The sequence below is a fragment of the Trachypithecus francoisi genome, unplaced genomic scaffold, assembly GCF_009764315.1.
Source record: "Trachypithecus francoisi isolate TF-2019V2 unplaced genomic scaffold, Tfra_2.0 Lachesis_group5, whole genome shotgun sequence".
NCBI classification, from domain to species: Eukaryota; Metazoa; Chordata; class Mammalia; order Primates; family Cercopithecidae; genus Trachypithecus; species Trachypithecus francoisi.
The window spans coordinates 113,048,332-113,336,689 of record NW_022681470.1 but is presented as its reverse complement, the minus strand read 5'-3'; the positions used below and the strand labels follow the sequence as shown (position 1 = coordinate 113,336,689).

The 288,358-nt window shown below is 40.3% G+C and overlaps 6 protein-coding genes, 1 long non-coding RNA gene and 1 pseudogene across 30 annotated transcripts; 5 read left to right on the top strand and 3 right to left on the bottom strand.

Annotated features, from left to right (window-relative positions):
* The first annotated feature begins 10,446 nt into the window (after positions 1-10,446).
* PRPF38B (pre-mRNA processing factor 38B) lies at positions 10,447-20,614 on the top strand. 8 transcript variants are annotated; one of them, XM_033200801.1, is made up of 8 exons: positions 10,447-11,678; positions 12,403-12,455; positions 14,471-14,539; positions 14,818-14,969; positions 15,052-15,112; positions 16,764-16,834; positions 17,421-17,644; positions 17,965-20,614. In XM_033200801.1, the coding sequence occupies exons 7-8, from the start codon at positions 17,454-17,456 to the stop codon at positions 18,821-18,823; spliced, it is 1,050 nt and encodes a 349-aa protein (XP_033056692.1). In that variant the 5' UTR covers positions 10,447-11,678; positions 12,403-12,455; positions 14,471-14,539; positions 14,818-14,969; positions 15,052-15,112; positions 16,764-16,834; positions 17,421-17,453; the 3' UTR covers positions 18,824-20,614. The 8 variants fall into 8 exon arrangements, with proteins under 8 accessions (XP_033056692.1, XP_033056693.1, XP_033056690.1 ...); XM_033200802.1 differs by having other exon boundaries at positions 14,471-14,549; XM_033200799.1 differs by lacking the exon at positions 12,403-12,455.
* Positions 20,615-31,995: 11,381 nt separating this feature from the next.
* Positions 31,996-62,593, top strand: FNDC7 (fibronectin type III domain containing 7). The gene is made up of 13 exons (XM_033196573.1): positions 31,996-32,133; positions 32,657-32,675; positions 37,039-37,293; positions 38,050-38,310; positions 41,583-41,840; positions 45,057-45,311; positions 47,089-47,346; positions 47,914-48,168; positions 50,010-50,264; positions 52,387-52,647; positions 56,612-56,641; positions 61,221-61,289; positions 61,373-62,593. Exons 1-12 carry the CDS (start codon positions 32,059-32,061, stop codon positions 61,250-61,252), a joined length of 2,214 nt encoding a protein of 737 aa, XP_033052464.1. The 5' UTR covers positions 31,996-32,058; the 3' UTR covers positions 61,253-61,289; positions 61,373-62,593.
* A 3,170-nt stretch (positions 62,594-65,763) lies between these two features.
* Positions 65,764-127,635, top strand: STXBP3 (syntaxin binding protein 3). 3 transcript variants are annotated; one of them, XM_033198741.1, is made up of 19 exons: positions 65,765-65,918; positions 74,908-74,957; positions 75,712-75,793; positions 79,309-79,385; positions 81,132-81,210; positions 82,609-82,709; positions 94,474-94,628; positions 99,966-100,056; positions 102,957-103,081; positions 106,415-106,510; positions 106,642-106,699; positions 111,436-111,501; positions 112,660-112,740; positions 114,062-114,200; positions 114,448-114,554; positions 116,235-116,327; positions 118,650-118,735; positions 125,805-125,953; positions 126,883-127,635. In XM_033198741.1, exons 1-19 carry the CDS (start codon positions 65,870-65,872, stop codon positions 126,975-126,977), a joined length of 1,779 nt encoding a protein of 592 aa, XP_033054632.1. In that variant the 5' UTR covers positions 65,765-65,869; the 3' UTR covers positions 126,978-127,635. The 3 variants fall into 3 exon arrangements, 2 of the variants coding, with proteins under 2 accessions (XP_033054632.1, XP_033054633.1); XM_033198742.1 differs by having other exon boundaries at positions 74,908-74,946; positions 126,883-127,029; XR_004434176.1 differs by lacking the exon at positions 118,650-118,735 and having other exon boundaries at positions 65,764-65,918.
* Positions 89,520-90,295, bottom strand: LOC117076041 (annotated as a pseudogene).
* Positions 127,636-132,130: 4,495 nt separating the features above from the next.
* Positions 132,131-143,504, top strand: LOC117075919. Its single transcript, XR_004434175.1, has 3 exons — positions 132,131-133,151; positions 133,747-137,090; positions 142,711-143,504. It is a non-coding gene; the product is annotated as an uncharacterized LOC117075919 (long non-coding RNA).
* Positions 135,569-176,294, bottom strand: AKNAD1 (AKNA domain containing 1). 4 transcript variants are annotated; one of them, XM_033198723.1, is made up of 16 exons: positions 176,131-176,294; positions 171,137-172,232; positions 169,025-169,064; positions 168,330-168,478; positions 168,170-168,232; positions 162,511-162,644; positions 156,925-157,081; positions 153,969-154,096; positions 153,449-153,531; positions 149,544-149,637; positions 146,529-146,623; positions 142,627-142,749; positions 142,431-142,538; positions 139,605-139,686; positions 136,446-136,503; positions 135,569-135,700 (listed from the first exon to the last, which is right to left on the bottom strand). In XM_033198723.1, exons 2-16 carry the CDS (start codon positions 172,127-172,129, stop codon positions 135,569-135,571), a joined length of 2,439 nt encoding a protein of 812 aa, XP_033054614.1. In that variant the 5' UTR covers positions 172,130-172,232; positions 176,131-176,294. The 4 variants fall into 4 exon arrangements, with proteins under 4 accessions (XP_033054614.1, XP_033054616.1, XP_033054615.1 ...); XM_033198724.1 differs by lacking the exon at positions 135,569-135,700 and adding an exon at positions 135,858-135,972; XM_033198725.1 differs by lacking the exon at positions 142,431-142,538.
* Positions 176,295-196,604: 20,310 nt separating this feature from the next.
* On the top strand, positions 196,605-252,142 carry GPSM2 (G protein signaling modulator 2). Of its 7 annotated transcripts, none has more exons than XM_033198728.1 (16): positions 196,613-196,849; positions 204,858-205,161; positions 216,073-216,294; positions 216,691-216,826; positions 217,164-217,306; positions 217,848-217,971; positions 218,089-218,204; positions 221,005-221,160; positions 222,604-222,712; positions 223,603-223,732; positions 233,929-233,999; positions 238,171-238,347; positions 242,952-243,111; positions 244,511-244,728; positions 251,256-251,530; positions 251,999-252,142. In XM_033198728.1, the coding sequence occupies exons 2-15, from the start codon at positions 205,106-205,108 to the stop codon at positions 251,493-251,495; spliced, it is 2,058 nt and encodes a 685-aa protein (XP_033054619.1). In that variant the 5' UTR covers positions 196,613-196,849; positions 204,858-205,105; the 3' UTR covers positions 251,496-251,530; positions 251,999-252,142. The 7 variants fall into 7 exon arrangements, with proteins under 7 accessions (XP_033054618.1, XP_033054619.1, XP_033054623.1 ...); XM_033198730.1 differs by lacking the exon at positions 251,999-252,142 and adding an exon at positions 197,156-197,199 and having other exon boundaries at positions 196,744-196,849; positions 251,256-251,977; XM_033198729.1 differs by lacking the exon at positions 251,999-252,142 and adding an exon at positions 197,156-197,399 and having other exon boundaries at positions 196,744-196,849; positions 251,256-251,977.
* Positions 252,143-253,331: 1,189 nt separating this feature from the next.
* On the bottom strand, positions 253,332-288,069 carry CLCC1 (chloride channel CLIC like 1). 6 transcript variants are annotated; one of them, XR_004434174.1, is made up of 12 exons: positions 287,941-288,069; positions 275,889-276,018; positions 275,399-275,500; positions 272,844-272,951; positions 269,119-269,340; positions 268,760-268,900; positions 266,701-266,794; positions 265,344-265,441; positions 264,932-265,078; positions 262,468-262,809; positions 254,852-256,102; positions 253,332-254,801 (listed from the first exon to the last, which is right to left on the bottom strand). XR_004434174.1 is itself a non-coding variant. In XM_033198735.1 (12 exons), the coding sequence occupies exons 2-11, from the start codon at positions 276,015-276,017 to the stop codon at positions 255,830-255,832; spliced, it is 1,656 nt and encodes a 551-aa protein (XP_033054626.1). In that variant the 5' UTR covers position 276,018; positions 287,941-288,069; the 3' UTR covers positions 253,332-253,962; positions 255,785-255,829. The 6 variants fall into 6 exon arrangements, 5 of the variants coding, with proteins under 5 accessions (XP_033054626.1, XP_033054627.1, XP_033054629.1 ...); XM_033198735.1 differs by having other exon boundaries at positions 253,332-253,962; positions 255,785-256,102; XM_033198736.1 differs by having other exon boundaries at positions 253,332-253,965; positions 255,792-256,102.
* Positions 288,070-288,358: the final 289 nt, after the last annotated feature.

Here is a 288,358-nt window from a genome sequence, read left to right as displayed (position 1 = left end):
TCTGGGCAACACGATACCCTGTCTTTACAAAAATAAAAAATTAGCCATGTATGGTGGTGCCAGCCTGTAGTCCCAGCTTCTTGGGAGGCTGAGGTGGGAGGATCGCTTGATCTTGGGAGGTCATGGCTACAGTGAGCTGTGATCATGCCACTGAACTTCAGCCTGGGCAACAGAGTGAGACCCTGTCTCAAAAAAAGAAAGAAAAAAATAATATCAAGCCTTAAAAATAAAGTCGGGGCTGGGTGCGGTGGCTCACACCTGTAATCCCAGCACTTTGGGAGGCCGAGGTGGGTGGATCACGAAGTCAGGAGATCGAGACCATCCTGGCTAACACGGTGAAACCCCACCTCTACTATAATTACAAAAAATTAGCAGGACGTGGTGGCGGGCACCTGTAGTCCCAGCTACTCAGGAGGCTGAGGCAGGAGAATGGCGTGAACCCAGGAGGCGGAGCTTGCAGTGAGCCAAGATGGGGCCACTGCACTCCAGCCTAGGTGACAGAGCAAGACTCATCTCGAAAGAATAAATAAATAAAAATAAAAATAAAAAAGTAGGATGAGTGCATGTCCTTTCATTGTCAAAAAATTTGAAAACCAATAAATGTTTTTAATCAGTCAGTTCCTTCATCTCCACCTGAATAAGGTGTTTCAACTTTGTTAATGGTTAAGAAAAAATTGTAAAATTATATACCAGTTCTTCTCCAAGATTTCTTCAACAAGCTTATTTCAAGTTTCATTGCCTCTCTTGCTATGTTGACCTGCTTATATAAAGGCTCAGCAGTTAAATCACCAGCAAATTGCTTTCCCTCAGCCTCCCCAGTAGCTGGGACTACAGGTGTGTGCCACCTTGCCCAGCTTTTGAACATCTTTTCATATGCGTATTTGCCACTTGTGTATCTTCTTCAGTGAGGTGTCGTTTAGGTCTTTTCCCCAATTTTTAATTGAGTTTTTTTCTTATTGTTGAGTGTTAAGAGTTCTTTGTGGCCAGGCACAGTGGCTCACACCTGTAATCCAACACTTTGGGAGGCCGAGGTGGGCAGATCACAAGGTCAAGAAATCAAGACCATCCTGGCCAACGTGGTGAAACCCCATCTCTCCTAAAAATACAAAAATTAGCGGGCGTGGTGGTGCACATCTGTAGTCCCAGCTACTTGGGAGGCTGAGGCAGAAGAATCACTTGAACCAGGGAGGCAGAGGTTGCAGTGAGCCGAGGTCACACCACTGCACTCCAGCCTGGAGACAGAGCGAGACTCCATCTCAAAAAAAAAAAAAAAGTTATTTGTATATTTTGTATAAAAGTCCTTTATTACATGTGTCTTTATGAAATATCTCTCAGCCATCTTTAAATTAATACCTAAATTTTTTCATCAAAAGTTTAAGTAGAAGACACGGAGATTGTTGAGGGAGTTCATTCCACCTTCAAGTCTTTACCTAGAGAAGCCCCGGTCCACACGCCTATGTGATATGATGAGGTTTCTCTTCAAATAATCTGATCAATCTTTTATTCGTAGTATCCCTCCAACTTTTTCCTTTTTCTCCTCTTTTCCTTTTTGCCTTTGTTAAATGCCCAGGCACGCCACAGTACTAGGCGTTATCAGTACCAGCTCACATTCCTTTCCTTATTCGGAAAGAGGACTAACTTTCTAGCTCATTACAGACACCCCTTCCCTTCCTCTCTACTTCCTTTTACGGGCCCACCTTATCTCACAAAATCAAATGTTTAGCCAGCAGGGATTAGTTTAGATTGTATGACCCCACCCCAACCAATGAGGAAAGGGTACAGGGGCAGGACTTGCGTCAGGAATAAAGGCTCTCGTACCCCTTTGTTCAGGTGTGCTTTCATGGCAACTGGCTAAGGAGGCACCCCTCTGTGCAGAAGTAAAATTGCTTTACTAAGAATCCTTTGTTCGAGTGTTCAATTTCCTTAGGATTTTGAGCATTATTCCTAACACGTGGTTTAGACCCTGATCCCCCAGATTATGCTGTTTTAGGGAGGAATAATAACTGACTCTTCAGGGCCATGTGTGGAGGGCGCTTGGGGAGGTGTCGGAAGCTCTGAGAGATCCCTCAACAAGGGGCGCTAAGGTTCCATACTGGGATTAATGAGACATTTAGAAGGTGGTGACCTGCTTTGGGTTCGCCTAGGGACTTTTTGATCCTAAACTTGGAAATGTTAAGCGTTACTAGTCCAGGCTCCTTTTTTTAGATGTTAGGAATAGCTGGTCCAGAGAGGGGATTTCCTGAAAGTTACACGCTAGTTTGGACAGATTTGGGGATGAGGACTCAGTGCTCTTTTCCCTGTATCTCTTAGTTGTAACCTGGAATAGCTAGGTCCAGATACGGGAACCTTCAGGTTTCAGGTGGGAAATGGTCCTTGCATGGCCACTCCACTGCTCTATTCCCCTCAAACAAATAAGAGAAAGCCCACAGTTAGACTCACTACCTGTGAGTTTACTATCCCAGAGCCAGGCTGGCTTGAACTGAAATGCCTTACTTAGAAGAAAAGCTTCTTATAGCCTGGACAGGACAGTGAGACTCTATAGATGACCCAGAAGTTATTGTTTTCTTCTACGGTTGATTATATATCTCATATTTGCTTGTAAGGGGGGTTTTCCTGCCTTGGTAGTTTAGCCAGTTAGAGCTTTAGCCAATTACAGCCTCAGCCTTTATACACTGACAACTTAAGCTATGATTATTGAGCTTTATCAGTAGATCATTGAACAGCTTCTATAAATTATCCATTCTTTTTGTTTCTTGTTTTTTAATCGTAGTTCTTTAGTTTTGCCACTTTGGTATGATTGCTTAGGGGAGAGGTAATGCAAACCCCCTCCTTTAGTCACCTGAACAAAGACCCTTTGACTATCCCCAACATTTGTGAAAGCTTAGAAAATGGCATTTTACAGTTAATATGAATCAAATAAATTGGTCAGCCTGAAAGATTATAAATAGCACTAAGTTATTGATTATTGATTAAATTATTTGATTATTTCCTCCCCTATCTTTTTATGAGCTCCCATTATTCAGAGGTCAGTCCTCTAATTTTCTTCCTTTTTTTCTACATGAGATCTTCATGCTTAAATGGGCCTGGTGTCCTCCAAGCTGGAGAATCTATGTTTTACCCTCTTACAAGGCTAAATCTCTGGGCTTCTACTATGATAAGGAAGGCATCTGAGCAACTCACTCAATTTTTTTTTTTTTTTTGAGATGGAGTCTCGCTCTGTCACCCAGGCTGGAGTACAGTGGCATGATCTCGGCTCACTGCAACCTCAGCCTCCCAGGTTCAAGCGATTCTTCTGCCTCAGCCTCCCAAGTAGCCAGGACTACAGGCACACGCCACCACGCCCAGCTAATTTTTGTATTTTTAGTAGAGACGGGGTTTCACCACACTGGCCAGGCTGGTCTCGAACTCCTGACCTCTTCGTGATCTGCCCGTCTTGGCCTTCCAAAGTGCTGGAATTACAGGCATGAGCCACTGCGCCCAGCCGCATCTCACTGATTCTTATAACAGACTTTCTACCATTCCTCATATTTTTAGCCCATCATGCTCTCTTCTAGGGTTATATAGTGCTCCCAATTCCTGAGCCTTATGCAGGGTTTAGCTGTGTAAATCAGATTGCTCCACAGCCTGCTAAGATTCCTCTTTCTCAAGTCTGCTAAGGTAACGGCCACTTGACTCATCTACTTTGCAGCTTTTCAATATTTTGTTGCTATTTATATGAGGCAGAAAAAGAAGTGCAAATCAGTTATAAGCATGTGAACAAATATTCAACATCACTCAAAATGTAAATTAAAATAAACAATGAAACACCATTTTTCACCTATCAATGACTGAGAAGGAAGAAGTTAAGTAGAAGATCTATAATCCATCTTCTTCCTTTATAAATATTCCTAGGAAAGCAAGCAAACATGTGATTCTTATAAATGTGGTAATAAACTAATGGTATTTGCTAGCAAGAAAGTTCCTATCTGGATATGGAGTGGATAAAATTTTATCCTAGTGACAAATGTTTTTATGTTCAGACATCTCCTATTGGTCACATTATTATATAAAATTACCTACGTTTTAAAAATGTTTCATTTCCAATAAGGCTGTTCTGAAAGTTTTTTCTTCTATTTGACTGTTTAAACAGTTACTCTTAGGACACAACTGATATCAAAATAACAGATATAAATATTGATAAGTAATTATTAAACACAAAAGTAGCATTTTATTATAACATCTTTTGAAGAGATGATGTGTCTTTTTAGCAACTACTTCATATGGCTGTTTATGATTTATAAAATGAGACAGTTTAGTATCAATAGTATCCCTATTTTTTTATTAGATGTGTTGAGAAACCTCATTTATGTGAGTAAATGGATCTCAAAGTTTTGTTATAACAGTGTGACAATTCTTTAAAAGACTTCCGGCCGGGCGCGGTGGCTCAAGCCTGTAATCCCAGCACTTTGGGAGGCCGAGACGGGCGGATCACGAGGTCAGGAGATCGAGACCATCCTGGCTAACACGGTGAAACCCCGTCTCTACTAAAAATACAAAAACTAGCCGGGCGAGATGGCGGGCGCCTGTAGTCCCAGCTACTCGGGAGGCTGAGGCAGGAGAATGGCGTAAACCCGGGAGGCGGAGCTTGCAGTGAGCTGAGATCCGGCCACTGCACTCCAGTCCGGGCAACAGAGCGAGACTCCGCCTCAAAAAAAAAAAATAAAATAAAATAAAATAAAAGACTTCCAAGTTACATGCTAAAATGACTTGGTGAGCTTTCATCAAAAATTATGGTTAATGACCAGGTGCAGTGACTCACATCTGTAATCCCAGCACTTTGGGAAGCCAAGGTGGGAAGATCACTTGAGCCCAGCTGTTCAACACTGGCCTGGGCAACATGGCAAGACTCCATCTTTACAAAAAACAAAACTAACTAGCTGGGCATGATAGCACATGCCTGTAGTCCCAGCTACTTGGGAGGCTGAGGTGGGAGGATAGTTCAAGCCCAGAAAGCAGAGGCTGCTGCACTCCAGCCTGGGCAAGACCCTGTCTCAAAAAAAAAAAAAAAAGTATGTTTAAAGATCTCTCAGTGGACAATTTGGTTAGGTCCTTCACCTATTTTGTTGAAAGCAGCACACTGGAAACCACCTGACTTGCAAAAGGAAAATTTACCTGGTCTTTCCAACACCATTTTTAAAAAATGGCACTTTGGTACCTTGAGGTTTTTATACCTCAAGACAATGCACTATTATGAGATTTGGATGAGTGAGATGTGTACCTTTCTTTTGCAATGTGGAAGAGGAGGAGGCAGGAACATATTACATCACCACTTTTAGATACAAATACAGCATAGAGGTTGAGGACCTGCAAAGTGAAAAAGTGAATCCCTTAAAACAATCTGAATGTCCATGTATACAGGAGAACCTCACAAAACTATGTGATTGTACTACTTGTAAGTTATTTAACAAATTTTTAAAGGGTAATATTGATTATGCTTATTTTCATAGTATACTGACTTGAGAACTTAATCTTTTCTCCACTTCATAGCGCCTGCTTATTTTGGAATACTGCTTACTCAGAACCTGGGTATGAACCTGAATGTTTCCTTCCCTATCTCATTCCATTCTTTCCGTTTTAGTGCCTACTGCTAACTGTTTGATTCTGTTCCCCACTCAGATTCCTACAAGGATCTGGAAACCCTAGATCATCTATTCACAAGGAAGCTATATAACAGGTGACTGGCTAGCATGTAGATTAGTGCCACTTGTGGTCCAACTGGCTGTGGTGAGAGAGCCAGGGTCCCTTGGTATAAATTATGGGCCACATAGGGTTGCTCTGTCAATAGCACTGTGAATGAGACAATTTCACTTACAAGAATCCATGGGTTTATAAAGGCCAAATAAAGAAGGGACTAGTCAGAACTCTTCTATCCTGACTTCATTTTGTAGCAAAAGCAATTAACAAAAGGATAAAAAAAAAAAAAGGTTTGGAATCCATTACCTAATCTCATTTGGGCCCGGATGTGACAATCACCCATTCAGCCCAGTACTCTGTCTCTGATCAGACATACAAAGAATTGTCTTGTAAAAGAGAGGCTGGGCCAGGTGCAGTGGCTCATGCCTGTAATCCCAGCACTTTGGGAGGCCGAGGTGGATAGATCATCTGAGGTCAAGATTTCAAGACCAGTCCGGCCAACATGGTGAAGGCCTATCTCTGCTAAAAATACAAAAAAAAAATTAGCCAGGCATGGTGGTGGGCGCCTGTAATCCCAGCTACTTGAGGGGCTGAAGCAGGAGAATCGCTTGAACCCAGGAGGCAGAGGTTGCAGTGAGCCGAGATCGCCACTGCACTCCAGCCTGGGTGACAAGAGCGAGACTCCATCTTAAAAAAAAAGCAGGGGGAGCTGGGTGCGGTAGCTCACACCTCTAATCCCAGCACTTTGGGAGGCTGACACAGGAGGATCACTTGAGGCCAGAAGTTCAAGACTAGCCTGGCCAACATAGCAAAACCCCATCTCTACTATAAATACAAAAACTAGCCGGGGCTGGTGGCAGGTGCCTGTGGTCCCAGCTACTCGGGAGGCTGAGGCAGGAGAAACACTTGAACCCAGGAAGTGGAGGTTGCAGTGAGCCGAGATTGCACCACTGCACTCCAGCCTGGGTAACAGAGAGTAAGACTCCATCTCAAAAAAAAGATACTGACAATTATCCCCCCTTGTGTAATTTTCCAAATGGTTGAGATATAACCTCTGGATATTTCTTATTTCTTAGCAGCAGCTTAAAATGAATCCAGTATCAACAAATTTATGACCCATCTGCTGAGCAGATCACTTCCATCTGTAACCCTGGCCATGCTACAGAGTTGGCAACCACACAAAAATGTCCCTGGCAAACATTGTATCAGAATTTAGATTCTTCATGGGAATTAAATTTAACGGTTAGATTTTTAAATATAAGACTACTATAACATTTTCAAGGTGAATTTACATAACTTCAATAATTTTCACATAAAGTTTTCTAAAATATATAACCCCATGCCATAATCAAATGGCCATAATTTAAATAATCCAGGTTCATTCTTATGTTATCTTACATTATAATACTCCCCCCTTGAATAAAACTGCTGCATCTTTGAGATATATATCTTCTTTCCCCTGACATGGCTTCAACTGACTTCCTGGACTCTTCTCACATTCATTAAAGGCTTTGGATCAGTCTTACTCTCCAGCCAAGTAGAACCAATAATTCATTCATTTATTTGTTCTCTCAATAAGTAAATATTTACTTAGTATCTACTATATGTCAATCACTGTGTGACTGGGGCCTGGAATTATTAGGTGAAGAGCATAGACCCTTCCTCTGGTGGCCGGAGATGACAAGCAGATATTCAGCCCTACTATTCAGCCATTATTCATTAGTATGAACCACTATTTATTATTATTATTATTTTTTTTTTTTGAGACGGAGTCTCACTCTGTTGCCCAGGCTGGAGTGCAGTGGCACGATCTCGGCTCACTGCAACCTCTGCCTTCCGGATTCAAGCAATTCTCATGCCTCAGCCTCCCAAGAAGCTGGGATTACAGACATGAGCCATGACACCCAGCTAATTTTGGGTTTTTTTTTTTTTTTTTTTGGTAGCAAAGGGGTTTCGCCATGTTGGCGAGGCTGGTCTCAAACTCCTGACCTCAAGTGATCCACCGGCCTTGGCCTCCCAAAGTGCTGGGATTACAGGCATGAGCCACCATGCCAAGCCACCACTGGTTTTTAATTTGCCCCTGAAAAAATAGCTGAGTGCCTTAATAGTGACAACCCATTCCAAACACACCATCTGTTCTTTCGTGACTCAGAGCCTTTGCACAGGTTTGCCCTACCTAGAATACCTGTTCCCCTTTATTCACCTAGTTAACTCCTGTTAATTCTTAAATCTCAATTCATAACTCGTCTGATTCAGTGTTTTGAAATAATAACCAAGGAGATGGGTAGCTTTGTCCAACACCCTTGACTCTTTAGCACAAACCACCAATCACTTCATATTTTTAGTTCTCGAGTACGTTAGTCAATGGCTTCTTATATTACTCTAGATTTGTGGTGGTTCTGAACAATCACATATTCAGTTTCTGTTATTTTAATTACACATGGCAATCCATTTTAATCTTTTTATCATTTATTCAAGAATGATACATGTTCACTGAGCACCAATACATATCAATATGCCAGGCTTTTTTTTTTAATTGATGGAAATATAAAGGAACTAGAGTAACCAAAGTGATTTTTAAAAGGAAGAATCAGGTTGCGATACTTGTACTCTACCTGATTCCAAAACTTACTGTAAGCAATAGTAGTTAAGATAGTTTGGTATCAGTGAAAAGATAAACACCATGATCGATGGAACGCAGTCCAGAAGTAGACCCACACATGGCAGGGTTAATTGATTTTTGACAAAGCGTTAAAGCAATTCCAAAGGGAAAGGAAAGTCTTTTCAACAAATTGTGCTGGATGAACTCAGTACCTGTTGGGGGAAAAAATGAACATCAACCCTACCTCACACCATAGGCATGACACCGGGTGAGGTGTCAGAGCCCCAGCATCAGAAAGTGGTCAACTCATGGGTTGGTAAGAAGAATTTACAGACAACAGTATAGGTTTAAAAAAGAAACTTCTATTAAATAGAATGCTGCAGAAGAGTACAATGGGGTGCCTCAGCAAGAGAGGACTGAGTGTGCCACGGTGAATTTTTCCTTAGGGATATTTATGGACCTTAAAGTAGGAGCTTACAAGCAATTTGGACCATATTAGCCATGTAGGTCATGATAAATATTACATTTGTAGACATTCTGGTGCCTTAATGGCAGCAAGGGTCACACAATGAGTTTTGATATGCATGCATTCAAGAGGGATGTGTAGAAATTCTAGTTACTTACAAATTTTGGGGAAAAAAAACTGGAACCAGATGCCTGTGTTAGATAATAGGGAAGTCTAATTACTTTTGAAATCCTCGGATAAGAAGTTTTTGTCTCCAGGGCCTGCTGGATGGTCACCAGGTGATTTTGCTCTGCTCATTTTCCCCTGACAAATCCCTTAGACCCTTTACATTCCCCCATGCTCATGTCTGCCTGCTGCATATCATGGTCTCAAGAAAGAGAAAATAGCATAGTGAAGAGGGGTGTCAAGTCTGTCTGGCTACTTCCTGCTGAAAGAGGGCACTCCAGCCTGGGCAACAGAGTGGGACTCTGTCTCAAAAACAAAAAACAAAAAACAAAAAGTCCACACTATCTAGTCACAAATGTTCACAGAATTTTTAACAATTTGTGTTGTTTCTAATTTGGGGCTATTACAAATAAAAATGCTGTGCCCATCAATGATTAGATAAATAAAATTGTGATAAATCCATACAATGGAATACTAATCAGTAATTTAAAAAAAACACAACCTGCTGATACATGCAGTAAGGAGGCAAAAAAAAGAGAACACTGTTTATGATTTAAGATTCAAGAAAATGCAAAATAGTCTCTATTGACAGAAAGTGGTTGCTTCAGTATGAAGTTGGAAAGAGAGATGGATTACAAAGGGCACAAGAAAACTTTTGGGAAAGACGGAAGATTATTTTTATTGTAGTAATGGTTTAATGGGTATACATATATGTCAAAACTGATCAAACCAAACTTACAGCTTTATATATGTGCAGTGTAGAGGTCTTCAATTACAAGTGAATAAACATTTTTTTAAATGGTGATAAAAATAACATCTTCAGCCTGTTGTAGGGATTCATTGAATATGTTAAGCACTTTATCATAATACCTGGCTCCCTGGGTTTGATGCCACTGACACATAGATATCAAACTCAAACCTCTCTACCAAGCTTTTCATCCAAAGTGACTAGGGGTAAAGACTGTTTAAGACTATACAGAAAGATCATGTATCTGAGGAATTAAAAATAGGCCATACGATTTGGCAATGTGTCACTCGATAAACTCAATAAACTATTATTATCAAGGCAAAAAATATGTACACAAAAAGTAAGAACTGGATTCAAAAAATTTTTTTCTATGGACTTTTAACGTGATAACTCATGACACAGGGGTTAGGATCTTCAGTTTTCCTTTGGAAGTTAATAAAAACCACTATAGAGAAAAACAAGATTTGCTACTAAGAAGGTGAAAACTGCTTCTCCTCTTAGGGTTCTAGTTCTCTTGCAACCTAAAACAAAGGAACCGGACAGGATAACCACTTTTGTACTGTACAGCTCTAAACATTAATCAATCACTCAATTCATTACTTATTTTTTTCTGTTTCCTTGTATTCTGTCATACAACTGTCTCTTGGTTTACCTACTTTTCTGTTTGTCTTCTCTCTCTCCTCCTGGTTTATTTTCATCCAGATGGGATTTTCCCCAAAGTTTCCATCTCATTCTTTTCTTCTCCTCTGTATGCGCCACAGAAGTTAAGATTGCAACATTCAAACTCCCCACACATTCACACCCCCATTCCCATTTCACAGTATCTCACCCAATGTTTACCACTCCGAACACATTCCTAGAATCGAAAGATCTGGAGCAGGGAGAAAAGAAAAGGCGCCTATCTGATGCCTGGAACAGTCTACTAGGCGCTACAAGTATATTAGCTTTTTCAGTGCTCTCAACAGCCCAGGCAGATGTTATCTCAATCTTACGGTTGAATAAATTTAAGACCTCGGGCTGGACACTAGAGGCTGGCGAAGGACGTGACCTTTGATCAGAATCTCCCGGAGGAGTGGGGTCCCTAACCACTGTCCCTTCCAGAGAACCTTAAAACAGACGCCAGGAGACCCTCTCGGATACTCTGCAGGAGTCAAGAGTCACGATATTAGCAAGCACATCGCAGCCATGCGAACCCTTTCTGGTACAGCTCTCGACAAAAGAAATCAAGCCCCCAGTCAAAATACAACAACAACGGATTAAGCCTACCACCCTCTCCCCGGGCCCCCAAATTCTCAGGGGAAACCCCTTAAGAGTCAGGTAGGGAGGTCACTGCAGCGACTTCAGGGTGCAGAGAACGCGGGGAACTAGGAAGGGGACGCTCCAGCCCACCTGGGCGTCTCTGATTGGCCGGCAGTTCAGCTTGGAACGCTGGGGTGCGTGGCGTCATATCCGCCGGGTCCGCCATCTTGTTCCCAGGGGCAGTTGGCGGAAGAGATCGAGCTCCTTTGCCGCCGGCTCGCCTTCTCCGTGGAGTTCTCGCGGACTGGGTTTCGCTGTCTGCTCTCAGCCCTGGGTCCTTTTGTCGGCGCCCTGGGTGCCCTCTCTTGCCCGGCTGGGGCACAACAAGGCGGCCCCTTCTCCCGACGACGTTCCATGGAGTAGGGTCCCAGACCGTTGTCCCGAAGAGCGAGATCGAGCTTGGCCCCCTCCCCCCCCTTCCTTCCCTCCCTCCTTCCTTCCGCCGCAACATGGCTAACAACAGCCCCGCGCTGTCAGGCAACTCGCAGCCGCAGCACCAGGGGGCCGCTGCTGCGGCTCAGCAACAGCAGCAGTGCGGCGGCGGCGGCGCTACCAAGCCGGCGGTCTCGGGCAAGCAGGGCAATGTGCTCCCGCTCTGGGGCAACGAGAAGACCATGAACCTCAACCCCATGATCCTGACCAACATCCTGTCGTCGCCTTACTTCAAAGTACAGCTCTACGAGCTCAAGACCTACCACGAGGTGGTGGACGAGATCTACTTTAAGGTACGAAGCGTGTAGGCCTTGGCTTTGGGGGTAAGTTCGGAAGAGGGGGTATGGAGGAAACGGGCGAAGGCGGCCCCCGAAATCTGAAGATTTGTGGGTGGGGGAAGGTGGTTCGGCGGAGGGGGAGCTGCGGTCTGTAGCCTTCTCTGGGAGGGGTCGGACTGGGGCCGCCCTCTCGTTTCCATTTTAGATTTTTAGAGCCGGGAGAGCCCGCCACTATTGATCTCTCTCCTCCCCCAACCTTCTGCCCACCCTTGGGGGGAGTTGGGCAAGAGGGATTGGGGAGAGGAGGAAAGAGTAACAGAAGCCTTTCCAGTTTACAGCTTTAAAATTATTCCTTTTGACGTGGATCTACTGAGCGCCAACTTGTTGGTGCTTCTCCCGCTCACCCCTGGCCAGGGCGTGTAATGACTTCAGTATTGGCCTCGTGTTGTTGGTACTCACTATCCGATCCAGACAGGGAAATGGTCAGTGCGTGTGTGTCGGGTGGGGTTGGGGGGATGAGGGTGGAGAGGTGCCATTTCAAGAGGTGTACAGAAGGCCTGGAAATTTTCCCAGCAGGAAGTCAGGAGTAAGAGGTCTCAGCCACCTGTGCATTGGGCTAATTTAGAATTATCTGGGCCCTGGGCTTCTGCGGCAGGGTCGGTGCTGGCTTGGCTGTGCTGGGGAGCTCACCTGGCGCCTCCTCACTGCACTCTTGTCTCAGTTCTTGTTTCGTTAGCAGGATTGACTCAGTCTTGCAGCGAGGCTCGGAGCAGCCCAGGGTCGCAGGTAGAGGTATGCACTATTAATCATGCTCAATCGCCATAAATGCATTTCCCTGGTTAAATGAACGGCTAATTAGATTTTTTTTTTTTTTTTTTTTGGCCATTGCTTTTGGTCCTTCACCAATTAGGTAGGCTTTTTCCACTTCCCTGCAAATTAGGTAGTGTAAAAAATACCTTCCAGGCCTCCAAAGGTTAATTTCTATTTTAAAGAATATTAATAATAGCCTTAGTGGTCTTTAAATATTTTTATCCGGAGCATCTAATATACAATCCATTTTTGTCTATATTGACTTTTAAAAACTTGACAGACTACACAAAGTGTTTTCTGTCATTTGAACGTATGTGTACAGATGGTAACAAAAGGACATTCTCTTACGTTTTGCCCACCTTTTCTCCCTGTTGAGTAATTAGGTTATTGAAGGATTTTGAGAGATTAGTTGCTTTTTATAGAAAACATATCTTGAGGAATACAGTTCAACTTTGGGTTGATAAAGTACACAGATAAATTTGGAATCCTCTTACGAGAGTAGGACTGATGGTAATTCTATGAATTAGTTTTTTTAGCTTTTAAAAGGTAAGACCTTTTTAGCGTGGATACAGTATGGTGAATAACATTTAATCCTTAGCTTTATTTATGCAGTAAACTTTAAACAGTTGAAAATTGGGTTCCTGCTCTTTTTGCGGCAGGTTCTGTTTTCTAACATAGGCAAAATGTTAATGTAATAGAGGAAAGTCTCGTTTTTAAGTTTCAAATATGTTTTGAAACAAGATTCTACCAGGAATTGTTTTTAAATTCCGTTAAAAAACTAATAGACCCAGCTTTTTACTAATATTATCAGGACTTAAGACGTTCAGATCAAATACTCACTGAAATATGTAAGTTTCCAACCTTGTAATTTTATTTTGTATGCATCCAGCCCTGACTTGGGCTAGCTTTTAAGGAATTGAAACATCTTTTACTTAGCAATCTGTGGGGAGGAAAGGAAACGTTAAAGCACTGCGAAATAGTGTAGTGCTTAAACTTAAATGCATGCTTTTCTATCTGAAGCCATTGTTCAGGACTACAAAATTTACCATGTGCGGGTGGAAATAGAATTTTAGAAATACATAGTGAAAAAACAGGATTTTTTGTGTGTGTTTTTAAAAAAACAATGATGGGTCTTCCCAAAAGGCCTTTTTGGATTCTATTTTAGAGCTAATATTCTTTTGTTGTTGTTGTTGCTATTTTTAGATAAGGAATGGTTTTTGTAAGATGTTCCTCTTAGCAAATATGATACTGTATCATCATTGATGATAGTATATGCCTGTGACTATTCACACTCAGTTTTTGACACAATTTATATTCTGGGGAATAATTGGATTGGTTCACACATAATTAGGCTGAAGCTTAATTACAACAATGATCTCTGTAAGTGTGACCTTTGTAATTTTATCTTTAATCAGGAATAAACCTGACCCTGGTGGAAAAAATGTACAAATAAAAAGTTCCATAATTTTGCATCACAAGTAACCCGTTACTGTTTTAGAGATTTTCCAGTAATTTTCCTTAATTTTATAATGTAGATTTTAAATTACAATAAAATTGAACTATTAAAGGTATTTTCAAGTATTTGAAATTAATGCTTAAACTTCATTAATACTTTTTGCTTTAAATTGGAGACTTAAATCCATTTTTAAAGGAAAATGTTTTAAAAGCAACTCATAAGTTAAAATATTACCAAATAGTTTTGCAACCAAGTAAGACTGTAGATATAGATATCAGCTCTTTATAAAGCTAGTTTAGTGGGATTTCTCCTCTGCAAAGCTATTAAGGTTTTGTTAAACCCTAGTAGCTTTTGGGTGTTGTTTAAATGTCTAAGCAGTTTTTCCAAAAATGATTTACACACTTAATGTCAGTAAACGTATACTTAATGCCAAAATAATTTTGGAAGAGCTGCTCTGTTATGGACTTGGGTATACTTTTATCAGGCTTTTAAACAAATTCAAAGTATGAATGTTTGTTGTGTTCCTCTTTTCTATTTTCAGGTCACGCACGTTGAACCATGGGAGAAAGGAAGCAGGAAAACAGCGGGCCAGACAGGGATGTGCGGAGGGGTAAGTAGAAGTACGTGCATTTTTCAGTTTTTCTGTTTCTGATAACTAAGTTTATATTTAGAGAACTAAAAGCCTGTCAATTATATACTTGAGTGACAATTTTTTTAATCTAAATTCAAATGTTCAGTGAAATAGGGTTAGGAAAGTGTTACTTTTTAATGTTCCTTTCTTAGTTCTGGATTATGGCTTGTTATTAATACCTAACAGGATTAATCAATTGGTGTTAAGAGTCTGTTAATTATTTTACTACTTTTTCTTAACTCTTGTTTCCCCTAAAGGTTCGAGGTGTTGGAACAGGAGGAATTGTTTCTACAGCATTTTGCCTGTTATACAAATTGTTTACCCTGAAGTTAACTCGAAAGCAAGTGATGGGTCTTATAACACACACAGACTCTCCATATATTAGAGCTCTTGGATTTATGTATATAAGGTGAGCGTGCATTTATGTACATTTCCAGGAAATATCTCATTTTAATTCACATATGTTTAATAATAGTCTTTTGTAATTCTAGATATACACAGCCCCCTACAGATCTATGGGACTGGTTTGAATCCTTCCTTGATGATGAAGAGGTATGTCAACAAGGGTAATAATTTGTTTTCTTCTGATTAGTCTCATATTTTTATTATCTTTTATTTATTGGTGGTTTAATGTCTTCAAGAATTTCCTGTAGTTAAATTTATTTCAGTCAGATACTTTTGGAATTTAATTGTCCTTTTACTGAGACTTGATGGCTTTTATATATTTCAGGGTAAATTTCTGAAGTTTTATTTTCTTGTTTTAAAATTGTTTAAATGTGTTTGGTAATTATTGGAAATTTTTCTCTTCTTAATTATGTTCTGTGTATTGCATTGATCCTGAATTGTATAGTTAATAGTGATTTTTCAAAATGGGGCATGCTCAAGATCGAGGTGATAATAAAATACATGCACATGTAATACTAATTGTAGCTTTTGTTTCTTCTGGAACATTTCAGTTCTTCACCCTCTAACGTCTTCCAAATATCAGTATTCCCACTTGCATAGAAGTGCTGAATTGAAGAACTGGGTGTTACATAAATAGGCTAAGTGTTTGGATGACTTGTTCAAGGTGACAAAATTTTAAATCCAGCTTTCTGACTCCTAGTACACCACATGTACCTTTAAAAAAGAATTTTTAAAAATTGTAATTTGAGTCTCCCTAATTTGAAATCTGAAATACTAAGATTTAAATCATATATGCATGCATATACTAGAGGAGAATAATAAAAAATAAATTGTGTATGCATTGGCTGGGCTCACACTTGTAATGCCAACACTTTGAGAGTTTAAGACCTGCCTGAGCAATACAGTGAGACCTCATCTCTAAAAAAAAAAAAAAAAAAAAGTTTAAAAATTAGCTGAGCATAGAGGTATCCATCTTATTAGTCCCAGCTACTTGGGAGGCAGGGGTGGGAAGATCACTTGAGCCCAGCAGGTGGAATTTTCAGTGAGCCAAGATCATTGCCGCTGCACTCCAGCCTGGGTAACAGAGTAAGACCCTTTCTCAAAACAAAACGTCATATATGCATTAATTTACTTACATGATGAAGTCCAGCATTTCAAAAATGAAATGATGAGCTGTATTGTCCATTTGTCTACCCACTCTGCTATTTTGTTTTTTAAGGTTCATAAAGACTTTGAGTGCTGTGTGTCAGTAGCCTATTTACAGAGTTCATCCAAAGAATTTATTGAATTTAAGGATGGTTCTAATGGAAATTTATTGTGTTTTGTTATTACATGCACACCTTAAAAAAAAGATCTCGTTTAGACATGGAGAATTTTTATTTTTCTCTACTTTTTTTTTTTTTTTTTTGCCTGTTAACTGAGTTACTTAATAACTCAGAAGAAGCAAAACGTGTTTTAAATCACAATCTTTAAGGGTTTTTTATCTTTAGATGAGTTTTTCATACTGAAGCACTTCTCTCTTCTGTCTTTAAAAAAGCATGTTCCTCTTCATAATTGGTGTTGTATTGGTTTTGTTTCTGGATGCCTCTATTTTATGTTTTTTATTGTGTTTACAAATCTGAGGTCCTCTATTTAAGCTAACTTATTGTTTTCTTCCTTAGATATCTGCAGCGATTATATTTGGATATACTGTATATCTGAACACTTAAATGTGTGTGAGTGCAAGCAGTTTTACCTTTAGCTCTTGTTTTCCTGTTTAGATAACAAATCTCACTTTCCTTGTGTGCTTGCACTATAGGTTTGGGACTGACAATAGCTGACTAACATGTCCTGAGCTGTGAGAGGGCATAGCAAGAAGGCCTTCATGCGGTAATGACCCTTTTCAGAGACAATGGTCATCATGGATTATGCGTTTCCAATTATTTGTTCATTTATTTATTTTCTACATAACTAAATTAGAAACCTCACTGCTTCATGGCAGTTGGTTTGCTATTGCTTCCAGTTTTATTAGGGCTTCATTTTATATTAGAGCTGTTAAAAGATAACCGTTAGACAGGAATTATCTAAAGTAGATGATATGTAGCTAGGTTATGGTGCAAGGTATCTGATGTGTGCAAGTATGTCCACAGAAATAAATACATAGTAGGCATGTGGAATGTAAATTTAAGTCAATCGTTCCACATAGTTTAGAAATGAAAGGGGCTTTTTCATATTGTTAACTGAGTGAGATCAGTTCCCTTTATGCCCATGAGGCTGCAGGGTTTGTTCTCACCTGCATGCACACACTAAGCCCAACTATTTCTGTTCATTCATTGTCAGATTAGGATACGAAAATAAAATTTTTCTGTTAGTTTTTTTTGTATTGAGATTCCAAAGATGGTAATATTTTTATAGTATTAATGTATATATGGAAATACTTTTTTTGACGGCTAGGGTATCTTTTGTGTTTCTGTAGGACCTAGATGTGAAGGCTGGTGGAGGCTGTGTAATGACCATTGGAGAAATGCTACGATCTTTTCTCACAAAACTGGAGTGGTTTTCTACCTTGTTTCCAAGAATTCCAGTTCCAGTTCAAAAGAATATTGATCAGCAGATTAAAACCCGACCTAGAAAAATCAAGAAAGATGGGAAGGAAGGTGCTGAGGAAATAGACAGACATGTTGAACGCAGACGTTCAAGGTAATGTCACTCTTGAATTATGCTTATTTTTTATATATGCTTTATACAAAGTTAATGGTTCTGAGAAATAGTAAGTTGTTAGGAATTTTACTGTTTATTAGTTTGTCACTTTTACCCCCCAAAGATTATTTTCTTCTTTTCAGGGCTTTTTCTGTAACATTATGCATCTGTAAATGAGAACAATAAACTTTTTTGCTTTAATGATTCTTGACATGGACTTAAGCATGAGGACCTGAATAAATAATGCTGTTGAAAATTACTATGAAAAGAATTTCATGTTTTATTCATTGAAATTTTCTTTCTCCCTTGGCCTTCCTTAGGTCTCCAAGGAGATCTCTGAGTCCACGGAGGTCCCCAAGAAGATCAAGAAGTAGAAGTCATCATCGGGAGGGCCATGGGTCTTCTAGTTTTGACAGAGAATTAGAAAGAGAGAAAGAACGCCAGCGACTAGAGCGTGAAGCCAAAGAAAGGGAGAAAGAACGGCGACGATCCCGAAGTATTGACCGGGGGTTAGAACGCAGGCGCAGCAGAAGTAGGGAAAGGCATAGAAGTCGCAGTCGAAGTCGTGATAGGAAAGGGGATAGAAGGGACAGGGATCGAGAAAGAGAGAAAGAAAATGAGAGAGGTAGAAGACGAGATCGTGACTATGATAAGGAAAGAGGAAATGACCGAGAAAAAGAGAGAGAGCGATCAAGAGAAAGGTCCAAGGAACAGAGAAGTAGGGGAGAGGTAGAAGAGAAGAAACATAAAGAAGACAAAGATGATAGGCGGCACAGAGATGACAAAAAAGATTCCAAGAAAGAGAAAAAACACAGTAGAAGCAGAAGCAGAGAAAGGAAACACAGAAGTAGGAGTCGAAGTAGAAATGCAGGGAAACGAAGTAGAAGTAGAAGCAAAGAGAAATCAAGTAAACATAAAAATGAAAGTAAAGAAAAATCAAATAAACGAAGTCGAAGTGGCAGTCAAGGAAGAACTGACAGTGCTGAAAAATCAAAAAAACGGGAACATAGTCCCAGCAAAGAAAAATCTAGAAAGCGTAGCGGAAGCAAAGAACGTTCCCATAAACGAGATCACAGTGATAGTAAGGACCAGTCAGACAAACATGATCGTCGAAGGAGCCAAAGTACAGAACGAGAGAGCCAAGAAAAACAGCATAAAAACAAAGATGAGACTGTGTGAAAATATTTTGTAAAAGTGGATCACATTGAATCCTATAAATGATTAAATCTGCTTTTTTTCCCCCAAGTTGAGATTGTGCAGTAGTTCGCACTCCTCAAGCTCTCCCTGTAGGCTGCATTTTCATTTCCTCTTTTGTGTAGGGAAGTGCCTTTGTAATTCCATTTATTGCATTGGTGTTTTCACCCAATTGTTAAGTTTGATACATGATGCACAGATTGTTCTTGCATTTTTATTGTTTGTTTTTGAAATGTACAGTCTGTACATATGTCCTGAAAATGTTTTAATTCCTTTGGCATGGTTGCCATGTTGGTTAAATTTGTATAAGGCAATAAACTGCCACTAATCTATTCTTGTTTTGTAGGTGTGGGATTATGGTTTGTGTACTGAAGTTAGCATGGCTGTGCTTTTCGTAATAGAATGCTAAAGACTTTGAGAATGGAACTTGGATGTCTGTTATAGGAGAAATATGTGCTGCCAATGTACATGAAGGCAGCATTGTAGGATTAACATTCTTGTCCACTGTATATTATCTTGGAAGGCTCTTGTTAATATGTTACACTTAATATTCTCCACAGTTACCTTTAGAGAGAATTTATGAGAAGTTAGTTTCTGATGCAGAGGTTTTTAGGCTGTGATTTCATCAAAAGTCCTTTTAGCATTCTACCTCAAAGGGACACTTAGTATGCCTAAAATTTATTCACTTAGTTTTCCTTTTTTATTTGAAAAAATACATGACATGTAATCTTTTTTTCTTGAATTCTTTCTCAGATTTTAAAGTACTATATTAAAGAAAAAAATTAATGTCTAAAGCCTAGCATTCTTGCAGAACCCTATACTAACATGTAATTGGGAGAGGGTGGGGCAAATGAGTAGAGAAACAGATTCAAGCCTCAAGCTTCCAAAGCATTTTTATAAATGGAAAATCCTTAAATTATGAAACAGCTTGATATAGTGTCCTTTTTTTAAAATTCCGAACTTTTTTTATTGATAATGGAGATTGCTGTTTGAGTTTTTAAACTTAATCTAGAACAGAGGAGTATTAAAAGTAATGCTGTGCTGCATTATTTAAGACTATCAGCAAATTTGATAGATTGTTCTTATGACTTGTATTCTGATTACAGAGAACCATCATGAGTGTGGAATAAATACTGGATTAAATCCTTTATCCTGGGTCTTGGCTTTTCCCCCATTTGTTAACTTTTTTTTTAAACTTTTTTTTTTGTGTGGAAATTGATGAAACGTCAGTAGAGTCACACTTTGTGTACAGGGATGTCTTAGTTCCCAGATGACAAGTGGATTTTAAAGAAATGCAGAGACTGGGATTGGGCATGTGGTAATCAATGATCTTTATTAGAATTCTTGATAATGGCAGTTCCGTTTGTCAGTGGTTGTTATGTGTGTCACTTGAGTAATTTGTTCCATGTCAAAGATGTTTATTGGGATACCTTTTACTTGGACAACATGTTAGCATTTTTTAAAATTTGGACTTGAAGGAAATTCTTTAAGATAATTCACCCAGTTCTTTTTAGAAAAGAAAATAGAGGCCCAAAGTAATGTTGTCAGTGCTAGGGCTAAAACTTGAGTATTCTGACAGTGTAGTGAACCTGGCACGCACATTCACGTTTGTTTTATCTCACTGGTTATACTGGCCAACTAATGCGCACTCAGAAGCCACCTTGCAAAAGTGTTAAATGGAGCAAATGAGTACACTTGCAAGAGTCCTCCATATGTGGGCTTAACATTTGTACCACTCCATTTTAGAAAAATCTCATTAAATGAATTCATCCAAAAGTGATATGCTTTTTTCTTTTTAAAGAAAATTCCATTGTGTTTTAAATTGAGCATCAAGTGAATTAGTACTATAGACACCCAGAAGTTAGAAAAACCTATTGTATAATATGGAAGCCACTAGATTTGTGTTGAAAATCCGTTTTTAGCATACCTAAATTATGGTGCTACTGCTTTGGATATGGTTCCATGTGAAATGTTTATTTGACTGTATTTTAGGTAAAATGTGGAAAGAATTTAAATTACTTCAAATGGAGGTGAACTATCACCTTGGTAGTTTGATGATAGTCACTACATTTGTTTTCTTGTGCTTTTTTTTGTTTTTGTTTTTTTGAGATGGGCCTGGCTCTGTCACCCAAACTGGAGTGTAGTGATGCACTCTCTGCTCACTGCAACCTCCACTTCCCTGGTTCAAGTGATCCTCCGACCTTGACCTCCTGAGTAGCTGGGACCACAGGTGCATGCCACCAGACCTGGCTAATTTTTTGTATTTTTGGTAGGAATGGGATTTCACCATGTTGCCGAGGCTAGTCTTGAACTCCTGGCCTCAAGTGATCCACCCACCTCAGCCTCCCAAAGCGCTGTAATTACAGGTGTGAGCCACCACGCCCAGCCCTTATGATTTTTAAATATGTTTGTTTTTGAGGAAAATTATGGTAGGTGTGAGAACATGTAAATTGTGCTAGTTATTGCTATATATATGCATGATTTATTTGGAGAGTGACTTCCTAAGAAACTGGGAAAACAAGTGGCTATGAAAGCCATCTCACATTTCTTGAAACGAGAACATTGGGACACAAGAGGAACATCACACACTGGGGCCTGCCGGAGGTGGGAGGGATAGCATTAGGAAAAATACCTAATGTAAATGACGGGTTGATGGGTGCAGCAAACCACTATGGCACACATATACCTAGGTGACCTGCATGTTCTGCACATGTATCATAAAGTATAATTTATGCACAGAACTTAAAGTATAATTTTTAAAAATTTTAATACAGCTTAATACAATTAGCATCCTTCAGTTTTGAACTCACTGAAATGATTTCACCTTTCCATGTATTAATATCTTTGCCTATTTTTAATGTTTGCAATTAAATTCTATACATGGGCTAGTATATCATCAATCAAACTTTTAATATAAAATGTTCATTTTGATGTTGCCCTGTTTATCTCTTATTCTGGTTTAGTTTCTCAGTTCCTCTAAGGCAATGGTTCTTAACTTCTGAGTTCTGGGCCCAATTTTTAGGAATCTGATGAAAGCTACAATCCTGTCTAAAAAAAAGTACCCCGCAAAGTGCGGTGCCTCATGCCTATAATCCCAGCACTTTGGGAGACCGAGGCCAGTAGATACCTGAGGTCAGGAGTTTGAGACCAGCCTTGCCAACATGGTGAAACCCCATCCCTACTAAAAAAATGCAAAATATGGGCCAGGTGCGATGGCTCATACCTGTAATCCAAGCACTTTGGGAGGCCAAGGTGGGCTGATCACGAGGTCAGGAGTTCGAGACCAACCCGGCTAACACGGTGAAAGGCCGTCTCTACTAAAAATACAAAAAGTAGCCGGGTGTGGCGGCATACACCTGTAGTCCCGGCTACTTGGGAAGCTGAGGTAGAGTCACTTGAACCCAGGAGGCAGAGGTTGCAGTGAGCTGAGATCAAGCCACTGCACTCCAGCCTGGGCAACAGAGCAAGACTCCATCTCAAAAAATACAAACACAAAATACGCCGGGCGTGGTGGTGCACACCTGTAATCCAAGCTACTCCAGAGGCTGAGGCAGGAGAATCGCTTAGAACCTGGGAGGCAGAGGTTGCAGTGAGCCAAGATCTCACCACTGCACTCCAGCCTGGGTGACGGAGACTGTGTCTCAAAAAAAAAAGTACCCTAAAATTTGTGTGTAATTTCGAAGGAACTCACGAACGGCATGCCCTAGGACTTTGGTTCTGCTCATTAACCGATTTTTTTAAAGCTATGCTTAGATGTACAGTATTTGGAAATTAATAGCATAATAAACCAGAAATTTAAGTTCCTGAGAGTACTTAGGCAGTTAGTTCCAAAGGCAGTATCTATTTTGTTTTTTCACTTAAAGGTGCAGAGGAAGAAAAAATGGCAATGGTAATCTCTTCCCTAAAAGTTGTCCTTTATGAATATAAAGCTTTTGGTTAGTAGAGATGAGGTCCCACCACTGGCAGTTCATACATCTTTCAACTGATGCCAACGTGCAACCTTAAACACTAACTAGTTGACCAATTCTCAGGTGATACTGGCCAACTGATGGGTGTTGATTCTGGCCCTCGTTTGATTCTATTATGTAAATACTGAAATCAGCCTTGAATGACTAAATTATAGGACCTCTAAGTAGAGATTATTTCATGTGGCAGAAAATGCTTCTTGGTAGTGTTACTCTGTGAAATTCCCCCTCTGTCATTCCATCCTATAAAGTCCCACAGCACTTTGCAAATACCACTGAAATGGCATTTATTGGGACCATTGTCTATCAACATTTGTTATTGTGGGAAACTGCATGACAGTAAGAACACAACTGGAAAAAGTTAGCATCATGGCTGACTTAAAATTCGTTATTTGATTTCTCAGAGCATTGATATTCAAAGAATTTCTATTTACATAATCATGATCCACAATGTATTGCACAGATATGTATCCAGGTGTGTGTGTTAGAGGGTGAGGAGTGCCTTTTCAGCCTATTGTATAAACAGAGAACTGACCTTACAGTATTTAATGTAAGCCCTGAGTTTTTGCCACAAGGATTGGAAAAGGAACTACTTATTGCAAAGAAATCGTCACATAAGCTTCCCTGATCTGCAGGTACTTAAAGTCCACCAATCTTCAGTTGGTTTTCCTTGGCTGATTCTTGTTCTGGCCGTTCTGAAGCTGAATTATTTCTCTATTTCTTGAGTCAGTGCAATTAGTCACACGCATCCCTGCCCCCGCCTTCCAACAAATTCCATCAGCTGTAAACCCCTGACATCCAAAATAAACATATAATGTAAGTGAAAACAAGCAGTGCTTGCTGAGCAAATGCAAGGGAAGACCTCTTGTCTTCTCCTTCCCTCTTATTTAGAAATTTTGAAGTCAGTGTCCTGGATATTCGACTATACCAATAGAGGGAATGTCTTAAATGCAACACTCATCCAGCCAATCCAGGTACTGGTTCAGTGAACATGTCCTGAATGAAGTGTTCCATGAGTTATGCTGAAACCTGTGCAGGGACAGCCAGTGATTTTTGGATGTGCCAGTTATCTATACATTTTCTAGCTCCACATTCACCTTTCATTTCCCTGCTTTGTGATTCTGGAGCTAGGCCTTTTAAACGTTTTGCTGTTGCCAGCTGGCATAATGTTAAGCTTGTCAGTGGAGCATGCTGCAGGGAGCTGCGGCAGAGAAGTGTGCTTTCTTTTTTCTTTTTTCTTCTCCATTGTGTAGGGGCCACTGGCATGTAGAGCACCCAGCAGTACATATCCCCCAGCAAATTTCAGTAGCGTCTCATCGAGAGAAGTGGGAGTTTCCCCGTCCACAAGTCCCCCTGCCAGCTTCCCAGCAAGTTTGCTAGTGCTCCAGCAGGCAGCTGCCCAGGAATTTCAGCAGGACCTCACAGATTTCCCAGTAAGTCTCAGTGGCACCCCAGTGGGTGGCCTCCTAGCTACTTTTGTTGACACGTCTGCTCTCCAACTCCAACCTTCAGCTTCACAACTACACCCTCGCCAACAAGGTCTGAATCTCAGTCTTGCAAGGGAACGTCTCCCAATGTTTTCGTTTTTTGTTTGTTGTTTTTTGTTTTTTTGGTTGTTGTTGTTTTAGAGCCTTGCTCTGTCACCCAGGCTGGAGTGCAGTGGCGCAATCATAGCTCGCTGCAGACTCAACCAGGGCTCAAGCCATCCTCCAGCCTCAGCCTCCTGAGCGGTTAGGAAGGATTATGGGCGGGTGCCCCTACAACTGGCTGATTTTTATTTTTCTTCATAAAGACGGGGTCTTACTGTGTTTCCAAGCTGGTCTCGAACTCCTGGCCTCAAGCAATCCTCCCTCCTTGGCCTCCCAAAGTGCTGAGATTACAGATGTGAGCCACTGTGCCCGGCCACTTCCCCCAAATTTGTTCTTTTCTTGGGTCCTCTGCCTCAGCACTAGAGGTAGTGGCTGCTCCCTACATCCACTATTACTGTATTTTTTTAGAGTTCTCTTTACCTTTAGTAGTTAACCCCATTACTAGTTAATAATTGTTTGTTTCAAACTTTCCCTCTTGGAATTACTGTGTGTTTTCTGTCTCTGGACTGGATGCTGAGTGATACAATGTATTAAAAATGATGCTAATCATATGGATGCTGCCTCCTTTGGCTAGCTGATGAAGTAGTTTAGTATAAAGGGCTCAGCCCAAGAAGTTTGTTGAGAATTATGTAAGTGAATCAGACAGGCTTCTTTCAGAATTTTGAGTGAAAACTAAGAATTGGGCAGTCCTTATAAGAGTGGACAAGATGCATAGTTGTCTTACAACAGTAACCATGTAAAAGAGTCACCGAACCCTGAAGCTACCTTATTTCTTGCTGGCTTTCTAGTTTTTTCCTACTCTGGTCAGTGGATATCCTTGCAATTTTTGTTTTCCTTAAGGTGGCCTGAGTTTCTCTTCCCTGGGATCCAGGAGCCTAAGTCTGTTTTCTTTTATTGTAATAATCAGGAATCCCTGATCAGTAAGGGTCTTCCTGATATTTTCTAACATTGAGTTTTTAATCTGTTTATCCTTTTTAGTACCAGCAAGAAAATATCATCTACTTAATTTGAGAAAGGAAGAAAAAAAGTGGAGTTTGTTTGTGATAAAAAAGTGGGGTTTGTTTCTTTGTTTGTTTGAGACATGGTCTTGCTCTGTGGCCCAGGCTGGAGTACAGTGGCACGATCATGGCTCACTGCAGCCTCAACCTCCCGAGCTCAAGTGATCCTCCACCTCAGCCTCCCAAGTAGCTGAGACTACAGGCACGCACCATCACACCTGGTTAATTTTTTGTATTCCTTGTAGAGATGGGGTCTCACTGCGTTGCCCAAGCTGGTCTGAAACTCTTGGGCTCAAGTAATCTTCCCACCTTGGCCTCCCAACGTGCTGGAATTACAGGCATGAGATACCATGCCTAGCCCAAAAAGGAAGTTTTATACAAATCCTTTTTTTTGGTGGAAATGGTCTGCCCTCAGCAGAAGGGGGATATAAGGGCATGGTGGAAGACTACGTTACAAATTAGGGCCACTAAAAATCTTGCAATTTCCAATTTTTTCCTGGACAGTTAATCCTACTCTATATTCCTCTTATATCCCTAAACATTTCTTTTTTATATCCCCTACAATGGCTACTTCAAATCTTTACTAGTTTCTGAAGTTCCTACTCCATCTCCATATTCATTTCATATTCATATTCACTGCAGCCTTGACCTCCCTGAGCTCAAGCACTCCTCCCACCTCAGCCTCCCGAGTAGCAGGGACTACAGGCACACACCATCACACCTAGATAATTTTTTATATTTTTGGTAGAGATGGGGTCTCTCCATGTTGCCCAGGCTGGTCTCAAACTCCTAGGCTCAAGTGATCCACCTGCCTTGGCCTCCCAAAGTGTTGGGGTTATGGGTGTGAACCACCGCACCTGGCCACCTCTCTCTATGTCTTTCTGTTACATGTCTTAAATTCTGCCGTTGGCTAATCTACCTATGCACCAGATCACATTCATTTATTCATTCATTTGTGTGGTTGACTGCCAATTGTTCCCCAATAGAGACTGCTGGCATGTATCGTTAGTCTCTTCTATCTCCTCTCACTGAATTCTGCTGCTTAGAACTTTGATGTGATAACCGGAACTTTATCTTGGACCAAGAAGAAGGAGGGCCTCATCCTAGGGATGGCAGACTAAAGAGGAAAAAGGAGCCTGGGTCTCTCAAGACTCTGTGGAATAGAATTGCCATGCCACTCCTGGGGGCTTTGCCTCTACTATTTTATATCAGGAAGAAACTTCTGGTTCAGCCACTGTTACAGGTTTTCTGTCCACTCTCAGCAAAACCTAATCCTGACTAATCACAGTTTTGATATCCGGAATTGCATACCAAGTAACAAGCTAAAATAGTGTGTGTGAGCTTAGTGAAGGAGGTTGGGTGTAAGGAAGCATGGACACAGGTATGTGTGAGCTGGAAAATGTATGATTCTTGTATGGAGCATCCTCACATTTTCTCCCTCTTCCATTCCAGACTCTTATCTTTATGTTTTATTTTCAGTCCCTCTCCTGGCCTTTGCATTATTTGCTAATCTTAAATTTCTTGGTATTACCTTATTAGTACACTAATAATGTTTAAATAGACTTATTCTCATAGCTCCTTCCTCTCTTGGTTGTCTTAGCTCCATTCCCTTCAGTATCAAAATTCATGCATTCACTGCTTTGCAGAATCTCATTCCTGAAGGGAGAATTTCAGACAGCTGGTAAATTTAGTCATTCAAAGCTTTAAAGCAAATTCATATTACAAAAGCAACCGCTTTATTTGCATTGTTTCCCGATGGAACAGTTCAGTGATAACACTCATTACTTATTTTGACAACCAAGAAGTTGACATTAGCCAGAGACGGTTGCTAACACAATAATTATCTTTCCTAATTCATTTCTTTAAAATCATTGTATTTCCAGACTATTGTTTCTCTCTCTTTCCTGAATCCCCTAGGTCCTATAAAACACATGTCATCAGATTATACCATCTACTGTCCCTCAGTTGTCTATGTCATCCATACCGAAAGATACTCTCCTAATATTTTAATACTTATAGAGTTTAATAGATGGCTCAATACCTCTTTCACCACTCTTGCCATAATTCTTAGTGATTCCAATATCCATTGAACAATCCTTCCAATACTCAGACCTCTCAATTTTTTGAACTCTTGACCTCCAATGATTTTTTTCCTCTATCTGACCTCGGCTGTCAGTTCCCATGGTTACATCATAGACCTGGCCATCATCAATAACTGGCACTTCTCCACGGTTTCCATTTCAAGCATCCCATTCTCTAATCACCAACTCCTATATTTCCTGCTTACTTTCTCTAAGATACTCTACAACAATTCTTTAACTCCCTTGGGTCTCCATTCTATTCCATTCTATCCTGCCAACTTTTCATTCCACTGCAGCACTTTTAGCCTCCGTTGCAGTGAAGTATTACAAACCACAGTTCCTCGCTTACCCAGCTTAGTTTCCACTGTACAATATTATAAATCACATTCTTGTAAACACTCTTAACTCCCTTGCTGCGGTCTCCATCACACTTGTCTAGTAATACCCCAATCCAAGTTAGATACAACTCTCTGTCTACTCTGTGCCTGCACACAAGTGACTGAACATGACTGGCCCTGTTTACCATCACTCCCAATGACCCACTTGAGGAGTTTGTGCTGCCTGCCTCTGGAACTGTGGGCTTCAGCAAACTTCCTTAAATGTTGCACCCTAGGTGCCTCTGTTGCCCTGGTGTACACCATGGTGTACCATCCAGACCTCCCCTGCAGAGTTGTCCTGAATCCGGGCCAGGAGCACTAACATTCCTTTATCCACCAATCATTGGATGTAGGTGGCCCAGGGAGTAGGTATGACTTTGAGCCAGGCAGCTCTCATGAGCCAAGGGCAGGTCCGTGAGAGACTGAGCAGGAGCTGTCAACCACCAACACTCCCTGCTGCTGGGGGCATAAGTGCACAGGCTGTTCTAACCAAGCTGCTCCCTCCTCAGGGCCTTTGTACTTCCTTTTCCTTCTGTTTGTATATTCTTTTCCTAGGTTTCCAAAGGATGCACTTATTCACTTCCCTTAGGCCTTTGCTCAAGCATCTGGTTGCCAGAGAGGTCGTCCCTAACAGCTGTGTTCTCTCCTATCACTCCACTTTTTCTTCATAACATTATCAACACTCGACATATTTTATTACTTTAGCTGCTTAGTTTGGCCTTCCTTTGCTAGAGTACATGCTCCAAGAGGACAGGGTTCTGATTTGTTTGTATTTCTTATGTCCTGAATAGTTCCTTGTCTTCATTAGGTCCTCAATATGTCAATATATATTTGTTCGGTGCAAAAATTGAAATGCCTTAAATTCATAGTAGTCAGCTCATAAGGCAGAGTAGTTTAGTGGAAGGAGTTTAGGGTTTTGGAGTTAGTCAGACTGATATTTGAAAACGCCTTTATTTAGATATAAGTAACATGTAATAAACTGCACATATTTAAGACATATTTGGACATATGTATACACTCAAAATCACCACCACAGTTCAGATAATGAGCATGTTCTTCATCCCCAAGAGTTTCCTCTTACACTTCTGTAATCCCTTCTTCCTGCCATTCTCCATCCCCAGGCAGTCACTGATTTGCTTTCTGTTTTTAAGAGTGGTTTGCATTTTCTAGAAATTTATATAATTGGATCAAAACATCTGTATTCTTTTTTGTGTCTGACTTTTTATAGATTCATCCATGTTTTTGTGTGTTCCCTTTTTTGCTGGGAAATTTTTCATTTGTTTATTACTTACTTTGGCTGACAGACATTTGGTTTGCTTATAGTTTGGGGATTATTAAAAATAATGCTACTGTGAATATTCATGTATGTTTTTGTATGGACATATGCTTTCATTTTTTTTTTTTTTTTGAGTCAATACCTAGGAGGGAAATGGTGAAGTACATGTTTAACTTTTTAAGAAACAACCAAATTATTTTCCAAAATGATTGTACCATTTTTCATTCTTATCAGGTATGAGATTTCTGGTTGTTCCACATCCTTGCCAGCACTTAGTATACACAGCCTTTCTAATTTTATTATTTGTTATTTATTTGTTATTTGAGACAGGGTCTCATTCTGTTGCCCAGGCTGGGGTACGGTGGTGCAATCATGGCTCACTGCAGCCTTCATCTCCTGAGTTCAAGTGATCCTCCCGCCTCAGCCTCCCAAGTAGCTGACACTACAGGCGCATGTCACCATATCCAGCTAATTTTTAAAAATTTTTTTGGCCGGGCGCGGTGGCTCAAGCCTGTAATCCCAGCACTTTGGGAGGCCTAGGAGGGCGGATCACGAGGTCAGGAGATCAAGACCATCCTGGCTAACACGGTGAAACCCCGTCTCTACTAAAAAATACAAAAAACTAGCCGGGCGAGGTGGCGGGCGCCTGTAGTCCCAGCTACTTGGGAGGCTGAGGCAGGAGAATGGCTTAAAACCCGGGAGGCGGAGCTTGCAGTGAGCTGAGATCCGGCCACTGCACTCCAGCCTGGGCGACAGAGCGAGACTCCGTCTCAAAAAAAAAAAAAAAAAAATTTTTTTACAGGCAGGGTCCCACGATGTTGCCCAGGCTGTTCTCTAAACTCCTGACCTCAAGTGATCCTCTTGTTTCGGTGTCTCAAAGTGCTGGGATTACAAGCATAGCGACTATGACCAGCTTCTAATTTTAGATATCCAATAAGTATGTAGTGGTATCGCACTGTGATTTTAAATTGCGTTCTGTGGGCCAGGCGCAATGGCTCATGCTCATAATCCCAGCACTCTGGGAGGCCAAGGTGGGCAGATGGCTTGAGCCCAGGAGTTTGAGACCAGCCTGGGCAACATAGTGAAACTCCATCTCTACAAAGAATACAAAAATTAGCCAGGTGTGGTGGTGCACACCTGTGGTCCCAGCTACTGAGGAGGCTGAAGTGGGAGGATCATTAGAGCCTGGGAGGTCAAGGCTGCAGTGAGCTGTGATTGCACCACTACATTCCAGGTTCGGTGACAGAATGAGACCCTGTCTCCAAAAAAAAAAAAAAGCCTATTTTGCATTCTGCTAATGACTTGTGATGTTGAGGATTTTTTCCATCCCTTTATTTTCCATGAGTATGTCTTCTTTTGTGAAGTGTTTGTTCATATCTTTTGCCCATTTTATAATGAGTTGTTTTCTTATTACTGGATTTTGAGAATACACACACACACACACACACACACACACAGAATACAAGTCCTTTATAAGATACATATTTTCCCGCAGTCTGTGGCTTATTTTTTCATTCCCTTAATAGTGCAGAAATTCTTCATTTTAATGAAGTTCAATTTATCAAATTTTAAAAGTGGATTCTGCTTTTAGTGTTGTATATAAGAAATCTTTGCCTAATCCAATGTCACAAAGATTTTCTTTTATTTTTTTTTCTGGACATTTTATAGTTTCAGGTGCTACATTTAGATCTATGATCCATTTTGAGTTCATGTTTTAATATGGTGTGAGGTACGAATCAAAGTTTATGTTTTCTGCATGTGGTTATCCAGTTGTTCCAGCACCATCTGTTGAAAAGTCTATTCTTCCTCCTTTGGATTGCCTTGTATCTTTGTTGAAAATCAATTATCTATATATGTGTGGGTTTCTTTTTGGACTCTCTGTCCCATTGATCTATTTATCTATCTTCATGCCAATACCACCCAGTCTCTATTTTATTTTAGCTTTATAGTAAATGTGGAAGTCAGGGAGGGTAAATGCAATTCTTTTCCCTTTTTTGTAATTCTATCTTGGTTGAAAGTAGAGATCACACTGATGCATTTCAACTCTAGTTCGATCATTTAATTCTTGTGTGATTTCAGACAAGCCAATTAATTATGTTTATTTCATTTATTTATCTGTTCACTGTTAAAATTTTACACTGTAATTCTTAGATTAAATGCTAATTATTATTAAAAGTGTGAACTAGGAAGACAGCTCTGGAAATAAAAGAAACTAGCGAGGCACAATGATGCATATCTGTAGTCTTAGCTACTCAGGAGGCAGAGGTGGGAGGATTGCTTGAGCCCAGGAGTTGGAGGCTGTTTGGCAAAATAGCAAGACCCTGTCTCTAAAACAGTGAAAAAAAAAAAAACGTACTGGAACTGCAGGGTGGTATGGGAGATGGGTAAATTTAACGTGCTCAACAGGGACCTCTTACTTTCTTTCTCAGTACAGACACATGCTCCTGCCCTTTCGTATTGTATTCCATGATGAAGTTTGGCAGCAAATTCTTCCTGACAGTAGGACTAATCACTTACTTTGAAGTAAAAGAACAGCAACAAATAAAGGTGAAAAAGAAAAATAAAACTGGTCAGCATCCCCGGGTTTAAAATAATTACTCTACCACATCAACAATTTTCTGTGCAGCTTTCTAACGTTTTTATTTAGACAGACATTGTTTTAAAAAGAAGGTTACTTTGAAACCAAGGTTACAGTAGCTTTTTGCCCTGCTTGACGTGGCTTTTTCCCACTCTCTTCTTTTCAGTCTTTGCAATACCTGTCCCTGCCAGTCTCCAAGTGTCCCTAGTTACAGGTCAGCTCCACACTGAAGGGGAGGAGCTACTTCCGAGGGTCTCTTCCCAGCATCACAGCCCCACACCCCAGCTACTAACGGTGTTGTACTCCTGGGGGCCAAAGAGGACCCTGATTGCTTTGTTTTGTGCCATGTGAGTACTATGTCCAACAGGATGGCTGGTGGACGGGAGACATGTTTGACTTTGATTGGATTCATTCTTATCTGTCTGAAAATGGTGAGTTCATCATTCCAACTGCCCGCAACTATTTAGGGGAAAAAGAAAGACACATTATTTTTCTCTTCTTTTTTTTTTTTTTTGAGGAGTTGGGGAATGGGGAGATAGAAATCGAAATACCTTTCAAAAGTTCGTACCCAGGTTGTATATGTTTGCATGTTTGAAATTTAATGCCATATACTAGAGAAAGAAAACAAGATTATCATTATATTTTAAGAACAAAGATTTCTGAAAAATCTGTCAGCAGCTACTGACTTAGTTCAATAGGTAGATTCAAAGGGGAAAGAAATGAAATAGTAATGGGATCTGCCTCCAGCCTCTAAATTCCATTTAGAGTTGCTTTGCGGTAGATTGGGGTGCTGGGAAACGATTTGTGTGGAGAAATACTTGTATGGATCGAAAGACTGTTCACATTAGGTATAAAAATGTTGTGATTAATTTATTACCGCTTTTATTCCTGTTTTACGTTTGTTCAAGTGGTGTTTTTCTGTATGGTTCTAATTTTCTAAACTTTCCTTTTCAGGTGGCTTCAGCAAAATCAGGTACAATTTTCTGACATGAAAGTTTTTCCTCTTTGTATTTGATGTTAATTTCCATTGTTAATTTACGGGCTACCCTGAAATCTAAAGGCTATATGAGAAAAAAAAATTCAATATTTTCTGAGCACTCACACTGGGTGCTAAACACTATATTGGGTCCTGGGGAGTTGATAATTGGTAAGACAAATAAATAGATTGAACTTGAAAGACAAATCTTCAGAAAGTGTTCTTGCTGAGTACTGTAATGTATAGAGCCATGTAGGCATGCATTTTCTCATACACAGTTAGCCATGTGTGAAATATTACAATGATCATCATTCTAGCTAAGATATTGTACAGAGTCTAATTTATATAAATGTTCTTGTTCATGTTCCGGGGAATTAGAGAAAAAATGAGAAATGTTATATTTGATTAAATTGGCAATATTCCTTGCTTTAAAAAGGATTTTATACTTCTAATATTGCATATTTAAAATATAGACAACAGTCACTCAGGGCTGAAAGGGGGCCCTCTTTTAAAAATATTTGATCTAAAAAAAAGATCAGTGGTTACCAGGGGTTGGGGGAAGGAGGGACAAATAGGTGGAGCAGAGGATTTTTAGAACATAGAAACCACTCTGTATAATACTCTAATGGTGGATACATTCTGTATTTGTTCCAAACCTGTAGACTGTAAGAGTGAACCCTAATGCAAACTATGGACTCTTTGCAATAATAATGTGTCAAGGTAGGTGCATCAGCTGCAACTAATGTCCCTCTGGTGGGGGATATTGATAATAGAATAGGAAATGTTTGAGGCAGATGGTATATTGGGTATCTCTCTACCTTCCCCTCAACTTTGCTGTGAACTAAAATTACTCCAAAAAATAAAGTCTTTAAAAAATAATGACCACAATCTCAAAAAAAAATAAAAATAATAAAAAATAAAAATAAAAATATTTGATCTCTATCTTTCTTAAGTAGATAACTGAAGGCAAAAATAATTTATCTAGAGGCCCCTCCTAGCTCATTTGTGCTAGAAATCTAAATACCTGGAATGGAAATTTATTTTTAGGAGGATTTAGCTTATCTCTAGGAACCATATAATATCAACCATATCACCAATAAATTCTCATAGTGATTCGACATAAATTAGAAAAATTTGCATTTATTATTTTGTCTACACCACAGAAAAGGAAGTGAAATCAAGACAGTTAAAAAATTTGATATAGATGTATATCTGAGCCATGAAATTTCATAAAATTCATACATATACAGTAAGTTTTTAAAAATTTCTATTTCCTGGCCATGGTACCAAGGCTCACGCCTGTAATCTCAGCACTTTGGGAAGCCAAGATGGGAGGATTGATTGCTTGAGCCCAGGATTTCAAGACCAGCCTGGGCAACATAGCAACACCCCATCTCTTTAAAAAATTATTATTTCTTGCTTTATTCTTATTTACTTGTCTTATTCTTGAGAGATCTTTAGGATTAGCCAGAAAACTATAGGAAGGACTGTTTGGCTATACACAAAGTGGCTTTTTAAATAAGTAGCCTTTGGGTGGACAAAATCTAACTCTGCCATCTCTTACAAGGTCCCAGCACACCCAGGACACACCAAGCCCTCAGAACAGGACCCTTTTTGGTCCTCACAGCATCTGCCCTATTCTAGAGAAATGGTGGGTCAGGCTAAGCTAGTGATACTGCTGCTAATTGACTCAATTGCTAATTGAGTCCTGGCTTTTCAATAGATGGAATGTGTATTAGCTGCACTGTATAGAAGGTTTCATTTTGATTATGTGTATTTTGATTCTCTTTGGGCTCTGGTATTGCTGTGTATCTGTGTCTGGTCACTGGGGCCTCGTGGGCTAATTTAGATCTCTTTGAGCTGGTGGAATGCACAGATGCTGAGAACCAAGGGGTTTCATTTTTGACTGATCAGGGTGGTTGGTTGCACATCTAGGGAATAAAGTTTTCTCTTTCATCAGTCCAGTCAGTGGGCTAAACATAGAAGTAAGAAAGAGTAAGGAACTGCTGCTACTTTATGGACTTTACACTCAAGTTTCTCATCTGTTAAAGGGCAACATACTACATAGGGGTTGATCTTCTTTCATTGTTGATGCTGGTCAGAGCCTGCCCTAAAACCAGGTGTAAAACAGACAATCTGTCCCTCCAGCCTGTATTTGCCCCACACTCCTCAGAATCCCATTTTCACAGGACCTCTCCATGGCAGTGCCATATGGTCTGGCTTTTCCAAACCCATCAAAATTTACTTGTCTTGGCTCATACACAAACGTGCACAGGTACACACACACACACACATACACACACACTTTCCAAGTACCCTAACGTACACTATTTCACTTAATCTTTACAACAATCCTAAAATGCAGGTATTTTAAATTTCAAAGTAAATCCTAACATGTAGGTATTAATAATCTGTATTTGTCAAGGAAGGTAACAAGTCTAGAAGAGGTACGATGACTTGCATGCCTTCACACACAAAAGTAAATAGCAGGGCCAGGGCTCAAACCCAGAGCTCCTGAATCCAAACCCTTTGCTATTTTCCCACCACACAACCCCGTTTCATTCTGTGATACTGGCTTCCTGCATTATGACTTCCAAGCAAATGTGCCTCTCCTAGATCAATTCCATGAGACCAGTTTTGTGGAGCCCTCGGGCCCTGTGACAGGCCTGTGGGGAGAGGGTCTGTGTCATGCTAGCCTTTTAGATGCCTTTCAAACTGCTCCGTGAATGCATGATCTGGCCTCATGTGTCTGTGGCTAGTTTGGTTGTCATTTTCCCAGGAAGTTAGTTCATTCCAATGAACAGAACTGGTAACATAGGAGATAAGATTAACGGTGGGGACAGAGGAAACAGAAGGAGTTGAGAGACACCAGAAAATTAGAGGAAAGAAGGCATATAGCACAGGATCATTAGCTGGGGGAGCAGAAGAGGGGTGTGTGTGTGTGTGTTGGAAGAGGGAGCCCCTGCTGGGACTTTCCGTTCTGCAGGAGAGAGGGAACGTAGCCCTTTCCTATGGAATTGGCTTCCACTGGCAAGTGGCTATGACAAGCAGGCCTGAGAATTTCCCCCAGTGCATATAACTGTCATAATTTTCTTTCAATGGCAAAAGAGACTATACTGGGTGATGTTCAAGGAATGTCTGGCCAGGGCACAGAGGAGACTTTGTTCATTTTTGCAGCATGGTTATTTCTGAGATGCTGCCAAAGCTAACTCTCTGGGTTATTGGTACAGAAAGAGAAAGTTGTCTGCATTGTGCACATAGGGACATGGCTCTGGGAGAAGGGGAGCTGATACTGGAGAATCACCTGTCTTTACTCTTTCTCCCTCTTTGCCCTATAGTTCTGCTTGTTTGTCTTCCCTTTAGTTTTAGTTTTGTCAAATTCCCTATATTTGACATACAGTGATTTTACCCAGCAAGTGGAGTACATTAAACCTGAAAGGCCAAGTGCCACTTGCAAATAAAGCCCAGCTATTTTTGTTTGACCTTTTCTTCCACTTGGATCTCCTATATCCAAGACATTTTTGCGTCTATGGAATTTTGTAAATTAGCCAATCTGAGTACTGTGCTATAGCTCCTACTCCGTACACCTGAGTGTAGGAATGCCTTGTGTAAACCCATGCCGTAAGCATTCATATCTCCCTGGCAAACCATAGCCTGGCCCATCGCATTCGTATGCTGAGGCAGATATTGTGCTAGAGAAAGGGAGAACAAAGTTTACTTGTATTTTGTATGGAAGAATCTGAGAATTATTCCACTCTGATAATATGAAAGAAAGTGCTATGGAGTAATTATAACAAAGAACTCGATCCTCCCTCCTTCCTCCATTAGATTAAACGTTATCTGGAAAACGTGCAAAGTGCATGAGAGAGTGACCACAGCCACGGGGCACAGGCAGGAGGAATGGAGATGAGTCCAGCTGGAGGCAGTGGGATGGCTGTGGGACCCAGAGGGGAGATCAATGGCAAAGCAGCCTGCAAAATTCACAGAATGCCCAACTGGAGTAGAATCCTCTGGAAGAAAGCCTCTCAATTATTCTCTCTGTCTTCCCAGAGTTCTTTCCTGTAATTACTTCCCATTCTTATTTAGCTCTTTTAAAAGTACAAAAAGTGCAAATTACCCCACAGGCAACTGGGGAAAACTTTGAAATACCATCCCTGAGTGAGAGGTTTGAGCTTTCTGGATCTCTTCTGGAGAGTAGCTTTGTCTTTCTTTTTCTCTGTTTTTCCTTGATCTGGATAATAAGGGCAAAGCTTATGTCTGAAGGAAAGCATGAGAATGATTTATCTTGAAGAGTAAAATGATGAAAGAAGTCATTCTTGTAGGTATCTTGGCTAATGTACAACTCTAAAACCTCTTTCAGCTCCTGAAATACCCACTATTGATCAGGCATATTCAAAAATCAGCAACAGTATCACTGTAGAATGGGCTACAGTGCCGGGTGCCACCAGTTACCTCCTCACAGCTGAAGACGGGGACACAGTCATTGAAACAATGGTGGCCAATTCCCCAGGCACTGTGACGGGACTAAAGGCTGCAACCTTGTACGAAATCACCATCAGATCCATCAGCGCTGCTGGGAGAAGCCAGGCATCACCTCCAAAGCAGGCAAAGACAGGTAGCTGGATGGATGCTCATCCTCCTTTGAGTGTTTGCTTGTGACTTGGATCAGTTATTCTGGTGCTGCAAATGCAGAATGTGATTTGGTGTCACATGAGTGCCTACAATTCAAGGCCCAGAAGTGAAAGCTACCAAATGATGCTGTTTGAGAATTCAGCTATCTGTGGAGGAGGTGGCATTTAAATGCCAGATGCTTTGCTTTGGAAAATAAAGCCCATTTCTGGGCATCTTTAAAAGCATCCCAGCTTTTAAATCTCTGAAATAGGGATTTCTGGTTTTAACATGCCAAATGAAGAACACAGAGAAGGGATTTTGCTGCACTCTGACCATATGGCATATATGTTAACAAAACAAATAAAAGCATTTGGAGTTTGTCATCAGCATTACTGAAATTGATTTGATTAAGTTTGTACCTAGGCATATTTCTGAAAAGTTATGTGCACGTTAAAATAGTGTAACCCCTCATTTTCCCATTGATTTATATTATGATTATAGGAATGTTTGATCTAAGTTCTGACCAACTTCAGTTAAAAGTAGTGTCTGATATTTAGCGTTTCTCTGTTTCCCATTCCTCTACCAAGTTATTTGTGGTTAGTATACACTTAAATAGCAATTATTTAATGAAACTTTGTTGTGAATGCTCTTATAAAATAAATAATTATTGTATATTATGGATATCAATTTACTTGCTTCTAAATTTGAATTATCCTCTATTGGACTTTAGTAACACAAATGCATGTTTTTCTTTTTTTAGTGTTGGCTGCACCAATTCTAGAAGTAAGCTCTCCAAGTTCAGACTCCATTCTTGTGCAGTGGGAAGCTGTATATATGGCAATTGGATTCTCTGTGTCCATTATGCGAGCCAATGGCTTGGGGAGTATATGGAAAGAGAATACTACAAACACCTCCTTGACATTCACCAGTTTAGAAGCCGGGACTCTCTACACCATAAAGGCCTATGCATGGAATGCCAACGGAATCCCTGGGGACGACTCCACCTGCAATCAGAGAACAAGTAAGAACTTCTCAGCTCAGCCTCAAACAATTTTACTTTTGATTAACAAGGGGGGCTGTGCGTTGCAGCCATCAAGAGCAGTGTTACATGACAAGTACAGAGCAGCTGGCAGCAGCTATTTAAATTTATTATGAAGTTATTTATAGTGCCTCGTCTATTCCTCCTCGGTAGTTTAAACGCTTCCTGCATGGATAAAGAAATGCTACTCAGAATGCACACAGCATGGCACCACCTTCTAATATCCAACTCAATTTCAGCATTCACATTCGACATCACACAGAAGAAGGTGATTCTTGTTAGGTTTACCCATCACTCCTTGTCCCTTTCTGGGTTCAGGCCAATTAGTATAAGAACTGGGCCAAATAGGAATTCATTTGTTCTGCAGATACTGAGTGACAGTGTGCCAACTTTGAGCTGGCATTGTTCTAGAGATACGGCAGCAAGCAAAGCAAGGTTTCTGCAGGCACAGGATGCTGTCAGGATCCTGCAGTGGAATTAGTGTTTCAGATCTGTTTCCCAAAGGCCTTAGCTTGGGCCTGAAGTCAGCATGGGGCTTCCCACTACTGCTCCTCCAGCTGTGGGGAGAAGCTAGAGCTTGCTGTGCGTTTTCTCACCGTCCCACCCAGAGGTCCCCCGAGCAGAGGATACCCTGCAGCATTACAACTGGAGGTCCAAACTGAGCTGCTGGAGTGAGCCGAGAAAGACAGAGAGAGAGAGAGAGAGAATGAGAGGGGGTGTTTTTTCTTTTCTTGAGGCAGAGTAAGCCATCCAATAGCAAGGTAACCTAAATAGATACAAGACTCTCACCAACCAGATTAGCTATTTCACCATTTGGGAAGGACGCAGGAAAGGAAGGAAAGAAACCAGAAATGTTCTCTCCAACTTTCCCTAAGTTTGGAGGGGAATGGAAGCCCCATAGTCTATGGGCCAAGGCAGAATGTAGGGAGAAGAGAGGGGTTTGCCACCTTTTATATATTTCCCTAGGAAGGTTGTATAATCATAGCCCTGAGGTGATTCATGACAGGCTTGGTGAGTCAGGATGTCTGTGACAAGTCAGTCTCCTTGGGCCTTTTCCTAGGCTGGCTGGCTTTCTTTCTTCCTTCCTTCCCTTATCTTCCCTTCCCATCCTTCCCTTTCCTTTCCCTTTCACACTGCTTTTTTCTTTCCACATTTGTTGAGGGCCCACTGTGTGCTGGGCATAGGTTAGCTGATGGGAATACAAAAGCAAATAAAGCATGATCCCTCTATTCAAAGAATGGATTATGTCAAAGGAGAGACCAATGGTGAGTCAGCGTTTCCATTTTCACCTGACCAGTGCTTTGGCAGAAGGCTGCAAACACAGCGAGGCACAGGAGGGAGCATCTTCATCAGGCTGGGGCACTGAGACAGCATCCCCTAGAATAACTTGTTTCTTAAAGACTTCCCCTTCATGGGTTTACCCATGTTTTACAAAGCTTTACAGAGTTTAGATTTCGCCTCTGGAATAGTTTCCTAGGGCTGCTGGAACCACAAACTGGGTGGCTTAAACAATAGCAATGTTTGGTTTCATGGTTCTGAAGCCTACGAAGTCTGAAATCAAGGTGTCGGCTAGGTTGGTTCCTTCTGGGGCATGTGAGGAAGAGTCTGTTCCAGGCCTCTCTCCTTGGCTTGTAGATGGTTATCTTCACATTCACATGGAATTTTCCCTATATATGTTTATCTGTGTCCAAATTTCTTCTTTTTATAAGGAAATCGGCCATATTGGATGAGGGCCCACCCTAATGATTGCATCTTACCTGATTACATCTGCTATGACCCTATTTCCAAATAAAGCTACATTTTGAGGGTACTAGGGGTAAGAACTTCAACATATGAACTGGGAGGGAACCCAAGTCAACCCATAACAGACTCTCACTACTTTACCTATTTTTCTTAGTTCTCCTATGCTCCCTGTGGGAAAAGCAAGTTGCCCTAAAACACCGCAGGCTACCCCTACCAGCCTTGGGCCCAGCACTTCCCTAAAGCAGACCTGCCTCTGCAGACAAGCTGACCATGTAGTGGGAAGGGGCCTGTTGAGATGGCCCACGGGAAAAACATGGCAGGTGCCTGCCTTACAGAGAATGAGTTAGGTCCTCATGTCCTCAAAGAGGCCTTCCCGGCTGGGCGCAGTGGCTCACACCTGTAATCCCAGCACTTTGGGAGGCCGAGGCAGGTGGATCACAAGGTCAGGAGCTTGAGAGCATCCTGGCTAACATGGTGAAACCCCGTCTTTACTCAAAATACAAAAAATTAGCCGGGCGTGGTGGCGGGCGCCTGTAGTCCCAGCTACTCAGGAGGCTGAGGCAGGAGAATGGCGTGAACCCCAGAGACAGAGGTTGCAGTGAGCAGAGATTGCGCCACTGCACTCCAGCTTGGACGACAGAGCGAGACTCCGTCTCAAAAAAAAAAAAAAAAAAAAAAAAGGCCTTCCCTGTTTGCCCCAGCATCCAGAGGATGCTGGTCTCTGTTCACAGACTGTTTAAGCAGTTTCCTAAGGCCTGCTGCTTGAGCGTTATTACAGCACAGATTCCAAAGAATTGAAGCCAATTTCTTCCCTCCCCAGGCCAGGACACCTCCTTATGCTTTTTAATGTGGTAAGTTTTAAGAAAGGAAGGCATATTTACAAGAATGTAGGGTTAAGTGTTTTGGAGACACTAAAAGACTGCCTTAATATGTACACATCATACTTGATACCTTCCTTCCTTCCTTTTGATGATGAATGGAAAGAAAATCTGCTCCTCTAGAAACGATTGTGACCGAAAAGCTATTGCAGTAAAAGTTGTAGCAGATGTCAAAAGTCAAGAAGGGATATGTTCAGTTTCATTGATCAATAACAGAAGATATTTGACCTCTCGCTTAATAATAACATACCCACGTGGCCCTTTTAGTTCTTCCCATTAATAATTTCATTTAATTATTTTAACTACTTATTGCATTACTTTCAAAATATGTCTTTTAGCACCTATAGGTGTTAGACATGGATCTTGTTAGATCTATTTATATATGAGAAAAAATTAAATTACAAAAAGGGTAAATAATATGGCCAATGCCACACAGTTTATTATGAATTTGCATAGTAGCAGATGTATTACCAGTTCCCAGGCATCATCCTAAATCCCAATTTTATGCTTTGAACACTTGTAATTATCCAGCTACTGGGTATCTTATCCTCCAGGCTCTGCAACATTGTCATGCCAACTCTTACTTAGTTTGTAAGGCTACTACAAAATCTTAATTGTTTCTCAAAAATGTAGGTCCTCAGGCCCCTGCCAACATTCAAGTCTCTTTCGATAGTGGAGCTCTGAAGGCATCTTTTTCATGGGCACTGGCAGAAGGAGCTTTCAATTATACTGTGATGGCTTTGAGTGACTCTTCAGAGCTGACCTGCAGCACAGCTTTCAGTTCTTGCACCATCTCTTCCCTCCAGTGTGGAACTGAATACTTGATTTCAGTTTCAGCAAGTAATGATGCTGGATCTAGCAAATCATCTTCAGAAGTGACCCTGAAAACTGGTATGTAAACAAGAGTGAGATTGCTGTAGGACTTGCAGCAGTGACTGCTGTAAGGGAGACATTCACTGACAATGTTTCTGAATACTCTGGAAAAGATGAAAATGAAAGCCTGGTCTAAATGAAAGCATTGAGTTGAACATTCTCATGAGTTTGAATAATACTGATAGCGAAGCGAGATATTGTGTATTGCAAAAAGCACTTTTTGGGAAATTAGGAGGCCTGGTTTCTATTCCAGATCTTTCATTAATTAGTTTTTTTTCTTTTTCCTTTGTAAAGCTGTGAAAATTCTAAGATCTGGTTTGAGTTGTACACAGCTCTAACTGTGCGTACAGATAACTGCCTCTTCTTTACATCATGTCTCATGTCCTAGGCTTGGTGGGAGCTGCCATTTTTTTTAAGATAAAGATAGGATATTTCTAGTTCTGAATATGTGTTTAGATATTTTTCCATTTTCATTCTTATCAGAGAGATAACCACATACACATGTGGAGGTTGACTCCTCTATTTAGAAATATCTATGTGTCTCGGGGATGGAAACTAACACTTAATGAAACTAACACTTAATGAAGACCTACTATGTCTCTGGCGCTATAAGTATATTATTTCATTTAAATCTCATGATAACTCAGTGAGGTGGGTTCTATTATCTCTTTTTTTAGATAAGAAAATTGAAGCTCAGAGAAGTTAAATAATTTTCCCAAGGGCACACTGATAATAAGCAGTAGAGCTGAGATTCAAGCTGCTCAAGTTTGCCTAATTCCAATGCTTAAAGCCAAAGAAAATGTCGACAATTACAATAATGTCTACTTTATCTCACAGTCAGTTATGTCATTCTAAGTTTAAGAAGCTTCTGAAAAGGAAGAAAAGGAGCTATCACCAAGTTGATGCACTCCATTCCACAGGAAATAAAAATAAAGCTATTCTTTCAGGCCTGCACTCTCTTATAGTTATGTTAAATTAAGGTCAATGATAACAAACTTGATGATTTGGCTTCTCTTTTGACAACTGTAATTTAATGTGAATGGTACATTAGAAGTGATTATGAGGACAAGATAGTGGAGAGTGGGAGAAGGGAGAAAAAAACACTTTCAAAAGCATAGCAGTTCTGAGTTAGGCAGTTAGGCATTTAATGCAGGGGAGAACCATGCAGTGTTTTTTAATCTTGGACGCACATTAAGAGCATCTGGGGAGCTTTTATAAAACCCCAATACCCAGGTCCCACTTAAGACCGATCGGAGTTGCTGGGAATAGAATTTGGATGTGAATAGTTTGTAAACGCTCCCCAGTTGATTCTACTATGCAGTCAGGGTTAAGTGCCATTGAACTAGTCCTTCACACTTACAGGTCCAGGAGGTTCTAAGGCAGTTTGGGTATGACGCAGTCATGATCATGGGGATGACCTTGACTAATAATAAAGTAATATTATTATTTAATATATTACATATTATATATTATATTAAATATATATAATAAAAGAACTATGTTTACAAAGTACTATGTGTTTCCTGGGGCCCAGAAGTATGTAATATATTTTGGGAAGATTTCCACTAGTGAAAACTAAAATTTTTAAAGCTTAGCACTTGAATGAACAAACTTTATTTGAATTCATTCTTTCAGAAGATTTTGTTCCATCAATAAATGAGGCATTATGTGGATAAATGAGGTATTGCCTTAACACAGAGAAACAGTCAATATTAACAAATCAATACATGCCTGCTTTTGACATAGTCTAGCATTTATTGTGTGAGATCAATTTTAGGACATCTGAGAATGTCTCCTGGGTTTGTACTGAGTTATACATACTATTTGATTTGTTCCTTATTTGTAGCATCTAGTATCTTAACTCTGTGCTTAAGATGCTCCCTGGAGGGTGTAATGGGCATGAGAATGTATTCTGTCATTCAGTGCATGAGAGGCTGCAGTTAGAAGAACTTTCCAGGTTGCACATGGTGGCTCATGCCTGTAATCCCAACACTTTGGGAGGCTGAGGCGGGTGGATTGCTTGAGTCCAGGAGTTCGAGACCAGCCTGGGCAACATGGCTAAACCCTGTCTCTACAAAAAAATACAAAAGTTAGCTGGTCATGGTGGCATGCACCTATAGTTCCAGCCACTCACGAGGCTGAGGTGGAAGGATCACCTGAGCCTGGGAGGCAGAGGTTGCAGTGAGCTGAGATCGCACCACTGCACTCCAGCCTGGGTGACAGAGCGAGACCTTGTCTCCAAAAAAATTAATTAACTAATTTAAAAAAAAATTTAGGCTTGGCGCATTGGCTCATGCCTGTAATCCCAGCACTTTGGGAGGCTGAGAGAGGAGGATCACTTGAGGTCAGGAGTTCAAGACCAGCCTGGACAACAAGGTGAAACCCCGTCTCTACTAAAAGTACAAAAAGTAGTTGGGCATGGTCGTGCACACCTGTAGTCCCAGCTACTCAGGAGGCTGAGGCAGGAGAATCACTTCAGCCCGGGAGGTGGAGGTTGCAGTGAGCCGAGATCACATCACTGAACTCCAGCCTGGGCAACCGAGTGAGATTCTGTCTCAAAAAAATAAATACATGAAATAAAATTAAAAATAAATTTAAAAAATAGGTTTTTTAAAAAAGAACGTTCCATGCTATGGAGGCTTTACAAATAAACCCCCAGAAAGACCCAGCTCCATTCCTTTCTACTTATGTGATCTTGGACAACTTACCAACCTCTATAAGCCTCAGTTTCCTCAACTCTAAAATGATGATATTTGCTGGAAGAATTAGAGAATATATTAATATAAAACACAATGAATGATATCTGTATTTTAATCTCTAAAACAGATAACTTCTGGGATATTCATTATTCCACTCAAGCCAGACTAGCTTCATCTCTGGATGAAGTCAAATATTTCAACAAATAATCTAACAATGAAGAATTTTTATGTCTTAAGATGACTATGAATCTCTGATGGCTCACTATTTCAAACAATATTTCATATAACAAGAGAATGTGACAGGTCATTAAAATTTGTTGTAGTGGTTTGGGGCCTATAACATAGCCTTTGGTCCTATAAAGAAAATCTTCTAATGCTTCCAGTGCACAGTTTTGTATTTTGTGCACCAAATTGAATCTGTCACGAAGCTCAGAGTTGCTTATTTGGGTTGTACTGAAATCTTGGATAATTGCAAACATGCGAAGAAAATCTCCTGCAGTAGTCTTATGTTTGCTTATTATTGATCATTTCCTAGTTGCTTGTGCACCTGGAAGAGTGATGATCCAAGAAGATCCCCCCGGCCACCTGTCTGTGGCTTGGTCCATTGTAGATCTGGGTGACTACTATGTGGTCTTTGTGAAGAGTGATGACGGCTTGGAAGTACACTGCAACACATCTCTCACTCAGTGCAATTTCTTATCTGAGTGTGGCTTCACCTATTTTATTAGTGTTTTTGCCTATAACAAGGCAGGGCAAAGTCCTTTGGGTGACATATTCAATTATACCACAGGTAAGTCCCATTTGATACTTGTCAAGGGAGTTCTGAGATCGCTAACCTCAGCAGCAGAATGGATCACCTATTCCACTTATTAACTTACCACCTGGGAGTCATTCTAGGGTTAAGAACAGAAAGTAATCTCTTATCTCACATTCTTTCCAGACTAGGGAATCTTGGTTTTGTGGACCCAAGCGTAACTAGAATGCAAAGTTTGGGAGTGAAAAAAGGAGGAAGAATGTAGTTGTTCAACCTTGCTCTGAAAGATTGAACTCTCCACAAAGATGTACTCTGTGAGTGTTCTAGCATGTGCTGCTGCCAAAGAAGAGGCAGTGCCTCCATTTCAGGAGGTCACTCTTTCCCTGAGACCAAGATAGACATACAATGGCCAAGATGCTACATAGTGTGGAGGACTTTGGAGTAGGACACGTGGGTTTACACTCTAACTTGACCACTAATTCATTCCTTCACTGAGGGTAATGATGTCCACCTTGCTAGTTCCTTAGTATTCTTCACTGCAAAATGGGACAAATCATGAGAACATGAATGTGAAAAGGTCTTGTGTGTGATAAAGCATGATGTGAATATTTTTATTAGCATCACAATTGCTGTTGCTATTATCCTCCACTAGACTTGTATCTTGTACAAGGCAGGAATTACGTCTTATTTATCTCTTCATCCTCAGTGCTTATAATAGTGTGATCAGCATATGGGAGATGCTCAAGTTTTGAAGAATGAGTGGAGTGATTTGAAATTAAATAACTACATTACAAATAAGAATACTCTAACATAATTATGTAAAAGTCTAGCTGAATTACAGTAAATTTTGCCAGGATGAGGGATCTAAATCATTGGTGCCTTTGGAATGTGGAATAAGAGGCCATCGATAAGGTCCTAACACAGGAGGGTCCTCCAGAGTGGCCTTGAACTGGATCTTGAAGGATGAATGGAAATGTAAGTGGGGCAAGAGCATCCCAGGGAAACTCCAAGCTGGGTCAGACATTTGCCAGTGGGGCTCTTTAGGGTCTCTCAAGACCTATCCATATGCGGCCAGGCACAGTGGTTCATGCCTGTAATCCCAACACTTTGGGAAGCTGAGACAGGCAGATCACTTGAGGTTAGCAGGTGAGACCAGCCTGGGCAACATGGAGAAACTCCGTCTCTGCTAAAAATACAAAAATTAGCTGAACATGGTGGCATGTGCCTGTAATTCCAGCTACTCCGGAGGCTAAGGCATGGAAATCACTTGGACCCAGGAAGCCGAGGTTGCTGTGAGCCGAGATCACACCACTGCCCTCCAGCCTGGATGACAGAGCAAGACCCTGTCTCTTAAAAAAAAAAATCTACTTATATAACTATGACCCCCACACCCCAGTTTTATTTGGCTTAGTGTCTGGAAAGGCTGACAGGATCTGAGAAGTTAGACTACATATGATTTTACCAGGCAGAAGAGGGGAATTGCTTTCCAGTAGAGGGGTCAGCAATTTTCTCTGCATAGAGAACGAGGGTGCACGTGGCATGGGGGAATTGAAGAGTCTGGTGTGGCGGGGAGTTGGGGGAGCACAGCTGAACCTTACAGCTTGTGATGACCTTGAATGTCATGCTGAGGATTTACCCTCTATGCAGTGACAATTAGGCCAAGATTGGACCTGGACAGACCCATAGGGGGTCACTGTAGTCATTAGGGAGGGCAGTGGCCGAGGCTCTGGGCATGGGAGGTCAGGACTCAGTGTCCCCCCTGGTTGCATTGCTCATGATGGGACCACCATTTTCCCTCTGCTCCTGCTTTCAGCTCCCTGTTGCCCTAGTGACGTTAACCCCGTGTTGGTGTCCAGTGACAGAGTTGAGATTGTCTGGTCTCCTGTCCGTGGTGCCGAACTGTATGAAACCAAGGCTGCAGATGGGTACAACACGGTTGAGTGCAATGACACTGCTCCTGCATGCACCCTTTCGGCTCTAGAGTGTGACACCAAGTACAACATCACGGTGTATTCATTCAGTGAAGTCCGAGGCAGCAATATGTCATGTACTCCCCAGTTCATAACCACAGGTAAGGCACAGCTATCATTCCACTCACTGCTGTCTGAATGATTCACCCCAGCTGTGAGCCTCAGGATGGGCATTCAGTAAGACCAATAAAAAGGTTAAATCCCATTAATCAATCTTTGTGGGGACCAAGACAGCCACTGTTGTACGAAGGAGAGTCAGAGGAGAAGGCAGAAGAGGAAAGTGGAAAAAACAAAAACAAAAGGGGAGACCGTGGGGAGAGTAGAAGTTTTTGCCCATGATTACTCCAGCCATTCAGTTCCTCCTGTCTTTGAGGGTCCTGCCTGTACTCACACCATGAAGATGTGTAAATATGTTTCTTACTTACTTTTGCTTTTGGAGTTCACAATGCTCTTAAACATTTTCCAGCTATTCTAATACTATATGAACCCAATGCCCAGTGTTAATGTCAATAGTTGTCCACGCATAGGCACTATGTAATTTGGCCTGCATGCATGACGTGGTTGAAAACTATGATGATCTCATTGGGGGCAAAATCAATTTTAGACCAAATGGCACATGTGATATTTTCGACTCATGCTGTTTCAATTAATACTCTAAAATCTCTCAGCTCCTTGCAGTCCTGAAATAAAAAATGTTTCAAGGGATGCATTCTCAATGATTAACGTGCACTGGCGATCCACTAATGATGATGCTACTTACACTGTGACTGCCCAGGGGGAGAAAGGACTATATCAGTGCAGCAGCATGGGAGAGTCCTGTACCATGCTGGGCTTGCCCTGTGGCTCAGTGTTCTCTGTCACTGCTGTGGCTGAAACACAGGCAGGACGGAGCCTGCCCAGCTACAGTGTGCCCCTGGAAACAGGTATGTAGCAACCACCAAGCCTGAATGTTGACTTCAGTGGGGTCCTTAGGAAGTGTTTCAAGACATGAACTTCCTTATTTAATCTACCCTCAGTGCCATAGAAATACATTAAACTCAACTGTTTCAAAGAGTCCTGGTCATAGAAAATAAAATTTTCAATATTTTACAAGTTCTGTAAAAATATCCTCAAGACTAGTATATCCATTCAGTGGCATCGGAGAAGGAATACTTACTCATTCTGCAAAACATTTATTTTAATTCATATTCCCCTATGATATAATCTATCAAAACAGCTAACAAATGAGTAGCCAAATGAGCTGGGTTGTTGCTGATTTCTTTGGCTCAGCCCTTTCAAATTTTTCTCTTTAAAAAATGCTTTCTGACTTTCAGTTTCCTGATAGGTAAAGGGGAGATAATGGCCTCACAGGGTGGTTATGAGTATTAAGTTGACTAATGCTGCAAAGCTCTTAGCATAGTGCCTTATGCATAGCAAGAGCGCCATAAAAGAAAACTATTATTACAGCATAGCATTGTGTATGAATGAAACGTGGCAAATCACGTCAGTCTTTGGACATTCGTTTTTTTTTGTTTTTTGTTTTTTGTTTTTTTTTTGAGACGGAGTCTCACTCTGTCGCCCAAGCTGGAGTGCAGTGGCGCGATCTCGGTTCACTGCAAGCTCCGCCTCCCGGGTTTACGCCATTCTCCTGCCTCAGCCTCCCGAGGAGCTGGGACTACAAGTGCCCGCCACCTCGCCCGGCTAGTTTTTTGTATTTTTTAGTAGAGACGGGGTTTCACCGTGTTAGCCAGGATGGTCTCCATCTCCTGATCTCGTGATCCGCCCGTCTCGGCCTCCCAAAGTGCTGGGATTACAGGCTTGAGCCACCGCGCCCGGCCTCGTTTTTCTTATATACAGTGATAGACGGCACTTTGGCCTATAAAAGTTGAAATACCTAAAAAAAGAAACGAGCAGTAAAATAGAGACCATACAAAATACTGCATACATGAAGCTCTTAGGCATCCTATATTCTGGGTAATGGGTCCCTGAAAAATCAGGATGGCTGGGTTATTTTAGGCAGCTAAGAAATCAAACTTTTATATCAGTGATGTACTATAACATTTTCAAGAAAGGCAAATTATACTTAATTGCTAATGCTATGAAATGTTCTATTGGGAGAAGTGAATGCAACCGTTACTTTGAAATTTGCATTTCAAAGTATTTTGAATTGTTGAAGATGGGCCGAGAGTGGTGGCTCACGCCTGTAATCCCAGCACTTTGGGAGGCTGAAGCAGGCAGATCATGAAGTCAAGAGATCAAGACCATCCTGGCCAACATGGTGAAACCCCGTTTGTACTAAAAATACAAAAAAGCCGGGCATGGTGGCACGCACCTGTAGTCCCAGCTACTCGGGAGACTGAGGCAGGAGAAAAGCTTGAACCTGGGAGATGGAGGTTGCAGTGAGCTGAGATTGTGTCACTGCACTCCAGCCTGGCGACAGAGCGAGACTCCATCTCCGTCTCAAAAAAAAAAAAAAAAAAAAAATGTTGAAGATGGGGGCAACAAAAGATTTCCTTCTTATTCTGAAAAAAAAAAAAAAAAAGGTGGAAACCTTCAACAGCCAGTTGGTGCAATGCATTCTTGGGGAAAGCACCCACTACATACAGTGAATGTTACATGACGCATCAGAGGAGATGAACACAAGGAAATTTTTTATTAACAATGGAAAGTTGGGGAATGTAGGATATTGAGTGAAACACAGGCAAAATACCATTCTTTGTCATTTTTCACAAATAATCTTCAGTGGAAATAAATCTCCAATTCTTTTTCTTTTATCCCATTTAAGTGCCATGCTGTCCAACTGGTCTGACAGTAACTCAAATCACCCAGTCAGTAATCAACGTGAGCTGGACTATTGGGAGAGTGGCTCAAACCCATGTGGCAGTGCTGGAGTCACACACTGGACAGTCTAAGTGTCACACTCATCAAAACTACTGCCGTCTGGGATGCATCACATGTGGCATCAATTACACAGTAACATTAAAAGCAATTAGCGCCACGGGGTTGACTGCGGATTGCTCCTACCAAAGTTATTTCTCTGGTAAGTGAACTTCAGCTCTACAGTAGCAGTAAGGACTTGACTATCATAAATCCAGGCATAAGCCTTTCCTCCTCATTTAAAAAGATGCTGCATCTCCAGCTAGTTTGCATTATAAACTCAGATTACTTTCTAGAATGGTTATAGTTTTCCCTTTGGTTAGGAACCTCAAAGCTTCAGAGGCTTCTATTGTAGTTGGTGAATTAACTCCCCTAATAACAATGTTCAGGCCTGCTTTTTCTGAAGGGACCATGTATCTTTATATGACACAGCTACCTGCAACACAGAGTAACTCAGCCTGGCAGAGTTTTCTGGAAGCATTAGATCACACATTCTGTTTGGTTTGCGTTTTTTTCTTCTCATTATTATTGTGCTACTACCTCTCTTTTCTAAGCTTCTTCAGTTCCTTCAATGGTTTCTTATTTCAACAGGCGAAGAGAGCAAAGGCATCTGTCTACTGACAGTATTGTACCTTGTTCTTCACAAAGACCAAACCATTAGGGAGTAGCGGCGGAAAGTAAAAGCAGTGCAAGGTTACCAAACAAGATTTCTCTTGCATGATTCTAATCCACTGAAGTGGCTGCTTGTAGCATGGTTTTGAAAAAACTCTTGAGGATGCTTCCTGCACTTAAGGTGAAAGAGTACAATGATCAGTTACCTCGGCCTGGGGCATGGGATGGAAGAGTTGGAATATAATTTTGGCATCCCAGAGGTAGTAGAAAGAGTCTCAACTGGGAGTCAAAATTCGACGTGGCTTCTTATAAGCTGTGTTGACTAATCTTCCCTGATTCTGTCTCCTCATTGAAAAAGACAGGAATAGTAATACTTTCCTTCGAAGTTGTTTTGAGAATCAAAATAAATCATAACATGAGAACATTCAGAACATGCTGCACGTAGGTCAGCTGGTGTGTACTTTCTTTTGACCCATTATCTTGTATTAGATTACTGCCTAAGTTCTCACCTTGATATGCAGTTCTCACCTTGATATGCAGTTCTCATTGCTTATTCTTTTAAGAAAAAATCAAGTAAGCCTGATTATAATAACTTTTAAAAATTATAAAGTAGGATCTTTAACTTAGTTACTAAGGAATCCATTTGGTGCCCTTATTGCCACCTAATGTGTGGCTCGCTCAAGGTACTTAGAAAAGAAAAAAAAATACTAATCAGTTACCACGGATGAAGCATGGACCAGCAAACTTGATCACTGGCATGTTGTATAAATGGCTGCACCCAAAGTGTCATGCTACTCAGCTCGGCAAAATTGGTTCTTCAATTAAAGCTGAATGCAATTAATTATATTTAAGTTTAATGCCACCAAAAATCAAATGAAACTAGGGCATTATGAGGGATCTTCACAAGGATTCTGTGCCTTTGACTCACAGTTTGAGTCATGTACAATATGTATCTGCCAATTTTTGGACCTTTCTGATTTAATTGTTCTACATTAAAAATTCATACCTCACACCACCTTCACACATGGATTTCTCTCTCCTTTCTCCCTTTCTTTCTTTTTTCTTTCGTTCTTTCTTCTTTCCTTCTTTCCCTCCCCTTCCTTTCTTCCTTTCTTTCTTTTTTCTTTCGTTCTTTCTTCTTTCCTTCTTTCCCTCCCCTTCCTTTCTTCCTTTCTTCTTTCTTTCTTTCTTTTTTCTTTCTTTCAGGATCTCACTCTGTCACCTAGGCTGGAGTGAGTGCTGTGGCACCCTCATAGCTCACTGCAGCCTTGAACTCCTGGCCTCAAGCCATCCTCCTGCCTCATCCTCCCAAGGGGACCACAGGTGTGCACCACCACAACTGGCTAATTTTTTTTTTTTGTAGAGTCAGGGTCTCCCTGTGTTGCCCAGGCTGGTTTCAAACTCCTGGGCTTAAGCAATCCTCCTGCTTTGGCCTCCCAAAGTGCTCAGATTATAGGCATGAGCCATCATGCCTGGCCACCCATGGATTTCTGATTATGTGGCCCACCATGGAAATAACTTGAGTACCCCTTCCAATCTTGCTCTGATCTAACCAGTAATTAATCCTGTTACTTAGAATAGTTTACTTATATTTTTTCCCTGCAGTAATCAAGGCCATTTTTGGATGATGGTGGAATAAAACCAGTGATTTTGTGTTTCTTTTTATTGGTTAGGTGCCTGCTGCCCTTTGGGGGTGAAATTATATAGGCTGGGCTCTAACGGCATCCGGATCTACTGGCAAGCCTCCAGGGGCTCTGCCAGTTACAGCACCGACCTCTACGGCTCCAAAGGCATTTTCACGTGCACCCCGAGTGCTGGCCTCAGTTTCTGTGATGTCACTGAGATACCCTGTGGGGATGTATACACTGTGATGGTCTCACCAGTTGCTGAAACAGGATTGAAGCTTACTTTCTGTCCAAAAAAAATATATTCAGGTAAAGCAAGTTATGACAGATTATCTAAAACTAACCCTGAACTCAGATCTGTGAATTAAGATGCAATCAAACTTATTTGCTATGTAGGAAGGGCACAGAGGGTATAAAATTTCTTTCTTTCTTTTTTTTTTTTTTTGGTTTGTTTTGAGACAGAGTCTCGCTCTGTCACCCAGGCTGGGTGCAATGGCACGATCTTGGCTCACTGCAAAGTCCACCTCCTGGGTTCAAGCGATTCTCCTGCCTCAGCCTCCTGAGTAGCTGCGATTACAGGCACCTACCATCATGCCCGAGTAATTTTTGTATTTTTGTAGAGACGGGGCTTCACCATGTTGCCCAGGCTGGTCTTGAACTCCTGACCTCAGGTGATCCACCCACCTCGGCCTCCCAAAGTCCTGGGATTACAGGCATGAGCCACTATACCCAGCTGAAGGTATAAAATTTCTATACAGCACAGGCAGATTCTGGCTGTGGAAGACCCCAAAATTCTCTGGAATTGTGATGCTTTATTATTATTTAATTTAGAGATTATTTTCCCTGTCCCACACTTCCCCTTCCTAAAAAGGACTAGGTGCTTGCTGCTTAACTAGTAGAGCAAATTTAAGATAATTTTCTGCTTTGAGATTTAGGGATAGATTTTTAACATAGTCTTATTGATAATATTGGAAATTAGGAAACTTGAACTTTTATTTGCACAGACTGAGAATTGTGACTGAGGAAAAATTAGAGGATCAGAAAAAATGAATTTATAAATCACAAGCCAGGCTTGGCAATATGAGTAGGCAGACAGTCTGTGATCACAAAACATGACTGTCAGCAACTACCACCTCACTAGAACTGGCAGGAAAACATTAGCAATTCTCCGCTCTGTGTTCCAGCACCTTCTGCTACCTTGCCCAGGGCACAGTCATACATTTTTCATATATTCCTAGAAGAAAAGAGATGATGAAGCCCTAGAATTTTGCAGATGAACACAGAAAAAAGAGTAAATATTGGCTCACAAACCCTTACTGATAGCCAGAATCTAAAATTTCCAATGATATGTAGGTGACAAGAGGTTCAGGATGGCCCTTGGTGATGGAAGGAGGACAGTTCCTCCCAAGGGGCTGTTCTCATTGTCCCTAGCTGTCATGCTCTGATTCCTTGTTTTTCCATTATTTGGTCCACAGGACAAACTGACCCAAAGCATAGTCCTATGGGAAGGGACAGGAATAGGTTCCTGGAGTAAGGATAAGCTTTTAGGAAGATGAGTCTACAGCTCAATAACAATACTGCATTATAACTGCATAATATTTTATAATTTGCCAACCAGTTTCATATTACAAATATCATTGAATGTTCAAAATATGCTATGCTGTAGTCTCAACATACTTCATTATCTCCACTTTATAAATAAGAAAACTGAAGCTCAGAGACTCCCAAATCTCTTTCTACAACTCTTCTCTTCTCCTGACCCCTAAATCCATATTCAAATTTGATACCTCCACCTGCAGGTGCCCAGGCATTTTAAACCCTTCAGGGCCAAAAGGAATTCCTGATCCTCTGCTATTTCTAATCTTCCTTCCACTGTCCTTGTTTCAGGCACATTAGCTAAAAACCCTGGAGTCAGCTTCTGTCTCCCTCACCCTCCATATCTAAGTAGTCTCGAATTCTTGTCCTGGTCACCTTCACCTTCATAATGGTTCCTAAATCCAGATTCTTCTCTTCATTCCACAGCTACTGCTATGCCTCAGGCCCTCACCACCTCTCCCCTAGACCTCTGCACCAGTCCCATCTGCCTGTTCTCACTCCAGCCTCTGTCCTGTTACCAAAGTTGTCATTCCAGGACACTGGTCCAATTGTGTTACTTTTATGCTTCCATATCTTCAAAACTTTTCCATTTCCCCATAAGATAACATTCAATCCTCTGGGCATGGTGTTCACAGTCCCTTATAACCTGTCCCTTGTCTGCTTATACCTGTACTGTTCAATAGAAATTTAATATGAGCCATGTATGAAAAATTTAGTTTTCTAGTAGTCATATTAAAAAAGTAAAAATTAATTTCATAATATATTTTAGTCAACCCAATATATCCAAAATACTATCATTTCAACATCTCATCAATATAAAAATTATTAATAGATATTTTATATATTTTTCATACTGTCTTTGAAATCTGGTGTGTCTTTTGTATTTATAGCACATTTAGTTCAAACTAGCCACTTGTTCAATAGCTACTTGAGTGTCTACTGTACTGGACAGATAAATTGGTTTTTTGTGGGGTTTTTTTTGTTTGTTTGTTTTTTATTGAGACAGGGTCTTGCTTTGTCATCCAGGCTAGAGTTCAGTGGTACAATCACAGCTCACTGCAGCCTTGACCTCCTGGGCTCAAGCGATCCTCCTGCCTCAGGCTCCCAAGTAGCTGGGACTATAGGCATGCCCCATCATGCTTGGCTAATTTTTAAATTTTTTTGTAGAGACAAGGTCTTGCTATGTTTCCCAGGCTGGTCTCGAACTCCTGGGCTTAAGCAATCCTCTCGCCGCAGCCTCCCAAAGAGCTGGGATTATAGGCATAAGCCACTGTGCCTGGCCTGAACAGAGAAATTCTAGGCTCATTCCACAACATCCATCCTGAGAGGACTCTATTCTCTAGTCTAGGCATCTGGCATCATTCACGCATGCCCGCTCCTGCCACACACACCTCCTATTCTATGTCCTGTTCTGGAGCTACTGCTGTGCTCTTCTCTTTGCCCAGAATTCCACCCCACCTCCACCAAGAGAATTCTACCAGCCCCAATTTTCCTTATCTGTGAAGCCTTCTCCAATTATCATAAGCTGAGTTAGCCCTCTCTCTCCCTCCTTTATCACCCCACAGCACCCTTATCTGTACTGCAACATATTACCGTGAATTGAATGTGTGTTATTTCTCCTAATAAGTGGTTATCTATTTGACTCCTAGTACGTAGCACATAACTGTTGCCTGATATATTTTAAATTTAAAAAAGAATGAATCAACGAATTTATGCGCCTGTGATCATACAGCTAAGTGAGTGATGGAAGTCTTTTGTTCTTTCTCCTGCTCCATGCCCACAATTTTACCCTTAGAGAGTCATTCCTCTGAAGGCTGGTTAGCCACGAGAAGTCCTTGTGAGTTAGACCTCAAGCTCTTTGTTGGGATGCCATCTCAAGCCTGCAGCCATTTCAGCTTAGTAACATTAGGTATCTAGACTCAAGTTAGGAAATCCTCCTTTGCTCAGTGTCCCTGGTAAAAGCCATACATTTGGGAGATGGTTTTTTTGGTTTTGTTTGTTTGCAATATCAGTGATGCTTTATTCTGATAATCAGGACAATATTGTAAATGACAATAACAACTAATATTTATTGAGTGCCATGTGCCAGGCACTGTTCTAAGGAGTTTACACGTATTAACTCAGTCTTTATAACAAACCTATCAGCTTGGCTTTTTTTTTTTTTTTTTTTTTTTGAGATGGAGCCTTGCTCTATCCCCAGGCTGGAGTGCAATGGCACGATCTCAGCTCACTGCAACCTCCACCTCCCGGGTTCAAGTGATTCTCCTGCCTCAGCCTCCTGAGTAGCTGGGATTACAGGTGTGCACAACCACGCCTGGCTAATTTTTGTATTTTTTGGTAGAGATGGGGTTTCACCATGTTAGCCAGGCTGATCTCGAACTCCTGACCTCAGGTGATCTGCCTGCCTGGGCCTCCCAAAGTGCTGCGATTACAGGTGTGAGCCACTACACCCAGCTGAGCTTGGTATTCTTATTCTTACTGCTTTTCAGATAAATTGAGGCACAGTGAAGTGACTTGCCCAGATCATACTGCTAGTAGTATCTCCTCTTATCATCCAAGTTCGTTCTTGTTCATTTTTTGGTTTACTTTCCTTTTATTATTTCTTAAGTTAAATCTTCACTATCTTAAATATATAAATGAATAGATTTTATTTTAAATGCTTGTGTTTTTATTACAGTAACTTGCTCTGGAAGTACACTTGGAATGGGTAAGTCATTTTTCTCATGGATAAAATAGAACAGGATTTTTGTTGCTCCATTTTGGGGTTACTTAATGAAGTCAGCTGACTTTTCAATTAGAAAGCAAATGCTTTCTTTCTTTGATACAAGGGGCTCCTGCTTTCTTATCCCATAACTTTTTCTCCCCATGATAGTGCATCCTCTCAGATTCCACCAGTTGAGATGAATTTCTTTGCATTCTGAAGTCTTTTCAGTATTCTAGGGTCCTACAGGAAAATGTAAATAGTTTTGGGAGGGGCAGCCGCTTTATCCCTCACACTTCAGAAAGTGATTCCCAGCTCAGCTGTACATTGGAGTCACCTGGAGAGCTTAAAATTAACTGATGTCTGGGTTCTGTCCCCAGAAAGTTTGATTTAATGGGTCTAGGGTGAGAGCTGGGCATCAGGAGTTGTAAAAGTTCCTCAGGTGATTCTGAAGTATAGCCAAGGCTAAGAACTGCAACTTTAGAGACATGCTTCTCAAACTTTTTTTTTTTTTTTTTTTTTTGAGGCGGAGTCTCGCTCTGTCGCCCGGATGGAGTGCAGTGGCCGGATCTCAGCTCACTGCAAGCTCCGCCTCCCGGGTTTACGCCATTCTCCTGCCTCAGCCTCCCGAGGAGCTGGGACTACAGGCGCCCGCCACCTCGCCCGGCTAGTTTTTGTATTTTTTTTAAGTAGAGACGGGGTTTCACCGTGTTAGCCAGGATGGTCTCGATCTCCTGACCTCGTGATCCGCCCGTCTCGGCCTCCCAAAGTGCTGGGATTACAGGCTTGAGCCACCGCGCCCGGCCGCTTCTCAAACTTTATTGTGCACACACATCACCTGGGGCCTCGTTAAAGCCAGATTCTGATTTGGTTGGTGTAGGAAGGGTCTGAGATTCTGTATTTCCACAAGGTCCAGGTGATGCTGGCGATGCCGAGGCTGCTGGTCTGACCACACGTGGAGTAGCCAGGTGTTAGAATCTGTTAATGGCCTGCAGAGAGCTACGATGTTTGCTCCTGGTTTGCATGAGTGGGTATACCCCGTGGAGACAGAGGGTGCTGAAAGGGCAGTTGGAGCAAAGAGAACCCTTACTTCCTCCTCGGTTTTGCTCAGGGATGATCTTGTCTAAGCTATTTCGGTTGCCCCGGCAGAGATAACTCTTGGCACGGCAGTGGAGATGAGCAAATGTAGCCATGAGTGCTGAGCCAGTAAGCAGTGTATGCTGCCTCATGAGGAGTCCTTGCCACAGCCTTTCAGGGGACAGCTTGGTCTGGGGCCTTGGGAAAAAAATCCCCTGGGAATATTATCAAGCTCAAACTACAGAACTTCCCTCCCGCTCACCCCTGCCCTGCCCCTGCCCTGCCCCTGCCCTGCCCCTGCCCTGCCCCTCCCCTGCCCCTCCCCATTCAGACATGGCTGACTTCGAATGGTATGAGTGTAAATGAAGTCTTCCTGCTTGTAAACCCCACTGGACAGCCTTCCAATCGGGGCCGGTTCCCCAACCACACCCCCTTCCACCGGCAGGAACTGGGTCTAGAGTCTCCACTCCCTATTCTCTGCCTGGGCTCCCTTCCTCTCCCAGTCTATTGCTTCTCTGAGCACAGCAGAATACACGCTTTTCAATTCCTGTCCCACCTGCAGGTCTGAAATAAGCACAATCCCTATTAATTTTTCAAGAGTTTTTGTTTTCTATGACTACAATAAGGAACAGACTTGGCTTACTGCAAACAAACCGTGAGGACACTTCTAATTATAGGAAAATCTCGCAAAGTACTAGAGACCATAAGCCCTGGTCTTCAGTGAAAGGTACATGGACCTGGGTCTGCATTCTTTAATCTGCATTTCCCTGAGACATAGAGCTGTGGTAGAAGTGTCCTAGGTCCCCAGGGGAGAGGAGTGGTGTGTGATATTTTGGCCTTCCCTATGATTATGTTAAAGGAAGAGTTTCTAATAAAAACAAAAACAAAAATTTTTTAAAGTATGAAAAGAAAGAGTTTCTATGTGATAACAAAAAACACTAAAGGTGGGGTGGCAAGGAGAGCAAGCATGGTGGCTCATGCCTGTAATCTCAGCACTTTGGGAGGCCAAAGCAGAGGATCACTTGAGCTCAGGAGTTGGAGACCAGCCTGGCCAACAAAACAAGACCTTATCTCTACAAAGTGTAAAAAAATTAGCTAGGCATGGTGGCATGTGCCTGTAGTTCTGCTGTAGTCCCAGCTACTTGGGAGGCTGAGGTGAGAGGATTGCTTGAGCCTGGGAGTTCAAGGCTGCAGTGAGCTATGACAGCACCACTGCACTCCAGCCTGGGTGACAGAGTGAGACACCAGCCTCACCAGAGAGCTTTTAGAAATGTACAGTCTTGGGCCCCATCCTGACCTACTAAATCCCCAGGTGATTCATGCATGTATTCAAGTTTGAGTAGCACTGCTTAGGTACTGCTCTCAAACTTTGCTATGTAATAGAATCTCCTGGACAGTTAATAATGAATGCAGAGGCCCAGGCCCTGGCCCCGTGAAGTGCCTCCATAGTTCCATCAGGTTCCCAGGTGATTTTGATACATGTGAAGTTTGAGGAGCACTGCTTTAGGTCACTAATCTTCTCTTTTCTGACCATCTAGGCTTCAGCTTACCTTCATCGTTCCCTTCCTTAGCCAGGGCTCAGTCTTCAGTCTGAAATCTGCCACTCTCTTCAAGTAGACACTTGTAGAAATCCTGTAGGAGTCAGGCACAGTGTCACACACCTGTAGTCCCAGCTACTTGGGAGGCTGAGGTAGAGAATCACTTGAGCCCAGGAGTTTGAGGCCAACCTTGGCAACATAGTGAGAACCTCTCTGAACCCTTTTTCAGAGAGATGCCCTCAACCCTATCTCTCTGAAAAAAAAAAAAAAAAATCCTGCAAGGCCCTCAAAAAACAACAGTAAACCAGATTATCTGAGGATTTCTAAGGTCATATAGAAGTCATGATATCTAGGGGGAAATTCTAAATTTCTGTCTTCAATTTCAGCATTTCCCCTCCCCAAACACAGGGCAAGTCCAATCAGGTCCCTGGGCTGACACTGGAGCCTCTGGATATGCTAAGGATAGCCATGGGTGTCTTGCTGGTCTAAGACTTTGGGTTTTCTTTGACTCTTGGAGTATCCTAAAGCTTTTCAAACTTTTTTTTTTTGAGACGGAGTTTTGCTCTGTCATCCAGGCTGGAGTGCAGTGGTGCAATCTCGACTCACTGCAACCTCCACCTCTGGGGTTTAAGTGATTCTTGCGCCTCAGCCACTTGAGTAGCTGGGATTACAGATAAGCGCCACCACACCTGGCCAATTTTTGTATGTTTAGCAGAGATGGGGTTTCACCATATTGGCCAGGCTGGTCTCGAACTCCTAGACTCATGTGATCCACCTGCCTTGGCTTCCTGAAGTGTTGGGATTACAGGCGTGAGCCACTGCACCGGCCATAAACAGACTTTTTAAGAGAGATCTGGATTCAAATCCTGCCACCATCACTTGCTCTTAGTCAAGTTGTGTAAATTCTCTCTAAACCTAGGTTTCCTCATCTGAAAATTAGAGTAAACAATAATCCCTCATAAAAGAACATAAGGATTAAATGAGAATGTAAACTATTGGACACAATAATAGGCTCATAACAACTACTTAATAAATGGTAGTTGTTAATTCATATTCAGTTTAAGCTCATATCACGTTCTACTATGTACCAATTATTAACATTTTAATGTGCTACTTCTAAGATATTTGCATTTTAACCTTGGTCCTCATAATACACTTCCTCATTGATTCTCTAACTGTGGTCCTGGGACCAAAAGCATCAGCATCAGCTGGGAACCTCTTAGAAACGCAATTTCTCAGGCTCTTCCACAGACCTATTGAATCAGAAATTCTGGGACTAAGGCCCAGCCTTCTTTGTTTGAACAAGCCCTCAAAGTGCTTCTGATGCATGCTAAAGTACGAAAAGCATGGCTTTAATTCAAGAAAGCTATTTCGATGCTGGAAATTTGATGCAATTTGGAAGGGAAAGGAAAAAAAAAACCGATTTGAGGTGATAGGGGACTCTAACAAGAGGTAGATAGATGGGAGGGGTTTGTGCCTGACATCACCATGAGCAGGGGCTGGGGGCATTCCTTCATCTTTAGGACTCAACATGTTTCAGTGTCACCTGCACATCCTGGGCAACTTTGAGGAATTTTCCTGTCTGTGACACGTTTAGCAGCTAAACAGGTTTATGTTCTCCGTATAAAACTCCCTGAGTCATTAAAACTTTGGAGTTCCCTGAGAAGCACAGCAAGTTGGCCTGGGGGTGGAAAGGAAAGTTCTTTTGTTTTGAACCAGCAGTCTGGGATTAAAGAGGCTCTGGGAGGGTTCATTTGGTGAAGCAGGAGAGAGATTGCTCTGATTAGAAACTGCTGATCAGTTTGAACACTTTGTCAGTTGTCATAGTTTCAAGTTTACTTGCTGTGAAGTGCTGCAAAAATAGTATTTCAAATCAAAATACACATAAAATCTCAGACACTGGTGCTTTTTAAGAAAATGTCTGCATATTGAATTCATCTTTTACTGCTTTCCTTCCTTACCCTTCTCAGTGATTTATAGAGGGAAGAGAAATGAAGAATGACAAAGTGAGCCCCAGATAAAAACAAAAATTTGACCAAGTGAGTAATGTAAATTGATTTTGTGTGATTTTATGGCAAAGTTTTTTGTCTTTGTTTAAAATGTTTTCCCATTTGTCTTGCAGAGTTGTCTGATTTGTTAGTGATTAGAGATGGAAAAGATCTACTAGAATATAGAATAAAATAATGCCTCTAGGCTAGGAAAAGCTCCTTTGGCCTTCAGAAGAACAACTCTGACTCTGCTTCCTAAGGGCAAGGTCAGGTGTGTCCTCACCTGCACAGCAGTTGGAGATCTTCTATGTGAGGACTCTGGAGAGAAATGGATCCAGAAATCCCCTGGATGGCTGCCAGTGTGAGTCAGCAAGCTGTGAGAACCCTGGAAACATGAAAGGTCTGCTTAGCAGAAATTCTTTCTTGCCACTTCACATCCAGACACACCACAGACTTCAACACATCCACTTCATGAGTGTTTTATTGACAACAGCACTTGCCTGCAGCCCCCTCAGGGGCTGGAAATGTTCACTCCCAGAAAGTCAAGCCACCCACATGCAGACAGCACTTATCCCAAGACAAACCTCCAGCAGGACTTCAGTATAGGTTGGAAAGCAGTAGCTGCCAGGGCAACCTGAGATAACAAACGCCCTCATCGCAAGTTAGGAGCAAAGCTGAGCTGCTTGCAGGGTTTGCTGAGCCAAAGCATCAGGTGATGTGACATCCATGGGAGCATCTGGGAAAGCAGAGCTGCCGGCCTGTTGCTAGAAGGATTGCAGTTATGCTTTTTGCATGACAGAAGATGTCAAATGGAGAGCCTCAAACTGTGGCCCACTGACACACAGGCATCTTTTGGGGGGGAGGACCATCAACTTTATTGGTCATATCTCCCACTCATACTGTAATTACTTTTTTCATCTTTGGAGGGGGAAGGCTATGAAATATAACATAAATCTCTCATACCTAAAAAAAAGTTTGTCCTTCAAATATCGGTAACCTAATTTAAAAAGTGTAAGTAGACTTGTATAATACACACACGCACATGCACACACACAGTTACAGTGTTTGTTCCCCAAACACATGGCTATGGAGCCAAGAATGTCTGTAGTTAGGAACAACCATAAAACTCCGCCCAGGGGGAGTTGGACCATGGAATTAGGCTTGAATTAAGCATGGAAGAAAGAACAAACTTCCCTTTCTGTTCTCTCAACTTCCTATCAATGTGCGCTGCAAGAGAGAAGTGATTTGCTTTCTCTATGAGACTGATCAGAAATATGTAATATGTCACTAATAAGAGATTTCCCCAGAACATCTGTACATGAATGGAGACAAGCCAAAGGCATAGATCTCTAAAAAACAGAGTTGGAAGCATCAGAGAGCACACCTAATACCGTACAAATACCAAGGCACAGAAAGTGAAATAGCCATCTGCCTAGCTAGGCACCTAAGGCTGAACTGTTTTGGTCAGAATGTCATAGAAGAAAATGTGATCCCCAGTGGGTAAAGATAAAAATCAGTTTATTTAACATGTATATAGCACAAACTACCGGCTTGTAAGTGCTCTCCATATACTCATTTTATTCTCATAAACACCCTACAAGCTAAGTAATAACATTATCTCCTTATACAGGTAGGGAAAAAGAAAGAGGCCCAGAAAGGTCGAGTAGCCCACCCATGTTCATACAGCTAATCAGTTCAAACACAAAGTTTCAGGGAGAGACATAAGTAGCATTGATTAGACCTGCTAATTCATGCTATCTTTTAGTTAAAATTTTAATTCTAATTATTATGGGTACATAATAGTTGTATATATTTATGGGGGTACATGTGACATTTTGATACAGATATACAATGTGTAATGATCAAATCAGGGTAATTGGGGTATCCTCAATTACCTCAAGCATTTAACATATCTTTATGTTAGGTACCCATGATATCTTTATGGAAAATATTTCTCTAGATTATTATGAATTAGTGATTGATTATTAGAAGAGATCTGGGAATAGGATAGTGAGTGATCTGCCCTAACTCAAGTGCTTGTACATTCAACCCTCAGTTATTTTGGCAATTTACCTGCTCTGAATTATACAAAGCAGCTTTTCATCCCTAGCCAGTGTTGGCAGATTTTGCCTTCCATTCTGATGTGTCACGTTTAGGGAATCCAAATTCATTTTTCAATTTGTTTAGGCAAGCAAACTAGAGGAGACGTAGAGAAACAGCTTAGCGAGCTTATGCAAAACTAGGGGAGCATGGGAGGACAGGCAATTTGGTACACTAGAAAGAGCAATGACCTTGGAGCCAAATGGATCCAGATCCTAGCTCATTTTGAGATTTTTCATGATTTATTTAACCTCCCTGAAACTCAGTTTTCTCATCTGTAAAATGGCAATAGTCATCTTGCTGGGCTGTTGCAAGGTTTGAGATAATATATTCATATTCAGCACACAGGTGCAATGAAACTGAGGTGTTTGAGGTCATACTGCTAGTAAGAGGCAGAGCCAGAATTTGTAGGATGTAAACCTATGCCTACGTGCAGTTAAGGCCCATGCTTGCTCCACTATTCCGCAATGCCAACAAGGACTCTGGCCTTCAGGAGCATGAGCCACAACGGCACCACATGTGACCAGAGTCAAACTTCCAACCCAGAGGGACCTTGTGTTATTCCTTGGCACCTGGTCATTCTCCTGAAGGGTAAGAGATGGAGGCATCTCACCCATCTCACTCTTCCCTCTTGGTTTGGCTCTTCAGAGTGAGGGGCTTCACCTCAGAAGGGTGAATCTTCCCTGGCACGTATTTTTCTTATGGACTGGGGCTTCACCCTGCTAAACTAAGCAGAACCTAACTTAAAATGAAAAGGGAGAGGGAAATCATGTGCATTTGTTTAAAAAATTGAGCAACTGAATCAATTTAGAGTAGGTTTAAAGGAGGTCAGGTCTCCAGCTTCCATTCTCATATAAGCCCTGAACAGAAAAACCACTCACGCCATAGGTTGTGCCAGAACCCATTTTATGGCCATTTTAAATTTTAGAGACAGGGTCTCACTCTGTTGCCCAGGCTGGAGTACAGTTGCATGATCATAGCTCACTGCAGCCTGGAACTCTTGGGCTCAAGCAGTCATCCTGCCTCAGCCTCGCAAGTAGCTATGACTCCTCAGCTTGCAGGTATCATGTGCCATCATGCCCTGCAAACTTTTTTATTAATTTTGTGTGTGTGTGTGGAGACAGCAGTCTTGCTATGTTACCCAGGCTGGTCTTAAACTCCTGGCCTCTATCAATCATCCTGCCTAGGCCTCCCAAAAGTGCTGGGATTATAGCTGGGAGCCACCATGCCCAGCCTGTTCTTAATTCTTCATTCTCCTTTTCTCTCCTAAAAATCGCAGGTTATCCCACAGACTACTCTATTGCTTTCCATGTAGCCCAAGCCTGATCTTTGTTCCCACTCCACCACCAAGGGCATCCGTGGCAAGTTACTTAACTTCACCAAGCCTCAGTTTCCTTGTTGTTAGGGTTGCTTTGAGGATCAGTGAGGTAATCTGCTTAGCATGGTGCCTGGCATATGGTAAGTAAGCACTCAGTAAATATTAGACATTAGTAGTAGTAGTAGTATTTAACCACTTCTACTTCCCTGTGTGACCAGTTTGAATCTTTACAGCCACTAGTTCTTTGCAAATCCTTTTCGGAAAGCATACTTTCTGCCAGTGTCATGATGGTTATCTCACAGTTAGGGCTCTTAGCAACTAAACTGATCTAATTGACGTTTGATGACTTTGATTTAAAGTCCCAAAAGAACCATGTCAGTAAACAGATTTCTGCCTAAACTTTGAGCTCAGATCTCCTCCTCTGTGAATCAACTTTCAATGATAATTTTTGATTCTGAAGCATTAACAGGCCCTCCCTACATTTGTTGCACAAATTTGTTAATAAATGATTATTGTTTTGTTGGTTCATTTATGTATATCTTATCATTAAGGCATTCAATTTTTAAACCCAGGTTTAACTATCTGCAGCATTCCAGGAATTGTGCTCTTTAATTAGACTATAAATTCTTCAGGGGGAAGAGTCGGTCTCTCATTTCTTTGACTTTCCCAAAAGTCCAGCACAGTTCTTGGCACACTGGAGGGTACCTCACAGTTCTAAGCAATTACTGTGTCCTTGAAAAATGAATAAAATAAACTTTTGGGGACAGTACATTTTCCATTAGGTAGTTGGGCTGGCTACTAAGTGAAGTCTATTATGAATCGCCTCGCGAAGTGAAGGGTTCTTCTGTAAAGGGGAGGATCCTCCAGTCTTCGTGTATGTGTGAACTTGGAATTTCATAGACAGCCTTGGCTCACTATCGGTTTGGCACTTCGCCTTCCTAGGCCACAGGACGTCGAACCGCAGGCGACAGCCGCCTCCCGCGAGGGGGCGCCCGACTTCCCCCGGAGCTTCCACCCATACTACGCAGCCTCCGTCCGGCAGTGGGCGGAAATTTCCTTGCTGACGCGCGTGACGTCACCGGCGGGCGAGGTCTGCGAGAGGGGGGTGGGGCCTTCCCGTGCAGCGAGGGGCGGGGCCATCCCAACGCCGCTTCTGCGGCCAAAGTAGATTGGGAGTGGAAGGTGGTGTCTGCTGTTCCGCAGTGTCGGGAAGATGGCGCCGCCAGTGGCAGAGAGGGGGCTAAAGAGCGTCGTGTGGCAGAGTGAGTGCGGTGGGGCAGGGGTTGAGAGAGGGAAGGCCGGGAGGCTGCCGTGCCGGGCCTCGTTTTGCAGTCCCAACCCAGCGGTCTGTTGAGTCGCCGCCGCGAGCACTTGTTGCTTTGGGAACCTGTCTGTGTGAGGACTTCTTCGGGCTTTCCTGCCCTGGCCTGTTCCTTGCCAGCACCAGGGATGGGCGGGGTGCGACGAGACGCGGCCTTCTCGTTGGCGTCGGGCACCCACTTGCCTCGGCTGCGCTCCTGGCCGCGAAGCTCCGCCCGGGGTGAGCTGCCCTGGCCCGGTTTTCCCTCCCGCGGGGCCCGCGCCTGTCCTCGGCCGCGCTCTCTACTCATCTCCGCTCTTGTCCGCTCTCCACCAGTTGGGGATGTCTCTCCATTCGAGACAATTCGGGCGCTGTTTATTCCGCCCCCATCTCCACCCCACACTGGAGTTTGCAGGGACTGTTTATTCTGCTTATTCGTGTTAGTATCAACCCGTGCTTTTCAAAAAAAAACCCTCACTGTTTAACAGACTGCTCTTCCCCTATTCCGAGAGGAGCCTACTTTCTGAAAAGTTCTTGAGAAGGGGCCATTGGAATGACCGGGTGTCCAGCCGTGACATCTTCCTGCATAGCCCGGGCTAGAGCCGCCGCTCTTACTGGTTACTGATGTACTGCGGTGTCATCCACAACTTTCATAAACATCGCTCCAAACCTAGGTCTGGCAGGTTAGAGAAAGAACGAAACCACCCAACAGGAATAACCATCATTGTCTGGCATTTCTGAGTTCAAAATAATTATGGCCTAGTAGTGGAAAGGGAGTAGCATCTAAGTATTTCTTAGTCCAACTTGTTGAACAAAAAACAGAAATGATTTAGCAGAATTCTGGGAGTTCCTTGTCTAAAATTAAAAATCCAAATCAGTAACTGGGATAGTGCTTAACATATAGCAGGCACTAAGCAAATGTATAAATAGGTGAAAAATATGAAATTATCTTTTAAAAGATTAATTTTAAGGTTGGCGTTTGCTTTTTCAAGATTTACATGGCTGACTTTTTAAGATTTGGGGATGTTTTAAAACAGTGGTATTTAAATACATTTATGTGAAAATGGGTAACAAATTGTGTTGTATAAATAATTTCCAGATATATATGTTATTAACATCAGCATGTATGTATTTAAGCCAGTTCTTTACATATTGAATCATAAGCTTTTTCCCTTTTTCACGTTTTCCTTCTGATCCTCATATAAAGACATTGTTTTTATTATCTGTCATTCTGTGACTTCCTTTTTTAAATCAACTGACATTGACTCAACATTTTTCTTGCTGCTGCTTCACAATCTTCGTAATTAACATTTTAAATTACTTTTTAATACCTTGAGGTGGCAAAAAATTTTGATAGCAGAAAAGAAAAGAAAAAATTATGGCTAGGTGCAGTGGCTCACGCCCGTAATCCCAGCACTTTGGGAGGCCAGGGCAAGAGGATCGCCTGAGCTTAGGAGTTCAAGACCAGCCTGGGCAACAGACTGAGACCCTGTCTTAAAAAAAAAAAAAAAAAATTAGATTTAAAAAATGTTACATAAAAACAAAATTAATCTTCCTCCCAACCAGACCGGTAGCCTTCCTCTCCAGAGTCACTCTTAGGTTTCTTATAAATCCTTCCACAAGTTTTTTAATGCAATTACAAGCATGCATAGGATCATATGTTTTTGTTTTACTCAGTTATCTTTGTTTTATGTCTTTTTTCATTCTGGTTGCTTTCTCTTTTATTTTGTTGGGCAAACTTTTCAAAAATTTTTGGATATTTACACATTTATTTAAATCAGTGTTAATATATTGAGTATGTACTCTGTTCTTTGATTTCCTAGAATTGACAATTGAGTGGGAGAAGATAGGTGCACAAGTACTTAATGACTGCTGTATTAGCAGTATGAAATTTTGGAGGAAGGAATTATTTCCTCTGTGGGAGGAGGTCAGGGAAGGCTCAAGAGGAAGTGACATATAAGATGTTTCTTGAAAGATAGTAGGATTTTGACAGGCAGAGGGAAATAAACCTATGTCTGACCCCAAAGGTGACAAAGTAAGTGGTTGATTATGGAAGAGGGAACAATTCCTTTTGATCGAGTACAGGGTATTCATTGCAAGGGATAGGGGGACATAGACCAAAAAGTAGTTTGGAGCCAGATTATGAAGGGCCTGGTTGCTGTATTATGTAGACATTCTGTAGGCAGTGGGAAACCGTTAAAAATGGTATTTTCTCTTTCTTTTTCAAAGAGCAGTCACTGGCATTTTTGGCATTCTATTAAACAGTGCTGAGAGGACGCGATTTTCTTGTTCCTATATTAAAGATAAATCACTCTAAGATTTAATTAAGTGTAATGTTAGTGTGAAGTGCACTAATGATAAGTGCACAGCTGGATGAGTTTTTTACCCATGTAACTACCATCCAGATCACAATAAAAGAATATTTCCAAGCACCCTATGGCCTTTCCCAGTTCAAGCTCTACCCTCTCCCCTAGAGTAACCAGTATTCTGACTTATATCACCACCAAATAATTTTATAATGGTGCCTTTTTACCCTTACACTATTATGTTTATGAGAAATCCTCCATGCCCTTTGTTGTAGTGTTTTCTTCAATAATAAATATTGAATTGTGTGCACCTGTAGTCCCAACTCCTTGGGAGGCTGAGGTAGGAGGATCGCTTGAACCTGGGAGGTGGAGGTTGCAGTGAGCCAAGATTGCACCACTGCGCTCCAGCCTGGGCCACAGAGTGAGACCCTGTCTCAAAAAACAAGAATAAGTCTTCAATTTACTACATTTCTACCTAGAAATAATTGCTTTAGTATTTACTTTTGTATATATTTAGTTGGTTATACAGTAGTCCTTAGTTTTTTGTGTATGTGTTTTTTGTTTTGTTTTGTTTTTGAGATGGAGTCTTGCTCTGTTGCCAGGCTGGAGTGCAATGGCGCTATCTCTGCTCACTGAGGGAGGAGAATGAGCGATTATCCTCCCTCAGCCTCCCGAGTAGCTGAGATTACAGGCATGTGCCAACACGCCCAGCACATTTTTGTATTTTTAGTAGAGACGAGGTTTCACCATGTTGGCCAGGGTGGTCTCGATCTCTTGACCTCGTGATCCACCAGCCTCAGCCTCCCAAAGTGCTGGGATTACAGGTGTGAGCCACCGTGCCCGGCCAGTCCTTAGTTTTTATATATTCTGCTTTCATACAATTTTTGATCATTATATCTTGAAAGCTCCTGGGTGGTCTTTCCCATTCACAGTTCAGTCTGTTTTTGTTCAGCTGATTTGTGATGATTATTGCTTTGGTTTCCTGCCCCAGGCCCCTGGGTTTGCTTTTATAAAGATTCTTATCTGTTCACTGAATAATCTGGGCCAGAGGCAGAATCTGTTGGAATCATAATTAGGAATTTAATAACATGTTTTAGTTTTCTTTTTCTTTCTTTTTTTTTTTTTTTGAGACAGAGTCTCTCTCTGTCGCCAGGCTGGAGTGCAGTTGCGTGGTGTAGGCTCACTGCAGCTTCTTCTTTCCTGGTTCAAGCAATTCTCCTGCCTCAGCCTCCCGAGTAGCTGGGATTACAGGCACATGGTACCACACCCAGCTAAGTTTTGTATTTTTAGTAGAGATGGGGTTTCACCGTGTTGGCCAGGATAGCCTTGATCTCTTGACTTCATGATCTGCCCACCTTGGCCTCCCAAAGTGCAGGGATTACAGGCATGAGCCACTGCATGTGGCCTTTTTTTTTTTTTTTCTTTTTTTGAGATGGATTACTCGCTCTGCTCCCCAGGCTGGAGTGCAATGGCCTGATCGCTGCTCACTGCAACCTCTGCCTCCTGGGTTCAAGTGATTCCTCTGCCTCAGCCTCCTGAGTAGCTGGGATTACAGGCACATGCTACCACGCCCAGCTAAGTTTTGTATTTTTAGTAGAGATGGGGTTTCACCGTGTTGGCCAGGATGGTCTTGATCTCCTGACTTCATGATCTGCCCACCTTGGCCTCCCAAAGTGCAGGGATTACAGGCATGAGCCACTGCATGTGGCCTCTTTTTTTTCTCTCTTTTTGAGGTGGAGTCTCGCTCTCTTGCCCAGGCTGGAGTGCAATGGCTTGATCTCTGCTCACTGCAACCGCTGCCTCCTGGGTTCAAGTGGTTCTCCTGCCTCAGCGTCCCAAGTAGCTGGGACTACAGGTGAGCGCCACCACACTTGGCTAATTTTTGTATTATTAGTAGAGACAGGGTTTCACCATGTTGGTCAGGCTGGTCTCGAACTCCTGACCTCATGATCTGCCCGCCTTGGCCTCCCAAAATGCTGGGATTACAGGCGTGAGCCACCGTGCCCGGCCATGTTTTAGTTTTCTGAGAATATAATTTCCCATATGGCCTATAAATCTGATTTTTTTACTTTTGCTATTTGATTTTCAAAAACATTGTTATGATACACTATAGAAGCTTGGTTTATTATTTCTCCATACTGAAATAATCATTGTAAGACTTGATTTCTAGTCCAGGTTATACTTCTGTTTCCTAACTTAAACCATGAGGAGTTTGGACTACATTTTCTTTAACATGTTTTTTTCAGCTTGAATTCTCCGTGATTCCATTTTTTAGATCTTCACTTTGTTATATTTTCTTTATTTCTGCTTGCATTCCTGATAGTTTTCTCTGATGCCATAGTTTTCTTTTATGTTGTTTTGTTTGGGACATAAATATTTACTATTAGATTTTCATTTAAGTCTTTTTGCCTGACATCTTTTTTTTTTTTAATTGTGCTTTCTTGCTCCTCTTTTATATACTTAGGCATGACCTTAGTCCATCTCCAGCAAATTTTAAAACTCATATATATTAAAGATCTAAAATATAAAAAGTAGGGCAATAAAATGTGGAGCAAATATAGGATAGTATGGGTTAGACTTTAAAAAAGTAACTGGTAACTCAGATGCCATAGAAAAGATTATATAAAAATTGTAAGCCAGGTACCACGGCTCATGCCTGTAATCCTAGCACTTTGAGAGTCCAAGGTGGGATGATCCCTCGAGCCCTGGAGTTTGAGACCAACATGGGCAACAAAGTGAGACCCCATCTCTACAAAAAATTTTAAAATTAACCATGTTTGGTGACTTTCACCTGTGTTCCCAGCTACATGGGAGGCTGAGGCAGGAGGATCCCTTCAGCCCAGGAGGCTGAGGCTGCAGTGGACATTGATTGTGCCACTGCACTCCAGCCTGGGTGACAGAGCAAGACCCTGACTCTGAATAAATAAATAGCTAGCATAAGCCCGGGCACAGTGGCTCATGCCTGTAATTGCAGCACTTTGGGAGGCCAAAGCAGGTGGATCGCTTGAGCTCAGGAGTTCGAGACCAGCCTGAGCAACATGGTAAAACTCCATCTCTATCAAAAATACAAAAGTTAGCCAGGTGTGGTAACGCATGCCTGTGGTCCCAGCTACTTAGGAGGCTGAAGTGGGAGGATCGCTGGAGCCTGGGAAGTTGAGGCTGCAGTGAGCAGTGATCATGCCACTCACTTCAGCCTGGGTGACAGAGCATGACAGTCTCAAAAAACAAAAACAAACTAAAGTTATTATCTGGGTAGCATTTGGACTAGTGGAAGATTGATTTAGAGATTAGGTAGAAGCCAGTCAGTGGAGTATGTTAAATAGTATAGTTTAGATTTTATTCTGTAAGCAAGAGTGAGCATTTGAGGGAATTTCGAGGTGTGTATCAATATAATCAAACAGTTGTATTTCAGGAAGGTGACTCTGACAGCAGAGTGAAGAATGGATTGAAATAGCAAAGGTGTTGGAGGTGGAAAGCAGGAAATCCAGATAGGATTCTTTTGCAATACTTCAGTGAGAGTGAAGAATCAAGTTGATGCTGGGTGACAGTGGCAATGAAAAATAATAGCTACCAGAGAGAACAATCAATATGCCTAATAGGTGGGTGTGGGGAAAGGAGGAAACAGACAAAGACAATGACTAAGAAAATGACAATAATACTTAGAGAAATAAGTCTAAAGTAGTTTTCAGGGTGCTGTAATCTCACCTTGAGACGTGTAGTTGCTTGTATCTGTATTGTATAATCAAATGATGTTCAAAGAGAGAAGGGCTGTAAGATTGCCAAAAATTGAAAGACTAATACGATAGATGAAACTTTGATGATGAGTGTGGTCTGAGGAGACCAGCCACAGGAGCAAATTCTCTTACCTTTGCTCTGAGAACAAGCAGAGCAAAGGTAAGAGAATTGAGTCTTGAGGTATATCCATATTTAGGATGCTAGAGAAAGGGATATAAGGTCAAATGATTTTCATTAGTATTTAGAGGAAATGCCTCCTTAGTTCTATAGTATTTGTCGATATGATTTGCTTTGACTCCTCTCTAAACATATCTACCTGTGACTGTGTCACTTTTCATGGATGCCGTTACTATCTCCATAAAACTAGTTATTTCTTTAAGGCAATAACACTGACTCTTTAGGTATCTTCAGATTCTTTTTTTTTTTTTTCCTCTGGCAGACACAGATAGATCTAAGTATCTTCAGATTCCAAGACAGTTCTATCACTAGAAATTTAAAGCAAGCTACATATGTAATTTTAAATTTTCTAGTAGTCACATAAAAAGGTAAAAAGAAAAAAGTCAAATTAATATATTATATTTGACCTAGTAAGTTTTTTACATTCCTTTTTTTTACTAAGGTTTTTGAAGTCTCATGTGTATTCTATACTTACAGGATATCTCAGTTCAGACTAGCTGCATTTCAGGTGCTCAGTAGCCAGATGTGTCTGGTTTCCACCATCTAGGACAATGCAGTTCTAAGGTTTCAAAGACTATAATGAGATGACTTGTGTTTAGGGAGCTTTTCTCCAATCTACTCCATCATACATCCATGAGCATTCATTTCTTAAGAGAAAGACAGAAATAAATCTGATAAAAACAAGCAAATGTCTTCAATTTTCAGCTTGTTTGAGGTGTAAAGAACGAAGCTAGCTTTGAAAGGAAAAGCAGCATAATATTTCCTGCCTCAGCTCTACCTGAGAAAATCCTTTATTTTTGCCTGTAGGGTTCTAGAAGCCAGTGCTTTTGGCTTAAATTATGGTTAAATATTTCAGACTTTCACCATAATTCTCATATAACACTATAATCCTCCTAGCAGACAATATATAATTATCTCAGTTGATATTTCTTAACACTTTCAAATCTTCCCAGTCACAATAAAACCTTCCAGATCACAATTCTGAAAATGACTATAAATAACTGAATTGCTTTTACTAACATTTCTGAAACCAAATATATGTTTTGTTCCCCCCTCACACCAACCAATTCTCCACCTCTGGACCCCAACTGTATTAGTGTCAGAATTGAAATGAATTGTAGGATATCCAGTTAGTTAGGAACTAGTTAGCTAGGAACACTACTAGTTAGTGTCAGACTCCACAGGTTTAAGGGCTCAGTCTCACAATACTGCCTTCACTTCAAATGCCAGTACCAAGTCCCTAGACCTACACTTCCGTCTGGCTTGGCTACAAAGTCAGGAATTCCCACAATCCCCCTTCCCTTTCAGGTTCATTAATTTGCTAGAATGGCTCACAGAACTTCAGAAAACACTTTACTTACTACCAGTTTATTACAAAAGATATAAATGAACAGCCAGGTGGAGACGTACATAGGGTAAGGTCCAAAAAGGTCCTAAGCATAGGTGCTTCTATCCACATGGAGTTGGGTGTCTCACCCTCCTGGCACACGGTTTGTTTACCACCTTGGAAGCTCTCCAAACTCTCAAGGGATTTTTATGGAGGCTTCATTATATAAGCATGACTGATTGAATCACTGGTAATCGAACTCAGTCTCCAGTCCCTCTTCCTTTCCCAGAGGTCCTGGGGTAGGGCTGAAGGTTCCAACCCTAATGGCTTGGTCTGGTGACCAGCCCTCAATCTAAAGCTATATAGGGGCCCCTCACCCAAGAGTCATTTCATTTGCAGATGGAAGAGACACTTACCACTCAGGAGATTCAAAGGTCTTTAGGGGCTCTGTGCCAGGAACTGGGGGTAAAAACCAAAATTTTTTATTGTACCACACTAACTATTATTATTTATACCTTCTGGTAGAAGAGCTGTCATTTTTTAACATCACTTGTTATCAAAAACTTGTTGATAAATTTCCCAAAAGCATTAACTTAAATATAAATTAGGAAATGGAAAAGCTTAAGTTAATGAACTAACCATCTCATTAACAAGAATTAATGAAAAACAGGTTACTATAATTTATATTTTAATTATATTTTATGTATTACTATGTATTACTACTGATTTTAAAATCAATTGAACATTAATAAAACATAGTAAGTGTGGGAAATTGTTTTAAGTAGAACAGATATTTGTGTAAATTGTCTACATGCGTTATTTAATACATAATGGAAAATGTTTTTAAATCAGTGAACTAATTTTTAAAACATATTTAGATAATTTTGAAAATCATTGTAAGGAACATAATATTTATTGATTATAAATCAAGATTGAATATTGGTATCCAAATGCTGTGATATGTATTGTTGAAAAGCGTAATGTAGTAAATCAGTATGAAAAATGTTTATGCAGATTTGATTGGCAGATATAATTTAGCAATGGGCAACTTAAGGATGTTCCTGTGGGTTTTTTGTTTTAATCTTGTTTTACTTGGGATTTAAGTGGAATAGGAAAAACCAAATCAGGTAATACTTTTAGAAATATTTTCTTGGTATGTTCATGTACTTAAATATATTAACCCTTTTTATAATACCTTTTAAAGCTAAAAAATTGATTACAGTTGAAATGTACTGTATAGGCTAGGTATTAGAATTGGATTTTTCCATAGGGTTTAACAAATATGTATGCTTTTTATGTAGTTTAACAAATTTCAAATTGGATTTTTCCTTAGCCATTTTGGACTGTTTGAATTACTATGTTTCTGTTTATTTAATTCCTAAGTAATTCCTTTCTTTTTTAAACAGAGATAAAAGCAACAGTGTTTGATGACTGCAAGAAAGAAGGTGAATGGAAGGTAGAATTTGCATACCTTGCTCTTATAAAAATCATACAAACTTTAAAAACAATACAGTGTAAAAACTACATAGTATTTACATGGTGTTAGGTATTCTAGTATAAGTAATCTGAAGATGATTTGATGTATGTGGAAGGATATGTGTAAGTTACATGCAAATACTACACTATTTTATGTAAGAGATTTGAGTATCCATGGAGTTTTGGTATACATAGGGGTCCTCGAACCCCCATGGATACTGAGGGATGACTATATAGGGTGTGGAATCACACTGCTTGGCTCTGAATACTATCTTCACCACTTAATAGCTTGGCTCCTTGCGCAAGTTACTTGACCTCTCTCTGCCCCCGTTTCCTTGTTTATAAAAATGGTGATAGTAATACCTCATATGGTAATTGTAAATATGAGGTGAATTAATCCATGGAAATTGCTTAAAACAGTGCTCTGTGCAATAATTGTTCTACAAGTGACAATTGTAATTCTAAGAAAATTTGATGTTAAACATAATGTCATTTAAAATGAATAAGCTCTATGCTTCAAATTAGAAATATTTCTGTTTGCTTATGTACAATACTATATGCATGTATATTGAGAAAATCTCTAGATTGTGCAGGATAAAAAATGAGATCATTTTGCCTACTGTCCTAATATTTTATGTTATAAAAGGCTTTATAAAGTTTAATGGATAAAATTCTTTTTTTCATTCTTGGTAATAGGATGCTTACAGTATTTTTTAATTTGTGTTTGTTTTAAGATAATGCTTTTAGATGAATTTACCACTAAGCTTTTGGCATCATGTTGCAAAATGACAGATCTTCTAGAAGAAGGTATTACTGGTAAGTGTTATTCTTGGCATGAACACTTTTTCATTGTAATTGGGGGAGATCTGAAGTATTAAATTTTAGTTACTAATTGTGTTTCTAAGGAGCTTATTTTTTTAAAATTACTGTAGCCATAACAATTAGATTTAACATTCTCTTCTCTGAATCTTCTGTCAGTTTTTTTTTCCTCAGCTGAGACATATAATTAAGACCCCTAACCAAGCCTAACTCAGTTGCCTTGTAGAAGTTCTTTAAATGTTTTGCTCATATATATATATATATATATAAAACAGTTTTGTGTATTGATACACAAGCTTTACTTCAGTATTTTGATTTAGTTTATGGTTTCATGTATCGCTTTAAAGTGGATATCAAGATTTATGTCATAAAATTAACTTGTACGTATTTACAAATGCATAATGCTGACTTTGTAAATTTATCTTTATTACCAGAAAGGAGGCAAATAATTGTAAGTTTAAATCAGTTTTAGTATGAAAATTTGAAATACTTACAGATTCTGAAAAAAAATCATAATGTCACAAGAAGGTATCTTCTTCTAGGCAGGATTATGTTATTGAGATATTAATCTATATTACCTATTGAGGAAAATAGTAATATCTTGTAACATTCATAATCGTGTTATCCTTAATTCATCCTTTAACTCGCTTATTAAAATTTGATCTTCATAATAACCCTATGAAGATAGACATCAAATACTCTCATTTCTAATGAGGAATCTGAGGCTCCAAGTGAAACATAATTCATTTATATTTTGAATCCTAATGTAGTTTATGTACCGTCTGTTACTCCTAACTTAATGAAGTTCAAAAGAATACCCAGTATTTTCAAGAAAGTCTGACCGTATCATATTTATGTTTTGATGTTTATACATAAAATAATCTCTTTTTTTTTGAGACAGGGTCTCCCTCTATCACCCAGGCTGGAGTGCAGTGGTGTGATTTTGGCTCACTGCAGCCTTCTCCCGGGTTCAAACAGTCCTCCCATCTCAGTCTCCCAAGTAGCTGGGACTACAGGCACACACCACCACACCCAGCTAATCTGTGTATTTTCTTGGATAGAAATAGAGTTTCACCGTGTTGCCCAGGATGGTCTCAAACTCCTGGGTTCAAGTAATCCACTTGCCTTGGCCTCTCAAAGTGCTGGGATTACAGGTATGAGCCACCATGCCCAGCCATAAAATAACCGTTATTGTTGATTACCTATTCAATTTGTGGTCTTTCTGACCCTCAGGGTAAAAAGCTCTAAACTAGAAATTAGAAAATTGAAGCCTTGATTTTTCTACTGAATAAGTGAAATATTGATTAAACCACTTAAGTTTTTTAAGTTCCGAAAGGTCATTCTGGTGTGAAACTAGGGTGAGAACCATTTGATAACACATAAAAGCTCTGTGGAACTGCAGAGCTGTTATGCACTGTAGGGAGGTTTTATTGCATTTTGTAGACCATCGTTTCTTACTGTATGCTCAGTATTAATAGATATTCTTAAAGGAAGGGATTCTGTGGCAGTACATTTAGGAAACAGTATTAAGCAGAGCTCAACAGCTTTCTTTAGGACTTCAGAGTCTTTATATGCCAAGGTATAAGTAGATCCCCTGGGTAAAATGATAGTATTCAGTTTTCTTAACTTATTTGGCCACAGAAAGCTATTTTTGAGAAGCGTTTCATAGGACTGTATATCATAGAGCTTGCTGCTGTGGGATACCTTTGATATCCTCCAGACCCACCTAAGTTTGCTATGGTTTAATTGTAGTCATATCTTCTAACTTAAACTCAAAACAGTCCTTTTGAGTTCCACATTAGCCCTCCTGAAAATCCCTCTTTGAAACTGGGCATTGGCAGGTTCAGCAGTCAGACTTTCTGTTGTCATTCAGGTCATTCATGAAAATATTTAGTAGTGTCTTGGGATTAAAAAAAAAAATTGGGAAAAAAATGCTCTGTCAGGATTTGCTACTTGAGTGGAGAATAAAGTCAAGTGTAAAAACCTTAAAAAAAATAGACTGAAGCTGGATACAATGACTCATGCCTGTAATCCCAGCGCTTTGGGAAGCTGAGGCAGGAAGATCACTTGAGCTCAGGAGTTCAAGACCAGCCTGGGCAATATAGTGAGACTTTGTCTCTACTAAATCCAAAAAAATTAACCAAGTGTGGTGGTACATACCTGTAGCCCCAGCTACTTGGAGAACTGAGGCAAGAGGATTGCTTCAGGGAAGTCAAGGCTGCAGTAAGCCCTGATTGTGCCACTACACTCCAGCCTGGGTGACAAAACGGACCTTATTTCAAAAAAATAAATAAAAAGTGAAAGACAGATTGGGAGTTAGATTATTCTTTTTCACTATTAAAGACCTTTCTCTTTGTTTTTTTGGTTTTTTGATAGATGTATACTTTTCGGTGAATGGAGAAGTGGCACTTTCTGTTATTAATAAAGAGATTTCAGAATATTCTCAGAGCCTGAGTTCTAAATCATATCTATCACAGTATTTTCAGTGTTTTAACATGTACATTATTCACCAAACAAAATAGTATGTATAGCATGACTGTAAGACACTCCATTCTGAGCATTAAACAATTGAAATAAATGAGCACAGATTAAACCTTAATTTTTTCAAGTAAAATTATAATAGTTGAGAATGAAGAGAAAAAGATTAAATTTTTTCTTGGAAATATTATTTGATTGTCTAGTAGTGTTATGATAAACCTATACATTACTAATATACATTCAGGAATGAGAAAAGGAAATCACCAAATTTAAAAGATAAGTCCAGCAGTAACCTCTCTTGCCAGTCACATTAATGTTAATTCTTTTTAGGCCCTTTGTCAACATGAATCTTGAAAGATGGTTCTCTGGATTTGTTGAAGGATACTGTAAATTAGTTTTAAGAAATATATATGTAGCTTTAAATAATTTGACAAAGTTTATTAACTTTATATTCACTTTACTTTAGGTAATCTTATAAACGGCTTAATTTCCATAATTAAAAATATAATTAACTAAATTCTAGTGACGTTCTGTTGCTGAAAAAGTGCTTTATGAATATTTACATGTGGTTTTAAAAGAATTGGAGTTAATTGGCAATTTAAACAGCACTGTGGCAGGTGAAAACTTGGGCTCTGTAGTCAAATCTGGGTTAGAAGCCTGCCTGTTCCACTTCCTAACTGTGTGATTGGATAAGTTACTTCTTTAAGCCTCAGTTTTCTCATTTGTAAAATACTTGCGAGGTTATTATGAATTTTAATGAATAATTCATGTAAGAAAATGAATTATTCATTTAAGAAATGAATAATTTCTTACATTGTTTATGTAAGAAAATGAAGAATTTTCATTTTTCAGGATTTTAAAATGTATCCAATGAAGACAAAGAAAATGTTAAACCCAGTAAATATTTTTGTTTTCATATTATTTGTAAATGTATTTTCATATTATTATAAATGGAAAATACAGTAAAGTTTATTTAAAAATTATTTTAAGTGTATAAATATTTGGTTATATAAAATGACCTTTTTTCTTGTTAGTTGTAGAGAATATTTATAAGAATCGTGAACCTGTCAGACAAATGAAAGCTCTTTATTTCATCACTCCAACATCAAAAGTGAGTATTTTGAAGCCTTAAAAAGTAGGTTCATCAATATTTCACCATTGTTATGGTTTACTAATAGAAAATTCAAAATAATGAAGTACCCTTTAGTAGAAAAATATTGCCATAAACTAGTTTGCTTAGGAAAGTTTTTTCTGTGTTAGAAGATTATTTGCATTCTTCCCAATGAGAATGTATAAGTAAAAGAATTCCTTTTTTCTCCGTATGTGAAAGCAGAATTAAGTTGTATAAAATAACATTTCTTTGCATGTTTTGTTTTTCATGCAGTTCCTATGGAACTATACCTTTTGGGGGGATGGTAATGTAGGTAAAAGAAATAATCTATAGTCTGGATTACTTCTTTATCTCAGTGACTTTCCCATAGCATATTTGTATGTATATATGAAGATGGATATATATGTGTGTATATATATATTTTATGTGAAAGGAAAGTCTTTAGTTTATAATCTGACTCTATGACCTAACTCATACTTGATGCCAATCTTTTAGAGCCAAATTATCAGATTTCTTTATTCTGTACAATATCTGAGAATGCATTTTTGAAAACCTGATCTCTCACTTATTCCCGTGTAGAATGTTAATTTGGCAATCTCTGTTTCACTTCACTTCTAAAAAACTCTAGCAGACATTTAAAAAAAAAAAAACAAAAACTGATACTCACTTTTTAGTCTCTACATGTTGGCTGCTAGTGGGTTTTAATGACATTTTATATCTTATCTGTAGTATAATTCCATGAGAGAAAAATTCATGATTGGAAAAAAAATGCAACTTAAAAGCTCCATTTTTCATCTAGCAAATTGACAGAGGGATTTAAAATATATATATATGGGTGTGTATGTGTGTGTGCATTCTGACTATTCTGGTTATCAGTGGATAATGGAGCAGAAACTGCCATATACTGCTAGTGGGAGTATAGATTGATACAGCCTTTTTGGAAAATAGTTTGTAATTTTTTATCAAGAACCTTAAAAAATGTTTTATATTTTAGAGTTTATTGTTAGGAAATAAATAAATGGTCTAGCTAAGTTTCTAGCAGTAAATAAATCTAATTAAATTTTAGCATTAATAAATAATAGGCCATATGATGATATCTGAATGAAATATATGAATAAAATGATAAATAAATGAAAACCCATGTGGCCATTAAAAATAATTTTTCTAGGGATTGTTAGTGACCTAGATAAATGTTCATTCTGAATGTTAAGTGACAAAAGCAAGATACAAAATTGTATATTCCTCATTCTTACAGTCACCTACCAAGCTTTGGGTCTTTCTAATCACTTGATAGTTTAAGCTCCTCACTCACTGTCTCTCACTTCAGCACTTCTCCAGTCATAAGTCTTGGTGGTTTCGTTATCCATGTAGTTGATACTTACAGTATATTGGTTTCTAGTTCCTTAATCTGTTATCTTCCAATAGTCTTGTCTAATATGTTGTTTCAGTTTTCCTAGACCTCTTCATTGCCAATAAGAGCATCCTGTTCATATATATTACCTTACTCATTACCTTACTCTTTTTTTTTTTTTTCCAAAACCAAAACTGGTTAATATTACCTTACTACCTTATTAGCTATCACTGGCTGGAGAATATAGCATCTTAAAAAATCAGTTTATAAATTAAACTTTTAGCCAGTAAGGTTTTATTTTATCACTGAAATAAAATAATCTTAGTCATTTCAAAAGGTAACATATTTAAATTAATATTTAATAAAATGTGTATTAATATCTAACCTTTTTTAAGTCTGTAGATTGTTTCTTACATGATTTTGCAAGTAAATCGGAGAACAAGTATAAAGCAGCATATATTTACTTCACTGACTGTAAGTCTTTTAAAAAGTTATTGCTTCATTGTTTAAAATCCCATTAGTTTTAAACTGTTGACTTTTTAAAAATCATCCAGCCCAAAATGTCATTAAAGTATCTACTTTTTATAATATTATTTCAGTCCTGGTGATTTTCTATTTATCATTTATTCTAATTAGGCTAGAAAGAATCTAAAAATACAAGATTATATCTATCCTAATTCATACTAAGGTGATTGAAAATTAAAAGAAACTGTTCCCAACTGCTTTCAAAAGACAATCATTTTGCTGGGGATGAGAGGGATGGGTGGAGAGGGCTAGCCCTCAAATCCTGTGATGGTGACAGGAAGAAACATTTTTAATCACTGTTTCAGTTAGGGATTTGATTCTCTTGTAAAAAACAAAGACCTTTTGAGAGGGCACTGAAGAAAACAGACATCTGTTTGGCAGATATGAAGGGAGAAAATCTGTGACATTTATCTTACTCTGCCGTGTGATCACATAGAAAACTGGTAGCTAAAGAATCACAGAGAAGTCCAAAGACACATACAATTTTGTCTTATGTTATATGTTATATAATATACTTCAAAATAAAAATATCATTTATCTAAGTTAAGTCTTGGTCTCTGCTATTAGAGGTCCTCACTTTAAGTAGTATATCATTTTTCCTATGAATTTTTATCTCATACCTAATAGTTTGGATTTTTAAAATGTCACACCATAAGTATTTGTTATGTAACCTTATTATACAGAGCATCATGTTTATGGAATTGATGAAATTTAATGAATGTGAACCCTCTTTTAACCTAAGGAATCTTAAGGCTAAAGAATATCATGTTAAAAGATACTAGGAGCCAGTGGTTGGTATTCCAACCTAGATCTAATGGAATGATAAACTCTTTGATGAAAGGGGAAAAACACTGGCTCTGAGTTCCAGAACTTAGTATTATAGTGTCTTAGAATTCTCTAATGTTAGAAAGCTGCCTTTAATTGAAGGAAAAATTAACGATTTGTGTTGTATGGTTGTAGTATGGATCACTTAGTGGCAATTTGGAAAAGTAGTATAAATTTCTAAGATGTCCTGAAAGTGCTGCTGTTTTTTAAGTCATAAGTTTGGACATGATTTTTCTTCCTAACAATTTCAGTTTTCTCTGTTAGCAGATTTTTAAGAAAATACATCTGAGGTTATGGTGGATGTGAATGGGAAAAATGGAATTTCTGTTATAGTCCTTTTGACTAGAATATATCTTTTGTAAAGCAAATAACAACATTTATATATTATTTATGTCCTCATAATAAATAACTCTCTGAAAGCCAGTAATTATGTATAACTATTCTTGGACGTTGGAATGATTTATTTAAAAGGAATAAAGATCTAGATGTAACTATATGCTTTGGTTTTTTTTTTCCCCTCAGTTTGCCCTGATAATCTCTTTAACAAAATTAAGGCTTCTTGCTCCAAGTCAATAAGAAGATGTAAAGAAATAAATATTTCCTTCATTCCACATGAATCTCAGGTACTTTCTATTTTTATTTTTTAGTTCATGACAGGTTTCAAATTTGGTTTTATGGCTTATTAAGTATATTCTGAAGATTTTTTTATATGTATTTGGTGAATTTTGAACCTAATCCACAAATAGACATTTCCCGTGATGAAGTCAGAAGCATGAGCAATAAATTGGAATTTAAAATGAATATAGCAGGGCTTAAATTTCATATCTGCCACCAAGTCCTGTGTTTGTCAAATTACAGAACTACTAGGTTATGAGATCAAGAGAGTTTTGAGCACAGTCTTTGTTAGATGACTCCAGAAAAAAGTATTTCATTTAGCTTGTGTAACCTTTTGTAATATTAAAGCAAATGCTCTTTAATCAACTTTTAATATAATATTATATAAATTATTTTAATCTACAAAATGAAGGGATTTTTTGACTTGTTTTGCCTTTGGAACATTGAGCCTTCAATTAATAATAGCAATGATTATAATGATATAAGCAAACACTCATATAATACTCCCTATGTGTCGTATACTTTCCTGAGGGCTTTACATAAATTTATTCATTGAATCCTCACAATAGCCATAGGAATAGATTGTACTTCTATCTCCATTTTGAAGATCAAGAAATCAAAGAGGTTAAGTAACTTGCCTCAAATCACACAGCTAATGAATTGTTAAGGTTTGTTGTGCTCTGTTCTCTGTGTTTGGATTCTAGCATTTTATAGAATTGAAGTAGTTGACTGTTGCTTGAAACTGTGATCACTATTTTAAGGGATAGACAAGTCCTAGATAAGGGATTTATATGATGCTATTTTTAAGATACTGCTTGGTTTTTTGTTTTTGTTTTTGTTTTCTTTTCTTGAGACAGAGTTTCGCTCTTGTCACCTAGGCTGGAGTGCAATGGCGCAATCTCGGCTCACTGCATCCTCCACCTCCCAGGTTCAAGCAATTCTCCTGCCTCAGCCTCCCAAGTAGTTGAGATTACAGGCATGCGTCATCACACCTGGCTAATTTTTTTGTATTTTTAGAAGATTCGGGGTTTCGCCATGTTGGTCAGGTTGGTCTCGAACTCCTGACCTCTGGTGATCCATTAGCCTCGGCCTTCCCAAGTGCTGGGATTACAGGTGTGAGCCACCACACCCAGCTGATACTGCTGTTTTTGACAAAGAAAGCTAATAATCCAAATTATGAGATTTTAACATATCTGGTTAACATTAAACTGTTTTCCAAAAGTTTCCTTTAAACTTACTCTTTTAATATGTAAGGTATAGTATAGGGTGAAAATCAGCTTCTGAAAATGATGTAGGATTTAAGTGATAGTGTGAGAAATATTACAAACATTTCTAGAACATCTCGCTTCCCAGAAGATAAATATAATTTTAGCCCCAGAATTTATTAAAATTCTGCAGTTGCTGTATTTGAAGGAATGATTTGTGTAGATATCTGAATAATTTGATGATGAATAGAAATAACCTGTCCTTGCATGTCTAGAGAGTGCTCTTGAGGAGTTTCCACTTATCAGTCTTTACAAAATATTGTGATTATGTAAGGTCCCATCTGTGAATGGTTTTCCGGTAAGAATTTTTTTCTTTTAATTCACTTACTTGATAAGAGTCATAGGAGGGTCTACTTGACCGGGCACAGTGGCTGACGCCTGTAATCCCAGCACTTTGGGAGGCCGAGGTGGGCAGATTATGAGGTCAGGAGTTCAAGACCAGCCTGGCCAACATGGTAAAACCTCATTTCTACTAAAAGTACAAAAAAAATTAGCTGGGCATAGTGGTTAGCACCTGTAGTCCCAGCTACTCGGGAGTCTGAAGCAGGAGAATCGTTTGAACTGGGGAAGCAAAGTTTGCAGTGAGACGAGATGGCACCACTGCACTGCAGCCTGGGCAACAGAGCCGGACTCCGTCTCCAAAAAAAGAGAGAATCTACTTAATAAATCTAACTGTTTTGGAGAAATTACATTGAAAATATTTTGGATTTTTGATTGTTTGCAAGTGAAAATATAAATGAAATACTAGGTGCTTTGAGCTATGAGCAAAGGCCTACTGAACATTTATCAAGATTACGTTGAGCAGACATTGTCTGTTAGATGCAAAGCAGTCTACTGTGAAAAGATGAGCAAAATATATGTCTTACTCTCATTTGAATACTATAAAGAGATTAAAAAGAATTAGACATCTTCAAAAACTATTTCAATCGTGGTTAAATCAAGTGGGATTAGGCTCAACTAATTAAAAGAAAACTCTGGACTTCCAATGGATTAAATAACGTGGAAATTTATTTCTTCCTAATATAAAAGAAGTCAGGAATAGGCTGTATAAAGGTGATAATGCTGGCTCTATGAAATTGTCAGGGGTCTAGTCTCCTAGTCATGGTCCTTATGATCTAAGATGATTGTAAAGTTGTTTTTTTTTTTTGTTTTTTTTTTTTACTGTTACATTATTTTTTTTAATTTTAAGGAATATTATTTTAAAACAACATTATAAAAATCATAGGCTTATTTCAATATTTTAAAATATCTTCTGTAACATTCCACTCAGAAGGTAGATAACAAAATTCTTCCCGTAGGAAGAGTGCCAATGGAATGTGATATTATATTATTCAGTTATTCTATTTTTTTTTCCTACCTCATTTTTGCTGAAGAACTGCTCACTTAACACCCTGGGAGTTATCTTATTGAAATTTGCCACCATCATGTTGGAGCGATGAACCTTCACCCGTAGTATGATGAATGTGACATTGCTTACATCTATCGTGTGGGACAGCTAAAAGGACAAGACCTCAGCATCACATGCCAACCAGTCTATTGGAGCAATCACACACATAACTACTTCTGCCAAAATCCTCTAACTTAATTTTTAAATAGCTGAAATTCATAGTCAAGGCCATATTGGTACTGTACCTGGAACTACAAATACACCCTTTTCACACACATTCAATATTACAGCAATAGCATCCTGGGACAGGTTAGGACACAATCACATTTTTAAAAATCAAGAAGAAGTAAACATAAAAGAGTATTTGCACAAGGCAGAGAATCCTGTTTCTTGGCAATAGACACAAAACAACTGGCTATAGAAATAGGTTTACAGATAGATACAATCTAGAATTTGATTCTTTGAGTATTAAACTTGGAGACATAGCTGTATACATTGCAACATGCAATCTAATATTTTACATTAGTAGTTTCTTACTCAGTAGTTAAAAGAAAAACCTATCGAAAACCAACCCAAATTATATTTATTAACCATTGGATAACCCCTTTTATCGTTTATGAACCACTTTACTCCAGGTTTGATTAGTGTAATCATGAAATTGTCTAGCCTAATGATCTAGGGAAAATTCTGTGGTTGTAAGATGATGCCTCGCTATGGAACCATTAATTATTAAGCTCCAAGTGAACTGAAGCAGGTATTTATAAAACGATGATGTATTTCCAAAAATATGAAAAACAGATAAGGCAGATGGTAACTCTAATAAGAGTCACTGAAGTATTATAATGGCACTCTGGAAATGGCTCATAGCAAAACCCAACTTTTTTTTTTTTTTTTGAGACTGAGTTTCACTCTTGTTACCCAGTCTGGAGTGCAATGGCGTGATCTCAGCTCACTACAGCCTCCACCTCCCGAGTTCAAGCGATTCTCCTGCCTCAGCCTCCCAAGTAGCTGAGATTACAGGTGTGAGCCACCACGCCCAGCTAATTTTGTTTTTTTTTTTTTAAGTAGAGACAGGGTTTCTCCATGTTCAGGGTGGTCTCGAACTCCCGACCTCAAGTGATCCACTCATCTCAGCCTCCCAAAGTGCTGGGATCACAGGCGTGAGCCACCGTGTCTGGCCCTAACTTTTTTAACTTTTAGGTTTGGGGTACATGTGCAGGTTTGTTATAGGTAAACTCATGTCAAGGGGGTCTGTTACACAGATTATTTCATCACCCAGGTACTAAGCCTAGTACCCAATAGTTATTTTTTCTGTTCCTCTCCCTCCTCCCACCCTCTACCCTCAAGTAGGCCTAGTGCCTATTGTTCCTCCCTTTGTGTCCGTGTGTTCTCATCATTTAGCTTCCACTTGTAAGTGAAAACATGCAGTATTTGGTTTTCTGTTCCTGCATTAGTTTGCTAAGGATAATGGCCTCTAGCTCCATGCATGTTCCTGCTAAAGACATAATCTCATTTTTATGGCTGCTTAGTATTCTGTGGTGTGTGTATACATATATATATATATATATGCCAATTTTTTTTTAATCCAGTCTCCCATTGATGAGCATTTAGGTTGATTCCATGTCTTTGCTATTGTGAATAGTGCTGCAGTGAACATATACGTGCATGTGTCCTTATGATAGACTCGTATTCTTTTGGGTGCATACCTAGTAATGGGACTGCTGGGCAAATGGTAGTTCTGTTTTTTAGGTCTTTGAAGAATCACCACACTGTCTTCCACAATGGTTCAACTAATATACATTCCCACCAACGGAATATTAGCCTTCCCTTTTTCCTGCGGCCTCACCAGCATCTGTTATTTTTTGACTTTTTAAAAATAGCCATTCTGATTGGTGTGAGATAGTACCTCATTGTGGTTTTGATTTGCATTTCTTTAATGATCAGTGATTTTGAGCCATTTTTCATATGCTTGTGGGTCACCTATATGTCTTTTGAACAGTGTTCATATCCTTTGCCCACTTTTTAATGGGGTTTTTTCTTGTAAATTTAAGTTCCTTATAGATGCTGAATATTAGACCTTTGTCAGATGCATAGTTTGCAAATATTTTCTCCCATTGTATAGGTTGTCCGTTTACTCCGTTGATAGTTCCTTTTGTTGCACAGAAGCTCTTTAGTTTAATTAGATTTCATTTGTCAGTCGTTGCTTTTGTTGCAATTGCTTTTGGCATCTTTATCTTGAAATCTTTGCCAATTCCTATGTCCAGAATGGTACTGCCTAGGCTGTCTTCCAGGGTTTTTATAGTTTTGAGTTTTACATTTAAGTCTTTAATCCATCTCAAGTTGATTTTTGTATATGGTGTATGGAAGGGGTCCAGTTTCAGTCTTCTGCATGTAGCTAGCCAGTTATCCCAGCACCATTTATTGAATAGGGAGTCCTTTCCACATTGTTTTTGTCAGCTTTGTCAAAGATCAGATGGCTGTAGGTGTGCGGCCTTATATCTGGGCTCACTATTCTGTTCCATTGATCTGCGTGTCTGTTTTTGTACCAGTGTCATGCTGCAAAACCTTCTTTTCTGTTAAGTTCATCACATGGGTGAAACCATTGTAAGTTGAAAACAAACAGGAGGTTCCATGGGTAGGCCTACGCCAAGGGAATTTTCCTCTTGTGGATCCACAAAAGAAAAATAATTTTGGTGCCATGTGGCTTGCACTTATCTGCAGCAAGACAGTCTAGTTCCCTTAACCCCATTGTGTGTCTGGGAAAAGGTAGTGAAAATATTTCCATAAGAGGCAAAGACTACAAGAAAGCTACAAAGTTGCTGTGCAAAGTTGTGAAAATGTCATGGTAAAGAAGCACCACATGCTAATTTTTTTTTTTTTTTTTTTTTTTTTTTTTGAGACAGAATCTCATTCCATCGTCCAGGCTGGAATGCAGTGGTACAATCTTGTCTCACTGCAACCTCCGCCTCCCAGGTTCAAGCAGTTCTCTTGCCTCAGCCTCCAGAGTAGCTGGGATTACAGGCACGTACCCCTATGCCGGGCTAATTTTTGTACTTTTAGTAGAGATGAGATTTCACCATGTTGACCAGCCTGGTCTCAAACTCCTGACCTCAAATGATCTACCCCCCTCGGCCTCCCAAAGTGTAGGGATTATAGGTGTGAGCCACGCTCCCGGCATTTTTTCGTTTTTGTTTTTCTGTTTTTTTGAGACAGAGTCTCACTCTGTCACCAGGCTGGAGTGTAGTTGGTGTGATCTTGGCTCACTTCAACCTCCATCTGCTGGGCTCAAGTGATTCTCCTGATTCAACCTCCCGAGTAGCTGTGATTACAGGCATGTGCCACCAAGCCCAGCTAATTTTTTGTATTTTTAGTAGAAACAGGGTTTCACTATGTTGGTCAGGTTAGTCTCAAACTCCTGACCTCAAATGATCTGTCCGCCTTGGCCTCCCAAAGTGCTAGGATTACAGGCATGAGCCACCGTGCCTGGCTGATTTTCACAGCTTTTTTTTTTTTTTTTAACTGGAGAAATCTATTTGTTATGTACACACCACAGAAAAATTGCCCCCAACCCTGAAAAAAAAGGTCCTGCAAGAAAATCAGATTCATAATATAAAAAAAGTATGTATCTAAAGTAGACAAAAATATGGCTTATGTTTTAAAAAGAAAATATGTAAATGAAAATATGTAAAAGAATGAATTGCTTAGATTTGCATGTGACTTAGTACTTATTTCATATTAACCATATCCATTTGCTATGATAAGTCTCTATGTTTTAGAATAGGTATTCTTTAAAAATACCTGTTTTTAAGCCAGAACATATACGTTACATTTGTGCATCCATGTGTAAGTTATCCTGCTTGGTATGGAACCAAGATACTAAAAGATTAATAAAATAATTTTTCAAATATTCAGTCACAGACTAGCAAAGAATATATTTCCTCAAGTTTTCTGGGCCACAGTGCTGACTTGGATTAATGCAGTCTGAATTTTCAGATGTAAATACCAGTCAGTGGTTAGTTGTCAAAACTAAAAAGCAGTTGAGTTGGGAGGACCTTCACAATGTTGGCTCTTAAATCATAAGTGAAATTATTCTTAGAGCTGGACCATAGTAAGCAGAAAGCCTTTTCTTAGCTCAAACCCTACAAATTGACTCTTAACATTCATAATCATGCCCTTTTAGATGCTTTAAAACGGCATACTGATTTTGCAGTCTGTAGTTTGTCTATACTTTGTAAGAGAGCAGGTAACTCTAGCACAAAAAAAACTGTAATGTGGAACTGGGGAGGACTTCAGTGGCACTATTCCAATTTTATTAATCCATAGTTTTGCTTTCAACCTTGCATTGAGACCTCCTTGTGTGTCGGTTTCCAGCATGTCACCAACTATCACACAGTCCACAGGAGTGGACTCCAAGGAGATTGCAGCAGTAATAAAATATGGAAGGTGCTGGCTTCTTCCCTCCCTGCTGTTCACCTACAACAGCTTGGACATAGGACTGACAGGCACAAGCCTCATTTTCTCCCTCTGGGTCTGCATGACCCCATTCATTACTAAAAGTAGGCAGACCTCCTTTCTAATTTCAGTGAACATGGCTTTGACATCTCACTGAACTTAGTGTCATGTGCTGTAAATGTGTAGTTTTCCAAAGGAGGTAACATTCTTCAGCCAATTTCCTGTTGGCTGCACTACATTTTGTTTCCTGGATTGCTTCCTCCCAATGTGAAGTCCTTAGATCAGTAATGCATGCATTGTAATGGCGAAAACATTCCTTGTTGAGTTTAACTTGAGATTTGTCACAGTTGAATTCAGCCTCTTGTTTATAATGGTATTTTGATTGTAAGAGCTTTATCGCCTCCAACATGCCTCTCCTGCTTGCCACACCTGTGTCGATGAGTGTGTTGTCCAGGTCAGAGAAAATGGCCTGCACATGGCTCAGGCCCATAGCACCTGCACCCTGCTGCAACCTGCCACCTCATAACCTGCACATGCGCAAGGTGGGCAGCCCAGTTTGTGTTTTTCTTTGAGAGAGGGTCTCGCTCAAACATTCCTCCCGCCTCAGCCTCCCAAGTAGCTGGGACCACAGATGCATGTCACCACACCCAGCTAATTTTTTTTCGTTTATAGTAGAGATGAGGTCTAGCTATGTTGCCCAGGATGATCTAGAACTCCTGAGCTCAAGCAGTCCTCCTACCTCAGCCTCCCAAACTGCTGGGATTACAGGCATAAGCCACCATTCCCAGTCATACTGTAGAATTATTACATCATCATTTGAGGATTTACAAAAGAATGAGAGAATAATTTTCATTTTTATCTCATTAGGTAAAATGGAGTCACATGGCTACACATAAGTGCATGGGAAACAGAAAATTTTTTAGCTGGACATATATGGCTGTTCTTCATAAAGAACTGAAGTGCAGTTGCTGAAAAGTAAGGGGAGGATGTTTGTTGGGGAGGCATCTTGTAGTCGGCCACAAAAGGAGGGAGACTCTCTTTTTAAATATTTATTTGACACATTGTAATTGTACCTATTTATGGGGTACAATTTGATGTTTTGATACATATCAGTGTTGTATAATGATACAAGGAATGTATCCATCATCTCATGCATTTAGGAGCCAGGTTTTGTTAGGTTTTGTTTGTATCTTTAGTAGAGATGGTATTTCACCATGTTGCCCAGGCTGGTGTCAAACTCCTGGGTTCAAGCGATCCACCTGCCTCGGCTTCCCAGAGTGCTGGGATTACAGGCATGAGCCACTGCACCCAGCATTGAGAGAGGCTAATTCTTACTGGGAGATTGGGAAAATATTTGAAGAATGGATATATTTTTATAAGGTAGTAATGAAGAGGGAAAGAACATGTTAGGAGGTGAAAAAAATCTAGATATAAAGATACAAAATCAGAAGAGTACAGGAGAACAGCAGGAATTGGCTTACAAGGGGTGAAGGAATGAAAGATAGGCTCTCTGTAGGTAGGTTGGGGCTATATTGTATGTAGGAGACTTCAGGTTCCATCAAAAATAATGACAAAATTAGCTGGTGCAGAAAACTGTGGAACTGGTCCTAAAGCCCTTAAGGAAAAGTAGAGTCCTAGAAGTCAGGAGATCATTGCAGAGAGATTGGTAAAGTCAGATATGATAGTGCTTCAAAGAAATAAAGTTGGGGCCAGGCGCGGTGGCTCACGCCTGTAATCCCAGCACTTGGGGAGGCCGAGGTGGGCGGATCACAAGGTCAGGAGATCGAGACCACAGTGAAACCCCGTATCTACTAAAAATACAAAAAATTAGCCGGGTGCGGCGGCGGGCGCCTGTAGTCCCAGCTACTTGGGAGGCTGAGGCAGGAGAATGGCGTAAACCCGGGAGGCGGAGCTTGCAGTGAGCCGAGATCGTGCCACTGCACTCCAGCCTGGGCGACAGAGCGAGACTCCATCTCAGAAAAAAAAAAAAAAAGAAAGAAAGAAATAAAGTAGGACATCAACACATTTCAAATTACATGGAGGGAAAGAAGATTCACTCACTCCTCATGGTGATTCCATGAGTCAAAGGGACTAAAGAAAGAACTTTCTTTCCCTTTCAGAGGATTTAAGGTAAGTGATGCTGTCACATACGTAATAAGGCAAGTACAGTTGATCCTTGAATGACATAGGGGTTAGGGGCACCAACCCACTGTGCAGTTGAAAAATTTGTGTATAACTTTTAACTCACCAAAAACTTAACTACCAATAGCCTGCTGTTAAGTGGAAGACTTCCTGATAACATAAACAATAGAATAACACATTTTTTATGTTTTATTTACTATGTTATAACAAAGTAAGCTAGAGAAAAGGAAATGTTATTAAGAAAATCAAAAGGAAGAGAAAATACACTTACTATTAAGTAGAAGTGGATTATTATGAAGGTCTTACTCTTGTCATTTTCAAGTTGAATAGGCAGAGATGGAGGAAGAGGAGGGATTGGTCTTGCTGTCTCAGGGGTGGCGGAGGCAGAGGAGGTGGCAGGGGAGGCAGGCACACTCTTTGTAACTTTTATTGAAAGAAATCTGCATATAGGTGGACCTGTGTAGTTCAAACCCTTGTTGTTCAAGGGTCAAACGAAAATAGAAAGCATTCAAGAATATGAGGAAGTTTGTTTACAGTGAACCTTAGTGAGTACAGAGAGTCTGGTACAGTTAGTAGAGAGGATGCTGGAAAGAATCTAGTAGAGATAGAAACAAGCTAGCTATAGATTAGCATGAAGAGTAAATGGAAGACAGGATCTGTATTTAAGGAGCTGATTGTGGGTTTATAAAGATGAAAAAAGCATGTAGCAGTAGTCTTAAAAAACTTAATGATGGTGATGGAAAGTGGGGAGGAGGTAGAGGAAGAGGGAAATGGAGGAGATGTGAGTATAGAATGAGAACCAGCCCCCAGATTATCTTTGGTACATTGGGGTATTAGCTTAGATTAATTTGTGGTAGGAACCCCCCAGATCTCAGTGCATTACAACAACAAAGGTTTATTTCTCATTTGCGTTCTCCATTGTTGTTTGCCTGGGGCTTTGCTCTACACCCTCTACTTTCTAGTACTGAGGCCGAAGGGCTAGTCTGGGACATAGCCGAGGGAAAAGAAAATAGTGGAGCCACACAATGGCTTTTAAAGCTTCTGCTGGGAAGTAGCACATGTATCTTCTACATACATTCCAGGCCGAGCACAGTGGCTCACATCTGTAATCCCGGCACTTTAGGAGGCTGAGGCTGAAGGATCGCTTGAGCCCAGGAGTACTAGACCAGCCTGGGCAACAAAGTGAGGCCTTGTCTCTGCAAAGAAACTTAAAAAAGGAATTAGCCAGGTGTGGTGGCACATACCTGTGATCCTAGCTACATGGGAGGCTGAGGCGGGAGGATTGCTTGAGCCCAGGACATCAAGGCTTCAGTGAGCTATAACCATGCCACTGCACTCTAGCCTGGGTGACAGAGTGAATCCTCGTCTTAAAAAACAAAGACAAAAACAAACCTACACATGACCATGGCCAAACCTGGTATCAGTGGGTGGGAGGGAGAAGCCTTGGGCGGCTGTGCAGTAAAAGTTTTTGAAGGAATAATGTTATCTCCTGCTGTGGGATATTACACTATGAGGAAGCCACAATTCAAGTGTAGGGTGCTTGTTGACTGTTAATACAGCATCCTAGCCTTTGAGCAGGAAAGAGAAAAGTGGGTGAGCCACAGCTAAATTTTCATCTATGTTCAGGCTGCTGCTGTTGGTGCAGGGTTATGTCCAGAGAAATGAATGACTGTGTGTAAAAGGAAATGCAAGACATTTATTCATAATTCATTACTTAACCTATAATTACTTGCCTACTTTTACTTACAATAAATTTTCATAGTTTAAGAGAAATTGTCATTGTTTAAAAAACAACAAAACTTAGTTTAACGGGGAACTCTCAATACAATTTAGGGAGCTCCTGCTTTTATATCCTCCAAATCCTCTAATCCAGTTCTTTGTGCATAAGTAAATTATTTTGTTAATTGAATGAATGAATGTATCTGTGAGGTTTTGCTATACATACATATAGTAAGATTTACATTATGTCTAGCACAATGCCATGTCTTTTGGGGAAGTATGTCTCATTTTAAGGACATGAAGAGTATAAGCTAAAGAACTGAAGACATGTATCAACTATGGGAGATTTCTGGGTTACTCTCTAATGGATTAAGGGTTTTAATTTATGTCTGATATATAGGCCAATTTGGGTACTGTTGTGTTTCTTTGTACTGGGAGTTAGATTTTTATTTTAGTTTGACTACCTCAGATTCCTTCACCTGTTGCACGGGTAGTAAAAAGTAGACAGTACAATCTGTATATGAAACAAGATTGAAGGAGAGAGATAGACTAAGCAGGAAAGGAGAGTGAGAAAGAAAGGATGAAATCAAGATGACAGAGAAAATGAGATTTGATTAAGATAAAGATATAGTTGTTTCAGGAAACAGCATGGTTAGTGCAAGCATTTTTTTAAACTGCCCCAAATAGTTGCCGCATTTTCTTGATGTGTATGTGTGTGTGTGTGTGTGTGTGTTTGTGTATATATATATATATATAAAATTTTTTTTTATCAGGTCTCCAGATTGACAATGAGTTTTTTTGTCTTAGGTGTATACTCTTGATGTACCAGATGCATTCTATTACTGTTATAGTCCAGATCCTGGTAATGCAAAGGGAAAAGATGCCATTATGGAAGCAATGGCTGACCAGATAGTTACAGTGTGTGCCAGCTTGGATGAAAATCCCGGAGTAAGATATAAAAGGTAAGACCCTCAGCATCTGCACGTGTTATGCTTCCTATTTACCATTCATTATAGAGGTAAGTAATGTCTCTGTACCTTTGCAGATTGGTTTGCAAAATTTATTTTCTTTGTATAATTACCATGCTGTACATACAGGAGATTTAAAGCTTGTGGTTTAAATTTCAGAATAGCAAATAGCTTCTGTTACTGAATTTCAGAGCCTAAATTCAGTACATTTTACAGACAGTTTTTCATCAGTTTAAGGAATGCTTAGAGGAAATGTCTTTATAGTCACATAGGGAATACAGTGTTACAATTAATGCTTTTCATTAAATCACCAGCAAATCTAAATGGCCATATTCTCTGGATACCTGTTACAATGTCTAAGTATCTAATCTCAGTGCCTATTCTAAATAAATTTTGGGGTTTTTTTTAAGAGGTAAAATTTAACTTTATTACTATATACTTTGACTTATATACTTCTTTTTAAAAATGAAATTTACTGTAAAGTACTTAAATTGTCTATACAGTAAGTCCTCACTTACTGTCGTTGATGGGTTCTTGGAAACTGACAAAACCAATCTTATCATAGGCTAATTGATATAAACAAGAATTAAGTTCCTTGGTTATGTAATGTCACCAAACTTCTGCATAAAGACCTGAAACACTTCTAATATTAAACATTGAAAGAAATGTGACTGTATGTACATTTAAGAAAGATTAATAAAAACAAGATCATTATTTGCCCAGTTGTTCTAGTTCAGGCTCATTAGAAGGATGACCAGAGCTCATCCCAGCAGCTCATGGCACAAGGCAGGAACGCACCCAGATTAGGATACCATCCCACTGCAGGGCACACTACACACATCCACACTCACTAGGACTGGGACAATTCAGACATGCCAGTTAACCAAACATGCTGCACATCTTTGAGATGTGGGAGGAAACCGGAGTACCAGGAGAAAACCCATGAAGACATGGAGGGATCATGCCAATGCTGTACAGACAGTGGCTCCAGCCGGGAATCTTTTTTTTTTTTTTTTTCTCAGCATTATAATGAGATGATGAACAAAATGACACTATTTGAGGACCTGCTAGATATGGCATGATAATTCATTCCAAAATGAACATATCCATCTAACCCTACCAACGTCAAAAAAAATAGAACATTAACAGCATCTGAGAGGCCTCTCTCGTGATCCCTCCCAGCTCTCCTGTCCCCTTTTCTTCCCTAGAGATGACTGCCATCTGACTTTTAACATATAGTTTAATTTTGCCTGATTTTGAACTGGTAGAAGTGGAACCACATGATATTTTTTGTTTTTGACTTCTTTGCTTAGCATTGTTTTCTGAGAGTCATCCATGTTGTTTGTTATGTGTGTCAGGCAGTTTTAGTTTTAATTTTGGTCTGCTAGTTCATGTGTGCTCCTCTCACCTCAGTTTCCTTATCTATGAAATAAGAATGATTAAATAATACCTACCTTATACAGTTGTTTTTAGAGTTAAATGAATTAATATCTATAAAGTATTCCTCACTAATAAATATGGTAGTAAATATATTGCACTACTCCTAGTAAGTATTACTACTCATTTATCTTTTAAAAAGTCCTTTAATTTGAACATTGGCATTTGTCAAGTTAGCTGGCTGAACTGTTTAATTTTAAATTCATGTAGTACTTTAAGTCACATTACTCTTCACTTACCATTTTAAAATTCCACTATGAATACTTAGAAAAAGTATAGTGATCTCCTTGGAGATTAAGTGATCTCCTCAATTTAGTTATTACCAAACAAGCTCTTTATTCATACCTTGGATATTAGAAACATTCTATTTCTTACTTTTTTTTTTTTTTGAGATGGGATCTCTCTCTGTTGCCCAGGCTGGTCTCAAGCTCCTGGGCTCAAGCAATCCGCCTGCTTCTGCCTCCTAAAGTGCTGGGATTGCCTTTTTCTTATAAGAGATGTGCTAATTACATTCTGGACTCAGTGGAGCTGAGCTAAGTGGTTTGGCTCCTGTTAAGAGTTTAGTAACTGTTGAAGCTTCTGCTGTTGGTGATTGGTTATGTTCGGGGAAATGAGAAAACATAGCCAATTTATAATTGTATCACTCACATAGGGGCTAGTTTTGAGTTACGCTAATAAATAATCTGTAATCCTGTCTTTTAAAATTCTACCTGCTTTCACAAAATATTCCTTTACACTTTATCGACTTTAAAGTATAATTTTAAAATGAAGTTTCTTTCTTTAGAAAATATTGTACAGAGAGTTTAATTACCCTTTATAGATGTTGCTTTATTTATTTATTTATTTATTTATTAAAGACGGAGTTGTGCTCTGTCGCCCAGGCTGGAGTGCAATGGCATGATCTTGGCTCACTGCAAACTCTGCCTCCTGGCTTCACGCCATTCTCCTGCCTCAGCCTCCCGAGTAGCTGGGACTACAGGCGCCCACCACGCCCAGCTAATTTTTTTGTATTTTTTAGTGGAGACAGGGTTTCACCATGTTAGCCAGGATGGTCTCAATATCCTGACCTCATGATCCGCCCGCTTTGGCCTCCCAAAGTGCTGGGATTACAGGCGTGAGCATTATTTATTTTTAAGGTATAAGACCTAAAGATTCTGTAAAACTTTGAAGCCCTCACAATAAGACCTCCCATTTTTGAGGTTGGTGTGCTGGTGAAGAGCCTTTTTCTTTCTCTCTCTTTTTTCTTAATTTTTGTGGATACATAGTAGGTGTATATATTTATGGGGTACATGACATATTTTGATACAGACGTACAATGCATAATAGTCACATCAGGGTAAACGGGGTATCTATCACCTCAAGCATTTATCCTTTCTTTGTGTTAAAAACAATCCAATTATATTCTTAGTTGTTATTAAATGTACTGTAGTCACGCTGTTGTGCTATCAAATACTAGATCTTACTCATTCTACCTATAATTTTGTACCCATTACCCATCCCCACTAAACCCTTGACCACCACTCCTGCCCCTTTCCAGCCTCTGGTAACCATCTTTCTACTTTCTCCATGAGTTCAATTGTTTTCATTTTTAGCTCCCAGAAGCAAGTGAGAACATGAGAAATGTTCTTTCTGTGCCTGGCTTATTTCGCTTAACATGGTGACCGCCAGTTCCATCTATGTTGTTGTAAATGTCAGGATCCATTCTTTTTTATGGCTGAATAGTACTCCATTCTGTCAATGTGCCACATTTTCTTTATCCGTTCATATGTTGCTTCCAAATCTTGGCTGTTGTGAATAGTGCTACAGTAACATGGAGTACAGATTGATAATACAGATTTCCTTTCTTTTGGACATATATATTTAGCAGTGAGATTGCTGGATCACATGGTAGTTCTCTGTTTAGTTTTTTGAGGAACCTCCACATTGTTCTCCTTAGTAATTATACTAATTTACATTCCCACCAACAGTGTATGAGGGTTCCCTTTTCTCCATATTCTCCCCAGCCTGTTATATGTGTTATATTGCCTGTCTCTTGAATAAAAGCCATTATAACTGGGGTGAAATGATATCTCATTATAGTTTTGATTTGCATTTCTCTGATAATTATGTGTATGAGCACCTTTCGTATACCTGTTTGCTATTTGTATGTCTTCTTTTGAGAAATATCCAGATCTTTCACCCATTTTTAAATCAGATTATTTTTTCCTATGGAGTTATTTGTGCTCCATATCTATTCTTACTAATTTTTTGTCAGATAGGTAGTTTGCAAATATTCTCTTCCATTCTGTGGGTTGTCTCTTCACTTTGTTGATTGTTTATTGTGCAGAAGGTTTTTAACTTGATGTGATTCCATTTGTCCATTTTTGCTTTGGTTGCCTGTGCTTATGGGGTGTTACTCAAGAATGTCCCACAGAGAAATCTGCCCAGTTCAGTGTCCTGGAGAGTTTCCCCAATGTTTTCTTGTGGTAGTTTCATAGTCTGAGGTCTTAGATTTAACTCTTTAATCCATTTTTATTTGATTTTTGTAGATGGCAAGAGATAGGGGTCTAGTTTCATTCTTCTGCCTATGGATATCCATTTTTCCCAGCACCATTGATTGAAGAGACTATCCTTTCCCCAATGTATGTTCTTGGCACCTTTGTTGAAACTGTGTTAATGGTAGATGTATGATTTGTTTCTGGGTTCTATATTCTGTTCCATTAGTCTCTATGTCTGTCTTTATGCCAGTATCATGCTGTTTTGGTTACTACAGCCCTGTAAGTATATTTGAAGCCAGGTAATGTGATTTCTGCAGTTTTGTTCTTTTTGCTTAGGATAGCTTTGGCTATTCTGGGTCTTTTGGGGTTCCATCTACATTTTAATTTTTTTTTTATTTCTGTGAAGAATGTCATTGGTATTTTGATAGGGATTGCATTGAATCTGTAGATAGCTTTGGGTAGTATGGACGTTTTAACAATATTTGTACTTCCAATCCATGAATGTGGAACATCTTTCCTTTTTTTATTTCCTCTTCAACTTCTTTTACAGAGCTGTTTTTCAGCATTTTTCATGTAGATTTGGAAGTTACACTAATACCACTGGTCATGAAGTTACAATTTAGGGTACAGTGTTATTTTAGAAGATAATGATATACAAGATTTTATGCAAAAGACATTGGAAAGTTGATGATGTTAGCATGTGGGCAAATCTCACACTGCTAGTGGGAGAGATGTTGATCAACTAATTTATAGAGTAATTGATAATATTGAAAAAAGTACGTATATGCTGTATGACCCAGAAATTATATTTTTACGTGTAATATACTTAGAGAAACATGTACATGTTATATACCTAGATACATATATACCAACGTTTATTTCAGTGTTTATAATAGTATAATAAGAATGACTCATATGTCCATCTTTAGAGGAATTAATACATAAAATCCAGTATAATCATGATGGAATACTATATAGGAGATAAAATGAATAAATCCAATATGTGTGTCAATGTCAATGTAGATACATCTCAAACACACACACACGAAACAGAAATGACTAGAGGGAGAATATACATGAAATTAATGACACTGGTTGTCTTGGTTTGAGGCAGGGGTATGGGAGAGAACCAGGACTTAGGAGCGGAATAAAAGGAACTGCAGCTTTACATGTAATATTTTATTTCCTTTATATTAAAAAATCTGAAGCAGAGATAAGATTTGTTCTTGTAAATTCCAAATATATCGATATAACATTATTTGATCTATTATCTGAACTTTTACATGTTTATAAAATAATTTTTCATTTTGTAAACATTTTTTAAATTCCATGGTTTAATTTTAGGATTAAACTTCATGATATTATAAAGTATATACTGAAAGAAAGATAATTATTGGACCCTTTTTTCCATGTCTAGTAAACCTCTAGATAATGCCAGTAAGCTTGCACAGCTTGTTGAAAAAAAGCTTGAAGACTACTACAAGATTGATGAAAAGAGCCTAATAAAGGTAAAGTATGCAAGGCAAGTAGTAACTATGCATAAAGTCTGTCTTATTTCTTTATAAGCCAAAGAAACTTGCTCATTCATTTTCTAGTATTGATTTGGGAGTCATTAACATAGATCTCCAATACTGATTTGAGAATTGTTAACATACACAGTTGTGCAAACCTTGATAGATGGTATGGTTTAGAGGGGACTCTATTAACTAACAGATTTTGAAGTCAGCACTGTGTCCAAATCTAGTTCTGCCATTTAATTCATAGTTAATGTCTATTTGGGCAAATTATGTAACTTCTATATAACTACATTTTCTTTTCTATAAAATGGGAATAATAAAAGAATAGCTATTTTAAAAGTCATGATTAAGTGAGTTAATACATGCAAAGTCCTTAGAGTAATGTTTGCCATTGAGTAAACATTTAATAAATGTGGGAATTCCTGTTATCACTAGCTCTGTGACCTTGAGTTTGTTTTTCCATCTATGAAATAGATGAAGTAATATATACCTTGCTAGGCGGTATGAGGATTAAGTTAGCATGTAAATGTATTTGGCACCAATGGGAATTTAATAAATGGCAGCTGTTGTTATCCTATGGAGATAATATAATCAAAGACTAAGGTTGAAATCTGGGAAATAACAGCAGTTGCATGTGGGTGAGAGAATGAAGAGCTTGAGGAGACTGATAGAGGTGGTGCCAGAGGGCTAGGAAGCCATATTACAGTAGCTGGAGAATGAAGAAAAGGAACTGTTGCTAGTTTAGAAGAGGAGTTGTGCCAGGAAACCACCAATTACAATACTGTTTAATAAGTGGAATGAGAGAAGAATACACAGAGTATAATGGAAATATAGTCCCAGGCTTATCTTCTTCTAAACTGGAGTGTTGGAAGGCATCCCAAGAGGAAAGGCCCTTTAGCTTAAAGAATGAGCATAACATGATAAAGAGGGAGTTTATTGCATGGAAAACAGGATTCTTCAGGTAGAGGCAATAGAGAAAAAGGCAAAATCCACAATTAAACGATGTGGCTGGAATGGAAGATATAAACTTAGATGTTAGGTTAGTTACCTTAAAAGTTACCTGTTTTTGGTTTAGAGGCCTAGTGAAGGCTGTTATTCTGGTTGTAGTTTTGAAGGCAGAATGGCTTAGTACACATACTCGATAGTGAATAAATGTGTGTTGAATGAAGAGATATACAATCAAATATGCTTTTAGTCCTTCATGTTTTCAGTGGAAAAAGAGCAAAATCCATAAAAATTAAACTTGTCCTTTCCATGCTTTCTGCCTGGAAAATTAATCATCCTTCAAATACTTGATACCTTTCCTTTATTCAGGGACACCTGATAAAGTGATAAAGTATCACCTCATTTCGAAGGCTTTCCTGACTCTTCAGGCCAAGTGATGCTTCCTCCCACATGCTGTCATAAGCCCTAAGCCTGCTATAGAACTTATGTTGCACTTTTTCCTGTTTATATTTCTGAAGCTTCATAGCTCACATTTTTGAGGGCTTGCTGTGCTGTGTTTCATGGTATGATTATATTTAACCTTTACAATAATCTTATAAGGCAAAGATTCCATAATTGTGTTTCATTTTACAAAGAGAATGCTGCCATATAAACAAGATAAGCATTTTGTCCAAACTTGTACTGCAAGATTGTGGTCAAGGCTAGACTCAAATTCAGACCTAGCTGATTTCCAAGGCTGTGCTCTGAACCACCATATCATACTGTCTCAAAATTTAATTAAATGAATGTGCTTAATTTTAAAATATTTTAAAAACATAGCCTATACAATATACCTGTTATATGTAAATAAATAGAAAATGTTTGTATAATGAGTTGTGGTTATTTGTTATTGCTTTGAATAATAATCCAAAGAATTTATTACTTTTTAAAATGAAGTATGAAAGATACTGACATTAACAATAAATGTTTCCAGCACTATTATTCAGTTTAGTGATTAGTGATGTTTGCGAATTAATGATAACAAGGCTTTCATTGTGATTTATCATCTTAGTTGGTATCAGTACAGTCTTTTAAAATAGCATAACGGTTAAGAGCACAGACATTGGAGCAAACCTGCATTTGAATCTCCATTCTGCCTCTTACTACCTGTGTGATTTGGGCAAGTTATTTCATTTCAGGCTGCAATGCCCTCATGGTCAACTGGAGATGATAATGCCTGTCTCACAGGATTATTTAAAAAATTAGATGAAATAATCTTTTATTTCATCTAATCTTTGTTTAGTAACTTTGTTTAGTATCTTTGTTTAGTAAAATGTCTAATACATAGAGCTCAAGTAGTAGCTACCATTCATAATTTATATCAGTTTTAGTGCTTTTGGAACTCAATTCATAAGAAAATAGATTTAGTGCAAACAAAATGTTACTTTTTTAAAAGGAACTTTCAGGTTATTATACAGTTGTCCCTTGGGAAACACAGGAGGGTTGGTTCCAGGACCTCCTGTGTATACCAAAATCCACACATACTCAAGTCCTGCATCAGCCCAGCAAAACCTACATATCTGGAAAGTCAGCCCTTCATACATGCAGGTTTCACATCCTGCAATCCTGCAAATACTGTATTTTCTATCTGTTATTTAGTTGAAAAAACTGAGTGTTAAGTGTATCCACACAGTTCAAACCCATGTTATTAAATGTACCCTGTTACTCTAATTACAAAAGCTTTTAGTTATGTAGTCTTCATTTTTTCTCTCATGCTACTCGGATTTTTCTTTGTGTTATTGTAACTGCACATTCTTAAGACAATTAATGATTTGTTTTGTTGTCTATTTTTGGTGGGGAAAAGGGATAGAACTTAGGAAAAGCCTGCTTTGTATTCTAAGATATTAAAAATATGTTCACACTAAGAAATTGAAGCTGCTTAAGATGATTTTATCTTGTTATTCTAGGGTAAAACTCATTCACAGCTCTTAATAATTGATCGTGGCTTTGATCCTGTGTCCACTGTCCTGCATGAACTGACCTTTCAGGCAATGGCATATGATCTACTACCAATTGAGAATGATACATACAAGCAAGTATAACTTGAAGGGTATATAAAGGGCATATACAAACAGGATAGAATATGAGCATTTAATTATTTATATAGGCACTGGAAATCTGAAAGCCCCTGTAACCTTTTCTATTCAGAGACTTTTTCCTTCTCTTATTCCTACAGTTATAGTCTTTCACAGATATGTTGACCTTGTAAATTAAAGCATAATTTGATTGCTTTGGAGCATTTTTGGTGTGTTTGCTTCCTTAACTATGTGTACAGCAGAGCTACATTTAAACACATGGAATTTGGCCCTTTTACTTTTAAAAGTAAATATCAGGCTCACTATCATAATTTATTGAAGGAGAAACCATATTCAAAATTGTTAGGCTATAATTGTTCTGAATCATACGTTCAAAAGTCTATGTGTCTTATCAACATAATGTATTTTAGAAGATTGGAACACTAGAAAACTAAATAGGATGGCTGTTGAGAACAACAGGCATAGTTTTACCATTTTGGTACCTTCTACTGAGTTAATCTTGGTATAAACATATTTACTTTAAAAGTAATGTCAAATAAAAACCTAAATGAAAAATGAAATAGTTTTTCTATCAAGGAATCATTTTACTGTATCTCTGTATCATTTATGGTGTGTGTTATGTTTTACATACATTACAAATGTTATTTGATATCATGATTTCTAAATCCAAACTGGTATTTGTCAGCTAAGATTTACTACTTGAGTACACTAATAAAAATGAAAATTAGTTTTCTGAAATTTTATGTTTAAACTAATTTGGTAGTTTTAAGATACAGACACGTGATAGTTATGATACTGTTTTTTTCTTAAATACTGTTTTTGTATTTTCTATTGTATTTTTATTTGCATTCTGGTCGAATCTTGGTTTCTGAGTTTTTCTCTATATTATCTGTATTAATGTTAGATAACATAGCTATTTTTCTAATATAAAAGTTATTTTAAGCAGTTTATTCAGAGGGGATATTATTTACCTCTGTTACCCTTTAGGTCTCTAAACCTGCATTGCTCAGAAGGTTTAGAAGAGAATAAATAAACCAATGGATAGTAAAGGATTTAGTTCCAGACTGTAGATATAAATTTTAGACATTTCTAACCTAATATTTAAAATATGTATCTCTTTAGGTTTGCTGGCAAGCAAAGCAAGATTTAATTTTTTTTAAGTAGAGACTTTTTTAAAAAGCCACTATACTCCCTTCTTTCTGATTCAAAAAAAATCAGAGATAAGAATTCGATGGGAGTAAAGCTCCCTGTGGTTTGGGCTCTATCACAATTTTTTTTTTTTTTTTTTTTTTTTTGGAGACAGAGTCTTACTGTCACCTAGGGTGGAGTACAGTGGCATGATCTCAGCTCACTGCAGCCTCTGCCTCCCAGGTCAAGTGATTCTCCTGCCTCAGCCTCCCAGGTAGCTGGGATTATAGGCACCCGTCACCACACCTGGCTAATTTTTGTATTTTTAGTAGAGGCGGGGTTTCGCCATGTTGGCCAGGCTAGTCTTGGACTCCTGACCTCAGGTGATCCGCCTGCCTCGGCCTCTCAAAGTGCAGGGATTACAGGGGTGAGCAACCACATCCAGCCTTCATCACAATTTTTTATGGAAACAGAATACAAAGCAGGAAGCTCTAAGTGTCCAGATTCAAGTTTTCATGTTGATGACTTATTTAAATTTAGGGGGTTTTTTTGTTTTTTTTTTTGAGACAGAGTCTCACTCTGTTGCCCAGGCTGGAGTGCAGTGGCACAATCTCGCCTCATTGCAGCCTTCATCTTCTGAGTTCAAATGATTCCTGGCCTCAGCCTCGCAAGTAGCTGGGACTACAAGTGTGCACCACTGCGCCCGGCTGATTTTTGTATTTTTAGTAGAAATGGAATTTTGCCATGTTGGCCAGACTGGTCTCGAACTCCTGGCCTCAAATGATCCACCTGCCTCAGCCTCCCAACTAAAATGGGATATTCATATCACCTGAGTATTGTCAGGCTTGCTACTCTTATCTTTGTTTACAAATCACTTATAAGTCAAAGGTATTGTATAAGAACAAAGTGGTATTTTAAATGACAAAAGGGTTTTCATCCTTAGTGCAGCCTTATATAATTGAGCACAATGATTCTATCTTTGGACATCTGTAATCCACACAGGTGGATGGTTTTATAGAATTAATGTGTAATTTATGAGGGCTATAGAAACGATTATATTCATATAGCGAAGTCTACATTTATTATTTGTAGTTCAGAGCTAGGAAAACTCAGTGCAGTCCTTCCTGATCTTGACTCAGGAAATCAGGTAGTTCCAAGAATGATTCGATCTTCTCTAGTTCCACAAATGGAAGGAAGGTATCTGCATAAAAAGATAAGGGGAATCAGTCAGGAAGCCCATTTTGAATAGCTCCATGACTCCTTTAAATTGTTGCTCACTTCAGTAGAACTCATTAAAGCTATCACAATTTTTATGGCTTACATTAATTTTTTTTTTCTCTCATTTTCTTTCTCATTCTGTAAAGGAGATGTGGTTATAGGGTTGGGGAAGAATAAAGAAACAGATGATAAATGTTTGTGAATTTTGTACCAATTCTGAAACACCTTCAATATTTAATAGGTTATATTGGGGAGGATATTCCTGTTTTGTTTGTTTTGTTTTGTTTGAGACAGTCTTGTGCTGTCACCCAGGCTGGAGTGCAGTGGTGCGATCTCTGCTCACTGCAAACTCCACCTCCCAGGTTCAAGTGATTCTCCTGCCTCAGCCTCCAGAATAACTGGGATTACAGGCGTGTGCCACCACGCCCTGCTAAGTTTTTGTATTTTTTTTTTTTTTTTAGAGATGGGGTTTCACCCTGTTGGCAAGCTGATTTTGAACTCCTGACCTCAAGTGATCCGCCCCCCTCGGCCTCTGAAAGTGCTAGAATTACAGGCGTGGGCCACCACACCTGGCCAATATTCCTGTTCCTAATGGAGATTTGATAATTGTACTGTGGGTTATTAGCACATCAAAACAGTGTTTTAGGCAATTAGAACACGAAGCATTAGTATATTCAGTCTTGTTCTTAATTGTAGCACGTTGAATTTTTCTTTATAAGATATAATTTTGCTGAACTAAAACTCTATAATAATGACACCTAAACCTAACATTTGAAAATGTCTTGGTAGTCTCAGTGCTTATTTTTAATGTAAGGATAGCAATGTGCCTTAGTTTTGAGTAGGTATTCATTACCCCCCTAAAATAGTGGATTTTACTTTTCAGTTTCTTGAGTTGTGTCTTGAAATTACTGCTTGTAAAAATGTTTCTTTTGATTTTGGAGGGAAAAAAATCAAAAAATTTTAGTGCTTCTCTCTACTTGTAGATATAAAACAGATGGAAAAGAAAAGGAGGCCGTCCTTGAAGAAGAAGATGACCTCTGGGTTAGAATTCGACATCGACATATCGCAGTTGTGTTAGAGTATGTGAACCCATTTTAATTTTTATTCCATGTTTTTTAGACAGTATGTGATAGTACATTTTATAACCTTAAGATAGTTCTGTAAAGAATTATATCTTAGAAATTTAAAGAATTCTCTCACAATTTGACAGGGAAATTCCCAAGCTTATGAAGGAAATTTCATCAACAAAGAAAGCAACAGAAGGAAAGGTGAGTCTTACTTAACTTTCCAAATAATAGTGAAGGTGAATTTTAAACTTTGTTTAAAATCTTTATTTTATTTCTTTAACTTTTTATTTTTGGAAAATTCTAACACAGAGGTAGAGAATGAACTCCTTCCTACATACCCATTGCCTAGTTTCGGTAGTTAACAACATTTTGTCTGTCCTGCTTCATTAAAATGTTTTTATATTATTTTTTGAGACAGAGTCTCACTCTGCCACGTAGGCTGGAGTGCGGTTGCACCATCTCAGCTCACTGCAATCTCCACCTCCCAGGCTCAAGTGATTCTTTTGCCTCAGCCACTCAAGTAACTGGGATTACAGGTGTGCACCACCATACCTGTCTAATTTTTTGTATTTTTAGTAGTGACAGGGTTTTGCCATGTTGGCCAGGCTGGTCTCGAACTCCTGGCCTCAAGTGATCTGCCCACTTTGGTGCTGGGATTACAGGTGTGAGCCACCGTGCCTGGCCGTAAAGTTTATATTCAGGCCATTTAGTCAATTTTATCAGTGCATTGTTGGGATTTTATATTGAGATATAATTTATAAGTAAAGAACAGAAATTTTAAATTTACAGTGGATAACTTTTACTTATATGTACACTTGAAACCACCACCCAAATCAAGATACAGAATATTTTCATCATTCTAGAATATTCCCTCTTGTCCTTTCCCAGTCAGTACCCATCCCGCCAGAGATAAACTCTATTCTAATTTTCATCATCATGGATCCTGTTCTTGAACTTCACATAATGAGATTCACCTGTGTTACATATTTCAGTAATTCATTTTTTTCATTCGTGTATAGTAGTAATACTGTTATGTAAATATACAACAATTTGTTCATCTCCTTTTGATGGACATTTAGTTTATTTCCAGTTTGGGGTTATTATGAACAAAGCTGCTGTGGATTTTTTTGTACATGTCATTTGGTGGACGTACACACTCTTTCTCTTGGGTATATTAAGAGTAAAATTGTTGGGTTATAGGGTAGGATTGTGTTTAGCTTTAATAGGTGATGCCAAAAGTTTTGCAAAGTGTTTGAACTGATTTATATCCCCATCAGCAATAATTGAGTGTTCTAGTTGCTCCATATTGTCCCCAACACTTGATATATTCTTGTCTTTATTTTCAATTAAAATTTCATTGCATGAGGTGGTATCTTATTGTGGTTTTAATTTCAGTTTCTGTAATGTTCTTGTGCATATTTGCCATTTGGATATTCTATTTTGTGAATTGCCCATTTAAGGTCTTTTACCCTTTTTTAATTGAGTTGTCTGTTTTTCTTACTGATTTGTAGAAGTTATTTTCTGGATATGAGTCCCATACATGTATTTATGTATGTATATATCTTTTGATGAACAGAAGATTTCAATTTTAATGAAATCTAGTTTATCAATTTATTTCTTTTATACTTCTCTGTACTCTTAGAAGTCTTGGCTTACCCTGAGGTCTTTAGTATATTCTTCTGTTTTCTTCAGGAAGAGCATGTAGTTGAATTTTGTTTTTTTATTTAGCCCAAAAATCTTTTAATTAGAATGCTTGTTTAGTTCATATATATTTCATGTAATTTTTGATATGGTTAAATTTATATCTAGTATCTTATTTGTTTTCTCTTCATTTTTTATATTCTATTTTCCTTCTTTATCAAGTCTTTTTTTTAAAATAAATTCCATTTCGTCTCCAATATAAACATTTGTGTTTTGCCTTTTAGTCCTTCCTTTAATTATTATATTGGAAATTTAAAAATGTATTCTTACCCTAGTTTAATAGTATAATTTTGTCATGTCCTGAATAATTCAGGAATCTTATAGTAGTTTAACTTCATTTATCCCCTTTCTCTTTTATGCTGTTGTTTCATGTATTTTATTACTTCAACATACGTTATAAACTCAAAATGTTATTTTGTTTAGAAAAAAAACCCCAAAAAATAAAAATAAGATGTTACTTTATTATAAACACTCAGTAGACTTTTATTATTACCCACGTATTTATACACGCTGGTGCTGTTTATTTCTTACTGCTCTTCAGTTTTTCCAGCTGGGTTAGATTGAATTCTCCCAGCTTTCTTTTTGTCTGAGGATATCTTTGTTTTGCAGTTTTTTTCTGAGATACTTTGCTGGATTTAGAATTCATAGTTGGTATTTTTTTTCCTTTCAGCAATTTTAAGCTTTCAATACATCACCTTCTGGCTACTGTAATTTCTGCTGAAAAGGGCAGCTGTTAAGTATTATTGTTTTCCTGAAGATATACTGTGTTTATTAATATTTTTTCTGTGTCTTTGATTTTTAGCAATTTGACCATGATATGCCTTACTATAATGTGGTTTGCTTGCTATTTGTCCTCCATGGGGTTTGCTGAGCTTCTTGAGTCACTGGGTTGATAACTTTCATTAAATTTGTAAAATTCTTGGTCATTATCTCCTCAGATCTTCATTTTGTCCCATTTTCTCTCTCCTCTCTTTCTGGGACCCCGGTCAACATGTTTTTTGGATCTCTTGACTGTATTCTATATCTCTTACATTCTGTTATCTTTTTTTTTTTTTTTTTTACCTCTCCGCATTGCAATCAAATGTTCTCTATTAACCTGACTTTGATTCCCCTACTTCTGTCTTCTTTTGTATTCAGTCTGCTGTTAAACCCATTCATTGTATCCTTTTGAAAACTGAGGTATAAAGTAAAATTTTCCCTTTATAGAATGCAGTTCTGAGTTTTGACAAATGCACACTCTCATATAACCACTACCACAATCAAGATATAGAATAATGTCATCACCCCCCAAAATGTCCTCAGGCCCCTTTGCAGATAACCCCTTAACTCAGTCCCCATCCCCTGACAACTACTAAGCTGTTTTCTGACCCTGTAGTTTTGCCTTTTCCAGATTGTCCAGTGGATGGAATAATACACTATGGTTCTTTTCATTTAGCATAATGCATTTGAGATTCACTCATGTTGCATGCAAGAGTAGTTTCATTAGTTTTTATTGCTGAGTAGTATTCCATCATATGGGTGCACCACAATTTGCTTATCAATTTACCAGTTTCAGAACATCTTAGTTTTTCCAAGTTGTTGGCAATTATGAATCAAGCTACTATAACATTCACCTTCTTCATATCAGACATTCATGTCTATGAACAGATGTTATGTGCTTGGGAGGATACTTAAGGGTGGGATTGCAGATTCAATAATAAATGTATGTTTAAGTTTGTAAGAAAATTTCAAGCTATTTTTCGAAGGTGGCTGTACTGTTTTCCAGTCCCACTAGCAATGTATGAAAGTCGTTCATTGTACTTTTAACTTAAAGTCTTATATTTAACTCTAGGACATTCACTGGATTTTTAGAAAATAAATTCTAATTCTCTGTTAAAATACTCCATGTTTTGATCCACATAGTCCATCTTTTCCTCTGTTTCCACTTTAACATAAATATGTTATTTTGAAGTCTCTTTCTGCCAACTCCATCTTAGGTCTACTTTTTGTGAGTTTCTTTGTTTTTACATTTTGAGGTGTTCTTTTCTTAGCTTTTTTATTGGTTCATAATAACTGTACATATTTATGAAGCATGTAATATGTTTATACATGCATACAGTGTGTAATGATCAAATCATTAGAATTTGTGTGTGTTTAGAATACCCATCACCTTGAACATTTATTATTTCTTTGTGATGGGAACATTTCCGATCTTCTCCTCTAGCTATTTTGAAATACATAATATATTGTTAACTATAGTCACCGTTGTGATATCAAATACTAGAACTTATTCTTTATCTTGGGTCTACTTTTGTTGACTGTTTTATCACTTGAGTATCAGTCACTTTCCTGTTTCACCTATTAATGTTTTATTGTGCTAGACATAGTGGATGATACATTGCAGAGGTTCTAGATGATGCTCTCTCTACAGAGAATGTTGAGTTTTGTTCTGGCAGGCGGTTAAGTTGCTGAGGAATAATCGTGATTCTGTTGTAACTTCATGTTAGACAATGTTATGGTAAGCTTATTTCGCTTTTGCACTGAGTCCTAAGGCATAATCCCAGGACTGAATGTCTAGGATGTTTACTTAGGTCTCTTTACTTTGTCTCGATCAGGGGATGCTAGTATATTCTTAGCACTAGGACCCCTCTGAAATTTCTATCCAACATTTAGCCACCCATAAGTTGTTCTTTACTATATCTTTGAGGGTTATGCCCTGTACATGTGCAGCTTAGGGGTTCAAGGACAATCTCTCTACACATTTTTGGGTTATGTTCTGTCTAGCTCCTTTCTCTTTAGCACCCTGCTTCCCAGAATCTACCTCACAGCCCCAAGCTCTTATCTCCCTTTTTTTTTTTTTTTTTTCACCCGGAGAGAGAATTGCTCTCTATTTGAACTATATTTCCTTTCAGTGGTGTGTGGAAAACATCTTTAGGGGAAAGGCAGGGTGAGTGAGTGTAGGGATCACCTTTGGTGCTTTCCTTCACTCAGCTGTGAGCTATTTTTACCTATTACTCCAAAGCTTTTGTTTTATTTATTTGTCCAATCTTATTTATTTATGGAGGGAGAGTAACGTTGATATCAGCTGTGTTATTGTGAGTGAAACTGGAAGCCTCCTAAATTCTTCTTTAAAAAAATTGTCAAATAATCAGTAAATTACTAGATTTGATAATTCGTAAAACTCTAGGATTTCAAAGTTGTAATATGGAATAACTGAATCATAGGTTTGCCTTAAAAAAATGTTTGATTTTTCCTAGACATCACTTAGTGCTCTTACCCAGCTGATGAAAAAGATGCCCCATTTCCGAAAACAGATTACTAAGGTAAGCAGTATTATATATGAGATACCTAATTAGTTTTAGTTTATATTCAGTTCTGTAGTTCGGTTTAGCAGTGAGTGTCATGGAATACTTGGTATTAGTTATACTCTAAAACTTTACTATATAGGGCTGAGAAATATCCCATATATCTAAGCTTCTTCATAACCTCTCTCTATATATAACCTAGATTTATCTGAATCCAGCTTAAACTTGTCTGTATCTTTGTCTTGAATAGCCTAACGGTAATATTTATCAACCTTATAAGAAATTCAGCACTAGATCGACTAGTGGATGTTATTCTACATGTTTCTTTAAAGTAATAGTTACATATTAGTAGATTTAAGAGCATTTAAGCTGTTTAGTCAGGTAAACTATTTTTTTGCTCCTTACAAATACTATCAGAATAATCTTAACATTTTTGTCATGTTGCACCCTAGTCAACCAATGATTTTTGTGTGTGTTAAAATACTTGAAACATTTAGAAAGATAAAGGAATATGAACTTGAAGAACTTCTGGGTATTTTTCTCACTTTCTCTCAAACTCAACACAAATTTAACAATTCAACACTTCCATCCCATTTATGCTGTCTGTTGATTGCCCCCTGTTGTATTAGTTTGTTGTGACATTGGTATAAGGAAATATCCAAGACTGGGTAATTTATAAAGGAAAGAGGTCTAACTGACTCACAGTTCCACATGGCTGAGAAGGCCTCAGGAATCTTACAATCATGGCAGAAAGCAAAGGGGAAGCCAGGCACCTTCTTCACAAAGCCACAGGAGAGAGAAGTACACGCAGGGCACATGCCAGATGCTTTTAAAACCATCAGATCTCATGAGAACTCACTCACTATTATGAGAACAGCATGGAGGAAATCACTCCCATCATCCCATGATTCAAACACTTCCCATCAGGTCCCTCCCACGACACATGGGGATTATGGGAACTACAATTCAAGATGAGATTTGGGTGGGGAAACAGCCAAACCATATCACCTGTAGATCACATTCTCATTTGCTTCCTATCTTGAGCTGTTCCCTTGATTACATGTTACCTTCTTTCACCTCAGCCCATTCTTTCAGGCGTGTCTCGAAAGTTTAATATTACCAGTTGCACAAAAGTCATCAAAATCCTTTAAATGATTGATTTCTTCTGTTTTTCAGCAAGTTGTCCATCTTAACTTAGCAGAAGATTGCATGAATAAGTTCAAGCTTAATATAGAAAAGCTCTGCAAAACTGAACAGGTATGTGCAGAGTCAGAAATACCTCTGTTCATAATAAATTTCCAGGATAAACTTTGTAAGTTAAAACCTAACATTTTGCTTGATATAGTGGTTGGTTTTTATAGAATCACAGACTCTCTCATCAGGGGAACCACCTAGGCAGTATTTAATATGTCATTCTCCACTAATATTAACAAGTAGTTGTAGAGTATCTTAGTCAACAGTCCCTCCTATTATATATTTTTTATTTAATGGAATGATTTAAATTTTGGGAGCATGATTTCAGGGTAGCATTGTTGGCAGGACTTTCTCAGTACAGCATTTAGTGTAGCAGCCTGCAGAGCTCATTTTACAAGGGGCCTTTTATATCATGCCTCAACTGTTTAGACCATTGCCCCTAATAGAATACAGGCTGCATGTAATTTTAAATATTCTAATAGCCATATTAACAAAGGTAAAAATTAAAAAGTGCAATTAATTTTACTAATAAGTTGGGTGCAGTGGTGTGTGCTTATAGTCCCAGCTCTTCAGGAGGCTGAGGTGGGAGGATTGCTTGAGCCCAGGAGTTTGAGGGCAGCCTGGGCAAGACCCTGTCTCTTAAAAAAAAAAAAAAAAAAAAAAAAAGCTTTGACAACCTGATGTATTCGAAATATTATTTCAACATATAATCAGTATAAAAAGTTATTAATTAGATAATTTTGCATTATATTACTTCAAGTCTTCCGGTGTTTTGTACCTACAGCACATCTTAATTCAGACTGATCCCATTTCAAGTGCTCAGTAGTCATATGTGGCTAGTGGCCACTGTACTGGATAGCATAGGTTTAGATTAATGATTTTTGTGTTCTCTGATTTATTTTTTGACCTTTTGTATTTTGTACAAACAATAGTTTACAAGTGATGTTCATATTTTCTTGTGTAATGTCATCAGTGTTCCATTAAAATTTGACAAGATTTAATAATAGATTTTGTTTATTTGTTTTTTGTTTTTTTGAGACAGTTTCGCTCTTGTTGCCCAGGCTAGAGTGCAATGGCCCGATCTCGGCTCACTGCAACCGCCGCCTCCCGGGTTCAAACGATTCTCCTGCCTCAGCCTCTCGAGTAGCTGGGATTACAGGCACCTGACACTGTGCCCGGCAAATTTTTTGTATTTTTAGTACAGATAGGGTTTCACCATGTTGGCCAGGCTGGTCTCCAACTCCTGACCTCAGGTGATCTGCCTTGGCCTCCCGAAGTTCTGGGATTACAGGCATGAGCCACCGCGCCTGGCCAGTAATAGATGTTTTTAACTAAAAAATGAATTTTGATTATAGATCACTGACAGTATTTTATTTCCATTAAGGACCTGGCACTTGGAACTGATGCAGAAGGACAGAAGGTGAAGGATTCCATGCGAGTACTCCTTCCAGTTCTCCTCAACAAAAATCATGATAATTGTGATAAAATAAGAGCAATTCTACTTTATATCTTCAGTATTAATGGTAATGGATATAATCACTTTTTAATGAGTGTTTTACTGTTGATCATAAAAGAATCTTTGAAAACTGAAAGACAGTTGCTGAACTTGGTTAAGATAAAAGGGAAAATATGAAATTGAGAGAAGGCTGAAGGAGATATAATTTGACTGTTTTTTATTTTAAAAGTTTCATTCATGGGTACTACCTAAAGCCTTGACATTATTTTGGTAGCAATTATGTGATTGTGCACTCATATTTTTACCTATTTAAGGAACTACGGAAGAAAATTTGGACAGGTTGATCCAGAATGTAAAGATAGAAAATGAGAGTGACATGATTCGTAACTGGAGTTACCTTGGTGTTCCCATTGTTCCCCAAGTAAGAAGTCTTACGTGTGTGTATGCTTTATATATATATGTATGTATGTATGGTTGTTTGTATTAACTGTGTTTTTTTTAATGTGGGTATTCATGTGGACAGTCTTCTTAAGTTCACTCTATAGATTTTTTTTTTTTTTTTTTTTTTTTTTGAGACGGAGTCTCGCTGTGTCGCCCAGGCTGGAGTGCAGTGGCCGGACCTCAGCTCACTGCAAGCTCCGCCTCCCGGGTTTACGCCATTCTCCTGCCTCAGCCTCCCGAGTAGCTGGGACTACAGGCGCCCGCCACCATGCCCGGCTAGTTTTTTGTATTTTTTAGTAGAGACGGGGTTTCACTGTGTTAGCCAGGATGGTCTCGATCTCCTGACCTCGTGATCCGCCCGTCTCGGCCTCCCAAAGTGCTGGGATTACAGGCTTGAGCCACCGCGCCCGGCCCACTCTATAGATTTTGAATAAATAAGCAATTAAAGATTTTGTTCTCTTTTCCATATGTAATTTGGGCAAATGCAGTTTTCTAGTGAATTTGTATTTTATAGCTTCTGTCATAATTCACTACTTGTACTTTTGTCTTTGTGATTCATTTATAGCAGTTGTCATATTTTAGTTAAACATGTAACATTTAACTATAATATGGCAGAGAAACTGTAATCCGAACATTTTGGGAGATGCTGAGGCAGGAGGATTGCTTGAGCCCAGGAGTTCAAGACTAGTCTGGGCATCATAGTGAGACCTCGCCTCTACAAAAAACAAAAAAATAGCCAGGTGTGTTGGTGTGTACCTGTAGTCCCAGCTACTCAGGAGGCTGAGGATCTCGTAAGCCCAGGAGGTCAAGGCTGCAGTGAGCCAAAATCATACCACTGTACTCCAGCCCAAAGCGAGACGCTGTCTCTTTAAAAAAAAAAAAAAAAAAAGGGTTCAAAGTCAAATTTGGAAGGACTCTATTTAGAATCTCACTCTTTCCCATTAATTTTTTTTTTTTTTTTTTTTTTGAGAGAGAGGCTCTCTCTGTAACACAGGCTGAAGTGCAGTGGCGTGACCTCGGCTCACTGCAACCTCTGCCTCCCGGGTTCAAGCAATTCTCCTGCCTCAGCTTCTCGCCTGGGATTATAGGCACCTGCCATCCGCGCCCAGCTAATTTTTGTATTTTTAGTAGAGACAGGGTTTCACCCTGTTGACCAGGTTGGTCTCGAACTGTATCAGGTGATCTGCCCACCTCGGCCTCCCAAAGTGCTGGGATTACAGGCGTGAGCCACTGCATCCGGCCCCATCAACTATTTTTTTTCTTTTCTTTTTGAGACGAGTCTCGCTCTGTTGCCCAGGCTGGAGTGCAGTGGCTCGATCTTGGCTCACTGCAAGTTCTGCCTCCCAGGTTCATGCCATTCTCCTGCCTCAGCCTCCCAAGTAGCTGGGACTACAGCCATCAAGTTTTATAATACTTTTATTTTAATAGACATATGTTCTGATATGATTATAAATAAATTTTAGCATTAAAGCACAAAATACTGTTCAGTGGAGTTATGTGACCACACTCAGATTTTTTAAAGTAGGCATCTCCAGTCTTAGTTTTAAGTCAAATACAATATAGTATTTACTGGTAAATTAAATATCTTTGTTAGGAAACATAAGAGTATTATATTTGAATAGAATTACTGGTTTTTAATTTTTTCCTCTAATTGTATTAGTCTCAACAAGGAAAACCATTAAGAAAGGATCGGTCTGCAGAAGAAACTTTTCAGCTCTCTCGATGGACACCTTTTATCAAAGATATTATGGAGGTAAAAATCATTAAATTTTTTTTTTCTACCTGAGTGCCCTCTTTTGAGTATTCTTTACTTTTTGTAGTTTGTGTCAGTCTGAGTATATGTATTGGGCAGGAAGTTTCTGCAGTGGTTGGAGGCTTCACAAAAAAGCCTGTATCTGGGGTCAAGGGAGGAGAGGAAACTTTAAGATTCTTTTTTTTTTTTTTTTTTTTTGAGACAGAGTCTCACTCTGTCACTCAGCCTGGAGTGCAGTGGCACAGTCTTGGCTCACTGCAACCTCCACCTCCCAGGTTCAAGCAATTCTCTTGCCTCAGCCTCCGGAGTAGCTGGGACTACAGGCACACGCCACCATGCCTGACTAATTTTTGTATTTTTAGTGGAGACAGGGTTTCACTATGTTGGCCAGGCTGATCTTGTACTCCTGACCTCATGATCTGCCCACCTTGGGCTCCCAAAGTGCTGGGATTACAGGTGTGAGCCACGGTGCCCAGCTGAAGATTCTTTTCTTAAAGACCTCAGACAAACACCACTGACTGTTTCAAAATAAATAAAAATAAACACATATATGCTTTATGAAAAATACTGCTTTGTTTTAAATAATTGTATGTGACATAAATATAATTTACTTGAATGAAAGTTCAACAAAATAACATTTGTATGTGGACCACTATTAGAAAGTGTTAGATGCCAATATTCTTGGAGATGTATTTGGATTAAAATGTAAACTTCATTATAGTTTGCTGTCAGATGAATCACATGCCTTTAATACTGTTTATGCTTAGAGAATATTATTCAATTATAGGAAACTACAAAATGAGCTAATTTTAAAATTATGAGCTTAATAAAATTATGACACTGATTCTTCAGTCATGATCATATAGTTTTTATTCCCCTTTTCCTTTGACTTAAACCAGTTTATACTTTCTTTTGGGAGCTAATTTGGTACAGTGCATAACTATGATTTCTCTGTTTTGCTTGGCTAATTTTATGTCATTCACACATACTTAAACATATATGAAAAATCTAAAGAATTTAGACTTTGTGGCCGGGCGCGGTGGCTCAAGCCTGTAATCCCAGCACTTTGGGAGGCCGAGACGGGTGGATCACGAGGTCAGGAGATCGAGACCATCCTGGCTAATACGGTGAAACCCCGTCTCTACTAAAAATACAAAAAAAACTAGCCGGGCGAGGTGGCGGGCGCCTGTAGTCCCAGCTACTCGGGAGGCTGAGGCAGGAGAATGGCGGAAACTCGGGAGGCGGAGCTTGCAGTGAGCTGAGATCCGGCCACTGCACTCCAGTCCGGCGACAGAGCGAGACTCCGCCTCAAAAAAAAAAAAAAAAAAAAAAAAAAAAAAAAAAAAAGAATTTAGACTTTGTTTTCTGTAACATAAGGATTTTTTTTTTTCTTTCTCACAAGGATGATGTAGAACTAAGTAGTTTCTTATGGCTAGTTTCTTTTTGTTTGTTTGTTTGTTTTGTTTTGTTTTTTAACATATTCCTGATCAGTTTACCATGGCTAGTATTTGTAAAATAAGAAATGACTTTCTTGAACCCCTTAACAAGGATTTGCATGTTAAATTCAGAAAATACACATTTGGATCCATGACAATCTTAGGCCTTTTAGAATTTCTCCTGAAATTTGATTTCCTCCCTTCTTGCAGTCTTACTGAAATGTTCTTGGACTACTGAGTACTTTGTGCCCAATCCATGTGCCCACTTGTTAATACTACTTGTACTACCATGCTGTAAAGCAGTGGTCTCCATACTTTTCAGTTCATGCACACCTAACCATAAAAAATGTGAGCATGAACCTATTGATTTATAAGTTAAGGATTACTGTAATAAAATCTAATCTATGTATACAGTATATTTATATACATACATATATCATAAAATCTAACACCGATAAAAGGGAAAATTTTAAAGAATAAAATGAAAAGGAAAACTTCCCATATCCCATTGGATTGTCTTGAGTACCCCTAGGCCATAGCAGTAGTAGCTATGAAGGGCAAAGCTTTAGAAGTGTGTCAGGACTGGAATAATGATTAGAAACCCCTGGCACCATAGAACTAAAAGCTCTGATAAGGTGCCTGAAATCCTTATAACAGCATGGGGACCCTCCAAATGAAGAAAGGGAGTCATGCAGCAAATATTGGTTTAAGCAGTAAATGATTTCACTAATTTTGAAGCAAATAAGATTTGCGAGTTTCAAAGAAAAGGCTAATCTTATACTAAATATGTCTAAGATTCCTCAGTTGCAAATGCAAGTTTTGACCTTTATGCCAAAGTCCTGCAATTTACAATTTTATTGATGGAATTAACTCTTTCCTTCCCTAGGATGCTATTGATAATAGATTAGATTCAAAAGAATGGCCATATTGTTCCCAGTGTCCAGCAGTATGGAATGGTTCAGGAGCTGTAAGGTAAAATCTATAAGTGAAAATCAATGAAATTTTCATTCTACAGACTAATAATTTAAAATGGTACACAGATAACTCATGTTTGGCAACTTTCTTTCAAGTACACAGTCCTGTAATTTTTTTTTAAATTGTTTTAAATGAATCCAGATAAGCAATATGAAAATGTACTTTATTATAAAAAATATTTTCATGAAACAATAAGTATTTCCTTCCCCACCTCCTCTTCCTTCACATAGCAGAGACCTTAATCCTTTTTGATAACTATTTTTGTGTTGAGGTACTTTAAACATTTAGAAAGATAGAGAATGTTACAATGCATACCCTTATGCCCAGTGCCCAGCTTATTAACTAAATCATTGTAAGTATAATTCAAGCTTCCTGTATATCACACTCTGGTTTTATTATTCTCCCTTTATTTTCTGTCCTGAATTTGGTGTTTATTGCCTGTATGTCTTTATACTTTTTCTACATATGTTTGTATCCCAAACAGTGTCTTGAGTTATATCTTACAGGATTTTCTCTTGATCTTTGGCTTTCAGCCGTTTAACTGTGTTGTGTCTAGGTGTAGTTCTCTTTGTGTTTATTCTGCCTGAGGATTGTTGAGTTTCTTAAATCTGCAAGTTAATAATTTTCATCAAATTTGGGACGTTTTCAGGCATTATTTTTTTCAAATTTTTTTCTTCCCCTTTGTCTCTCTTTCCTCTCTCCTTCCTCTCCTTCTGAAACTCCTGTTACACACACGTTGGAGGGTTTAACATTGTCCTGTGAGTTACTGAGGCTCTCTTTTCTTTCATCTTTTTAAAATTTGTTATTGTACTTTTCACATGTAGAATTTCCATTTGATTTTTTTTATTTCCATTTCTGACTGTTGAGATTCCCTGTTAACTTGTTAGCATATTTTTCTTTTTAATTCTTTGATCATATTTATAACTGCTTGGAAGTCCCTGACATCTGAGTCTACTCAGGGTTAATTCCTATTGAATGTCTTTTTTTTCCCCCAAGTATGAGTCACACATTCCTGTTTCTTTGTATACTAATTTTTGGTTGAAAATTGGACCTTTTAGATAATGTATTATAGCAACTCCAAATTGTTTTAGTAATTTGTGTGGACTTAAACTATGGAATCTTTCTCTCTTGCTCTCTTGTAGCCACTGATGTCCTTGTTGAGTTTTTAAAATTTTAATTTTTTGTCTTAGCTTCTAGTGGTTGCCCCATGTCTGTGTAGTTTAGAGGTCAATCAGTTATCTGTTCAGACACTTCAAGCCTGTATGGCTTCCATCCTCTACTGATCAAGCTGAGTGTGGGGTTAGGGGTTGCATTCCAAAATAGGCAGTTCTTAAGTCTCCCTCCCTTTATTTATTTATTTATTTATTTATTTTAAATAGAGGCAGGGTCTCTCTCTGTTGCCCACACTGGAGCGCAGGAGTGTATGGGGCATGATGGTAGCTTATTATAAACTCAAACTCATGGGCTCCGGTGAGCCTCCCACCTCAGGCTCCCAGGTAGCTAGGGTTCCAGGTATGTGCCACCACACCCAGCTAATTTTTTAAATGTCTTGTAGAGGCAGGGTCTCACTGTGTTGCCCAGGCTGGTCTTGAACTCCTGGGCTCAAGCGATCTTCCTGCCTCAGCCTCCCAAAGCACTGGAATTATAGATGTGAAACACTGCACCCAGCCCTTTTTTCCCTCATTTTTTTTCCTGGACTTTCTCAGGTTTTCCCCACACGTGCATAGTTTAGCAGTCCATTAATAATGTGCAGAGAGCTTATCTTTGGCTTCTTTACTTCTGGGATTTCCTTATTAAATTTGTACCTGGCCAGGTAGAGTAGCTCATGTCTGTAATCCCAGCAGTTTGGGAGGCCAAGGCGGGCGGATCACTTGAGGTCAGGAGTTCAAGACCAGCCTGACCAACATGGTGAAACCCCATCTCTACTAAAAATACAAAAATTAGCCGGACATGGTGGCACACTCCTGTAATCCCAGCTACTCAGGAGGCTGAGGCAGGAGAATCGCTTGAACCTGGGAGGCAGAGGTTGCAATAAGCAAGATCACGACACTGCACCCCAGCCCAGGTGACAGAGTGAGACTCCGCCTCAAATTATTTATTTGTTTGTTTGTTTGTTTGTTCCTGATTGGCTGCCCATCCTAAGTTGAGACCACACCTAGCAAAGTTGCAGGATTTTGTACTCGCCTCACTGCCCCACTTTCAATCAAGTCTTCCACCAATTTTGCAGTAAAGCTATAATTTTTCTCTGGCTGAGCTGGGAGAGCAGTGAGGGTTAGATGCAGCCCAGGATAGAAGGTTACATATTTACCACCACCCTTCTTACCAGATACGTTAGCAGATATTCAAGATTAAATGCTTCTCAATTTGTTGTCTACCTATGGTTTCCAGTTAACCTGAAATGTTTTGTTTTGTTTTTTGTTTCCCCCCACAATTTCATCCATGTATATACTTGTTTTCTCAGAGGGGAATCTCCTGGCCACCTTACTCTGCCGTGACCACAAGTGCTCTCTATATTATGTTTTTAAACTTAATGTAGTATCACATTGTGTGTCCTCCTGCAGTCTGCTTTTTTGTTTCCCTCACATTATGTTTGTGAAATTTATTCCAGACTGATACGTGCATAAATTTTCACTGCTAGTTGGTATATAGTTATATGAGTATAGCAATTTATTCATCTCTTTTCCACGTGATAGAAATTTAGGCTTTCTCAAAACTGGCATAATTAGAAACAGTATGCAGTGAGCATTCTTGTACTTTCACATGTATCCGGGTAGGGTGCTTGCCTTGGACTGAGGACTTTTCTTTAGTTTTATTTTTTCCTTTTCTACAAAAGGTTTGGAGATTATGTTATCTATTTATATTCTTGTAGCAGTTTGTTACTGCACGTATTTGACTCAACAAAGTCTAAGATTAATGAGTATCCCTGCCTTCCTCTTGAACAATACAAGAACCTTAGACCAACTGGATGTAAACCATGCACCCCTTAAATGTTATAATACTTCATTTTTGTTCACTTTGTATCTTTTTTACTCCCCATATTACTAAGCAGCATTATTGGTTTTTTAAAATTCAGTTGTATGTGCATGTGAACCTGTTAAATCGCCCACCACCCCTTTTGTGTGGGCTCAGTTTCTTTCTGAAGTGTATCCTTTCATGTGGGTCTGTTGGTGGTAGTCTTTTTTATTTTTTTCCGAGACAGAGTCTTGCTCTGTTGCCCAGGCTGGAGTATGGTGGTGCGATCTCAGCTCACTACAGCCTCTGCCTCCCGGGCTCAAGCAATTCTCGTTGTCTCAACCTCCTGACTAGCTGGGATTACAGGTGTGCACCACCACACCTGGCTGATTTTTCTGTTTTTAGTAGAGATGGGGTTTCACCATGTTGACCAGGCTGGTCTCAAACTCCTGACCTTGTGATCCACCCACCTCAGCTCCCAAAGTGCTGGGATTACAGGTGTGCGCCACCGCACCTGGCTAGTGGTGGTAGTCTACAGTTTTGTTCGTTTCTTCATTTGGTCGTTGTTCTTAGCCAGCTATGAATTTATAAGAGCTGAGGTATGTTCAGTCAACACTTGTAGAAAATATTCTGCTGTTTCCAGGGTTCTACTTTAGCTCTTGGGAAGGTGGAGGGGGTCGTGTTTTCTGTCACTCTTGTACCTTGGTGAATAATTAGCCTTTTTTCTCTGGTTGTTTTTCATCCTTGGTTCTGTGTATTCCCTGTGCTATGTGTATCTGAGGATTTATTTTTGTTTCTTTCTTTGGGATTCATTTATGTTTCCTGAATCTGAGGATTTATATCTTTCATAAATTCTTCAAATATTGCCACTTATGTAGTCTTGGTTTTGTTGGAACATCTTATTCTGTCATAATGTCTCTTAATCTCTTATACTTTTTTATTTCTTCTGCTGGTGTTTCATTCTAGAAATTTTTCTTCAGATTTAGTTTTCAGTTCTTTAGGTCTCTCTTACCCTGTGTCTCATCTGTATAAGCTGTTTTTTCTTTTTCTATTTTCAGTGACTTTATTTTTCCGTTTTAGAAGTTCTCAGGTTTCTTTTTTAAACATGCTTGGACTTTTTGTTATTTCTTATTTTGTCATACTTTCTATCCTACTTTATTGTCTGTTGTCATATTAAATATACCTAATTTGTAGTCTGTATCTAATAATTTCATTGTTTTACGCTCTTTGGGTTCAGTTCTGCTGCTTTTTATTTCTGCAGACTCATAGTTACTTATTTCCATATGTGTTTTGTACTTTTGAATGTTGAGTTTATTTTGGTAGCCAGCATTGAGAGCGGGTCCCTTCAGGCAGGTTTTGCACGTGCTTTTACCAGATTAGAGGTTTTTTTCTTTTTGTGTTAATTTCTCAGTCTGGGTTTCCTCAGACCAGGAAGGTAGTATAATTAACACCTAAGACTCTATGTGACAGGCCTGTGGCTAAATTATCAGGGGAGAAGCTTCCTTGCATCTACCCTTGCATTTGAGGGTGTCCTGACCTTATGCCGGGTGTCAGCTCCCAGTCTCTACCTTGCACAGTACCGAGGGGTCGGCCGCTTGTTTGCTAAGATCGGAAAATACTCCACAAGGCAGACCAAGCCTCAACTCAGTTTACCATTCTAGTATTTAGCTTCCTTTTTACCAATAGCCCCTGGAGATTTCTCTGACTTGTTTACTGTCAGCTATGCTTTAAAAACATGTTTGCTCTTAATCAGTGCTCCTTGGTGCTATTTAGAGGGAAGTTTTCAGGATCTAGGGATTTAATTATCTTTATATCTCTCAGTCTTCACACATATGTGAAACAAATTAAATATAATCCCATTGCTCTAAAATTGCTATTCAGAAGCTTAGAAATTATTAGAATTGTTTTGAGCAGTGTTGTCTCCTTTTCGTTTGCCTTCTTACTCTATTTCTGTCTGTGGAAACAGTTTTTAAGCCAAAGTTATGTTTTTAATATATCCTTGACTTTGTATGGGAACAAGAGTGGGTCTTGTTCCTGTTTCATCTTTCAAAGGGGAGGGAAAATTTTAATCTTTAAAATTTGTTTCCTGTTGTTCACTACATCATTCTTTAAGTTAATGAATAGAAGCAATCATCTGAAAGGCTAGATTAAGAATTTTTTATTTTTTGAGACAGAGTCTTGCTCTGTCACCCAGGCTGGAGTGCAATGCGTCATCTTGGCTCACTGCAACCTCTGCCTCCCAGGTTCAGGCGATTCTCCTGCCTCAGTCTCCTGAGTAACTGGGACCACAGGCATGCGCCACCATGCCCAGCTAATTTTTGTATTTTTAGTAGAGACGGGGTTTCACCTTGTTGGCCAGGATGGTCTCGATCTCTTGACCTCGTGATCCACCCACCTCAGCCTCCCAAAGTGCTGGGATTGTAGACATGAGCCACCACACCCAGCCGAGAACATTATTAAAAGTTTGCTGTGGGGCTGGGTGCAGTGGTGCACACCTGTTAAGTCCTGCTACTTGAGGCTGAGGTGGGAGGATTGCTTGAGCCTAAGAGTTCGAGGCTGTAGTGTCCTATGATGGTGCTGGTCTGCAGCTGCTACACTGTAGCCTAGGCAACATAGCAAGACCCCATCTCTAACAAAACAAAAATTTGCTATGAGATCCTATATTGCAAGGCGTTCTAGGTCGCCCAGAACAGTGACTCTCAAAGTAGGTAACAAAATGAACCATTGGGTACTTATTTTTACCTAAAAAAGAAGAAATTAAGTTTTACTAATATATACTAGTACACATATGTCATTTACACGTTAATATATTTGTTTATAAATGGATATGTTTATTTTGAAATATTTACTTTTCAAATAAAAGCTAAAAATTTTACCAGTGGAGTTTGTGAACAAAAAAAGTAATTCCTATGATCTAGAGCAATGCTAGCCAATAGAACTTTCTGCAGTGATAGAAAGGTTCTATATTGGCACTGTCCAGTATGACAGCCACTGGCTACATGTGGCTATTGGGTACTGGATATGTGGCTAAGTATGGATGAAGAACTGAATTTCTTATTTAATTTTAACTAATTTAAATTTAAATAGCCTCATGTGGCTAGTGGCTATTATATGGGACTCTGGGGATCTAGAGCAATCTGGAGGAGGAATGGTAAAAGTAATGACTACTGCTTATTGAGTACTTACCTAACACCAGATTCTGTACTTAGTGTGTTCTGTACATTGTTTCATTTCATCCTTATAACAGCCTTTAAGGTTTAGAGAGAAGTTAAGTAACTTGCTGAAAGTCATACTGAATCAAAAACAAGCAAAATAAAAATAGAAACCCAGGTCTAATTCTTAACAGCCAACCTCCTACCATCATAGGTTCCTGAATTCCATTCCAGCAAGGAACAATCGAATACACATCAGTTCCAAAGTAATACTTGCCCCTTTCCCCTTCACATCTTCAAAACCTTTTTCAGTGCCACTGTCTAATTTTTTTTTAATTTCAAGAAACTACAGACTTCTCAGGTATATTATTTCTTCTTATGAAATAATAAGGGAGGGTGTTAGCTCTACTCTACAGGTTAAAATGCCAAGCCAGATTATGCACAATTTTTAAAATTGTTCTTGAAATGTGGCTGTCCTACTTAACTCTTCGTGCTTCAGTCATACTATGGTTAAGTCATTTCCTTAAAAATCAATGTAATTGGGCCAGGCACAGTGGCTCACGCCTGTAATCCCAACACTTTGGGAGGCCCAGGTCGGCAGATCACGAGGTCAGGAGTTCAAGACCAGCCTAGCCAACATGGTGAAACCCTGTCTCTACTAAAAATACAAAATTAGCTGGGCATGGTGGCGCATGCCTGTAACCCCAGCTACTTGGGAGGCTGAGACAGGAGAATTGCTTGAACCATTACCCGGGAGGCGGAGGTTGCAGTGAACCAAGATCACTCCACTGCATCCAGCCTGGGCTACAAAGTGAGACTGTCTCAAATTAAAAAAAAAAAAAAAAATCAATGTAATTGGTAGCAAGTTTAAGTTTGGTTAGGTTAGGCTTTTTAAGTCTACAAGTATTATGGCTTTGGAAATATTTATAACATGTTTACTTTTTTTTTAAATTACTTTTTAGTGCTCGCCAGAAACCCAGAGCTAATTATTTAGAAGACCGAAAAAATGGGTCAAAGCTGATTGTTTTTGTAATTGGAGGGATTACATACTCTGAAATGCGTTGTGCTTATGAAGTTTCTCAGGCACATAAATCCTGTGAAGTTATTATTGGTAAGACTTTTGTTTTCTTCTTTTCTGTTTTTAAACACAAACTCTAAATGCAAAAGTATACACGTAAAATGTTATCTCGTGTTATACATTTGAGACAAAATTTAATGCAAAAAAATTGTTAACCATAGAATGTGTTTTATCTGATGTGTGCTGGGTTTTTTTTCCTGGTTGACTTTTTGATAGTTTTATTTTCAAATATGCTTATTTGAGGAAAAGGAGCTTGCTCCTTTAAAATAGTATGTTCTATACATTTGTTTAACCATTAAATAGTTTTTGATGTACAATTACATTTCTACTTAAAAAATATTTTGAATTTTTTGTGGCTATGGACATGACATTGGCAAGGCCTGTGTGGATTAAGTTTTAAGAATTTCAGGCCAGGCTAGTGGCTCAGGCCTGTAATTCCAGCACTTTGGGAAGCTGAGGCAGAAGGGTCACTTGAGGCCAGGAGTTTGAAATCAGCCTGGGCAATAAAGCAAAACTCCGTCTCTACAAAAAAATTAAAAAATAAGAATTTCAGTCAAAGCCAATGATAGGCAAACTCTCCTGACCCATGGAGGTGCTGGATCTGTGTGTTAAGCCTTGACCTGCAGCACTGCTTAGTGGGTCTCCATTATCGAACAATAACTGTGTAGTGCTGAGGATAGGGTAATCCCCAGTTTTGCTCTTCAGTGTGCCAATGTCTAGCACTAAGTAGACAAAGCACTAGGAATGGCCACTGTTTCTGCACAGTTACTGAGCATGCTCAATGGTGAAGAAGGATTGAAATATTGCAGTGTAGGCAGATTTCAGGAAGATGTCTTAGAGAAATTTTGTTACATTGCACCAGGCTACTGCACTTGACATACTTGAAGGACAACACATTATATTAAGCGAAGGAAAATTGATTTAACTGCTGGCCTCTGAAAAAGTCTCTTTTCTCCTACCAGGTTCTACACATATTTTAACACCCAAAAAGCTGTTGGATGATATAAAGATGCTGAATAAACCCAAGGATAAAGTCTCCTTTATTAAGGATGAATAGCTTTTCTTTTTGGAGGGTTTAGAGGTTCTTACTAATATGTTGAACTAAAATAGAAAGAAAATGTTGCTGTCATGTAATTTAAACAATGTAAATATTTTATGGAATAATGGCTTTTCAAATACATTTCTTAAGGAACTGTTTATGATTATGTATTACTGGATTTGTCATTTTTGATAATTTAAATATTGCTGCTGCTTTGTAGATGATGATAAGAAATGTTAAAATGCTTTCTAAAAGGAAATTTTTTCACCTTTGGAGCAGAATATATTAGAGTTGTGGGTAATTTTTCACAACCACCTATGTACATACTAATTACCCATTGGATACTTACATCTAAATGTCTCATGCTGAAGTATAGTTTTTTGGGAAAGAATAATTTTAAATAAAGAGATTGTAAAAGTAAAAACTGTAAATGTGTATGTATGATAGAACTGTTTCCTCTAAGTGTAGTTTTTCTTTCAACTAAAATTCACAGTTCGTTTTATGTGCAAAATAATTGTCATTAATAGAAATGGAGTGATTTCACAGTGTATACTATTTTGCCACATACTTCTAAAGAACACAATTTTATATAATTCTGAAATCATGTATGTTTAAATTAGAAAACCAAAAATCATGAACATTCTAAGAGAAAATAAATATAGAATTTTAAAAATTATTCTGGTTTGTTTTTTCTGTAGGGGAGAGGGGAAAGTTAGAAATTTTAAAAGTTGTAGAGTAACAAAGAAGAAAAGGAATCTACGGTAATACTCCCTCCAAGATATCTCCTAATGACTTTTTCAAAAATAATGTAATCTTTATGTAGGGTTAGATAATATATGTCTGCAGATGTGTTTTGTTAAACAAAGGGAACATCTTTGTTTCAAATCTATTCTTTTACTTGACCTCATAGTGTTCTGTCATACAGCAGACCATAGTTTTATTGATTCAGAGTTTTGCTCTTATAAATAATGCTGCATTGTTTGGGTACATACCTTTGCAGACTTACACAGACATTTCCATAACGTAAATTCCTAGCAGTGGTCAAGGGATTTGTGCATTTAAATATTGACAGATACCCATTTTTAATTTTTTTTTTTTTTTTTTTTTGAGATGGAGTCTCGCTCTGTCACTCAGGCTGGAGTACAGTGGCACAATCTCGGCCCACTGCAAGCGCCGCCTCCCAGGTTCACACCAGTCTTCTGCCTCAGCCTCCCGAATAGCTAGGACTACAGGCGCCCGCCACCATGCCCGGCTAATGTTTTTTTTTTTTTTTGGTTTTTGGTTTTTTTTGGTTTTTGTTTTTATATTTTTAGTAGAGACAGGGTTTCACCGTGTTAGCCAGGATGGTCTCGATCTCCTGACCTCGTGATCCAACCGCCTCGGCCTCCCAAAGTGCTGGGATTACAGGCATGAGCCACCGCGCTTGGCCCATTTTTAATTTTTACGTAGATAAATCCATCACTTTTCCATTTTGACTTCTGAATTTCACGTGCTGCTTAGAAATACCTTCCACACTCCAGGATTATAAATTCACATATGGTTTCTTCTAGAACATTTTGATAGATTCATTCTATTTTTTACAGGTAACTCACCCATCTGGAATAGATTTTAGTGTAAGAACGTGTGCTAGATATTGTCTCTTAGCACTTGGCATGGCGTCCCATGCCTCCTTACCCCATACCACAGGGGACGAAAGGCTAAACATGAAGTTTTTCAGACTCTAAAAAAAATAAGGTCTGAACAGTTTACATTCTACCAATGATGTGCACTTGGTCAAGATTTGGAGGCAGAGGCCATCTACTATGCCAGTAGACAAGCTCCTGCAGACAAGAATTGTTTGTAGCAACCAGACTCCACATTTTAGTGTCTTGTCACCTGCTTCATGGGTATGAGTTAATGCCGTGGCAGCAGCACTAGCTTCCTGTCCTTTGGGTCACAGATGGTAAAATGATCATGGGCCTCCAGTTTCTGCTCCTACTGCTTTTTCAATGATTTTTGTAAGGACCTAATTCTCTGTATTAAATGCCTTTCTGCTTGAAATATCTAGAGAAGTTTGTTTCCAGCATGGAACCCTGACTTGATAAGAGTATTTCATAGTGGTCCAGCTTCACTCCCTTCTAAACAGCCAGATGTTATACCAGATCCTGTTGGGTAATCTCTCTTTCCCCAACTAATCTGAAATACCACGATTATCATAGACTAAATTTCCACTTGTATTGTGGTCTATTTCTGGATTTTCTTTTAATGATGTACAGTTTGTTTTGTGTTTCTTTTTCCCCCTGTTTCAATTCATGGTATGTTTTAATATGTAGTGGAAGAAGTTCCTATTCCATCCACCTAAATTACTGTTATTTTTCAGAAATTTTCTTATCAAATTTTTCTAGGTGGTGAACTTTAGTATCATTTTGTTGAGTTCCCAAAAAAGCTATTTTGGTATTTTCATAGGATTTGCATTGTTTATAGGTTAATTTAGGAAAAATCGACATCTTTTATAATATTGAAACTTGATATTCAGGAATGTGGAATGTCTTTTCATTTAAATCTTTATAACCTTCAGAATCTTCATTTTCTTCATATGGTTACTGCACATTGTCAAAATATCTTATTTTTGTAGTTCCATTGTGGGTTGAATCTTCGATTATTTTTCAAATGGGTAGGGTTGAATCTTCGATTATTTTTCAAATGGGTAGGGATACAGAAAATTTGATTTTTTATTTATTTATTTTTTTTTTTTTTAATAGAGACAGGGTCTTGCTATGTCACCCAGGCTGGAGTACAGTCATGTGATCATAGCTTACTGGAATTTTGAACTCCTGGGCCATAGTGATCTTCCTGCCTCAGCCTCCCGAGTAGCCACAACTACAGGTATGGGCCACCACGTCTGGCTAATTTTGTTTGTTTTTTTTTTTGTATAGACAGTCTCACTGTGTTGCCCTGGCTGGTCTCAAACTCCTGGCCTTAAGCAATCCTCCTGTCTCAGCCTCCCAAAGTGCGGGGATTACAGGTGTGAGCCACTGTGCCTGGCCAACTTTTGATATGTTAATCGCATAACTTTACTAAGTATTGATAATAAAGTAATAATATACAAATGCTTAGTGCTTTCTATTATTAACTCATTCCATCTTCTCATGTATTCCTGTGAGCATAGGTACTGTGATTATCATCTTTATTTTAAAGCTGAGGAAACTGAGACCCAAGAGATAAATGTAACTTGGTGTGGATCAGTGCATGGAAAGGAAGGGCTTGGCGCAATAAAGAGCCCTCTTTGCAAACCACGCATGAAAACAATATATCTCCAGTAAGAGGACTAGTTCTTGGTGTCTGCATTTTATCTGAGATCTTTGTATGCCTCAGTAACTCCCTCTCCAGGGTTAGGACATGTGTAGAATAGGTATTTAGATTAATCCAATGGCCTGGAACAAATGGAACTAAGAGTGTGATGACAGCAAACACTGGGCTGTTTATTTATTTGATCACAACATCTCAGTGACCACTTTATCCTGATCACACTGATATCAGATGCTTTGGGTCCTATAGGACCCATAAGGACATATTTCACATATATGTTAAGCTTTGAATTGCAGAGACTTTTTGTTTACTAAACCTCTTATGAATTTGAAGCCATAAGACGTCATCTCACATAAATTCCTGGTATGAGCTGATTTTTCCCCCATAGAATTAGCAATTACAGGCCAAAGCAGGAGGATTATTTGAGCCCAGGAATTGGAATGAGCCTGGGCAACATAGTGAGACCACATCTTTTTTTCCTTTTTTCTCTCTCTGGGAAGAGTCTGAAAGTAGTGAGACCACATCTCTACAACAAAAGGAAGGAAAAAAAAAAAAAAAGGTTGGGTATGGTGACACGCACCTGTGATCCCAGCTACTACTCAAGAGGCTGAGGCAGTAGGATTGCTTGAACCAAGGAGGTGCAGGCTGCAGTGAACTGTGATCACACCTCTGTACTTCAGCCTGGGCGAGAATGAGTCCCTGTCTCAAAAAAAAAAAATTACAGGTTTTGATTTCAAGACCCAGGAAAAGACTTTTTTGTTGTTGCAACCAACAGAAACTATTTATTCACTGTCTCTGAAACACAGCTTTGTTTCCTGTTGAAATGTGCTTTATTTATAAAGTACAGTGGACTCACATTCTTCAACCATATTAGTAAATAAATAAGGAGATCTTTATTAATCCTGTTATCCTGTTTCCTAGACCCTTCGCCTCCACTGCTCCAGGGTCACCATAGGAGTTCACAAGTTCTCAAAATTATTGGATTTGAGCCCCAAAGGGCCTGACCCCACAGTTTATTGTGTAAGATATGACACCTCCATAGCTCAGTTCTTCCCTAGCTATTTTGTACCCTTTGTAAGTCCTATTGGGATGCAAGCAGATTTCTCCTAAAATCAAAGGAGCAAGAAATGTCTTCCTCCTATAGGAAAAGTTTTACCACCAAAACAATGTTTTGTCTATTAAATATAAACACATACTCATGTTTAGTACAAATTAGGCCTATTTTATATAATTCATTAACAGCAAGATTACAATAGGATGAAAAGAAGAGATTTCTTTTGCAAACTCTAATAGTTAACTAAAGGGGATAGCTAGAGCTTTCTCTTAAAGATGATAGGCCAGGCGCAGTGGCTCACGCCTGTAATCCCAGCACTTTGGGAGATCAAGGCAGGCGGATCACCTGAGGTCAGGGGTTGGAGACCAGCCTGACCAACATGGTGAAACCCGGTCTCTACTAAAAATACAAAAATTAGCTGGGCTTGGTGGTGGGCACCTGTAATCCCAACTACTCGGGAGGCTGAGGCAGGAGAATCACTTGAACCTGGGAGGTGGAGATTGCAGTGAGCCAAGGTCCCACAATTGCACTCCAGCCTGGGCGACAGAGCGAGACTGTGCGAGACGGGCGGATCACGAGGTCAGGAGATCGAGACCATCCTGGCTAACACGGTGAAACCCCGTCTCTACTAAAAATACAAAAACTAGCCGGGCGAGATGGCGGGCGCCTGTAGTCCCAGCTACTCGGGAGGCTGAGGCAGGAGAATGGCGTAAACCTGGGAGGCGGAGCTTGCAGTGAGCTGAGATCCGGCCACTGCACTCCAGTCCGGGCAACAGAGCGAGACTCCGCCTCAAAAAATAAATAAATAAATAAATAAATAAATAAAATTTTGAAAGATGATAAAAAGCCCTCTACAGAGAGTCCCATTGCATCCTGCTGGCAGCTTCAAGCAGCCAGAGCACAGCTAGACCTTGGCGTAAATACTAAGAGGCCTCTGCACCCTGGAGACTGCTGAGTGTTTCTTTATAGCACCACTGCCCTCAGGCAATGCTGAGCCCTTGACCCCCAGCGTTAGGGGTACCATTACTTGTACTTTACAAGCTTGTTTTTCTGGTTTACTACTGGAACAGAATTAGAAGAGAGGTCGTAAGAATTGACACAAGAATTGCCTGAGGGAGGAGATGGCCAAGACTACAGAATCAGTAAGTATAAAATTATCCTTGTAAATCAGAGCCTAGTGCCTTTCTAGAACTCCTTAAGTGCATTGCCGGCCCTTTTTTGCTATTTCTTAGATTAGTTGTGTTGCAGTGATTACTCATCATGACCCCGATCTTCAAGGAAATGGAAAATTACATTTAGAATATGGTTTGATAAAGCAGAAATGGGCCACATGTTTAAATCAACAATGATTATAATTGCCAATTTCTATAAATGTGAATTTGAGGGATTTAGAAATACTCGTTAATGGTAGACGTTTCTAACCAAGGTTCCATGGATTTGTTTCAGGGCGTCCATGAACTTTTAAAAATGTATTCTCTTCCACAAGAAGGAAAAGCATGGGGGAAGGGAGACTCCATAGCTTTCACCAGATTCTCAAAAAACGAGCCCAAAAAAGGTTAAGAACGAATTAATCATATAAGAACACTTCAAGCCAGAGAAGTATGTAATTTTAAACTTGGGGATGAGATGGTACTTGACATACAAAACAGATTAGCAAGTTGTGATTAAATTTAGATATGTAATGATGCTGGAAGCCTCTTGGAACTGCCAAAAAAACAAAATGACCTAATTGGCTTTTATTAGCAATTTATGAATCAGGCAGCATCCCATCTATGAAATAGAAAGGCTGAGCACAGGAGTGGGCTTTATAGGCAGAAAAGGCAGAAGAAAACAGAAACAAGGAACAAAAGGTGTCTTTTTTTTTTTTTATTATACTTTAAGTTCTAGGGTACATGTGCATAACGTGCAGGTTTGTTACATATGTATACTTGCGCCATGTTGGTGTGCTGCACCCATCAACTCGTCAGCACCCATCAATTCGTCATTTATATCAGGTATAACTCCCAATGCAATCCCTCCCCCCTCCCCCCTCCCCCTGATAGGCCCCAATGTGTGATGTTCCCCTTCCCAAGTCCAAGTGATGTCATTGTTCAGTTCCCACCTATGAGTGAGAACATGCGGTATTTGGTTTTCTGTTCTTGCGATAGTTTGCTAAGAATGATGGTTTCCAGCTGCATCCATGTCCCTACAAAGGACGCAAACTCATCCTTTTTTATGGCTGCATAGTATTCCATGGTGTATATGTGCCACATTTTCTTAATCCAGTCTGTCACAGATGGACATTTGGGTTGATTCCAAGTCTTTGCTATTGTGAATAGTGCCGCAATAAACATATGTGTGCATGTGTCTTTAGAGCAGCATGATTTATAATGGCGATTCCTCAAGGATCTAGAACTAGATGTACCATATGACCCAGCCATCCCACTACTGGGTATATACCAAAAGGTGTCTTTATATGGGTTAAAGCAGAGGGGACTTCCTTATGCTAGCTCAGGTTGACAGGGCCCCTTCTAATGGGATACTGTGAATGTTCTAGGTTTAAAAAAAAAAAAAAAAAAAACTGGCCTATTTTAAAGTTCAGTTTGATTACATGGCACCTAGCATGAGTGACTGCATTCTAGTTTGGTCTGGTCTGTTGGGGTCTCCTGCAGGAGCTTAGTCCAAAAAAAATGACCTCCTATACGTTTTATTTAATGGAACACACACAGTTTAAGCTCTGTTTTTTCTGTTATAATATCACCCATAGTTCCTTGCTATCTTCCTTACAGTGCCACAGCCTGAAGTAAATTTGGCCATAAAGTCAGAGGTATTTTCAGACTGACCTCTGCTTTATCTCTTCCAGGGTACCCTCAACCAATTTACAAACCCCAAAGTTAAAAACAGTCCATTCTCCAGCCAGCTAGACAAATTCCAGCTGCCCACATTGGCATGAAAATCTAAAGTGGGAATAGATTCAGCTCCCTCCTGACCACTGAGCTAAACTCTAGGAGTCAGGAAACCATTTGTTGAGTGTCTGGGGTGAATGAATATCAGAAGTTTCAGGAAAGGGGGAAAGAGCCAATACCCTGCTGTGCTGTCACTAAGGAGGTAATAAATCACTCTTAAAGAAGCAAAGCAAAAGCTTGCTCTGAAAGAAAAACAAAACAAAACAAAACAAAACAAAACAAAAACCTGCTCTGGTCTACATGAAACGTTACAAATTTACTTAATCCCTGGTACACAGTTTTAATGAACTGTCTTTTCCAAAATTTCATTAAGGCTATTATTTTCACATATTTCTGACTTCAAGAGATCTTTAAACAAATAATTTTGACTTCTAAGTATATTGTAAGAATTTCATATGGTACAGAAAATAAGATAAAAACCCCTTTCTCCCCCAAAACTCCCAGTTTCCTTTACTAGAGGTTCACTTAAGATTTTTAGGTATCTTTCCCAAAAATATGTATGCCCTTTAAAAAAAAAATACACAAATGAAGAGCCAGGCACAGTGGTGTGTGCCTGTAGTCCCAGTCACTCAGGAGGCTAAGGCAGGAGGATTGTTTGAAGTTCAAGTCCAGCCTGGGCAACAGAGCAAGACCCCTGAGGTTACAACTGTCTATATATATGCTTAGGTATCTTGCTTCTTTCACTGACTTTTGCAGATAATCCAACCTCATTCTTTTCGGTGGCTACAGATTGTCATTTATGAATCATCACAGGCGGTATTTAGATTAGTTCCCCCTTGGGGTTGTTACGATCAGTGCTCCAGTGGCCTTCCCTGTACATATATCGTGCCACACTGTGTGGCTTATATATAAAAGAAATTCCTAGTGGTGAAACTGCTGCTCTGAAGGCATATGATTTGGAATTTGTGGAACTTGGTAGATATTATCAAATGGTCTTCCAAAAAGGTTGCATTTCCGCCAACAGCATATGAGAGTACCAGTTTCCTCCATCCTCACTGACACAGAGTTCTTTCATCTTTTTTCAGACTAATAGATAAAAGGAAATTCATTGTTTTGTTTTGATTTCTTTTATTATGAGTTAGGAAGAACATAGATTTATTTTAAAATAAATACTTGTTGGTTGCTTTTGATTTTAAGAATCAAAAGTCCTTTCTTTTTTTCTTTTTCCTTTAAGTACTTTGTGTTACCCATTTCTTATGGTTTCTGTGTTTTCTCTAGAAAGTCATCTTCCTAAATTGTGTAGTAAGTAAAATACATTTTGGAGGAAGATCAAGTTTTCTTTGCATTTTTTTCTTTTGAATCTTTAGTTGCCTAGCGTTGAACTAGTATTTCAGTCGATTCCTCCACCTCTGTGCTTTAGCAAGGTCTTCTGCAATCGTTTTAATCATTTGATCTGTAGTTTCTTTCAAAATGGTTGCTGTCCTTAGGGCATGATCCAAAGCCGAGTTTAAAATCTACAGAGGAAAAGTCCACACATTGTAATTACATAAACTAACTGCTGTTTCTGTTCTTTGGGTTCTCTCATTATTAAACATTACAAGGTGGAATTTTCGGAGTATTCCTGTTTTCCACTTGGTCTATTTCTGTTTTTGAGGGTTGGTTTCCTAGGAGACCAGTCTGAGATGGAATATATTTGTTAGGGAAAGGGATTGAAAAAAAGACCAGCACGTGACTGATGAGCATGAATCAGAGGGTGAGGTCAACCACCAGCTGGGCTGTTTCCCTGCTGCAGAGAAAGAGAAAAAAAGAACAGCTCTTAGGGGCCATTGATGGGGATTTGGGAGCCATAACCACTGAGAGGGTATTCAGGGATACAGCGCATGCGTATGGAAACATTTGAACGTGGCCTGGGGATTCGAGGCAGTGATTTGAAATAAGAAACTGTTGGCAACCCTGATCACAGTGTCACTGGAACAGATCCACTGCCTTCAGCCCCCCAGCCAGGGAAATCCTGTAGCTGAGGCACCACCCACAAATCACTTTCTCCAGGAAATTTCCCTTGGAACCAATTTAGAATAATACAGACCATGCGGCTGCTGAGGCTGTGTGTCTTTAGCTTAGTGCTGAGCACAAAATTGTCTTTAGCAGAGCTTTTTCTGAAGCCCTGATACTGTAATAACTTAAGAGCTGCCAGTTCTGTGGGCATCAAATCAAGCTTACCAGCTGCAAGGATTCTCGAATGATTTTCTAAGTCCTCACCTCAGATTTTGTTTCTTCAGTGCTATCAAAGTCACATAAGGATTTGCTTCCAGAAATCCTGCAGGAGTAGAAATGGGGTGAGGGTGTTACAGGGTCTGAGCTGTAGGTCATGAAAGCCTGAAGGTTTTTTCTGGAAGACAAAAGCACATTGATACTTGTGTCAAGCACCACCCTCAAGCACACTCCTGTTCACCTCAGCTCTGTGGTCGGTAATGGCTCTATGTGTGTGGTTTGGGTGTGGGCGGATTCGTGCACCCGCTGCCCTCGTAGCTCTCATACTCCCATGTGGCTGACCGCAGCTGGGCTTCAGAAAAACGTTGTTGCCATGACCATGAGGGTATTTCCTCCCAGAACTGATCTCCTTTTCCTCTAGTACAGATAAAGGCAAGACTCTAAAGACATTTTTTATTCTGTTTTCATTCTTTTGGGGCCAACTTTCTACCTTGCATTTTAATAAAACAAATGCACAAAACTGCCAATTGCAGGTACCTTGGGTTGAGTTCATTCTGGCACCAGTGAGCTTTCACCCCAGGGAGGCAGAAGCAGTCAAAAAATAAAAGCAGCTCCTTTTGAAGTAAACAGGCTCCCCTTGCCTGCTACCCTGTGATTGCTTCTCTCTTAGGGATGGCCGGAAGTCTGCACTAGGTGAGTGAGGGGTGCAGGGCCACTGGGCTGTTCGGGTTGTGCAGAGCATGGCTCTAGGGGGTTATTTGCGTAGCCTGTGAAGGGCACAGCCTAGACTTACGCTTTTCTCAAGCATGAGCCGTTGGCCCTGAGGGATACCACAAGAACTTGCCTATTGACAGGGCTGTCATAGAGCCACCCTCACATCTTCCTCTGGCTTCAGGTTTCCTCTGTTAAGCATTACTTTGGTACATAAAACACTTGTGAGCACTATCATCTCCAGAAAACGTCCTTTCATCCCTCTCCCCGACCATATGAGCATCAATTGGTTCTGCAAGTTATTTTAACACATTGGATTGATCCTCCAGGCAAGAGGTGGTCCAGCATCCAGGGCCCCTAACTAATGAAATACTCTGGGCAGGGGATGGCAGAGTGGAGAAGAGTCCTCTCTCTCCCCATATCCCATCACTCTCCACTGTCAACAATATAACAGTCATCGCTTGCTAAGTACTTATTATGAGCCGGGTCCCATTCTAAGTGCTTTATATGTATGGACTCAGTCCTCAATGAGTTTAGAACTATTATGATTCCCACTTTACATGTGGGGAAATGGAGGCACACTTAGGTCAAGGAACCTGCCCAACGACACAGAACCAAGACAAACCCAAGAAGTCAGTCAGGCGCAGTGGCTCACGCCTGTAATCCTAGCACTTTGGGTGGCTAAGGCAGGTGGTCACCTGAGGTCAAGAGTTGGAGACCAGCCTGGTCAACACAGCAAAACCCTGTCCCTACTAAAAATACAAAAAATTAGCTGGGCATGGTGGCGGGTGCCTATAATCCCAGCTACTCGGGAGGCTGAGACAGGAGACTCACTTGAATCCAATGGGGCAGAGGTTGCAGTGAGCCATGATTGTGCCACTTCACTCCAGCCTGGGTGAAAGAGTGAAACTACATCTCAAAAACTAAATAAATAAATAAATAAAACCCAAGAAGACTCCAAAGGCCACATTCTTAAACACTGTGCTAGACTATGGTAGAGGGTAGTAGGTTCAGACTGAGTGGCTCTGAGAGCAGAGCCTGAATTCTTAGCCACTCTGCAGCGCTACTGGTTCTGTCTCTTACATAGCTCTTGAATGAATACACAGACTCTACTCTTTCCATCTCCACCAACCTTGGTCAAGCTGCATCATCTCACCTGAATTATTGCACTGGCCTCTTATTTGCCCTTGTCCTCCAATCTTAACTCCTCTAATTCATTTCCACTCCCTCAGTAGCTAGACTGATCCTTTAAAACACTAAAAATCTTTTTAAATTCCCTGGTTAAAAAACTTAACCGGGGGGGGTGGTCCTGCCACAGTGGTTCATGCCTGTAATCCCGGTGCTTTGGGTAACTGAGGTAGGAGGATTCCTTGAGGCTAGGAGTTCAAGATCAGCCTGGGAAACATAGACCCCATCACTACCAAAAAAAAAAAAAAGTAGCTGGCTGTGGTATCACATGCCTGTACTCCCAGCTACCCAGGAAGCTGAGCCAGGAGGATCACTTGAGCAAAGGGGGTCAAGGCTGCAGTGAACCAAGATTGTACTCCAGCCTGGGCAACAGAGCAAGACCCTGCCTCAAAAAATTTTTTTAACTTCACTGGGGGGCCAGACACCTGTAATCCCAGTGCTTTGGGTGACCAAGGTGGGAAGGTCACTTGAGGTCGGGAGTTCAAGACTAGCCTGGGCAACATAGCAAGACTCTGTCTCTACAATTTTTTTTTTTTTAATGGGCACCTATACTCCTAGCTACTCAGAAGGCTGAGGTGGGAGGATGACTTGAGCCCAGGAGTTCCAGGCTGCAGTGAGCTACGATCACCACTGCACTCCATCCTGGGTGACAGAGGGAGACCCTGTCTCTAAAAATAAAAATGAATTAACAGCAAAAAAAAAAAAAAAAAAAAACCCTAATTGGCTTCCTCTTGCTCCTAAGATTCTGAAATACTTCCTGGAGCTGACAAGTCTCTACGGACTGGCCCTGACAATTCCTTCCGTCATCAGCCTCATCTTGCTCCACTGCCGCTCCCTCTTTGGGGTTCCAGTCACACCATTCCTGAACTTGCCAAGTGCCTTCTCACAACACGAAGCTTTCCTAGACTGGAATGTTCTTCACTGCCCTCAGATCCCCTTGCTAGTTCATTCATACTTACCCTTCAAAGCTCAGCTTCCCTGAACCCCCAAATTAGATCAATAGGACTTTGTACATCCCCTTCTTGGCACTTGCAAAGACTATGCGGCTTCTCTGCCAAAAAAGAAAGCTCTGTGAGGGCAGGGACAGTGGCTGACTTTGTCCTGTGTCCTCAGTACCTCGCACAATGACTTGGTTTATTGAATAAACAAATGAATGCTTGAAGTATTAGATAGGTTTAGGTTTGAATCCTGGCTGTACTCCTAATGATCTAGGTTATCTTGGGGTAGGTAGTTAATGCACTATCAAGTACACTGTATACACCCAACCAATGAGAGATGTTTTGTTAGTAATCATGAAATAATACTTACTTTCCTGGTGTGGGCTCATGTTCACCTTTAAAGGATTTTGAATTCACTCTCTGAGAACAGATCCGTTTGAGTTTTAAAAAAGCTGAAAAATGTTAGCTATGATTAAATTCAGAGTATCAAAAATGAGCCCCAAATGGCGCATATGTATCATTCCTTGAACTTTTTGTATGAATGAAATATTTCATAAAATTTTAATAAATCAGAAAACTAGGAAACAGACAACAAAGAACTTTTGCCAGGCGTGGTGGCTCACGCCTGTAATCCCAGTGCTTTGGGAGGTGGAGGTGGGAGGATTATTTGAGGCCAGGAGTTTGCTATCGGTCTTCCCTGTCTCTACCAAAAAAAAAAAAAAAATCATAAACCCCTTCCATACTAACTATAAATTTTTTGTTAAGTTAGCTGGGTATGGTGGCATGTGCCTACAGTTTTGTAGCTACTTAGGAGGCTAAGGCAGGAGGCTTGCTAGAGCCCAGAAGTTCAAGGAAGCATTGAGCTATGATCACATCACTGCCCTCCAGCCTGGGTGACAGAGCTAGACCCTGTCCCAAAAAATAAAATTAAAAAAAAAAAAAACTTTCTATAAAGTATTCGGAACCTAGGAAAAGAAATTCAATTTTAAAAGGAGTTTTAGGCCAGGCGCGGTGGCTCATGTTTTTAATCCCAGCACTTTGGGAGGCCAAGATGGGCAGATCACTTGAGGTCAGGAGTTCAAGACCAGCCTGGTCAACATGGTGAAACCCTGTCTCTACTGAAAATACAAAAATTAGCCAGGTGTGGTGGTTGGTGCCTGTAATTCCAGCTACTTGGGAGACTGAGGCATAAGAGTCACTTGAACCCGGGAGGTAGAGGTTGCAATGAGCCAAGATAGTGCCACTGCACTCCAGCCTGGGTAACAGAACAAGACTCTGCCAAAAAAAAAAAAAAAAAAAAAAAAAAGAAGAGTTTTATTATCAGATAGAAACCAGGAGTTTAGGTTCCTTGGGTACTTGCTGTGTGACCTGTGCATGACGTCTGACTTCTCTGGGTTTAACTACCACATCTGATAAATGGAGGAATAATATCTTCCAAGAGGTTGAACCAAATGGATTTCTGAAATCCCCTTCAATTTTAGGAGTTAATATTCTAGGAGTAGAAACTAATGATTATGTTGCAAAGACAATTCCAGAAAATAGAGACTAAACAGAGAAGGAAAATGGAAAAGTCACCATGGAAGACAAGAAGACAGAGAAAGGAAAAGAGATGAGTCAGTGACCAACAAATCTGCCTTCTCTGTCACCAAGGCTCCCTTCTCCCCTTCCCTTTCCCTCTTCTTCTTCTCTTCTGTCTTCCCCTCGTTCTCCCTCCAGGTCTCCTGTCTTATTCACTGATGTCAAGTAGCCAGGCTTCACTCACCCTCAGGAGGGTCCCGTTGGACAAGGGACGCTGGGAGAGATTGTCCCTCAGACACACAAGGCAGGGCAGAAGCCAGAAACCCAGATTTAGTCATGCTGACCACCTAGACTTGGAGACTTGGGGCATGATGAAGAGGCACTAACCAGCTCAATCTTGATGCTTTGGTAGTCTCCAAATGTAATTTTGGATTTTACTGGAAACTCAGAATTAGAAAGCACCACAGTGTCACCTGGTCCCATTCTAGTGCAGTGTACAGATCTACAGCATCCAGACAAAGTCCATTGCCTCCCAGTCCAAAGATGAGCTCACAACCTCCTGCCACAGCCCACTCCATTTTCTGTCAGCTCCAATTGCTATAAGGGTCTTTGTAACCTGGAGGAGAAGCTGCCTCACTATGACTTCTACCCCCTTAGTTAGCTAATGGAGTTCAAGATCAGATTGCGGATGAATCTGTTGCAGCCCTTGTTCGTATACTGGCATGACACAGGCTGTAGACCTCAAGACTAAGAAGACAGTGAAGAAATCTGCCCTGTGGCTTCTCCAGTCTTAGTTACTGTCACTTCAAAAGAATACATGCAGTTGGAGGATGTGGCAGCCGGAGGTGGGGAGGGGAGACACAGCTGAGGTCAGTCAGGTAAATGACATTCTTAAGGCTTGGGCACTGGCCATCATGAAAGATAAGAAACATTCTCCCTGGTGCCCTCTCCCAGAGAAGGAGAGGAAGAGCTCTGAAGGTATGAGGGCAAGGACGTGGCACCTGTCAGAGAACCAGGTATAGCTGTCATTCAGGGGTAAAACCAGGAGTACTTCCTTCCCTCCTTCCTGTTCCCTTGGCACAGTTTGCCCTGCTTTTAGAACTTACCCCATTTTGCTTTGAGCTTTCCTTATTTGGGTATGAGTTCCTTCCTTTCAAGAGCTTGGGAAGGGGCAGCCATGTCATTCATCTTTTTAAATATGTGTTTGTGGGATTTTAATTTTTTTTCAGAAAGCAAATTTTTGCATTGGAAGTTAGCAATGTGATGTCTATGGAGTGTAAAAATAGTCTATTTCTCTACATGCTGACTCTTAGTAGGGATATATGTAAAGCATTAGCCACTTCTGAATAGTAACAATAATAGTGGTAATTATCCAGTAAGTCATTTATTTGTTCAGCAAACATTTATGGGTTGCTACCAACTTGCACTGGTAGAGTCCTTAATAACTTTCAAAGTCCTTGGTCACTGTGATTTCATATTTTCTAGCCCCAGCTCAGCCTCTTGCCATCCAGGTGTAGGGCTGGATTTGGAAGTGTCAGGCAAGTGCACAAGACCTGGGCAGCAGAATGGAGAGGCCAGGGCTTCCAAGATGAAAGCGGTGGCCAGTGTCATGTGAATGTCCCATACCTGGGACATTAGGTTGTTGACATGGATGGGGTCATGCAGGAGATGTGCTTACAGGGTGAAGAGTTTTTGCTTTCATCTAAAGAATGGGGCTGGACAAAGGCACCTCTTTTGCTATGATTTGAGTAATTCTGTCCTGGAGTGTTGTATCTATAGTGAAATTCTGGAAAGAAAAGATTAAAAATACAGTTCATTGCCTGGGAACAGTGGCTGTCCCCACTCACCTTTCTGAGGCCCCAGGTGAGTATTACCTTTAGGTGGTTCCTTTCTGCAGGCTCTTTGGGAGGTAGGAATCTTAGTGCCACAGTCCTGACATTTGTTACTCTGCATTTCAGTGCCAGAATCAGAACAGAAGCTGTGTCCTGTATCAGAATCTGAAAAAGCCCAAGTTGCATGAATGAAGGGTAAGTGTCTTAATTATAGTCGTAAAATACGGTGTGGAGAGCAGAGCTATAACCATGCAGGGTAGGTATTTGGCACCAAAGTGCTTAACATCCCAGCTGTGTCACCAAGGGGAGTTGCCAGCCTGGGGTAACATTTGGGATTCCCTTCTGACAACTGAGAAATGTTTTGATAATTAACATTTCTTAGATGAAAATCTCAAGAGGTGGCATACATATTTAGGCTTAGTAAAGGTCTGCTGAATGAATGGATCTGCGGCAATTTGGCCTACTGAACTATCAGACAACCTTGTATTTGTATTTGTTTTTCCACAGTTGGCCTGATACATCCACATTCTTTCTCTTAGACCCTGCTGTGGCCAAGAGCTTGTATTTTGTCATCCAGGCAACTGGAAAGATGGGTTTCTTCTATGTGACATTCATAAGCCTATAAGGGAACCTGAATCATGACTTTGCTCTCTTAGCCTCAGAGAAGCTAGTAGCAGACAGCACATGTATCTGGTGCAGGTCTAGAACCTGTCTGGCAGGCTGTGGACAGAGCAGCACTCCAGGTAAGGCCAGAGTATGAAAGCCTGGGGCCAGGCGGGTGAGCATGTCAGGCCTGGATGTCCAAGCAGCATCTTGCTGCAGGACAGATGCTGCAGTGACAAAGCCTCTTCCAATGCTTCTCGCCTTACTGAACTCATGGTTAGACTCATTTTTAACATTATCTTTCAAAGGTTAAAGTGAATTCATCCCTGGCTGACAGCTTGACTTTTAACATATTATACAATATATAATAATTTCATTGTATAAGAACAAATCCATTTCATATTAGCAAATGGAATGAGTTTGAAGGCTCTGCTACTTATTAGCTATGATGGTTGAAAATATGTTCACAAATTCTTTAACATGCTATTTTTACTTCTTTTGAACCAAGGTTTCACTCTGTTGCTCCCAGGCTGAAGTGCAGTGGCTCAATCACAAGCCTCAACCTTCTGTGGTTTTTGGTTGTATTTTTGTGTTTAAATATTGGGTCCCTATGTTGTCTAGCCTGGTCTTGAACTCCTGGGCTCAAGCAGTCCTGGTTCAGCCAGGATTACAGATATAAGCCACCACACCCAACTGACACTCTCTTTAAAAGGTAGAGCCTAATTCCTCTCCCCTTGAGTGTGGGCTGGGGTTAGTGACCCACTTCTAACAAATAGAATAAAGTGGTAGTGATGGCATATGACTTCCAAAACCAGGCCATGAAAGACACTGAAGCTTCCATCTCAGTATATCTCTCTTGGATCACTTGCTCTGGGGGAAGCTGCCTGCCGTGTGGTAACGACACTCAAGCAGCCTATTGGAGAGGCCCACATGTCGGGCCAATGCTCATGTGAGTGAACCATCTTGGAAGCAGATCTTCCAGCCCCAGGCAAGCCCCCAGATGAGGGCATCCTTGGCTGACATCTTGACCAAACCTCACGAGAGACCCTGAGCCTGAACCACCCAGCTAAAGTGCTCCCAAATTCCTGACCCACAGAAACTCTAAGATGATAAATGTTTGTTGTTTTGAGCCTTAAGTTCTGGGATACATGGTAACACAGCAATAGATAACTAATACACTCACACTCACTCTTTGGTCCTGCCAAGTCACTTAACTTCTCTGAGCCTCTAGTTCCTTATCTATAAACATTCCTGCTTTACAGGGATATTGTGAGAGTTATGTGATAGACACTGGCAACAGTTTTCAAACTTTTGATTCCAGAACCCTTTTACACTCTTCAAATTGAGGGCCCCAAACAGCCTTCGTTTCTGTGGTTTTAATCTACCATAAAATGATAATATATACCATTTTATAGACCTGAGGTGAAAATCCCCCCTCATTGGAGAACAGCTATCATTCAACATTCCGTCCACTGCAGATGGATTGGTAGAGAGGTACTAATTTATAGATTACTAGTTATTTTTTGCTTGTGCAGAATCATTTAGATTTCCCAAAACTAAATGAGCAGTTCCAAGGTGCTTTTCTTTAGAATTTTAAACTGAGACGTTTAAAAGACAATTTTATTTATTATAGCATTTAAAAAGTAATAAATCAATTTCGTATTAACAAAATAGCATGTTTTTAATGAAAATGACTATTTCCAAAAAATTTAGTGAGAAGAGTGGCATCATTTTATGTTTTGGCAAATATCTTGAATATCTGGCTTAATGAAAGGCAACTGGATTCCACAGCTGCATCTCCATCAGTTGCCTGCAATACTAGAGTTGCACAGCTATATAGCTGGTAAAGGAAGGACCTGGTGGCCCCCCGAAAGGGTTTCAGGAAACCCCAGGGACCCCCCCCCATTACAACTGGAAAACCCCTTCTTCATTATACCATCTGGCATAATACATCTTCAATCAATGAACATTATTATTATTATTATTATTTTGAGATGGAGCCTCACTCTGTCGCCCAGGCTGGAGTGCGGTGGCGTGATCTCGGCTCACTGCAAGCTCCGCCTCCCAGGTTTACGCTATTTTCCTGCCTCAGCCTCCCGAGTAGCTGGGACTACAGGCGCCCGCCACCTCGCCCAGCTAGTTTTTTTGTATTTTTCAGTAGAGACGGGGTTTCACCGTGTTAGCCAGGATGGTCTCAATCTCCTGACCTCGTGATCCGCCCGTCTCGGCCTCCCAAAGTGCTGGGATTACAGGCTTGAGCCACCGCGCCCAGCCCAGTGAACCCTATTATTATTTGGAAATGTGTCGTCTACAGAGAGGCCAGTGCAGAACGAAGTGTGACAGAACAGAAGGCAGAGCCGGAGGCACGGCTCTGGGCCACAGGCAGTGCGGATGTAAGAAAGCCTGGACAGCTCTCCAGTGCAACTTCCTGATGCATAAGCTGGGGGGACAAGCTGGGTAGGTAGGTTAGGCTCAGAGGTGATTTTAGAGCTGAGAAGCTGCCTGAGCAGAGGCCTCCAGCCCCACCTCTTCTCCCAGGGCAGTTCTGCTAGATGTTTCTCTCCTTCAACTATCTTTGCAGAAAGGATCTTATGACTAAAAACCATTGAATTGCATGCACTGGGACACCTCCCAGCTCCAACTTTCTTTGCTTCTGTGAAATGTATATATCCAAGGCAGCAGCAACTCTCACGTAGCCAGTAACATTACCAGGTACAGTTATGGGTCATGTGGGAAGGATGAGGATGGACAGACTGAAAGACATCTTGTGATTGAGTCCGTGGAGTCCTTCATTTTCAGCTAGAAACGGGTGTTCATGCTTCACTCTACTTAACCACATCTTATTGAAAGTGATTCTTTTTTTCTTTTTTCTTTCTTTCTTTCTTTTTTTTTTTTTTGAAACAGGGTCCTACTCTGTCACACAGGCTGGAGTGCAGTGGCATGATCATGGTTCACTGCAGCCTCGACCAGGGCTCAAGCAATCTTCCCACCTTAGCCTCCCAAGTAGCTGGGACTACAGGCGCAAGCCACCACACCCGGCTAATTTTTGTATTTTTTTTGTACCGATGGAATTTCACCATGTTGGCCAGGCTGGTCTTGAACTCCTGAGCTCAAGTGATCCACCCATCTCAGCCTCCCAAAGTGCTGGAATTACAGGCATGAGCCCCCATGCCTAGCCTAATCATTCTTTACATTTTGCAAATAAATAAATACATCATGCAACATCCTAGCGTAGGGAAATGCTCTTGGAGTGGCAGATGGCAAGCTGGTGCCCACCGTGAGAAGACTCCATGGGGAGGGACGCTGAAGACTGAGCACCCAGCCCAAGCCCGTCAACTTACTGGGAGTGGAATCTGAATGTGGTGCCTTTTCATGGACAGTTGAAAATCTTCCACAGTAGATCCTTCTGTGGCCCTTTTTCTCCACTTTTGGCTTCCTAAAAAAGGGCATGAGATCCTGTAAACTTTCAGTGCATGTCCACTAGAGATAGGGAAAGTTTTGGTAAAGCTGAAACATTAAATTTTGTTATATCAGAGCCTGGAACAGTGTAGGAGGGGCCTGTCATCCTCCACACAGAGCTCTCGTCTGCCTGCCTGTTTGAGAGCTTTTCTACAAAAAATTGCACCCGAGCACAATTTGGCCTGATAAGAAAATGTACACAAGACATGAAAAGTAAATGTTTTGTTCTGCAGAGGTTAATATCTAATCATCATATACACATTTACAAACCACATTTGAAGTATGGAATTATAAAGTTTGGAGTTTTCTTCATGCATCAAAATCCATTCCAAGCTGGGTGTGGTGGCTCATGCCTGTAATCCCAGCACTTTGGGAGGCCAAGGAGGGCGGATGGCTTGAGACTACGAGTTCAAGACCAGCCAGGGCAACATGGCAAAACCTCATCTCAAAAACAAACAAACAAATAAACAGTTCCTACCAGGGGAAGAAACTATGCTATACGTCAGTAATGGGTCACGTAGCTTTGGCCCTGGAAGTACAAGCTGATTATATCCAACAACTCCAGCAAAGTGGGCTTTGTCAGGTGTCTGTGGGACTAAAGGCTGTGGGAGCATGTGGAGGTGATTTTGGTTGCACATGGCCACCAGGTGGCATCAGAAAGAAGCAACTGCAATGGACATTCTTCAGGAGACTTCCTGTGGCCCACCTGCAGCTTCTTCCCTCCTCCTCAGAAATCCCAACTCCTCCAAAGGAATTCGAATTAATAACAGTTCTGAACAAAGCTCTTGCTCAGCTCCTGGGATACAGTAATAGCCCCCAGGGAAAGCTGTTCATTCTTAGTGTGGACGGCACCATGCCCAAGACATCCTGGTATGAATGAGGCAGGTTGCCCAGGGCTGGGGTTTGAGCCCAAGGCATTGCTGGGCAAACACACGCTCGCCGTGCTGTGCCTTGGCCTGCTGTTGGCGGAGAAGGGAGGGGACTGTGGGTTCGTGGGGCTGGGGCTGAGAAGCCAGGCCCTTTCCCTCCTCTTGGAAAAACATGCTGTCCTCCTGAGTCACATATTTTCTCACACCTCATTTTCTGTCTCCACCCTCCTCCTCTGGGGCATTTGAACATCTGCTCTCCAAAGTGGGAAACTTGGATCTCACTCAAGTGTGTGCAGTCCAACACAGGGCTTTTTCTGCTTTTAAACTCCTTTGTGCACTCAAATCTTCTGGCCAAACTTAATTCCACTGGAGAAGACAGTTTTTCAACAAGACAAAGCAGCTAAAGTGCACCCTTAAATGCAAAGTTTTGCATCAGAAATAACGTAAAGGGATAAGCATATTTTACATTTTATACATATATAATTTATCCACTTACATATAAACAATTTACAAATATCCTGAAAATAATATGTACATCAGCAAGCTGCCTAAAGGACAAGCCCCACTAGAGAGAGATTTAATCTTCTAACAGAAAGAGTACATAGCCCTCCCTTCAATCAATAGTTCCTCAGGGATTATGTAGGTGACCAAGATTTTAATTCCTAAGTCATGTGTATCTCCTCATCACTCCCCAGGAGTGGATTCACTGTGAGATTTCATTGTACACTTGGTTGTCCTTCCAGCTTGGCTATCATAAAAAAGTATGATTTAGTCTGGAACATTGGTTCCTGTCTTGGTACTTAAAGTACTTCTGTAGGGTATACACTAGGAATTTAGAAGAGAGAAATTTAGTACCTTGAATGCTTAATAAAAATGCTTTTTAAATGTCAAAATACTTTCATTATACTTAGTAAAATCTTTAAAAATCCAAAATTAGACTTTAATTCAGTAAATAAAAATAGTATGCCTGGGATGACTCAGTGAGTAAGCTTCATGAGTGCCCCTTAGATTAAAGGGGAGCTCAAAGCTGATGACTGACATGGTGGTTTCATGACCCACACACGATGACACATGACCATTTTTAGCACAAGCTTCATGCAGCTTCTTTTTTCAGGGGTGGACACTCATTAGAACACTTAAGGCGGGTGCCCATTCCCACAACGGAATGCTCTCTAACAGGAGGTCTCCGTCTTTCAGACCCTGCCATCTGCTTCTGTTAGAGTTCATTACGTACATATAACAGTGGTTGCTTAACACCTGCTGCCTCCCTGACTCTCGACCTTCCAAAGGTCAACGAGCCAAGCTTTGGCTGGAGTCCACAGTGAGCTTAGAGGTAACATCTCTCGCTACCTGAAAGAAGCTTCAGATAAATGATACTGAATCGACACGGATTAATAGTTGCACCAATGGGTGTTTCAAAAACAAAGAACTTCTGCTGAGGATTTTACATGATTTACAGCTTGTTAGCTCTGGAAGATTTCGTGCTTAGGAATGGGAAGAAGCCCTGAGAAGAGGGATGAGGCTTGTTCCTGGGACTGGGGGGCTCAGGTGAAACCCAACAGAGAAGACTTGCTCATCATAAGGAGAGCGTAGGGATGGTGGGAGCTGTTTGTTATACAGGATAAGAATCCCCCATGTAGGCAATGTTCAAAAGCCTACAGGACCACCCTCCCTGGGCTGTAACCGTGATTCTTAACCAACGGGGCTTATCCCAATCACCTGGGGAGATTTAAAAGCACTATTCCTACCAGAGCCCCACCGCTGGCGATGCTGAGATAGTAGGTTGGGTGGAGGCATGTGCGTGATTGTGAAATCTCTCATGGTGATTTTGATGTTCTCCCCAGTTGAGGACCACGGCTACCGGATCTGTAGGGTAGGAGGGAGGCTGGGCTCTGTGCCCGGGCCTGAGATCTGTGACTCTATAACTCAGCCCGCGGCCTCAGATAGTTGCCGCCCACTCTCGCTGGAGTTACTATGCCAGGACTGACTCCAATCCACCCTGGGAATGTAGCCACAAGAAGCCCTCACCATTCAAGGAGCCTGCGGCAGATGGCACAGCTCGGACTGGGTGCCGTCGTCTCTGCACAATCCTGCCTTCCTGGAGTGCCCCTGGGGTCCTCCTGCGCCACAAAGCACACAGATGGAGATGTTAGAGAGGATGTGACTCACGCCGCGCACAGGCCAGCAAGCAGCTGAGGTCCTGCTGAACTTGCCACGTCAGGCCTAGAGAGAGACTCGCCAAACCTCTCCTCCAGATGGGGAAACGGAGGCGCAGGGGGACAGGAGGAAAAGAAGGAAGAGCCCATCCTTAGTTCTGATGTCTCACTCGGTCGGCGCTGCGCCTCTAACGTCCTGGGCTGAAGAATGGAAGTTTCCATCCTGGCTTGCTTTTTTCCTCCTCTAAACAGATTTTAAAATCTGGTATACAGATGTCAGAATACTTTCCCCTTTTTATCTTTCCTTTAGTTTCAAATTACTCCAACCTTCACCAGAGAATGAACAGATTTAGGAACACAATTTTTAGGTCTATTAATCTGACCGCTGGCTAGTAGAGCTCTAAAAGCCTTTCCAAAGAAATATATTCAGCTATGAATTAAAACAAGGTTTAGGGACTGTCTGGTGGCCTAAATGCTTGCTTATATATCCCTTTCTAACACAAAACAATTACTCCACTGACCTGTGAGGGCTGATACCACCCACTGTGTTTTTGACTATGGTCTTACCCTTTATGTAAGTAAAAAATAAATGTACTTTTCCCATCATTATAAACAATGGCAGAAGCATCATTGTACACATAGCTTTTTCCACATCTTGGATTACTTCCTGAGGAAATGTCTGGGCCAAAGGTTGCGAACATGTTTGTGTGATGACCCATATTGCCAAATGGCTTTCCACAAAAGTTGTACAGATTTCACAGCCACCAACAGTGTGGATGGCTCAGTTTGACCACACCTTCCTCTGCATCAGGAATTACCACTTGAAAATGTTTCTGCTAATTGAATGGGGGGGGGCAGGGGGTGTCACTTTTTGTGTTAATTTGCATTTCCTCCTTGACAAAGGCAGTAAGTCTGTTACTATTTGTTGATTTATTGGTTGTATTTCCTACTTGTGACTTTTTTTTTTTTTTTCTGAGACGGAGTCTCACTCTGTTGCCCAGGCTGGAGTGCAGTGGCCCAATCTCAGCCCACTGCAACCTCTGCCTCCCGGGTTCAAGCGACTCTCCTTGCTCAGCCTCCTGAGTAGCTGGGATTATAGGCACCCACCACTACCCCCAGCTAATTTTTTTTTATTTTTAGTAGAGACAGAGTTTCACCATGTTGGCCAGGCTGGTCTCAAGCTCCTGACCTCATGATTCGCCCTCCTCGGCCTCCCAAAGTACTGGGATTATAGGCGTGAGCCACTGTGCCCGGCCTTACTTGTGACTAAAGTGACTAAGCTCATGTCCTTTGTCCATTAATTTTCTTGGAGGGTTTCAGTGTTTTCCCATTACCATTTGTTAGTTGTTCATGATATGCCAGGTGCTTCTTTTATAGTCTCTTTAATACTTCCAACCATCCTGGCACATTGTCTCCATTTTAATGGTGAGTAATCTGAGGCTCAGAGGATTTAAGCAACTTGGCAAGGTCACATCATGAGTAAGTGGGAGAGCTGGGATTTGAACTTTTACCTATCTGACTGGTATGTCATGTTTTTTTTTTTTTTTTTTTTTTTGAGATGGAGTTTCTCTGTGTTGCCCAGGCTGGAGTGCAGTGGCGCAATCTTGGCTCACTGCAACCTCCGCCTCCCTCCCAGTTTCAAGCGATTCTCCCACCTCAGCCTCCCTTCCAAGTAGCTGAGACCAGAGGCACACACCACCACACCCAGCTAATCTTTGTACGTCTTAGTAGAGACAGGGGTTTGCCATGTTGGTCAGGCTGGTCTCGAACTCCTGACCTCAAGTGATCCACCCGCCTTGGCCTACCAAAGTGCTGGGATTATAGGCGTGAGCCACCGTGCCCGGCCAGTATGCCTGTGTTCTTAACCACAGTTCTGCTTGTTGGGGAATTTGTCACAGCATTTGATATAATGAAGTTCTCAACAATGAACATTATTTGCTCTTAATATTTTCTCAGTTGTCCATCTACATTTTTTTAATTGACTATGGTTTCAGTTTTGTAAACAACTTAAAATAATCAATATTGTCAAGGAGGAGGTGCGAGTGGCCAAGAAACATATGAAAATAGGTTGAATTTCAAAAATAGCCAGTTTAAAATAATGAGATGTCAGTTTTCACTTATGCATTTAGCAAAAGTTGGAAAAAGAAAAAAATGTCTAGGGTAGGCTCAAACTGGAGATACCAACATTCCCGCGCACTGCCCTCAGCCTGTAAACCCCATGGCCTTCCGAAAGGCCAGATTATCAGAATTTTCAGCATGTACCATTTGAACCATTAACTGCAATCCTAGGGTTTTATTCTAAAGAAATGATCAACTACAAAAGTTTGCATGTCAAATGATGTTACCTGAAGCAATGTTTATGATATCAAAGAACTGGAAAAAATGAAATGTCCATCAATGAGAGATTGTCTAAATGTATCAGAGTACATTAATATCATGAAATATAGTGCAGTCATCAAAAATGAAGCAATAGGTTTATTCTAAGTGATGTGGAGAGCTGCTCAAAATATAACATTAAATGAAAAGCATAAAACTATATATATATAGTAAAATCCTATTTTGGCCAAAATGTATATATAGGAGAAAAAAAGACTGGAAGGAAATACACTAAAATATTAGCAATGGGTCGGGCACAGTGGCTCACGCCTGTAATCCCAGCACTTTGGGAGGCTGAGGTGAATGCATTACTTGAGGTCAGGAGTTCTAGACCAGTGTGGGCAACGTGGTGAAACCCCCCCCCCAAAAATACAAAAATTAGCTGGGCGTGGTGGCACATGCCTGTAATCCCAGCTACTCAGGAGGCTGAGGCAGGAGAATCACTTGAACCCAGGAGGTGGAGGTTGCAGTGAACTGGGATCGCACCATTGCATTCCAGCCTGGGCAACAGAGAGCGAGACTGTCTCAAAAAAAAAAAAAAAAAAAATTAGCATTGATTTTCCTCTCAGTGGAAGTTTCCTCTTTACACTTTTCTTTATTTTCTCATTTCTTTTGTAATAAGCATGTATCAGTTTTATAATTTTTTAAAAAGGGGTTTTTTCATCCATTTTTCTGGTGTGTTTTTTTTTTTAATTTTTATATTTTATCACTGCTAAGCTTACAGGGTTACTCCTGCACTTGACATTTAAGGCAGATTTACATTAGCAGAATGCAGGGAGGTGCCCCTCTTCCCGAGTTGGAGACCTGGGCTTTAATATCGCCTATCATTTACCCTGAACAAATCTCACCTTTCTAAATTACTCTTCCTCAGCCAAAAGACTCTGCAAACTGTAAAGCTCTGAGCCAACAGAATTATTATATCATTGTTTACTGCTTATTATAATATTGCTATCATTTAAGACCCCGGGGTTGTTAATCCCAGCATTTCCAATTCATTCAAAATGAAACAATCTCTAGACCCTCGGAACTTAAAGTGTGGTCCCCAGACCAGAACCAGCAGCTTTGGCATCACCTGGGGCTTGTTAGCAATGCAGAATTGCAGGCTCGCCCCAAACTCACTGAATCAGAGCCTGCATTTTAACAAGATCTATAGCTGATTCATAGGCTCAGAGAAGTTGGAGAAGCTCCGGTCTAGGTACGCCTGCCAAGTTTCTCAGGAGTGCTGAAAGTCGGAAACCGTCAGCAGTGCCAGCCATCACCAGCACTGACACTAAGGCTGCCATTAGGAAGAGGCAGGTGATCTTGATTATGCCAATTTCACAGTCACATTCGGCAACACTGGTTTTAGTTAAAGAATCAACAATGAGAAGAACCCATCCAGGCCCTGGCTGCAGGACATTACCCCAGAGTTAGAAGACAGCCTCATGGCCACTTGGTCTGGCTGGTTCTGGACAGTTGTATCTCCATAATGACCATTTAGGTAACTAATTAAAAAAAAAAAAAAAAAGCAGTTTGAATTTTAGAATCAGTTCTTGAGCTACCCGGGAGCTCCACTATTTGGAATCATTTGGCTTTATTCTGGCAGAGTCATTGGGAATTTAATTTAGCACCCCTGGGATGGTGGGAGCGAGCAACCTAAGGCAAAGAGTGCTGTGGGCCTCGTGTGGCCATTTGACCTTCACCTCTCCCCCGGTCCCCCAGCCCCAGCCGTCCAGTCCCTCAGATCTCTGCCCAGAGGGTTGCAGAGGCTGGCCAGGCCCTGCTGGTGGGGCAGGTGAGGAGCCAGGCTCCCAGGCTTTGTAACTCGTGGTCCAAGACTGCTTTTCCTATGGGAGCCCCGTGGGCCCCCCCTGGAGGCTGCATGAGGAAGGGGCCTCTTGCTGTGTCCTGTGTCTGCTGGGGCTGCAGGGCAAGAACTCACGTCTGCGGGGTCAGCTCACAGAGCTCCTCCTTGGGGGCCTCCTGCGGCCCTCCTTGGGGTGTCCCTGTCGCCTCACTCCCACCTGAGCCTTGAGGCCCAGGAGGGTGGCCAGGGTGCTCCTCGGGAACCTGGGGAGCCACACAAAAGGACTTGAATTAGAGCCACAGTCCCACGGGGGGTAACTCAAAATCAGTTCAGCTTCCCTACAGCGCCCCAAGACACCATAACATCCTGCCTGGCATCCCCACCCGTCTCCCCCAGCTCCTTACCTAGCTGCCTTCTCATCCTCCAAGACTCAGTCCAAATCTCACCTTCTCTGAAAAACCTTCTCCCTTAGTAATTCAAACCTTCTGCATTTAGTTACTTTTGGTCATATCCCATCACTTAATAGTCATGATAGCTAACACCCAGGAGTAATGTGCTTACTGTGAGCCGGGCCCTATTTTCAGCACATTACTTATATTAACTCATTTAAACATCGTAACAGCCCTGTGAAGCAAGTATCATTATCCCCATTTTACAGAAGAGAGAACTGAGGCACAGAGAGGTTGCATAACTTTCCTAAGATCACAAAGCTAATAAGTGACAGAGCCAGTATGTGAACCCAAGTAGTCTAGCTTCAGAGTCATGCAGAATGTATTATTATTTTCTTCACCATGCTTTTAACATTTAATAATTATATGTTAATTTAATTTTTTTTTTTTTTTGAGATGGAGTCTTGCCCTGTCGCCCAGACCAGAGTGCAATGGCGCAATCTTGGCTCACTGCAACCTCTGCCTCCCAGGTTCAAGCGATTCTCCTGCCTCAGCCTCCCAAGTAGCTGGGATTATAGGTGTGCACCACCACACCTGGCTAATTTTTTGTATCTTTAGTGGACACGGGGTTTTACCATGTTGGCCATGCTGTTCTCAAACTCCTGACCTCATGATCCGCCTGCCTCAGCCTCCCAAAGTGCTGGGATCACAGACGTGAGCCACTGCACTCAGCTTAATTTGTTAAGTATATGTGTCTCTCAGAAATGTAAGCATCTTGAGGGCAGGTGATTTGTCTGTTGTTCATGTTGTATCCCCAGTACCTAGAAAAGGGCTAGCGTATAGCAATACATACTGCTGAGTGAATGAAGGATGCCAGCAGTAGACTCTTTCGAGGGCCACTTATCACAAAGTTATTTAGAGAGTTCTCATCGTTTCACAACAGTATCTGTAAACTTGGGACCAAGTAAAGAAGAGCAGATCCAGACCCAGGGAGCCGCCAGGTAGAGGGCAGGGCCAACCCTGAGGTGGCCTCACAAAGACTCGTGACTCCTGCAGGTCCAAGACTAACAGGGCAGCCGCTGTGAGCCTGGAGACTGCTTGGGTGCCTTGAGATGGGCTGTTACATCCGCAGTGGCTCGGGGCTTCCTCTATGAAGCATCGACTCTCCTGGGCTTTCAGATGGACATTCAGGATTCAAAGATGAGTGCAGAGTCACAGAGACAAACAAGACCCAGTGCTGTAGGGATACAGAGGCTGGGGCCAAGAATTCCTCCAGGTGCAGGGGATCGGGGGGCTTGGGGGTGAGGAGGGTGGCTGACTAGGATTGCATAAATGACCTGACAGTAGAGCTGGGACTTGAATGAGTGACATTTTGCCAGGCAGGTACGTGCTTTGAGGAGGCAAATACTTCTTCGGAAGGGCTAACGTTGACATAATCTTTGTCACTTTGTCCTTTGCTCTGACAAAATCCTCATTCAAGTTGGAATATCAGCCCCAGGCTGTGGCTTCAAATACTGTATGAAACTAAAGAGTCAATTTAAAGTATTTATTTAAATGATTCCATTTCTGAGAATTTTAATTTTAGTCTGAATGTTCTGATAGTTGAGGCTACAAAGGCAAAAAGTATAGAAAGACAGTGGTGGTTGATTTGAATTCTGAATCTTGCATATGTAGAAATCCAAAAGAATTTAACTTGAGAAAAGGAAAATGCAGAAGTGGATTCTTGGGAAATAATTATTTCACCGAGTGTGCTATTCTTTATTTTCAGGTAGCTCATGCCTGTAATCCCAACACTTTGGGAGGACAAGCAGGCGGATCACTTGAGGTCAGGAGTTTGAGACCAGCCTGGCCAACATGGTGAAACCCGTTCTCTACCAAAAATATAAAAAATTAGCCAGGTAGTGGTGGCATGCGTCTGTAATCCCAGCTACTTGGAAGGCTGAGGCAGGAGAATCACTTGAGTCTGGGAGGCAGAGGTTGCCGTGAGCTAAGATTGTGCCACCACACTCCTGCCTGGGTGAGTACAAAACTATGAAGAAAAAAAATTATTTCTTCCAGATATGATCTATAAAAACTTTCTTATTCATCTGGAAGAAATAGCTCTTCAGTGGTTTGATGGGTTTAAACAGCGTTGTTACATCCTAAACTATAAAGATGTTTCAAAAACTAACACTTGAAATGCTTCTAATCTTTAGAAGCTTGTTCCGTTTAAAATAATATAATTTGGCCGGGCGCGGTGGCTCAAGCCTGTAATCCCAGCACTTTGGGAGGCCAAGACGGGCGGATCACTAGGTCAGGAGATCGAGACCATCCTGGCTAACACGGTGAAACCCCATCTCTACTAAAAAAATCTACAAAAATCTAGCCGGGCGAGGTGGCGGGCGCCTGTAGTCCCAGCTACTCGGGAGGCTGAGGCAGGAGAATGGCGTAAACCCGGGAGGCGGAGCTTGCAGTGAGCTGAGATCCGGCCACTGTACTCCAGCCTGGGCGACAGAGCGAGACTCCGTCTCAAAAAAATAAATAAATAAATAAATAAATAAATAAATAAAATAAAATAAAATAATATAATTCATGGGACTTTGGAAAGTTAAGTTTTCATGAGATATTAAAATGAAATTCAGTGAATCCATGAATTAGGAGTCTATAAATGCATAAATACCATTTTTCCTGGCACAAAATTCGGCTGTACATTGCTGTATTACCTCATTTGAGAGTGAAGAGGAGGTGGAGGCCAAGTCATCCAGGGTAACTGGAGAACTCACAGGAGGAGAAGGAGCTGAAGTATATTTGCTTTCATCCATTTTCTCTTTAACATCTTCAAGTAGCATCTCCAACTTGAAGATTTCACCTTCCACTTTTCTGAGTAAACAATAAACACACAGGCATCTTCTGGGCTATGTGGTTGGCATTCTAATTAATAACGACGGTTCTTGAATACAGCACTGATTTATATTATTAATGTGGCCTGTCTTCTGGCACAAAGGAAAATGGGAGCCCGCACGACTGTTCATCGTTTCTCTGACAGCCTGGGCTCTGATCTTCACCTGCTCTCCATTAGCTGCGTATCCGTGTACAAATCACTTAGCATTTCTGGGCCTCCAATGTCTCACTTATAACCTGGGACAACAATACTGTCCCTTACTTACCCGGATTTGATGACTTTGAGGTCCCTTGCAAGGGATTCTAAGAACTGTGATTCTATGGAAATGTATGTGAATTTGAAAAGAGGAAGAATATTAGATAACTGAATAATTTAATTAACAAGTTCTAACCCATATGAATATATGTATGTGTATATAAATATATATTTTACCCAACAAAGAGAATCCATTTTCTTCAAATCTGTTACGTTTATCAAAATTTACCTTGTAACAGTCCACAAAGAAAAATTTCAAGAAAATCCAAAATATTAAAAATTATACTACCTACATTCTCTTATCAGTAGACATTAACAACGAAAACATAGCCCCCCAAGAAAACCCTATTTAATTAGAAATTTTAATACCTAAATAGCTTTGGATTAAATAGGAAATAAAAATGAATATTAGGCATAACTTACAAGTCAATGACAAGAGAATAACATAGGAAATCAAATGTAATGCAGTTAAAGCAGTACTCTGAGGAAAACTTCTAGTCTTAAATGCATTATTGGAAAAAATCAATAATCAATAAACTATTTAAAACAGGAAGATAGAAAAGGGAATATAAAATAAACCGCAGATAGGCCGGGCGCGGTGGCTCAAGCCTGTAATCCCAGCACTTTGGGAGGCCGAGACGGGCGGATCGCGAGGTCAGGAGATCGAGACCTTCCTGGCTAACACGGTGAAACCCCGTCTCTACTAAAAATACAAAAACTAGCCGGGTGAGATGGCGGGCGCCTGTAGTCCCAGCTACTCGGGAGGCTGAGGCAGGAGAATGGCGTAAACCCGGGAGGCGGAGCTTGCAGTGAGCTGAGATCTGGCCACTGCACTCCAGTCCGGGCAACAGAGCGAGACTCCGCCTCAAAAAAAAAAAAAAATAAAAAAAAAAAAAAAATAAACCGCAGAAAAGGATTCATAAAATTACTTGAAATAAATGACACTTAAAATAATTTGATCAATAAAATAAAACATGTTTTTTTCCCAAAATATCTATAAAACAAACCACTGGAAGTCTGAAAAACAAATAGCATTAAGAATGAGAAAGGAAAAATAGGAAACATTTTAAATCAAAAGGCACTGGAAAATTCATATCAACACCATTTAAAATTTAGGTGAATTGGGCAAGTTTCTAGGATAATATAAATTATTAAAATTCACTTTAAAAAGGTAGAAAATATGAAAAGACTAATAACCAGAGAAAAATGGAAATGGTCAAAAATCTACTCCACAAAAGGCATGAAGAGTGGGATAATGGGTGAGTTCTACCAAACCTTTTAAAAAAAATTTCAATGTCTCTAGTATGTTAATTTTTATATATTACATAGTTTAAAAGGTAATTTATTAAGTTTGAAAGTATATATTTCAACATATATTTTTACAGGAGAAATTTAAATCAAGTATATGCAGGCCCCTGAAGCACTTGTATAGAACCTCAGAGTTCACTAAACGTAATTCTATCAAGACTTTTAAGCAACAGATGAGTCCTATGTTATTAGACTCTTCCAGAACATGAAAAGAAAAGGGAAAATTGCCCAACTCATTCTGTGGTTCAACATTTGAATATTTATTAATATATTCCACTACATTAATAGATTAAAGGAGAAAAACTAGATTTCTAAATCCCATTCGATTAAACATTTTATTAAATTAAATAACAGCAAAAGCCCTAGTTCTAGAAAGCTAGGAATAGAAGAAAACTTTCTTGAAGCTTATTTACTTGAATCATACCTGGGAGAATTCTCATTATTATTAGTGACATGACAAGGATGCTGTCTTTTATGGCTCACGCCGATAATCCTGACACTTTGGGAGGCCAAGGCGTGGGAGGATCACTTGAGCCCGGGAGGTCAAGACTAGCCTGGACAACATAGGGAGACCCTGTCTCTACAAAAAAATTTTTTTATTAGCTGGGCATGGTGGCATACACCTGTAGTCCCTGCCACTCAGGAGGCTGAGGTGAGAGGATCCCAGAGTCCAGGAGTCTGAGGTTGCAATGAGCTATGATTGTGCCACTGCATTCCAGCCTGGACAAGAGTGAGACTTGGTCTGAAAAAAAAAAATGCTGTCTGTCACTAGCATTAATTATTCACTATTGTTCTGGAAAACCTAGCAAATGAAATAAAGAAAGAAAAAGAAATGAGACATATAAGAGTTGGAGAGAAAAGAAAGTATAATACAAATATTCTAGAGTAAAAAGCTTCTTAATATTTTCAGATGCTACGGATTGTCATACTTAAAAACGAACACAATCAACTAAAAATCAACAAAACACTAAGAAGAGAATTGCATAAGGTAGCCCAGTACAAGTTAAATATACAATATAGAAATATTTCCTATAATATCAATTAGAGAAAACATCTGTCAACAATACTCAGAAAAACTATAAAATGGTTAGTAATAAACTTAACAAAAAAATGTGTAAAACCTGCATGAAGAAAGCATGCCCCTGGATGGGAATACTCACTGCAAAGATTTCAGTTCTTCCCAATCTAACCTATAAATTCAATACCATCCTAAGCAAAATCCTCATGAAATTTCATTAAGAAACTTGGTGAACTGATTATAAAGTTTATTAGTATGAGGAGTGTATAAGAATAGCTAAAAGAAAATTTTTTTAAAAAGAAAGATAAATATACACTAACCTATAATAATTTAAAACTGTGTGGATAATGTAAAAATAGAAACATAGATCCATGGGATGGAATAGAAACAGCTCTGTATACACGTGGAGGTTTTGTATCTGATATAAGGGGCTTTCTCAAACGGTGGGGGAAGGCTGCCCTAACCAATAAGTGGTGGGACAAAGATCTAAGCATGAAAAAAACAAAGTAATAATTGAATAAAATATAGGAAAATATGTTGTGATCTTGCAGGCAGAAGAGAATGAAACAGGGGACAAGGAGAGACTGAAAGTTTAAAAGAAATGAGCCCGGGGAACAGTGGCTCATGCCTGTAATCCCAGCACTTTGGGAGGCCGAGGCAGGGGGATCACTTGAGGTTAGGAGTTCAAGACCAGCCTGGCCAACCTGGTGAAACCCCGTCTCTACTAAAAATACAAAAAAATTAGTCAGGCATGGTGGCATGCGCCTTTAATCCCAGCTACTCTGGAGGCTAAGGCAGGAGAATCACTTGAACCTGGAAGGTAGAGGTTGCAGTGAGCCAAGATCATGCCACTGCACTCCAACCTGGGCAACAAAGCAAGATTCCATCTCTAATAATAATAATAATAAAAGAAATGAAATGATGGAGCAACGCCTCAAGGTAGTAGAAAGGGATGGGTTCAAAGATCATGGCTAGAGAGGCTGGAGAGCAAATTAAAGAAGGGCGAGGTGAAAACATGGGGATTTGGAGATGGAAGAGACATTTTTGAGGGAAGTTGTGATCTTTTCTATAAAGCGGAAGATAAGATTTCATGCTGAGACTCTCAGGGAGAAGTGGCTGATGAAGGTAGAACCCCATTTCTTGAATTCTTGGCTTCTGGTGTTAGTATGTGAAAGAATCAAATTACTATTGGACTACATTCTGATAAGCAAGATGCATGAAATCCAAGCAAATATTTTTGCATATTACCTTGTAAAGGTAATAATGAGAAGGCTTTAATAAGAGCACAGCAGGTGATGTAAACGAAGGACTGGTCAATGAATTTGCAGAATTCTTGCCCCTCCAGAAAGCCCTCTGCATTAGCCTTTGGACTCAACACTTAGAAGGTTCTCAACATATCAGGAACCCAAGGGCTGTATAGGGTTCTGTTTCTTGTCACATCATGCCCATTTGAGAACAAGAGGACCATTCTGGAGCTGATGAGTCTTTGCCTGTCCTGCGGTGGCTTTAGCTGAGATTTGGGAAAGGCTGGGTCCCTCTCTTGCCTGTATTGAAAGCTTCTGCCATATATGGAATGTAATTGCAGTTGAAGTTCTTTTTATTTCTACTCGTGCCAGGCACAGTGTGGTTGTAACTAGGATATAAATAAGACATTGAATAACTTTGGTCTTAATGTGCACAGAAGTCTGTCTTTAAAACGACTGCCCAAACAGGAGATTCTTTGGAAAATAAATATCCTTACTCTATGAATTTTAAATAGCTGAAGCATGCAGAGTTCTTTCTTCCCCTGCCCCCCAAAAAAAGCCTTTGGGAAAAAATCAATATTAAAACCTCATCCTTACTGTCTAATTACTCAGTATTGAAATAAAGGTAGACAGAGATTCCATTCATTTTGGAAAAGTAAAGCCATACCTCGGGGGAAAAAATACCACAGAACGCTAGGGCTGAAATGTAAACCATTAAAAAATTTGGCAACAACGATTCCATATTAAAATGCTATGAATAGAAAGGGCTGAACTTACAAACATTAAGCCTACTAAATAGTTTATTTTAATTTATACCAGGAAATTATAAGGGAAAGAATCCGCTCCTTGAGTCCTGGAATACAGCTTAAAATTATTTGGAATGAAGAGAGGAGAATACAGTGCCATAAAAACCACCAGCTAGAAACTTCAGTTTCAAGTGTGTGTTCAAGGTTCTCATGTGAATTAACTCAGAAATCATTTAACTTTAAGCTTTAACACTTTTCCTTTATCGGGATTTGTAGGTCCCTCACCCTGACACCAATTAACTTTACAATGACCCCCTCCTGCCCAGTGTGCCTTGGAATTATCAGTGAATGGGAAAGAGAAGGGGAAAGAGAGGGACAGAAGAGAGAACCAGGCAAGGACAATAAAGGCAGGTGTGGGGAGAGAGAGATAAGAAAGGAAAAAGCTGAGAGGGAGAAGAGAGGAGGAACTTGAGAAGAGGGCCCTCTGTGGTTATCATGTGAGCCTTTCTAGGGTTTTCTTAGGCTCCTGTGGGCCTCCAAACCAATTATAATGATATCCAACAAATTGCAAAATTTTGGTACAATGCCTCTGCCCCAGGAAGCATTTGTTCATTTTGGGTGTTCCATCTGAGTCAATGTCCAGCACAGTACCTTACACTCAACAGGTCCTCCATGCTGTCTGTGGCATGGGGTGACACTTTGTTCATTGGTGACACAGTTTTTGCTGACCCCAGACCAGTGACTCTCCAAGCACTAAGCCAGCAGCCACATCAGAATCCCACCTGAAGGAGATCACCTTTGACCCCTCCACCTTACACAGTTGGTTTAAACCTGACCTTTCTGGATCAAAGTCACCGACAACTGTTGATTCGTGCTTGTGGAGTTGCTGCTGCAAAGTCAGATGCTTGTCCTTGGTGGCCAGAAAGTTCTGCTCCAGCAGTTCAAGGTGTCCCTGCAGTTTCTCCAGGACCTGCAGCGGTAAAGTCACTGGAATCACTCACATGCAAGTCTGTGTGTGTAACTGTTCTCCCAAAAACACAAAGCAGCCGTACCCTACAGTAGTGTCAGAATGAAGCTGCCATCCTTCTCCCAGCAGCATGAATTTTTTGTCTCAGTGTCTGACATCTAAACTACAGACAAACCCAAGGGTCATCTCAACATTCACAAACCCTCACAGCATATAGCTCAAAAATCAATTACTTCTGATTTCTCTCTCAGAACCCACTCAGAAGCCTCTGGCCTTCCTTAATGGGACATTCATAATCCTGTATATTTGTAGAATGGTTTTTAGCTTACAAAGCATTTTTCCGTTCCTCATCTTATTTAATCAATGTTGTAAATGTGGTAAAGTATATTTTATTATCCCAGTTTTACAAAGGAGGAAATTGGAGCTCTAGCAATATGTCTGAGGGCACACAGATCTTAAAAAGGAACTGGAGTTACATGGCCTGGGTTTCAGTCTGTGGGGAGTTGGAGGAGGAGATGGGGAAGGAACAGCAGGAAGATTTAGCCAAAGCTGTAAATGGGTCTCCAGACATCACCCCGTGCAGCCTCAGGCAGATGAATGTTTAAACTCTGCGGCTTAGGGGCATGTTGAAGATGTATGGAGGCTTCGGTCCCACAACCCCAGTCACTAAACATTCCCTGAGCACTGCCTATGTCTGGCCCGGGGCTAGAAGTGTGAGATTTAAAAATTGCATCAGGCACAGTTCCTGGTCTCAGAGATGTTGTTCCATTGAGAAAAGAGACTGTGGTTTAGAGTACTTAGCCAAAGGCCGGGCACAGTGGCTCATGCCTATAATCCCAGCACTTTGGGAGGCTGAGGTGGGCAGATCACTTTAGGTCAGTAGTTCAGACCAGCCTGACCAACATGGTGAAACCCCATCTCTATTAAAAATACAAAAATTATCCAGGCATGGTGGTGCATGCCTGTAATCCCAGCTACCCGGGTCGTTGAGGCAGGAAAATCACTCGAGCCCGGGAGGCAGAGGTTGCAGTGAGCCAAGATTGCGCCACTGCACTCCAGCCTGGGCAACAGAGCAAGACTGTCTCTCTGTCTCTCTCTCTCTCTCTCTCTATTTTATAGATAGATAGATAGATAGATAGATAGATAGATAATATGTAATAAATATATAATATATATATACACCAAAGCCAGAACTCTGGAGTACATATCTATATATGTATATATAGATATAGAGAGAGACCTTTGCCAAGGCCCAGTGGAAGGAGTGCGACTTAAATCTCTGGAGGGCCTGGACCAGGCAGTATCCATGAAATAGAGAGGAAGGGATGAACTGGGGAGAGGTTGCCCAGGACAGAAACATAGCTCAGTGAGGTTATAGGATCACACACAACTGGGTTCAAGTTCAGACTCTGTCACTTACTCATTGTATGATTTTAGTAAACTTTTAGTAAACTGTCTAAGCTTCAGTTTCTACATCTGTAAAATTAAGGTAATAGTCTTTGCCTCATATTATAAAAACTAAATGAGATCATGCATTGTGCCAGGACTATAGTACATACTTGACAGATTATTAATTCTTCTTCTTATTTTTTTTTACTTAAGATGGAGTCTCTCGCTCTGTCACCCAGGCTGGAGTACAGTGGTGCAATCTTGGCTCACTGTAACCTCTGCCTCCCAGATTCAAGCAATTCTCCTGCCTCAGCCTCCCAAGTAGCTGAGATTACAGGCATGCACCACCATGCCCAGCTCATTTTTGTATTTTTAGTAGAAATGGGGTTTCACCATGTTGGCCAGGCTTGTCCCAAACTTCTGACCTCAGGTGATCCACCTGCCTTGGCCTCCCAAACTGCTGGGATTACAGGCATAAGCCACCACTCCCAGCCAATTCTTATTAATATTAAAAATGAATAAACAAGAGTTTGGAAATATATTGGCTAAAGGGTGTATAAAAAACAGCAGTTGTGGCAGATGTTTTACATTTCTCCCCAGGTTCATCCTCTGTCTTTCTCTGTGCTGACCTTTAATGGACTGCACCACAGGCTCCCCTGGGCTCTGGCTTTGGTTGGTTTTAGTCAATGGAAGGCAACAGCAGGAGAGAGGTATTGGAGGATGAGATGGGAGTCTTTTCTTCCTCCCTGTGCCGTCATGGAATTGACTCTGTCCCTCCACCAAAGCCACAGGGCTTGTCAGCTAGTCCCACAGTGACAGCTGCTCTCTTTAGGCTCCAGGACCTGCTTTTCCTGTGCTCCTTCAGGTCAAAGGGGAGCTCCCCACAGGTCCTTCCAGGAGATGCTTTTCCATCCCTTATTGGTTTCCCTTAGCCTTGCCCACACTGTTGTAAAATAATGCCTTTGTTAAACTCTCCTCGGTTGCACCATTTAAGAAACCAACTGGTCCCTGCCAGAACACTGACACCGTAAATCTCACAGACAGTGCTTGAGTTTCTAAGCTTGGGAAGTGACAAGAATGTGGTAGACCTGACTAAACTGAGGAATTTGGAAAGGCTAACAGGCTCGAAGATACCGATGTTGGACAAGGTAGAGTTTGCAGTGAGGGTGGGATATCCGAAGTGAGGATAGACACAAACATTTGGAACTATAGATGAGAAGTCAGGACGAGTAATTTAGGAACTGGAAGCCTGAAAATGGCAGCTGAGGCCCTGAGGGGGAATTAGGTGTTCAAGGGAAAGAGGGTAATGAGAAAAGAGATAAAAGCTAATCATGAATTATAATTCAGGATCTTGGAATTTAAATTGTGTTATGTTGCAGAAGATAGGGCACAATTTTCTTGGCAGAAATGTGCCTCACTGAATTCTCATAACAACTCGGAAAGGGAAGACATGCTGTAACCTGTCTACAGTTGTGTAACCAATAAGTAGGGGCGCGACATCCGCTCCAAAATCCAAATGCTTTCTGCTGCATGGTGCTGCTCAGGCTGAGGCGGTTGCTTGTCGCCCTTTCTGGCTTCTTTCAAGACTGAACCACCTGGGCCCGGAAGTCCCAGACCACAGGCTGATACTGTCAGGAGCCACCTTTACTCTCCTCTCGGTCAGCAGGGATCCCCGCATACCCGATAACATCAGGAAGAAACCTCCAGGCTTCCGAAGGCTCCTGACCGAACCGGTTCTCTCTGCTTTGCTCAGCCCTTTAAAATTCTGTGTTCTTCCAATTCCTGAAATCCTAGCTTTCTGGAGATCTTGTTTACCTGTTGTTTCTTCCGTAATCCCTGCAATCTGGCTTCCAGATCCACCACTTCATTCAAAACCAGGCTTGCCAAGGACCCTTATAACCTCTTAATTGCCAAATCCAATGCACTTCTTATTTGAGCCCACTCCCCTCTCCTGCAAACCCTCTTTTCTCCTGGCTTCTTCGCCTCTGCTCCTCCCCAGCTGCCGTTTCCCTGGAGTCTCTCCTGGGCCCTCTTCACTTCTCACTCTGTGTATTTTGCCTGGCCCGTCTCATCCACTCCAGTGTCAACCCACAACTATCCCCAAATCTACATTTTTCATCCAAACAGTTCTGCAGGCCAGATCCACTGGTCTAACTGCCTACTGGGCCTCTCTACTTAGATGTCCCAAAGGTAGCTCAAACTCAAAATGCCCCAGACTAAACTTGACATCTTGCCTCCTGCTTGCCTTCCATACCCGTTCGAAATGGGATCCTCTACTTTTATTCCTGACCTTGGTTACCCAAGCCAGAAATCTGGAGCTCATCCAAGCCTCTTCCCTTGCTCTATTCAGCCCTTTCCATCTGCCACCATTTCCCTAAACCCTCAGATTTGTCCCCATCTCCATCCTCATTGCCAGTTTTGATTCAGGCCCTCCTGACTTGTTACCTGAATTCTGGCTTCCTAACCAATCTCTGTGCCTTTAGCCTTGCCCCCATGGTACTTCCCATTTGTCAGCTTGAAAACCTTCAATGCAGCCGGGCGCAGTGGCTCAAGCCTGTAATCCTAGCACTTTGGGAGACCGAGGCAGTGGGAGACTGAGGCAGGTGGATCACCCTGAAGCCAGCAGTTCAAGACCAGCCCAGCCAACATGGTGAAACCCCATCTCTACTAAAAATACAAAAATTAGCCAGGCATGGTGGCGCACACCTGTAACCCCAGCTACTTGGGAGCCTGAGGCAGGAGAATCACTTGAACTTGGGGAGTGGAGGTTGCAGTGAGCTGAGATCACGCCACTGCACTCTAGCGTGGGTGACAGAATGAGACCCTGTCTCAAAAACAAACAAACGAACAAACAAAACAAAATCTTCAACGCTGCCCAATTACTCAGCCTCAGGCATGGCTTAAAGGCCTTCATCATGTACCCCTGTCCACCTGTTCCATCTCCTACCCCACGCCTGTGTCATCACATGCTCCCCAGTGCCGTATGGTAAATCACAGTGCCCACAGCTCCTCACGCTGGCAGCGCTTCCTCACCCCTGTGCCACTGCACCTGCTGTTTCCTTTTTCTAGAATACTCCTTGATCTCCTTCTGCCAAGCTCATCCCTATTCCTCCTGCAACACCCAGCTCAGAATTGACTTCCAGGAAGCCTTCCAAATGTCCCCTCACTGGCAAAGGTGAGCCTCTTCCAGGCTGCCATTAGCATTCTCTGTAACATCTCTCCAGCTGCATTTTAGCTGCCTGTTTACCAGTCCACTGTTCCTAAGAGACTATAAGCCACTTGAAAAAGGAATTGTTTATTCATCTTGAATTCCTAGTGCCTGGTACAGGGTCTGGGACATACAAAGTGCCTGATAAATGTTTGTTGAATGAGTGATTTAATTAACATGATGAATGAGAAAATAATCAACTTTGTCTTTTGCCATTTGGATCCCCTAGTTTTTGTCCATGCTGCTGGGTTTCTGAAGCACAGCCCTCTCTAAACCTTGCTTGTGCCTACATCAGAACTTCTGACCTTATCCCTTGTTGATGAGCCAATGGCCTCAACTACATCTTCAACGTCAGCATATTTCTGGTTCTCCCAGCCTTACCTTTCACCCCATTGCTCCACCCCACTTCCCATGATCCTGGCACTGACAACAAGACTGCCGTGGTGATGACGTAAATTAATGGTTTGATTAAATGCAGCAACTAGCGAGGATGTGAAAGTAAAAGATTTTGACCTGAAAAACATTGCTTCAAGGTTGATTTTATGAGTATTCAAAGTCATATTTAATTTCCAGGCAATGGCAATTTTTATAACCTGAATCCACCAGTACCCATCAACTGTGGACAGGCCCACCCTTTATAACTGATTACAGGTTCTCCTCTTGAAACTCCCATGGTGTCAGATTAATTATGAGTAACTGGCAAGGAGTAACAGCCATAAGTAATAGATCCCCTGAGAAGGAAAGAGGGCTAAATAGAGAGAGAAACAGAATTCTAAGCTCTTTTAGCCCCCATAAACAAAGATGGTTTAATCTTTAGCAAAACATTTCCACTCCCGTCACTGTAGAGAAAACGTGGCACTATAAAGTTATTTGTCTTTATCCAAGCCAAATTCTCTAATCAAGATTTTAAAAACAGGATAAAATTCATTACCAGCTTCTTGTCTTGCAAATGATAAGGAGAGTCCTGTTTTATTGTTTTGGAAAATTCTTGTACCTGCAGTGAAAAAATTACAGTCTCTCATTAATGGCATGGTGTCTCATATATGAATTTGGCTACTGATATTATTTATAACAAGCTTTAAAAGTGTTACTTTAGTCTTCAGTTGATCAGTCTGTTCTTTTAACTTCTGACACATCTGTCTCCCTTGGGATATCTTTTGAAATATGTAAGAAGAACTTGAGGAAGTGCCTTTCTGAGAGGTTGGTGACAACTTAGAGAGACTTGCCTCCGATTCTATTCCTATACAAGAAAGAATACATTTGGGCTACCATTCATCTCAGCTTATCACAGTTTTATTAAGAACTGAAAACAGGAAGTTGTTGCAGTCACCACAACTTACTATTTTAAAAAATATTTTTTTTTCAAAATATATGTCTAGGCCAGGCACAGTGGCTCACACCTGTAGTCCCAGCACTTTGGGAGGCCAAAGCAGGGGGATCACTTGAAGCCAGGAGTTCAAGACCACCCTTGGCAATAAAGTGAGACCCCAACTCTACAAAAAAAAAAATTATCTAGGTGTGGTGGCATGCACCTATAATCCCAGCTACTTGGGAGGATGAGGTGGGAGGATCATTTGAGCCCAAGAGGTCGAGGCTGCAATGAGCCAAGATTGTGCTGCTGCACTCCAGCCTGGGGCGACAGAATGAGACCCTGTCTCTAAAAGATAAAAACAAAACACATATGTATACATATATACACACACATATGTATACATATATACGCACACACACATGTATACATACATATATATATAGCTCTCTCAAAGAAGTTTTAAAACATTAGTACCTGTGAGAAGTTCTTGGTGGATATGTACTGTGGGCTCCATCTGCACAATTAAAGGGTAAGAAAACATTACTGTCGATATTGATCAATGACACCACTATTCAGAATGACCCAACATGTTCTGTCATCATAGAGGCAGCCCAGGTTTGTAGTGAAGAGCTGGGACCATGATGCCAAGGTTGAATTCCACTCTGACACTTACTTGCTGGGCAACCCAAGTAGTTGTCTCATCACTTATAAGCCTGCAATTCCTTGGCAGGAAAATGGGGATATTAAGTGAACCTACCTCAGGTGGTTGTTATGAGGATGAAATAGCTACCATAGTATCAGGCAGGTGGTAAGCATTTAACAATACATGTTATTTGTTATCACCATTGTGTTTCATACTAGTATGTGAAATGCTGAACTGTTTCTCCTGAAACTAGACCATAAGCTTCATAAGGGTAGGGACCATTGCTAGTCTTGTCACCAGCTCTGTTGCTGGTGCTCTCACTAACACAAAACACATGGTAGCCACACTCTAGAGAATAACAGAGGATGTATTAAGTTCCAAACTGCGTCAAGACAGTGATGGTTTTCTGCCCACCACAGGCTAATTGAACAGTTTAAATTCCAGGGTGATTCACCTTGGGGGGTCTTCCCTTTGTTCCCAACAGATAAAGCTCAGAAATATGCTAGTGCCAGACAGTTGGTCAAAATAGACTATGGTCTTTCTAGATATCCCAACTGTATGATGGATATGAAACCTGCAGGGTCCAATTCGCCAATCTGAATTGACAGGACTGGAAAAAATCAGATACCTGACCTTGAACCCGCATACCAGAGGGAGATGAGACTGATATCCATCTGCTCCTGCTAACCACGGGGCACTGAGAACTGGACACAACGAGGATGTTCTCCTGCAAGCAGAACAAGGAACCCCGACACTCCCCAATACCACGGGGGTGCAGGTTTCTGTCAGACTCAGAGAGCATCCCGGTCATGGCCAGGTGGGCTCAGGTTTGGATGCTCAAACTCCCCAGAGCATTCAGTTGAAAGAGAGGGGAGCTAAAGCATGAAAATGGAAATGGAAATTTAAAAAAGAAAAGAGAAAAATAACTTCCAAGGTTAGGTTATAGAAAAAGAGAGAGAGAGAATGGAAATGGAAACAGGCAGTGTAGTTCAGTCCAGGACACTTTCATATAAGGCTCAAAAGACAGATCATGCACTGTAGGAAAAGTACCAGAGAACTAAAATGTTTATTTTGATTGTTAATATGGATTTACCTTACTATTGGGCCTCAACAATCAATGAGATCCGGAGCCTCAGCATGTTGGGAAGTTGGTGGGGGAGTGTGAGAAGATGGGGTAAGGGAAAGGGGGAAATAGCATAAATTAAGCATTAACAAAGTTTTGTACCAAATGATTACTAAGATAACAAGCTTGAAATCCATTACTAACGATCTTAATTCCATTCAACTTAGCATTAAGAACTAAGGGCATAATGTACATAAGACAGGAGGCCCGGCCTCTGGGGGAAGTTAGGCAATGGAAAGACAAAGATAAGGTTGCTGCCCTCCAGAGCCTTAGAATCTAGTGAAGGAAGCAGATGCTTCTGCTATTATGATCCAAAGCAGGCTGAGATACACACTCTGATGGAAGGACTAAACAAACAAGTGTGGAAAAGATTGTGACGTGGGAGACCTGAAAAGTTATGTGGCCCAAGGGGCAATTGAAGGAGGCCATGAAAACAAGCAGGTCTTTTGTAAGTCAAGATGGGATGTGCCATGCGAGGCAGGAACTCAGAGAGCTCAGGGCCTGGGAAGAGGTTCTGGACCAGCCAGGCAACTGCAGACGACTCCTGAAGGAGGGCAGCTAAGTTTAAGTGAGGAGAGCCAAATTCTGGCTTGCGGAATTTGGATTCTATTCTCTTATATGTGTTTGTCAACATGGCCCCTGATGCTTCTCGTGAGGACCCTGAGAGTCTGAGTGGCCACGTCACTCACCCAGGGTGACCCAGGGTGCTGAATGAAACCTTGGAACCAGAACCAAGCTCTATTTGCCCTCCAAAAATCCACACTGAAAGAGATGAGCAGTGATCCCAATGAATGTATTCACAGGAGACCGTTTCATTTACCTGGATTTGTTGTGAAGGTTCAGTGGTTTCCCCTTTCTGCTCTTGACGTTGTTTTTCAACACAGTTTGACTCAGGCGTGGTTTCTAAAATATCTTGCACAACAGCGGGTTTCTCTCTCAACTTAGAAGAAAAGCTGGCTTGTTTAGCTATTGCAAGTGGTTTATTAATTATGTTATTTTTAGGATTTTTCACTTCGGGAGCAATCTTAGAGAAATCAGGGAGCTGGTAATGAACTTGACCTTGGCCATATTTGAACCTGTTGCCCGAACTTGCTTTTTCAGTATGCTGTTTCTGGGGTGCTTGCCCTTGATAACTGTTTTGTTTCTCACCTGGACCCCTGATTTGAGTTCGAATATTTACATTTTCTTGATGGCTGCTATCTCCAGCAGCCACTGTCTCTTCTAAATCAGAGGTATTTTCTTCTGTCATGGTGGGAGAACCAGGCTTATTGCTGTTTGCACCATCCCTTTTGGGGTTGAGTTGGTCAGTGAGTTCTGGGGTTTGTTCTTTTGGCCAAGAATTCTTATTACAACATGAAATAATACTTTTAATAATAGCTTCCTCTTCAAAACTGTCGGCATTTGAGATCTCTGGGAGGGTTTCACAATCAATGCCTTGACCTCGTAAGAATGGCTCTTTGGAAAGATGATGAAGTAAAATATTAGAAACGCTTGACTTAGAAGCATCTCCTTCATTTGCTGGAATACGAAGAGCTGCAGTGCATTGTTTCTCTTTCTCATCTTTTTTGTTGGCAGCATTTTCAGTAATTTTACCCAGGGGCATGGTCGTAGCTGTATTTCCACAAGTCTCATTATGCATAGCCTTCTCTTGAGGGTCATCTGCTATGAAAATAATTTGACTTGAGACTTCAAAGGCATCATTTTTTGAGGTGAAACTGTAATCATTGCATATCTTAATCTGAGAGAGGTCCCCATCATAAGGCAAATCCTCCTGCTTACAAGTCGTGTCTTCTGAAAAGTCAGCCTCATCCATGTGTGTGCAGCCCGATCTCTCTTGTCCTCTGCCGCCTGAGCTGGCTGCTGTCTATTGTAACAATAGCTCTGGTTCTCACTGACTGTCTTCACTGTGTGCTATTCTGTGTGAAATAAGAACAGCCTCGTTGTTAAATCTATTGGAATAATGTATACAACTATGCCAGAACAAAGTGGATGTTTTTTAATTAGAAAAATTCAGTTACAAACAGGAAGGCAGAAAGCTCAGCCACAAGCTGACCCATCCTCAATCCACACTATCTTAACACAATCAGTAGTATCAAAGCAAGGAATGGGAAAAAAAAAAGGAGAGTGTTACATTTTTCATCTATTAAATCTTGAGAGAGACATGAGTCTACAGTTAATGGCCAAATATTTATCAACCTCCATTAGGAGATATTATTTGGAATTTATTCTCCCAAAGTAGGAACTTGGGATGCAAGTAAAGGATTGATTTTTTTTTAACTACCAGAACCACGCCTTGACCATGTGTCACTGACAGTCTTCTAAGCCGTATGGCGCTGGAAGCCGGCCTAGCTCACATGTAACACCCATCTTCTCCATTCTGGTGCTTTTTCACCTGTCCCTCCAGACCTTCTGGTCCCCTTCTGACTTTCCCTTGCATGTCTGAGAAGGGCAGAGAAGGACTTACAGAAATATGACCAAAGGGTCAGGCGTGGTGCCTCACACCTGTAATCCCAGCACTTTGGGAAGCCGAGGCAAGCAGATCCCCTGAGGTCAGGAGTTCAAGACCAGCTTGGCCACCATGGTGAAACCCCGTCTGTACTACAAATACAAAAAGTTAGTTGGGTGTAGTGGCGCACACCTGTAGTCCCAGTGACTCGGGAGGCTGAGGCAGGAGAATCGCTTGAACCTGGGAGGCAGAGGTTGCAGTGAGCCAAGATCAAGCCACTGCACTCCAGCCTGGGTGACAGAGAGAGACTCCGTCTCAAAAAAAAAGAAAAAAGAAAAAAAAAAGAAATGTGACCAAGGGACAAATAGGCTTTCAAACACCTACAGGCCAGTCTGCAGCCAAATGTCACTTGTCTAATTTGGACTCAGGCAGGAACCTAGTCAGAGAGGCTGCCTTCCCTGATCCCCTGCCAGCCACCACAGCCCACGCAGCAGTCTGGTGGTCCCAGAGTCTTTGGGGATATTCCTGAAAATGGCTGGAGTAAAACCAGCTGCCATTTGGTATGAGTCCTATTTTCTCTTCTTTAAACAAAATTCAAAGCACCCATTCAGATATCTCTTCCTGATTTGTGAACTTTTGGGATAATTCCTCAGAAATGTAAAATTATCTCAAGTTTTAGGTGGAGTAACTGAGGTTCCCTCTTCCCTGGGGCACCAGCCCAGGGTGACCACAGCCGCTGGCAGCTTCCCTTGCCCAGACAATGATTAGGTTGGGTGAGCAGATCTCTGAGGTTCTCTCTCCAACCAAATTTTTAGGAGTCTATAAACTGGTGATTTATTAGGTAACCTCAAAAGCTAAAATCATATGTTTGACCAAAATAAAAGTTTTTTGAACTAAGTCGTCCAAGAAAAAAAGGAGTACAAACTAAATGTGGTAGAAACATCTGCGAGACATTGTACAAAAATCTTAATTTATAGACACATGCCAATGTTAGAGAATCCAAATTAAACAGATGCTCTGTTTAGACAGGTGGAGAGAAAGGAGAATATCACGGCAGGATTATTTTAAATCATTTAAAGAGGGTAATATTTAGTATAAAGTAAGGCACATCCTCGTGAAAAGAATTACAGGCTACTCTAACCCAAGTTGAAGAACAAAGGAAAACACTTCCCAAGAAAGTGAAAGGCACAGTGGGAAAGCAGAAGCAGAGAGGCATGGATGTGAATTCTCTGCCTTCTCTACTTTCTAGCTGTGTGTCATCTGGCAAGTTATTTAACTCTTGTGAGTCTCGGTTGGTTGCCTTTTCTGAGAAATAGGACTAGCAATACCTGAGACAAAGCACGTAAAGTACTCGGCATAGGGCTTGGCACAGAGTGAGAATTCCATACATTGTTGTTGAAAAATGAAAACACAAAACCAGTCTCAGTATTGGAATACTGAAGAATGCCCAGGTCCAGGGGTGAGGCACTCCTTATCTGTGGGGATATTTAAAGGATAAAGGAAGGAATTGCATATGTAAAACATAATCTCGGCCAAGCAAGGTGGCTCATGCCTGTAATCCCAGCACTTTGGATGGCTGAGGCAGGTGGATCACAAGGTCAAGAGATCGAGACCATCCTGGCCAAAATGGCAAAATGCTGTCTCTACTAAAAATACAAAAAATTAGCTGGGCGTGGTGGCGCACACCTGTAGTCCCAGCTACTCAGGCTGAGGCAGGAAAATCACTTGAACCCAGGAGGTGGAGGTTGCAGTGAGCCAAGATCACACCACTGCACTCCAGCCTGGCGACAGAGTGAGACTCTATCTCAAAAAAAAGACATAATCTCTACAAGAACGTTAAGACAATTTTAAAACTCAACCTGTAAATAAATATATTTGAAGATAAAAAAAAAAAATCAGGCCGGGTGAGGTGGCTCACGCCTGTAATCCCAGCACTTCGGGAGGCCGAGGCAGGTGGATCACTTGAGCTCAGTAGTTCGAGACCAGCCTGGTCAACATGGCGAAACCCGTTTCTACTAAAAATACAAAAATTAGTCGGGCATGGTGGTGCACCCCTATAGTCCCAGCTACTCAGGAGGCTGAGGCAGGAGAATCACTTGAACCCGGGAGGCAGAGGTTGCAGTGAGCCAAGATCATGCTGCTGCACTCCAGCCTGGGCGATAGCAAGACTCTGTCTCAAAAATATAAATAAATAAATAAATAAGTAAATAAATAAATCACTAAGCAATTTTAAACAAAATTTTGTCTCATTTTTTAGAACAAAAAAAAAAAACAAAGAGAGTATCTTTTTTTTTTTTTTTTTTCTTGAGACAAGGTCTCATTCTATCACCCAGGCTGGAGTGCAGTGACACCACCATGGCTCACTGCAGCCTCAACCTCCCAGGCTCAATTGATCTTCCTCCCTTAGCCTCCTGAGTAACTGGGACTACAGGCGCACACCACCACACCTGATTAATTTTTAATTGTTTTTTGTAGAGATGGAGTTTCACCATGTTGTTCGGGACGGTCTTGAACTCCTGGGCTCAAGTAATCCACCTGCCTCAGCCTCCCAAAGTGCTGGGATTACAGGCACGAGCCACTGTGCCCAGCCTGAGAGTATGTTTAAATGCCTACAGAGAGAATGGAAGAAGAAAATAAATTCTAGTTTTGCAAGACTTTTAATGACCCAAGCAACAGCCCCAAAGTTATCCTCATGCTTTCTTTACATTTTCAGGAGCTCATTGCCAAACTCCATAGCTTTGTTGTATAGAAAGGAAAGATACTTTGTTGGCCAAATTCCCACTTTTAAAGTATAATTCCACTAAAACTGATACAATTTGAATTTTGCTCTGGCTCTTAAGAAAAAGAAAACAAGGCCAGGTGCAGTGGTTCATGCCTGTAATCTCAGCACTTTGGGAGGCCAAAACAGAAGGACTGCTTGAGGACAGGAGTTTGAGAACAGCTTGGGCAACAAAGCAAGACCCTGTCTCTACAAAAAAAAAAAAAAAAATTAAAAATTAGCCAGGAGTGGTGGTACGTGCCTGTAGTCCCAGCAACTTGGGAGGCTGAGATGGAGGATCAACTGAGCCCAGGAGATCAAGGCTACAGTGAGCAGAGATCACACCACTGCATTCCAGCCTGGGTGACAGAGCAAGACCCTGTCTCTCTCTGTCTGTCTCCCTCTCTCTCTCTCTCTCTCACACACACACACACACACGCACAGAGAGAGAGAGAAAGGAAAAGAAAAAGAGTGAGACACCATCAAGATAAACCAGAAGCCTGAGGAACACTCTCGTTACATACATGAAAATAGCTTCTGTTGTTATTATTATTTGTGTGTGTGCATGAAAAATATCAAGAGGATTTTTCTGGAAAAGGACAGTCCATACCCTTAGCGTTGTAATGAGCTTGTTTCAGATAGCTTGAGGAACTGGAGCATCTTCCCATGTCAACACTTGAAATCCAAAGGCACACCCAAAGAGGTTCCGGTCAGAATCCAACAGAACCTTTCTGTAGAATCCAGTTGATTTTCTGAAGTCAGGTGACTACATTTGGGGCCACGCCTGCTTATGCAGCTATCCTGACCATTGTGTGCTCAGCAATACCTCACAAGTCACTCTGAGATGAACACTTTGAGCAAACAGGGCCAGGACATCACAGTGGCCCAGGCTGTGAAAACACTTCAGGCCAGTCCCTGAGCAGGAATGAACAACAAGGTGGTCACCATGCTGACAGCTATTCCCTGTGTGATTTACTTTATCATGAAGTCTAAATTTGATGCTGAAGTGCTAGCCTAAGCTCACTAACCTGCCAACTTAGAGAAGAAGGTAACCATGGCTAGGATGACTGGGAATCTGATGGACTCAATTAAGAATTTCTACAGATGGGAAAACCAAAACTCCTTACTGGCAAGAAGCCAAAGGTGGTCTGCAAATTGTGGTAGGTGACAATTCTTCTATTTACTAAGCCCATTTTGTGATAACACAGTTTTCCATATTGACAGGATTGTTTTAATCACCAAAGGAAAACCGTGGGGCCATGTTCCTGTGACAATCTCTTTATCTCATTCCCAACATCCTCTGTTCTGTGTTTAAACCTCTACAAACCAGGCAAACTGGGGACGATGTGTAGGACCCAGACATGGAGAAGAAAGCAGGCATTGTTTCTATTCACCCTGCTCTGCCCTTCCACTAAAGTACCAGTTAGCACAACCACGTAACACTCACAAGTCCTACACTTCTAAGATCAGCCCTACTGACTTTGTCATGGTAAGAGCTGGCTGTTGGAGGCAGTGGTTCAACAACCCGAATTCTGATTATTCCTTTTTGTACCTGTCATTTAGAATGTGAATAGTGTACAGCTAAAAGCTTTAAGTACATTATCCATCAATAATTTGTGCTGCACAAAGCAATATGCTGCTCTGTCTTCAAACAACACAATGCTACAGTCAACACAAAGAGGCAAAACCATGGTAATATGGCAATTGCAATAGAAACTCACCAACAACTTGGAGGCTCTGGATATCACAGGGTGAACAAGTTGAACGGCCTTGTGACACAGACAAGCAATCCTTTAACTCTAAATCGTCTTTTTTTCAACAGTTGGAAGTTGACAGCAGTTGAATAATAGAACAAAAACGGAGCTTCAAAATTATGGCGTGCCTGCTTCTGGGTTCTTTCAAATGCAAGAAATCGGCTTTGAAGACCACATAGGGAACTTCTGATGTGATACAAACTTTTGTCTTTTTTTTTTTTTTTTTTTTTGTCTTTTAAGAGCATTCAAAAACACTTGGTCTGGCTGTTTCAATTTTCTCTTTCTCTCCTTCTATTCCTAGCTCGAGAATTATATTTACATATGAAAGAAAATAGGAGATGGCTCAGAATAATATGTCCAAAGCCACGCCCAGGGGTCAGGGATTCATGAATTTTGTATCCAGTGTATGGTGTTTCTAGATTAAAATATTTTCAAAGGTAAGGTGATATAGGCTCCTTCTGTAATGACTGCATTTGATTACGCTCTGGTAATTCTATCAGCTAACTTTATCTCAGAAATGTGGGGTACCCACAATGCAGTGCCTCAACTGTAACCATATACCATTCAGTGAGGCCGTCTGGCTTCACCCTGTCATTGTGGGGTGGCAGAAGGGAGACACTGTGATGGGCAACAAGTCAATCCAATACTCCTACAAGAGCCAGATGGATGTATTATTTATAGTCAGTTTTAGTGACATCATCCTTTTGGGAGTGCGCATGAATTTGATGACCAGCTGTTACAAATTTGTTATCTCGAAACGATTTTAGAAGGTGGGCGGAAGGGAGAAAAACCTTTTAAAAGTATGAGTAAAGCAATATTTGGAGAAACTTCCTGCCCGTGTTTTACCAGAAAACTCTACTGGTTTTCCTCGGACTTTGATGAGGTTAGCACTGTCTTTTTATCCAATTTTCCCATTGACGTAGCCTAGTTTGTTCTGTAAACCACGGACCTCTGCTGTGCTTTGGAAACATTTAGAAAACTCTTACCAATTGATTTTCTGAAAATAATTCCAGTGATAAACTTTAAAACACATAATTTAAAGAAGTATAATTTCTTTTTCTTTTTTTGAGACGGAGTCTCACTCTGCCGCCAGGCTGGAATACAATGGTGCAATCTCGGCTCACTGCAACCTCCGCCTCCTGTGGTTCAAGTGATTCTCCTGCCTCAGCCTCCCGAGTAGCTGAAACTATAGGCCACCAAGCCCAGCTAATTTTTGTATTTTTAGTAGAGACAGGGTTTCGCCATGTTGGCCAGGATGGTCTTGATCTCTTGACCTCGTAACCCGCCTGCCTTGGCCTCACAAAGTGCTAGCATTACAGGCGTGAGCCACCATGCCCCGCCAAAGAAGTATAATTTTTAAATTTTATTTATTTATTTATTTTTTAAAGATAGAGTCTTGTTGTGTCACCCAGGCTGGAGTGCAGTGGCATGATTATGACTCACTGCAGTCTCTTCCTCCTGGGCTCAAGCAATCCTCCCGTCTCAGCCTCCTGAGTAGCTGGGGCCACAGGCACATACCACTACACCTGGCTAATTCTTTTTTTTTTTTTTTTGTAGAGACAGGGTCATGCTATGTTGCCCAGGCTCATCTTGAACTCCTGGGTTCAAGCAATCCTCCTCCTCGGCCTCCCAAAGTGATGTGATTACAGGCATGAGCCACCATACCCAGCCTCGAATTTCAAGTATAATTTGTTTTTCATCTTGTCCCTGAAACTTCTCTGCCCTTCCCTAAACTTTCAAACTTAAGTTTTGCAACCTCTGCCTGGAGATAAGAACGCCCAGAATATTTTATGAAAACCCTTCCTCCCTTAACCAAAGACTTATGCTTCTCTCCTCTGCCCTCCTCCCCCGCCTAAAGGAAGAACACAGACTTGTAATTATATATTTTTTTAAATAATGAATACAAGGTTAAATATATTGCACATGATACCTAATCTATGCTCCTCAAAATAATTTTGAAAAGTTATGATTTGGATTAAGTCTATTTTTATATTAGAAGAAATATCTATAGGATAAATCTCAAAACGTGTGGTAGGATTACAGGTAACTTTTATTTTCTCATTAGAACTGTTCCTTCATTTATTAAACAAATATTTATTGAGTGTACCTGTTAGGCACACAGTACCATGCTAGGTCCTGGAATCAAAAGGAAATATAGAGAACAGTTAGGTGTGTGGACTTTGGTGCCAGAGTGAGTTTGTAGTTAGGCTCTGCTACTCATTCGTTGTGCTATCTGTTCCTTAGTTCTTTCATCTGTAAAATGGGGGTATTAATAGCACTACCACATAGGGTTGTTGTGGAGAGTATGTGAGTTGCTGTTTAAAGCAACATTTACGTAGCACAATGCACCTGATGCTATTCTAATCACTTTCCAAATATTCATTAACTGAGTGCAAAGGATTTAGCACATTGTATATTATTACAAATGGTGATAAGTGCTATGAATGATAGGAAGAGACTTCTGGAAGAAAGAATATAAGAATATAAAACTTTCTTGAGAACGGATAGGCAGGAAAGGGCTCTCCAAGGCCATGCATTTCAAGCTGCAGCCTGAAGGACGCAAACCAACCACGCAGAGAGTTGGGGCAGAGCGTTCTGGGCTGAGGGGACATGTGTGCAAAGACCTGAGGATGGAAAATAACATTGTTTATTGGGAAAGCTGAAAGGAACTAGCATGGTGGTGGCAGAGATGAAATAAGCTGATGTGTTCAAGACATAAGACATTTTTGAGGCCGGGCGCGGTGGCTCAAGCCTGTAATCCCAGCACTTTGGGAGGCCGAGACGGGCGGATCACGAGGTCAGGAGATCGAGACCATCCTGGCTAACACGGTGAAACCCCGTCTCTACTAAAAACTACAAAAAACTAGCCAGGCGAGGTGGCGGCGGCTGTAGTCCCAGCTACCTGGGAGGCTGAGGCAGGAGAATGGCGTGAACCCGGGAGGCGGAGCTTGCAGTGAGCTGAGATCCGGCCACAGCACTCTAGCCTGGGTGACAGAGCGAGACTCCGTCTTAAAAAAAAAAAAAAAAAAAAAACATTTTTGAATAACAATCAACAAAACCTGGCAATGTGCTTGTGAAGGCAGGGGAAAATTTAATCAGGACCCCTTGTCATGCTTTCTTGTATTTTTCCAAGTATTTTAGAGTAAAGATCACTCAAATCAATAAAAAAAAAAAAAAAAAGACCCCAAAGAACAAAGGATATGAATTAAGAGAAAAAAAGATGTACAAATATACATGGTGCTTAAACATATGAAAAGATGATTACCTTTGTTAGAGCATGTTCTATGTTTTAAACATATTTGTAGGCCGGGTGTGGTGGCTTATGCCTATAATCCCAGCACTTTGGAGGCTAAGGTGGGAGGATCCTTTGAGGCCAAGAGTTCAAGACCAGCCTGGCCAACATGATGAGATCCCGTCTCTACTAAAAATGCAAAAAATAGCTGGGCATGGTGATGTGTGCCTGTAATCCCAACTACTCGGGAGGCTGAGGCACGAGAATCACTTAAACCTATTTATTTATTTATTTTTGAGAGAGGGTCTTCCTCTGTCGCCCAGGCTGGAGTGCAGTACCATCATTGTAGCTCACTGCAGCTTCAACCTCCAGTGCTCAAGTGATCCTCCTGCCTCAACCTCCCAAATAGCTGGGACTACAGGTTCATGCCACAGCACCCAGCTAATTTTTTAAAAAATTTTTTGTAGAGGCGGGTCTCACTTTGTTTGCCAAGCTGGCCTTGACCTCCTGCGCTCAAGCAATCCTCCTGCCTCAGCCTCCCAAAGTGCTGGAATTACAGGCGTGAGCCACCGCACCCAACCTATGCCTACTTTAGCTTTAATGCATGTATAAGGTTTAGAACAGTGCCTGACACATAATGTCTTGATACATGCTAGCTTTAAAAATTTATTAACCATTATGTAAAATACCTCTCTCAGTATTTCACAATTTTAGCTTTTTTGTATGATTTTATATGAGATAAGAATTTGAAATGTAAATCTGTTATAAGTTGTGCCATGGTAGAAAAACAATAGCTATCAATACTTGCCTAACCCCTTTCTTGTAAAAAGCACAAAGCTCTTTGCATAGTCGTAAGTTAGAGCCCCCAACACGATTATGAAGTAAATATTACCTGATCCAATGCTGCAATGCCAATTTTTACTAGAGAGTATTAAGATACCAGAAGTGACAACCATATGAAAGGTAAATAATCAACGTTTAGCCTTTTATGATAGGCTTGTGCAGGCTTCATAAGTGTTAATTAACTAAAACTCACAACACTTAGGTATTTCTTTACCCTCTCAAGCAGTGTCATTATCTCAGAGAAGGAAACTAGGTACAAGGTTAAACAACTTAGGACAGGAAACAATTATCTGCTCAAAAATAACAGCACTTTGCCTCTAAATAACACTTTTCAACCAACAGTATCCAGTCACATTGCAAACTCTAATTAAACACTCTCAGGGACTTAAGTATCTCTAACCTTGTGGAACAGATTGATGGAGAGGAGGCAGTTTAGCTAAAATTATACAGCAGGCCACTAGCAGCCAGGATTTAATCCCTTGGAATCAGGTGTGAGGTGACATTAAAAGCCGACTGTGTGGTAGGTGCTTTGTGTATATCTCTTCAGTCCTTTCCACAGCCCCCAAAATAAGTATCATTGCTTCTTTAAGATGAGGACCGAGGACATGGTGGCTCATGCCTGTAATTCTAGCTCTTTGGGAGGACAAGGTGGGCAGATCACTTAAGGACAAAAGTTTGAGACCAGCCTGGCCAACGTGGTGAAACCCTGTCTCTACTAAAAATACAAAAAAAAAAAAAAATTAAGCTGGACATCGGGCATGGTGGCATGCAGCTGTGGTCCCAGCTGCTCGGGAGGCTGAGGCACAAGAATCACTTGAGCCTAGGAGGCAGCGGTTGCAGTGAGCTGAGAGCGTGCCACTGCACTCCAGCCTGGGTGACAGAGTGAGACCCTGACTCAAAAAAAAAAAAAAAAAAAAAAAGATAACCAAGTTCAGAGGAACAGAGCTAGGACAGGTCATCCAAAGCCAACGTGCTTCTACTCCTGTAAGACCACGTGTCACAAACAGGAAGAAGAAATAGAAGCAGTCAGTCTCATCAGTGGTGGTGTTGTTTTAATAAGATTGGTTATTGTTTTAGTTTCATATTGCTTCTATAACATTGTTAAGGAACAAAATTTCAACAAATTGATTTCAAAGATCTTATTGGCTTTGATTGGCACTTCATGAATCAGACAGCATCCCATCTATGAAATAGAAAGGTTCTTCAATGAGCTAAGCAGAGAGGCTGGGCTTTACAGGCAGAAAAGGCTGAAGTAAGCAGAAATAAGGAACAAGGACCCATAAGCTGATTGTTTCAAAGTGACTTCAAGCAGAGGGGATTTCCTTATTATGCCTGATCAAGTTGACTGGGCCCCATTAGGTTGGTTGCTATGAATTTCCTGTTTTTTTGGGAAACTGACCCATTTCTAAGTTCAGTTTGGTTATGCGGCCCCGAGCACGAGTGAATCCATTCTTATTGGGTCTGGTCTGTTGGGGCCTAGTGCAGGAGCTCAGTCAACCAATGACCTCTCATAAATTTTGTTTCACAAAGTTATCATAAATGTAGTGTAAAACTACACAAGTTGATTAAGTTCTGGAGGTCAACGTCTGAAAATAATTTCACTGGACTGAAATAAAGGTGTAGGCAGGGCTGCATTCCTTCTGGAGGCTTGACAGGAGAATCAAGTTTCTTGCCTTTTCCAGCTTCTAGAGACCATTTGCTGTCCTTGACCCATGGCCCCTTCCTTCATCTTCAAAAGCAACATCACAACATATTCAAATCTCCTCTGACTGTGACACTCCTGCCTCAGTCTTTCACTTACAAGGACCCTTGTGATGACACTGGGCTCACCCGGATAATCTAGGATAATCATCTCAAGACCCTTAATTTAATTGCATCTGCAAAATCCCTTTGACATGTTGGGTAACACATTTGCAGATTCCAGGGATTAATACTTGGACATCTTTTGGGGCCATTGTTTTGTTTATCATAGTACTCTTTTGGAGGATTCTCAGAAAACTAGGATCTATGCCTCATCATTTCATCCCCAAGCAGTATTTATTGTATCTCCAGAGGGTACTACTACCCCAAAGCCCCTCTTGATGTGAAGCTTTTTTATCCTGTAGAACAATTGTAATTTATTGAGATACAGCAGGAGGGCATACCTCAAAATTGGAAAGCCAAAAAAAAATTAAAAATGATAACTATTGATGCATGCAACTGTAATACATGGATGAATCTCAAAATACAGTTACGTGTCACCTAACAACAGATATACATTCTGAGAAATGCATCATAGAGTGTACTTACACAAACTAGATGGTATGGTCTATTACACACCTAGGCTATATTGTATAGCCTATTGCTTTTAGACTACAAACCCATACAGCATGTTACCATACCAAATGATGTAGGCAATTGTAACACAATAGTAAGTATTTGTGTACCTAAACATAGAAAAGTTTTAGTAAAAATATGGTAATATAATGTTACGGGACCACTGTCATAGATGTAGTCTGTCATTGACCAAAATGCTATTAGGTGGTGCATGACTGTAATTTAGCTATTTGAAAGAAGCCAGGTTACACACACACACACACACACACACACACACAGAGGGTATATATTGTATAATTCCATTTATATAAAATTGTGAAAAATGCAAAGTGATGTATAATATTAGAAAGCAGATCAGTGGTTGCCTGACTGAGTTGGGTGGAGGTTGAGAAGGGAGATGGGGTGACCAAGAGACATGAGAAAATTTTTAGAAGTGATAGATATGTTGATTGTGGTGATTTTTTTTTCAGAACTTCACAAATCGTGCCCTTTAAATATGTCCTGTTGATTGTATGTCAGCTATAGCTCAAGGAAGTTGTTAAAAATAATACATTATCCCAGTGTTTTGGGAGGCTGAAGCGGATGGATAACTTGAGGTCAGGAGTTTGAGACCAGCCTGGCCAACACGGTGAAACCCTATCTCTACTAAAAATACAAAAATTAGCTGGGCATAGTGGTGCACACCCGTAGTCCCAGCTACTTGGGAGGCTGAGGTGGGAGGATCGCTTGAATCTAGGAGGCAGAGGTTACAGTGAGCCGAGATCATGCCACTGCACTCCACCCTGGGTGACAGAGCCAGACCCTGTCTCGAAATAATAATAATAATAATAATACATGAGCAGGCCTTGGTGGCTCACACCTGTAATCCCAGCACTTTGGGAGTCTGAGGGTGGAGGATCATTTGAAGCTAGGAGTTTAAAACCATCTGGGCAACATAGTAAGACCCTGTCTTTAAAACACACACACACACACACACACACACACACACACACCAGCTGCGCATGGTGACAGAAGCTCACAAGCTTGTAGTCCTAGCTACTCAGGAGGCTGAGGCAGAAGGGATCACTTGAGCCCAGGAGTTGGAGGCTACAGTGAGCTATGATCACGCCACTGCCCTCTAGCCTGGGTAACAGAGGAAGACCCTGTCTCAAAAATATAATAATACATGAAAAGACACTTTAAAATCCTCCAAAGCACACAGGAACTTCATAAAATGAGATCATAGAGCCAGGGAGAAACTTGCATCAAACAGCAGTAAACTTATCTATAAAGCTCTTCAGAAAATTTTTAATGACCTCATTCAGATGTTATCATTTTAGGATGATTGCAGGTTTGCAAGTGTAACACATTTGGCAGTTTGTTTTGCATACTGTCTAAGCTCCACATGGCCTCTGAGGCCCTTTGTGAACTGTGGCAGCCTACCTCTCCAACCTGTCTTCCTACCACACCTTGCCTTGAAATTCCTGCTTCAACAATCCCAAGCTATTTATAGCTCCCCAAGCTCACCTGGTGTTTTATGTCCCCGTCTTTGAAGAAGACATGCCTGGAATGCCCTTCCTCTCTGGCCTCCTTGGCCAGGAGAGGTCATCCCTTCGTCTTTTGCCAATTCATGCCCTGTACAAGATTCCTCGGTTACACTTTCCCCACTATCTTGTAATTAATTGTTTCATATCTGTCCTGTCACTAGCCTATCTGTACTCCCAGCCAGGGCATATAGCAGGGATGGCAGGGTCTCAACATTTATTTTATGGAACGGGAAATGCTCTCAGTGTGTCATGGTGGTATACATGAGAACCATTAGGATGTCTACAGGGAAGAAGATCTGCCAAAAGAGGAGTTTGGATGTTGCTGGATGAAGGGACAAAGCATGGTCCTGAAGTTGGTGGCAGTGACACTCCTGCAGCCTGAACTAGAGCAGTTGGTTCTCAATAGGATGGCAGGGCCACCCAGGGGCTTTTAGAAATGGAGGGGGAGTGCAGCTGACATTTAGTACTCAGGGGCCACGGTGGAAGCAAAGTCCTGTGCAAAGAAAAATGCTCTTGTCCAAAACGCCAGTTAGAAACACTATGCAAAGATAAAGTGTGTTTTCTCTGTAAAGACAGCAAATGGGCTGGGCGCAGAGGCTCACGCCTGTAATCCCAGCACTTTGGAAGGCCAAGGTAGACGGATCATGAGGTCAGGAGTTCCAGACCAGCCTGGCCAACATGGTGAAACCCCGTCTAAAGATACTAAAGATACAAAAAAAGCCGGATGTGGTGGCAGGTGCCAGTAATCCCAGCTAGTCAGGAGGCTGAGGGAGAGGAATCATTTGAACCCAGGAGGCAGAGGGCGCAGTGAGCCAAGATCGCGCCACTGCACTACTCCAGTCTGGGCGACAGAGAGAGACTCTGTCTCAAAAAAAAAGGACTGCAAATAATCCTCTTCCCTAGTGCTTCATGTGAGTGTGATGTGCAGCTAGTGATGAGACTGGAATCCTCTCCCTGAAATGCTCACTCTCTGCACTTACTCCTTGACCCCTGGGGATCCTCTGTCCCCTGAACTTCTTTTGCTCCTCAAATACACTACCTACTGCCTACCTTAGACCTTCCCTTCATCTGTTCACGGGGCCTCAAGTGTCCACTCCACCTTCCTCCTGCCTTTCTACATGGTTCTTACCCAACTCTTAGCATGCCACTTCCTCCAGAACCTTCTCTCATTCCTACAGTAGGCCAAGGTCCCCTGATATAAGCCCCCAGAGTACTCCGCTTATCTCCTTAGTAGCATTTATCACAATAATAAAATACTGGTGAAAGGAGAGAGGGGAGACAGTGAGAAAAGGGAAGGCAGAGAGGGAGGAGGGAAGGAAGGGAAGAAGACCTATTTGGCTGGTTGAGGAGAGTGGAAAGGCACAAGTTGTTTAAAAATTGAATTTGGACCGGGCACGGTGGCTCATGCCTGTAATCCCAGCACTTTGGGAGGCTGAGGAGGGTGGATCACCTGAGATCAGGAGTTCAACACAAGTCTGAGCAACATGGAGAAACCCCATTTCTACTAAAAATACAAAATTAGCCGGGAGTGGTGGTGCATGCCTGTAATCCCAGCTACTCGGGAGGCTGAGGCAGGAGAATTGCTTGAACCTGGGAGGTGGAGGTCACGGTGAGCCAAGATTGCGCCTCTGCACTCCAGCCTGGGCAAGAAGAGCGAAACTCCATTTCAAAAACAAACAAATAAACAAACAAAAAACTGAGTTTGACCCTTAGCTCTGCTCCTTAGTAATTGAGGACCTGGATAAGTTATCTAAGTGATCTGAACCTCAGTCCCCACATCCACAAAATGGAGAAAAAGGGTGCTCGTGGCAATTAGATGAGTATATGGAAGTGCCTTGCTTAGTGTCTGACACATGGTAAGTGCTCAAAAAATGTCAAACCTTTTTACCTTCTCTCCTTGTCCCTCTTCCCCAAATGGAAGGGCAAGTAAGGGTGAAAATTTAACTGAGAAATGTGGATTGAAAAAGCCTTAGTACCTAGCTTGCTAGAGAGAACATCTATAATCCTCCTAAATGGGTTTGAGAGGCTCTGTGAACACAAAAATGTCTTAAAGGAAGCCTGTGGTCAGGGGATGAACAGTCATAATTGGTGAGAGTGGAGGCAATGGGTAGAATTCATAGACATTGGCATGGTCGTGTTGCTCAAATATTCATAAAAGATCTACCCTTTTCTGCACAATCCCTCCAGCATGCTAGCAAGTATCTGTAGGATGACTACACTTGGTTTCTTGGAAAGAATGCGACCCAATGAGGAAGTGAGACACCACTAAAAATTTACTTAGTTCTTATGCCTAGTGTTGCATTATTGGAAGGCTAAGCATGTGGGAATTATTTATATCCTATGCTCAAGGTCATCACCAAGGTCTGATTGCAAAAATTCAAAAAATTGCAACCTCAGGCATAAATGGGTTATCATCTCTGAGACCAGAGCCCTACCAAGGTTCTACTAATGCAAAACACAATGGTTTGGGAAGCATCAGTGACAACTATCTGAGGTGGAGTCTAGCCACTAAGGTAGAAAGAATTCCAAATGATGACATTTTGGATTGGTATGATTTGCCTAAACCTCTGGGCACATTTGCAATCCCATCATTAAAACTGATAATAACATCATAAAACAGTGTCATTATCTTCAGAGGAGAACATCTGAGCAAGCATGTTACCCTAAAGGCAAACGGACTCTTAGAAGTTAAGTACATGGAAGACTTCTAGGGTCATCATAAGAGTCTCGCTTCCTTTCTAAGCAAGCCACCCTACTGAGTTTTTGAACAATATGGTAGTAATGAAGTTTTACTAGGCAACTTCTTTGCAACTTCCTTTACACCTGACACCATGTAAATTAAGAGCACTTGATTGCTTTGCTGGCAAAGCAAAGGCAGCCTCTAGATCTGCTGTTAACCAGTGATAGCACCCACCTCAACTTTAGTGAACACTAAAAGGTATTAATATATCTTCACCAACCCTGTAAAGAAAGAGAAGTGTCTCCTGGTTAAAGCCCTAAGCTACTTACTTGCTTCTCTTTCTCAGACAGGCTTCTTAAACCTACCATCTTTGTTCTACAAGTCCTAAAGGGTTTCCATGCTCAATTGCCTTTGCCAACTCCTCAAGGTTTTAAAATAGGAAGTCCCTCATCCTGGGACCCTATCAGTCTCGGGATGATTGGTCACCCCAGCTCAGGACAGATTCTCTCCACTCTACCCAGCCGCTAACATCTGTATTATCTGTCTCCCCCAAGCACTTAATCTCTTTTCATACCTTTTTTTTTTTACAATAGAAAGATACCAGGAGGAAGTGATAGAGAGAGGTATGTGTGGGAAATATATACAAATCCACAAGGGATTTTCTTAGTTTTCAACTTTTTTTTTTTTTTTGACACAGGGTCTCACTCTGTCATCCAGACTGGGGTACAGTAACGTGATCTCAGCTCACTGCACTCTCTGCCTGCCAGGCTCAAGTTATCCTCCCACCTCAGCCCCACAAGTAGCTGGGGTTACAGGTGCGTGCCACCATGCCCATCTAATTTTTGTATTTTTAGTACAGATGGGGTTTTGCCATATTGGCCAGACTGGTCTTGAACTCTTGGACTCAAGCAATCCACCCGCCTCGGCCTCCCAAAGTCCTGGGATGACAAGCGTGAGCCACCGCTCCCAGCCAGTTTTTAACTTTTTTATATTTTATATTTATCTGCTTATTGTAGAAAACATGAAACATTGAAAAAAGTGTAGAAAGACAATGCTTCATCGTAATTGTTTCTTGTGTTTTGAGGACATAATACATAAAAAATTGCATACGATGCTTTTTTTCATCTAATGTCAAGAACATTTCCCCACATTATTAAAAACTTTGAAATGAATACTTGTTTTTAAGAGTTATATCCACTACATGGCTATACTATAATCATTTCCCTAATGACAGACATTTAGGGTATATCCAAGTTTTCAACATTTTCTTTTTTTGTTTTTGAGATAGGTTCTTGCTGTCACCCAGGCTGGAGTACAGCAGTACAATTACAGCTCAAGCCATCCTCTCACCTCAGCCTCCCGAGTAGCTGGGACTACAGGCGTGTGCCACTATACCCAGCTAATTTTTAAATTTTTCGGTAGAGATGGGGTCTTGCTATGTTGCCCAGGCTGGTCTCAAACTCTTAGACTCAAGTGATCCTCCTACCTCAGCCTCTCAAAGTGCTGGGATTACAGGAGTGAGCTACTGTACCTGGCCTCAATATTTTAAAATAACACAACAGTAAAACATCTTTGCCTGTATTTCTAATTATTTCTTTAGGATAGATTATTAGATGGGAAAGTATTAGGACAGAATATAAGTATTTTAATGCTCTTAATATAAAAACAAAATTGATTACAAGCATATTCATCAACAGTGTGGGAATAATATATTGATATGCTCTCTGCAACACTAAATTGTAATTTTTTTAATCTTTGTGAATTAAAAAAAGGTATTTTAGTGTTTGAATTTGTAGTACTTCGATAATTCATGAAGTTGGACATTTTTCATGTTTATTAACCATTTTTATTTCTTCATTTGTGAATTATCTCTGTCCTTTGCACATTTAGCTATTATCTACAATAAGATTTTTAATTACAAGTAATACATGCTCACTGTAAAACATATTAGAAAACATTAATACTTATAGTACTTTATAATCTGCTCCTAAAAGAACTGAATCCAATACATTGTTAATACCTTTCCATGTCAACCAATATGCATCTTAGCTAGCAAATAAATTCAATTGCTGTACAATATTCCATTGTATGGGTGACTTGTTTTCACCGCTCTTTTGGACATGTAAGTGGTTTCAACTGTTTGAATATTAAAAATGATTGTATGATATGCTTCCTGGTGCATTTATTTTGCACATTTGCCTGATTGTTTATGTAGGTAAAGTCCTAAAAAATGGAATTGTTTGATCAAGAGGTACTAAGGCTTTTGACACATATTACAAAATCTCTCTCCAAAATGATCATACTTATTTGCAGCTCCAACAGCAGCTTATCAGAGGACTTGTTTCATCACATCCTCAGCAACAATGGGTAACACGATTTTTAAAAATCTGAAGTCTGATGGGCAAAAAAGGAGTCCCATTGTTGTTCTCGTTTGCATTTATTTAATAATAATGAAGCTGAAGTTCGTATGTGAGCTCATTGTGGTCACTTAGGTGCTGGTCCTTGTCCTTTGCCCTATTGGGTTGTCTTTTCCTTCTTTGAGGTTATTTCATTGTAAGAGGTTAGGCTGTAAGGTAATTTCATTTAAATACTAAGTATTTGGTATTAACTCTTTGTCAGTAACACAGGTCTCCATTTGTCATTTTCCTTTTGAATTTTTAAAAGTCAGTATATGTAGAGAGAGTAAAAGCATGGCTCCTGAGACAGATTGGTTCTACCATTTACTAGCCTTGGTGGATGCCGTGTCAGGTGCCCTGAGTCTTCACTGGCCAGTACACCTGTGTCTCCACTGTTGTGAGGTTGGCAGCTAGAGCTCACAGGTGCCTTTTTCTCTGGAGAGCCTACACTAGGGAAGGCAGCCACACCTGGGGGAGGGTGACGCCCCACTTTATCCTGATACAAAGGTACAAACACCTTTGTGTAAGATGGGGGCTAATTCTGCAGTTTGGTTTATGCTCTAGTTTCCAGAGCCCTCCCTCAGTGGAGCAGATCACGGCTAGGATTTCCTAAGATCCATTTTTTGGATCTTTCCCCTTCCCTATCCTGTTTCACTCTCTCCCTTACGGGTTACTCCTAAAGAGCCCTCCCTCAATAAATTACAGGGATCTAAATCCCATCTCGGGATTGGCTTCTAGGGAAACCAACCTAAGATACTGTAAAATGGGGATGATGTTAGTACCTACTTCATTGGGTTGCTGTGGAGATTAAATAATAATCAAAATAATAATGATAGCAAAATTTAGCACTTATTCGTGCTAAGCCCTGTTCTAAACAGTTTATATGTATTCATTCATTTAATCCTTATATCAGTCAATGTCCAGGTATAATCCTCAAACATGAAAAAAGTTTAGAATTGTGCTTGGCATATATTTAGCACCAATAAGTCTTAGCTATTATTTACTGGTTTACTCTAGATTTCACATGAGAGATTAGGGCATGTTAGCAGGCTGTTTCCCTGCATTTTGAAGTCTCTTTCCCATTCTCTTTTTCTTAGCTATTCCTTTGGAAAGCTCTTACTCACCTACTCCATGCCCTCATTTTTTTTTTCCTCCTTTTATTCTATTTTTATTTTATATATATACACATACACCTACATATGTGTACATATGTACATACATATATACGTACATATGTATTTGTATATCTATGTACACACATATACATGTGTACACACATATATATTTTTTGAGACAGGGCCTTGCTCTGTTGCCCAGGCTGGAGTGCAGTGACACAATCATGGCTCACTGCAGCACTGACTTCCTGGGCTCAAGTGATCCTCCCACCTCAGCCTCCCAAGCATCTGGGACCACAGGTACATGACACCACACCAGACTAATTTTTATTTTTTTGTAAAGACAGGGTATCACTATGTTGCCCAGGCTGGTCTCCAACTGCTGGGCTCATGCAGTCCTCCCACCTCAGCCTCCCAAAGTGCTGGGATCAAAGGCATCAGCCACCATGCCCAATCTTTTACTCTAAAAGATGGAGTTATCAAGTCCACATTCTTGCTGAGGAAACTACACAACCAATCTTCTAACTTTCTGTTAATCAAGGGAGCACTGTTACTCTGATAGATTTTGTTGGGGGAGGGAAGCAACAAATGTTATTTACTTGGTTATTCAAGTTTGCCTTGATTCAGTGTGGTCATTTATAATTCAGGGAAGTCTAGCGACCCTGGTTTCATCTTAAAGCAAAGCTTGGCGTATCCTAACAACCCCACATGTTGTGAGGCTATGTACATTCTCAGTGCTCTCCCCCTACTCCAACACACTGGAAAATGGTCAAGGAAGCCTGTCAGCAGTGTGAGCACCAGGGGATTTCATCTAGTATTGTGGAAGTGGTGTGGTAAAAACTTCATTGCTGTGTTTCCAGCATCCAGCAAAGTTCCTGGCATAAAATAGGCATTTAAACATAAATGTTATGGAGCAGATCACAATATGTTTTTAAACAGATCCCTTTCTCTCTCTCTCTCTCTCTCTCTCTCTCTCTCCTTTCTCTCTCTGATTCAGGATCCCCAACAAGACTAATGTGCCTTTTTTAGTTTGTTTTTCATGGCATTGACATTTATGAAGAGTCTGGGCTAGTTGTAGACTGTCTCAAGTTCTGGATTTGTTCCAGAGTGCTTTTTAAAAAACATAAATCAGGACCAGGCACGGTGGCTCATGCCTGTAATCCCAGAACTTTGGGAGGCTGAGGCAGGTGGATCACCTGAGGTGAGGAGTTCAAGACCAGCCTGACCAACATGGTGAAATCCTGTCTACTAAAAATACAAAATTAGCCGGGTGTGGTGGCATAGGCCTGTAGTCCCAGCTAATCAGGTGGCTGAGGCAGGAGAATTGCTTGAATCCTGGAGGCAGAGGTTGCAGTGAGCTGAGATTGTACCACTGCACTCCGGCCTGGGCAACAAGAGCAAAACTCCATCTAAAAATATATATACACACACACACACACACACACATATATACACATATACATATATAGAAAAATAAGATGAAGTTATTCCCATGTTTAAAACCTTACACTGACTTCCTATAATATTTAGAAAATAAAGTCCAAACTCACTACCCTGGCTTACAAAGGCCTACATTGCCTTTTGTATGTTTTCTTCTTTCTTACTTCAGCCACAGTGGTCTTCCTCCAGTTTCTCAAGTCCACGAAGCTCTCAAATCCTGCAAAATCCTCACAGGATTTTGCATTGGCTGCTGCCTTTGCCTAATGTGCTTTTCCCTGAAGTTTGCTTGAAGGCTGCCTCCTTGTCATAATTCAAATCCCAGTTTGAATGCCATTTTCTCAGAGAGGACTTCCTTATCTTGGCCCCCAATCTGAAATAGTCACTTACTCACTCTCGCATCACCCTTCTTTTAACTCTCTGCATGGTACCTGTCATAACCTGATATTTTTCTTTTTCTTTCTTTTTTCTTTTTCTTTTTTTTTGAGACAGAGTCTCGCTCTGTTACCCAGGCTGGAGTGCAGTGGCGCGATCTCGGCTCATTGCAAGCTCAGCCTCCCAGGTTCATGTCATTCTCCTGCCTCAGCCTCTACAGGCGCCTGCCACCACACCCGGCTAATTTTTTGCATTTTTTTTAGTAGAGACGGGGTTTCACTGTGTTGGCCAGGATGGTCTCGATCTCCTGACCGCGTGATCCCCCCTCCTCGGCCTCCCAAAGTGCTGGGATTACAGGCGTGAATCACTGTGCCCAGCCTCTTTTTTCTTTTTTGAAGCAGGGTCTGGCTCTGTCACCTAGGCTAAAATGCAGTGGCTGGATCATAGCTCCCTGGAGCCTTGAACTCTTGAGCCTCAGCCTCAGCCTCCTGAGTAGCTGAGACTACAGGTGTGTGCCACCATACCAAGCTAATAAAAAAAATTATTTTGTAGAGACAGTGTCTCGCTATGTTGCCCAGGCTGGTCTCCAACTCCCACCTCAGCTTCCCAAAGTGTTGGAATTACAGGTGCGAGCACACCCAGTTCTGGTATTTTTCTTGTTATTTATTTTTGTTGAGCTCCAAGAGATCAGGGGCTGTGTTCTGTTGTGCTCACTACTATATTCCCTGTACCTAGAACAGTTGCTGACACACAGCAGAAACTTAATACATACTTGCTGAATACTGTAATGAATAAGCTGAGAGCTGAGGATGAAAAGAAGCCAACCATTTAAAAAGCTTGGAGGAAAATCTAGGCAGAGAGGAGGTCCTGAGAGAACCTTGAGGCTTAGTCCGTTCTATGGCATGAAGAATGCCTTGTATACTTGGAGGAAAGTGAGGCAGCAGGAGGAAAAAAATAGGAGAGAAGAGAGAAATTGGCAGGGGCAAGATGGCTTAAGGCCTTTTTCCCCAATAGGAAGTTTGGATTTTATTTTTAATTAAATGGGAAATCACTAGAGGTTTACAAGTAGGAGAGTGACATAATCTGACTTATGACATTTAAAAGATATTTTTCAATTTGAGTGATTAGGAAGATGGAGGTAACTAATATCAGAGATAGAAATCACATATGTAAGAGAAGATTTGCAGGGGGAAATAATTTTGGACATGTTGAATGTAATGTTTTACTTGCGGCTGGGTGAGGGAGCTCACGCCTGTAATCTCAGCACTTTGGGAGGCTGAGGCAGGAGGATCCTTTGAGCTCAGGAGTTCAAGACCAGGCTGGCAATGTAGTGAGACCTTTTCTCTACTGAAAAATAAAATTAGCCAGACATGGTGTCAAGTTCCTGTGGTCCCAGCTACTGGGGTGTAGGGGTGGGGTGAGATTGGAGGATCACTTGGCCCTGGGAGGTTGAGGCTGCTGAGCCATGATCTCCAGCCTGGGTGACAGAGGCAGGTCCTGTCTCTATATATAAAACTTCCTTTGTGGCTTTCACAGTATCCATACTTTAAAAGAATTTATGATTAAGAAGGAATTAATACCTACCTCTGAAACAGTACAGGCAACCAATTCCGTTGTTATTTACCAGAACCTGATATTAACGATGGTTGTTGATAATAATAATAATAGGTATCAAGTATGGAGCAGTTTCTATGTGTCAGGTCCTATGTCAACCACTTAACTTTGCCTCAGGGAAGCATCATAGCCACCCTTATTAGAAGAGGCTTTATTATGTTTCATAGTTGGGGAAACTAAGACTAAAGAAGATAACTCATTCAAGGTCAATCAGATAAGTAAGTAGCAGAGTTGGAACTCAAACCCAGGTCTAGTTTGATGACAAAGCTATTCCTTTAAGCAATTTGCCGTAACATGCACCTAATGGGAAATGTTGCTCGGATCACTGGTGATGGCCATTATTCACAGAGATACTGAACCCAGAGTTTTCTTGAACATAGGCTTTACCCTGTAGAAACATTTAAATTTCATTTCAGAAGAGAAATATCTCTTTGAGAAATAATCTAAGTAAATTCATCAGATGCTTTACCCCAGAGAGACTCTGGTCTTGGTATTTTGGTTTTTGTTGTTGTTTGAGACGGAGTCTCCGTCTGTCGCCCAGGCTGAAGTGCAGTGGCGCAATCTCAGCTCACTGCAACCTCCGCCTCCTGGGTTCAAGCCACTCTCCTGCCTCAGCCTCCCGAATAGCTGGGATTGCAGGCGCCCGCCACCACGCACGGCTAATTTTTGTATTTTTAGTAGAGATGGGGTTTCACCATTTTGGCCAGGCTGGTCTCCAACTCAGGTGATCCACCCACCTCGGCCTCTCAAAGTGCTGGTATTACAAATGTGAGCCACTGCGTCCTGCTGGTATTTTGTGAAGAACAAACTACAAGGTGACTACTATTTTGGGGCCACCCTGACATGGAGGAGAGGTGAATGGAAATAAAACTTATTCTTCCCAGTGTCTTTAGAATGTAGGTGCTGAAACTGAGTAAAACTGTCACCCAATTTTCCTGGGAACTAGCGATTCTGCAGTCAACAGAAGTTTGCTTTTTCAACAGCTGGAAACGCCAAGATTGTGGCACAGCCTCAAGAACTGAGGCTGCCTTGTTCAGACTTTCACACGGTCCCTCTATTCCTTCCACAGAGGCCTCTTTTTCTTCTACATCCCGCATCTGCCGCTTGGGACACTCATTCTGCAGGGCAGCACCAAGTCTTCCAAAAAGGCGGCGCTGGTTTTGCGCTCCATTTTTAAAGGGATCTAGGCCAGCCCCCATCTGAACTCCGTACGATTTTTTGTTTGTTTTTTTGTTTGTTTGTTTGTTTGAGACAGAGTTTCGCTCTTGCTGCCCAGGCTGGAGTGCAATGGCGCGATCTCGGCTCACCACAGCCTCCGCCTCCCAGGTTCAAGCGATTCTCCACCTCAGCCTCCTGAGTAGCTGGGATTACAGGCATGAGCCACCACTCCAGGTTAATTTAGTATTTTTAGTAGAGACGGGGTTTCTCTATGTTGGTCAGGCTGGTCTCAAGCTCCCGACCTCAGATGATCCGCCCGCCCCGGCTTCACAAAGTGCTGGGAGTATAGCCGTCAGCCACTGCGCCCGGCCAACTCTGGACAATATTTATTGCTCTCCTTTTTAGTGTCTGAAGAAGAAAGAAGGGACAGGAAAGAAACTTCAATCTGAGGGTTGAGGACACGTCCCGGAGCAGAGGAGGACCAAGCTCCCAAGTCCCCTGTCACCTTGACACGCAGGTCGCCAGGACTGCGAAGAGTGGGGCAACCAGCGCTCCGCCCCGCGGCGCAGTCAGCCATTGGCCGGTCCGAAAGACGCGGGGCGTTGTCGATTTGAATGGAGCGCCTGGAGCCGGGGCGCAGGCGCAGAGGGCCGCGTTGAGGCCGGTGGAGCGGCTGGACCCCTAGGTGGCGGAGGGACGCTCCGGGGAAGCGAGGGGCGCTGCGAGCTCTGGCCCACGTGACCTGCCGGGGGCGGGAGCAGGGGGCGCGCCGGCCTCCTGCGGTGCCCCTGCCTGGGGGAGGGGCCGTGACCACCCGTCTGTCGCCCGAGGAGGCCGCCGCTGCACCTTCACCGCGTACCCGGGACCCGCCGGTCCGCGGGAGGTGAGCGCTGCCGCGACGAGGGGTCTGAGGCGTTTGAGGGGCTCTCGGAGGGAGGTGACAGGGAGGGGTGCGTGTGCGTGCCTGTGGAGCTTCTGTGTCCAGAGGTCTGGGGGCGACGTCTTTTGTTTTGGGCGGAGGGCGGGCGGGGGACTTGCGGGACCTGTGGGCGCTGCGGGGACGCGGCGTCGATGCTCAAGAAACCAGAAACTCGGCTTGAGGAGTTGCTGCTTTTTTGTTGGAAAGTCTTAAAATGAGAGTAAAGCGTAAGAATCTCACTCCTGAGTCTTTTTTTTTTTTTTTTTTAAGGTAAAAAGTATGCTAGGGTCCAGCGACTTCTTACTACTCTGAATGTGAGTAACAAATTGTGAGTTAAAGCCCGAATCCCCGTGGAATGCAATCCGAGGCTGATTGCAATCACTTGGAGTCGGGCGCTTCCTACCTAAACCAGGCAGTTTATGGCAAATACCTGCGTTGACCGTGTTTAAATTAGTGAACTTTTGGGCACCCACTGGTCGATTTACCATAGAAACTGGTAGTTGCTGCAAAAAGTGTGAGTAAACATAAAACGTTAAGAAAACCCTTTCCTGAAATCTATAGAATACCTTCAAATAAAAAATGAAAAAAAAATCTGTAATTTCCTTGTTTTAATAGTAACCAATTAGAACATTTGAACTAGTAGCATTTGAACTCTGGTTAAAGAAAACGGGTAAGGATGGAAATTTTATTTGCCTTGATGCATAATTTAATCTCACTGTAGAATTAAACGAAGTAGGTTCTAGGCTTTCCTTTCTGTCGAGTTTGCGTTGGAGCCTTCGTGGGGTGTGTTGGAAGTTAACAGGACCAACCGAGCTGAGTTTTCAAGCTGCCACTTTAGAAGGGTGTTCTGAAGATTTCTGGCCTGATAATAGCCGGTGTGATTGCTTCTGATAAATACCACTTTTGCTTGGGTTCTCACTATTCAGGAGCAGCTTTAGTTGATTGTTTAGAAGTAAATAAACAACATTAAAAAGGGTAGATCACTGTTGGTTGACAAGGTGTGTGTAAGGAGAGGGAGACCTTAGGGATCGGGGTGGTCTAACACCTACTCCTCTTTACAACTACCATGAGTCGTTTTCGCAAGCTATCTCCCAGGCTATTATTTATAATTTAAGTATTGGAGCGGTTTCAAAGTAAAAAGTTGCCTGATGTTGTTGTAGAGGCATGTCTCCAAAATCTTCTCTGGCCAGATAAGCAGTTTAGTTGTATTTTCTTACGTTCTTAAATCAGACATTCGGTGTTACAGACATAGTTTAATATAAATCTGAGACTTGGTTACTAGACTAATTAAAACAGTGATAAGATATAGTAGTTTTAAAAATGACCTTTTCATAAACATAAAATATTTCTAAGATCTATCTTTAAAATTTTGTAATTCTCTGGAATTTTAAAATTGAAAACGTGACAGAGATTTAGGTTATTCTAAATTTATTTGAATATATATTAAATCTGTCTATTTTATAATAACAGTTACTGTTATTACTACAGCACTATGTTGAGTACTTTTGTTATGTATCAGAGCCAGGTGCTGGGTCAGGTGCTTTATAAATCATGTCTGTAATTATCACAGCACATTTTAGGTAAGTGTCATTATGCCCACACCAACTGAGAGTTTAGCGTAAGATCATATAACTAATAAGTCACTGTGCTGAAATTTCGAATCATGGGCTGATCCCAAAGCACATACTGTATTGCTTCGGTGTGTCTGTTTAAATCTCTGCTGTGTCTCTGAATTCCATTTGTAGGGACAAATTCTACTTTAAAGATATCTTTAGGTGCTGTGTGTTGTAGCTTCGCAGAAATATTTCAGTCTTTCTGTTGGAACCATCTTGCTTCATTATCTTATAAATCACATTATATTTTCAATATCCTCTTAATCATCTTTATACAAAACATAAGTGAAGAGTAAGACTTCTCTGAGTTTCTTACATAAATATGAATACAGTCTTTCCTGTGGAAAAGAAATGTATTAAAGTCCGGTTTTCTCGCTGTTACAGGATTCTTTGGCCTCGTCATAATTCCTATCTTCTTCCCAGACAAGAAATAAAAGTTTGTTGGGCATCTCTTATGTGCAAAGCAATGTCTTTGGTGTTGTGAGATGACAAGAGAATGCTTGCTATTCAGTAGTTGTTTCTGGTGTTTTTGTTGTATTTTTCTTTCCTCCCCATTCCTGCCTTATTTGTTGCTGTTGGTTTATCTTCCTAGCAGAGATCCAACTTGGCTATTCCTTTGTGGGGAAAAAATACCAGCAAGGTTCCCCATTGTGTAAATAAAAGGCTGAGGCTGGGCGCGGTGGCTCATGCCTGTAATCCCAGCACTTTGGGAGGCTGAGGTGGTTGGATCACTAGGTCAGGAGTTCGACACCAGCCTGACCGACATGGTGAAACTCCATCTCTACTAAAAATACAATAATTAGTCTGGTGTGGTGGTGCACGCCTGTAATCCAAGCTACTCAGGAGGCTGAGGTAGGAGAATCACTTGAACCCAGGAGGCGGAGGTTGCAGTGAGCCGAGATCGCGCCACTGCACTCCAGCCTGGGTGACAGAGCCAGACTCCATCTCAAAAAAAAAAAAAAAAAAAAAGGCTGAATATGAATATATGCTTCTGCCACATATTCAGAGTCCCTCACAATTTGTTACTGTTCTACCTTCTCAGACTTCTCTTTCACTACTCTGAACACTGTGTGCTTATTCTGGAATACATTCTGCGCATTTCTACCTCTCCCTTTTTCTTGAGCCATTCTTTTCCCTTGACTGTAATGCCTTTCCTTCATTTGGCTAATAAGATCGACCCATCCTTCAAGGTGCAGTACAAACTTCCTTGCTTCCAAAATTTTTCCCTGGTCCTTTTTAGTTAGAATTATTCTTCCCATGTTATCTCAAAACATTATTGAATAGAAACATTTATTTTCCCACAGAATGTTGATAACTTTTGGGAAGAGAAGACAAAATCATGCTTAATATATTTTGCTATGGAGAATTCTAAACTCAAACTCTCCTAGGGACCCTTTCTAAGCATTTATAATATTTCCGCATTTGGAATTTATTTCTGCTTAAAAATGTGTTTGGGTCGGGCGCTGTGGCTCACGCCTGTAATCCCAGCACTTTGAGGGGCCCAGGTGGGCGGATCACTTGAGGCCAGGAGTGGAGACCAGCTTGCCCAACATGGCGAAATCTTGTCTCAACTAAAAATACAAAAATTAACCAGGCATGGTGCTGGACACCTGTAATCCCAGCTATTCAAGAGGCTGAGGCAGGAGAATCACTTGAACCCGGGAGGTGAAGGTTGCAGTGAACCAAGATGTCACCTCTGCACTCCAGCCTGGGTGACAGACCACATCTCTTAAAAAAAAAAAAAGTGCGTAGTGGAAAGGACCATTTCCTTTCTATTTCACTGTTGAGCTTTAAAATGATCGTGTATATGTATTAATTGATTGAAGCTGATGACCATCATTGGTAGTAATAAATGGCTATGTTTACCAAAAAGGTTTATATATAGTTCAGATGATCTAACCTGGAGGCAAGAAAAGTAAATTATATATTTATTGTCTGATGAATGTTACCAGTTTGTACAGCTCCATGGATGAAAGAAACCAAATAAACAAACAACAACAACAACAACAAACAAAGAAACAGACCAAAAGTTATTGGCATTTAAGTGGCAATCAGGATCAGATAGGTTAGACAAATTCAAAGAAGCACAAAATGTAACCTGGTTTGCAAACTTTTTACTGCCAATGGAGTAAAGCAGGGCTAGGATCTCTGATAAAGAGCTTTTCTTGTCTGCTCTGATTGCATACCTTGGACAGTGCCTGAAAGTCCACCTAGCTGTCTAAATGAAGTCTATTTTGACTTTCTAATTAGATAATTAAATGCGAGGCAGTTAGAGTTGTGTACTAGTTGATCTTTCTGTATGTTTCTGTCAATTCCTGGGATATGGAAAAAATGATTGCCTTTTCTTTATGGTTAGATGCTGTGATCTAGCAATTTTGTTAATTTTGCAGTTTTTGGAGCATTGCTTGGAAGATGCTGTTAGGAAATAGATTTGTTCCTTGCAGATTGTTAGTTGTAAATAATAATGAAGGTTGGAGGTTGAACTTGATGACTTCTCAGTATCCTTACAAACCTATCATTTATTTTCCAATTCTTGGTCCTGTGGTTAATTTTTCTTATCCTAATGAACAAATTTGTAATTTAATATTTGTTGCAAATTTTACTAGTCTTACACTACATACACACGCATGGTATCAAGGAGGTAGATTTGTTAACTCCATGTAATGAGGAACATGAGTGAACACATTATTGCTAAATTGGCTACAGAGTTCTTGAAACATGAATCATGAATCAAGAATTGCTTGTTTGTTCAGTGATTTTTTTTTTTGTGAAGTGATACCTAATTGTTATGGAGATTGTAATGTAAGAGGCACTTTTAAGGATATTCTTCCCTTGAGAATAGTAAGACTATATTATAAATTGCTCTTATTGAAATAGTGAATAGCATTCTGTCTTCTTGCTTATTTTGATAGTCTTAAAAATGGTTCTACATGCAGTTTTCATCAAGTAAAGTATTTTGCAACTTTATGTTCATTTACTTATTCGTTAATTTGTTAAACATGTAAATGCTACATGTTTCTTCTTAAGGAGTATGAAATTAACATTTTATAATGATTGCAAAATTTAGAATTTCATTAAGAACTCATGGATGAGAAAAATATTTTATTTTTTTAGAGACAGGATCTCACTCTGTGGCCCAGACTGGAATGCAGTGGTGCGATCATAGATTAGTATAACCTCCAACTCCTGGGCTCAAACAATCCTCCTGCCTCATCCTCCCAAGTAGCTGGGACTATAGGCACAGTCCACCACACCTGGCTGATTTTTTAATTTTTTTGTAGAAACAGGGTCTTATACATTGCCTGGGCTGGTCTTGAACTGCTGGTCTCAAGTGATCCTCCCACCTTGGTCTTCCAAAGCACTGGGATTACAGATGTGAGCCACCTGGCCTGGCTGAGAAAAATATTTACATTTAATATCAATATCTGTGGGAAATTGGTTCCAGGACCCCCTGAGGATACCAAAATCCATGGATGCTCAAGTTGCTTATATAACATGGTACAGTATTTGCATATAACCTATACATATCTTTCCACAAACTTTTAATCCTCTCTAGATTACTTATGATACCTAATATGATGTAAATGCTATGTAAATAGTTGTTATACGGTATTGTTTAGGGAATAATGCCAAGGAAAAAGTCTATACATGTTCAGTAGAGACACAACTATTCATTTTCTTTCCTGAATATTTTTGATACGCAGTTGGTTGAATCCACTCTGCAGAACCCACAGATCTGGAGGGCTACTATAATTTAATTTAATTCTCAGGTAAATTAATTCTAATACCTCTCTGCTCCATTTTATAAATAACAGCCCAAACCTCATAGTGGATAATGGGAGATAATTTCATTGCCAGTTCACAGTTTGTATAATCTGGATGCACTTTGGAGCTATTGCTATGAGTGTCCATATTAATTCCCTTTATTAATTTTTTTATTAAGGAAAAAAGGCACAATGGAATTCTGAACAAAAGGAAAAGAGATCTGATGTGTTGATAGCTGCTACCTTTTTGTTCTTTCTTAAAATACTGTTTCCTAACCAATGCTGTGGTGTGCACCTGTAGTCCCAGCTACTTGGGAGGTTGAAGCGAGAGGATCATGTGAGGTCAAGAGTTCCAGGCTGCAGTGTGCTATGATTGTGATGTGAATAGCTACTTTACTCCAGCCTGGGCAACATAGCAAGATCCCATCTCTAAAAAACAAAACAACAACAAAAGATAGTGCTTCCTTTGTTGGCCAAGGGAAGGGATCAGAGGAGTAATATTTTGTGTTTCTTGCGTGCTAAACTTGTTATTAATATGAAAACCTCATTTCCTCTAGGAAACTTCGTCAGTATTCCCAAGGCTGTTTCTTTCTACCTTCCCTCCTCTCACCTTACTGCTCTGTTCCCTATTAACCTCTAGCTGTACTTAACTGACAGAGCAGTGAGTACTCAGAGTCTGGTTTATGTTATAACTGAAATACTTAAAAGGACGTTATATAGAAGAGGAATTGGGCCTTATTGTATATGGCAGCAGAAGGAAGTGGAACAAATGGGTAGAAATGGAAGGATTGCTCAAAGTATGGAACAGTTTTCTTATAGGAATATTCAAAATTAGGATTAGCTGCTTTATGACCTATGTAGGAATGCTATAGTAAAATAGTGGACTAACTGATCTCTAGGATTGTTTATAACACTGAGATTCCAGGACTTTATGATTGTTTATCTGTGAATTTATCTCATATATGCATATGTATATCCTTCTTTGTCTTTCTCAACTGTTATCTCAGAGGTTATACTTTATATCTGATGTGCTGTAGCTCTGTCTAATGTATCGGTATAGATTTGTTTTTATTTTAAAATTCTCAGTCTTGATCACTGAAGATTTTGCCTTTATTCCTCTATTTCTTTCTCACCCTCCTATTAGATATATTATAGAGCTGCTCATTTTATTCTCCTTTTCTCTGAACTTCTCTTTATTATTTTTTGTCTGCTTATCATTCTCTCTTTAGCTGCTTAACTAGTACATTGAAGGTTTGTTGTTGTTGTTGTTGTTTTGGTGTGGGGAGACAGAGTCTCACTGTGTCGCCTCGGCTGGAGTGCAATGGCATGATCTTGGCTCACTGCAACCTCCGGCTCCCGGGTTCAAGTGATTCTCATGCCTCAGCCTCCCGAGTAGCTGGGATTACAGTCGTGCGTCACCACACCTGGCTAATTTTTGTATTTTTAGTAGAGACAGGGTCTCACCATGTTGGCTAGGCTGGTCTTGAACTCCTGACCTCAAGTGATCACCTGCCGCGGGCTCCCAAAGCACTGGGATTACAGGCATGAGCCACTGCACCTGGCCTTAACTAGTACATTGAGTTATTAATAACAGTGTTCATGGTAGTTTTTTGTTTCATTTTGTTTTGGGGCAGGGTCTTGCTCTGTCACCCAGGCTGGAGTGCAGTGGCGTGAATATTAATACTTTTAGTAACAGCAATCAAAAAAACTATAATCAAAATGTCCATCAACAGCAGAATGAAAAATACATTTGGTATACAATGGAATATACATGCAAGTTGTAGCTATGCACAACAATTGAGAAAAATCTCAGAAACATAATGTTCAGCAAAATCATACAAAACTAAATGGTATCTTATTTAGGACTATACCGACATTTGTAGTAAAGTTGTAAAGACAAGCAAAGGAATAAGGAACAAAATTCAGTTTAGAAATCACCTTAAAGGGAAAAGGAAGGAGATGGGTTAGGTTGGACTACCCAGGAGACTTTAAAGGCAGTGGTAATGTTCTTATTTTAAACTGAATGGTGTTATATAAATATTTGTTGTGTCATTCTTTTTACCATATACATATTTCCCAAATTTCTTTTGTACCTACCCAATATTAATAAAAAACATTTTAAAGACCTTAAAGAGTCTAAGTAGAATATATTTTGAAAGCAAATGAATCCAACTATAACCTAAGTATCAGTGTGATATCTTCTTTGAAGAAATAAATTTACTGAGTTTGGAGTTGACTATTTCAAATAATTATTGAATTTTCATTTGATTTGTTAGTAGTAGTTTTTAAAAGTGGCAATTTTGTTTTTAGATGCTAATATGATACCTACTGTTATTCTTTTTTGTTTATAGCAGAAAATATTACATAAAATTATTAAATTTCAAACATTTTAAAAATTACAGTTCTCAAATCTCATCTATTCCCACCCCTATTTAGAAGCTCCATGATGACAGTTAAGCCCTGTGCTGTCTTCTGTAGTGATTGACATGACAGCAGTCTGTGGAGTTAGCTTGTGATTATGTACAGCTCAGGGTTACTATAGGTTATTCTTTGAAAATAGAACTTCAAGCAAAGCATCTTGTATTCCTTTTGCAGAAATGTTGCTGAAGTGCTGCTGAAAGGGCCAGAGATGCAAGGATTTGGGACACATTTTGAACCTTTAAGCTGTCTGACATTGACCTCCTTTCGTTATTAATAAAGAAGAAACAGGAGCTTAGGATGTATTAACACCAACTCATTCATATACTAACCGGATAATGTTCTACAAATAATTCTACATTGTAAAGGACTGGATTGGCACAAAATAAAATAATTTCATTTTATTCAGCTTATAATATGACTTGATGGAGGAAAATTTGATAAGCATGAGGGAAGACCATTCTTTTCATATTCGTTACAGGTAAGACTATTGCTGTCTTAATGGATGACCTTTAATCCTTATTTTAAAATGTTTTTAACTCTGATGACCATTTCAAGTTTCAGATGAAAATACTCAAATATACCAGCCATAGTATTGTCTGTAGACAATATTTTCTTTTTGTTGTAAGTTTTTGTGTCCTTTCTATAGAAAAATGGAAGTAGAGACCAATTGTGTACTATGGTTTGTTTAATGTTCTCTGGAAGAATTTATGAATAATTTCTTTATAATTTGTAACTTTTTATATAATGCAAATATGTAAATGAAATATGTTTGAAAATCTTTGGGGCTAAAAGATGGAGTTTTTAAAAATGTGGTCAGCTGAAGGACCTAACTTTGCATTGTAATTTAGTGGTGATCTTTTAGAAATGAACTTTTTATTTTTGATTTATTTTTATTTTTTGTAGTGTATTGTTTTGATTCCCTTCTCATTTCCTTTTTTGTATTTTTTTATTTTATTAATTTTACTTTTTAACTGCTATATTATTAGAGATGGGAGTCTCACTATATTGCCCAGGCAAGTCTCAAACTCCTGGGCTCAAGCAGTCCTCCTGCCTCAGCCTCCAGAGTAGCAGGAGCTACAGGTGTATGCCACTGCACCTGGCTTTTTGTTTTATCTTTAAAGGAAATTTTATTTCACTACCATTATTACTATTTTAAATATTTACCTAATCCACATTAATGTAAATACGTTATTATTAAAATACAAATAAGCACTGCTCAAAAGAACTATCATTTTTAAGCTTAATGTCTAGTGACATTTTGTGTTGTTTTGCTGATTTAATACATAAGACCACAGTTTTATATGAAGTAGTGGTAATCTCTAATTTACTTCAGAAAGCAAGTCAGGCTGAGGAAAGGCACCCACATTCTCTCACAAGCTTCATGGGCCCTAGGGAAATGGCCTGGCTCCTCTAGGACCTGCAGTGTTCCCTTGGATGCCCAAATGGACTGTCTACATTCCAGGTAAAAGGTTGCAGATTGTAGGGACCAGTGTTCCCACCTTTGTTCTGCATCCACAAGTATCTTTCATAAATACAGCACACTCCATTTGGCTACACCTTATATGTAATATGTTATGCAAATGTATGTGTGTTGTGGGGGATGCTTCCCACTGATCTAGATCAGGATCCAAATCAGACATACACATCAGGAAAGGAGTGAAGCAAGCCAGGAAGTAAGTGATAGCTGGGCAGAATGAAGGTATAGAGTGGGCAAGTCTTCCTGATTTTTCAGGAGAGCACAGGAAATCTGAAAATCTGAAGTGTTTGTTTGTTTGTTTGTTTTGAAACAGTCTCACTCTGATACCCAGGCTGGAGTGCAGTGGCATGAGTTTGGCTCACTGTAACCTCTGCCTCCCAGGTTAAAGCGATTCTCTTGTCTCAGCTTCCCGAGTAGCTGGGATTATAGGTGTGTGTCACCATGCCCAGCTAATTTTTTGTATTTTTAGTAGATACAGCGTTTTGCCATATTGGCCAGGCTGGTCTTGAACTCCTGGCCTCAAGTGATTTGCCTGCCTCGGCCTTCCAAAATGCTGGGATTACAAGCATGAGCCACCAACCCGGCCGGAAATGTAAATCTTTAATATGCTGTCTCCAAATTCTGAAATGTTGGCAGCTAATGCAAATGTTTTTTTAAATGTGGGTTGAACATTTTAAGGAGGAGAAAAAGCCCTGTAACAGACGTAACTCTCTAAAAAACCACACAGACAGGTGGGGGAGGTAGAGCTCGAGGTTTTGAGAAAGCTTCTCTCCAGGATGTAACATACACTTACCCTGGGACTCCGAGGCTGTAACCCTGCTGCACCTCGAGGTCCAGAACACCAAGTGTGAAGTCCCCATCTCCTGGCCTTGCCCACCTCATTGCCCTCCATACCTCCTCATCACACCCTCCATTCCCCAAACCCCATAGGTTCCTCTGCCTCCCAGACTTTGGCCCTTATTCCTTGGATGGCCTAGAACACCACTACCTGTCATCCTCCCAGGCACTGCCTGTTGCAAGCCAGGGTGCCATTCTCATTCCTCACTCCTGGAGGGTTGCATACAGACCTTCCTATTGCATCCTTCTAGATAGGCTGCTTAGTCAGTGTCACCCACAGACACCATGCACCCAGTGACAGTCTGTGAGGGCATGCAGCCCACCCCCATCCATGTGTGGAGCTCAGCCTTTGTAAATGAGCATTTTGAAGGAATGGGTATTAAATAAAAGCGGAATAGGTGGGTACTTTGTGAACATGATAACCAATGTCCAGTTTAATATTTAGTGATAAAATATTAATGACGTCTCTAATGCAATTAGGAACAAAACAAGGCTATCTGCACTATGATTATTAACATTTATTCTGGAAGTTCTGGTAATTGCACTAAATGATAAAATAAATGCAAAATGCAAACTTAAATATTATAATCATTTAGTAAGGTGATTAGGGAATATGTTCTTTTTTTTTTTTTTTTTTTGAGATGGAGTATCGCTCTGTCCCACAGGCTGGAGTGCAGTGGTGTGCACTCTTGGCTCACTGCAACCTCTGCCTCTCAGGTTCAAGCAATTCTCCTGCCTCAGTCTCCTGAGTAGCTGGGACTACAGGCGTGCGCTGCCACGCCTAGCTAATTTTTGTATGTTTAGTAGAGATGGGGTTTGCCATGTTGGCCAGGCTGGTCTCGAGGTGATCCACTGCCTCGGCCTCCCAAAGTGCTGGGATTACAGGCGTGAGTCACCGCACCTGCCCTTTTTTTCTTTACCCTTTGAGACAGAGTCTTGTTCTGTTTCCCAGACTGGAGTGCAGTGGCATGATCACAGCTCACTGCAGCCTCAACATCTCAGGCTTAAGCAATCCTCCCACCTCAGCTTCCTGAGTAGCTGAGACTACAGCCGTGCCTGGCAAATTTTTAAAATCTTTGTGGAGATGCGACCTCACTGTGTTGCCTAGGCTAGTCTCGAACTCCTGGGCTCAAGCAATCCACCTACCTCAGCCTCCTAAAGTGCTGGGATTACAGGAATGAGCTGCCATGCCCAGCTGGTAATAGATTCTTTATCAAAACTGTTACAAGTTAATTATTAGATAAACATCAGAATATTGTAGCAATTAATAGAATTCAAAATCTCAGAAGGAGGGTGTACCAAATTTTAGCTATCTTAACATATTTAGGAAATAGGAGATTTATTATCCTGTAGAGTAAATGGTTCATGTTAGGAAGGTTCATGCCAAGGAAGTTAACATAGGTAAGATGAGGACATTTCTATTAAAGAGTTTCAAGTAAAATAAAATGGAAGACATTTAAGATAATTAAGATGAGATTTTAATATATGAAATGCTCTCATCCTACCCGTTACATAAACTTCCAGAAACCTGGGAATTATATACTTTTTTCCTTTCTCATTCTGTATCCAGCATGAAGTATTGCTGGTTTCATCTCTTAAATGTTTCTCAGATTCATCTACTCATGTGCGTCCTTCCAGTTGTATGAAATGTTTGTTGCCTGGTGCCGTAAAGAAATATCACTTGAACATTAATTTATTTAGTAAGGCCATTTTTACTTCCTGCAGAAAGGGCACACTCGCCAGCAGTTTTGCCACGAGAGTACACTGAACAAAGGAGACAGGGTCATTTATAACCTGACGCATCCACCCTACTGCTGTGTCTGGTTTCCATTGGCTGGAACTGGACCTCACATTTTGTATTTGTCCCGAGTGGCTAGCAACTTAGAACTTTTTAAAAGAGGCAAAGGTAGAGGGGAACAAATGAAGGAGGAAGTAACTTGTGGAATGTTGAGAAAGGTAAAAACACTTTTAAAGAAGGAAGAGGAACAGGTTATGACCTAATGCTTGCTTGGACCAGTATAAGCATGCTAGGGCAAATACTTAGGCTAAATTGTGGGAGCTAAGAACATAAAGTACATTGATTTCCTTATTGTGGCTAGCAGATATTTAAGAATGTTAGCACATTGAATAATTTTTGAATAAATTTTGCTTCTAAGAGAAGTTACTATTTATTCCTAATTAGATGGGGAGGAAAGTCTTTGAAGAGGAACCTCTACTTTACTTTTTACACTACCATAGCTATAATTGAGATCCTCAGGATCTTCCTTCCAGGCTCCCTCCATTCTTCACTTCTTGGAACCCATCGTTTTGATTTGTCACTTAGTGGGCTCAGTCTCAAAACAGAGAGCTAACCGTGCAACCTCTCTGCTCAAAACCTAGGGTGGCTCCTTGTCACTGAGCCAAGCTGAACATAGAACACAAGATCTTCCATTATCTGGCTTCTGCCTATTCCTTGGACCTTACTTCCTGCCATTCTTCAACTTGCACTTTGAGCTCTGGTTTCCTGCATGTCGTGCTGTTTTATGTCTCAGTGTCTTTGCTCATACTATACGCTGTGTTGAATTCCCATCCCACTTTCTTTGTTTAGCTAATTCTACTCAATATCTAAGATACAGCTCAAAGATTATCTCCTCCTGGAAACCATTTCTAAGCTCCGTAGTTAGGCTCTGTGGCCTCCGTGTACTCATAGTACAATCTGCGCATTTTTCTTAGCACCACCAACTATATTAAAATTAAATGAATGTGTTTTTATGGTGCTGTCTTCCTCCTCACCTCTCCCTTTGAGCATTAGCTCCTCAGCTATGGTTGCTCCTCAGCAGCCATGATAATTAGCATGTTCTCTGGCACATATTGAACTTCAGTGGAATATGAACATAATAAGATGTTTGTCTTGCTGAATGTTTTGAATAGTATTGTGCTTTCTAATATGGTAAGAGCAGTAGATAAGGAGGAATGGCTTGTACCTCTGCCTGTTGGAAGATCTTAGGATTGTCTTTTTTTCCATGATACAGTTTAGATCAAACATGGTTGCACATTGCTATAGGACTTCACCAAGGGAAACTTAAAAATTGGTACTGTCTGTAATAGGATTATACCAAACAAATCCCTGACTTTATCAGTGCTCTATGACCAGCATTCTGTATATTGATTGGATTGTCATATAATTGGGGGTAATGATTTGAACTCTTTATGTTAGGCCATAGGCTAGTATATGTTATTCTTCTGCTCTAGTAAATACTTATGAAGTGTTTTATCCATCTGGTTCTTCCATTGTGGAGGTCCTCATCTATCCCTGGAGGAGTTTCTGTGGCACAGTGAATTTGTAATTTTGAAATGGAATGTTTCTTGGGATGCTAAGTCACCTCCTAAGGGGACATCAGAATGCTTTAATGAAATATTTTGCACCTATTTCAGAAGGTGGAGACTGATAACAAAGTACAGTTTATTTCTAAGTTAAAAAAATTATATGGTTGATTTTTAGGAATTATTAATTTTTTATGTGTGATAATGGTATTGTGATTATATTTTTTGAAAAAGATTAATCTTTTAAAGATATATACTAAGGTATTTACAAATGAAATCATATGCTTTCCAGAATGTACTTCAGACTGATCTGGGGTTGGAAGAGTAACAATGGGAGTAGGAATGAATAGTATTTTGATTATATATATGTAATTATTGAAGTTGAAAGATGGATACATTGGGTTCATTACACTAGTTTCTCTGGTTTTGTGTTTCTTTGGGAAATGTCATTTATGCTTCTTACTGTGAATAATAAACATTTCAATACTTTAATATTGTAAAAGTTAGATTATTGCACATAAGTTGTGAAGGAATACAGATATGGTGTTGAATTCTTTAATTTTGTTAGCTCAATGTAGTTGTTATAACATAATGTGCTTTCTTGAATAGTTTAAGTTAACATGGAGTGATGCAAAGACCACTGGATTTGGAGATAAAGACAAATTTTCATATATCAGCTTTGCCATCCCATGACCTTAAGCAAGTCATTTAACCTGTCTCAGCATCAGTTTCTCCTTCTGTAGCAATGCCTATCTTAGGTTATTTTTATTTTATTTGAGAAGGTTATATTTATTTTATTTTATTGGAGTGCAGTGGTGTGAGCTCACTGCACCCTCTGCCTCCTAGGCTCAAGCTATCCTCCCACCTCAGCCTCCCGAGTAGCTGGGACTATAGGTGCATGCCACCACAGCCAGCTAATTTTTTTTTTGCTTTTTTGGTAGAGATGGGGTTTTGCCATGTTGCCCAGGCTGGTCTTGCACTCCTGGGCTCAAGCGATCCATCCCACTTAGCCTCCCAAAGTGCTGGGATTACAGGTATGAGCCACTGCACCCCGCCTCAGAGGGTTATTTTGAGAATTAAGTTTGATAAAGGTTAAAATCACTTTTAAGACTAAATTGCCTTACAAAGTTTTATTTTTAATCATTTTCTTCCTCCTTATTCTATATTATTAATCATCTAACCATACAAAATGTAAATCAATATAATTGAGCACTTTTCCTTTTACAAAATAAACGAGAACAGCTAGATATATGTGGTAAATTGAATGGGTGAAAATTATTTATTGGGGCTAGGACTGGTGATGGAAAAGGTTCATGCCCAATTAGAATACAGAGAAGGTAGACCTAGGGTCTATGAAAGAAGATTCCACAACCACAGAAATGGAAAGCATAATAGAGAAAATGGAGAGTACTCTTGTTTTGGCTTTTAAGTCCTGAATCCCATCATTTATTCTTAAATAGTATGTAAGCTCCTTGAAGCAAGAGTCAAATCTGGACAAAATTGATGTTATTAAGTCTTCTAGAAACTTTGTATGTGGGATATGTTTTAATGGAGGGGTATTTTCTTGGTTTTTCTTCTATATCTGGGTATGTTCTTTGTTTTCAACCCAACTGGTAAACAAAGGAGGTAATTCTATTCTCTCATAGAGACAGAGAGAATATGAAATTACTTTCTCTGTTACTATTTAATGATCTTCTAAAAAATTTATAAACCAACCTGCCCTATTTTGCAGGCATAAACCTATATTTGATTCAGATATTAGAGATTTTTGCCAGAATATTAACTTATTTTCTAATAAAATACAGCAGAGCCCGAATCTATCTAAGAATTAATCATAAACTAGAGAGTTTTGGACATTATTTCAGGTATTAGTCACTGGAATCACTTTTCTAAGATAGTCTCTCCTGTAGGGCATTCTTACTACATGGACTTCAAAGACAGCCATGTAGCCAGCAAGCTTCCAGTTTGCTGTCATTGTTTCTTATGGCAATTATGTAAAATGCCTTTTAAAAAATGTGTAACATTTATGATGCCATTCAACCTATAGCTAAGTTTTGTTGGATGCCACATCATTTGGATCAATGGTTCCAGTAAAAAAATGTTCTGTAAACTTAAATCCAGAAGATCAGTCATTTGTGGTGAAGTTATTTATTTGAAGAAGATACTTCTCAGCTTTATATGAATATAGGCAAACACTTTTATACTTCTGATTTTTAAATGTTGTTCACATGAATAGCCAGTTCTGCCTTACTCCTAATTTTCTGGCCAGCAACCCAGTCATCCTGAACTGATGGTGCTGTCACATGTGACCATTTCCCCACCTCTCCCTCAGTGACATGATGTGCCATCATTAGTATTCCATTGTATAGCGGTGTGTAATTTTTTTTACCCAGTACTCTATTGGTGGACATTTAATTCATTTGTGTTTTTTTGCTGCTGTAAATATCCTTTCATATATATCTTAAATTTGTGTAAGTATACCTTAAGATCAATTCCTAGCACTGAAAATGCTTGAGATATAATTTTTAACATAATTAGAATGCTTAAAAACTTTTTATAGGAAAAAATTTTACATATAAAATATATTTTCCATTTTTTAAATATTTCTTAGAAGTTCATTGGTTTCCGTTTTTGACAAATAAAGACAATCAGTTCAGGTACTTCATCTAGCAAAATAATCATTTAATAAAAATCACATTTTGACTGGGCACAGTGGCTCATGCCTGTAATCCCAGCACTTTAGGAGGCCGAGGCAGGCGGCTCTCCTGAGATCAGGAGTTTGAGACCAGCCTGGCCAACATGATGAAACCCCATCTCCACTAAAAATACAAAAATTAGCTGGGCACCGTGGTGCATGCCTATAATCCCAGCTACTCAGGAGGCTGAGGCAGGAGAATTGCTTGAACCCAGGAGGCGGAGGTTGCAGTGAGCCAAGATTGCACCATTGCACTCCAGCCTGAGTAACAGAGCAAGACTCCATCTCAAGAAAAAAATCACATTTTTACATATCTTTTGTTGACATATCTCTTTATACATAGAATATGACAATAACTTCATAAAATCTTAAACAGATCTCAATTTTTTCTTTTATAAAATCTCTCATTTTCAGAAATGCAATTCTAAAGGGCAATTTTCATTTTTGGAAGACAAAAATAGGCTTTATTAATTGTGAAGTGACATATAAAGAAAACATAAATATAGCTGTTTAAGGTTTCTGATTTAACCGCTTATCTTACTATGTATTTTAGATCTTCTCTCCTGTATCTAATTGGCTTGTAGTCTAATGTTGTAGCAAAATGTTAGAGGTTTACCTGCATTATTTTGCATAGATCCATAAAGTGAAGATGGGGCCAGGCATGGTGGCTCACACCTGTAATCCCAGCACTTTGGGAGGCCACGGTGGGTGGATTGCTTGAGGTCAGGAGATTGAGATCAGCCTGAGCAACATGGCAAAACCCTGTCTCTACTAAAATTACAAAAATTAGCCAGGCATGATGGTGCACGCCTGTAATCCCAGCTGCTCAGGAGACTGAGGCACAAGAATCACTTGAACCCAGGAGGCAGAGGTTAGCAGTGAGCCGAGATTGTAGAGTGACAGTGTGAAACTGTGTCTCAAAAAAAAGTGAAGATGAACGAGCAGTAGCCATTAGCTAAGTCATTTGAATTCTTAAAAAAGAAAAGAAAAGAAAAAGATACCTAGATAGAAAACGTGAAAATTACCCATTGGAATTGGCTACATACATCTGCTTGTTCTGAACCAGAAGTCTGCTTTGAACCTTTACAGTTGGCTCAGTTAATTTTGTCCAGGCTTTTAGCTTCATCAGATATATTTTCCATTTTATAATCCCATTTTAATTTATGGCTGTAAGGACCCTTGAAATTTTACAGACTGAAAAACAGCACTCAAAAAAACATGTTAATTGATCTACCACTAGATATACAGAATATAATCATATTTGAATGATATTAGGGTGAGTGGTAGTTTAATTCACATTTCTTATAAAAGCACTGATTCTCAACCCTAACTTGTACTTTAGAATTACCTGGGGCTCTAAAAAAATACAGGTGGCCAGACGTCACCCAGAGAGTGGAGTTCAGGGTTGAGGGTTTTAGAAAGTGCTCCAGGTGAGCTCTGCTGTTGTACAGCCAGCATTAAGAACCACTGGCTCAAAGCTCATTCTAGTAAGGAGTAACTTAGTGCTGTTCCAAAAATTAAAACATTTGATGAGCTTAATCAGAGCTTTTCAAAGAGTGATATGTATGCCACTGGTGGTACATAAGGTAACTTTACTCACTTTTAGAGTTTAATAATTATATATTTGTTTAATGTGTATTAGAACAGGGATTCCCAAGCCCTGGGCCACAGACCAGTACTGTTGTGGCCTGTTTGTTAGGAGGTAAGCTGCAGATGGGCGGGGCGAGTCAGCATTTCCACCTGGGCTCTGCCTCCTGTCAGATCAGCGGTGGCATTAGATATTGTGAACTGCACATTCGAGGGATCCAGATTGCACGCTCCTTATGGAGAGTCTAATACCTGATGAGATGTCACTGTCTCCAATCACACCCAGATGGGACCATCTAGTTTCAGGAAAACAAGCTCAGGGCTCCCACTGATTCTACATTATGGTGAATGTGTAGTAACAAGAGGAATAAAGTGTACAATAAATGTAATGCACTTGAATCATCCCAAAACCATCCCCTGCCACCCATCCATGGAAGAATTTTCTTCCACAAAACTGGCCCCTGGTGCCAAAAAGGTTGGAGACTGCCATGTTAGAATATAAATATAAGTATCATATCAAACTCACAGTTTCATGAGTACTGCTTTGCATGAAGCTCCATTTTTTTCAATGATAAAGATAGTGTGCTAATTTAAAGGAAATTTGCCAAATTACAGAAATAATTAAACAAATAGGTAGTTCATACATACGGCAGAAATCATGAAGATGCTGAAGAAACACAATGGGAATTTTGGTGAGGGGCACCCTCTAAAATTTAGTATTTGAATCCGAAGTGTCAGTGTTTTTTTCTCCCAGATATGTTTACAGTGACTTCATCCTTCTTTTTCAATTCAGGGACAGACTTTCAAAATGAGTATTTCTGCAAATTTTTGAATCATTGTTTTCTAACTTAGTTTCTTGACACTTAGTTCTCTTGTGAAAATGTGCCTTATAGATCAAGAATATTTTGTTCCTCTATTTTTCTATGGTATAAGTGGTCATGTGGTGGTAAGAAGAGGAAGGAGACTGAGTGTGTGTTGTGTGTGTATGAGAGAGAGCGAGGGATAGATGGATGGATGGATGGATGGTCAGAGGGGTTGATGAACAAGTGACTAGAATACTTGGATACCTGGGTAGAGAACAGTATTGATAATTGTAGGGCCTCACTTTCCCACATACTCATCTCCTCAGACTCTAAGGAAGTCCAGAGGTCTGTTACAACTCAGAATTGTTTGGGAAATACTGCTATAGGTTCTTTCACTAGTAACATGGATTGCTCTGGGCCAATTAAAATGAGCTCCACATAAAGATATTTAGCTATCCTGACCTCTCTGAGCAGGCTCAGAGAAATCTGAGTAAGCAAATTACCTCTTGCTACAAATAACTGTTTTACTGTTTCATCAGGAATGTATATAGATTTCAGTTATAGAGGCAGCTGCCCTGCACAAGAGTAGCTGTATAGTCTACATTTAAATTATATTACTGGAAGTTAAAACTACTATGATGCAGCTGTAATGTTATGTTTAAATGTCTGTCCTGTATAATTTTGTAGAATGGAAGCTTCTTGCCTAGAGCTGGCCTTGGAAGGGGAACGTCTATGTAAATCAGGAGACTGCCGCGCTGGTGTGTCATTCTTTGAAGCTGCAGTTCAAGTTGGAACTGAAGACCTAAAAACACTTAGCGCTATTTACAGCCAGCTGGGCAATGCTTATTTCTATTTGCATGATTATGCCAAAGCATTAGAATATCACCATCATGATTTAACTCTTGCAAGGTAATTAAGCTTTTAAATATTCTTCCTTCTGAAATTAGCTATTACATTAAAAAATATTTCTATTCAATTAACAAAAACTAACTTAATACATTTAATGAGTTCTACTTCAGTAGCATCACTTTTTAAAACTAACCTTTAGGCTGAACACAGTTTAATTGAATGAATAGTAGTGAAATGACCCTAGAGTTTAACTAAATGGATGAAAACTAATTACATTCGAATCCAGAAATGTAAGTTTTAAATATTTATTTAAAGTAGGTTTCAAAGCCAATGGGTTTTTCTTACCTTAAGCATGTCAGTTTGTCCTCTTGGAAAACTGTACTCTGGCTGCTTTATATTTTAACACCATTTGTATTTCAATACCATTTTTTTTGTTTTGTTTTTTGCTTTTTTCAGGACTATTGGAGACCAGTTGGGGGAAGCGAAAGCTAGTGGTAATCTGGGAAACACCTTAAAAGTTCTTGGGAATTTTGATGAAGCCATAGTTTGTTGTCAGCGACACCTAGATATTTCCAGAGAGCTTAATGACAAGGTAATACCGCAGCATTAGACGGTAGGCCTAATATTTTCATTCAGATGGCTTTGCATTTTAATACCATTTAATTATTCTATAGTTTATTTAAAAATTAATACCAAAAAAGAAAACACTGATAGACCAATAGAAGTCAAAGAGAGAAAAAAAATTTAATAGAGAAAAAGAAGGAAATAGAGGTCTTTCTTTCATAAGTAATTATTTGATTGGTTCTGTATGGAGAGCCAATATAAAAATTTCTTTCCTTTGTCCATAATACTAAGGATATTACAAATATATATATGATAAACCTGACCTCTGTTTTCAAAATGTAAACTTTGCTGATGTCTTCATTTAGGTGGGAGAAGCAAGAGCACTTTACAATCTTGGGAATGTGTATCATGCCAAAGGGAAAAGTTTTGGTTACCCTGGTCCCCAGGATGTAGGAGAATTTCCAGAAGAAGTGAGAGATGCTCTGCAGGCAGCCGTGGATTTTTATGAGTGAGTAGGGGTTGATATGGGCAATCATGTAGGCCCATCTAAGCCGTGGATCTGCTGTACGTTCTTTATTCAGTAGTAAGTTTTTAAGTTTGGCAAAGGTTTTAAAGCTATGAACTAGCAAAATCATCAATTCAGTTGCTTAAATGTTATAGTGTTACTATTAGTAGTAATCTGTAGCTTTCATTTAAATTAAAGACCAGTGCCACTTAGTGGCAAAAACAAGAAATACCAATGGTTGGGCTGTTATTTAGAGTAATTTAGTCTTTTACCAATAGAATTTCATACAACTACTTAACTATAGGGGTTCCAAGATTAACTCTGTGCTTGACCCTGGGCAGAAACCTATCTGAATAGTTTAATAAAGTGTTCCCAGCTATTTCCTGTAATTGCTTTTCATCATAGATGTCATCCTTAAAATGTTGCACATTATGGCTGTAAGCTTCCTTACATTTTTTTCTGATAAAAAGAATTAGATATGTAAATCACATAAATAAAATTGTTTTGCAAACTTATTTTTTCATCACTTTTTGCTATCCCTTAGGGAAAATCTATCATTAGTGACTGCTTTGGGTGACCGAGCAGCACAAGGACGTGCCTTTGGAAATCTTGGGAACACACATTACCTCCTTGGCAACTTCAGGGATGCAGTTATAGCTCATGAGCAGGTATAGACAGTGGAAGGCCTTGGAGCCAGACCATTTCTTCCATCAAAGTTCTGAACAGTGATTAGATCATTCTTCCATTTTATTTTAGCTACATCTAATTAAAATTTTCTGTTTCAGCGTCTCCTGATTGCAAAAGAATTTGGAGATAAAGCGGCTGAAAGAAGAGCATATAGCAACCTTGGAAATGCATATATATTTCTTGGTGAATTTGAAACTGCCTCAGAATACTACAAGTTAGTCTAATATTTCTGTAGATAAATGTAAAACGAATAGTTATTCAATCCCATTAATTCATAGGCTTTAGGTTTAAAATCTGATTGCAGCAGGGCTTTTGGCATCTAAGCCTCAATTTCCTTATCTGTAACAGAATATATCAATACATCATTTTGGGGAATACTGTGAAGAGTGAATGAAATAATATATTAAACACTTAGCACAGTACCTGGTACACAGTGCTCAATAAATATTATTGTACCTAAGGTTTAATAGCAGCAGTGTGACCCCTTTATAGTACTGGTTTTTATCTTTAAAAGTAATTGTTTTTAAATGAAGTTTTCAACCTTTAATATCTTTTAAACCTATTTCGCATATGTAGTGTATAGTGTGTATATGCTTTATTTCACTCAATTATGGGTTAGAAGAGATGCCAAAAGAAAGCCTGGTAACAAAAATATTTATAGTCTCTATCAGTGATCACTGATTTTTTTGCTCTACCTTCCCACCTTCTTACTGAGCAGTTCTCCCTTTACCCTCTTTCTGCCCATATTTGACTGTGTCACTGTTAAGCTGCGTCCCCATTCACTTACCTGAGGAGTTTGCAATCCCAGCTTCTTCTGTGACAGGATCTCTCTTATCAGTAGATTTGAGACATAGATGATAGAAAGTTTAGACAGCTTCGAGTTGCCTGATCTGTGCTTTCTAGATTGAGTTTTCCCTAGTTAGTGGGGATTGAAGGCCCTTATAGATTTTGGGTAGAAACCAGTTTGACTAAACTGAAGACACAGTGAGTGATTTGTATTTTGTTAAAGAATCCAATATGAGACAGTTCTGGATAAGTTTGTCATCTTCATAAAAAAGGTAAAATTGTTTCAGGCCTATCTAAAAAACATTGAATAGCATCCCACTTTGCTTTAAACATTAACTAATGGTTAATATTTGTTGGTTGATTAGGTTAGTTAGATATGAAATAGCCTTCCAAATAAAACATATTACTATGTACTATATGAAGAAGTATATATTTTGATTTTAAATATAAAAGTTTCTTATATTTTAAAGCCAAGGGATATAGAGAAGTCTTAATTATTAAATGGTGTACCTGTGTTACATACTGTAAAGTTCTATTATAAAATGGATAGTGGCTATTTGACTAAAGAAGCATGAATATAAAGTAACGAAACTTACTTTTTTTCTGCCAGTAAGCAGGCTAGAACTCAGAACTTTATATATATTCCAAGTTGTTGGTTAGAAATATTTTTAGAACTCTTCTTTAGATTTTTTTTTTTTTTTTTTAAATACAGAGTTTTCAGTTTTGCTCTTGTTGCCCAGGCTGGAGTGCAATGGCACAATCTTGGTGCACTGAAGTCTCTACCTCCTGGGTTCAAGCGATTCTCCTGCCTCAGCTTCCCGAGCAGCTGGAATTACAGGCGTCTGCCACCACACCCAGCTAATTTTTGTATTTTTAGTGGAGACGGGGTTTCACCATGTTGGCCAGGCTACTCTTGAACTCCTGACCTCAAGTGATACGCCCACCTCGGCCTCCCAAAGTGCTGGAATTACAGGTGTGAACCACCACACCCAGCCTGGAATTGTTATCCGGGCCAAACAGGAAGGCTAACATAACATTGTAGATCCATATCCTTCCTGATACAAAGCAGTAGTTTGGTAAACCTATGTTAGTAATTGAATTTGGTTCCAGAAAGATTTCTGATCATTTACAAATCAACTGTACCATCAAAGAATAATGGTATGCCAGAAAGCATTATGCCACAGGATCTGAAAGCCATTCCAAAAGTCTTTCAAAAATACTTGAAAAGACAGGCAACATTAGAATAATTAGGTAGCCTCCCAAGGCAACAGATTTGAAGGTATCATCATTAGATATGTAATTTTAGATTTGTTTGTTTAAGAAAAAGCTATCACATTACCGTATAGTAATTTGTCATATAGTTATAAGTGATATGAAGTAATTATACTATTTGGCAGAAATTATGGGAGAGCCATTTAAATTACTGAATCCAAAAGCATCTGTAGGTTTAAGCACTGATAATAATAACACATTAACATTTATACAGCATCTACTATGCACAAGATGCTATTCTAAGCACTTTATATCTATACATATTAATTTAATTCTCACAAAAATCCTTTGAGGTATTTCTCCCATTTTATATATGAAGAGACTGGTATACATACTTTGCCCTTAGCTTAGTAATTGGCAAAGTTGGGATTTAAACCCAGTCTAGCTCCAAGATCTGTACTCTTAACTGCTATGCTAGCTACAATACCACAGTAGAATTTGGGTAATGTTTGGATGCAGTATTCAGTATTTTTCATGAGTTGATGACTAATGCCCTATACATAAGAATTTTACCTAAGTGGTGACTAATAGCCTACACATAAGAATTTTACCTAAATATTTTAAATTTTGACAATGCAAAGGTGATGGTATGATTGAAAACAAATGTCATGTGGAAAAAAAGCTATTGCCAATACTAGAGGGAAAGTTTTTTTTAAATGTTAAAGATAGTATGTTAATCTCTAGCAACTCTTGATTTCATGTTTCAATACTCCTTTACTTTGGTGAATTGTTAGGATTCTCAAATTTATTCTGTCTTGAATCTGCTTTCTGTGTTTCAAAAAGGCCTTTTCATTTTGTCTAAAAGTAATGAAGAAAGTACGGGATATGAATATTAGGCTCTCAGAGATTTAAAGGCAGCAGGAAGCAGCAGAGAGGAAAAATGAGAGTTTTATTTTGTGATTCTTAAAGCCCAAACTGAGAATGATCATTATGTAAGAATTAATTTCTTCTTGTAGGAAGACACTACTGTTGGCTCGACAGCTTAAAGACCGAGCTGTAGAAGCACAGTCTTGTTACAGTCTTGGAAATACATATACTTTGCTTCAAGACTATGAAAAGGCCATTGATTATCATCTGAAGCACTTAGCAATTGCTCAAGAGCTGAATGATAGGTATGTTTTACATCTTTTGACCGTAACTAAGGTAAAATATAGATGCATTATTGAATCCCTAGAGTTTTTCCTTTGTTTCTTTTCCTATGTTTACCTTAAAATCCCTTTTAAGGAATTTTCTTTTTCAGTGATATCCTTTGTATATCGTTGTATGAAGGCTAGTCTGTGATAGAGGATTAGTCTGTGATAGAGGACTAGTCTGCGATAGAAGATTAGTCTGGTTCCATACGCCCTTGACCCAAGATCAGTGACTAGGTCCCAAACTCAGTTACCTCTTCAGAAGTCTTCCTGGAGAAACCCCGTCTCTACAAAAAATACAAAAATTAGCCAGGTGTGGTGGGGCACACCTGTAATCCCAGCTACTTGGGAGGCCGAGGCAGGAGAATCGCTTGAACCCAGGAGGTGGAGGTTGCAGTGAGCCGAGATCACGTCACTGTACTCCAGCCTGGCAACAGAGTGAGACTACATCTCAAAAAAAAAAAGTCTTCCTAACTACGTAAGTGTAACCCCGTATCTACTAAAAATGCAAAAATTAGCTGGGTGTGGGGAGGGGGCACGCCTGTAATCCCAGCTACTCAGGAGACTGAGGCAGGAGGATCACTTGAACCCAGGAGGTGGAAGTTGCAGTGAGCCGAGATCACGCCACGGTACTCCAGCCTGGCAACAGAGCGAGATTGCATCTCAAAAAAAAAAAAAAAAAAAAAGTCTTCCTAACTATGAAAGTGTGGGAATTGTGGTGAACGGTGAACTTAGAGATAATGCCCAATGTGAAGGGGGCAACTGCTACCCAACTCCAACTAATTGTTGCCAGGCAGGAATGAAAATCCATTGTGTCCACATCTTCCTGTTTTTTAAAGAAAAGCTGGAAGTGCTGAGTTTTATATGAAATCTGCTTTTTAAATGTTAGTGGGTAATTCAGTTGTTTTGTTTTACTATATTAAAAAAACAGTATTTGCCAGCATTTAGTCTGTGATGTTTGCTTTAGAAAATCGATTTTTTTTTTTTTTTACCTCAGTATGAAAGAGACCTTTTCGATGCAGTTGTTCAAAATGAAGTATGCTACCTCAAGAGGTAGTGAGTTCTCTCTCCCTGCTGCTCAAACACACACTGAATAACTACCTGGTAGGGCTGTTATAGAAGGAAAATGGGGTAGTGGACCAGAATACCTATCCTTGAGATTTATTACTTTATAATGTATTTTCATATTTTAAAAGAATGTTTTCTATGTTGTAATACTTGACTATGAGTTTAGTATCATGTGGGTATTTTTTTTAATCTGGGTATTCTAATATATCTATAATATCATGATAGTATGTTCTTTATATGAAAGACCAAATCAATCCAAACCTTTCTTTATGCCTTTACTTCCTGCTAGATAGCTTTTATTCTATACATAGGACCTCTTTTCAAATAACTGCATGTTTGCTTTGAATAATGTTTTAGAATTGGTGAAGGAAGAGCATGTTGGAGCTTAGGAAATGCATACACAGCACTAGGAAATCATGATCAAGCAATGCATTTTGCTGAAAAGCACTTGGAAATTTCAAGAGAGGTATGAAACAAAAAAATGCTGTCTGTGCTATTGTAATTTATAAATTGGAGTTTGGGGGAGGGAACCCTGTTATTTCTCTAGATTGATCATGTGGCTGAATAATAAATTTGATTATATATCATTCTCTTGTCATAAGAACCCCACAAAGCATTTTGAGGTACAGATCACAGTTATGTTTGTATTGGCTTTGATGTAGGAAGACAGGAAAGTAAGGCTGGGCATGGGTAAGTGGAAGGCGAGTACTAAAATATGCCCCTACTCTATCCGCATCTCTACACGGAGAAGTAGCATGGTATTGAAGGAAAAGCATAGTTCTTAGAATTAAGGACTGCTTCCTCTTGTAGTTCTGCCACTTACTGGCTATTTGAGCTTGGAAACCTTTTCTGAGCCTCATTTTCTCTCATCTGCAAAATGGGAATAATAATATCTACCTGGCAAAGTGTTATAATGATCAGAGCTAATGTATATTAAAAGTGCCTAGCAAAATGTCTGGTGCTAGCTTAATAAACATTATTATTATACTATGGGAGTAAAATATTCTAAGGAAATTTGATTCATATACCAAGTTAATGTGTCCAGGATAATCTACATTATTACTAAATTATGATCCCAGAGAACAAGAGCAATCTAATGTTTAGAGAACTAAAGAATTAAAAGAATACAATTAGCTGTCCTATTACGATATTTTAGAAACTTGCTTTTTCTTTCTATATTCTTTAAGACAAGTATTAATGGAAAAAAATTTTCATTCATTCATGGTCTCATAATTCTAATAAAACTATTTCATTCTTCCAGTTTTAGGTTGACTACATTTCACCATTATTCACAAATAATCTTCACCATTCTTTGTCTTTAAATACTACTCTAAAATATAAATGTTTGTGTTGTAGGTTGGGGATAAAAGTGGTGAACTAACAGCACGACTGAATCTCTCAGACCTTCAAATGGTTCTTGGTCTGAGCTACAGCACAAATAACTCCATAATGTCTGAAAATACTGAAATTGATAGTAGTTTGAATGGTAAGTAATAGGACTTTTAAAACCCAATTTTTTTATCCTCAATATTTACATTAAAGTTATTTATCACAAATTTGGCATATTCAGAGAGAATATATAGCATAGGAAGTTCAACTTATTACACTCTTTTTGCTGTACACAGCTCTGTTTGTAAATATATATAATTATGTATATATAATTTATAAATGTAAAACAATATTTTACAGTTTTTATGAATTTAGGAATGGTGATGATATTGTTCTTTTCTTTTGTAAAAATACATTTAAATTCTGTCTCTCTAAGCTCATTCAAAAATTTATAAATGTGAAGGTGCCAGAATTTTAAAATGTTATTGTTTATCCTTTTTATCTCGTATAGTTTTACATGTTTGACTTCTGTTTAGCTCTTTCCCCCCCATTTCATTTCCAAGGTGAATTTTCTTAGGACTTTCTTTTTTAAATTCAGAAAATCTAAGATACTCTCTTTATTTTTCGTTCCTGCTTTCTTTCTTTTTTTTTTTTTTTTTTTTGGTGGCAAAACCTGTTTTTAGGAAACCTTCCTTAGGTGACGATTTGTTTGACATTTCTATAGCGAGGAAACTTGATATAATGTCTCTTTTTGAGTGAAAAAAATGCTTTTAAAGAAATAAAAGAGATAAGATTAGATCACATTTTTAAATTTCATCAGTATGTGATTCTGTATGAGATCATTTTCCTAAGCTTGAGAGATTCTCAGTCTAAAAAAAACTGACAAATATTTTGAATCTGAAAGTCAGTGATAAATCTACCTTTACTTTTTCCAATTTTTTTCTTTAAACTCATGAAAGGAAAAGAAATTAGTGGCTAGTCATCTGATTTAGACTTTCAAAGAACATTTAGTGAAAAGTCTGAAGTGTGAGCCGTGTAATAATTTGTGACTGCGTGCTTTGTGGTTGAATGATGTGCTAAAACGTTTTTCTGGATTGAACTTTTTTTTTTTTGAGACGGAGTCTCGCTCTGTCGCCCAGGCTGGAGCGCAGTGGCCGGATCTCAGCTCACTGCAAGCTCTGCCTCCCGGGTTCACACCATTCTCCTGCCTCAGCCTCCCGAGTAGCTGGGACTACAGGCGCCCGCTACCTCGCCCAGCTAGTTTTTTGTATTTTTTAGTAGAGACGAGGTTTCACCGTGTTAGCCAGGATGGTCTCCATCTCCTGACCTCATGATCCGCCCGTCTCGGCCTCCCAAAGTGCTGGGATTACAGGCTTGAGTCACTGCGCCCGGCCCTGTGTTGAACTTTCAAATAGGTTATGCCATAAGAGCTCTCATCTTTAAAAAGCAAAAACAAACAGTCGGTTGTCTTCATGGACTGTTCCTTTGTTCCCTTTTATAATAAAACCTGAAAAGACACTAATGTTCATTGTCTTTACTTCCTTGCTTCCCTTTCTCTCTTTAACCCATTCCCATTGGGCTTTACCCTCACCATGACTCTGAAACCACCTTTCAAGGTTACCACAAACCTCCATTTTACCAAATATACCATTCAGTTTTCACATGTCGGCTTACTTGATTTTTCTGAGCAGTATTTCCTATAGCCAATCATTCCCTTCTGAAAATACTTTCTTCATTCGGCCTCCAGGATTACTGTACTTTTCTGGTTTGCCTTTATTCTCTTCTCTCCTCTTGTTCATCTTTCTGTCCTTTGCATTTGCACTGCTCAGGGTTCAGTTCTTGGATCTCTTCCTACCTTCTTTCTCTCCCTATTTTCCATCTGTCTCTGCTTCCTTCTTACTGCTTTTATCCTTTTTCCTTCTATTCTGTGCTTTAAGTCAATGCTTCCAGTAGAACTTTTCTGTGATGATAAAAACGTTTTATATCTGCCATCCAATATAAAAGCCACTAGCTATATGTGGCTGTTGATCACTTGAAATGTGGCTACTACAAGAGGGGCTGAATTTTTAATATTACTTAACTTTGCTTAATTAAAATGTAGAGAGCCACATATGGCTACTAGCTGTTGGACAGTACAGCTCTAGATAATCTCATCCCGTTACTTGGCTTTTATATTGTCTATATACTGATTATTTTCAGATTTATATTTCTAGCCAAAATTTCTCTCATGAGTTTGAGACTCATTTGTTTAACGTTTTCCATTGTCATGCCATATCTAATTGGCATCTAAAACTTAGCATGTCTAAAATGTTTTCTCCTAAACATGTTCTTCCTGTACCCCACCCTATCTCAGGAAATAGTATCACCATTCACTCAAGTAATCAGGCCAAAAAACTAGGGGTCATACTTGTTCACTTTCTACTTTTATTTATTTATTTATTTATTTATTTTTTAAAGACAGGATCTCACTCTGTTGCCTGAGCTGGTCTCGAACTCTTGTCCTCAAGAGATCTTCCCACCTCAGCTTCTCAATTAGCTGGCCTTGTTCCCTTTCTTTCACTCACTTCTACATCAAACCTATCAGAAACCCTACCTTCAAAATATATCCCTAATCTCTCCTACAGTTTACTCTGCAATGATCTTAGTATAAGCTACCAACAGCTCCCAGCAGAGTCCTAGCCTACCAATAATTTATCTTACTTCAATTCTGCATCTCTCACACTTACTTTTCCTCATAGGAGCCAGAGTGCTTTTTTTTTTTTTTTAATTAAAAAAAATTTTGGCCAGGCAGAGTGGCTCACGCCTGTAATCCCCAACACTTCAGGAGGCTGAGGCAGGTGGATCACCTGAGGCCAGGAGTTCGAGACCAGCCTGGCCAACATGGCAAAACCCCATCTCTACTAAAAATACAAAAATTAGCTGGGCATGGTGGCGCAGACCTGTAGTCCCAGCTACTCAGGAGGCTGAGGCAGGAGAATCGCTTGAACCTGGGAGGCGGGTTTTGAGATGGAATCTCGCTCTGTCACCTAGGCTGGAGTGCAGTGACGGAACTGTAGGTACAATCTCCTAGGTTCAAGTGATCCTCCCACCTCAGCCTCTCAAAGCGCTGGGATTACAGGCATGAACCATCATGCCTGACCTCGGAGTGCTCCTTTAGAACATATGTCGTTCCTCTGTTCAAAACCCTCCAGTTAGTTCCCATCACACCTAGAACTGAATCCTCAGTCCTCACCATGGTTGAAAGGCCCTACGTAATCTGAACCTGCCTGTTTCTTCAGCCTCTTTTCCTGCCACTCCACCTCTTGCTCACTCTGACTCTATGAAGACAGGTGTTTTTTGGTCTCTCTTGTTCATTGCTATCTCCCCAGTGTGAGGAGAAAGGATTTGTAAGAAAACTTGTCTATTTCTGGTGTTGGCTCAAGGTAGAAAAAAGGAGCCTTCGCTAAAAACCTGAATTCATGAATTCATAAGCCTCCCTATATACTGGTTTGGAATTTGATTTATACCATCTGCACAGTCTAAGAAACCCTAATCCATTAAAGCACTTTTGGGTTAGAGGTGTTCCTAGAGACTTAGCAGAAGTAAGACCTAATAGTTTCTGGGGGAAAGGCATCCTTGATTCCAGGTCATAAGGGTTTCACAACAAAAAAATTACCAAATATGTAAAGAAACAAGCCAAGATAGTAAGGAAACAACAAAATTAGGTCATCAAGATCTTCAGATGTTAGAATTATCAGATATAGAAAATAAAATGACTATGGTTAAAAGTTTACAGAAATAACAAAGAAGTGAAACAAGAGAATAACAAAAAAGGTAGACTGAAAAAAAAACAAACTAACATTTATTGAGTGCTTATGATGTGCCAGGCAGTGATTTAAGTGCTTTACATGTTTTAACTCATTTAATTGTAACAATTCTAGTAGTTAAGTTTCTGTTATCCTTAATTTACAGATGGGAAAATGAAGGCAAGAGAGGTTAGATAAATTTCCCAGGGTTACCTGCGTAGTAAGTGGTAGAGATGGGAGTTGAACTTGGTCACTCTGGCTCCAGAATCCGTCTTACGTGATAGTTATGTCTTAATGTGATGTTAACACACCTGAATAATTGATAAAAATCAGTCAGGAGTCAGACATCAGTAATAGAGATTTGGCCAACACAGTTAATAGGCTTCTTCTAATGCAATATTTTGCAAACTGTGTCTGACCCATTCATGAGTTATAAAATGAGTTGCAGTTACCATTAAAAATACACATATAGGGCCGGGCGCAGTGGCTCATGCGTGTAATCCTAGCATTTTGGGAAGCCGAGGCAGGCGGATCATGAGGTCAGGAGATCGAGACCATCCTGGCTAACACGGTGAAACCCCATCTCCACTAAAAATACAAAAATTTAGCCGGGTGTGGTGGTGGGCACCTGTAGTCGCAGCTACTTGGGAGGCTGAGGCAGGAGAATGGTGTGAACCCGGGAGGCAGAGCTTGCAGTGAGCCAAGATTGCACCACTGCACTCCAAATTGGGCAACAGAGCAAGACTCTGTCTCAAAAAAAAAAAAAAAAAAAATTCATACAGGAGGCTGGGCACGGTGGCTCATGCCTGTAATCCCAGCACTTTGGGAGGCCGAGGCGGGCGGATCACAGGGTCAGGAGATTGAGACCATCCTGGCTAACACGGTGAAACCCCATCTCTATTAAAAAATACAAAAAATTAGCCGGGCGAGGTGGCGGGCACCTGTAGTCCCAGCTACTCGGGAGGCTGAGGCAGGAGAATGGTGTGAACTTGCGGGGGCGGAGCTTGCAGTGAGCCAAGATAGCACCACTGCACTCCAGCCTGGGTGACAGAGCGCGACCCAGTCTCAAAAAGAAAAAACTTGCAGTGAGCCGAGATTGGACTACTGCACTCCAGCCTGGGCGACAGAGTGAGACTCCATCTCAAAAAAAATAATTAAAAAAAAAAAAAACACATACAGGAGCCGGGGCAGTGGCTCATGCCTGTAATCCCAGCTCTTGGGAGGATCACTTTAGCCCGGGAGTTTGAGACTAGCCTGGGCACACAGGGAGACCGCCATCTCTCCAAAAAACATTTTTTAATTAGCCATGCATGGTGGCATGAGCTTCTTGGGAAGCTGAGGTGGGAGGATCGCTTGAGCCCAGGAAGTCGAAGCTGCAGTAAGCCATGATCATGCCGTTGCACTCCAGCCTGGGCAACAGAGAAAAACCAAAAAACTACACACATATGTGTATGTGTGTATATAAAACTGTTGTGTGAAGATTTTGTTGTATGTTTGTGTATGTTCTAGGTATATATGTGTATTTTTTAATATGGGGTTACACCTTAAAAGTGAAAACCACAGATTTAATGGAAATATATTGACCTAACTGGTCAATTTCCATTATTTTTAAGTATTCATGAAATATTTACAGAAAACTGACAATAAAGCAAATCTCAGCAAATTTAAAAGGATTTGTATCACATCTGTATCACACATGCCCTGAGCACAGTGCATTTAATTTAGAAATTAATAAGATAATGTATAAAACATTCATCTGAAAACTTAACACACTTCTCAGTAACTTACAGGTTGAAAAAGAAATCTTAAAGTTGAAAAGTAACTTAGGACTGAATTATAAAAATATTGTTTCAATTTTGTGGCACGCAACTTACATTGGTACTTAGAGCAAAATTTATGTTGTATTTAGAAAGGAAAAAGGCTGGTCAGGCGCGGTGGCTCATGCCTATAATCCCAGCACTTTGGGAGGCCCAGGCGGGCGGATCACAAGGTCAAGAGATCGAGACCATCCTGGCCAACATGGTGAAACCCTGTCTCTACTAAAAATACAAAAATTAGCTGGGCGTGGTGGCAGGTGCCTGTATTCCCAGCTACTCAGAAGACTGACTCAGGAGAATTGCTTGAACCCAGCAGGCGGAGGTTGCAGTGAGCCGAGATCGCACTCACGGCACTCCAGCCTGGCAACAGAGCAAGACTCCGTCTCCCAGAAAAAAAGGAAAAAGGCTGAAAGTGAGCTAAATATCTAAAAAAACAAGAAAAAAAAAAACTGAAAGAAGGCAAAAATTTAAAAAGAGCAGAATTTAATAAAATTAAAGATTCAATAGAGATGGTTTTTTTAAAGTCAAAATTTGGTTCCAAATTGTTTAAATTTTGACTAAGTCTACAGCAAGACTGTTCAAAAAGAAAAGGGGACATAATAAATATGCAGAGATTAAAAAGAGATTTTGAATAATGTTATGACAAAATATTTGAAAATCTAGGAGAAATGGGCAATTTCTGGAAAAACAAGTTACCAAAACTGAGCCAATGGTAAAATGTAATGTGAATGGTTTGCTAATGGCTAAAATTATAAAGAAATTAGATCAGTAATTTAAAAATCTTCCCACTAGGAAAATACCTGGCTCAGATTATTTTACAAGTGAGGTAAACCAGCCGCTTAAGAAAACTAATTATAATACCTTACACAAAAATTGTATAGGCAACTGAATAAGTAGAAATACTTTTATCAATCTTTCTGAGAACCATAACCTTGATATCCAAACTAGATAAGAACAATACAAGAAAAGAAAATGACAGGCCAGCCTTACTCATGAACATAAGATATAAAAATCTTTACAAAATATTAGCAAAGCAAATCCAGCAATGTATTTAAAAACAAACAGGGAGCAGGGCACAGTGGCTCACCCCTGTAATCCCGGAACTTTGGGAGGCTGAGGCAAGTGGATGACAAGGTCAGGAGTTTGAGACCAGCCTGACCAACATGGTGAAACCCTCTATCTACTGAAAAATGCAAAAATTAGCAGGGCACAGTGGTGCATGCCTATAGTCCCAGCTACTCAGGAGGCTGAGGCAGGAGAATCACTTGAACCCAGGAGGCAGAGGTTGCAGTGAGCTGAGATAGATAGCACCACTGCTCTCCAGCCTGGGCGACAGAGAGACTCTGTCTCAAAAAAAAATTCAAGTGGATTCAACATTAGAAAATCAATTAATGTAATTCACCAGTGAACATAGGAATATATTTATCCAAATCTGTTAAGTATATTTCATTTAATAGAACTAGTAAATGAAAATGTTCCATTTATAAGACACAGTAGCAGATTGGAGAAAGAATAAAATGCAACTACACACTACTTGCAAGAGAAATATCTAATATAAGGATATAATAAGCCTGGAAGTAAAAGAATAGATGATTCACCATGCAAAAACTAACCAAAAGACAGCCAGTATAGCTATGTTAATAGCAGATAAAATGTACTTTAAGGCAAAGGGTCTTACTAGAAATGAAGAAGGTTGGCTGAGTGTGGTAAGTCACGCCTGTAATCCCAGCACTTTGGGAGGCTGAGGCCAGTGGATCACTTGAGATTAGGAGTTCGAGACCAGCCTGGCCAACATGGTGAGACCCCCCGTCTCTACTAAAAATACAAACATTAGCTGGGGGTGGTGGCAGGGCACTGTAATCCCAGCTACTCAGGAGGCTGAGGCGGGAGAATCTCTTGAACCCAGGAGGTGGAGGTTGCAGGGAGCCGAGATCACACCACTGCACTCTAGCCTGGGCAACACAGGGAGACTCCATCTCAAAAAAACAAAAACAAACAAACAAAAAGCAAAGTAAATGAAGGTCACTTTATGGTGGTGCTTAACAGTGATTAACAGTTCAATTCACCAGGAAGATAAATGCATTAAATGCGTCTGGGCTTAGTAGGCCTTTATAACAAGGCCTTAACGTACATAAAGCAAAATTAAAGAAATGGGAAAATCTACAGTTATAATGGGAAATTTTAACACATCTCTCTCAGTAATTGATGGATGATAAATCATACTCAAGTGGGAAGACAATTTCCCCCCCCCCCCCAAGACAGGCTCTTACTCTGTCACCAGGCGGGAGCGCAGTGGAGCCATCTCAGCTTACTGCAGCCTCTACCTCCCAGGCTCAAGCAATCTGCCCACCTCAGCCTCTTGAGTAGCTGGAACTATAAGCACACGCCACCACGTCTGGCTGATTTTTATATTTTTTTGCAGAGATGGGATTTTCCCATGTTGCCCAGGCTAGTCTCGAACTTATGAGTTCAAGGGATCTGCCCACCTCAGTCTCCCAAAGTGCTGGGATTACAGGCATGCACCACCATGCCCGGCTGACAAAATTTTATAAAAGATTTCAGTTCTTCTCAAATTGATAAAAATTAAGTGCACTGCCAAACACATCACAGTTATTTTGTGGAACTTCATGAAGTTATTCACAAGTTTATATGAAACAAAAAAGTTCTGAGAAATACCAAAACATTCCTAAGAACATGAAAAGCGCTTTCTTTACAGATATAAGTAATAAGACAGTGTGCTGTTGCCATAAAGACAAATAGACCAGTGGAATCAAGTAGAGAGCCTATATTCCTTGCATATATGGAAAATAATCTCACATAAAAATGAATTATTGATGGATTAAGGATTTAAATGTGAAAGACAGATTTAGAGCAGTAATAGTGATGATGCAGGAGAGGTGCAGTGGCTCACGCCTGTAATCCCAGCACTTTGGGAGGTTGAGGCAGGAGGATCGCTTGCATTCAGCAGTCAAGACCAGCCTGGACAATATAGGACCCCTGTCTGTATCCAAAAAAAAAAAAAAGTTGGACATGGTGTTGCATGCCTATAGTCCTAGCTACTCGGTAGGCTGAGGTGGGAGGAACGCTTGAGCCCAAGAGGTCAAAGCTGCAGTGAGCCATGATTGCACCACTGCACTCCAGCCTGGGCAATAGAGCAAGACCCCTTCTCAAAAAAAGAGATCGGGGGCTGGCCAGGGATGGTGGCTCATGCAAGTAATCCCAACACTTTGGGAGTCCGAGGTGGGCAGATCACTTGAGGTCAAGAGTTCCAGACCAGCCTGGCCAACATGGTGAAACCCCGTCTCTATTTAAAAAACAGGGGTGGAAGGCACGGGGGTGGGGGCAAAAGTGACGAACAGTACACAAATAGCCCATAAATAGAAGATACTTAACTTCGTCTCATCAGCAAAAATCACAGTGGAGTACTATTAGAAACTTATGAAGTAAACAAAAATTACTACCAGTATTAAAATGGTGCAGGGTAATGGAAACTCATATGGATTATATGAAATAGTTTCATATAAAACTATTATATGAAACTGTGTGGATATGGTATTGATGGGATAGAAATTGGTGTATCCTGACGTACAATCCAGCAACATTCTGGTGAAGTTAAAGATGTGCCAACTGTATGATCCAACTGTTCCACTCCTGTTCTGCTCCCAGTTATGTACTCCTGATAACCACCAAACTGGAAGAAATGCTTGTTCATGTACACTGAGAGACATTTCCAAGAGTATCTGTAGTGTGCTTATCATAGCAAAAAATTGGAAGCAACCCAAATATCTATCAATAGTAAAATGGATAATTTCCTAGTCCACTCTACAGTCTGTTATTTTTGAGACTGTGCGGATAGTATAAACCAGTTATTATAAAAAAACCCTTGCCAAAAATGGCAATGAAAATGAATTAAAGTATACATAGCAACTTAGATGAATCTCACAAATATAAGGTTTCTCAAAGCTGGTTGCAGAATATATACAGTATGATACCATTTATAAGCGTTTCAAAACCCACACATGCTGTATTGCTAAGAAATACATGCATTTGTAATGAAAATGCATAAAAGCACAGGGAAGACAAGGTAAATTATGAGGGGAGTTATACAAGGGGAGTTTAATGTGTTTGTAATGTTTCATTTTTGAAGCTGGGTATTAGGTATTTCTTATGCCTTTTAAAATATTACCTAATATTTTAAAATATTAAATGGATATGGAAATTCTCTATAATAACTTTACTGAAAAAAATTTAAGGCCTTGTTTACTTGTTTTCTGACTGGCAGTAAGTCTGTCATCTAATGAGATCTTAAAATGGAAAGGGATGACCTAGAAAGGAATAACAGTGTGGTAGTGGGGATGCTATTTTGATTCTTTTCACACAATTGAAGGCCTACAGCCTTTTCCTTATGTTGTTATAAGGAATAAACCGCTCTACAGTTTGTCATTTTTGAAACTGTGTGGATAGCATAAAACCAGTTATTATAAAATGCCTTTTTCAAATTAAGGGGTAATGTTAGTTTCCAACCAAAATGTAACTTCCTTACATCAAAGCATTTTAGAGGGGAATGTGTATTCTATTTTTGTGTAGCTGGTATGGAAAATCATTATTCTTAGAAGAATACATATTTGTACAGGTTTTCTCCTTCCATATGGGTTTGTGTATCAGATTTTAGAACTGAATAATGTAATGATGCTGAACTTGTACTCTTAAGGGCTCCCTGGTTTATTTGAATTAATTTTTTTTAAACAAAGGTGTACGCCCCAAGTTGGGACGCCGGCACAGTATGGAAAATATGGAACTTATGAAGTTAACACCAGAAAAGGTGGGTGACAGGTTTTATGTTTTAAATTTCATGAACTATTATAAAATGTTTTAGTAACTTTTCATTTAGTGAAATAATTTAAATAAGGCTTGCCCTATATAGATATCACTTTAAAATTTGCCTGTAAAAAAAAAAAAACAGAAAAAGTATAGTGCAAAAAGAATGCGTACAGTATGCTCTCATCTGTTTAAGAAAAATACATGCATATATTTCCTTTGTAGATTCCTAAAACATTTCTGGAATAAGATGTAAGAAACGGGCTAACAATGATGTCTTCTGGGAAGAGGACTGAGTGTCTGGGTTAGGCTAGAAATACTTTATATACCAGTTTGAACTATTTGAATCATTTACCAAGTAAATGTATTACTTTTTTTTTTTTTTAATTAGATCAGGAAGATCAAAAGGACAACCTTTTTTTCCCAACTACATAGCAACTTTATTGCCAAGATAAATGAAATTTATGACCAAGAGAAGAGTTGTTTTTCTAGCTGCATTCTTGAAAAGCTCTTTTTTTTTTTTTTAAACAAGTACTTTGTGTTAAAGATACATCTTCCTTAGGCTTTTTCTTGGGTGTGAGGGGTGCATAGTAAAAGGGAAGGGACTTCATAATTAGAAACAGGTTATTGAAGAACACATCAAGACTACTGTCTTCCATTTCCTTTGAACTGAATATTACATTGTCAAAATAGGCTCGCCGCCAGGCGTGGTGGCTCGCGCCTGTAATCCCAGCACTTTGGGAGGCCGAGGTGGGTGGATCACGAGGTCAGGAGATCGAGACCATCCTGGTCAACACGGTGAAACCCTGTCTTTACTAAAAATGCAAACATTAGCTGGGTGTGGTGGTGCACGCCTGTAGTCCCAGCTACTCAGGAGGCTGAGGCAGAAGAATCGCTTGAACCAGGGAGGCGGAGGTTTCTGTGAGCTGAGATCGCGCCACTGCACTCCAGCCTGGCCACAGAGCGAGACTTGTCTCAAAAAAAAAAAAAAAAAAGCTCTCGTTCTCTTATTTTTTTTTTTTCTTTTCTTTTCTTTTTTTTTTTTTTTTTTTTTTCGTGATGGAGTCTCACTGAGACTGGGACTACAGGTGTACATCATCATGCCTGGCTAAGTTTTTTCAGACAGAGTCTCACACTGTGTTGTCTAAACTGGTCTTGAACTCCTGGCCTTTAGCAATCATCCTGCCTCAGCCTCCTGAGTTGCTAGTATTATAGGTGTGAACCATTGTGCCAGCTGTGGTATATTTTTAAAAATACTTTTTATAAAATATCTTCATTACAGCAACTTTAGAAAATTTGAATACAGAAATAAAGATAATCAGTAATCCTGCCTCCTGATGGTAACTACAGTTATTTTGGCATCTGTTCATCTGGTATTTTCATATGGATGTTATAGACACTATTTTCTAATATGTGGTAATCTATCAAGAACATCTTTCCAGCTGGACGCAGTGGCTCATGCCTGTAATCCTAGCACTTTGGGAGGCCGAGGCAGGCAGATCACTTGAGCCCCGGAGTTTGAGACCAGCCTGGGCAACATGGTGAAACCCTGTCTCTACAATTAAAAAAAAAAAAGATAGAAAAATTAGCTAGGCTTAATGTTGCATGCCATGCCTGTAGTCCCAGCTACTTGGGAGGCTGAGGCAGGAGTATCGTTTGAGCCTGGGATGCAGAGGTTGCAATAAGCCATGATTGTGTCACTGGACTCCAGCCTGGACAGAGTGAGACCCTGCCTCTGAAAAAAAAAGAAAAGAAAAGAAAAAGGAACATCTTTCCATGCCATTAACTATTCTTCTGCCCTATCATTATAACAATAACATATGCTTTTTCAATAGTGATAGTTCATGTGTGAATAGTCTTCAAAAAACCAAAATCTAATTGTGTTAGAATCATATCCAAGATATTTTTATTCCAGCAATTCACAGAGTTATTTGGAAACTCTAGTAATTTTTAAAGGACTTTGTGATTTTTCCAAATGTCCAGCTTTTCTTTGTGAGTGGTTCTCAAATATAAATTTGTTCAATCCACAAATTATTTTTTAAAAGCTTTTAAGGCGATTTTTGTCTACTTTCTTCTTTTAGGAACATACTAATAAGTAGCAAAATTAATTTGCTATCTTCTGCCTACCTATGTAGTGGTACTAACAGTGTTATGTAAGAAGCTGACTAGATTTGACCTTGTAATTCTCCAAGAGCCAAGTGATAAAATTCTATCCTTAATTTAAAATATGTTTAAGTACAATTAGTTCTTTGTATTGGTTTCTTTTCCTCATAATAAAGCTGTCAAAGAATTCATTATTTCATTATTCTCAACAAAGTAAAGAAGCATACATAAGGAAAAAGCGAATTGCTTCGCCCTGTATTCTTGTTTTCAGTATTGTTGAGAAGTTCAAATAAATATATAAGGAACATTTTTAATTTTTCTTCTTGGGTTTTGGGTGCAGTCTTATGTTCTCACATCAAGGACCATTTTCCTTTTCTCTAAACAATAGGCCATGAAATCCACTGTAATAAATAATTTCCCCTTATAATGTGTATGTGAAAAGGAATCGATGGCTTGGTTTACTTACTAACCACGTTTTAAAAACAGCAACAAGGCCTGGCACGGTGGCTCACGCCTGTAATCCCAGCACTTTGGGAGGCCAAGGTGGGTGGATCACGAGGTCAAGAGATCGAGACCATCCTGGCCAACATGGTGAAACTCCGTCTCTACTAAAAATACAAAAAATTAGCTGGGTGTGGTGGTGAGCACCTGTAGTCCCAGCTACTCGGGAGGCTGAGGCAGGAGAATCACTTGAACCTGGGAGGTGGAGCTTGCAGTGAGCCGAGATTGCACCACTGCACTCCAGCCTGGCAACAGAAAAAGAAAAAAAAAAAACAAACCAACAAATATACACACACACACATACACACATTATATATATATAAATGGGTTCTCACTATGTTGTCCAGGCTAGCCTCAAATTCCTGGGCTCAAGCAATCCTCCCGCCTCAGCCTCCTGAGTAGCTGGGATTACAGGTGTGAGCCACCATCCCCAGCTACATGTCTCACTCCCCTGTACGTTTATTTCAGTTTGTGTCTCATGGGGTACTTTTCTGGATTGGTGGAAATGTTCTATGTATTGATTGGAGTAGGGGTTATATGGCTTCCAATCATAGACTTAAAATCTGTGCATTTGACTGTAATTTTACCTATGAAAAAATGTGTGTAACTAAAATTATTACATAGCATGAACCTTTAGACTTAATTGTAAACATTTAAGACTGAATGTTAAAGCTGCAAATGTCAGAGCTATTGTATGTATGCATATTTTTCCCCTGTACTCAATAAATGTTATTTTGTTATTTGTAGGTTGTCATGTATTTACACCAGATCTAGACCTTTTTTTTTTTTTTTTGAGACGGAGTCTCGCTCTGTCGCCCAGGCTGGAGCACAGTGGCCAGATCTCAGCTCACTGCAAGCTCCGCCTCCCGAGTTTAGGCCATTCTCCTGCCTCAGCCTCCCAAGTAGCTGGGACTACAAGCGCCCGCCACCTCGCCTGGCTAGTTTTTTATATTTTTTTAGTAGAGACGGGGTTTCACTGGGTTAGCCAGGATGGTCTCGATCTCCTGACCTTGTGATCCGCCCGTCTCAGCCTCCCAAAGTGCTGGGATTACAGGCTTGAGCCACCGCGCCCGGTGATCTAGACCTTTATAAATTGGTTTTGCCTATTGAGAATTTAGTATGGTATTAGTAAAAACAGTACCGTTTTTTTTTTAATTAATGCTATGTTTCAAATATTAATTTTTATGTTTAAAAATTCTACATACATCCAAAAATTCCAGTTGTAACATATTTTTAAGTAACTCACATCTAGAGTAAAACTTTGGCTCCTTCTCTGACCATTCATATTTTATTTTTATAAGGTTTTGGCAAACCTTGCTTTCTTATTCATAGGTTCTTTAAAACCAGCATTTTAATGTTTTGATAATGAGAAATCCACAGTACGCATTTGGTACAAGATCTTGAAAATAGTGCAATATACTAAAAAAGATATTTTTATAGAGATCTAAAATTCTTCCTCTCTCCCCCAATAGTAAATAAGTGAGTATGTCAGGTTAATATTATGGGAAACCAGAAGAGAGCTGGGGATTTGGACGTGTTTTTTCACCTGCCTTCCATTTATAATTTTGTAGATACAGAACTGGAACAGTGAAATTCTTGCTAAGCAAAAACCTCTTATTGCCAAACCTTCTGCAAAGCTACTCTTTGTCAACAGACTGAAGGGGAAAAAATACAAAACAAATTCCTCCACTAAAGTTCTCCAAGATGCCAGTAATTCTATTGACCACCGAATTCCAGATTCTCAGAGGGTACGTTTAAGTTTTTGAGTATTGTGTTTTGAGTACCAACATTTGGGTTTTCTTGTATTCATACTGAATTTTTAGTAATTTAAATTAGACATGTAATATAAAATATCTTTGTATTCATATTTCCCTATCTTTTCTATCTTCTTCAAAATTAGAAATGGTAATCACTGTCTTTTTTTTTTTTTTTTTTTTTTTTGAGACGGAGTCTCACTCTGTCACCCAGGCTGGAGTGCAGTGGCCGGATCTCAGCTCACTGCAAGCTCCGCCTCCCGGGTTTACGCCATTCTCCTGCCTCAGCCTCCCGAGTAGCTGGGACTACAGGCGCCCGCCACTTCGCCCGGCTAGTTTTTTGTATTTTTTAGTAGAGACGGGGTTTCACCATGTTAGCCAGGATGGTCTCGATCTCCTGACCTCGTGATCCGCCCGTCTCGGCCTCCCTAAGTGCTGGGATTACAGGCTTGAGCCACCGCGCCCGGCCTGGTAATTACTGTCTTAATAGATAAGTTGCTCCCTTGTATTGGACGATAATTATTTTTCTTTTTGTTTTTTTTTTTCTCGAGATTGAATCTTGCTCTGTCACCCAGGCTGGAGTTCAGTGGCGCAATCTCGGCTCACTGCGACCTCTGCCTCCCGGGTTCAGGCGATTCTCCTGCCTCAGCCTCCCAAGTAGCTGGGATTACAGGTGCGCACCACCATGCCCAGCTAATTTTTGTATTTTTAGTAGAGACAGGGTTTCACCATGTTGGCCAGGCTGGTGTCGAACTCCTGACTTCAAGTGATTTGCTTGCCTTGGCCGCCCAAGGTGCTGGGATTACAGATGTGAAGCACTGCGCTTGGCCAATAATTATTTATTTGAGTCACTGTTGTTTGCAAAAATACTACCAGTTATTTCACTGCATTGTCTCCCAGTAAAACCACCCTCTACTCAGCTCAGAAGGCAGAACAAATTAAATTCAGATGCTCAAGGATTTTTAAATATTAATTTAGAATGAAGAGTGTCTGTTAGCATCTACTATTAATCATATTACTGAAACTGTAATGATAGAATTACAAACTTTTGATGAAAAATGAGCCTGGGCAACATGGTGAAACTGTTTCTACCAAAAAATAAAAAGCCGGGTATGGTGGTATGTGCCTGTGGTCCCAGAGCCCAGGAGGTGGAGGTTGCAGTAAGCTGAGATCATGCCACTACACTCCAGCCTGGGCAACAGAGCAAGACCCTGTCTCAAAAAAAAAAAGAGAAAAATGATCATAGCAAACAGTTTATTTAATTTATTTAGAAATAAAAATATGCTCCGGGTGCGGTGGCTCAAGCCTGTAATCCCAGCACTTTGGGAGGCCGAGACGGGCGGATCACGAGGTCCAGAGATCGAGACCATCCTGGCTAACATGGTGAAACCCCGTCTCTACTAAAAAAAAAAAAAAAATACAAAAAACTAGCCGGGCGAGGTGGCAGGCGCCTGTAGTCCCAGCTACTCGGGAGGCTGAGGCAGGAGAATGGTGTGAACCCGGGAGGCGGAGCTTGCAGTGAGCTGAGATCCGGCCACTGCACTCTAGCCTGGGCGACAAAGCAAGACTCCGTCTCAAAAAAAATAAAAATAAAAATACGATGAGTTTACTGATAATAAGTATCAGGGAAATCTCAAATCCAGCTACCCTATAATCTGGTAAAAGGATCAAAGTAAATTATAAAGAAGGTACTTCATATTATCAAATCCATTTATCTGCCAGGCACAGTGGCTCATGCCTATAATCCCAGCACTTTGGGAGGCAAAGGTGGGTAGATGTCCTGGATTTAAGAGTTCAAGATCAGCCTAGAACTCTTGGTGAAACCCCATCTCTACCAAACATGGTGAAACCCCATCTCTACCAAAAATACAAAAAATTATCTGCGTGTGGTGGCACACACCTGTGGTCCCAGCTACTCAGGAGACTGGGGTGGGAGGACTGCTTGAGCCTGGGAGGCAGAGGTTGCAGTGAGCTGAGATTGCACCACTGCACTCCAGCCTGGGTGACAGAGTGAGACCCCATCTCAAAAAAATAAAATAAAATTGACTGGGCGCGGTAGCTCATACCTGTAAATCCCAGCACTTTGGGAGGCCAAGGCAGGCAGATCACTTGAAGTCAGGAGTTCAAGACCAACCTGGCCAACATGGCAAAACCCCGTCTCTACTAAAAATACAAAAAATAGCTGGGTGTGGTGGCACATGCCTGTAATTCCAGCTACTCAGGAGGCTGAGGCAGGAGAATCGCTTGAACCTGGGAGTTGGAGGTTGCAGTGAGCCGAGATCGTGCCACTGCACTCCAGCCTGGGCGACAGAGTGAGACTGTCTTCAAAAGAGTAAAATAAATAAAAGCAATTTTTCCAGCAATGAGAGCCTTTGAAAAAAAAGTTAACCTTTTTGTTTTAAGTTAGAGATTTCTTTTGTCAGCATTTCATTTATACCTATACCCTTGTAGTGTCTTTTGTCTCGATTTCTTTACCCCCAGTCTGTGGTATTGTTATAGAATGCCTCAGTTTTTATCACTGGTTTCTTATATAGCTTCTCTGGGATAGCTATGACTAATAAAATGAAAAATTATGGGGTATATAGAAATTCAGGGATATTTTTGTAGATCTAGAGCAGGACTGGAATTCAAGGAAGTCACGCCTTTGTTCAAAGTTTGGGGTCTTAACTAAGCTCACTTACCTCAACTGAAAATGCCCATACTTTTGGAGCCATATGTACTTTCATGTTCACAGTCTTGAATTCTAGGCTTTTTTGCTCCTAGGAAAAAGTCTTTTGTTGGTAATTAACACATTTGACTGTGGCTTATGTATGTATCAATCCCAAACCTCAAATTTAACATGTTAAAAGCTTCTCTCAATCACTCCTGTTTTCCTTGTCCCAGTGAAAGGGATACCATTTACTCTGTCCCTAAGCCAGGAACCCCAGTGTCATGCAAGATTCCCTCTTTCACTAACCACATCAGATCTACTGTGTCCCTCAGATCTGCGCTCACCCTTACCCCTTTTAAAAAATATCTGCTACCCCAGCACTTTGGGAGGCCAAGGCCAAGACCTCACCTGAGGTCGGGAGTTCGAGACCAGCTTGGCCAACATAGTGAAACCCTGACTGTACAAAAAATACAAAAATTAGCCAGGTGTGGTGGCATGCATCTACAGTCCCAGATACTCAGGATGCTGAGGCGGGAGAATCACTTGAACCTGGGAGGCAGAGGTTGCACTGAGCCAAGATCATACCACTGCACTTCTGCCTGGATGACAGAGAGAGATTCTGCAAAAAAAAAAAAAAAAAAAAAATCTGCTACCATGTCTTAGCCTAGTACTTACTCTCTTACCTAGACTTCAATAGGTACCTGATCTCCCTGCCTTCATTTATTATCTCTAAACAAAACTGCTTAAAATTGACTATTGCCAGTGCTCATCTTATTTCACATAGGATAAAGTCTACATTTGTTATACTGCATACAAAGGCCTCTTCCCTCCTCTATACCTACCCCTACCCTTCAGTTCATCATCAATTGAATACTATTGCATATTAACCAGTATGAAACATCTCTCACCTCCAAATGTCGGAGCCAACACAAAGACATGCTATGAAATTTTCCCTGTTTCTCCTAAAAATTAGTTCCTCTCTCCTCCTCAGGCCCATAACATTTTTTGTATATGTGCCTCTATTATAATACATCATTATGAAAAAATTAAAATAATTACTTGTATTAAACATTGCATTAATCATTTCAGTTTTGAAGCCTTCCAAATGAAGTATAAATATAGATCTTGCTCTCCTCACAAATATTCATTTATTTGAAGTTTGTATTTTTTCAGGGTCTTCAAATCTAAGTATAATAAAAAGACCTTAGAAATCACTATGGTGGCCGGGCGCGGTGGCTCAAGCCTGTAATCCCAGCACTTTGGGAGGCCGAGACGGGCGGATCACGAGGTCCAGAGATCGAGACCATCCTGGCTAACACGGTGAAACCCCGTCTCTACTAAAAAAAATACAAAAACTAGCCGGGCGAGGTGGCAGGCACCTGTAGTCCCAGCTCCTCGGGAGGCTGAGGCAGGAGAATGGCATAAACCCGGGAGGCGGAGCTTGCAGTGAGCTGAGATCCGGCCACTACACTCCAGTCCGGGCGACAGAGCGATACTCTGCCTCAAAAAAAAAGAAAAAAAGAAAAAAAAGAAATCACTATGGGAGGAAAATACCCTTGTTTTCTTTCTTAGACAGCTCTTACAAAGAGGTAAGTGTACTTAAATTCCACTGTAGAATGTTCAGAACTGAATGCAGAGCCTGAAGTACAGGCCTGTATCACCAGTGTTTGCATAATTCAGTATCTGTAGTGGTTCTGTTATGTCTGAGGTATGTTTCTTTAGCTTTAGAAATACAGGAATTAAAAACTAGAAGTGCTTTTTGTTAGTTGGATTAAAATAAGATTTTATTACCAATATTTGCCATCTTGTATTCTTTTTCAAAATGTCAATTTTCATTTTTAATCCTCATCCTTTACCTTTTGCATTTAAATGCATCATGATGTTCATTGATGATCTAAAAATAATACTGGAATATTCAAATGAACTAGACTTACTCTCAATATTTTAGAAAATCAGTGCAGATACTATTGGAGATGAAGGGTTCTTTGACTTATTAAGCCGATTTCAAAGCAATAGGATGGATGATCAGAGATGTTGCTTACAAGAAAAGAACTGCCATACAGCTTCAACAACAACTTCTTCCACTCCCCCCAAAATGATGCTAAAAAGTAAGTCATCTCTGTTTCTCCCCCGATTTTAATAGTTCTCTTTGTATTCTTGTGGTTTATTTCTGAGAATTGAGTTTCCATCATAAGAGATATAATAAATGAGCCTGAATCTGGGTATATCTGAAATGCTGCTATTATACAGTTCAAACAAGGTTTTTTCAGTTCCCTTATGTATACCTGTGTTTTTAGTCCAATGTGCTTTCTACTAACTATATTATACTACCTCCCTAGTTTTCTTTGAAAAATCTGTTGTGGAAAATGTGACTGTGAGCCAGGTGTGGTGGTGCACGCCTGTAATCTCAGCTACTTGGGAGGCCGAAGTGGGAGGATCACTTGAGGTCAGGAGTTTGAGGCTATAGCGTGCAATGATCGCGTTTGTGAATAGCCACCGCACTCCAGCCTGGGCAGCATAGTTACAGCCTATGTCTAAAAAATATATAAAAATAAAATCTGATTTTATTTATTTATTTGAGACGAGATCTTGCTGTTAGCCAAGTTGGAGTGCCAGGCCATGATCATAGTCAGTGCAGCCTTGTGCTCCTGGGCTCAAGTGATCCTCCTACCTCAGCCTCCCAAGTAACTGGGACTCCAGGCACACACCACCATGCCCGGCTAGTTATTTTTATTTTTTGTGGAGATGAGGGCTTGCTATGTTGTCCAGGCTGGTCTCAAGCTCCCGGCCTCAAGTGATCTTCCTGCCTTAGCCTCCCAAAGTGCTGGTATTCCAGGCATGAGCTACCGTGCCCAGCCTTAATATAACTTTTAAAAATAAAAATGAGGAAGAAAAGTAGTTATACATACTTTATGATTATATATAAAATGTCAATACTTCATGTCTGGATTAAGAAAGAAAAACAAAGACAGACTGAAGAGGAACCTATGGCTAAGGCCTGGCTGAGTTAGAAAGGACTAAAATAGGTTGCTTATATTTTTCTATTTCAGCCTCCAGAAGACTTCTTGTACCATAGACCAAGACTTGCCAGCAGCACTTAACTGTTAGTTTACTAAATGATTTGTATCCAGGGCCTAGAATAAAAAACACTGTCCCACACATCCTGGTCTGAGAAATTATGTAAGAGAAACAGTTTATTCACCTTCTGAAATCTGGTCACATATCTTATAGTTACATTTTGAGTGAGCGTTAAATAGAGAAATATAGCCAAATCTGAATAACCTCCAAGTGGGTCATTTGAAGTACTCTGGGGTTCATTTTTCCCTCCCGCCAGTAAAAACCACACCCATCTAGCCAAAGCCCATCCGTGTCAGCGATATAGCAAGAGGGCAGGGCGGGTATTGGGACTGGCAAGGCTGAAAAGATCTAGGTATATATGATCAATGTGCTTAGGTTTTTTTTTGTTTGTTTGTTTTTTAACCTTTGGCTTTCTTCTTCTATTCTTAGCACCGTCTGTTCCTGTGGTATCCCCCAACACGGATGAGTTTTTAGACCTTCTTGCCAGCTCACAGAGCCGTCGTCTGGATGACCAGAGAGCTAGTTTCAGTAATTTGCCAGGGCTTCGTCTAACACAAAACAACAGCCAGTCGGTACTTAGCCACCTGATGACTAATGACAACAAAGAGGCTGATGAAGATTTCTTTGACATCCTTGTAAAATGTCAGGTATGTCTGTATGTTTTTTTCATTCTGCATACAGCTCAGATGCCACTGAGAACACTGGCAGTGTTATAATTCTCATTCAGGAGGGGCTTATTTTTTATTAGAGAGTTATTATTGTCCCTCATTCAGTAAAAAATTATTGAACACTGATTGTTTCAGGTGCTATTCTAGGCATTGAGGACACACTTGATTTTTAAAGGATCTTACATTTTAGGAGAGACGTGTGTGTGTGTGTGTGTGTGGGTATATATATAGAGAGTGTGTGTGTATGTGTGTTGTATTAGGTAATCATACTTGCTATGAAGAACTTTAAAGGAGGATAAAGGGATAGTGGGTAAGCGAAGGTGTTGGTGGTAGGGGGAGTGTCTGTTTTAGGTAGGGTGGTTAGAGAAGACCTTTCTGGATTGTCATTTGAATAGAGACCTGAATGCAGTGAAGCAGTCAGCCATGTGACTATCTAGAGAAAGAGTATTCCATGCAGAGGCAGCAAGTCCCCTCTTGGATATAAAAGCTTAGCCAGTTCAAGGAATGGCAAACGTGACTGGCATGGGATGGGTAGGGGAAGGGAAGAGTCGCACAAAATGAGGATGGAGAAGTAATCAGGGCCTAGATCATCTAGGCTCTTGGAGGCCATGATAAAGTCTTATGTTTTAGATGTATTAAGAAGGTACTGGGAGTATCCTCAAAGAGGATCCTGGCTACTGATGGAAGAATATAGAGTGGCAAGGGTGTTAGTATGAAAACCAGCTAGGAAGATAGTATGGCAATGCAGGCAAAAAATCCTGGTGATGTGGACTAGAGTGGTAACAGTGAGAAGTAGTCAGCGTAGGGCTATATTATTAGTTATTATATCAGTTATATATTATGGTTAGTTGGCAGGATGTCTTAATAAATTGGGTAGAGGGTTTCAGGGAAAGAGAATCAAAGATTACTTACACCTTGAATAACTGGGAAATGAATGGTTCTGTTTACTGAAATGGAGATGACTAGAGGAGAAGCAAGTTTGAAGACAAAAAGCAAGAGTTCTGTTTTAGACACGTTAAATTTGGTCAACTGTTAGCCAGTTCAAGAATGGCAGGTGTGACTGGTATAGACAATGAAGTAGAGGTGTTAAATAGGTAATTTGATGTAAAATCTGGAGCCCAAGGGAGAAGTAAATTTGGGAGACATCAGCATATAGCTGGTATTAAAGCCCTGGGAAGAAATTACCTAAAGAATAGGACAGGAAGACTAAGCCCTGAGCATTTCAAAATCTACTAGTTAGATGAAGGAAGATGAGCTGGCAAACCAGCAACAGCCAGAGAGTTGGAAGGATACCCCGAGGGTGGGCTGGGCTGGGGTGGGGGTGAGGTGTGGTGTGGTGGAAATCAAGTGAAGAGTGTATCTTAAGCAGTGCTCAACTGTGGCAAATGTTGCTAAGAACCTGAGTCAGATGATAACTACTAGATTTGATAACATGGAGATTATAAATAATTTTGAAAGATACTGTTTCAGTGGTATGGTGGGGACAAAGGATTGAGTGGGGTGAGAAAATGGGAAGTGTGAAAGGGGAGATGGTAAATATAGAAAACTTTAATGGGTTAAATGGACCATTAGCTAGAAAAGAAATACAAGGCAAATGTGGTTTTTTCTTTTCTTTTTTGGGGTGATAACATAGCTTACAGGTGGAAACGGTCAAGTAGAGAAGAGTCAGTGATGTAGGTAAGTCTGGGGTAACTGAAGAACACAGTTTTTGTGTAGGTGAGAGAGGGAAAGCAGAGTACAGATTTGGAGATGGGAGCAAGTAGGAATTCTCTCTGGCTGCTTTTATTGTCTCACCAAAGAAAGAAGTAGTCATTAGTTAAGATTTGGGTTGGGGAGCCCTACAAATTTGAAGAGAAAGGAAGTGGGAAATAGATGACTTAGAGAAACTGAAACTAGGGGAAAGTGTTAAGAATACTGTGCTGTGGAAAGAACCCACCTGAGGTTCTCAGTCACTGGTAGTAAAACTGGTGAGTGCAATTGTATATTTATCCAGTCATAACCAGCTGCTTGAGGCAGAGAGATAAATCAAGACTGATATTTTGCCAGGAGAATGGGATTTAGGGGAGAGAATGGTAGTTGAAGACATGTGCCAGGAAGTGATTTTAATAATAGACTTTAGAATCTAGGCTTTAAGAAGGGAAATAAAGAAATGAAAGGTGTGAAAGTAAAAAGTAGCAGTGGTCCCAGTAGATTCAAGGAATGCTAAAGAGACATAACAAACCATCAAGATCTATGAAGCAAAAATTAACAGAATTGAAGGGAGAAATGGACAGTTCTACAAAAATAGTTGAGGAATTCAATATCCTATGCTCATTAATGGATAGGACAACTAGAAGAAGATAAGTGAGGAAAAGGAGGACTTGAAACACAGTAAACCAACTAGATTTAATGTGCATATATAGCACACTTGACCCAACAACAGCAGTGTGCACATTCTTCTGAAGTGCACATGGAACATTTTTCAGGTTGGTCCATATGTTAGGCCACAAATTCTCAACAGATTTAAAAGATAACTATCATATAAAGTACCTTCTCTGACCCCAAAGGATAAAATAAGCAATAACAGAAGGAAAACAGGAAAAACTCACAAATTTGTGGAAATTAAACACTCTTAAACGACTAATCCATCAAAGAAGAAATCACAATGGAAACTATAAAATAGAGACAAATAAAAATAAACATACAAAAATGTATGGGACACAGCAAAGGCAATGCCAAGGGGGAAATTCATAGCCGTAAATGTTTACACTAAAAAAAGACGAAAGATCTCAAGTCAACAACCTCACTTTACAACTTAAGGAACTAGAAAAAGAAGAACAACAAAACCCTAAACTAGCAGAAGGAAAGAAAAATAAAGATTATAGCAGAAATAAATAAAATACAGAACAGAAAAAAAAATAGAGAAAATCAATGAAGCCAAAACATTTTGAAAAATAGATTAACAAAATTTTGACAAACTTTTAGCTGGATAGACTAATTTTAAAAACATTCAAATTAGTAGAAACACAAACTTGCCAAGAACAAATGATGAAGAAACAGAAAATACACCCATCGTAAGGAGGTTGCATCAGTAATCAAAAACCTCTTGATAAAAGCCCTGGACCTGATATCTTTACTGGTGCATTCTATCAAACATTTAAATAACTAACACTATGCCTTCTCAAACTGTTCCTTCCAAAAACTGAAGATAAAGGAACACTTCATAACTCATTCTCTGAGGCCAGTATTGCCAATACCAAAACCAGACAGACACTACAAGAAAAGTACAGACCAATATCCTTCATGAATCCAGATGCAAAAATCAACAAAATACTACAATCCAAATTCAGCAGCACATCAAAAGGATTTTACAACATGACCAAGTGGGATTTATTCCTAGGATACAAGGATTGATTGTTCAACATGTGAAAATCAATGTAACACATAAACAGAATAAAGGGAAAAAACACATGGAAAAAAAAAATGACAAAATTCAAAACTCATGATAAAAACTTAAAAATTAGCAACAGTAGGAAACTACCAGAACATAATAAAAGCCATATATGAAACATGCACCACTGACATCATACTCAATGGTAACAGACTGAAAGCTTTCCTCCAAGATCAGGAACAAGATCAGAATGCAGGATTTTGCCACTTTTATTCAATGAGGTACTAGAAATTCAAGCAATTAGGCAAAAAAGAAAAAAAGGCATTCACATCGAAAAGGACAAAGTATCAATAAAATTGACAGAGGTAATCAACAAGTTCAGCAAAATAGCATGATACAAAACCAACACAAAAATCAATTGTGTGTTTATACACTAACAATGAATAATTGGAAAAGAAATATAAAATTCCATTTAAAATAGCATCAAAAAATAAAATACTTAGGAATTAATCATTGAGGCAAAAGACTTGTATAATGAAAACCACAAAACATTGCTGAAGGAGATGAAAGAAAACAAATGGAACAATATCCCATGTTCATGGATTAGAAGACTTGATGTTAAAATTTCGATACTATCCAAAGTGACCTACAAATTCAATGCAAACCCTATAAAAATCCAAATGGCTTTTTCCCCCTACAGAAATAGAAAATATAGCCTCAAATTCGTAAAATTCATATAGAACCTCAAGGGACTCCCAAATATCCAAAACAATCTTAAGAGTAAAGCTTTAGGACTCACATTTATTTCAGGTGATTACAAACCTATACTAATCAAAACAGTGCAGTACTGGCATAAAGACAGACATATAGACCAAAGGAACAGAATACAGATCCCAGAAATAAACCCTTGCATGTGTGGTCAAATGATACACAACAGGGACACCAAGACCATTCCATGGGGGAAAGGATGGTTTTATCAACAAATGGTTCTGGGTAAACTAGATAGCCACATACAAAAAGAATGAAGTTGGACCCTTACCTAATACCATATACAAAACTCAAAGTGGATCAAAGACCTAAGCATCAGAACTAAAACTATAAAACTCAAGAGGAGCATGTGGTGGCTCACACCTGTAATCCCAGCACTTTGGGAGGCCAAGATGAGAGGACTGCTTGAGCCCAAGAGTTCAAGACCAGACTGGGCAGCATAGTGAGACCCCATCTCTATAAAAAAATTTTTTTAATGGCACACACCTGTAGTCCCAGCTACGCAGGAGGCTGAGGTGGGAAGATCACTTGAGCCTAGGAGTTCAAGGCTGCAGTGAGCCATGATCATGTCACTGTGCTCTAGCTTAGGCCACAGAGTGAGACCCTGTCGCTAAAGGGAAAAAGAAAGCCTCATGGCATTGGGTTTGGCAGTGATTTCTTGGTTATAAAAGCAAACAAGCAGGGAACAACAACAACAAAATAGACAAAATGGACTTAAAAATTAAAAACTTGTGCATCAAAGGACATTATCAACAGTAAAAAGGCAACTCAATATAAAATACTTGGAAATCACATATCTAATAAAGGATTAATATCCAGAATATATAGAGAACTCCTAAAACTCAACAAAAACCAACCTGATTCAAAAATGGGCAAAGAACTGGAAGAGGCATTTCTATAGAGATAACAAGAGGCTAGAATATGATCACGGGAGCCAAATGGCTAATGCCGAAGTGAAGGATGAGAACACTCAATCAGAGGAAGTCTAGGAACTGAAGTGCCAAGTGTTGGGTTAATTGGAGGACATTGAAATTATCAATTTATGACAGGAGAAATGAGTGAGCCAGGTATGTGTGGAGGCAGCACCGACTTAGGAGGGCAGTAAATAACTGCATCCTCTGAGGGTTGTGGGATTAAATGTTCAGGGATCTATGTGCTTATCACAGTCCCTAACAATGTAGTAGGTATTCAGATATCAGCTATCACACTTCTATTCTTATTCTTGAGCTACAATGCCAGAAACTGTGGTGTATACTTGTAAGTATATGTATTTTTTATTTGACAAGTAGCATGTCTAACATAAGAATTATAATACTCAAACTTGAAAGAAAAATTCAGAGACCAGGTATGGTGGCTCATGCCTGTAATCCCAGCATTTTGGGAGGCCAAGGTGGGCAGATCACTTGAGGTCAAGAGTTCGAGACGACCAGCCTGGCCAACATGGTGAAACCCTCGTCTCTACTAAAAATAAAAAAATTAGCCGGGTGTGGTGACACACGCCTGTAGTCCCAGCTACTGGGAGGCTGAGGCAGGAGAATCACTTGAACCTGAAAGATGGAGGTTGCAGTGAGCCAGGATCACACCACCGTACTCCTGCCTAGATGACAAAGTGAGACTATGTCTCAAAAAAAAAAAATTCAGTCTAGGCTATTTATTAACAGATTTAATTGCCTAAGATAGAGGCAGGCAAACTTTTTCTGTTAAGGGCCAGACAGAAAATATTTTAGGCTTTGCAGCCTATATGGTCTCTGTTGCAACTGCCCAACTCTGCCATTTAGTAGGGAAGCAGCCATACAGACAGTATATACACAAATGTATTGATGGGAAAATGAAAATGACTTCATCTACAGAAGCAGGCATTGGGTTACAGTTTGCTGTCACCTAGCCTAAGACGCGATTTTTTTAAGGTAGTTCCTCATGGGGTTTGTACATATTTCTAAAGATTTGTTAAGTTCCACTGTTGATGCCTGTTAGATTATAACCTTGAACTGTCATACTTAGATACAGTTGACCTTGTGTTTTATCTCAGATTTTTTGTGACCAATTGTAATTAAAACAGTATGACTTAATATAATGCACTTACTAAACCCATGAAGCAGCTATACCTATATAAGTCATTTTAAAGGAAACATTTTATGCAGTTTCAGGTTTTTTGTTTGTTTGTTTGTTTCAGGTTTAAAGATTACTTTATTTCAGAAATCAGGCTGGGAACTAAAGAAAACAAAATGTAAAAACAAAGATTAATTTCTGAGAAGCCCCAAATAAGTTTACAACTGTGTTTTCTTGTCATGACTGACAGAGATATAACATAGCTTGGTGCTTTCTTTCCCACAGGATGTCTTTTAATCTCTTTCTCATACACTTTCAGGGATCCAGATTAGATGATCAAAGATGTGCTCCACCACCTGCTACCACAAAGGGTCCGACAGTACCAGATGAAGACTTTTTCAGCCTTATTTTACGGTCCCAGGCAAAGAGAATGGATGAACAGAGAGTTCTTTTACAAAGAGATCAAAACAGAGACACTGACTTTGGGCTAAAGGACTTTTTGCAAAGTAATGCTTTGTTGGAGTTTAAAAATTCAGGGAAAAAATCAGCAGACCACTAGTTACTACGGATGTATTTTTTTCCTTTCAGAACGCGGTAAGGAAAAAATCTATTCATTTTTTCCTTAAAAGGAGAATTTATAGCACTGTAATACAGCTTAAAATATTTTTAGAATAATGTAAATAGTTAACCTTCAGTAGTCTATTAAGGCATTAATACTTCTCTGGACACGCGCGTGTTTGAGGGTGGAGGTGTCCTGTAAAGGTGCTTCATCATCTGTGATTACTTGGGATGTGTTCTTTAGCAGCTTATTAGGTTACTTTACCTAGTGTTTGTAAAGTAGGAAGTTAAGTGAATCATAGATTAGAATTTAATCCTCTTATGAAAATATTTTTTAAAATCTTGACAATGGCATTTTTTTTACACGTAACCATGGATGTAGTGGGAAACAATGCTGTTTAGTAAAAATAATGTACTTGATCAATGTAAAAAAGCATATAAAATAGTCTTATTAAAAATCGTTTTTTTTTTTCTCCATGAAAATCTATTTTCAATATTTTTTAGGCCAAAGTCAGTATAACAGAAACTCTATTTCTTGGGCTGGGCATGGTGGCTCATGCCTGTAATCCCAGCACTTTGGGAGGCTGAGGCAGGAGGATCGCTTGAGGCTAGGAGTTCAAGACCAACCTGGGCAACACAGTAAGACCCCCGTGTCTACAAAAAATAAATCAGCAGCCAGGCGCGGTGGCTCATGCCTGTAATCCCAGCACTTTGGGAGGCCTACGTGGGTGGATCACTTGAGGTCAGGAGTTTGAGACCATCGTGGCCAACATGGCGAAACCCCATGTCTACTAAAAATACAAAAATTAGCTGGGCATGGTGGCATGCACCTGTAGTTTCAGCTACTTGGGAGGCTGAGGCAGGAGAATCGCTTGAACCCCTGGGAGGCCGAGACTGCAGTGAGCCGAGACCTGCCACTGGAGTCCAGCCTGGGTGAAAAAGCAAGACTCTGTCTCAAAAAAAAAAAAAAAAAGAAAAAAGATAGCAAGCATGCTGGCAGACACCTGTAGTCCCAACTACTTAAGAGGCTGAGGCAGGAGGACCACTTGAGCCCAGGAGGTGGAGGCTGCACTGAGCTTTGATCTTACCACTGCACTCCAGCCTGGGTGACAGAGCAAGACCCTGTCTCTGGAAAACAAGTATCTTTTATGTGTTTTGGGCTATTTGTTTAAATATATATATATTTAAAATGGTCTCTTCTCTTCCGTAATACTGCTGTAAAACAAACGTTTCTAAGTTCCAATATAAAAAAAAGCAAAAAACACCATGTGGTTAGGTCAAGAACCTAGGACACGTAAATAGAAAACAGATGAAAACTCACAAAAAGTAAGTATGAAAGATGTCAGCTAGAACATTAGTTGTCATTAAGCCTTGTCTTCCTTATCCCAGATACTGAAGGCAGTTTACAAGGGGATAACAAAGTAACTGTAGCAAAAGACAAGTATGGGACAGACCAGGGCCCGGAGTAACACTGCATCACAGACTGCAAAAGCCCATGCTTGGAACAAGCTGCCAACTTGTTCCACACTCCTTGCTCCTGACTGTGCACAGCTGGGATAGGATCTGGGGATGTGGACCCTTATTCTTTCAAAAAGTCATTCAGGTGATTTGGATGGGCAACTAGAACTATTTATCTAAATGGCCAATGTTTTTTAAAGAGAGAGTCATAATCTGGAATTTAAGTGCTCAGCCAAAAAAAAAAGGTACTAAATTAAAACCTGGATTACATTATGTTTCACGTATACTATAAGGTGTGATGCCCTGGATAGCATTTTAAAAACTCAGGTAAGTTTCGTGGGGTTCTTATAAGAAAATTCAGTAACACAGTATACCAAACCACAATGTAAAAAGTTTATTTTTATTTACACTAGTTCTTACAGCCTGTAAACATTCAACATTATTCCGTTTAAACATTGTTTTTAATAGCTATCTATCTACCCTGTTCTGATTTTCCTAAAAGCTTCACACTATATAGGCTGGGCACGATGGCTCACGCCTGTAATCCCAACACTGTGGGAGGCCGACAAGGGCAGATCACTTGAGGTCAGGAGTTCAAGACCAGCCTGACGAAACTCCGTCTCTACTAAAAATACAAAAATTAGCCGGGTGTGGTGATGCACACCTGTAATCCCAGCTACTTGGGAGGCTGAGGCAGGAGACTTGCTCGCTTGAACCCAGGAGGTGGAGGTTGCAGTGACCCAAGATTGCGCCACCGCACTCCAGCCTGGGCGACAGAGCAAAACTCTCAAAGTAAAATTAAACTTTAAAAAAGCTTCACACTATAAACCTTAATTTTAATGACATATTGGCTAGTCAATAAGCCTTATCTCTTTTCTGATAATAAACTGGCCCTGATGTGTTCAATTTGCTTTCATATTTAAGTCTTTCCTGAATTGCTGTCGTCATTCAACAGCAGTTGCACGTTGCCTTGCTAGCTCTCAAAGTAGATTTCATCCCCAAATGGATATCTGTAATGAAAGAATACAAAGGTGAAAGTTTATTTAAAATTTTTTAAAAAGAATTTGTTTTTGGATTAAAAGGCATGCAAGCAGCTTTAATTCCACTCACAGTTACAGTCTATCACCTGGGGCATTCACTACTTTTCAGAGTCGGATCACAGTTCAAAAGACAGCTCTCACCGTGGGGTCAGTGTGAACACGTCTTGTCCCCAGAGGACTACTTTATATGCATGGATGTTCACAAATTTATTCTAAACTGCAAGTGTCTGTCAGGATTCATTTGTTACATGCCCTCTGTGTTAAAAATCTTAAAATCCTTTTGCACTTCTTAGAAAAATAACCCTTCTGATGAAATACTAAAGATGTTTGCAACATTAAACTAGAATATATTAACATGTATGATTTTTTTTGAGACAACGTCTTGCCCTGTCACCCAGGCTGGAGTACAGTGGCTAGATCATAACTCACTGCCACCTCGCGATCTTCTTCTCTCAGCCCTCCAAGTGCTGGGACTACAGGTGTGTACCACCATGCCTGGCTAGTTTTATTTTTAGTACATAGCCTTGAACTCCTGAGCTTAAGCCATCATCCTCCCTCGACCTCCCAAAATGCTGGGTTTGTAAGCATAAGCCACTGCGCCTGGCCTAAAATTAAATTGTTACAGGCACATAAGTAACACTTCCTGGATCCAAAATGTGTATTTTGCATTTCATATTAAAATCAAAAAGCAACTGCTTGGGATACAAATATCTGCATGAAAATTTAAAGACTTTATTCCTGACTGGTATCATTTTTAGTAAGCAGTTGAACATAACTTGTAGTGTGAATATGGTTAAAACAAAGGACACCTGATGTCTGTGAAATCTTGTAGTGTGAATATGGTTAAAACAAAGGACACCTGATGTCTGTGAAATCTGCTAAGGACAGGTACAAAATTTATGCATTGCTTTTTAAAAAGTTTAAAATGAGGAATGCTTTTGATAATCAGAAAGACTAATGTAAAGTGCTGACTGATGTCCTGTCTGCAGTTAAGGAAGACACCCAACTTTTCTTCCTCATCATGGTATTCTCTGTGTACAGATTTCTAAAAATGCAAACTTCCTATGAACAAGACAATATGATCTGCTATAATATAAATTAAGACATGGTAATATGCTAGGATTCTGAGTAACATGAAAATACATCTTATAAAAAGCCCATGTACTTCATTTGGTGGGGGAAAAGAATAATGTCATTTTCAGTCGACTGACTCTGTAAAACAGATTACCAATGTTATCTAAATTGCCCTGGCAGTCTTCAGTTTTCTCTAAGTAAACATAAAGTAAAAGTGACAATAAGGATGCAGGCGTAGTAACAGCTGCAGAAAAGATGAAACTACAAAGCCACAATGTCCTGTGGGCAGGCTACATAGAGACAAGCTGAGGTGTCAGTCAGACTGATCCTGGTAACGACACTCCATGGCTGCATGAAGATGCTGGAGGCACCAAGTGGGTGGCCGTAACTCTAGTGGATTCCACTAGGCAACGTAAGTTGGTTAGTGGGTTCCTCTAAATGCCTATAACAATAAAATTTCTTTTTCAATGTCCCCAATTCAAACTGGTCTCCTTAACTATCCAGAATCAGTGATGCCTGCCATCTGTTTATCTTAAACACTTCCTACTTTATGGGATGTAAATATCAAAGAGAAGATGAAATTAAAAGCTTTTACATACATACATGTGTTTGTTTGTTAATTCTAATTGTCAGTAAAAATGTGAATGTTGAAGTTGGCACCTTTGTAGTAATCAGAATACTTGCAGAGAAGAGAAAGAGAGTGAAGAGTATACTTTACAGAGCTCGAAGGAGACTTGAGGCTGTCGTTTGTGCTGGTGTTCCTCTAGCCACAGGGACTGCTGACCGGATCCTGTCCACGTGGTCCAGCCACACCACTTGTGGGGCTGTATGTGTTGCCTTGGTCTGGGCTGCCCACAGCTTCAGACTTGAGCTGGGCCTTTTCTGCTGCAGGTGAACCTTCTGTATTCCCTGACGTGTCTTGGCCAGAGACAGGCTTGGCAGACTGGCTGCTTTCAGTACTGCTTTCTTTCAGTGTGCCTTCCCCCAGGATTCCACCTATCTCCTTGGGCTTTGTATCCAAAACAGGTGATTTCTGCTATAAAGTACAAAATTACATTTTAACTGTTTAATGTAATGTGAAGTCTCAGTAATCAAACATATCTAAAAAGTTCCCACCCTAATCTGTTGTAGCAAGCTCCAAACTCTTTCAAATCCAGGGTCCAGTGCTAAGTTATAATTATGTAAATGTTATTATACCTCACCAAACTCCACTGTACTCCCACGGAGGAGTGGGAACACGTAGGGCATACTGGGTGGTCTAGTGGCCCAGCTTAGAAGGGGTCAAGAGAATTGGTCATCAGTATTGTTAACTTCTGTTGCCTGGTGAGAATAATTCATTTGGCAAATCTTTATTGAGCATATATTAAGTTCTAGGTGTTAGGGATACAGCAGGAACAAAATACATAAAACTGTTCTCACTGGAACTTAGGTTAGAAGAAAATCATAAAAGTATGATATATATGTTGAATTAAAGAGGCTATGTAAAAAAAGCAGAGAAGAGATGACTGCTGAATGTGGGATGGGCTGGTAGGGTCAAATTATAGTTTAAATCAGGGTGGTCCGAAAACGTGATATGGCATCCAGCCAAACTTAAAGTTTCGTAAGTGAAGGAGAAATAAAATCCTTTACAGACAAGCAAATGCTGAGAGATTTCATCACCACCAGGCCTGCTCTACAAGAGCTCCTGAAGGAAGCACTAAACATGGAAAGGAACAAACAGTACCAGCCACTGCAAAAACATGCCAAAATGTAAAGACCATCGATGCTAGGAAGAAACTGCATCAACTAACAAGCAAAATAACCAGCTAACATCATAATGACAGGATCAAGTTCACACATAACAATATTAACCTTAAATGTAAATGGGCTAAATGCTCCAGTTAAAAGACACAGACTGGCAAACTGGATAAAGAGTCAGGACCCATCAGTGTGCTGTATTCAGGAGACCCATCTGACATGCAGAGACATACATAGGCTCAAAATAAAGGGATGGAGGAAGATCTACCAAGCAAATGGAGAACAAAAAAAGGCAGGGGTTGCAATCCTAGTCTCTGATAAAACAGACTTTAAACCAACAAAGATGACGAGAGATAAGGCCATTACATAATGGTAAAGGGATCAATTCAACAAGGAGAGCTAACTATCCTAAATATATATGCACCCAATACAAGAGCACCCAGATTCATAAAGCAAGTCCTTAGAGACTTACAAAGAGACTTAGACTCCCACATAATAATAATGGGAGACTTTAACACGCCACTGTCAACATCAGACAGATCAACAAGACAGAAAGTTAACAAGGATATCCAGGAATTGAACTCAGTTCGGCACCAAGTGGACCTAATAGACATCTACAGAACTCTCCACCCCAAATCAACAGAATATACATTCTTCTCAGCACCACATCACACTTATTCCAAAATTGGCCACATAGTTGGAAGAAAAGCACTCCTCAGCAAATGTAAAAGAACAGAAATTATAACAAACTGTCTCTCAGACCACAGTGCAATCAAACTAGAACTCAGCATTAAGAAACTCACTCAAAACCGCTCAACTACATGGAAACTGAACAACCTGCTCCTGCATGACTACTGGGTACATAACGAAATGAAGGCAGAAATAAAGATGTTCTTTGAAACCAATGAGAACAAAGATTCTGGTATGTTATACCAGAATCTCTGAGACACATTTAAAGCAGTGTGTAGAGGGAAATTTATAGCACTAAATGCCCACAAGAGAAAGCAGGAAAAATCTAATACTGACACCCTAACATCACAATTAAAAGAACTAGAGAAGCAAGAGCAAACACATTCAAAAGCTAGCAGAAGGCAAGAAATAACTAAGATCAGAGCAGAACTGAAGGAGATAGAGATACAAAAAAACCTTTCAAAAAAATCAATGAATCCAGGAGTTGGTTTTTTGAAAAGATCAACAAAATTGATAGTCTGCTAGCAAGAATAATAAAGAAGAAGAGAGAAGAATCAAATAGATGCAATAAAAAATAATAAAGGGGATATCACCACCGACCCCACAGAAATACAAACTACCATCAGAGAATACTATAAACACCTCTACGCAAATAAATTAGAAAACCTAGAAGAAATGGATAAATTCCTGGACACTTACACTCTCCCAAGACTAAACCAGGAAGAAGTTGAATCCCTGAATAGACCAATAATGGGCTCTGAAATTGAGGCAATAATAGCCTACCCACCAAAAAAAGTCCAGGACCAGATGGATTCACAGCCAAATTCTACCAGAGGTACAAGGAGGAGCTGGTACCATTCCTTCTGAAACTATTCCAATCAATTGAAAAAGAGGGAATCCTCCCTAACTCATTTTATGAGGCCAACATCATCCTGATACCAAAGCCTGGCAGAGACACAACAAAAAAAGAGAATTTTAGACCAGTATCCCTGATGAACATCAATGCAAAAATCCTCAATAAAATACTGGCAAACCGAATCCAGCAGCACATCAAAAAGCTTATCCACCATGATCAAGCAGACTTCACCCCTGGGATGCAAGGCTGGTTCAACATACGCAAATCAATAAACGTAATCCAGCATATAAACAGAACCAAAGACAAAAACCACATGATTATCTCAATAGATGCAGAAGAGGCCTTTGACAAAATTCAACAGCTCTTCAAAATAATAAGAGCTATTTGTGACAAACCCATAGCCAATATCATACTGAATGGGCAAAAACTGGAAGCATTCCCTTTGAAAACTGGCACAAGACAGGGATGCCCTCTCTCACCACTCCTATTCAACATAGTGTTGGAAGTGCTGGCCGGGGCAATCAGGCAGGAGAAAGAAAGAAAGTGTATTTAATTAGGAAAAGAGGAAGTCAAATTGTCCCTGTTTGCAGATGACATGGTTGTATATTTAGAAAACCCCATTGTCTCAGCCCAAAATCTCCTTAAGCTGATAAGCAACTTCAGCAGTCTCAGGATACAAAATCAATGTGCAAAAATCACAAGCATTCTTACACACCAACAGCCAAATCATGAGTGAACTATTCACAATTGCTTCAAACAGAATAAAATACCTAGGAATACAACTTACAAGGTATGTGAAGGACCACTACAAATCACTGCTCAATGAAATAAAAGAGGACACAAACAAATGGAAGAACATTCCATGCTCATGGATAGGAAGAATCAATATTGTGAAAATGGTCATACTGCCCAAGGGAATTTACAGATTCAGTGCGAACCCCATTAAGCTACCAATGACTTTCTTCAGAGAATTGGAAAAAAACTACTTTCAAGTTCATATGGAACCAAAAAAGAGCCTGCATTGCCAAGACAATCCTAAGCCAAAAGAACAAAAATGGAGGCATCATGCTACCTGACTTTATACTACAAGGCTACAGTAACCAAAACAGCATGGTACTGGTACCAAAACAGAGATACAGACCAATGGAACAGAACAGAGCCCTCAGAAATAATACCACACATCTACAACCATCTGATCTTTGACAAACCTGACAAAAACAAGAAATGGGGAAAGGATTCCCTATTTAATAAATGGTACTGGGAAAACTGGCTAGCCATATGTAGAAAGCTGAAACTGGATCCCTTCCTTACACCTTATACAAAAATTAATTCAAGATGGATTAGATACTTAAATGTTAGACCTAAAGCCATAAAAAACTCTAGAAGAAAACCTAGGCAGTACCATTCAGGACTTAGGCATGGGCAAGGACTTCATGTCTAAAACACCAAAAGCAATGGCAACAAAAGCCAAAATTGACAAATGGGATCTAATTAAACTAAAGAGCTTCTGCACAGCAAAAGAAACTACCAGAGTGAACAGGCAGCCTACAGAATGGGAGAAAAATTTTGCAATCTACCTATCTGAGAAGGGCCAATATACAGAACCTACAAAGAACTCAAACAAATTTACAAGAAAAAAACAACCCCATCAAAAAGTGGGCAAAGGATATGAACAGACATTTCTCAAAAGAAGACATTTATGCAACCAACACACACATGAAAAAATGCTCATCATCACTGGCCATCAGAGAAATGCAAATCAAAACCACAATGAGATATCATCTCACACCAGTTAGAATGGCAATCATTAAAAAGGCAGGAAACAACAGGTGCTGGAGAAGATGTGGAGAAACAGGAACACTTTTACACTGTTGGTGGGACTGTAAACTACTTCAACCATTGTGGAAGACAGTGTGGTGATTCCTCAAGGATCTAGAACTAGAAATACCATTTGACCCAGCCATCCCATTACTGGGTATATACCCAAAGGATTATAAGTCATGCTGCTATAAAGACACATGCACACGTATGTTTATTGTGGCACTATTCACAATAGCAAAGACTTGGAACCAACCCAAATGTCCATCAATGACAGACTGGATTAAGAAAATGTGGCACATATATACCATGGAATACTATGCAGCCATAAAAAAGGATGAGTTCATGTCCTTTGTAGGGACATGGATGCAGCTGGGAACCATCATTCTCAGCCAACTATGGCAAGAACAGAAAACCAAACACCGCATGTTCTCACTCATAGGTGGGAATTGAACCATGAGACCACTTGTACACAGGAAGGGGAACATCACACACTGGGGCCTGTCGTGGGGTGGGGGGAGGGGGAAGGGATAGCATTAGGAGATGCACCTAATGTAAATGATGAGTTAATGGGTGCAGCACACCAACATGGCACACGTATACATACGTAACAAACCTGCACATTGTGCACATGTACCCTAGAACTTAAAGTATAATAAAAAATAATTTAAAAAAAAAAAAGCATGATATGGCTAGGCATGGTGGCTCACACCTGTAATCCCATAACTTTGGGAGACCAAGGTGAGAAGATTGCTTGAGACCAGGAGTTTGAGACCAGCCTGGGTAACAGCAAGACCCCATCTCTACAAAAAATAAAAAATATTAGCCAGGCATGGTGGTATATGCCTTTAGTCCTAGTTACTAGGAAGGCTGAGGCAAAAGAATTGCTTGAGCCCAGGATTTTGAGGCTGCAATGAGCTATGATCACTGCATCCCAGCTTTGACCATAGAGTGAGACCCTGTCTCCAAAAATAATAAAAATGAGTAAAGGCCTGAAGACAGTAACCGTATGATATATGAATGAATACTGTAGAGCGAATGAACAGGAAGTACAAAGGCTCTCAGTTCAAGGAACAGTCAGGAGCCCTTGTGGCTGAAGTAGAGTGAGCATGGAGGAAGAAGAGGTGACCAGAGAGGTAGTGGATGTGGGGGAAGGGGAGACCAAGGAGGCTTCTAGGCCACTGTGATAACTGTCTTTCCCCTTAAGTGAGACAGGAAGTCACTGGGAGACTTCTGAGATAGACGACAGGTAATTATTAAGTATAAAAGCTGGAAGGAGCATCTTAAGGTCTTGTTTGTTTGTTTGTTTTGGTTTTTTTTTTTTTTTTTTTTGAGACGGTGTCTTACTCTGTCACCCAGGCTGGAGTGCAATGGCACAATCTTGGTTCACCGCAACCTCCACCCCTTGGAATCAAGCAATTCTCCTGCCTCAGCCTCCCAAGTAGCTGGGATTACAGGTGTGCACCACATAATGCCTGGCTAATTTTTTTGTATTTTTAGTAGAGATGGGGTTTTGCCATGTTGGCCAGGCTAGTCTTGAACTGCAGACCTCAAGTGATCCGCCTGCCTTGGCCTCCCAAAGTGCTGGGATTACAGGCGTGAGCCACCGCACCTGGTCCATCTTAAGGTTTTCTAGATACATGTAGATGTGTTTATTTTTGTATGAACTCTATGAGAAGGGATTCTATAATTTCCCAGATTCTATTATGTTCATAACTATTTCAAAGGTTTAACAGCTGCAACTTAAACATTTCAAATGACACAAATTCTTCCCTCAAACAGGAATGGAAATGTCCCTTTAAAAGACTGATAATGGTGAAACACTTCTCACCATTCTACAGGTAAAAAGTATAGTCTAGCCAGCCAATGACACCGAAGATTTGGGGAAGCAATGTTTTTGATCCCTGGCCCCAGCCCACTCTTCCATCCAGCTAATCCTTTAGGGCCCTACGGCGCCTTCCCTAGAGCTCCGGGCCTTCAGTGATGCCTCCTCTCTGATCTCTTCAAAGATAGAAATTTCTGTCATGCTCACATGCTGGCTTCCTATGAAGGTTCGTATGAATTCCCATCTGTTCTAACAAACTACTGTTAAATTGTATTTTCCATGAAAGTTAAATCTAATTTTATTTCTTCTGAGGAAGCTGAACTAACTTTTGACCAGAAAGGGGAGAGAGAGAGTGACTATATCACTCATGATATAATTAAGGGTGAAGGGTAAGAGTAAAAACAATCAGAACTCTTCCAGAAGCATTTAGAACCAGTAATGAAGGGACAGCAGAATAAAAGAGTTGCTGACTTACACCGGGTACCACCGTGGGATGCTCTCGTGCCTCTGCGTCTGGTACATCAAAAGCCCGGAGCACTTCAGGGCTCTTGTTGCCAGTCTGAAATCTCAAGTCAACATCTCTCTCCCTCAAAGTCTCTCTTCTACCCTCATACGTTTTAGCATAAGGGCCTTGCTCAATGGGGCCAGTTTGGCCCCTATAATAGAACTCTGCATCACCTGCCCCACCATCAGGTCTATAATCAATTTCCTCCTGCCGTCTTCTATCCCGTGGCCGAAGTGCCTGGGGAGGTTCTCTCTCAGGACCGCCTATATGTCTCAGCACATGAACTGATTTGCCAGCACCATAGCAGAAACTCTGTAAGGAAAAGAAATACATTTTCCTGACGACTTAATGGCTAACTTACAAAAAAGTTATTTTATTCAGAGTGCTAACAAAATTATGTAATTTAACTTACTTGTGGCATTTATAAACATAAACATGTTAATTTGACTTTTTTTCATTAGAGACCTCTTCTTTAGATTAATAGAAGGCCAAAGTGGCCAATAAAACTTAATAAATCACTGAGTATTCAGTAGACATTTTAATCAGCTAGACACATTTTGATTGAACTATAACAATGGCAGGCTGAAGCCTAGGTATTTAAATTAGAAGTTTCTAGTCTGATAATTATTCATGTTTCTAGATTCATGCCCATCATACAAGGTAAATGCTGAAAATATTTAAAGTTGTATATCATTATGTAAACAATCTCCTGTACCTTTACTTTTTACAAATACAAACTAGGCTTAAGTTACAGCTAAAATTCAACAGGTTTTGATTCACATTCCATGGGAAAAAGTAGGCAGCAGTTCCTGACAGTGTGGCTCAGAGACCCCTGGGGGGAAACCTGAGACTTTCAGGGGATCTATGAGATCAAAACTTTTCATAATACAAAGACATTATTATTTGTCTTTTTCACTGCCCCCTCCTGAGTGTGCAATGGAACATTCCAGATGCTAGCGTGACAGCCTCACTCGGACTCAGGAGATGCCTGCCTGCGTGTACAGTACTCGTATGTTTTAAATTTGTTTTAACTCCTAATATGTAAATATCAATAAATATAATCACCTTAAGTAAGAGCTGTTTGTGGGCTTCAATTTTTAAGACTGCAAAGAGGTCCTGAGAACAGAAACTTTGAAAATTTCTATACTACTTTTTCAAACACTACTATTTGAAGACAGAAGCAGCCAAAGTCAAAGAGCATAACTTTCCTTAGGGAGCACATGAAACAAAAACAGATGGTAAAGACTCTGCTGATAATTTCAGTTTCCAAGACTATACTATGGCTATAGAACTAATGTCACCTAACAAAAAATACCCGCCAACCACGTAATCCTGTAATCACAAGCCAAAAACAAAACCAAAAAAGAAACGATTTCAAAGTGAATCGAGATAGTGAATCTTGTATCCTTAGGGAAGAGAATTTCCCTCGGCACATCTAAGTTTTTGGTTTTATGCAACAACCACTTTACTTGGGTAATAGCTAAAAAATCGATAACAAAAAACACTGACTAGACCATGGATGAATGACGAGTAATATTTCTTCTTAATGTCTGCTCCTGGATCCCCAAACTCTTTCTCAGCATACCCACGTTCTTCCACATCCCTTTCTGGTTCTGTGTCAAAGTCAATGCTCTTCCCTTCTCACTGCTGCAAAAACTCAGACTAGAAATAAGAAGGCCCCCTTTCTCAAGGAGACAGTAATCAACTTCCTATTTCCTGTGTATTAATTCACCAAAGTTAAAGGACAAATTTAAAAAGAGGTTATTATTCTAAATCACTGCTACGACATACGCAATCAAACTAGAGAACTACTTTCTTGATTAGAAAAATATACAAGTAAGTATAATATATCTGTATCATTTAGAGGGGCGAAGGGGAGGAAAAAAAATCTCTATCACTTAAAAATCACCTTCTCATTAAGCATGACTTAGCCTGATTTACAACATCAAAGAAGCCCAATAAGTTCAGCATTGCCTTTTTTTCTGTAAATCTTGCTAAATATTGACAGTGCTAATACTAACCAGTATTAATATATTAACACTAAGATTTAATATAAATCTTGCTAAATACTGACAGTGCTTATATATATATATATATTTTTTTTTTTTTTTTTTTTTTTTTTTTGAGACAGAGTCTCGCGCTGTCACCCAGGCTGGAATGCAGTGGTGTGATCTCCACTCACTGCAAGCTCCACCTGCTGGGTTCACGCTATTCTCCTGCCTCAGTCTCCCGAGTAGCTGGAACTACAGACGCCCGCCACCACACCCGACTAATTTTTTGTATTTTTTTAATAGAGACGGGGTTTCACCGTGTTAGCCAGGATGGTCTCGATCTCCTGACCTTGTGATCCGCCTGCCTCGGTCTCCCAAAGTGCTGGTATTCCAGGCGTGAGCCACCGCGCCTGGCCCGACAGTGCTAATATATTAATACTAACCAGGATGGCTAATGCCATAATTATCAGCACTGGAAGATGAAGCAGCGCTGGAATTTCCTTCATGAGTGCTTTAATGAATTCCCCAGTTCCTTTTCCAATGTGCTTCAATGGCTCCGTTACAAATGTGGTGAATGTAACTGCAAGTGCCTAAAACAAGAGAGAAAAGCAACTTAATTTTCTCCTCACAGGGCTAAGGTACAGAATGAATCAAAATTCATTGTGCACTGAGGCTGAAAGTATGTTACATGAATTAAAATGCTGTTGTGCCATTTTTAATGTGAAAAATCACTGTGCAATAGTATTTTTTGTTGGACAAAGGCTTATTTGCAAAATGACTCAAACACGAAATTTCTTTAAAATACAAGGGATTTCTGACTGACTTTAAGTAATTTTTACAAAATACATGCGATACCTTTGTTGGTGGGACCAACCAAATAGGGTTGACTAGTAAGAGCTCATAGTATTTTTGGCATGGGTCATCCTTATAGGTCCATGAACTTCTAAACCATTCTGTTTAGAGAAACAGACAAAACACTGATCATTTCTTTTAATGTTGCATTTCATTCCCAAACAAGACACTACTTTGGTTTTGACCCCCTGACCACCCACCAATCAGTTTTAAATTATCTTGTTTTAAGTAGACTCCCTGTAATGCTGATTTTTTAATTTTTCATCTTATGTCCAAAATCATGTTTTAAAAATCCATTCAAATTATACATGTTTTATGCAGATAAAAAACTATTTTATAAAAATGTCTAAAAGGTAAACACTTTAAAAGCAATGCTTCACTAACACAAATGAGTACAGGTAAAATGGGAAGTCAAAATAAGACTGGTGGATTGTATCAAAGTCAATATCCTGACTCCGATATTGTCCTATTAAAGCTGTGCAAGATGTTACCATTGGAGGAAAATGGGGAAAGGGTACACTGGCCCTCTCTGTAGTATTTTTTACTACGTGAATTCACAATTACCTCCGTAAATTTTTTATTTAAAATGTCAGTTCTTTACGGAGTTTACAAAATAAAGTAGAATATTAGTTCTAATTTTTCCAAATCAGGCTTATATGCATTGGCAAACTAGCCCGAGCTAGAGGCTGCATTTCACTGTCCACTGAAGCCAGGAAGCAAGGCTGAATTGGTTTAGTTCCCACAACTTTTTAAGAAACATTTATTTTGGAACCCATCTGCAGAATTCTGTATCAGTCATGGACTTGCATTTATAAAATGCCTTAGAACATTATTAAACCATCCCCATTGCTAGATATACACAACCAAAGGTAGTGAACATTCATGAGAATGTTTATAAAATGTGAAAGAATTAAAAAACTAATCTTTCCCAGAGTTAAAAAAAAAAGTAAAGCTACAACATAAAATTTCACAAGTCAATATAAGGCCATTAAATTTAAGATGGATATTAATTCATATATACACTCATTCACTTGTTTAATAAACTTCTATTGAGAATATGCCAGACACTGTGCAAAGGACGAGATGAACAAAAGCGAGCATAGGATCCTTCACGCAGTCTTACGAAGGAAGACAGATAATATCAGAGCTAACATATATACAACTTCTATTCCTTCCCTGTGACTTTAGATGAGCGTAAAAAGTCACTGGTTTTAAACCTCAAATGCTTCTTGCATGTTCTTCTGATATTAAAGATTCAGTCATGGAAAGCCTCCTCTGGTATTTTATCATTCTCTTTGTTCTATGTTCTCTCATTCTCAGAATTTCTATCAAAATAAGGACAAGTGCACAAACACCTTACCCCAGATACTTCCAGTCCAGTCCATCTTCTCAGCACACGCATTGTTTAATGGCTCCATCTTGGCGACTTCAGCCTGATGCTGTGCAAAAGCTAGCTGACCAAAACCAAAAGGGAACCAGGAGAGGCCGTTACCATGAAGGTTAGGCCTACACATCCAAAAGACCTTCATTCAAAGAGTGTCTTTACCATTCATCCAAACCAGACTGTTATAAAAGTTTTAATTAAAAAAATACATATTATTACTATTTTTTCTCTTTTTTTCCTGATGGAGTCTCGCTCTGTGGCCCAGGCTGGTGTGCAGTGGCACGATCTCTACTCACTGCAACCACTACCTCCCAGATTCAAGCGATTCTCCTGCCTCAGCTTCCCAAGTAGCTGGGATTAAAGGTGCCCGCCACCATGCCCAGCTAATTTTTGTGTTTTTAGTAGAGACGGGGTTTCATCATGTTGGCCAGGCTGGTCTCGAACTCCTGACCTCAAGTGATCCGCCCATCTCAGCCTCCCAAAGTGCTGGGATTATAGGAAAACATATTATTTGTAAAGAGTAGCTATTTCCAGTTCATGGAAAAGTACAGCCTTAATGCAACAAGCAAGCATAAAGCACTAACTACAATTGCGTTCTCTGTAAGTAATTATAATGAAAAAGGAAAACTTTACTAAAAATAATGTTTTTAAAAATTAGTTCAGCCGGGCATGATGGCAACGGCCTGTAGTCCCAGATACTCAGGAGGCTGAAGTAGGAGAATCGCTTGAACCCAGGAGGCAGAGGTTGCAATGAGCCGAGATTTCACTACTGCACTCCAGCCTGGGGGACAGAGTGAGACGGTCTCAAAAACAACAACAACAACAACAACTAGTTCTAGCCATATAAATTAAATGACTACTCTCATTTTCTTTTACAGTTGATGATATCCTATTTTGCACTGGATAATTTCCAGTACGATGACCAATAGACAATCATTGAAGTGACAATACTCAACAAACTTTCCTTCCACATAGAATCTGTGTTTAATTTGTAAATAATTAGTTCTAGATACTATAATACTTCAGAGCAAAAGGTTAAAGAAATGTCATAATGCTTTAACCAGATGAAGTCATTGAAGTCACTGGCTACTTGACTCACTGTGCTAGACAGATCTAAAATTTTCTTTCAATGATTATGCTATGTTGATGGGAATAGTAGTGGTCCTTTCAAATTTCTATATACAGTATGATCCCAACTTTGAAAGATAATTAAAATCTAGAAAAAACTAGGAAGAAATACCTCAAACTACTGACAGGTTTTCTCTAGGTGATAAAATTATAGGTGATTTTAAAAATTAATTTCTTTTTATCTGTCTTTTCTACATTCTCTGCCATGAACATAACACTTACTCAAAAAATAAGCTAATTTTTAAAAGATAGTATTCTGGTATCATTTCTAGCAAAGAATAGAATGACATACCCTAAATTACCCACATGAGAATTTTTAAATGTATCCACCTAGTTTTATTCTTTTTTTTTTTTCTCCTTCCTTTTTTCAAGATGGACCTCACTCTGTGGCCCAGGCTGGAGTGCAGTGGCACAATCTTGGCTCACTGCAACCTCCCAGGTTCAAGCAATTGTCCTGCCTCAGCCTGCTGAGTAGCTGGGACTACAGGCACACGCCACCAAGCCCGGCTAATTTTTGTATTTTTAGTAAGGATGGGGTTTCACCATGTTGGCCAGGCTAGTCTTGAACTCCTGACCAAGTGATCTGCCCACCTCAGCCTCCCAAAGCGCTGGGATTACAGGTATTAGCCACCATGCCCAACCCACCTAGCTTTATTCTGACTTACATGCCCAAATGTTAACAGTAACTGGGTTATGAAAATTAGGACTGAACTTTGTTACCCACTAACTGGTCAAGGAATCAAAAAACAGTCAGCTAAGAATTGTCCATTTAATTCCTCCCCAGCGTGGACCACCTCTGGTCACTGCCTCCAACCTATATCCAAAGCAAGATTGCTTTCAACAGATTAATCTTCTTTCATTGTGAATAAATGTGTTAAAATTGTAAAACCCTTCATCCATGTAATACCTTATATAAATACATCCAATTCCATCCCAGACTGAACAGAAAGCTGATGATTAAAACACGTCTCAACTGAGTGTACCAGCGTACGTATGTCCACAGCTCGGTAGCCACTAAAACCACGATGCAGAGCAGACAAAGAAGTACCTTAAAACAGAGAAGCAGAAATCAGCCACCAAAAACACTCAGGGCAGCTAAAAAGAACTGGACTCAAATGCACAAAATCATTTCTACAATTTTGAGGCTTGTTCATCAATAAGGCATGAGTGACCTAGTACAGGTTCTTAATATAATTATGGTGGAGTTTGGAAAGTATTTTAAAAAGGAAACTTAATGACGTTGCCCTTGCCCTCATCCCATCTTACCATTAACACATTATATGGATCCACTCCAAAGGAATCTTCAAATCGCCACTTCCATGTTTCAAAATCATGAAACTTAAAATTAATTAAAATATCACTTAGTGCATCATCCAAGGCACCTGGTTTCCAGTCTTCTCCACTGAGAAACTTCTGTATTTCTAACAACGTTTCTCTTTTAAGGATAATCTCGGCATCATAATGCATATCGCCTTTGTTTTCATCAGGCTAAATTAAATTTACCAAAAAACAAACAATAGAGAATTTTATTACTACTTGGTGAACCATTTTAAGACAAAAGCCAATTTGGAACTAAATATTAGTTTGCAGTATTTCATATGTATAATAGCCTGGGCGAGGTGGCTCACACCTATAATCCTAGTGCTTTGACAGGCCAAGGTGGGAGGACAGCTTGAAGCCAGGACTTCAAGACCAGCCTGGGCAACAAAGCGAGACCCCATCTCTACAAAAAATTCTAACAATTAGCTGTGTGCAGTGGTGTGCACCTGGCTCCTGCCTACTAGGGAGGCTGAGGTAGAAGAATTGTCTGTGCCCCGGATTCAAGGCTACAGTAAGCTATAAGCACACCACTGCACTCCAGCCTGGGAGACAGAGTGAGACCCTGTCTCTTAAAAACAATAATAATAATATCCACCTATCTTCACAGGACAACATGAAAACCAAAGATAATACACGTGAAAAACATTTAAAAATTCTAGAATTCTGTGGAAAAAAAGATACTGTAAATTTCACTAAAATACAGTTGATTCTTGCTATTCATAGTAGTTATCATCTATAAAGTCACCTCAAACACCGATTAGCAAGTACTGAACCATTACTCCTATGATAAATATAGGGTTTGGTTCGTACAAACCTCTGTCATAACATTTTATCAATTGATCAATACATAACCTTGTTTTATGTGTGTTTCTGTACATTCCTGTTTAAAGACACCTTATTTAATATACATATAGTTCATTCATTAACACTGAATACATGGACAACTGTCGTATACCTTACGCTTGACGGAAGCCTCTCTAATACACACTTTTCTCTGTAAGTACATCATGGCCTTCTTGCACTTAGAAACACTAGACTTCAGCTCAGCACTACATCAGAGGGCTGTTTTAAACAACGAAATCATGCTGTGTAATGATTGGTCTCAAAATAAATAAAAATAATCACCACTCTCCCCTCAAAAAAGCATGAAAAAATATACCACTAAATAGATCCCCCCAAAAAAACACGTTTGCAGTATGAGAGCTGAAACAAGACAACAGTTTTGGTTGCCTTGTTCCATCTCAGCTGGGAATGCATGCAACAGGCAACCCAAATTTTTTGCCACTCTTCACAGTGTCCCAGAGTAACCACAAAACACCTCGATTATTGACTTTGGGGTTACACAGACTTAATGAGGTCGATTCATAAATATGGAACCTGTGAAGAAGGAGGATCAACTGTGCATCTTTATTTTATGATTCACTGCATGACTTTTCGTTTGCTGACAGTTTTCAGATAGCCTAAAATCTGTATTAGTGTAAACAAGAAAAATAAGGATTTCAAAGAGCAACAAAATAATGGGTTTCCATAAAATACATATTTATAACTACCTTTGTAAGTGTGAGTTCAGCTTAGCAAAATCACTGTAAACAAATTTTGCATTAATTAGCAAGTTGATACAAATAAAATTCCTTTTTCTTTTACAAACAGTAAATACACGGTGGGGCATGGTGGCTCATGCCTGTAATCCCAGCATTTTGGGAGGCCAAGGCATGCGGATCACTTGAGGTCAGGAGTTTGAGACCAGCCTGGCCAACGTGGTCAAATACTGTCTCTAGTACAAATACAAAAATATTAGCCAGACGTGGTGGCAGGCGCCTGTAATCCCAGCTACTCGGGAGGCTGAGGCTGGAAAATAGCTTGAACCCAGGAGGCAGAGGTTGCAGTGAGCCGAGATCACACCACTGCACTCCAGCCTGGGTGACAGAGTGAGACTCCATCTCAAAAAATACATATATAAAAAAGTAGATATGAAAAGAAAAGAAAAAAACAAATGTCACATATTATCACAAATCATCAGTAAGCATTTTTAAAAGCCATCATTAATAGTAACATGTTTTAAAAATCAGAAACTAGGCCAGGCGCAGTGGCTCATGACTGTAATCCCAGCACTTTGGAAGGCCGAGGCAGGCAGATCACGAGGTCAGGAGATGGAGACCATCCTGGCTAACAAGGTGAAACCCCCTCTCTACTAAAAAAAAATACAAAAAATTAGCCAGGCGTGGTGGCGGGCTCTTGTAATCCTAGCTACTTGGGAGGCTAAGGCAGGAGAACGGCATGAAACCCAGGAGGTGGAGCTTGCAGTGAGCCAAGATTGTGCCACTGAACTCCAGCCTGGGCAACAGAGCAAGACTCCGTCTCAAAAAAAAAAAAAAAAATCAGAAACTAAGTATTTTCAAGCATTTCCATCTTAGGTATTTTTGTTTCCATCTGTTTCCTTATCCAGGTTCTGCTCCACCCTGTACACAGCTGTTTAAGACTCAAATTACAGAGTATACATTTGAGAAAGCAGCTGCTTCTACAATTCCAGAATAAGGCAGCATTGTTATTCATCTAACACTCCCTTTTCTTTTGGTCACTTCTTACTGTACCAGGAAGATGGAGTATATGGCAAGTTTTGCCAGCCTACACTGTGCTGATGCAAGGGCCTTTCATTTTCGGGGCTCTGCCTGTGACCACTTCTGGTAGGTAGGGCTAATGGCCAGATCAAGCCCAAAGGCTGGTCTCTGACTCTCTAAATCAATTCTGGTGGCATACACAATAGGGAAAAAAAAGTCTATGGGCTTTTAAATGAGCTTTCTAAATGTTGTAAGTTACTAAATTACACGTTTTCTTGATGTTTTCACTTTGGTAAGTGAATTAAAACTAAATTAATGCATTAAGCCTGGGAAGTTTTCACTTCCCAAAGTGAAAACAGTGACTTCTTAAAAATAGAAATTTTGGTTGGGTGCGGTGGCTCACATCTGTAATCCCAGCACTTTGGGAGGTCAAGGCAAGCGGATCACCTGAGGTCAAGAGTTCAAGACCAGCCTGGCCAACATGGCAAAACCTCATCTCTACTAAAAATACAAAAATTAGCCAGGCATGGTGGCAGGTGCCTGTAATCCAGCTAGTCAGGAGGCTGAGTCAGGGAGAACTGTTTGAACCTGGGAGGCAGAGGTTGCAGTGAGCCAAGATTGCACCACAGCACTCCAGCATGGACAACAGAGTGAGACTCTGTCTCAAACAAAAAAAAGGAAATTTTAACAATAATTATAAATAATATGTCTATAAAGCAGCACTCACCACAGTAAGCAACAAGGAGAAAAACTACATAAAATACATTTTTCCTTTTCTCAGCATATACTGAGAGAAAACAAGGAGTAGGGTCAGGACAGAATTATCACCCCACCTCCTCACCTCCATTAACTGGTGGAGCAGAGCACAGAGCTGAGTAAGTAAATCCATACAAACTAAAGGAGAAAGAGCAGTCTGCACTGCTCATCTTCCACCAGACCACTGCAAAGGAGTACAGTAGTGCCTTTAATCTGTATGAATAGCTTCTGGTTAAAGAGTCAGTCAGGTGGTCTCTGTTAAAAAGCATCATGATGCTTTCACTTCTTTGTATTATTTGAAATTAATGAATAAAAATATCCACTATTCTGATTAGTATCACACCATCAAATACTCACAAGTCCAAGCTTTCCAGCTTCAATTAAAATCTTATTTAAGTATCTCCTAAAAACAGGATTGCTTTGACTTTCATAGTCTTCCCTCTTTTTCTTTTCGCACTCATCAATCTGTAACCATAAAATCATTCAACATTAGTTAGAGTCAAAGCATAATGTAAGGGTTAAGTTTCTAGCCTAGTGCTGCCATTGAAATCAAGGTAAGGAGCTAGTTGTTTTGATCAAGCTTGCATTTTATCAGCTATAATACATTACAGTGCAGAGCTGGCCTGCCTCCCCATGTTCTCTTTGCAAAGGGCAAGTAGGCAACAAACAAGGAGCCCAGATCCAGTACTTAGCCCTAACCTGGCAGTTTTTCTGCTGACTTTCAACAACTTTAAAGCTAAAGATCATGAGTCCAGGAGGCAGAGATCCACAAGCAGAGCATCTGGACCAATCTGCCTCTTTCTAATCCCAAAGCAACAATTTAACAAGAGAAAGAAGGAAGGAAGGGCAGGAGGGAAGAGCAGAATAAATACACAGAGACAAAGGGACAGAGAGACAGAGACAAGATGAAGCCAGAAGATGAAATGAAAGACACAACAGAATATTTCTTCACTGTGCATATGACTTTTGGCCTTTCATTAATGATTTCATCAGCAATTAATCATCCCATGCTGTATGGAATGCTCAGGGAGGCAGGAACGGCAGCGTCTCCAGGGTACCATCCACATGGCAAACCTTCAGCACACAATTCTACACCGGAGGAGACTTCCTACAAACTTAGCTCTGCCACCACCAACCCAGGAGGCAAGTCGCTGAGGGTAGTGGATATTTTTCAAACATTAAAATAACTTTGTGATCATCAACTTGTATTTTTTAACCGAGTGTGGACCACGAGTTCAGCACTGAAATGCACGCCAGTGGATAAACACGACAATAACTGAGCAGCACACCGACTTAAAATAAGAAGCACACAGAGCAGAGGAGGACACAGAAGGATGCAGCAGTTTCCTTTGCTCTCAGGCAAGGTTTGTAAAACCGGTTTATTTTCTAAACCTTAAAGAAACAACTTAGGAAAAAAAAAAAAAAGAAAGGATTCGAGACTCCATTTTACCAATCACGTTTCTTACAACGTTTAAACCAGTCACAAACAATGGAATAAAAAAATTCTGTGAAAAGGTATTTCTGCATTTTTGCTGTGCAACCAAACTTTTGTGTAGCTCACTATACAGTAATAATACACAAAGTGAAGCAATTTTTTTTCCTTTTCTTTTTCTTGTGACTTCCTCAAATCATGGGAGTGAAGCAAATTTTATACAAGCGCATTTTCTCAAGCACTCAGGTGAGACAATATTCGCATTTAGTGGCCGGGCGCGGTGGCTCAAGCCTGTAATCCCAGCACTTTGGGAGGCCGAGACGGGCGGATCACGAGGTCAGGAGATCGAGACCATCCTGGCTAACACGGTGAAACCCCGTCTCTACTAAAAAATACAAAAAACTAGCCGGGCGAGGTGGCGGGCGCCTGTAGTCCCAGCTACTCGGGAGGCTGAGGCAGGAGAATGGCGTAAAACCCGGGAGGTGGAGCTTGCAGTGAGCCGAGATCTGGCCACTGCACTCCAGCCTGGGCAATAGAGCGAGACTCCGCCTCAAAAAAAAAAAAAAAAAATTCGCATTTAGTAAGAATCACAAGCAAGTGGGTATAGACCTTATTGGGCTCTACCTGGATCTCAATGAACAAACTCTCCCAGTCTCTCAAGCTGGGACTCATTCACTCTTTAGCAATTCCCTATCCCTTAACACCGCCCCCCTTCTCTACGCCACCAACATTTACCTATTCTACCTCATAAAAGTTTAATACCTGCCTCTTATCTTCAACCCATCACTGCCTCATTTCAGACCTTCAGCATTGCTGGAGTTCTGTAGCCTCCACTGATCTCACTGACAACACCCCACCACCACCCCCCCACCCCCCGTCTCCATTCCAGGGCTTACCTCCTTACCTCCACACTGCTACCAGTTCACCCTGCCTACACAGCCAACTGAGGGTGGCTCTCACACCAAATAACGACTCCATTCACATCCCTTGACTTATTTATTTTTGTGTAAACTCTTCTTTAGCTACATTTTTTTTAAGAAGATTGGATAAATGAAGGAATGAATACTATTACACACTAAACTATAATAATCCTTCTTAAGAGTAACTCTTATGCTTATAAGCTGGTAATAGACACATTTCTTCATTTGCTACATTTGAGAGTTTACTATGCCTCAGCACTGTGATAGGTGATAGAGAATTAAGATGAATGAAATGTATTCCTTGCACCAAGAAGTCTGCAGTCTGGTAAAAAAAATACTTACAACACAGAGATGTCAATGTTATTACAGGAAAATACAAGGTACTATTAGAAAAACCAAAGCTACAATAGCTAATGAGAAACCAAGGTTAGAGTATCCAAAGAAAAATTTGACCTATAAAAATCATACAGTACACGGTAACACTAGAAACACAAATATATCAGCAGAGAATGATTTAACATAATATAAAAATATAAAATTTATGAATGAAAAAAACTAACCTTATAAGTTAAAGAATCAAGTTTGTGATAACATTCTGATATTTCATCAGCATATGACAAGTCAGGACTGACATCCTTTTCCCCTGAAATACCATATTTTGCCTAAAACAGAGTATAGAAACATTTTATTTCTTTATAGTTTAGTTAGAAAAATAGCCTTTGGGTAATGAAGACTAAGATTCTGACTTCATCATTTCATGACTCTGCATGTTATATTCTTAAATTATACTGAACCACAAAAAAACAGTTTCAAATGTACACATTAAGAACTAAAATCATATTATTTTGCTACTTCAAGGGCTTTACATTCAAATTCAATACCAGCTAGGTTTGAATAATTTTAGATTAACAGTGTCAGGAAAATATTCTGCATAATTATGCTAATCATGGATCCATGACCCTCATAGCTCTGTGAAAAACAACAGAGCTAGACTATTTCCATCATGGGACTGAGAAGGTCTTACACACACATGCACATATTTTTTAATACCTGCGATTTTCTCATTGTTCCTGAAGCAGCGTCATAGTTAAGCATGTCTGTGGGGTCAATCCAATCATCATCATGAGCATAACCAGCTACCAGCAACAGACATTCACAAAGGAGCCAAGAACACAGCATCCTGTATAAGGCAAAAACAATTTTTAATATATATAATGAAATAGAATTATTTTTTAAATAAATTGGGTTTTGGGTTTTATTATCATTATTATTTTAGAGACAGGGTCTTGCTCCGTTGCCCAGGCTGGAGTGCAGTGATACAATCACAGCTAACTGCATCCTCCAACTCCTGGGCTCAAGGGATCCTCCTGGCTAGCTGGGACTACAGGTGTGTGCCACCACAGCTGGCTAATTTTTTTTTAATTTTTAGTAGAAACAGGGTCTGCGTTATCCAGGCTGGTCTCAAACCCCTGGCCTCAAGTGATCCTCCCACCCTGCTAGGATTATAGGCATGAGCCATTGTATCCAGCCAGATTGTTTTGTAATGAAAATACTTCCTTCTAGAGTTAACACTTTCTGAATAGTAACTAAGGAAGAAGGTACATTAATAATAAATTGGTGTTCATATATAAAAACATGCATGTATGCATAATATGCTCACTGAAATAAGAAAACAGGTATTTTTCCATATGGCCCAGCAATTCCATTCCTAGGTATATACTCAAGAGAAATGAAAATGTATGTCCACACAAAAACTTGTACATGAATGTTTATAGCCACATTTTTCATAACAGCCAAAAGGTGGGAAAAACCCAAATTTCCATCAACAGGGCCAGGTGTGGTGGCTCACGCCTATAATCCCAGCACTTTGGGCGGGTGGATCGCTTGAGCTAAGGAGCTCAAGACCAGGCTAGGCAACAAAAAAAATAACCAGAAAATTAGCCAGGTGTGGTAGTGCAAGCCTGTGGTCCCAGCCTATTGGGAGGCTGAGGTGGGTGGATCACTTGAGCCTGGGAGGCAGAGGTTGCAGTGAGCCAAGATCACAGCACTGCGCCCTAACCTGGGTGACAGAGTGGGACCCTGTCACAGAAACAACAACAACAAACAAATTTCCATCAACTGATAAATAAATGAAACGTGGCCGGGAGCGGTGGCTCAAGCCTGTAATCCCAGCACTTTGGGAGGCCGAGACGGGTGGATCACGAGGTCAGGAGATCGAGACCATCCTGGCTAACACGGTGAAACCCCGTCTCTACTAAAAATACAAAAAAAAACTAGCCGGGCGAGGTGGCGGGCGCCTGTAGTCCCAGCTACTCGGGAGGCTGAGACAGGAGAATGGCGTAAACCCGGGAGGCGGAGCTTGCAGTGAGCTGAGATCGGGCCACTGCACTCCAGCCTGGGTGACAGAGAGAGACTCCATCTCAACAAAAAATAAAAATAAATAAAAATAAAAAAATAAATGAAACGTGATACAGCCATGCAACAGAGTATTATTCAGCCATAAAAAGGGATGAAGTACTAACACCATGCTACAACATAGATGAACCTTGAAAATGTTACGTTATATGAAAGAAACCAGATATGAAAGACCACACATCATATAAGTACATATATATGAAATGTCCAGAATAGGCAAGGCTATTAAGACAGAAATTAGATTAACAGGTGGTTAAGGCTACAAGTTTGGGAGTATAATAGCTAAAGGGTACAGGGTTTCCTTTTGAGGCGATGAAAAATGTTCTAAAATTGTGATAATGGTTGCAAATACATGCAAGTATACCTAAAACCACTGAATTGTATATTTTTTTTTTTTTTTTTTTGAGACAGGGTCTCCCAGGCTGGAGTGAAGTGGCACAATCCCAGCTTACTGCAGCCTCGACCTCCCAGACTCAAGTGATCTGCCCACCTCAGCCTCCTGAGTAGCTGGGACTACAAGCTTGCACCACCACACCTGGCTAATTTTTTTTAATTAATTAACTTTTTTGTAGAGATATGGTCTCAGTATATTGCCCGGAGTGGTCTCAAACTCCTGGGCTCAAGCTATCCTTCCACCTCAGCCTCCCAAAGTGCTGAGATTACAGGCATGAGCCACTGCGCCTGGTGGAACTGGACACTTTAAATGGTGGATTATATAGAATGATTTACAGCTCAATAAAGTCAATTTAAAAACAGGTATTTTAACGAACCTCCTCGTGTTTTTTGGAGTTTTGTTTTGTTTTGTTTTTTTGAGATGGAATTTTGCTCTTCTTGCCCAGGCTGGCGTGCAATGGCACAATCTTGGCTCATCGCAACTTCCGCCTCCCAGGTTCAAGCGATTCTCCTGCTTCAGCCTCCTGAGTAGCTGGAATGCCCAGCTAATTTTGAATTTTTAGTAGAGATGGGGTTTCTCCATGTTGGTCAGACTAGTCTCAAACTCCCGACCTCAGGTGATCCACCTGCCTTGGCCTCCCAAAGTGCTAGGATTACAGCGTGAGCCACCACACCTGACCCCCTCTGTGTTTTTTTTCATTTTAACAAATGATAAATAAGAAAAGTGGGAAATTGCCAGGTACGGTGCCTCACGCCTGTAATCCCAGCACTGTGGGAGGCCGGGGTGGATGGATCACTTGAGGCCAGGAGTTCGAGAGCAGCCTGGCCAATATGGTGAAACCCCGTCTCTATTAAAAATACAAAAACTTAGCTGGGCATGGTGGTGGGTACCTGTAATCTCAGCTACTTGGGAGGCTGAGGTGGGAGAATCGCTTAAACCCAGGAGGCAGAGGTTGCAGTGAGCTGAGATCACACCACTGCACTCCAGCCTGGGTGACAGAGTGAGACTCCACCTTAAAAAAAAAAAAAAAAGAAAGGTGGGAAATTACGATTCAAATGAAGTGACTAAACTTCAAGACCATTCAGAGAAAATAACCTGCCTTATCTAAGCCCCTGCATAGTCAAATAATTTAAACATTTAGTAACTCTTCTATGTAGCTATTTAATCAATATTAAATAAAATTAAAAATTCAGTTCCTCATTCCCCCAGCTACGTTTCAAGCACTCAGTAGTCACGTATAGGTAGTCGCTACCATATTGGACAGGGTGGATACAGAACATTTGGCCACTTTTATCACTGAAGAAAGTTCTGTTGGGTGGCCTATCTCATGTCTACCACATACAAGAATCAGGCAAGAGAACCCCAAGATGACAAAGCCCTGGGCCCTGTCCATAAACAGCTTACAGTCTAGTTGTACAATAAAAATAACTCCAGGCTAAATTAAATACTCCTGTTCCCCAAGTGCCTTGTATATTCTTCTGGCATTGGAAGCAATGAAATTAGCCATTTATCAGTCTCTCTCTTCCATTAGCTCAATGGCTCTCAACCTTGGCTCCTTATTAGAATCACCCAAGGAGCTTCTAAAACTCCCAATGTTTTGGCCATATCCCAAAACAATTAAATCAGAATCTCTGGGATTAGGACCCAGGCACTGGAATTTTTTTAAGCCCCCCCAAGTGATTCTTATGTGTAGCCAAGATAGAAAACCACTGTTAAAGAGTGAACTTCTCTAGGGAAAGGTAATATCTTACCTAACTCTGAAGTCACCTTCCCACTCGCATCTCCATCTTGTCCCTCTATCTCCCCAACCTCAACACCCAGCCCGGTGGTTGGCACGTGAAAGACATTCAGTAAATGTTTGTTAAGCAGCAAATGCAAATAAAGCCATAGCAAGGACTCAAGGATTTTAGAGGTTCAAAGGATAAAGAAAGCACATCCGGCCAGGCACAGCGGCTCACGCCTGTGATCCCAGCACTTTGGGAGGCCAAAGCGGGTGGATCACCTGAGATGGGGAGTTCGAGACCAGCCTGACCAACAATGGAGAAGCCCCATCTCTACTAAAAATACAAAATTAGCTGGGAGTGGTGGTGCACGCCTGTAATCCCAGCTATTTGGGAGGCTGAGGCAGGAGAATTGCTTGAACCCGGGAGGCGGAAGTTGCGGTGAGCCAAGATCACGCCATTGCACTCCAGCCTGGGTAACAACAGCAAAACTCCATCTCAAAAAAGAAAAAAAAAAAAAAGAATGCACATCAACTAGAGAAAGAGGAAAGACTGCACAGGAATGAGAATCTGAAGTAGGGGTAACATGTTAAGTGCTCAAGATGGGACAGGCAGAGATAGAGGGCAAAGTGTATGCTTCAGCAATTGCAACTGGGAGGATGGATACAGTGAGAGGTAGAGGTGGGTGGGTGGTGATGACACTGCTGAGGAAAAAAGCTTATGACTAACTTCACCTGCTGTAACTCTTACGAGGGATGGGAGCCAAAGCTGGGAGCAATGGATCACACCTGTAATCCCAGCACTTTGGGAAGCTGAGGTGGGCGGATCACTTGAGGTCAGGAGTTCGAGACCAGCTCGGCCAACATGGTGAAACCCCATCTCTGCTAAAAATACAAAAATTAGCCGGGCGTGGTGGCGGGCACCTATAATCTCAGCTACTCAGAGGCAGTTGAATCACTTGAGCCCGGAAGGCAGAGGTTGAAGTGACCCAAGATCACGCCACTGCACTCCAGCCTGGGTGACAGAGCAAGACTCCACCTCAAAAAAGAGAGGGATGTGAGCCACACTTCAGGAAGATAAAACTAGTACAGGCCACGCGCGGTGTCTCACACCTGTAATCCCAGCACTTTGGGAGGCCAAGGCAGGTGAATCACGAGGTCAGGAGTTCAAGACTAGCCTGGCCAACATGGTGAAACCCTGCCGCTACTAAAACTACAAAAAAAAAAAAAAAAAAATTAGCCAGGCATGGTGGCATGCACCTGTAATCCCAGCTACTTGGGAGGCTGAGGCAGGAGAATCGCTTGAACCTGGTTGGGGGATGGAGGTTGCAGTGAGCCGAGATTGTGCCACTTCACTCCAGCCTGGGGGAAAGCATAAAACTCGGTCTCTAAAAAAAAAAAACAACAACAACAAAAAAGTAAAAAACTAGCACTAAGCGCGAAGAGGAGGAAAACCTGGATTCATTATCCAACAAAGAGGCTGAAGCAGAAGAAAGATGTGGTGCTCGGCCTAAAAGAGTGCTGGCAACAAAACCAGGAAGGACACACGTGGCACACTCTGAAGATCAATTCTACAGACCTCGGCCTACCCGCAACAAAAACAGTGATGTTAATTTTAAATAGAAATTCAGAATGAGAATATGGTTGTGGAAGGAGTTCAGCATTAATTTGTTCAACATTTACCAAATACCTACTGTATACTGGGCACTGTCCCTGTGTGTGTGTGTGTGTGTGTGTGTGTGTGTGTGTGTGTGTCGGAGGTTTTCCTGCTCCTCACGCTTAGTGCTGACTGTATGTCTCAGCCTCTCTTTGTGAAGTATGGCCGCATAATAGTAAAGTTCTAGCCAATGCAACGGGTAGAAGGGATACACACCACATCCAGGTCTGGCCCATGAAAACCTCCCAGCTGCCTTCTTCCAACCTGGGAATGCCCAGGACACTGAGCCCTGGAGGAGGACAGCCAAACTATGCAGGTGCCTGGGCCCACCTGGAAGGCCACCCACTAAGTGGGAATATAGCTTTTCACTTTCATGTGAGCAAAAATTAATTTCCTTTATGGCATATCCTGAGATATATGGGTTTATTTCTTATAACATCTCTTGCTACTCTAATACAGAAATACACTACAGAAATTGCTGAAAATTTGGATGTAGGTAAGGACAAGTGAAGATTTGGTACAATTTCTAGGTTTGTGGCCAGGCCAACTGGGAGAAGAGAAAAGACTGAGGAAGACAGCAAGTTCTGAAAAATCAAGAGTTTTGTTTGGATATAGTAAATCTGAGGTGTCCACTGATGTCCAAGTAGAGATGGTAAATATGCAGGATGAAGCTAAGGAGAGCAGTGGGACTGCATTTGAAAGCCCTCAGGATGTAGACGGGGTTTAAAAGAGATGGACTGGGTAAGATACCAGAAGATCTATTATGAGGACAAAAGACTGAGTCCAGGGCAAGCCAACATTCGGGGATCAGAAAGAAGAGGAGGAACCAGCAAGAGATACTTCTAATGAGTGCTATGAGGCAGGAAGAAAACCAAGAGAGGCTGGAATTCCAGAAGCCAACTGAAGAAAGGAGGAGAGAACAGACAAATAAGTCGAATGCTGCTAAGAGGTCAGGCGATCAGAGGGCAGGAAACTGACCCCTGGATTTGGCACAGCAGCTTTAACAGAGAAAGCCTAGTGGGAACGGTTAAAGGAATCATTCAGGTGGAGGTTTCGGATCAAAGTGACACAGTAACTCTACAGTGGTACCCCATCTACGGTTTTGCTTTCTGAAGTTTCAGTTACCCACAGTCAACTGCAGTCTGAAAACAGTAAATGGAAAATTCCAGAAGTAAACAGTTCCTAAGTTTTCAATGATGCGCAGCTCCGGATAGTGTGAGGAACTCTCTTGCTGTCCTATTCCATCCCACCTGGGACGATGTCCACACTGTAGGTGTCACACTCCAGTCATTTAGTATCCATCTGGGTTATCAGATTGACTGCTGTGGTATCTCAGTGTGTGTGTTCAAGGAATCTTTACTTAATAATGGTCCTAAAGCACAGGAGTGACAATGCTGGCAATTCAGATATGTCAAAGAAAAGCCATAAAGTGCTTCCTTTAAGTGAAAAAGTGAAAGTTCTCAACTTAATAAAGAAAAAAAAGGGCTGGGCGCAGTGGCTCATGCCTGTAATCCCAGCACTTTGGGAGGCTGAGACCAGCAGATCACTTGAGCCCAGGAGTTCGAGACCAGTGTGGCAAACACAGCCTGTCTCTACTAAAAATACAAAAATTAGCCAGGCATGGTGGTAGGCACCTGTAGTCCTGGCTACTTGGGAGGCTGAGGCAGGAGAATTGCTTAAACCCAGGAGGCAGAGGTCGCAGTGAGCCAAGATTACGCCACTGCACTCCAGCCAGGGCAACAGAGTGACACTCCATCTCAAAAAATAAATAAATAGGCCAAGCGCAGTGGCTCATGCCTATAATCCCAGCACTTTGGGAGGCCGAGGTGGGCGGATCACCTGAGATCGGGAGCTCAAGACCAGCCTGACCAACATGGAGAAACCCTGTCTCTACAAAAAAATACAAAATTAGCCGAGCGTGGTGGCACATGCCTGTAATCCCAGTTACTCAGGAGGCTGACGCAAGAAAATCACTTGAATCCAGGAGGCAGAGGTTGTGGTGAGCCGAGATCGCGCCATTGCACTCCAGCCTGGGCAACAAGAGTGAAACACTGTCTTAAAATAAATAAATAAATAAAAATATGCAAATTAGCCGGTATGGTGGCACACACCTGTAATGCCAGCTACTTGACAGGCTGAGACAGGAAAATCGCTTGAACCTGGGAGACAGAGGTTGCAGTGAGCTGAGAACGCACCACTGTACTCCACCCTGGGTGACAGAGTGAGACTCCATCTCAAAAGAAAAAAAAAAAAATTAAAGAAAAAAAGAAAGAAAAAAAAAACTCCTATGATGAGGTTGCTAAGATCTATGTTAAGAACAAAACTTGTATCCATGAAATTGTACAGGAGGAGAAAGAAATTCATGCTAGTTTTGCTGTCGCACCTCAAAGTGAAAAAATTCCAGCCACAGTACATAACTGTTATTATTGTGTATTGTTATAATTTTTCTATCTTATCAGTTATTGCTGTTAATCTCTTACTGTGTCTAACTAATAAATTAAACTTTAGCAGAGGTATAGATGTATAGGAAATAACATAGAATATATATAAGGTTCAGTACTATCTGAAGCTTCAGGCATCTACTGGGGTCTTAGAATGTATCCCCAAGAGTAAAGGGGGGACTCTGTACTCCAACACACTTCCCCAACTCCTACTTCTGGCCAATATGGAGTAACAGGGACCAGATTTACCCTCCTGCCTGAACAACCAAAGCTCTTCACAAAATATATAGAACGATAGTTTCTGGCCGGTTGTGGCGACTCACGCCTGTAATTCCAGCACTTTGGGAAGCCAAGGCAGGAGGATCACTTGAGCCCAGGAGTTTGACACCAGCCTGGGAAACTTAGGGAGATTCCATCTCTACAAAACTTAAAACAAAATTTAGCTGGGTGTGGTGGCGCACATCTATATTCCCAGCTACTTGGAGAGGCTGAGGTGAGAGGATCACTTGAGCTAGGGACGTTGAAGTTGCAATGAGCCGTGATCATGCCACTGCTCTCCAGCACGGGTGACAGAGCAAGACCTTGACTCAATTAAAAAAAAAACAAAACAAAACCACTAAAATCACTGTTATGCTCTGGAGATACTTAGAAATACTGAATAAGGGCCGGGCGCGGTGGCTCAAGCCTGTAATCCCAGCACTTTGGGAGGCCGAGACGGGTGGATCACGAGGTCAGGAGATCGAGACCATCCTGGCTAACACGGTGAAACCCCGTCTCTACTAAAAATACAAAAAAACTAGCCGGGCGAGGTGGCGGGCGCCTGTAGTCCCAGCTACTCGGAGGCTGAGGCAGGAGAATGGCGTAAACCTGGGAGACGGAGCTTGCAGTGAGCTGAGATCCGGCCACTGCACTCCAGTCCGGGCGACAGAGCGAGACTCCGCCTCAAAAAAAAAAAAAAAAAAAAGAAATACTGAATAAGAAATAAAAAATAAAAAAATAAAGAAATACTGAATAACTGTATACTGTATTGGAAAAAATGAAGAGTTCAGCTAAGGAAGAAAGCCATGGAAGAAGCAAATACCAGAGAGGAGAGTGAAGGCTCATCAGGGCACTAGAGGGCAAGCCAAAAAAGGCAATGGGCAAAAACCAGAGGGGCTTCATTTCAAGAAAGAGGTATCAAGCATATTCAATACTTCAGAGAAGTGGAGAGGAATAAAGTCTGGAAAAAAGCCAGTAGACTGGTTAATTAGTTGGCCATTTATGACCTTTCAGAGAATGACAGTGAGAAGCCTAACTCTCTAAGTGGTTAAGAAGTAGGTGACAAAGGGAGTGTGTAAACTGGAGACAGGCTCCAAGATGGGAGTGCATGAAATCAAGGTTACAGGAAGGGTTCTTCATAGGCAATGAGGTTATGCACTCCATAAATAGAAATGAATGAAGAGGGATGAAGACAAAATTTCTAAAGTAAAAAGAGAAGCTGACAGATTTCATATTATAATATGATATCAAGTGGACAGAGAAATTACTAAGAGTAATTTGCATTTCTTTTTTTTTTTTTTTTTTGAGGCGGAGTCTCGCTCTGTCGCCCAGACTGGAGTGCAGTGGCCAGATCTCAGCTCACTGCAAGCTCTGCCTCCCGGGTTCCCGCCATTCTCCTGCCTCAGCCTCCCGAGTAGCTGGGACTACAGGCGCCCGCCACCTCGCCCGGCTAGTTTTTTTTTGTATTTTTAGTAGAGACGGGGTTTCACCGTGTTAGCCAGGATGGTCTCGATCTCCTGACCTCGTGATCCGCCCGTCTCGGCCTCCCAAAGTGCTGGGATTACAGGCTTGAGCCACCGCGCCCGGCCCAGTAATTTGCATTTCTAACACTATATGTGAGGAGGTTAAGATGGGGGAAATGGAGATTTGAAGCAGAAAAAAAGTACTACAGGAGGCATTATACAAAGGGAAGTGAATGAAAAGCCTGTCAAGCAGTTGAGAGTTTTTTTTTCTTTTTCATAGAGACAGGGTCTCGCTATGTTGCCCAGGCTGGTCCCGAACTCCTGAACTCAAAAGATCCCCCCCGCCCCCCGTCTTGTCTTCCCAAAGTGCTGGGATTACAGGTGAGCCACCATGCCAGCCAGGCAGCTGAGTTTTGACTGTGACATCCACAAAGTCATACTATTGGCAACTATGTTACTTTCTCCAATAATAACCAGCAGTTCCCTAGATTTCTCCAGGGATAGAGATTAGCAATGTAGAAATGATGGAAGACCAGAGGGTAAGACAGAATAGAAGAATCAGCTAGAAATTCAAGCTCTCCTGCCAGATCCCCATGGTCACTGATTGAAGGCTAGAACTCCTTGAGAAATCCTAAAACAAATCTCACACTTCCTCCAAAGCTGCATCTAAACCAGCTGGAGAGCTTGTTAAAAAAAAAAAAAAAGGGATTTTGATTCAGTAAATCTGAGGTAGGTCTGAGATTCTCCACTTCTAACAAGCTCCTGGTGATGCTGCAGACTACACTCTCCAGTACTGAGTAGCAAAAGTGTTAATCAAAAGTAACCATCCTAGCTGGTTTTGTTTAATGGTAGCACCTATGTCATTCCAGTACTTGTCAGGGGATATTTCTCTCTCCCGCAGTCCCTACTAGTTTTACCATTTCTCTCCTGTCTCAGACTTCGGTACTAGTAATTTTTAAATTATAATATATATAATAGTAGCTAAAGGCCGGGCACGGTGGGTCACGCCTGTAATCCCAGCACCTTGGGAGGCCAAGGCGGGAGGATCACCTGAGGTTGGGAGTTCCGGCCCAGCCTGACCAATATGGAGAAACCCCCGTCTCTACTAAAAACAAAAGTAGCAGGGCGTGGTAGCGCATGCCTGTAATCCCAGCTACTCGGGAGGCTGGGGCAGGAGAATCGCTTGAACCCGGGGAGTGCAGGTTGCGGTGAGCCAAGACGGCGCCACTGCACTCCAGCCTGGGCAACAAGAGCAAAACTCCGTCTGAAAAAAAAAAAAAAGCAAATATTTTGTTACTATGTGCCAAGCACTGTTACATTAATTTAATCCTCACAAAACTACTGGCAGTAGTACTCTTATCCTCACTTATCTTCATTTTACAGATCACACAAAGTAACTTGCCCAAGACCACTAGGCTAGTAAGTGGTAGAACCCAGACTGGCTCTACCTAAACTGCCTCTCCAGGGCAAAAGTACTAACAGGCTCTCAGGGGCTTCTCTGAGAGGATAGGGTCTTAGAGTAGAGAGGACCTGTTAGAACGAAGAGTTATATATTTTACTATATAAAATATATATAGTAAGTTATAGTAGCTACTAGACCAGGAAACACAGATCTCCGTGCAGACGGCCAGCCAGTGAGTACAAATGGACACAAAATAAAGTCTTTGGTTTTAACGAATGCACATGAGTAATGGGAAAGGCAAGACTAAACTTGGATTAGTAGAGTCAAATCCTGTATTAGGCTAGAAGTACCAGGGCATAAGTCGGGAGGTTGCAACTTAGTTCGTGTGATTCTGTAGTTTCTTGGAACCACGGCTCTCAAACTTGCCAATCTGCATTTTGAACAATTTCCCAGATGACGATAAAGCTAGTCTGGGAAGAGCACTTCATAATCACTATCATAAAGAAAACCTGAATTGTTTTTCACCACCTAGTTATAAACCTACAGCTTATGGTGTCTCTAACTTTTTACACTCAAATCAGATTTGAAGTCAAGCGCGATGGCTCATGCCTGTAATCCCAGCACTTTGGGAGGCCAAGATGGGAAGATCCCTTGAGCCCAGGAGTTAGAGACAAGCCTGGGCAATACAAGGAGACCCCTTCTCTACAAATAAAATTTACAAATTAGCCGGGCGTGGTGGCGCGCACCTGTGGTCCCAGCTATTCAGGCGGCTGAGGCAGGAGAATCGCTGGAACCCGGGAGGCTGAGGTCGCAATGAGCGGAGAGAGCGCCACTGCGCTCCAGCCTGGGTGACACAGCAAGACTCCGTCTCAAAAAAAAAAAAAAAAATCGATTTGGAGGTTGTTTTGTGTCCTTTTTTGTTGTTGTTAACTGTGTTAATTCACAAATTTGAAGTTTTAGAAAATTAACTACAACTAAATCCGAGCTATTCTGTTGACAGTATTTATTCAAATTATGCTTAAAGTTTTCAGAGATAACCAAAGCTAACATAATTCAACCTGCGCCCTGATCTCGCTTTGCACTCGCTGTGCCTTCTCCGTAGGCCGCTCTCTGGGCCCAGCACCTCCCCGGAATGCGCACAACCACAGCGGACAGGCAGCCGCCGGCGCGGGAGCCGAGGTAGGAGCCCGGGGCACCCACAGGCCGGAGCCGACGCTGCGCAGCGAGCACGGTTCCCGCCCACGGTCGCGCCTGCGGCCTCCCCGGCGTCCGCGCCGCGAGTCTGCAGTACCCGCCGGGGCGTAACGCCCCGCCCCACCCGCCGCACAACACACCCAACTGCACGGACTCACGTCCGGGATCCCCTGCCTGCCTCTCGAGGAAGACACCTGCCCAGGCCGGCCGCAGAAAACGTCGCCCAGCTTGCCGCCGCCCAGCGTTTCAGCGTGCTTCCTGGGCCTCCTCATCGACTTGCTCGGCTGGCGGCTGCGTGTCCCTCCCCCGTTGCGGGCCGCTGATTGGCCTCGTTGATTGGGCGGGGCTAGTAGCGGGACCTGCCTCAGCGCGCGGGTTAGTTTGGCCACGGCTTTTCTTTTCCTTTTCGTCTGCGGAACTCTTACTGCGAAGGAAATCTCGCCTGGAACTCAAATATATACAACGGATAGAAAACATATTTTCTTACTATTAATATATTTGATAAGTTTGAGTGTGTAACATTCGCCATGAAACGCAAGCATGATTTTTTTTTTGAGGCAGAGTCTCACTGTGTTG

Bases quoted from the DNA above. Each gene is read 5' to 3' on its own strand.
- PRPF38B (XM_033200795.1), top strand. From the start codon at position 11,403: ATGGCTAACAACAGCCCCGCGCTGTCAGGCAACTCGCAGCCGCAGCAC. The intron at 11,679-14,470 runs GTACGAAGCGTG...TTCTATTTTCAG, and splicing joins TGGACGAGATCTACTTTAAG to GTCACGCACGTTGAACCATG. The intron at 15,113-17,420 runs GTATGTCAACAA...GTGTTTCTGTAG, and splicing joins CCTTCCTTGATGATGAAGAG to GACCTAGATGTGAAGGCTGG.
- FNDC7 (XM_033196573.1), top strand. From the start codon at position 32,059: ATGTCCAACAGGATGGCTGGTGGACGGGAGACATGTTTGACTTTGATT. The intron at 37,294-38,049 runs GTAGCTGGATGG...TTCTTTTTTTAG, and splicing joins TCCAAAGCAGGCAAAGACAG to TGTTGGCTGCACCAATTCTA. The intron at 52,648-56,611 runs GTAAAGCAAGTT...TTTTTATTACAG, and splicing joins TCCAAAAAAAATATATTCAG to TAACTTGCTCTGGAAGTACA.
- STXBP3 (XM_033198741.1), top strand. From the start codon at position 65,870: ATGGCGCCGCCAGTGGCAGAGAGGGGGCTAAAGAGCGTCGTGTGGCAG. The intron at 65,919-74,907 runs GTGAGTGCGGTG...TTTTTTAAACAG, and splicing joins AAAGAGCGTCGTGTGGCAGA to AGATAAAAGCAACAGTGTTT. The intron at 103,082-106,414 runs GCAAGTATAACT...CTCTACTTGTAG, and splicing joins ATTGAGAATGATACATACAA to ATATAAAACAGATGGAAAAG.
- AKNAD1 (XM_033198723.1), bottom strand. From the start codon at position 172,129: ATGGATGAGGCTGACTTTTCAGAAGACACGACTTGTAAGCAGGAGGAT. The intron at 168,233-168,329 runs GTAACACTTTTA...TTTTCACTGCAG, and splicing joins CTGATCAACTGAAGACTAAA to GTACAAGAATTTTCCAAAAC. The intron at 139,687-142,430 runs GTAAGCACATCT...AACATTTTTCAG, and splicing joins AAGCAAAAACTCTTCACCCT to CTTTTTTAAAACTCAAACGG.
- GPSM2 (XM_033198728.1), top strand. From the start codon at position 205,106: ATGGAGGAAAATTTGATAAGCATGAGGGAAGACCATTCTTTTCATATT. The intron at 216,295-216,690 runs GTAATTAAGCTT...TGCTTTTTTCAG, and splicing joins CATGATTTAACTCTTGCAAG to GACTATTGGAGACCAGTTGG. The intron at 221,161-222,603 runs GTATGTTTTACA...ATAATGTTTTAG, and splicing joins GCTCAAGAGCTGAATGATAG to AATTGGTGAAGGAAGAGCAT.
- CLCC1 (XM_033198735.1), bottom strand. From the start codon at position 276,017: ATGCTGTGTTCTTGGCTCCTTTGTGAATGTCTGTTGCTGGTAGCTGGT. The intron at 272,952-275,398 runs GTTAGTTTTTTT...TTATGGTTACAG, and splicing joins TTGATTCTTTAACTTATAAG to ATTGATGAGTGCGAAAAGAA. The intron at 256,103-262,467 runs GTAAGTCAGCAA...TGTACTTTATAG, and splicing joins ATCCCACGGTGGTACCCGGT to CAGAAATCACCTGTTTTGGA.